Genomic DNA, 269,227 nt, shown 5'->3' on the forward strand with positions numbered 1-269,227 from the left:
TAAATATCACTAATTTATATACAATTATTATTTATACCTTATCTTATGTATTTTGTATAATTTATTTCAACAGGGAACGTTGAATTTCTTCTCCACACACACATACAGTAGTAAAACTTCTCCTACTACCTACGACTCTGTAGCGCCATTCCGGGTAAGTGAATGACGGAAACTTTACAAAGTTTACAATATTGTTTTGTGTACGAATTCTTCTCTCCGTAAAAATGCTAAAAACAAAGACAAGCAGAAAAAGAAGAAAACAATTATGCTGTTTAATTAAAAACCAAAAACCTGTTTACAGAAAATAAAAACGTCCAGGAAACAGGATCTTAAATGGGCGTCCATGTCTTAATTTCATAAACGATGTGACGCATGTATTATGCTAGTGTCCAAGTTAATAATATCGGCCGAATGTAATAAATTCTGTGTAATATAAAACAAATGTAAATGAATGTGTTGTATTTACATGGCAATGTCACAATATTACTATATAACTAATTTCTGTCTGTAGAAAGAAGCGACATGTATAGGACCGTAAATGACATCCGTAGCGTGTCCGTTTGTAGTCCTAGTTGTAGCCATATAGGGATGGCGACAGTTCATCGCCAAAATGGCTGTCCAAGTACAGGATCAGTGTGTCAATGATAGATACAAGATATAGAATTAGACAATGACAACAAAGGTTGTAAGAATCAAGTTAGAATTGAACAATGACAACAAAAGCTGTAAGAATCAAGTTAGATTTAGACAATGACAACAAAAGCTGTAAGAATCAAGTTAGAATCAGACAATGACAACAAAAGCTGTAAGAATCAAGTTAGATTTAGACAATGACAACAAAAGCTGTAAGAATCAAGTTAGATTTAGACAATGACAACAAAAGCTGTAAGAATCAAGTTAGATTTAGACAATCAAACAAAAGCTGTAAGAATCAAGTTAGATTTAGACAATGACAACAAAAGCTGTAAGAATCAAGTTAGATTTAGACAATGACAACAAAAGCTGTAAGAATCAAGTTAGATTTAGACAATGACAACAAAAGCTGTAAGAATCAAGTTAGATTTAGACAATGACAACAAAAGCTGTAAGAATCAAGTTAGATTTAGACAATGACAACAAAGGTTGTAAGAATCAAGTTAGATTTAGACAATGACAACAAAAGCTGTAAGAATCAAGTTAGATTTAGACAATGACAACAAAAGCTGTAAGAATCAAGTTAGATTTAGACAATCAAACAAAAGCTGTAAGAATCAAGTTAGATTTAGACAATGAAACAAAAGCTGTAAGAATCAAGTTAGATTTAGACAATCAAACAAAATCTGTAAGAATCAAGTTAGATTTAGACAATGACAACAAAAGCTGTAAGAATCAAGTTAGATTTAGACAATGACAACAAAAGCTGTAAGAATCAAGTTAGATTTAGACAATGACAACAAAAGCTGTAAGAATCAAGTTAGATTTAGACAATGACAACAAAAGCTGTAAGAATCAAGTTAGATTTAGACAATGAAACAAAAGCTGTAAGAATCAAGTTAGATTTAGACAATGACAACAAAAGCTGTAAGAATCAAGTTAGATTTAGACAATGACAACAAAAGCTGTAAGAATCAAGTTAGATTTAGACAATGACAACAAAAGCTGTAAGAATCAAGTTAGATTTAGACAATGACAACAAAAGCTGTAAGAATCAAGTTAGATTTAGACAATCAAACAAAAGCTGTAAGAATCAAGTTAGATTTAGACAATCAAACAAAAGCTGTAAGAATCAAGTTGGATTTAGACAATGACAACAAAAGCTGTAAGAATCAAGTTAGATTTAGACAATGAAACAAAAGCTGTAAGAATCAAGTTAGATTTAGACAATGACAACAAAAGCTGTAAGAATCAAGTTAGATTTAGACAATGACAACAAAAGCTGTAAGAATCAAGTTAGATTTAGACAATGACAACAAAAGCTGTAAGAATCAAGTTAGATTTAGACAATGAAACAAAAGCTGTAAGAATCAAGTTAGATTTAGACAATGACAACAAAAGCTGTAAGAATCAAGTTAGATTTAGACAATGACAACAAAAGCTGTAAGAATCAAGTTAGATTTAGACAATGACAACAAAAGCTGTAAGAATCAAGTTAGAATTAGACAATGAAACAAAAGCTGTAAGAATCAAGTTAGATTTAGACAATGACAACAAAAGCTGTAAGAATCAAGTTAGATTTAGACAATGACAACAAAAGCTGTAAGAATCAAGTTAGATTTAGACAATGACAACAAAAGCTGTAAGAATCAAGTTAGATTTAGACAATGACAACAAAGGTTGTAAGAATCAAGTTAGATTTAGACAATCAAACAAAAGCTGTAAGAATCAAGTTAGAATTAGACAATGAAACAAAAGCTGTAAGAATCAAGTTAGATTTAGACAATGACAACAAAAGCTGTAAGAATCAAGTTAGAATTAGACAATGACAACAAAAGCTGTAAGAATCAAGTTAGATTTAGACAATGACAACAAAAGCTGTAAGAATCAAGTTAGATTTAGACAATGACAACAAAAGCTGTAAGAATCAAGTTAGATTTAGACAATGACAACAAAAGCTGTAAGAATCAAGTTAGATTTAGACAATGACAACAAAGGTTGTAAGAATCAAGTTAGATTTAGACAATCAAACAAAAGCTGTAAGAATCAAGTTAGATTTAGACAATGAAACAAAAGCTGTAAGAATCAAGTTAGATTTAGACAATGACAACAAAGGTTGTAAGAATCAAGTTAGATTTAGACAATCAAACAAAAGCTGTAAGAATCAAGTTAGATTTAGACAATGACAACAAAAGCTGTAAGAATCAAGTTAGATTTAGACAATGATAACAAAAGCTGTAAGAATCAAGTTAGAATTAGACAATGACAACAAAAGCTGTAAGAATCAAGTTAGATTTAGACAATGACAACAAAAGCTGTAAGAATCAAGTTAGAATTAGACAATGACAACAAAAGCTGTAAGAATCAAGTTAGATTTAGACAATGACAACAAAAGCTGTAAGAATCAAGTTAGATTTAGACAATGACAACAAAGGTTGTAAGAATCAAGTTAGATTTAGACAATCAAACAAAAGCTGTAAGAATCAAGTTAGATTTAGACAATGACAACAAAAGCTGTAAGAATCAAGTTAGATTTAGACAATGAAACAAAAGCTGTAAGAATCAAGTTAGATTTAGACAATGACAACAAAAGCTGTAAGAATCAAGTTAGATTTAGACAATGACAACAAAGGTTGTAAGAATCAAGTTAGATTTAGACAATGACAACAAAAGCTGTAAGAATCAAGTTAGATTTAGACAATGACAACAAAAGCTGTAAGAATCAAGTTAGATTTAGACAATGACAACAAAGGTTGTAAGAATCAAGTTAGATTTAGACAATCAAACAAAAGCTGTAAGAATCAAGTTAGATTTAGACAATGACAACAAAAGCTGTAAGAATCAAGTTAGATTTAGACAATGAAACAAAAGCTGTAAGAATCAAGTTAGATTTAGACAATGACAACAAAAGCTGTAAGAATCAAGTTAGATTTAGACAATGACAACAAAGGTTGTAAGAATCAAGTTAGATTTAGACAATGACAACAAAAGCTGTAAGAATCAAGTTAGATTTAGACAATGACAACAAAAGCTGTAAGAATCAAGTTAGATTTAGACAATGACAACAAAGGTTGTAAGAATCAAGTTAGATTTAGACAATCAAACAAAAGCTGTAAGAATCAAGTTAGATTTAGACAATGACAACAAAAGCTGTAAGAATCAAGTTAGATTTAGACAATGACAACAAAAGCTGTAAGAATCAAGTTAGATTTAGACAATGACAACAAAAGCTGTAAGAATCAAGTTAGATTTAGACAATGAAACAAAAGCTGTAAGAATCAAGTTAGATTTAGACAATGACAACAAAAGCTGTAAGAATCAAGTTAGATTTAGACAATGACAACAAAAGCTGTAAGAATCAAGTTAGAATTAGACAATGACAACAAAAGCTGTAAGAATCAAGTTAGATTTAGACAATGACAACAAAAGCTGTAAGAATCAAGTTAGATTTAGACAATGACAACAAAAGCTGTAAGAATCAATTTAGATTTAGACAATGACAACAAAAGCTGTAAGAATCAAGTTAGATTTAGACAATCAAACAAAAGCTGTAAGAATCAAGTTAGATTTAGACAATCAAACAAAAGCTGTAAGAATCAAGTTAGATTTAGACAATGACAACAAAAGCTGTAAGAATCAAGTTAGATTTAGACAATGACAACAAAAGCTGTAAGAATCAAGTTAGATTTAGACAATCAAACAAAAGCTGCAAGAATCAAGTTAGATTTAGACAATCAAACAAAATCTGTAAGAATCAAGTTAGATTTAGACAATGACAACAAAGGTTGTAAGAATCAAGTTAGATTTAGACAATCAAACAAAAGCTGTAAGAATCAAGTTAGATTTAGACAATGACAACAAAAGCTGTAAGAATCAAGTTAGATTTAGACAATGATAACAAAAGCTGTAAGAATCAAGTTAGATTTAGACAATCAAACAAAATCTGTAAGAATCAAGTTAGATTTAGACAATGACAACAAAAGCTGTAAGAATCAAGTTAGATTTAGACAATGAAACAAAAGCTGTAAGAATCAAGTTAGATTTAGACAATGACAACAAAAGCTGTAAGAATCAAGTTAGATTTAGACAATGACAACAAAAGCTGTAAGAATCAAGTTAGATTTAGACAATGACAACAAAAGCTGTAAGAATCAAGTTAGATTTTGACAATGACAACAAAGGTTGTAAGAATCAAGTTAGATTTTGACAATAAAACAAGAGCTGTAAGAAATTAAATATAAGTGTTGAACTCCACCGTCATGGTTTCTATGATGATTATAACTGATAAAAATACCGTAGCACTGCGAAAATGTAACTTTCCAAGCTTACCGATTTGTTAGGGAGACTTCTCGATTTGTGAAGAAGACTCCCCCGATTGGTGAGGAAGATTTCCCGATTTGTGAGGGAGATTCACCGGTATTGGACCATAAATTAAGACATGAATTATCAGTAAAATATTTTCATTGTTCCCAATTCTTAAATCCAAATTCTACACAAAATTAAGGTATTATTTTTTCAAAAGATTTAGAAAAGTACATGATAGCCAAGCAGTTCAACTCTTCAGTCATTGCCATACTTAGAAAATCATATATTGTGTTTTTTATTTACAGCACAATGCAACTGCCTATGGCCTGAACCGTCCTTTAGTAGTGGCCGAGTTTAACCAGGTTTTGGGCGGAGGCTGGACAATCGATGGTCAGTTTCCATACCTGTACACACACGGGTACGCCGGGGCGTGGAGTTGGCACGCACGAGCGAATGGCGAGTACACGGACTCACTCGCTACCCAAGAAAAGGGCCTGCGGTCAATCTCGGGACGAACAGGCCACGGTCACATCCGTATCCAAATATAAATGTAATTTGTATAACAGAATAAACCTAACTGCTGTTTAATCTTTAAATTTATCTTGACTCTTATTTTGTGTAAAAAGAAAATGTCTAATCTTAGCCACGACAGCATCAATATTGCATATATATTCTCACACAGGTATATGCTCTTTATATTCGATCTATATTAAAAAATCCCATTACGTCTACCAGTAAACTGAATATCTTACAAAATAATCGACTTATCTTATACACTATACACTCAAACCATACACTGTTTGTGATGTATATCTAAATATAGTAACATTCACACTTATCAGTCTGAAAATTATGTTTCATTATACATAATATGTTATTTTTCCACGCGCCAAGTGTAAGATATACGTTCAATGTTTTAAGTTATAGGACAACTGACTCAATGTTTTAAGTTCTAGGACAACTGACTAAATGTTTTAAGTTATATGACAACGGACTCAATGTTTTAGGTTCTAGGACAACTGACTCAATGTTTCAAGTTCTAGGACAACTGACTCAATGTTTTAAGTTCTAGGACAACTGACTCAATGTTTTACGTTCTAGGACAACTGACTCAATGTGTTAAGTTCTAGGACAACTGACTCAATGTTTTAAGTTATATGACAACGGACTCAATGTGTTAAGTTCTAGGACAACGGACTCAATGTTTTAGGTTCTAGGACAACTGACTCAATGTTTTAAGTTCTAGGACAACTGACTCAATGTTTTACGTTCTAGGACAACTGACTCAATGTGTTAAGTTCTAGGACAACTGACTCAATGTTTTACGTTCTAGGACAACTGACTCAGTGTTTTAAGTTCTAGGACAACGGACTCAATGTTATTTAACGGACTCAATGTTTTAAGTTCTAGGACAACTGACTCAATGTGTTAAGTTCTAGGACAACTGACTCAATGTTTTACGTTCTAGGACAACTGACTCAATGTGTTAAGTTCTAGGACAACTGACTCAATGTTTTAAGTTCTAGGACAACTGACTCAATGTGTTAAGTTCGAGGACAACTGACTCAATGTTTTAAGTTCTAGGACAACTGACTCAATGGTTTAAGTTCTAGGACAACTGACTCAATGTTTTAAGTTCTAGGACAACTGACTCAATGTGTTAAGTTCTAGGACAACTGACTCAATGTTTTAATTTATATGCCAACGGACTCAATGTTTTAGGTTCAAGGACAACTGAATCAATGTCTTAAGTTCTAGGACAACTGACTCAATGTGTTAAGTTCTAGGACAACGGACTCAATGTCTTAAGTTATAGGACAACTGACTCAATGATTTAAGTTCTTAGACATCTGACTCAATGTTTTAAGTTATATGCCAACGGACTCAATGATTTATGTTCAAGGACAACGGACTCAATGTTTTGAGTTTTAGGGCAACAGACTCGATGTTTAAGTTATATGACAACGGACTCAATGTTTGAAGTTCTAGGACAACTGACTCAATGTTTTAAGTTATATGACAACTGACAACGTTTTAAGTTCTAGGACAACGGACTCAATGTCTTAAGTTCTAGGACAACTGACTCAATGATTTAAGTTCTTAGACATCTGACTCAATTTTTAAGCTCAGGTGGATGTGTTCTTGATAAATAGACGTTAAATAATATATTGTTTAACTATAAGAGAAATTTTATCACTAACAGTTTTAAAGAATGTAATAATTTATGCAGATGTCTTTCTTTTACTATAAGCGAAATGCCACTGAAAAGTCACAGTAACCTAATGATTTGTTATAGTGGTGTAGTTACACATATCCTAGTGTGTATCAGGACGTTTTAGACCCTACAGGTAGATGGACATTCGGTATGGGGTCAGATTAGATCAGTGAACAATTCTCGTTAGAACTATCTTATTTTGTTCTGACGTTGATAGAGACTTGTAAGATAACTCTGAGCAGGTTGACCAAGGTTTATGACTAGTATAATTAGAATGGACAAACCGGTTTTTCCGAATAAACGAAAGGACTGTTAAAAATTCAGCAAGGATAACCAGCAAACACATACAGAAATGCGTATGTATGGACCGTCGGCTGAGCCAAGTCCCTGAGGACATACATGTATCTACTAAATATAATTTTGTATGGGTGATCACGGACGTAGATCCAAGTTGTGACATATCATTCTGTACAGGAAACAGGATAAATACGCAACGGAATCGTGGTACTTCTACATATAGGAATTGTGATGTAATTATTTATAACTTATGCACGCGCACGTTAGTAATTGAAAGTGCTACATCTCCGACAAAGAATATCTGTGATAGAATGAAAACTTTTTGTTTGTTTTTGTTTTTGTTCAACAATTATGAGTTACATCCCGAATCTGAGTCTCTCTGTTTTTCTAAGGTATAGAAAGAGAATAGATAATAAATTTCGTCTCGGAGGAATTCTGTAGTGCCCCGCCTCCATTTAAACGATCATTTTAAGTGCACTGTATAGTAACACAAATGAAGGAAGTCAACTGTATTACTCGAAATTACTTTTGAAAATCAGAAACAAACAAAAAAATCTTATGTCAACCACCCGCCTTAAAAGTAAATCCCCAATAGACTATACTATCTAGTTAAAAAATCGTGACTTAGTATCAATTGACAGCACACCTTTCTCAGTGATCTCATTGTCATTCCATACAATTGGGTGCGTAGTTAGTGTGTCAGCTACTTAACGTGTACGTATATATAGTATGACATGGCTATGTTTAGTAAATCCGTGTACTGGCAAGTCATAGTTGGATATGTGTAACAGCTGTCCAGGAAGTGAAATTGTAAGTTAATACACTTTCATAATAAACAGACGCAGATTGTTGATGTAATTTCCACCACTGAATTTCGCGGGTCATTGCACACGTATTTTCGGAACATTTCTAAGCTTTGCCTGTCTAAGTTAGGTACAACAGTTAACTTTACGTTTCCGAATGGTTTGTTTATTATTAGAATATTCACGGGTACCTATCCAACCTGCGAAAAGCACACGTTTTCACATGTGATAGTGGGTACACATGGTTTGGGTAAGTATTGGAATAGTATTACTGTAGACAAATTCATTACATGGCGGTTTTCCAGGGCCCGTGGAACTTTGGAACTTGTCAATTAAGTTGTTGAAATATCGTGTTACATCTCGACTACCGGGTAGTCAGCATCTACAGATTTAGTTCGGGCTCAGTAGATTACGTGCACCACGGAGTGAGCAAAATGTTATAGCTGGCGTCCACCAATTTATGTGATATGCAGAAAGGCTTCGGAATTAAGTTGGTATAGTCTATAGGGACACCTTACCATTTACAAGTTTGTCAGCTCTAAACCTCGAATTCGAAAGGGGTGTCTGCGAGGGGGTTTGGGTCGTGGTTGGGGTTAAAAACTTTATATTATTGTTAAAATGACCATCGTAAGACCTTCATTGTATATTTATGCATAACATTACATTGTATACTGTTTGTATATAAATATACATTGTATACTTTTTGTATATAAATATACATGGTATACTTTTTGTATATAAATATACATTGTATACTTTTTGTATATAAATATACATTGTGTAATGTTTGTATAAAAAATATATGTTGTATACATGTGTACTGCTTTGTATATAAATATACATTGCATACTGTGTATAAAAATATATGTTGTATATTGCTTTGTATATAAATATACATTGCATACTGTTTGTAAATAAATACACATTGTATACTGTTTGTATAAAAATATACATTGCATACTGCTTTGTATATAAATATACATTGTATACTGTTTGTATAAAAATATACATTGTATACTGTTTGTAAATAAATACACATTGTATACTGTTTGTATAAAAATATACATTGTATACTGTTTGTATATAAATATACACTGTATATTTTTTGTATATAAATATATAGCTAGTCAAACCTATATATGTGACCTTCCAAAGGAGGCAATAAAAAGGTTAAATATGACATGTGATATCTTAGTCCAGATTCAAGTATTCTTGATTTTTGGGGCCGCGGTGGCAGAGTGGTTAAGGTGTCCAAACCCTTTATCACTATATATCATGTATATAGCCCTCCACCTCATAGTTCGAAACCTATGTGGGGCAGTTGCCAGGTACTGACTGTAGGCTGGTGGTTTTTCTCCGGGGACTCTGGCTTTCCTCCACCTCCAAAACCAAGCATGTCCTTAAATGACCCTGGCTGTTAATAGGACGTTAAACAAAAACAAGTAAATATAGTATATAGTAAATCACATTGGTAATGAATTTGAAAAGTACTGTCACATATGAACTGGGAATTGCTGAATTCAGGTGGTCACTAAGGTATAGGTTTGACTGTATATATTGTATGATTTTTGTATACAAATCTTTTGTGTATAAAATATGAACATACATGTGTAATCGTTTGTTAGTTTGTAGTGGAAAAGCATTGGATACTTTTGACCAGGGACAATTATAAATGGTATATATACACACAGCTGTTTTGACTTTAAGCAGTCAAAAGTCATTTTAAGTGATTCCAATGCTTTTCTGCTTCCACAGTAGCTACTTGTTTCTAATGTATATTGTATAATTAAATCTGAACATTAAACTTTTTATGGTGACAATCTAGTTCAGTTGCAGTACTCATTTCTTATCGAGTCCCATTCCCAGTGAAACCAAACATAACAGAAAATTCCATTCTCTAATGAATTTGTTCAATTCGCTTCTTCAGAAATAAGTGAAAAATGCACCATGCATTCAATAAAAAATTAATGAAGAAACCTTAAATGACAAAACATTTCCTGCAACACGAGTGTGTACCATACTTAGGTACAAAATGACTGATACGAGGTCGCTACATTATCCAAATCCTCGTTTGCCTGATCTACTGCTCCTAATGCATAATGCAGTGGGGGAATGAAACGTGAACTTAGATTCCGTTTCTTTGAACATCCACACCAATTAGACAACACAGAGACAGCCAAGTAGCATTCTACTTCCAATCACACTTCAATTTCAAACTAGAAACAATCTAAATACTACTAGATACACCAACTCTTTACCATGACACCACTAGGGAGCAATGTCCAAGGGTAATTGTAGTATCCTACTAGATACACCAACTCTTTACCATGACACCACTAGGGAACATGTCCAAGGGTAATTGTTGCATCCTCAGCCAGTCATATTATCATATGTGCCATTCTTAGGGTTTATCCTCGATGGAAAGTGCATGATGGACCCAAAAGTGTATCAAATGATGATACACAGAGTGTATTATATTGACCAAATATAATGAAATGCTGCGAAGAATTATCAGTTTTTCACTAACGATATCTTTCATAGGAATTCTGCTGGTGAAATCCCAGTAACAATGGCGGAGCTTAGCGAAGCCATGCTCAGCAAGCTGTCAACACAGGAACGAAAAAAACTCAACCACCAATTACGACAGACACAAGTGAAGAACTATCTCACCTTTATCAAAACAGAAAGAGAAAATAATAAAGGAAGCATTAAACGAAAGAGAAAACCGAACAAAAGAAATACCAGTGTCAAGTTTGGAGACAACGTTCTGTTGCAAGATGCTGTGGAGAATTTTGATGACAGGGAAGGTAATATTGTTTTTTTTTTACTGTATTAATCCTATAGTCACTCAATAATAAGCACAAAAATGAAGCCATTGTTTCTTTGATTTATAGACCTCACCCATTTAGTAGTGATATAATTGCTGTAATTTCAATTTTTTTTCCCAGTTCAAAGACTCCTTCATAAAGGAAGTGATGTGAATTACGTGACGGGAAACAACACCTCACTCCTACATAAGGTACATACCAGAGTCTATAAAAATGGTATATATATATACAAGGTTTATCTTTACACAAATAGTATACAAAACGATGCGTACGAGTGCCGTTGCAAAGTTTCAAGACCGACTGGTCTCTTTGTTAAGCTCTGATTGACTGTGTGAGCGAAAATCATGTTTACCTCTTTGTCTATGTGACGAAATGACTGAGCGAAAATCATGTTTACCTCTACGTCTATGTGACGAAATGACTGTGAGCGAAAATCATGTTTACCTCTACGTCTATGTGACGAAATGACTGTGAGCGAAAATCATGTTTACCTCTACGTCTATGTGACGAAATGACTGTGAGCGAAGATCATGTTTACCTCTACGTCTATGTGACGAAATGACTGAGCGAAAATCATGTTTACCTCTACGTCTATGTGACGAAATGACTGTGAGCGAAGATCATGTTTACCTGGATGTCTATGTGACGAAATGACTGTGAGCAAAAATCATGTTTACCTCTACGTCTATGTGACGAAATGACTGAGCGAACATCATGTTTACCTCTACGTCTATGTGACGAAATGACTGTGCGAACATCATGTTTACCTCTACGTCTATGTGACGAAATGACTGTGAGCGAAGATCATGTTTACCTGGATGTCTATGTGACGAAATGACTGAGCCAAAATCATGTTTACCTCTACGTCTATGTGACGAAATGACTGTGTGAAAATCATGTTTACCTGGATGTCTATGTGACGAAATGACTGTGAGCGAAAATCATGTTTACCTCTACGTCTATGTGACGAAATGACTGTGCGAACATCATGTTTACCTCTACGTCTATGTGACGAAATGACTGTGAGCGAAGATCATGTTTACCTGGATGTCTATGTGACGAAATGACTGAGCCAAAATCATGTTTACCTCTACGTCTATGTGACGAAATGACTGAGCGAAAATCATGTTTACCTGGATGTCTATGTGACGAAATGACTGTGAGCGAAAATCATGTTTACCTCTACGTCTATGTGACGAAATGACTGTGAGCGAAAATCATGTTTACCTCTACGTCTATGTGACGAAATGACTGAGCGAACATCATGTTTACCTCTACGTCTATGTGATGAAATGACTGTGAGCGAACATCATGTTTACCTCTACGTCTATGTGACGAAATGACTGAGCGAACATCATGTTTACCTCTACGTCTATGTGATGAAATGACTGTGAGCGAAGATCATGTTTACCTGGATGTCTATGTGATGAAATGACTGTGAGCGAAAATCATGTTTACCTCTACGTCTATGTGACGAAATGACTGTGAGCGAAAATCATGTTTACCTCTACGTCTGTGTGACGAAATGACTGAGCGAAAATCATGTTTACCTCTACGTCTATGTGACGAAATGACTGTGAGCGAAGATCATGTTTACCTGGATGTCTATGTGACGAAATGACTGAGCCAAAATCATGTTTACCTCTACGTCTATGTGACGAAATGACTGTGAGCGAAGATCATGTTTACCTGGATGTCTATGTGACGAAATGACTGTGAGCAAAAATCATGTTTACCTCTACGTCTATGTGACGAAATGACTGAGCGAACATCATGTTTACCTCTACGTCTATGTGACGAAATGACTGTGAGCGAACATCATGTTTACCTCTACGTCTATGTGACGAAATGACTGAGCCAAAATCATGTTTACCTCTACGTCTATGTGACGAAATGACTGTGTGAAAATCATGTTTACCTGGATGTCTATGTGACGAAATGACTGTGAGCGAAAATCATGTTTACCTCTACGTCTATGTGATGAAATGACTGTGAGCGAACATCATGTTTACCTCTACGTCTATGTGACGAAATGACTGAGCGAACATCATGTTTACCTCTACGTCTATGTGATGAAATGACTGTGAGCGAAGATCATGTTTACCTGGATGTCTATGTGATGAAATGGTAACTATATATTATCCCTTGATTGGACATTTTGTCTATCAACATAGAGTGTATATACACACTGTACCTGTAGGAATATGTCTACACCCGATCAGTAGCCTATTGGATACAGTTTGTATACTCTATTGGTCTGGAAACATTGCAACAACACTCGTATTCATTGTTATATTTACTGTTTGTGTAAAGATAAACCTTGTATACATATACACATCCAAACTGATGAATCTGTACCTGGCAACTGCCCCACGTAGGTTTCAACCTCGCAACCCAGAGGTGGAGGGCTAGTGTTAAAGTGTCGGGACACCTTAACCACTCTGCCACCGCGGCCTGGTCCAGTGGTGTCAATTACAGCCTGATAGATGAATGTATACATTAAGATGTTAATATATCTTGACTGACCAATTAGAAGAAGCTATAAAATACAAGTCTTACTTGATTTGAGATTGTAGTAAATATTTTATAAAATGGTCATGGTCAGAGCATATTCCTTGTTCAGACTGGACATTTTAATGTGTAATGTTTTTGATTGATGTACTTAATTCCGCTTTATGTATTTAAAATGTGGGACACTCTTATAAAATATATAGTACAGTCATGTCTGTACATATTGCAACTTTGAACTCTCCTTAAAATTTGTTACTGTAAAAGTGGATATTTTCGCGCGTTGAAATTTTCGCTTAGTCAGCCTCCAAACTGTTCACGGTGTGGATATTTTCGCGCTGTCACTCATGATGAAAATATATTTTCGCGCTGCGATGTCAGTGGGCATTTACGTAAAGTAAGATTTTTCCAGAAAACTCCATTGAAAGCTCGCATCGGTCAGCCCTGTAAAAATACCAATACTTTGATCAACAGGTTAATGGGTTGCATGTGTGATATTTGCAGTACGTCTGTGACAAAAAAAGATATATATATATGTCACACATTTAAGCGTTGATGCAGTTTTTTGCGTTGAAAAGTACACAGCACGTGGCAGCTGATTGCAACTTTAGGCCCCGACAATGTATACGCAATGTACGATATTAGTGCTCGTGTTGTATGGCAAACCAATTAATCAATCATGCGTGTATTGTCAAATACAGTATTTACTTAGTATTTTGGGTATTTAATTGCGACTGAACATCTTTTAATAACTGCCAATTAAGGTATTACCTGTCAACATGTAAACCTCCTCGCTTACGCTCATTAGTAGACAGGCCACGCGAAGTGCCGCCCACGGTAAAGTTGAAAGGATCGGCCACCCGGTCATGCCGAGTGCTGTGATAAGCATTCATGTCCAGTAAAAAAAAATACAGGTGTCTCAATTAGCGATGGTTAATTTTGTAGGTATCAAATATGTCAGATATTTAAATACGACTGGGCTATTTAAAAGTAGACATATTGATGTCTGAACTATTTCTCCAACATATACCTGTTTCTACAGTAGCCCTTTCCTATACGCAAAAACTTATGCATACGATGCTATATTAAACGGGTCATTCATTGCAATAATTTATCGAAGTTTCAGATTCAGATAAAACATATTATCGAGCAATATGACTTTACGTTTCTATTACAAGTAAGTTTATCTTTTGTGCAACAAATGAAACCTGTGCTGTTGTGGGGCCTATAGCTACAAAAGGCAAAGCTGCTCCGAGATTAATCTGTACAGTAACGTTAACGTAGTAACGATCATAGTTATCACGAAATGAAGAAAATTTAATGATAAATAAACATTGAATTAGATAAAATACTATCATTTTACACATTACTTAAATTAGTTTATATCCATGCATGTCTCTTGACAAACCATGACAACATTACACATCACGGGCGATATGACGCTTGACTATGCCGACATATGGTATACCTCTAGGAACTTGCGTCTTGGATTTTATTTAGTTTATTTGGTGGAAATATTCGCGTGTCAATATTTTCACATGTTATTACATGTTAATTTCGCGGAGATTTGATGGTCGCGAAATAAGCGAAAATTTCCACGCCGCGAACATTTCCACTTTTACAGTATGTTTTCCTCTGGAAATTGTTTTAAGTTATGTTATTTATGGGTGCAGGCATAGATTTTTCTCTGTCCGTATCTATGATATAGTTACATAATTTAAAAATTGATCATGATGTATATATAATGATTAAAAAGCTTAAAAAGTTTTCACATAGTTACTAAAATTAACGTTCATTAGTGAGTTGTTTAGGCAGGCGGACGAATCATATGTATCGATATATTCCACAGTGGACCACAAATGCCCTGTATTAAGGAATTTTCACAAGTCAAGGATTATTGATTAAACTTAGACCAGATTGCATATATGATCTGTTATCATCATGCCAATATTTGTTGTGTTACAGTGTGTTAGTGAGGACAATCTGACAACGGCAGAATTACTTTTGTCCCAGGGTGCTGACACAAACGCTCTGGATGATGATGGATGGTCTCCCTTACATCAGGCATGCTCATGTGAACTCCCAGAGATGGCGCAACTGCTTCTTAATGTTAGTTTGTGCAGACTAAAATCACCTTCTTTTTGAGTTAAAAATTGAGACAGGGAGGGACTGAATTTTGTGTATTGAAGTGTTATTAGAAATATTCTATTTAATTGAAATTATTGAAATTAATTTCTGTATCTACATGTAATTTAATTTTATTTGAAAGTTATGTTATTTCAATCTTTTGATTTTGATATTTTTGAAAATTATTTCATTATTTTGATATCTTATCATTTCTCCAAAATAATTTATAGATATAATTGAAGAATCAACAGATACTAAAAATGAACATATAGAGGAGAAAGAATCCAATAAGTCCAAGACTTTCTGTCCTAAATCAATTGCATTTAAATGGAATTGCTGTTTTTTTGTTCCAATCAGAATGGAGCTGACCCTACAGCTTTAGATGTTGATGGATTTTTCCCGTCAGACCTGGCCCCAGACGGGTCCGAGACCCAGCAGGCTGTACTAAAACATATGGAAAAAATGGGTAAATTTTTATTTTACGAGATTTATATATATACTTATTCCTATGTTTAATAAGAACAAAATCTTTACTATGATGTATCATCGTCAAATTTGTCCTTAAATTAACTTATTGCGTTAATAGGATGTGAAACAAAACCACAAATTAATGTTATGTTGTTTCCAGTGTAAAGGAATTATCTCCCTTTTATGTCCACACTAAATCGTAACTTTTTCTACACCTTTATACATATTTTATTGCTGAAATTTAGTGTTTGGTAAATTCCTTTAATTAAAAATTAAAAAAAAATAAAGCTACATTTTGGGAAATTCTTGCCTATGTGAGGGATCCTGTTTTGTCAAGAAGGAACCACTGAAAGATTAAGTGACTTAGCTCAAAGATACTGTATGATAAATTGTATCTCCAGTACCCACATGCCTAGAATCCTCTCATAGGATGTATGTTTTACTGAAATAGCAATGAGAGTGAACTGGGCCCATTGAAACCACATTGATTCTGTTTAGACTGTTGGTGTTATACAGTGAGAAGGGACCTGTACACTAGATTACAGTAGATACTAGATTGATTGTGTTTGGACAGGAGTGACCGCTGACCAGAAGAAAGAGCTACAATTGAATACACCTAGACAGATGTTTTCTGATGTCCAGCTCCTTTTGACCACTGGCAGTGGTCTCAGCAAATCGTCAGACCATGGAATCACCTTGGTTAGTAAACCTTGCTAGATATTGATGGTTATAATGAACTTTTTTCTAATCTGACCCCTGAGTATTCTGACAGTCTAATCCAACATATTGTGGTCTAATCTGAGGTACAGCTGGCTGTTTTGGTAAAGTGGAAGTGGGGAGGGGGGAGGGGTTGGTTATCCAGTAGAATTATAGTAGGATAAGAATCATTCAGCTTTGGTATCCTGAGAGTCAAATAAAAAACCTGATTGGCCAAAATTTGAAACACAAAAATATTTAAGGCAACAGTTTTAAAAAGCTTTTATTAAACTGATGTTTGATATAATTTTGTAAATAAAAGAAATCAGTTACAGTCAGAGGATTATCTGTTACTAAGATTGCCTTTTCAAATGATTTGAATTACAGCATTTATTGATGATATTTGAATTAAATCTAAATATATAGATTTAATTAGTGCACACATATTAAAAAAAAAAATGAAGGTGATATAATTGCTAGTGGTTGATTTTCTTTCTCATGCAGCTGCACATCGCGTGTGCGAATGGATACAGGAAGGTTGTTCGTTTGTTGCTGAAGAAGTATGTAAATGTTGACACACAAGAAAATATGGGCTGGACTTCCCTTCATGTAGCTTCGCGATATAACCAGGTGAGAAAAAAACACTGTCATTGTATTGTGTATCTGTAGGTCAAAGTTCAAATTAAGGCACAATTTTATTTGTACACCACTGTACTGCATATGGTTATGCTAGCTCCATCATTGATTCACTCTCTGTTATTTCAGAAAAATGGTTTCCACAAACATATCCACAAAACAAGATATTTAACTACTGTGTGGAGATGTTATGTATGTCTTGAGTTTATGTGTGATTCAGAGATCCTAATGTTGAATCTAACAGGTTTTTGTAAATAAAAGGATATGGAAACAGAATTTCTAGAATTGCACATGTTTGTTCACAATAGGACAGCTCTTTAAATTGATATAGTTTGTTTTATTTTATTAGGTATATTTGATATACAAAATCTTCAAATGTTTTTTGAGTTAAAGAAATTAGCAAAGTGACAAAAATTTATTGTTTTGTAATTTTCAGCTGGACATAATCAAACTGCTGTTAAAGGCTGGAGCGGATCCAAATTTGGTTAACATTGAAGGCAATAAGCCTTCAGCTGTCACAAACTCTAACGAAATCCGAGCTCTCCTGATGAAAGCAGAGAGAAAGCAAGAGACAAGAATGCGAGACTCCGAGATTGGTCCAGTAGAAGGGGATGATGACATATATGATGAAATAGATGGACCGGAGGAAAATGGCATAGCTGGCCTCGTCAGAATTAACAGTAAAACTGTGTAAGTTGTATCACCTGACTCTCCATGGACACTTCAATATTTAATCATCATACAGGTTTTTTTTTCTGATGGCTGATAATGAACTTCATTTCCAATTAAAATTATTTCATATTTAAGTCAAATTCATAAAATTTGCAATTTACTCCTGAAATTTTCTTTTATATACTAATTTTCTTTTCTTTTTGTCTGGTGTCCCGTGTATGTTGTAAACAATCTAAAAAATCTTCTCAATAATCAAGAAGCCCAGACTCATTATAGTAGGCCAGTAGTATGCTGGCATAAAAGGGGATCAAAGTTTTTAAAATAAACGACCTTGATCTACTTTAAAGGTCAAGTTAATATTTGTTAAAATCTTTAAATGACTTATCAATGACCATGAAGAGGCATAGGGTCATGATATTGAGACAGTGGTATGCTTGGATAATAAGACTGAAAAGTTTGTTCAGTTGAACTACCTTGATCTACCTTCAAGGTCCTGCTGGTTTTTTCGGCATAGCTGTATAATTTTCTTTTGGCCCCGGATATGACGCGACAGGTGGCGTTACTGGTCAAGATGAAGTATGTGATTGGTCAATGTAGCGGTAAATGCAAAATACAGATATGCAGTTAAAAACGAAACAAAGATAAGATTGAATGCATGCTGAATAAGTAGATTATCTTTTTAAATGACACATTAATAAAATTATATTCCTGATTCAAAAGCAGTCTTATTATTACCAAAAATGATTCAAACTGATATAATTTTGTTATTCGTGCTAAAACTCTTTAGTTTGTTAATTTATTTCACCATCAGTTTTACATTATAACCACCAGCATTAAAACTATGTCGTTTATCTTTTTAAAGATATTTCTTGTTAAAAGTCTGAATTTAAAAACAAAAACATCAACTATTAGCATGTATTTCATAATCAGTTGACCATTAAGGCTCCTTGGCCTCTTGTTCCAACTTGGTATATACATTCATCAGAGGTCTAGAAGTGATGTTATTTTTTCAAATTAGCTGTTTCTATCTGCTGCAGTAAATCCAAACATACCACACTAGCTAGAGAGGATGGACTGTCGGAGGCACGGACACGCTTGGAGTTCCTCGATGGAGAAAGTAGTTCTGACCCTCAGACAAAACCAGGAGCCTCTGGTAATATGTCAGATACACAGGCATTCAGTAAGCCAGAGCAAAAGTCCTTAGATAAAGAAGAGGCAAAGCCGTCCAATGAGGAGGATGACGTTTACGAGGAAATCTACATCACAAAGATTTGGCGAGGATCCGACAATAAACTTGTAAGTATTATCACATTTATTGTTTGTGTACATATTACAGTGCACTCATTAGTACTGTTACTCGAAACTAGATATATACTCTGTTATGGTTTTATATTTAAACTGTAAATAAAGGCGAATCTACGCTCCAAATGTTTTAGTGATAATGTTCTTGGCTTGTTAATAACCTTACCATAGTCGATAGAGAATTTTCCTTTGTGGTAAACAATTTTGAAATAATGGCTTCTTAACATCTAAGCACAGGCATCTACTTCTGGTTAGTATGAATAGAAAAAAATATTAGACCCTACTCCTACTATATCAACAAGGTGTAATACTCAAAAGTTGGAAGTGGGGGGATGAGCTTTGATTCTCTTTGAATATAAGTTCAATGTGACTAAAATATCAAATGCACACAAACTTAAACAATTTACCTTGGCTTAGAATCCTTAAATATCACTGCATGTAATTCTTTTGTCATGTGACAATGATTTAAAGATAAGAAAATGGATCAGAAGCAGTCGTGATAGCTGCCAATGCATCAACTGAGCTGCTGTTTGTTTGAGAGAAACTAATCACATTATGTTACTACAAACTTTACTATCACAGGGGATTTTACCAGAGGTGTCCAGTACTGACAACATGACAGATTTGGCAGACATTTCTGAGAGTACGATTCTAAAGGAAATCCAGCAGCGTTATTCTAAAAACCAAATCTACGTAAGTTGTTTTAGGATTCAGGTTCAACTGAATTGGTTCATAGTATGTTACTTTAAACTTTACTTAATATTCTACAACAATTGTGAAAAATATTATCTTAACTTATACTTGTCAATCTTGTTAACTGGAATGGTAGCATGTAAAGTAGGGGGGGGGGGGGGGGGGATAGGTTTAGCAAGTGACCACATATAACAAGAGGCTGTGATATGTGATAGCTCAGTCAGATAAAGTGATGGCCACATAACCAAAGGTGAAGATCTGAGGTGTGTGGTTCAACACTCCCTATTTATACTCTTGTCAGTTTGTGTTTCTCAGGAAGCTGATAGACAGATCGGTCTGTGCTGTTGTGGTCCTTAGGCAAGACACGTTACCCTAATTGCTCTGGATGACATGCGAGGGGCTTCCCGTATGTTGTTCAGTGAGGTAGTCACCAACTACCAGTACTACAAGGAGACACCGCCTCAAAATGACCCTGGGTGTTCACGGGGCAATAAACTCAGCAAACAAACAAACAAAATTGATTCCGGGGACCCAAATAACTCAGTCTGAACAGCTTTATTTAGACTAATAACACTTTAGTTAAAAATCTGAGGAATGGTTCAATCCCTACTAGATTTAGTTAATGTTTCTCAGGAAGCTGATTACACAGGCTTCTTGAGCTTTCATGGTTTTGTCTTTGGACAACACACTTAGTTTTCATACAAGTATTAGGTGCTATTGGAGAATGTTAATTTGAATATTTATTTTATTCAAATGAGAAAAAAAACAGAAAATTGAACTACAATTTAGTTCTACTTCTCATCTCCACAAAGAGAGGAAACAACACTTTGTGAATAGTTCTTATTTTTGGCACCCTACTACACCAGTTGTAATATTGAACCAGTGCCTTAGATATATGATCACATGGTTAGATGATTTTATTTTTTACAAAATACAAATTTAGTACTATTTACTTTGTGTACAGTGTTTCTTAAATAGGTATATTATCACAATAATATTTACATTTCAGACCTTTATTGGAGACGTGTTAATTGCTGTTAACCCATTCCAGGAAATGTCGTGTTACTCAAAGTCTGTAAGTATCCCAAGAGATGTCATGCTGATGCCTAGTAACATAAAAATATATATATGTATATTCAATAAATAAATTTATATAGATCCTAATGTGAACTTTATGTATCAATTATAAAAATTATAAAAATTGACAAAGCATATTGCTGTTTTAATTACTAACTTTTTAAAGTCTCAATGTGCAGATGTCTTCATGGTGATCATTTTGTTATGTAAGTAGATGTAACATGGGAGATAATATTGTAAATGGCTAGATAATGTGGCACTACTGGTTCTACAAGTCTATCTAGAATATTAAAAGAACATAATTATCTAACTTTAATTATGGAACACTTTAAACCTATATTAGTTCCATTGGCCTTGATAGTAGAATATGCAGGATATAGTCTCAATTTAACAAATATTAAAACAATATTGCTGTTCCTGTTTAATTTGGATGTATGTACAATAATTATTATATATTAAACTAAGATTGTGATTTTTTTTTAAATTTCATTTCTTTTGATAAAATCTTTGCTATTATCTGTATTTCAATAGATTTCTGCAAAATATCACAAAGAGCGTGAAAAGTTACCTCCCCATGTGTATGCAGTGGCTGAAAGGGCCCATCAGTGTCTGATGCGAGACCACAATGCTCAGTGTTGTGTTATCAGTGGAGAGAGTGGCGCGGGGAAGACGGAAACATGTAAATTTATTGTACAACATCTTTCGCGCATTGCTGGCAGTGACGAGAGTAGTCTCAACAGTAAAATCAACCAGGTAAGCTTAGTGTTAATACCTTGTTAGTGGAGGATAGGTGTAGAAACCAAGGTGACATTTATAACTATATTGACCGTTTTTGAGGTATTAAAGAAAGATTATATCCAAGGTGTCTTTTACAGCAAAACTCTTAAATCATTTTAAAATTAAAACATACATTGTACTTTAATTTTACATTTGTTTTTAAAAATTCTTGGGCTAGATTTTACAACAGTATATCCATTGTTAAAAAGTCGAAAGGTGGCAGCCATTCATAAACCAATTGTGAACCAAACCAAAACATCCTTCTTGAAATTTGGATTATTCAAACACTCGGGTAACTCAAAGGTTTTTTTTATACAATCCAGACAACTTGGTTTGACTGTAGTTTATTATTTCATTTAATGTTTCAAGGAAATATAATATAAAGGCTGTTAACTTGATTCTTGGGATTGGGAATGTTCATAATGTTAGGAGGTACTTTGTGATTCTGTCAAGTTTATCTTTAGGATTAGTCTCTTAAAGTCGATGATAAAGTGAAGAATTAGCCAAAATGTCTTCTATAAATAATCTCGGTCTGTACATACCGTATTTATCCTATTAAAGTTTGGGGAGGGCTTATTTGTGAGCCATTTTTAGTTTACTACTTTATAACTGATGGTTCTACAGAAATGTTGAATGGGGCTTTTTATGGGCCTGCGCTTCTTTGTGGATTAATATGGTACATATATTAGTATTTGTTTTGTAGGGAAATGCTGTCCTCGAAGCGTTTGGGAATGCCAGAACTGTCATCAACACAAACTCTAGTAGATATGCCAAATATATAGAGCTCTACTTCAACGACCTTGGAAAGATAATGGGAGGTAGGTCATTGGAACTGACTCTAAAATCCTTAGTGTAAACTGTGCACAGGGTATTGTATTTATCGGTCAGGTGTTAATATAGCAGATAACATATTGTAATTGTTTTATTATAGAAAACTGTATGTGTTTGAGAACCTTACATCTGTCTTTTATATAAGGACTGATGCATTGCCAATCATTCTTTGTATGTAACATATTTGGCAATAAGTCCAGGGGTCATAACCTCTGACCCAACTTGACCCAACTTGACCTCTGACTCAAAGTCAGGAAGTCAGAGGACCAACTTGACCTCTGACCCAAAGTCAGAGGACCAACTCGACCTCTGACCCGAAGTCAGGGGTCAACTCAACATCTGACCCGTAGTCTGAGAATAATTGGTATACTGTATCCATAAATGTTATGGTTATACTAATTGTGGTTTCCCTATACATGTATTTATACAGTTGTGTATAACACATATACATGTAGATTGTGCCCCAATACATAATTATGCTAATCGCCTGTAATTTGGTTATGCACTTTAATTTGAATACTCGAGAATAAGTTTGCTTATAGTAATAAGGATCATGATCTAGAAAAAACCCAGAATCATACACAAATGTCTAATCTCTGGAATAAGAATTGATTTACAAATACAAAAACTTACATGAAAAACGAATATAAATGCAATTCGATTATAATACTTCATCAACTCTGATTGACTTATTTATTCTGTTTTTTTTTTTTTTTTTTTTTAGCGAAATTGTCGGAATATCTTTTGGAGAAGTCACGAGTGGTGTTCCAGAATGAAGGGGAATGTAACTACCACATATTCTACTGGATGTTTTCGGGCCTCACACCGGAGGAGTCCACTTTCCTCAAACTCAAATCAATCACTTCTCATAGGTAAATTGGTGGACATTTACAATGTAGAGACAACATCATTATTATATCCACAACTGATTTTCATGTGTGTTCCTTACAGAATTAATTACTTTGACTGAAGGTGACTGCCAGTGTTTGGGAGCCCTTTGGTTACCTCTGAGATAATTTACATCCTCTCTCAGGAAGGTTACTTGAGAGGGCTATCTTACAGAATTTTCACTTAAATTAAAGATCAATAATTTCTTTGGGCTTTAAAAGAGGCCAAAAAAATATGTTTGCTGAAAGAAAAAATTGGTCCATGATATGCTTAAAGAGAATTCTTTGCCATGGATACATAATATTTGACTATAAGTTCTTGAAATCAATTTTTAAACAATGGTAAATATTTTCTTATTTAATTTTAAAATGTGTCATTATATTCATGTAAGTATTAGATATGATGTGGAATTTTAATGATGTCACACATTATAAACTACTACCAGAAGAAAAAATCTCCAGATAGAGAAATTTTCAAAGTTGCTGTGGTTCATCTACCAGGCATTAGGACGATATGTATAGTGGTATGCAAGGCCCTCTTATAGTATATTCTAATTCCTTCTGTAGTTGATTATTAGCTCACCTGCCCGAAGGGCAAGTGAGCTTATGCCGTGGCGCGGCGTCCGTTGTCCGGCCGTCGTCCGGCCGTCTGTCCGGCGTCAACTTTTCCATTCAAGCAACTTCTTCTCAATAACCAAAAGGCCCAGAGACCTAATATTGGGCCTGTAGCATGCTGGGGTGAAGGGCTACCAAGTTTGTTCAAATGAATAAAGTTGACCTTCATTCAAGGTCACAGGGGTCAAAAAGGCTAAAATCTTTAAACGACTTCTTCTCAATAACCAAGAGTCCCAGGGAGTTGATATTGGGTCTGTAGCATGCCTGGGTAAAGGGCTACTAAGTTTGTTCAAATGAATGACCTTGACCTTCATTCAAGGTCACAGGAGTCAAAAAGGCTAAAATCTTTAAACGACTTCTTCTCTATAACCATAGAGTCCCAGGGAGTTGATATTGGGTCTGTAGCATGCTGGGGTAAAGGGCTACCAAGTTTGTTCAAATGAATGACCTTGACCTTCATTCAAGGTCACAGGAGCAAAAAGGCTTAAATCTTTAAACGACTTCTTCTCAATAACCAAGAGTCCCAGAGACCTAATATTTGGCCTGTAGCATGCTGGGGTGAAGGGCTACCAATTTTGTTCAAATGAATGACCTTGACCTTCATTCAAGGTCACAGGAGTCCAAAAGGCTAAAATCTTTAAACGACTTCTTCTCAATAACCAAGAGTCCCAGAAACCTAATATTTGGCCTGTAGCTTGCTGGGGTGAAGGGCTACCAAGTTTGTTAAAATGAATGACCTTGACCTTCATTCAAGGTCACATGAGTCAAAAAGGCTAAAATCTTTAAACAACTTCCTCTCAATAACCAAGCATCCAAGGGAGTTGATATTAGGTCTGTAGCATGCTGGGGTGAAGTGCTACCAACTTTGTTCAAATGAATGACCTTGATCTTTATTCAAGGTCAAAGGGGTCAAAAAGGCTGAAATATTTAAACGACTTCTTCTCAATAACCAAGAGTCCCATGGAGTTGATATTGGGTCTTTAGCATGCTGGGGTGAAGGGCTACCAAGTTTGTTCAAATGAATGACCCTGACTCACATTCAAGGTCACGTCGATCAAGTATGCTTAAATCCTTAAATGACTTTTAGTGAATAGCCGAGAGACATTATATTGGTCCTGTAGCATGCTTTCAAATAACTGCAGGATCCATATATGAAAAGATCACTGCATTGCAGGTGAGCGATTCGGGCCCATTGGGCCCTTGTCAACCAGTTGTAGAAGAAATTATAAAAGCTGTGTGGAAACCTGGATTCAGGAATTTCTCCTCTTCTTTTTCATTTGAATTATAAATTACTGTTATATAGTATTTGTCCTGTAATATGCCAGTGTGACCTGACACATAAACTTGGACTATACATTTGTAAGTACATAGTGGGCTTATTGAAGGAAATGAAAAAGTATCCGATAGTAATTCTACTAAACTGCGATTGTCATGGATGGGCTTATTTCCAGGCACATACTTATAGATGGATAAATAACGAGATTACCGATCAATGTTGTTATCCTATTTATAGGTACATGCGCCACAAGGGGATTGACCCGACAAGCCTCGTCAACTCGGAGAATCATGAGAAGTTCCTGGAACTGAAGGAATGTCTGAAGTTCATTGGGTTTACACAGGATGTGAGTAACTGTTTCCCTATTTTACTAAGTCCATGGTCAGGATGTTAAGTTTTTAATGAGGCTGTATTACAACATTTTAGATCTATGTTTTCTCTCTTAAATTTCCAAATTATTTTTTTTTTTCCTAAAGCCTCTCTTGGCATTGGGGTTGAACTTCTACAAATAGTTGGGATATGCATTGAGTCTTCATATTTATTATTCTTTTTTTATCATCTGACTTTGACCTTTGACTTTTGACCTCAAGGACCTGGAGAATATATTGTTGATGCTGTCAACTGTCCTTCACCTTGGTGACATTACCTTTACGACAGGAGGTATGAATGACATGGCAGTCATAGTTAACCCTGCACAAGTCGAACTCGGTAAGACAGCAATTTCTCTGTTTGCTATTTCATTAGATGTTCATTTTACTTGTATATTACCGAAATCAAACTGATAAGAATTTTAACATTACAGCACAAAATATGTTTGAATTATTTAATATTTTGTTGTTGTAATGTTCAGTTTTTGTCAAGTTATCCTAATTTCTTATAAAAAGATTGAGTGTTAAGTTGTCCCAATAGATCGTTCATATCCTGATACATACATGTATTTTCAGTTTCCGAGTTGTTGAAGGTCTCTGCTGAGGAGCTTGGATCATCATTTGTATGTGACTACACAGTAACCAGGGGTAAGACTTTTATAACCAATCACAGCCATGCTTGCTTCTAAACCTGACCAATCAAAATGAGTGTAATAATTTAGTAATTATTGAATGTTGTTGAGTAGAATAATTTCAAATTTTGTTCACATTAGAGTTGAATGCTTTGGTCTCTTGAATTGCAATGACTTTGAAAACAGTACTTTTGTCACAACATGGACTTTTTGTCCTTGAACTAACAAAGAGTCAACAATTGTAAGATAGTTGTTGTAAGTTAAGTTACCAGTGGAACAGCTTTAAGTATCAGAAGGCAAAATTATTTACAATATTTATGTGAATTTATCTTTAATGTTTGTAAATGTTTGTAATTTTCTGTGTAAAATGGATATAATGAGGGTTTCAGTGTTGCATGGGATGTAAATATTTGGATATAGGATACACCATACAGTTGTTGACTTAGTTTGAGGTCAACAGATCAGATGACTTGTTAACCCTGAGGTTGTCACTCTGTTGCCCAATTTCACAGAGGAAACACCTGGTTCGAGCTTAGCATATAACATGTATAGATTGAAGAACCAGTCACAATTAATTTGTACTACCAGGGTACTATAAAATATACATATTGACTCTTCTACTTTGAAACATTGTGAAACTACCTGGTAATAGTCAATTTGTTAATAATATCAGTATTTACTGACAATTACTCCAGTGTAATAAGGTCCTTGTTTTAAGTCAAGAGGGAAAAAGACAACGATCAGGAACTTTTGGCCATAGAGTTTAATGTATAGATAATTGTATAAGAAAGTAACGATGAACTCCCAGTAAAATAATTAAGATACAAAATGTAGTTAACAATTTTATCTTTTGTTATGTGAACTTTAACTCCAAATCTATTCCAAATTTAAACTCTTTGTTATATTAGATTATTTTCCCATGACCTTTTTACATTCTGAAATGTTAATTTATACCGTATGTTGTACAGTAGTGACCTTGTGATACACCTGATCTTTTTTACCTTTTTATATGTATCATGTATATGACCTCCCTGACTATTGTATCATGTATATGAACTCTGACCTTTCTGTTTATAATGTATATAACCTTCCTGGCCTTTATGTATAATGAACATGACATCTGACCTTTGTCAAAATAATGTATATAACCTCTGACCTTTCTGTTTATAATGTATATAACCTTCCTGACCTGTGTGTATAGTGTACATTAACTCTGACCTTGATGTATAATGTACTAACTTGACCACCCTGACCTTTGTTTGATTTGCATACTCTACCTGCATGACATTGCATGTTGATATCTGTGCCTGCCTTCTGCATGTTTGTAGGTGAGCAGATTCGGAAGGAGAGAACTCTTCAACAGGCCAGCGACTGTCGCGATGCTTTGGCCAAGTCTATTTATAGCCGAATGTTTAGTTGGATAGTCAATGGTATAAATCAGATGATCCAACCAATGGTTCCGAGGTAATTGATGATACCTTATTAGTACATGTAGTGTTTTTCTGATAAATCAATTGAATCTATAACTAATTACGGTATTCACAGGTAGAAACCTGTGAATATGACCATTTGTTTCTGATTGTGTCCAGTTGATCAAGGTTTCACTAAACATGAAAACTTTAAGATATTAAAAGATTTGATACATTTCATTTAAAGTAAGTTGCAGTTGGCATGGCAACACATAATATCTAATAAATATTGAGATTTGAACCAAAATTAAAAGTGATTGCATAAACTATTTTAACATAAAATTTTAGCAAAAATACTTTCAGACAGCATGACTTTTTCAGAGGTGTATGTATTGAAATTGGGCTATTAGACTGTACAATATTCCATCCTTTGTACAGAGATGGAATTGTAATTTGATGGCATATAATACACTGCACTTATTAAATGGAAATCTCTTGTGATCTATAGATGTTGGATGATCTTGCTTGACTAAATATTACAATATATTGCATGTATTTTGGTGTATGTTCATTTAAATGGTATGTTTTTTTTCACCTTGTAAAGATTACAAATTCTCATTAGGGTCACAAGACTATAACTCACGGTATACTGTTGTCACCATTTCCCTATCCGATGCTAAATTTTCTTTGTATTAAAATATTTCCTCAAATTTCATGTTTAATACGTATACAGTATAATCAAATATATTCAAAACAAAAGAAGAATAAAAGTTTTAAATTTGATTCCAATAATCACAAGTTGCTGATACTGATTTCAAGGAAGCATTTATGTTATTAGTGTTAAACCTGACTGTAAAGGTCACTCCTAGGAATCCTGGCTGTCAAGGTCATTCCATGGAAACCTGGATGTAAAGGTCACTCCAGGGAAACCTGGCTATAAAGGTCACTCCAGGGAATCCTGGCTGTAAAGGTCACTCCAGGTAAACCTGGCTATAAAGGTCACTCCAGGGAATCCTGGCTGTAAAGGTCACTCCAGGTAAACCAGGCTATGAAGGTCACTCCAGGGAAACCTGGCTATAAAGGTCACTCCAAGGTAACCTGGCTGTAAATTAAATTAGGTCACTCCAGGGAAACCAGGCTATGAAGGTCACTCCAGGGAATCCTGGCTGTAAAGGTCACTCCAGGGAAACCAGGCTATGAAGGTCACTCAAGGGAAACCTGGCTGTCAAGGTCACTCAAGGGAAACCTGGCTGTAAAGGTCACTCCTAGGAATCCTGGCTGTCAAGGTCACTCCAAGGTAACCTGGCTGTAAAGGTCACTCCAGGGAAACCAGGCTATGAAGGTCACTCAAGGGAAACCTGGCTATAAAGGTCACTCCAGGGAAACCTGACTGTAAAGGTCACTCCAGGGAAACCTGACTATAAAGGTCACTCCAGGGAAACCTGACTGTAAAGGTCACTCCTAGGAATCCTGGCTGTCAAGGTCACTCCAGGGAAACCTGACTGTAAAGGTCACTCCAGGGAATCCTGGCTGTCAAGGTCACTCCAGGGAATCCTGGCTGTAAAGGTCACTCCTAGGAATCCTGGCTGTCAAGGTCACTCCAGGGAAACCTGACTGTAAAGGTCACTCCAGGGAATCCTGGCTGTCAAGGTCACTCCAGGGAATCCTGACTATAAAGGTCACTCCAGGTAAACCAGGCTATAAAGGCCACTCCAGGGAATCCTGACTATAAAGGTCACTCCAAGGTAACCTGGCTGTAAATTAAAGGTCACTCCAGGGAATCCTGACTATAAAGGTCACTCCAGGGAATCCTGACTATAAAGGTCACTCCAAGGTAACCTGGCTGTAAATTAAAGGTCACTCCAGGGAAACCTGACTACAAAGGTCACTCAAGGGAAACCTGGCTATAAAGGTCACTCCAGGGAAACCTGACTACAAAGGTCACTCCAGGGAGACCTGTCTATAAAGGTCGCTCAAGAGAAACCTGGCTATAAAGGTCACTCCAGGGAAACCTGGCTTTTGTAGGCAGATGTGATAATTATGAAATATATTTATCGGGAACTGAAACAAAGGGCCATTATACACAGATATATGTGTTATATACAGATGGCAGGTTTGACTGTAATCCTCACTCTGATCGCTAATACCGCCACACTGACAAAAAATAGTGTTGCATGATTGCATGAAGAATTGTGGTGAACATCTCTACCTGTGTATGATTTAGTATACATGTATCTGTAATATTGTGCAGAATTATAGGTTTTAATCTGGTATAATACAAAAGTCCAGGATTTAATTATCAAAAATAAACACTGTATGTACTGTTATTTTCCACAGAGTATGAACCAGATTTTATGTCCTCATTGGTCACATTTAATACCCTGGATATTTCTTGCAGGGAGGATCCATTACTTGTGGGTATCCTGGATATTTTTGGGTTTGAAAATTTTTCCAGGAACAGTTTTGAACAGGTATATATTAATTTATCATTTATTAATTGTTTGAAAATATTTTCAAAATCATGTATGCACATACTTACAAGATGCACAGTTGGACTACAGACCCATACATGTGTGAATAAAAACTCCATGTCACAGCATTGTGATGTCAGAATTCATTAACAGTAGATCAAGACCCAGACTTTAGCAGTGTCTTTTACAGGACTCTCATTGATATTGCTGAAGTGATAAGATCTGCTGCTTGATTAACGGACTTAGAGTTCTGTAAGACGAAATGATGAAAACATCAATATCTTTGGCCGTTATCATATGTGAGTTGATATATCTATAGATGTAATTGTAAGCAAATGTAATCTTTCATAAAGATTTAGTTTCAGCAGGTTGTAATACATGGTTGCAAGTTAGTTATCAGCTTTTTGAAGCCTGAGCTTTCAACGTTGTATTTTTTAGACTTTTGTCTACTAGATCATAAGAAAACCTCCATGTGTACATTATTGTATTGGATAAATTTGATCCATTTCAGGTGTGTATAAATCTGGCCAATGAACAGATGCAAAATTACACCAATGAACACATCTTTTACAAAGAACAACAGGACTGTCTACAAGAAGGCGTCCCATTGGTGGATTTTGACTACAAGAGTAACCAGTCTGTTCTGGATACTTTCTTTGAGGTTGGTATCTAACCAATAACCAAGAGGCCAAGGGACTTGATATTGGGCCTGTAACATGCTGGGGTGAAGGGCTAATGAGTTTGTTCAAATGAACGACCTTGACCTTCATCAAGGTCACATGGGTCAATTAGGCTAAAATCTTCAAACAACTTCTTCTCAATAACCGAGAGGCCCATGGACTTAATATTAGGCCTGTAGCATGTTGGGGTGAAGGGCTACGAAGTTTGTTCAAATGAATGACATTGACCTTCTTTCAAAGTCACATGGGTCAAATAGGCTGAATTCTTCAAACAATGATTTCTCGATAGCAAAGAAGGACTAGAAAATTTATTGACATGAATAAAGCTAGCCTCACTGATATTTGAATAAAGTGTAAATCAAGTTGTTGTAGAGCCAGGTGAGCGATACAGGCCCATTGGGCCTCTTGTTTTTTGTAATTTCTTAAGAATTATGACCCTTTTGATTTAAACGATTTGTGGAGATGTGTTTATGTATTAATTTATTGTTTCTGATTGTTCTGGTAATTTCTTTTCTTTTTTGAAGAAACACACTGGAATCTTGGCTATTTTGGATGAAGAAAGTTCATTCCCCAAGGCAACAGATCGTTCCTTGGCAACCAAGCTTCACCAGGGTCCAGGTGTGTAGAGCATAGCATGGGTGATTATGTATAATGTATGGTGGAGATGTCCACACTATTTAGTTTCAGGTCATTTTGATATTAAATACAAAATTAGTTACCTACAGGTAAGAGGAAATCTGTATTATAATACAGAAAAAAACCTGTATTAAGAGACCACCTTTGCTAAATCATCATCTGTGTTAAGAGACTTCCTACAGCAGATTACAGAACTGAAATTCTGCCACATTTTCTTTCCAAAGTTGCACCCAAACTACGAAATTTATATTGCCTTCAGTTATGTGATTGATAAACCATTTTTACCAGGAAAAAAGTTCCGAGATGTATACAAGTCACCTAAAAACATGGGAGCGGTGTTCACAGTGGTACATTATGCTGGTGCTGTGTCCTACGACCTGCTGGGATTCCTGGACAAGAACCGAGACACCTTACCGAATGCTGTCACATACATATTGAAAAGTATGTAATTAGTAACAATTTTTTTCTGTTACTTATGGGTTGTGGTCGTGGAATATGAAATATTGCTGTTTTTTAAAAAGAATTATTTAATGAATATTGACTGATAAAGAAGAAAAATAGTTTGTTTGCATGTCATATCTCTTGGTATGTTTAAATACGTCAGTTGCAGTAATGCAATTGCACAGTCTACATTGTAAACTCAGCAACTGCTGTTATAAATCTGCACAAATGCTGATTTGAGGTTGCTACATTCTCCAAATCCTCGTTTACCTGATCACCTGCTCCTAATGCAAAGTAGGGTAATTAAGTGTGAACTTTGATTCCATTTCTTTGAATATCCACACCAAGGAACACAGAGACAGCCATGTAGCACTCCATTTCAACTTCCAACTTTCACATTTCAAACTGGAAATGCTGGGAATACTACTGGTTACACCAACTCTTTACCATGACACCACTAGGGAGCAATGTCCAAGGGTAATAGTTGTATCCTACTAGATACACCAACTCTTTACCATGACACCACTAGGGAGCAATGTCCTAGGGTAATTGTTGTATCCTACTAGATACACCAACTCTTTACCATGACACCACTAGGGAGCAATGTCCCAAGGGTAATAGTTGTATCCTACTAGTTACACCAACTCTTTACCATGACACCACTAGGGAGCAATGTCCAAGGGTTACTGTTGTATCCTACTAGATACACCAACTCTTTACCATGACACCACTAGGGAGCAATGTCCAAGGGTAATAGTTGTATCCTACTAGTTACACCAACTCTTTACCATGACATCACTAGGGAGCAATGTCCAAGGGTAATTGTTGTATCCTACTAGATACACCAACTCTTTACCATGACACCACTAGGGAGCAATGTCCAAGGGTAATTGTTGTATCCTACTAGATACACCAACTCTTTACCATGACACCACTAGGGAACATGTCCAAGGGTAATTGTTGTATCCTACTAGATACACCAACTCTTTACCATCACACCACTAGGGAACATGTCCAAGGGTAACTGTTGTATCCTACTAGATACACCAACTCTTTACCATGACACCACTAGGGAGCAATGTCCAAGGATAATAGTAGCATCCTCAGTCAGTCATAGTATTCAATATATCACTTCTGCAAAACCATTAACTTGCTTAGAAGGCCACATTTGTCAAGATACCGCCTGCATTAGGAGATTCCCTTTGTAAAGAGAGCAATCATGTTAACAGGAAAAACGTTTTACAGACACACTTTAAATGTTTTGGAAAATTATTTCAAGTTTTCATTAACTATAGATATACTTATTGTCACTCTCTAAACTTAAGAATATTGTTGAGGTTTTGAATTGTTTGAAAATAATTTTCGTCAATAAGAGTTGTTCCCATTGACCCTGTTTACAGCTAGTGAGAGTCTGCTCATCAAGGATCTGTTCCAGTCCCGTGTGACCAGGACAGGGTCCCTAGCTCCAAGTGGCCGACAGCAGAGGTCACGAAGGGGCACAACTGTCAAGTCTCCATTTGAATTCTTCAAGAAAATGAAAGGAGGGAAAACAGACAAGGTGAAAAAAAGACCATAACATCCAGTTTGAATTGATATTTTGTTTGTTAACAAGTTTATTTTGTCATGATGTTTTTATTTTGTGTATCAGAAATGTATAATTGTGATATTTTACAGAAACCCAGAGGTCCGATGATGTCTGTCGAGAGAAAGGGACCAGCGACTATGGCATATCACTTCAAGGTCAGAATGAGAATGAAGACTTTTTTGATAATGGAATGCAAAAAATGTACTCTGGTTGTAGAATACAGGATAGATACTGAAATAACTTGTGCACAGCATACATAGTCTCGTGTGGTCTACATTCAAAATCATAACGTGATTGATCAAAAATACTCTTGTTTCAAATTAAAGAATTAAACTGAGTTTTTTAGAGGAGTTTCAGTTTGGTTTTGAAATTTGTCAATTACAGATTAAATAATGTAATAAACATGTTTTTTTAATGTATAGACTGATATACATAAAACCAATTTATGGTTCAGACATTGAATTCCTTATGTAATTTAATCCGTAAATATTTTAATGAGTAGATAATTTTGAACATATTATCATCACCATCTTGTTTAAAAAAAAACAGAAATAAGAAAATTTTCTCCATTGGCCTAATTTTTTTTTATTCTCTTTCAGAATTCTCTTAATGATCTGATGACCAAGATCCAGTCAGCTAAACCACAAATCATCCGATGTATTCGTCCAAACACCACAAAGACTGCCATGTTGTTTGTCCCAGAGTATGCTCTCGCCCAGCTGCGGTATACTGGAATCGCAGAAACAATCAAAATTAAAAAATTTGGTTATTCCATGAGAATCCGATTCCACGACTTCTTATTGAGGTACATTATTACTCTGGTTTTTGATAATTTGAAAAATTTAAAAACATTGTTTGTTCAATATATTACTCGGATTACTGACTACCTACTTTCTTTCATGTTCAATATTTCTCGAATTACTAACTACCTACTTTCATGTTCAATATTTCTCGAATTACTAACTACCTACTTTCATGTTCAATATTTCTCGAATTACTAACTACCTACTTTCATGTTCAATATTTCTCGAATTACTGACTACCTACTTTCATGTTCAATATTACTCGAATTACTGACTACCTACTTTCTTGTTCAATATTACTAGAATTACTAACTACCTACTTTCATGTTCAATATTACTCGAATTACTAACTACCTACTTTCATGTTCTATATTACTCGAATTACTAACTACCTACTTTCATGTTCAATATTTCTCGAATTACTGACTACCTACTTTCATGTTCAATATTACTCGAATTACTGACTACCTACTTTCTTTCATGTTCAATATTACTCGAATTACTGACTACCTACTTTCATGTTCAATATTACTCGAATTACTAACTACCTACTTTCATGTTCTATATTACTCGAATTACTAACTACCTACTTTCATGTTCTATATTACTCGAATTACTAACTACCTACTTTCATGTTCAATATTACTCGAATTACTGACTACCTACTTTCATCTTCAATATTACTCGAATTACTGACTACCTACTTTCTTTCATCTTCAATATTACTCGAATTACTGACTACCTACTTTCATGTTCAATATTTCTCGAATTACTAACTACCTACTTTCATGTTCAATATTTCTCGAATTACTAACTACCTACTTTCATCTTCAATATTACTCGAATTACTGACTACCTATTTTCATCTTCAATATTACTTGAATTACTGACTACCTACTTTCATGTTCAATATTACTCGGATTACTAACTACCTACTTTCATGTTCAATATTTCTCGAATTACTAACTACCTACTTTCATGTTCAATATTACTCGAATTAATGACTTCCTACTTTCATGATGAAATTAAGGGGTATATAATGGAATTACATTGTCTGTTTAGCTGTCACTCTATAGACAGAATCCTGTCAAACTAACTCCTAAAATCTTTGTTTAAACCATGTATACCTGTACTTATTTTGTTATTTTATGGGAGTTATGCCCCTTCCTGCGAAATGATAAGCAGAATCTTGTCTGATTGTTACCAGTCCCTGTAGATATGATATGAGATTGTAATCTATATCAACGTTTCAATAATTTTCTATCATTGTTATGCCTCTTCTATTGATATCCATGTATAAGATTCTCTGGAGGAATGTAAACTTTCTATTTCTGCTAATGCTATGTAATCTTGATACAGCTTATCTCTATTTTAAGTGATTGCATCCTTTACTCACATTTCATTTCTGTGATTTTTGGAGGAGTTATGTCCCTTAAATAAGTTACATGTTATATGGACAAACGGTGCGACATGATGTCTGTCTACAATAACCTGTAATATATTGTGTGATGATGACTATTTAAACTTTCAGTGATTTAATTCCTTTTAATAACTATCATTATTATAGCAGCATTTATATTTACATTAATTACGAATTTATCATCTTATGCAGATTGTAATTTGATTTCAACTGGTAGAGGGTTTCAAACATTAACAACAGTGTAAACTTTGAGTTGAATAGCTATTTTGATTTTGAGCTTTTATCTTGTAGCAGTAATTTATCATCTGATGCAGATTTTAATTTGATTTCAACTTCGTAGAGGCTTTCAAACATTACCAACAGTGTAAACTTTTATTTGAATAGCTATTTTGATTTTGAGCTTTTATCTTGTAGCAGTTTTTCTGTAACTGTAGAACTATACTAAAATATGACATATATAGGTAAAAAGAATGTCAGATGGTTAACATTGTTGTTATATAGTAATTAATGATAAGATGATTATGTGTGATTACAAAAGGTACCACACCCTGACAGTCTGTCTCCTGCCACAACACAGTATGATACCAGACCTGGACAAATGTAAACACATCTTACTTTGGTGTCAACTGTCAGAGGCCAAGGACAAGTACAAGGTAAGGGGGGTGTTGTGTGGGAGTGAGGTGGGGCGAGGTGAGGTGGGGCGTGGTGGGGTGAGGTGAAGTGAGGTGGGGTGAGGTGGGGCGAGGTTGGGTGGGGTGAGGTGGGATGGGGTGAGGTGGGGCGAGGTAGAATGAGGTGGGGTGAGGTGAGGCATGGTGGGGCGAGGTGGGGTGGGGTGGGGTGGGGTGGGGCGAAGTGGGGCGAGACAGGGCGAGGTGAGGTGGGCGGGATGGGAGACCACACCTTAAATTGGTGATCTGTTTCCTGCCACAATACAGTATGATACCAGACCTCAACAATCTTACTGAGGTGTCTCATATGATTTATAACATGTACAATAATGTATGTAAGACAGCTTACACTTATACAAGTTGCCAGTTTTAACCATATTCAAAATAAACATCGGTAAAATACCAAATTTGTTTTGCACCCACCAGATAACTTGATTGCATCATGTAGTCATTATACATTGTAGGTGTTCCATCTTTAACTGTGCTTAGTTGTAGCAGTCTATATATACAGGTATTGTCAGAATCCTTTATAATGCCAAAATTATTCAAACAATGGCAGAATAAAAGGTTTAATTGTACTGGCCTTATGAATGAGAAATATAATTATATTTGTGTGTATGTACATGGTACTATTATCGTTGTGGCTAATATGATTAGGTTTATAATATCATATACAGCTGTGTGATGTGTTGTCTGTGCTTCAACATTCTATTCCACCATAGATACCGTAATACAAGACCAATGTTCTATCATTCATGCAGATCGGAAAAACAAAGCTATTCATGTGTGAACGACACTGTACCCGTCTGGAGGAGGGGGAGGTAACTCTCCGAAGGAGAGTGACCATCGCACAAGCAGGTTAGATTGTTCCAGAATTTATTGGTGTTTGTTAAGATCAGTATTTCAGTTAGGAATTAGCTTCCATGTCTCTGACGAAAAGTATTAATTAAAAAAATTAATTGACATGAAAAACATGACGACATTAAAAGCATGATTGTCTAGTTACAAACTTGATTTTCTTATCTAGATTTAGGTACCAAGGTACTTTCTTTCTGTGCTCATGATCATGACCTTGAAAATTTCTGCCAAACAATACACCCAATAAAAATTAAGTTTTATTTTTATTATATAATTACAACATTATTAAATGAACAATGAGTCAGTCTTGATATGAAATATTTTCTTCAGGTTTGTACCTGATAAGTATATAATTATGTGGAATCAAATTCATATATATCACAACAAATTATGCATTGCCTGTGTGACATACTTTTCAATCTAACACTCTGTCACATTTATTAGATACTGGTAAATGATCGGTTAAGTCACCAAAAATGTGTTTTCATAGAAATATCATTCATATAATACATAGCTGGTTGTGATGTGCATCAAAATCTATTTACATAAGTATTTCAATTTAGTGCCGTGTTGTTTAGGAAAATTCAAATAAAGGTTTAATATGAGACTTTTCTAAACTTAATTGTATTGTACACACTGTTACAGTTGTGCGTGGATTCCTTGCCAGAAGAGGGTTTAAAACACTCAAAATACAAATCCAGCAGAAACAGGAAATGGAAATTTCCACCTTCTGCCACCAGATGGCACTCCATCAAGATCAACTGTTGTCATGGTTACAAATTATTAACACTGAGGATGACAAGAGACAGCAGCAGAAGCTGAAAACTGATGAGTGAGTCAAATTTATTTTAATTTGATATAATATCACATCCGTTTGTAAAAAAAGAAATGTGAACTTTATTTGAGAAACAAGTTATAACACTCTTGTTGACCCAGATGGGAGCATGTGAGGGGTCTTATTGTGGGAGGAAGCCAGAATAACTGGAGAAAACCCACATGGTCGGGTAGGTGACACCATACCTTTACATGTACGATCTGGGAATCGAACCCTGGCCAGTTAGGTGAAAGCAAACTGGTGTGTTATCACTGTGCCTTTTCAGCTGTAGCACCCTGTAGCACCCTGTAGCACCCTGTAACACCCTGTACCACCCTGTACCATGCTGTACCACCCTGTACCACCCTGTACCACCCTGTACCACCCTGTACCATGCTGTACCACCCTGTACCACCTTGTACTACCCTGTACCACCCTGTAGCACCTGACCACCCTGTACCATCTGACCACCCTGTAGCACCCTGTAGCACCCTGTAGCACCCTGTAGCACCCTGTACCACCCTGTACCACCCTGTACCACCCTGTACCACCTGACCACCCTGTACTACCCTGTACCACCCTGTACCACCCTGTACCACCTGACCACCCTGTACCACCCTGTACTACCCTGTACCACCCTGTACCACCCTGTACCACCCTGTACCACTCTGTACCACCCTGTACCACTCTGTACCACCCTGTACCACCCTGTACCACCCTGTCCCACCCTGTACCACCCTGTACTACCCTGTACCACCCTGTACCACCATGTACCACCCTGTACCACCCTGTACCACCCTGTACCACTCTGTACCACCCTGTACCACCCTGTACCACCCTGTAGTACGCTGTACCATCCTGTACCACCATGTTCCACCCTGTACCACCCTGTACCACCATGTTCCACCCTGTACCACCCTGTACCACCATGTTCCACCCTGTACCACCCTGTACCACCCTGTACCACTCTGTACCACCATGTTCCACCCTGTAGCACCCTGTAGCACTCTGTACCACCCTGTACCACCTGATCAGCTGTCGCTGATATTACAGATTATATCGGCGATGTACAGCTGTTGATGATATTACAATTTATATCGGCAATGAGAGTAAGAAGTCCTCAACATTTTTTCTGCACCTTCATTGTTTTTTTCTCATATCCCAAATATTTGAGATTTACTGATTATTTAAGATTACTTTGCTATTTAATTAAAATGTAAAAAATATATATAATTTGGGGGTTCAAACTGTGAGTTTGTAACTAACATACAGTGCAGGCCGTAGGAATGAACACAAAGTCACCATGTGCCGGCGTTTGATTTTCTATTCAAAGGGTCAATCACCGCGACTTATCACCCTAAATCCCTATCAGGGATCATGAAAACGGCGTCATCGCGATCCCCGGTGGTAATGTGTTCATCAAAATCCGCGGTGATCGTTTCTCCGCGAAACATCAAAGCAATTTGTCCGCCGCGAATCCTGATGATGCAGCCCCGGAGGGCCAAGATTACATTCAGCCCTCGGTTTTACCTGTGGTGGTGTGGCTCTCAGTTGACCATTATCGACCCTTATCGTTGTACGTGTACCGATTTTTTTACCGCTAGCAGTCGAGACGATTGGTAGATTTTGTGACTTACATGCAAGTGTCCTATCCCTAATGTAAGACTCGAATTTGAAGTGATACGGTTCTCCGTGACGATCATGGGTATAACTAAATAAAAAAAACATCTGGATACCGTATAGTGAGTCTACGAAATTCCCTTAACGTCTCAATTGCTGCTGTTGGTAAATGATGTGGTTTAAATGATCTGCAATTCAATACTTGTATATAGGCCTATGCATTTAGTCACTACTGATTTAGCTGACCTGTTTATAGATGGCGCTTTGTGCATGACCTCAGATGCCATGACCTCGGAGAGGCCACATAAGGGGCTCGTTATTTAGTGAAAGATCTCGGACTTATTTTTACGTGATCTAGCAAAGTCCTTAATTGCATAATTTAGTCATCACACATATCTGAAGTATCTAGCTAGTAAGGTGTCTGTTTGAGAAATTGATCCATATACGTGTACAACCTGTGACGGATGAGAAGACGATAAACCTTGATAAGATCATTATTTGTCCTCGCGGGGACATAATGTATGTTTTTTGTTTGGTAATTGTTTGAAGAAAACCAAATTTTATCCTGAATAATATAGCTTATAATTATTTCGTCTGACTTTTTGTAGCGGGTTTCATACATAGACTGTACAATTATTTAAACATTTCGTAGTTTAAATACACGACTTAAAGACGTATTGTGTTTTCTTACTATCATTATTATCAGGGACGATTCCGGCATGGCTAATAGCATAGACATACACTTGGGCGCATTCAAATTACCGATAGATATAGAAATCCATGCTCATATTTTCCAAACTATATATACAGTAGTTAATCAACTTCATTATTTCATTAACAGCCAAATTGTCACAGCAAAATCATTATGCGAGGTCTCTTTTTTTTCGATTACATGCATGATTGGAATCTATGTGTGTATACTATAAATGTTGTGTATATTGTTAAATGGAAATTGTCAAATAGATATTGTTTGAAATACATAGACTACAGAATGATGTGTATGTATAGTCCGATGTGCTCTCTTTATTGTGCGAAAACAATACATTGGTGTATGTAATAAAGAAATCTATAAAATACATTTTAACATATTTCAATTAATTATAAGCATAACATGGGAATCTTTCCCGTCCCTTTTATTTTGGAAGCAAAACAAAATAACGTACTAACAAAACAGACGTCACCATTACGATCAAGACCTAACGTCCAAACAATATGAACTATTTCGTCCTTTCTCTATCTATAGACCAGTCTATTTTACGTCCAACGAAGCCTGATGATAGATCATGTAATTTGAAATTTTCCATTGAACTGGTAGGTAACAAAGGCGTTCCAGAAGAAAATATTTACCTTCTGTGAAGAGAATGTCGGAGATGAGTATATAATAGATATATTATATCATTATCGTGGTTTTGTTTTACCGCAATCATTGAAAATTCGCTAGGAAATAATATATTCCAAATCATTACCGTTTAAAACCAAATGAAATCAAACTGAATGATCTATTAAACGGTCATACTTATAAATGAGTTATAAATGGTGTATCATTATTTTCTAGAAAAAAATCTCTATATCGCGAATATAATCATAATTGAAGTTAGTGAAAGCGATATAGATTAATTCTCTATACACAGAACAATTACATGCCGTGTAATTACCGTTATAGAAATGTTTTCGCCAACTGTTAACACCTGTCAATCACATATTTTAATTACAAAAGAGAGTATACCTGTTTCGCAATGACCCCATCGGACCCCTATGGTTTTTTTTACCTGAGGGGAGTATATGTTGTTATCCAGAAGGATTTTAGGCTGTAGTTGGTCGATGTCTACTACCTGTATCTCACATCTTACTGTAGGATTTTTTTTTAAATAAATAAATGAAATTACACGTTTTAAATCGCAACAATTAGTGTTCGTGTATTATCTCAATAATTAATAACAAATACACGGGATAACAGCTACCGTAATTATTTAAGTAAATATAAACTAAATATTGTGAAATTATACCCTTATGTTTTGGGCGACACTCTCATAAATCCTAGCGTAAGACTTTTTTACAGCCAATTAATTAGACAATAGATTGCTGGGATACTTGCATCGAATGGGGTGGACAGTTTACCTGATGACACACCATAATCAGGTACAGCCTACTATAGCTCCGCCCACATACTCTCAGATTTGTTGCCACAGGTGTGATTGACATGTCTAGATGAATTTTACTAAGGACATCGTCGAAGTTTTAATCGTTTGCTGATGTCACTGCACGTTCATGAAATTAATGTAAAGGCTATAAGCAGACATATAGATTCGCTTGTTATCGTACATTGATTGATATATTTAATCAGAAGACTTACTTACGGTAGCTGTTATCCCGTGTACAATAGCAAACTCGTAGAGACTCGGCAAAAATCAGACACTGCAGATCGTTAGTACCGACCGCAGTGTGATGTAATTAGGGTGCATGTGATTATTTATTTATTACCATATGTCGTTCAATTAACGCATTAAAATCACAGACACATTGTTGACTTGAACATTACAATAAGCAGACATCTGTCTCCGGCCGTATCTTCATCTGTGTATCATTGTCGTGGTCATTTATTTGCTACATAAAATACTGTGTTATCGGACATAAACATAATATGTCGTTACTAAAACCAAAGACATATACATGTCTCTGCTAAAACATATATATCATGTGGCATAAAACTTAGTTGTTGCTAGCCACATCGTCATTCACAATATAAAAGCGGTACGCATTCAGATATTTTCATTTATATTTATAACGTACCCGCATGTGAGCCCACAGGCGCTTGCATAGAAAATATTACTTTCATTTTTTTATATGACAGTGGTATGTGTAATCTGTTAGCGCCTGTGGTAGGACTGTGATCTAAAGTTTTCTGGCTGCAGTTCAAAGGAACCTTGCAACTTACCTGTGATAAAAATCACGACTTACCTGGCTGTGATCGGGTGACATGCTGACAAACGGTGATGAGTACACAACTAAATTCACACATGTTCCTAATAATTTGATAGTTGTGTAATTGTCTGTAGCTAATGTCAGGTATCAAACGTCATTTTTTTCAGCGGTATTATCAAGCACTAGCAGGAAAATCAAAACCGAGAATAATATGCATAGAAAAAAATATTGGGAGAAAGATCCTATGGTGGGTTAATTTATGTACAGTAAAACTCGGATAAGTCGAAGTCGACGGGACCGAGCAAAATATTCGTGTCCGTTTGTATACGGAGACAAAACACCCGACTATCATCGTTTGTGTGCATGCAGAACTGGTGCTTGATAACATAGTCGAAAATAAGCAATAAATAATAACAAAGAGATTAATTAATTGTACATGATAACACTTATTCCTTTATCTAATAAACAATATTGTGCATAGTTACAGATCAAAACAAAGTTCGTGCGTAAAATCATCTTTGACATAGATACGCGATTTACACACGGGAGTCGTACAATGACAGCATGTAAAAATATTGGGAGAAAGATCCTATGGTGGGTTAATTTATGTACATGTCTGTGATATTTAAATAAGACACACTAAAAAAAAAATCCTCATCCTTGCACATGTTTCACTTTGTATCCCTAAATGATCGTTTCTTTAAATATCGTTATTAATAATACCGAAGACAAGTTTACGTTCTTTATACTAAGCCTTTCGGCTCAACTGTAGGCATATGAATATTCGAGGTACGGACAAACCCCCCCTCCCCGGACATTAGCCCCTAGGACAAAAGGCCCTTCACACTAATATTCATAGTACAAATGTATAACAAAATTATTGATCACTTTAGCCACATATTATTCATTGTTTTGTTAATTTTACGGGAGAAGTCGTTTATAAGTTGGTAAAATTTGCTGACTAATCCCTTTGTCATTTCTGTATATCAATAAAATATGTTTAAACTTAAACTACAAAACGTGTACAGTGGACCCGCGATAATCCGGACGCCGATAGTCCGGAAAACTCACAGTCCGGACGGAAATGCACGGGAACGGATTTCCGTAACGTTATTTGTACTCACCAGTCCGGAAATTCGGATTCCGATTCCGGAAGCCCATTTTGGGAACGGAGCGTACTTTTCATTAGCAAATTTCCCTCAATAATCCGGACAATTTTTTCACCACGAGGAGAAAAAAAAGTCGGGGCAAGTCACCCGTGTCGACAGCTGTACAGACTATCGCTTGACACTGTGCGTAGTCAATAGCGACCGCTGCCAGGTCATAGCCCCGGGTGTTTACCTGTGTTACAATGCGTAGCTTTTGTTTTTATAACGGTACATTGCTTTTTCTCTACGACCTAAATGTTACAGTATTAAAGGATTTTATAGTATAGCCTGGTCTTGCTTTTTTCAACTTGACGTACAATATCTATGATAGTTATTTTACAGACGGCAACTTTTATAAGAACACACATTGCTATTTCGTAGTTAGTAAGAATTTATGCACAAACATACAGTGCGTGATACGATAATTAATCAATCTCAAATACATGTAATAAATTTATGATCGGTAATTAACATCATTAACGCTTGTATTTGGTAAACATGGATATCGGCTTGTAACACCGTTACGTGAAACGACGACTCATTGAAAGATGCACGTTATTAATTACATACACATTTACGTATTACGCAGTGATCACAAGAACTGGGTTGATTACACACAAATTAGTCAATAGTCGTCTCATACTTAATTAATTATATAAGCGTCACATTGTTAAGTGAATACTGGTTTAATAATTATCGGACATCTTGGGTAGTTCTCGCTGGTGTCGCGTACTTTTAGATAGATAGCTTGGGGTTTCTGGTACGTAAAAATCATTAAAAAAAACATGGACTGATGGTAAGTTGTAAAATCCGGGTCTTTTATTGTATACATATATACCCTTACACATAGTGATATGTGATTATATACATGTATATAACAATTAATTTACTATTTACATCATGAACAATATCCTATCATAGATTTGTGCTGGAATTGCACATACAGACAATTCAACTACTAATAAAAGTAATACAACATATGTATGAGAAACATTATATGACTATACATAATTATTGGTTATTAAGCCATTCTAATTTTCTCTTCCTTGCAAATTTAATATATTTAGCAAGATTTGAGATATCATTTCTATTATTTCTTATTAACAGCTCTATTAATTTGAACATGCTAGGTTTTCATAAAAGTATGAGGTTTAATGCATTTCTTTCGTAATTAATACAAATAAGGACAATTTAAGATGAGATGAAATTGAATGGAGTGAAAATAGCCTTCATAGCGTAATTGACTTGATTACGTGGTGGTCTTAAAGTGTACCCGTAACGATTTGCTATTTCAAGTTTAAATGTGATTTAGGATGAAACTAAAAATGCTGAAAGGCCGACTTTCACAGCGACTTTAGTTTTAGAGTAATTGCGATTTTTCTCGAACCCAGAGCCGTTGACTATGTTTCGGTGACCTGTGACCTCAGAGGTTTAATGGGATCAGAGCCGTCATATAGGAAATATATATAGAAACACGTGCCTGCAATTAATGCGAATGAGACAACAATAATGAAAGTGCTGAATAAACTTTTTGACTTATATTTGTGAGTTAGTTAATAACAAATGTTACCGAAACCAGGGGCATATAATCTTCTATTATAACGTGCCATATACAACATGTAACATCTTATTAATTTTCTATTATAACGGGCCAAATACAACGTGTATCATTTTACTCATTTTCTTTTATAACAGGTCGTATATAACATGTAAAATTTGAATAATTTTCTATTTTAACGGGTCGCTGTAACATGTATGGCATTTGAATAATGGGCCGTTTATAACGACTTACATCATATAGCCTTTATTATGAGGGCATTTGCGGATTGTTACATACCAATATTGATTTCGGTTATAATACTTCTAGTAACAGAAGTTTAAAATACAATTCATACACGATGTGAAATAAAAGTTAAAAAATTGGAATTTTTATTAGCCAAAACAGCAATAGATATGTTGCAAATACACTTGAAGATATCGTTATTTGTGATTTTCGGAAAGATTCATAGAGTAAATTTTCAACATCGTAGGTTTATGAATGAGGCAACTTAGGTTAATCATTCTATAGACAAACCTTTAAGATACATTTTTTTTCGCTTGAAAGGAAAACGAAACCCACTGAATTCCAAAAATAATATGTTTGATTTCAACAACCTAAAAATGCATTCCCTGTAGTAACACGCAATTCTTAATAAAATTCAAGCTCAATTTACGTACAACATGTGAAAGTATATCTTCGGAACTTTTTTGAAGTACATAGAAACCAAACGCGAGAACTCACAAGAATTATCGGCGTGTGCCGATTAGAACACCAGACACATGTAGTGCAGTGACAGGTGTGACGAGCTTGTGGATCATAATTTCACACCTGGTAATTGTTTACCGGTTATACTAACCCACTCAATTCGTAATTCTCCGAACATGTTTCTAATCTTCTAAAGTCCTGTTTTAAGTGAAGATATGACTTGTGTCCCACGAATGGAAAGTAAAACCACAATGATCTCGATCACTTCATAATAATGACACAATAACAAAACAAAAAAGAAATATAATGATAATAAAAAAAGAAATAAATAAAATTTGAAAAATTCATACACGAAAATTATTGCGAGTTAATAAGTATGTTTTCTATATATATATATATAACGGAGCGAAAATGATGGTTTTAATAAGAACCTATACTATGTACCTGTACATAAAGTATCAATTATATTATAATTGTTGCGAATCACTTTTATTCAATTTCAATGACAACGATCATATAAAAATTATATCTTTCTCAAGAATGTAATCGTCCGTTATCCCTGAGACCATGACATGTAAAATACCCTCGGGATAAAATCTGTGTATGTAGAAGTTTGTTGCAGGCTCCAACACTGGTATTCATACGTGAGAGATTTAGTCTATTGTAGATCATGATGATTATAATATATTACTTTCTGAATTAAGTGTTCTCCATGACTTGAAGCGTGTTTTGTATAGAATATAATGCATAGATTTTATCTCGGTACTCGGCCAACCGATTTTGATGTGGTTCGCGACATCATTCTTTGGTTTTTACAAAAAATACCATGTTTGAATATCGTTTTTTTGTTCTTGGTACACTTTAACACGGAGTTTCACCACGTCAACATTTGAACACCAAGAACTTTAACTCTGTACATGTACCACTTGTGATATATACTGAAATGAATAAAGTTTTATATACATGTATGACTAAAAACAAACACATTTTATGTAAGATATTTTATGTAAGATGTTTTTAGAGAATGCAATGAACTTTCAAAATACATGTCAAATACAATTTATATAATTCATATATATTCATAAATATATATGATCTCTAGCAATATAGTCTTTGGAAAAAACATTTGATTGTGTCACATGGATTATAAAATAGAGAAATGCTTTAACATCTTAATATTTAAATCACACGCTTCAGAAAAAAAAGACGTTGAAATTTTATTGTTATCACATGAACAAATCAGCAAATATGTTTTTTATCTTCTAAAAACCACCGTAATGTCTTTTAAATAATGTTAAATAAATATAATGTTTATTATCAAAAATACCAAAGAAACTGTGGATGTAATACCATGTACTGACTTTCGTATACGTGAAGTATCACTATCAAAATGGAGATCATTTACAAATCGTGTGCTTTTAACATGCATCTTATTGCCGTACTCAACAAGACTAACACCGTAACTTTCTGATAGCAAAGCTTTAAAAGAATAGTTATCATTTATTTGCAAATATATTTATCTGTAAAAGATTGATACATAGTAATAACAAGACATTTCGTAACTGTCTTGTAAATCTTACCTGTGCACGGAGAATGACTTGTCAATCATTCTTATCAACCAATGAAATACGCGCAAAGCCTTTCCGCGGCGTTTGATTGACAGCAACAATGCTCACTGAGGTGTGACGAACTTCAGTGTCATCTGCTTTGTATAAGGTCACTTGTCAATCCAACCGATGAAATTCGTGTACGGCCAGGTACCCATTTCTATTGCGTTTGATTGACAGACAGCCAAGATGGATACTATCCACCAATGACGGCTATCATGTTGATTCATCACAAAATGAAAACGTGTTGTATTCTATAAGACGCTACGTAATAAAATGTACAAGTATTATGATTTTATAAAAATCATTGAAATCACATTTTTGATAGAAACAGTAACCATGAAATAAAGTAAAAAAAAAAATACTCAGTGACATGATATTAATGTGAAGACATGAAACAGCCGGTACATTTAACACCCATATTATATGGATGCCCTAAGATACGATATATTGCAGGTTTTTGACTCTGCAACCAGTATCATTACACATAATAAGTGTTATTCCTACTTTTGATCAGTTTCATAGGTGGAATTAGCCAGAGTTTCTATTGGCCTCCTCTGGCACACTACGATATGAAAACGTGGAATTCTCCGACAGCTGGCATGTGGCATGTCGCTTAGATTTTGGTCCTAATACAATAAAATCGGGAATGACATAACATTTACATATATGGATAAATGAGATATTTATTTACCCCAGTATACCCATTTAGTCCCATCTAGGTGTTTAATTCAGTCCTTATAGACCCTCGCTTTACGCTAGTCAATATTTCATTCTGGATTCGACGCCATGTTGCTAACTATACATTGTAGGTCGCGGTCAGCCTAATTACCTAATCCATGTGCGATGCTACAACTTTTATTTCTATAGATTTTACCGCTTATAATTAAGAAATTATGAATTTTTGAATTTAATATAACAGGTTTTGTGAAATAATAAGCTTAGTTTTCTTGATTTAAACTACGTTAGAAGAAAAACACAATAAATTATATGTGGTCTTTTCGGTCCATTGCGTTCCGATTCGGGTGGTTAGTCGTACTGTCACTTACAAAATGGCAGGTCAACAGCGTGAAATTTTGACTAGCGTAAAGCAAGGGTCTATACTTACGGAATAAAACCAAATGGGTGTTCTGGGGGTAAATACATATCTCATTTATCCATATTGGTAAGATACGTGTGATTTCACACCGGTTTTACTGTATTTACACCTTACATCTTAGCGACACCAAACGGTGACGGAAAATTCCATGTTTTCATAGAGTAGTGCGTTCTGGCCCTTCAGCAGACATGCAAATTATATCCTTACTTGGATGAAAGTTGTTCGAAATGTTCATCAATCCGTGATTCTTACATCTACTACACAAGAAATAACTTCCATCAAATCTACTTTCTTTTACCGGTCAGCGACACACAGCGGAATGTTTACAGTTCTTTATATCTAAATATACTACACATTATCTATGTCCCCTCTAGACTACGACTATAGTGACAAAATAAAATAAAATATCACATATTTTCAAGCTAAGTAAAACTGATGTTTAATTCTACGGCATTTATAAGAGCTGGAAACAATTAAAACCAATGGTAAATGTAAAGTTTCAATTACGTTATACTGTACGTCCCTGGTCACATCGATCATAGCGTTGATAGGTATCAGTTATATACATGTAGTTAGCCTACTCCATATCGATCCATATTACAGGTAAATTTTATCGCATGAGTAAGCACCGATGAGTCCTGCTGATCCACTGTGATTCTCTGTGATCCTCAGTGTCTCGATCGCGGAGGTTCACCGCGGCACGCTTGGTCACCGCGATCTTTGATGATTTAACCCCGGTGATTGATTGGCATAATTGGTCTATCACTAGGAAACACGGTGATTATTTCTCCATGTACACTCGTCACCATAAATCGCGGTGTGGGGGTAGAAGTATTAAAAGCTACGGTCCTTACTGTAGTTTGAATAATTGGGAGTCAAAGGTGTTTTTTGTTGATATCAGAATTTCTAGAAAAAACTCTGCATGACAATTTGCTAACAAAAGTTGTTTACTTTGTTCAGAGTTCGAGAGATATGCAAATCCCTAGAGGAGCTAGACGACTTGCTTGATGTGTACGATGACTTCAATGCTGTGCGTGATGAGACGGAGGAAGTCTTCATAGGTAAGGAAATACTTTCATCCTAAACAGCAAAGTTTCACTCAGTCCCCCAGATGGTCTTAATTGAGAGGTTTCACTGTACTTCATTGTTTTTATCCTTTGTATTTCAGAAAATTAATTTTTTTAAGTGATTCCCTCTTATATGTGACAATGTTTTCCCCTCCCAATGTTATTAATACTATTAATACTATACCAGTTACCAGAACCTGGGTTAAGAGACCACCTGTCATATTTGACCTTTTTTATTGCCTTCCTTGGAAGGTCACATATGACATATTTGAATGTGTTTGATTTTTTTTCATCCATGTGAGGAACTGTCTTCTAACATTTTCATAATTTTTAATGTGTTTCTTCAAATTTATGTGTAGAAGTGGATTTATTTCCACAAAAAGGTGCTTACTGAGTAAAGTTTGCTGTGACTATTCAACCCTTGACTGTTGACAGCCTGTGTAAGTCTGTGATAGTAAAATGTGTTTTAGGGGATAGATTGTACCATTGTCCAATGTCCAGTCAGTGTTTGGTATAATATTTCAAAATCTTCAATCAATTTCATGACCATTGATATTTGGATAATTCTGTTTAAACCTTATCAGAGTTATTTCCCTTTTAATGTTTTTATTGCAATAAGAATAAAAAGTTCTGTCTTCCCAAATAGCAGCTGAAACCATAGAAGGTCGATTTTATAGTATAACATGGGGTATCACATTGCCCTGTGTGAATCATTAGTTTTATAACTTATTAATCTTAAATACTATTTAACCTGCTGATTTGAAAAAAAGATACATGTGGATGAAAACTGTTCTATGTGTAATCCACTGCTGCAGGGAAGGACAATATCTGTAGCTGCAGATTTTCTGACTCCCTATGTAATTATTTGGTTCTGTGATCCTGACTTGATAGACAGCTATGCTTTCTATGACAGTATAATTTAGATTCAGTGAGAATGTAAAATATTAAATATCAGATCAGGTTCTTAGTATGGGAATGATTATCATGAAATAATTGATTTTCTAGAGATGCAAGCTGAAGTAGTAAAAAACAGTTGTGAGAATTTCTGTTGTTAGTTAATGGTGAACTAATGCTTTTTGATGATGATAGTAATCATGTTTTATCCTCCCTAGTCTATCCTCCAAACACATGGTGCCCCAACATCACAGGCTTGTTAGCTTGATAAGTACAAATAGGAAATTATATGTTCTGGCCCCGGGGAACCTGGCATTAAATAGTCAGAAATGTATCAATACAGCAATGTACTCTGCCTGTCCATTAATCACCCTTTTTGGTCTATTTCTCTGTCAATAAGGGTTTCAGGATGCCAACGGCTCATATGGAAATAGTTTTTTCTGGTCTAACATAATGTAACACAGATGAAAAATAGATAATTTTTCTGACATGTTACAGAAACACAGCAAAAGGCAGGGAGTAGAGAAAGCAAAAAATTCAGATCGAAATTTTGTCACGGGCAACCGATCATTTTGCGCTTCAAAGAATCTCTTCACCTGAATTTGAAGACATCAAAGAAAATTCCCTAATTCTCACTTTACCCATCATTAACAGGTCATTGCCTGATACAAACATGGAGTGGGACAATGTTGATCTTTATTTCCCTGAAAATGTCAGGGGAAAAGTAAAGTCACTGTTTATAGAAATAATTCAAAAGGCTAACTAGGTTTTGTTTGGTAACTTGCTGCAGCAGTTGAATCCATTGTGGTCTGGGCCTCTCACAGTGGCCGAGTGGTTAAGGTGTGCTGACACTTTATCACTAACCCTCCACCTTTTGGTCGGGAGTTCGAAACCTACGTGGGGCAGTTGCCTGGTACTGACCGTAGGCCGGTGGCTTTTCTCCAGGTACTCCGGCTTTCCTCCACCTCAAAAATCAAGCATGTCCTTAAATGACCCTGGCTGTTAATAGGACATTAAATGTAATAAATCAAACCAAACCAAAGTCTGCATAGTCATTTCAGTTTGACCTCCTTTACAATTTAAGCATGTAAGTAAAATTGAATTCAATTAAATGTTATGATAATTGATTAAACTGAAAATGAAATATACCTCTCCTGAAATTGAAAGTTATCATGTTTAAATAATGTAATATGTACATTGTATATACATATCTAAACCGATATTTCTTTCTCAAAAAAAAAAAGAAGTGGATTATGGTTTACTAGATGCTATAGTAGATGTTATAGCCAGACATAGGGAATCAATAGGGCTTCATTGTGTGTAACATAGATAGAATCACCTCCAACCTGTTTGTATGACACTGACCTAGTCGTCAATATTGACTGTTGTCTCGCCGTTGATCATTTACCAATGTCTGGCCGATTTACCAATAAAATCACTGGTTGTATGACCTTGAGATCCTAGGGAGTTTTGATGTTAATATGAACAAATTATTTTGATAGATTTTTTTGTCATCTTCATGATATATGATTATAAGATACAGTATGATTAAATTGATTGTAAATGTGAATGTAAAATTTATTTTACAACAATTGAGAAGTTATACCAACTTATATTAAAGCCTCTGTATGTTTTTGTTTATAGATATAAAACTTCATCAAGTTAAACTTCATAATAATTCATAAATAATGTATGTAATAAACATCTAAAAATAGAATATGAACCTACCCTGAAAACCCTCGAGTTGCATCCCTGGATACTTAATAGGAATTAAAGCATGGGTTTGTTTGTGCCGAAAGTTTCCCTGCCGATTCATGGTGGCTTTTCATGTTTAACTCATGTTTTATTTTTGTCTCACGGAGTCATCTTGACTCTGTACATCGTAGATGGTATTGTGATTTTGCCCACTCCTTTCTTTGCCTTCGAGGGCAGCAACCAGTACGTCTGATTGTCTTTAATATTCTGATGCAGCTTTGATCATTCTTCAAAACAATCCAGTTTTCACATGCATGATATATTTTCTGTGGCTCATTTCCATATAGAGAGTGGAGCACCACATTACTGATTCCTTGTAATCAGTGGGTAGTTTCCTGGTTTTTGATTGCAATAATGAAAAATAATGGTATTGATTCTCACATTATATCATCATTAGGGTATATATATTCTATCATTTAACATAATTATTTTTTGATTTTGTCAAAACTCATGTTAGGAAATCATAAAGAGGTTTTGATCATTTTTGTTGGCCAAGATGGATGTGCGGAAGGGGTCTTAGTGTACGATTAAACCAGAGTGCTTGGGAAATCCCATGTGGTCAGGCAGATGACCCCATACCATTTCACATCCGATCAGGGAATCGAACCTCTGCAGTCGCCTCAGTGAAAATTAAGCAAGTGTATCGCCACTGTGCCACCAAACCATCCAAACTTGACATAAATCTTTTTCACAAAACACTAAAAACTAAATCTGATTTGTATTCTCACTTGTTGTAATTTGTCGTAAGTGAATAGTCACAAGATTTAATGTTGGTGTAGATATGTACTTCCTGTTCTAAAGAAGGAGGAAGAGATCCAGTAGTGGTCCCAGTTAGTAACAAAGACTTTAAATATATTCCAGGAATTAGACAACGTGTTTCTCGTCTTTGGTTGTTAACAGTATTTATCCTTAAATAAGCCTCCTCCAGCAGGTGTGATTCACAGTATTGTATAGTTATGGCCTCAAATTAAGCCTGTTACCCCAGTGAAAATCAATCATGTATTTATCCTCAAAGAATTCCCTCTCCTAGTGTAACACTCAATGCCTTATTTATCCTGAAATAAGTCCTCCTCCAAAGTGCAAAGTATTGAAGTTGGCAGAGGGCTTATTTGTGATCTATTTATGGCTTACTATTTTAAAACTGATGATTCTGCAAAAATAAAGAATGGGGCTTATTTGTGGCCAGGGGCTTGTTTGGGGATAAATACGGTATGTAAGCCTGGTCCTGGAAAACAGGATCAATCTCTGGGACTGTTTTGATCAAGTATCTGATGATTTGATGATAAAAAAAAAAAAAAAAAATTCTCAGCCTGATATATGATGCCACATCTTTTGGGTTTTTATGCCCCTGTCATGAAATGGGGGAGGGGGGAGGGGGGGGCATATAGTGTTACCCATAACCCATATCTGTCCCGTCCCGTCTTGTCCCTTGTCACGTCCTGTCCTGCCCAGACGCAAAACTAGTTTACCTCAGGAACTGCTGATGCAATCCTCAACAAACTATGTTTTGGGGTGTCGAGCGGTAGCGGGGGCATTTACCTGGGTATGTCTGACAGACAATTCCTAGTTTTTCAAGATGTCAGGTACATGATCCAATTATTTTTTTTTCCATTGTTTATCTTTGGTAATAATTTTTAATTTCATTTTCTATGGCCTGATATCTGTTTTAGCTTCTGTAGGAATATGATTAATTAAATACATTACATCTTGGAATTCAAACTATGCACCGTTCAGTTGGTATGCCTGTGACTGATTGGATAATGTTTCAAAGTTTTCAGTATAAAAACATGTGAAATATTTGTATTTAGTGTAAAATGAAATTCTCTAGGAACTTTAAAAAATCACGGATACCCTTTTTGGTCTGTCGGGTCAGAGCCTTATATTTTTCTAATCATTGCCTTTCTCGTATGATACAAGTTATGAATTATCTAATCATTTGAATGAAGAGACAAGGTAATTTGCCTTTACAATGGCTAGGCATTCGTTTCTGTCTATTGCTTGTGAACCTTTCAGCAAAGGGTGAGAACTGATATTGTTACCACATGCTTCAGCCGATGTATAATCAGGGTAACTACATTCTTACTTATTACAAGAAATAAGCAACAGTGCACTGCGTCGTTACGCATGTGTTACCCACATGTCTTCCTTATCATTTAAACTTGCAATATGAAATGCTTGTGCATGTTTCCTGTTGATAAAAAATCTGTTTTGGATTTCCTGAGACGATCTGTTGAGAATGGGAAGACCTTGTGAGCTCAGCATTGACAATGCCACTCCATGGGACAGCATGTTCAGAATTGTTGTGTTGAAACATTGAAGGAAAGAAAGCTATACTCAGGACAGTAAGTCCTGTTAATTTTCCACCAGTATCAGTAATATTATTGTTCCAGTCATTAAAGAGTGCCTTTAGCTCAGTTTCCTTGACAGTAAATGTACTATGTGAACTAAATTTGGTGTATTGATCACAGGGATCATCAATGGCCATATACTGTATAGTATTTATTAACTCGTCATTCGCTCATAACAAACACTTGCACAGAAGCAAAATATGCATAATTCTATATTTGATACATTAAACCACATCAACTCCAATCTTTCCAATGATTTCCAAGATTTTACAAGGTTTAACAGCTTGGGAAATCTTGTTACAAAAATTGATGTAATTGAAAGCTAGAAGTATTGAAACAAACTGCAATTCTAAGATTTTTTCAGAACTTTCAAATATTGCCAAAAATCTCAAAGGATCTTCATTAAAAAATTTTATACTCTGTGAAAGATTCGAAATCCTCAGAGAAAACTCTGATCTTTCAGACAGAGCTTGGAGATCTTTGGAGAAAGTTTGGAGATCTACAGAGAAAACTTGTAATTCTTTAGAGAAGCTCAGATATCTTCAGAGAGAACTTGGAAACAATTGTAGAAAACTGAGATCTTGAGAGAGAGCTTGGAATTCCATGGAGAAAGCTCAGAGATCTTGGAAATATTTTGAGAAAGCTCAGAGATCTTGAAAGATAGCTTGGAAGACCTTACAGAGAGCTTGGAATTCCTTGGAGATAGCTTACAGAGAGAGAAGGTGAGATCTTCTTAGAGAATTTCGTTGTCCTTCGAGAAATCTCTTAGAGTTCCTCACACAGAGATTGGAAATACTTCGAGAAAGAGAGATCTTCAGAGAGAGAATTGAAATCCCTGGAGAAAGCTTGAAAATCTTCAGAGAGCTTGGAAATTCAATACCAATATATCAATCAAACTTTTGAGAAACAAACAATAAAATGGTGTCATTCATTCTTTTACCAGATTTGCCAGCTGAGCAGAACAGGTACATGGCTTCCTATTAAATATAGTAACAAATTACAATGTAAGAATGAAGTTTTGTCCCAGATATCGGATCTCAAAATCTCAAACAATCTTTATTCTGTTGTCATTAATACTATAGTTTTGTGTTGTGCCCGTCTGTCTGACCTCAGGTTATCTTTTCTATTCTCTATCTCCTACACTTCTTGACACTGGAACTTCATACTTGGGACATGAACTCATCTAGGTGAGGCATTTTGTGTCATGTATCAAAAGAAGGTCACTCTGACCTACATTTTGACCTTTGGATATGGGTTTATCATACTTGCAGTACGGGTTCACTTGAATTGAACTTCTGACATGTGTAAATAAGTTATATTACTGAATTTATTCACATTTATACCATCAAATGCAATTATCAAATGATTGGCAATGGTGGATCTATCAGACATTCTTCAATGTATAGCATTAGTTCCTACATGATTAATCATCGGAGCATAATATTGACATGTAATTTCATGTTTGATGTGGAAATGTAATTCACCAAATAACCTTGTGTTTATCATCCTTATAGATTTAGTATGTTTCCTCGTCCAGTCACAATACACATAAACAATGACCTGCCTAGCATGTGATTCTTTTACCCAAATGCATATTAGCGTCTTGTACCATGTACATGTTCCCATTAACATATACAGATTACACCATCCTGCTGTGTGATTCACTCTCTCTATATTTTTATAAACCTGAGAATTGTCTGAAAGCCTCTTCTATAAGCTGTGTTCCTTGCGTCAACAGTTGGAGAACAGTTTCCCTAATTATGTTACAGCTGGCAGACAGAAGACAGATGATAGACAGGCAATCTAAGCCAGTCATATTTTGTTAATTTTCTATATGGTGCCCTAATAGGAGCGTCAGTATCTTTACCAAGTCTTGCAAACATCTTTTGTGGCTTCTGCATAAAGAGCAAATATTGTTTTATCAGAGCTAGGAGGATTTATTGAAGTTTTTTATGATTGTGAAATTCCTTTGGTTGTAGAACACAAAAGCCAGGAATGGACCTATCCACATATTGTTTCTATGCCTCTGATCGGTTTTGATTGATTTTTTTTTCATCTGTGATTTTGTGTAGTAGGAAATGTAATTCTGATCTTTTGGAGATATCTTTAGAATGAATATTTCAGCGTTAAATTCCTGATTAATGAAGATAACTATTACTGTTCATTACCAATAAATCTTGTGTAATCTGACACCCTGTGTAATCTGACCCCTGGGTATTCTGACATACTGCATAATCTGACCCTGTATATTCTCAAGTCATGTATAATCTGACCCCAAGTATTCTGACATCTGGTCTGATCTAACTACCAAGTATTCTGACTTTCTGTATAATTTGATCCCTGAGTATTCTGACATTCTGTATAATCTGATCCCTGAGTATTCTGACATTCTGTATAATTTGATCCCTGAGTATCCTGACATTCTGTATAATCTGATCCCTGAGTATTCTGACATTCTGTATAATCTGATCCCTGAGTATTCTGGCATCCTGTATAATCTGATCCTTGAGTATTCTGACATCCTGTATAATCTGATCCTTGAGTATTCTGACATCCTGTATAATCTGATCCCTGAGTATTCTGACATCCTGTATAATCTGATCCCTGAGTATTCTGACATCCTGTATAATCTGATCCCTGAGTATTCTGACATTCTGTATAATCTGATCCCTGAGTATTCTGACATCCTCTATAATCTGATCCCTGAGTATTCTGACATTCTGTATAACCTGATCCCTGAGTATTCTGACATTCTGTATAATCTGATCCCTGAGTATTCTGACATTCTGTATAATCTGACCTGAGTATCCTGACATCCTGTATAATTTGATCCCTGAGTATTCTGACATCCTGTTTAATCTGATCCCTGAGTATTCTGACATCCTGTATAATCTGATCCCTGAGTATTCTGACATTCTGTATAATCTGATCCCTGAGTATTCTGACTTTCTGTATAATCTGATCCCTGGGTATTCTGACATTCTGTATAATCTGATCCCTGAGTATTCATTCTGTATAATCTGACCTGAGTATCCTGACATTCTGTATACTCTGACCTGAGTATCCTGACATTCTGTATAATCTGATCCCTGAGTATCCTGACTTCTCTATAATCGGATCCCTGAGTATTCTGACTTTCTGTATAATCTGATCCCTGAGTATTCTGACATTCTGTATAATTTGATCCCGGAGTATCCTGACATTCTGTATAATTTGATCCCTGAGTATTCTGACATTCTGTATAATCTGATCCCTGAGTATTCTGACATCCTGTCTAATCTGATCCCTGAGTATCCTGACATTCTGTATAATCTGACCTGAGTATTCTGACATTCTGTATAATCTGACCCTGAGTATTCTGACATTCTGTATAATCTGATCCCTGAGTATTCTGACATCCTGTATAATCTGATCACTGGGTATTCTGACATTCTGTATAATCTGATCCCTGGGTATTCTGACATCCTGTATAATCTGATCACTGGGTATTCTGATATTCTGTATAATCTGATCCCTGAGTATTCTGACATCCTCTATAATCTGATCCCTGAGTATTCTGACATTCTGTATAATCTGATCCCTGAGTATTCTGACATTCTGTATAATCTGACCTGAGTATCCTGACATCCTGTATAATTTGATCCCTGAGTATTCTGACATCCTGTTTAATCTGATCCCTGAGTATTCTGACATCCTGTATAATCTGATCCCTGAGTATTCTGACATTCTGTATAATCTGATCCCTGAGTATTCTGACTTTCTGTATAATCTGATCCCTGGGTATTCTGACATTCTGTATAATCTGATCCCTGAGTATTCATTCTGTATAATCTGACCTGAGTATCCTGACATTCTGTATACTCTGACCTGAGTATCCTGACATTCTGTATAATCTGATCCCTGAGTATCCTGACTTCTCTATTATCGGATCCCTGAGTATTCTGACTTTCTGTATAATCTGATCCCTGAGTATTCTGACATTCTGTATAATTTGATCCCGGAGTATCCTGACATTCTGTATAATTTGATCCCTGAGTATTCTGACATTCTGTATAATCTGATCCCTGAGTATTCTGACATTCTGTATAATCTGATCCCTGAATATTATGACATTCTGTATAATCTGATCCCTGGGTATTATGACATTCTGTATAATCTGATCCCTGAGTATCCTGACATTCTGTATAATCTGATCCCTGAGTATCCTGACTTTCTGTATAATCTGATCCCTGAGTATTCTGACATCCTGTCTAATCTGATCCCTGAGTATCCTGACATTCTGTATAATCTGACCTGAGTATTCTGACATTCTGTATAATCTGACCCTGAGTATTCTGACATTCTGTATAATCTGATCCCTGAGTATTCTGACATCCTGTATAATCTGATCACTGGGTATTCTGACATTCTGTATAATCTGATCCCTGGGTATTCTGACATCCTGTATAATCTGATCACTGGGTATTCTGATATTCTGTATAATCTGATCCCTGAGTATTCTGACATCCTCTATAATCTGATCCCTGAGTATTCTGACTTTCTGTATAATCTGACCCCTGAGTATTCTGACATTCTGTATAATCTGATCCCTGAGTATTCTGACATTCTGTATAATCTGATCCCTGAGTATCCTGACTTTCTGTATAATCTGATCCCTGAGTATTCTGACATCCTGTCTAATCTGATCCCTGAGTATCCTGACATTCTGTATAATCTGACCTGAGTATCCTGACATTCTGTATAATCTGATCCCTGAGTATCCTGACATTCTGTATAATCTGACCTGAGTATTCTGACATTCTGTATAATCTGACCCTGAGTATTCTGACATTCTGTATAATCTGATCCCTGGGTATTATGACATTCTGTATAATCTGATCCCTGAGTATCCTGACATTCTGTATAATCTGATCCCTGAGTATTCTGACATTCTGTATAATCTGATCCCTGAGTATTCTGACATTCTGTATAATCTGACCTGAGTATCCTGACATCCTGTCTAATCTGATCCCTGAGTATCCTGAGTATTCTGTATAATCTGACCCTGAGTATTCTGACATTCTGTATAATCTGATCCCTGAGTATTCTGACATCCTATAATCTAATCACTGGGTATTCTGACATTCTGTATAATCTGATCCCTGGGTATTCTGACATCCTGTATAATCTGATCACTGGGTATTCTGATATTCTGTATAATCTGATCCCTGAGTATCCTGACATTCTGTATAATCTGATCCCTGAGTATTCTGACATTCTGTATAATCTGATCCCTGAGTATTCTGACATTCTGTATAATCTGATCCCTGAGTATTCTGACATTCTGTATAATCTGATCCCTGAGTATTCTGACATTCCGTATAATCTGATCCCTGAGTATTCTGACATCCTGTATAATCTGACCTCTGAGTATTCTGACATCCTGTCTAATCTGACCCCTGAGTATTCTGACATCCTGTATAATCTGATCACTGAGTATTCTGACATTCTGTATAATCTGATCCCTGAGTATTCTGACATTCTGTATAATCTGATCCCTGAGTATTCTGACTTTCTGTATAATCTGATCCCTGATTATTCTGACATCCTGTCTAATCTGATCCCTGAGTATTCTGACATCCTGTATAATCTGATCCCTGAGTATTCTGACATCCTGTCTAATCTGATCCCTGAGTATTCTGACATTCTGTATAATCTGGCCCCTGAGTATTCTGACATCCTGTATAATCTGGCTACCATTAGTATTCTGATTCTTGTTATCATATACTGACTTCCTGGCTCCTTACTCATTAGATCCTCATGTAATGTCATTAATTTATTCATCATGGTTCTCAGTCATTAGATATAGGTCAAACATACTTTTGTATTAATATTGTCCCTTTGTATAAGCATTTAAAAGATAATGATAGTAATGATCTTACTGGAATTTAGCATCAAAAGCAGGTATTTTAACCTAATGAGATTGCATTAATTTGATTATCCCAAAAGAAACTTTTCCATGTCAGAACATTATTTTGGACTCTTGTAGATTACATCAAATCAATTCAGTGTAGATTTCATTTCGATTTTTTCTCAGGTTAATGTACATTGTGGTTTCGTGTTAGCCTGCAATCCAGCACATAGGATTTATAATGTGTACAGGCATTGGTGACTGGTCTGGCTGAAGTTCCTGACCTTCATTAATATTCAATAGACTGGCAGTTCATGGTGAGTCATGACTGCCATAGTACTACTGGTTCTGTCTGGCTATAGTCCCAATAGGATGTATGCTGCCTTACTGCAATGGTTAAGATGTATTGTTGCCTTACTATTTAAGGGTGTATACTGCCTACTGTTAATGCATCACATAAATGAAAAAAATTCCAATTGCCAATTTAAACATAAATGGTCAGTAAAACCTCTTCATTGTTCAATATTTCAAAATTCCAATTACCCGTAAGATTTTTTTGAAAGGTGTCATCTTAACATGGTCATGCGGTCTCCCCATAGAAATGTTTTGGTAATTAAGAAATGACCTTTTGCACTCCCCACCCAAAGTTCCTATGTCAAGAATACTTGACATTTTAAAATGGTATTTGAAATTATAGGAAATATGATAACTTATACATGTACCAGGTTATCAGATAACTAACCTTGTAAATTATTGTTTAAGTGATACAAAAGGAAATTTTTATGAAAATTAAAAAAAAAAAAAAAAATAGGATTTGATATTGAATAAAAAGATTTATTTTCAATTCATTATAATCAGCAAGAAATGAAATATTTGAACTTCTGACCTCAATATCCATCATTGATTCAGTTGACCATTTATTGGACAAGGTGCACTAATGGATATAAAATGATGCTATAAATAGAATTAATTGAAGGTTGATGGATTATTTCCTTTGTGAACATTGCAGACCATTACAAGACAATATTGTACAGTACAGAATGCTGCAGTAAAACTACTCTGAATTGGGTGTCCATCTTTCCTCACACAAGGCTCAATTGTACAGTATACATCTTGTATATGGTTAGTCCAATAAAAAAACAGATTAATATAGGCTTGTATTCACTGTATAAATGGGAGAGGCCAAGTGTTGTTTAACCTGCTTAAGAGCTTGAGACCAGTGGGCATCGATAATTTATTAACCTTTGACCTACATGTTTTGATGTAATTCTTAATTGGCAGTACCAAATTTTTAGCACACTACCAAATTTTAACATGTTATTGCTCTGCTGAATTCATGCACCAATGTTATTTGTCAAGGAAATAGAGTGTAGGATGTGTAATTAGTACAACCATAATTTAGAAAAATGCTTCCAGTGCAAAAATCGCTTAGATAAAATTATAGCTAAATTATGTACATTTTTACAGCATGATTGGCATGATATTGACATAATAAAGATACTTTTTTTCAATTAAATCTGAAGAACATTTTCGATTCCATGCAATTAACAGACTAATTGGATTCTAAAGATGCACTGATATCATTTCAACATTGCAACATTTTAGCAATATATATGAACCTGAATTAACAAGATATACCAATTTGAAAGACTACTGTTTGTCTATTTATTGTGACATACAGTAAAATGTCTTTACAATGTTGTTGTTTGTCAAGTCGATGTTTAACAGTATCTCAGTTTGACATAAAGAGGTTTGACATTATACAGAGGTTGACATCATACAGAGGTCAACATCATAAAAGGGGTTTGTCCTTTTGCGGAGGTTTGACATTATACAGAGGTTGACATATCATACAAGGAGTTTGACATCATACAGAGGTTTGACATTATACAGAGATTGACTTCATATCGAGGCTGACATCATATAGAGATTGACGTCATACAGATATTGACGTCATACAGAGGTTGGACATTATACAGAGATTGACATCATACAGATATTGACGTCATACAGAGGTTTGCCATCATACAGAGGTTTGACATTATACAGAGATTGACGTCATACAGAGGTTTGACATTATGCAGGGATTGACGTCATACAGAGGTTTGACATCATACAGAGGTTTGACATCATACAGAGGTTTGATATCATACAGAGGTTTGACATTATACAGATGTTTGACGTCATACAGATGCTTGACATTAAACAGAGATTGACATCATATTGAGGCTGACATCATACAGAGATTGATGTCATACAGAGGTTTGATATTATACAGAGATTGGCGTGATACAGAGATTGACATCATATCGAGGCTGACATACAGAGGTTGAGGTCATACAGAGGTTGACATCATATCGAGGCTGACATCATACAGAGATTGACATTATACAGAGATTGACATCATACAGAGGTTTGACATTATACAGAGATTGACATCATACAGAGGTTTGACATTATATAGATATTGACATCATACAGAGGTTGACATCATACAGAGGTTTGACATTATACAGAGATTGACGTCATACAGATGTTTGACATTTAACAGAGATTGACATCATATCGAGGCTGATATCATACAGAGATTGATGTCATACAGAGGTTTGATATTATACATAGATTGGCGTGATACAGAGATTGACATCATATCGAGGCTGACATACAGAGATTGACGTCATACAGAGGTTGACGTCATACAGAGGTTGACATCATATCGAGGCTGACATCATACAGAGATTGACATTATACAGAGATTGGCGTGATACAGAGATTGACGTCATACAGAGGTTTGACATCATACAGAGGTTTGACATCAAATAGGTTTGACATTAAACAAAGATTGACATTATACAGAGATTGACATCATACAGAGATTGACATCATATCGAGATTGACATCATACAGAGGTTGACATTATACAGAGGTTTGACATTATACAGAGATTGACATTATACAGAGATTGACATCATACAGAGGTTGACATCATATCGAGGCTGACATTATACAGAGATTGACATTATACAGAGATTGACATCATACAGAGGTTTGACATTATACAGAGATTCACATCATACAGAGATTGATGTCATACAGAGGTTTGACATTATACAGAGATTGACGTCATACAGAGGTTTGACATCATACAGATGTTTGACATTATACAGAGATTGACGTCATACAGAGGTTTGACATCATACAGAGGTTTGACATCAAACAGGTTTGACATTAAACAAAGATTGACATTATACAGAGATTGACATCATATCGAGGCTGACATCATACAGAGATTGACATTATACAGAGATTGGCATCATACAGAGATTGACATTATACAGATATTGACATCATACAGATATTGACATCATACAGAGATTGACGTCATACAGAGGTTTGACATCATACAGATATTGACATTATACAGATATTGACATCATACAGATATTGACATCATACAGATATTGACATCATACAGAGATTGGCGTGATACAGAGATTGACATCATATCGAGGCTGACATCATACAGATATTGACATTATACAGAGGTGGACATCATACAGAGATTGACGTGATACAGAGGTTTGACATTATACAAAGATTGACATACAGTTGTTGACATCGTACAGAGATTTACACTATAAAACAAGAGGTCAACATCATACAAGGGTAAGTGAAGCAGTAGGGCCATTCCTTATATGGCAGTTAACTGATTTAAAATCATTGGTGACTACGAAAATCAATTAACCTGTAGAACATTTACTACAGAGTGAGGGCATATCTGTTCCTACCAAAACATCAACAGCTGGTCAAAGGTCAGAGGTCATTTGTATTGTCAATAGACATGTATTGATTGTCACAGATCCCTGATCAAAGGGAGCTATCAATGGCACAGCAATATATCAAAGGTCAAAGGTCACTATGTGACATGCACTGACTGTCTTGGTCACTTAGCTGTAATATTACAATCAATAATTAAGGGTGCCTGGAGTCAGGGTATTGATTGTGTCACCGAGTACACCATGTACTCACTGTAAGTTTGGGCTTTTGTTGATATTCGCTGATAATGGAGATTTGGGGAGATGGCAGGAATCAGCTAGCATGCAGATCTTGTTTTCATGAAAATCTTAATGTTGGGCTTGAGCTTAAGATGCAGAATTTAATGAATTTTAAAACAATAAATGATTATAATAATGATATTAATGATATATTTTTTGTTTACATATTTCAACAAAATATATGTTATAATAACCTTATTTCACAGAAAGAAGTTCTGATTGTTATTGTTATTGATGGTGTTTGGGGGTTCACCATTTCAAGAGGGACAGCTATGGGTCATTTAGCAGATTGTTGACTGTTATCAGAATCAATAATAATGTGCCTCCCCTGTTATCAGAATCAATAACAGTGTGCCTCCCTTATCCCTCACACAATGGATTCTAGAATTGTACATCATGACCATATGCTCCCGTTATGCAAATTAGTGTTGAGTCAGATTGATTAATTGTCTGATTGATAAAACATGAGTTTCACCTGAGCATTGGATAAAAATTGTTTACAGCTGGTCTTAATAATACAGTTAAATCTCCTCAGGTGTATGGAGGCACAGGTATGAATATTAACGAAATGATTGACCAAATATACAGAGTAAAATTTCCTTAGGTGTATGGAGGTACGGGTATGAATTAACAAAATGATTGACCAAATATACAGAGTTAAATCTCCTCAGGTGTATGGAGGTACGGGTATGAATTAACGAAATGATTGACCAAATATACAGAGTTAAATCTCCTCAGGTGTATGGAGGTACGGGTATGAATATTAACGAAATGATTGACCAAATATACAGAGTTAAATCTCCTCAGGTGTATGGAGGTACGGGTATGAATATTAACGAAATGATTGACCAAATATACCGAGTTAAATCTCCTCAGGTGTATGGAGGCACAGGTATGACTGTTAATGAGATGAATATCAACGAAATGATTGACCAAAGAATCATTTTTAAATGGTCCAACCATCATTAAAACAGATTTTAGATTGATTTTACAATTTAATGAATTAACAGAAATAGAAATTTCCAAAGATTTGATATATCTAGACTTGTTCAAGCCTGAAATTTTTTTCTGAATACACATTATTTTTGGTGTAGTATAGTTAAAAACAAAATTCAGATATTAATACCAATTTAATGGGATTTATATAGAAATAGATTATACTTGCTCTGAAGTTTATATTATTGTTGTATTTTGATGCTTTTAGTCCTATACAACAGAGTTTTCTGAATAGAATAAATGTAACTCGAGGATTTACTGAAATACAATAATCTCCGGTTTCTGTAAACATCCTCTCTTCAGTTTCATTTCCTATTGATTGTAAATCCAAAAATAACCCTCTTTCTCAATTTAAATTGCTCTCCTGCCCTGATCAGGTGTTTTTCTTCCTACGTGGGCTGCAGGAAGTGCCATTTCTAATTCAAACTCAACTCTGTTGAATTCAGTGCACCTAAATCTAAATGTATTGTTGTAATTGATTAATTAATGTGGAGCTTGTAAACTTTTTAAGTTTGACCTTTTTTATGCAATCCATTCAATTAGTTTAAGGACTTTTATTTGAGTCTCTAATATGGGAGGTTTAATTGTACACAGCAATTGTCAACATTTTTTGTTGTTTTATTATTTGAAATACACATGTAGATTCTCATAGGAAAATGAATTTACAATGATGGTCAATTCAAAGTCGATATGCTATCACCTCTAACCCTGTATCACTTGGTTTCAGACTACCTACTTCTGTTGGTTTGTGTTTCTCAGAAAGCTGAGAAAGGGGCCAGTCTGTGCTGTCATGGTTGTGTCCTATGACACAACACTTTACCCTGACTGTTTTGGATGGCTTGAAGATTAAAAGGGGTCTATGGAGGTGCATTTATGGCCCTATTCTGTATACATGACCAGGAATGTATACCCCTAAATTACATGGAGATGTTAAACATGGCTGATTGTAGAATTGTTGTTCTGAATTGTCTGTATTTATCAATCTATACAAGAAGAGCAATTTCTTTTTTGGCTGTAGTGTTCATGGAGGAAAATCAGAAAATTGAAATTCTGGTAGGTTACAAATTTTAAATCATTAATGATTATGCTGATATTGTGCTGCATTGAATGTGTTTAAAATGTATCCTGGAATATTTGGAAATTTGCTTATTCTGTAGCTGAAAATAATAGATTTTATAGGGGAAAAATAGGAGTGTACTCTTGTATTTAATGCTGTCATCAATAATTGTTACAAATGATTAAAAAAATCTTCTTCAATTATTTTCTATGAAATGAGGATGTTTCCATACAGAGATGTAATAACTGCAAAATAAGTTTTTGTTCATTTTGTCGTGTATTGTGGGTATTAAACATTTATCAACAGGTTGTATAAAACAACTCTTTTTCACCTGTATGATTACAGTTAAGTGATTGTTAATGCTGTACAATTACCACCCCTAATGTCAATATCACAGAAAATATTGATAAACAGCCAAATATTACATCTCATTAATGTCGTAATTATCTTTAAATCTTTGATGAATAGATTATTGTTTCATAACTGTACACCACCACCATTACCACCAGTACCACCAGTACACCAGTACCACCAGTACCACCAGTGACCACTACCATGCACATACAGTGCAAAAGCATGATGGAGGTTGGTGGGGAGGGGGAAATATAATCTTGTATTTCTCTGTTTCTGGATATTTTAATTTGTAAATTCTTTGATTCTAATATATCAGCACTGTACTTGAATGCCATCACAACCATTACAGAGAGTAACAATTCAACTAGTATCAATATCCAATTTAACTTTGGATTTTGTTGGAATTGATGTTCATCAATCATCGTCATCCAACTGATGATTTCATCTTGTTAATGTAACAAAACGACGGGAAAATAACAATCTGTCACAAGTTGGTTGAACCTTATTTTCTAATCTCAGCCAATATATTGGTGGACTTTGATGTATCATTTTGCCTTGCACTTTTAAAATGAGGTTTTCGTTCCAATCATATACGTGTCCTGACAAAATCTGTTCAAACATGCAAAAGTGTGTTAATGCATGAAATGAAGGCCACGTTAACTGTTGTGCAGATTAATTACAATAAAAAGAGTGTACATGTACTTTGAGTGCTGTGGTTATTGCGGTAAAATTGGAGATATTCTCGGAAAATCGTGGTTTATGATTTTAAGGACATGATGTTTTATGGAGAAAGCTTAATTTTGGTTAAGTATGAAAAGTAATTGATCATTGTTAAAAGTACAAATAGATGGATTTATACTGGGTTAATACAGGATTTATATTCCTATTTCCATTCGTTTTAATATTTAAGCCTTATACATACCAAATTGACAGCATGTAATTATTAAAGTTAATTGCAGATTGTTTCTTTTGCCGAATTAATTCTCCTTTGAATAAGTCTTTGCCAATTTGTTTAAGAAAGATAAAAATAGATATAGGAAAGAAATTCCTGTTTTAATTTTCACAAAAAACTCCACAAAAATTTAAGCCTCAGTTTTGATGATCTTGTGGATCTTGGCAGAGCCAAACTTCTCTTAGCATGGACAGGCTGTTTCATTACAGATCCTAATTTCTTGTATTTTTGTTATAAAAAGACTTTAAGATAGGTAATTTGTGTCATTGGAATAGTCTCTTGTGTCAGATTTTAATACACAGTTATATAACTAATTTTCCATTGTTAGTACGCAGAATGCGGCTTTCTGATTGGTTGAGATTTTTTTTTCATACCACTATGAAAAAAATTCCGAGAATGGTGTGAAAAATGTGACGTCACAATACGACAATTGACGTTGCGTATTGATTTGAGAAAAATAATCCCATATAAAACCTAGTAAATTGTACATAAAACATGTTTTTAATTAGAAAATTATTTTCAAAAATTAATTATAAGCGTTGATGTCAATTATTTTTTAGTTTCATAGGGGTATGAAAAAAAATTTGTTTGCAAACTTCTGTAAGAATCCGCTGATTCTTACAGAAGTTTGCAAACAAATTTTTTTTCATACCCCTATGAAACTAAAAAATAATTGACATCAATGCTTAAATAATTTACCTGAGCACTAGAAATATCAAATATCCCACAATATCTATTATGATAAGCCACTGTTTGTAATCTTCCATCAAATTTTCAGAAGATAATTTCCAACCATAAGAATGTAAACACAATTCACAAAGCTAAAACCTGTTGAAATCAATATAATTGACAGCTGCGACTTGAAAAAAAAATTAGAAATAATTTTTTTTTAAATCAATCTCTCGGTGCAACTCAACCCTTCATTAAACAGAAGTGATCGTATCTCATTTGGACAATATTTTCATTCCATTTACAGTGTTATCTGATTGTTTGTACATTTTTTCTTTATTGTCATGATGTAATAATTTGTAACTGCAGTAACAACTCAATAGTCGGCTAGAGTAGTGGTTTTAGTCATCCTATGTGATACAGCTTATTGATAACACATAATTTCCTATTACAAAATTACTCCATCATATGGCATCATTAAGCAGTGTATCAGTGCACGAGCTTGTGGTGGGATAGCCCTGGAAATATTTAAAGCTCTGTTAAAGTCATTGTATTTTAGTGATTTACCCTGCAGTAAAATAGGCATTCCTCGTGGCTGAATTTCATCAACATTCCTAACTAAAATTATACCAAGGAAATCTAGCTGTGAAATTCTTTTCCATAGGAAAGCTTTACTGAATTTCCTTAAACCATATAATAATGCTTTCCTATGGACAATTTTAAGATAAGGAATTTGCTTTAGTTAACATTGATGAAACCGGTGCCTGGCCATGGACTGAGTGGTTAAGGTGTCGTGACACTTTATCACTAGACCTCCACCTCTGGGTTGTGGGTTCAAACCTACATGGGGCAGTTGCCAGGTACTGACCAATGACAAATAGGCCAGTGGTTTTTAGCTCACCTGCCCAAAGGGCAAGTGAGCTTATGCCGTGGTGCGGCGTCCGTCCGGCCGTCCGGCGTCAACTTTTTCATTTAAACAACTTCTTCTCTATAACCAAGAGGCCCAGGGACTTGATATTCGGCCTGTAGCATGCTGGGGTGAAGGGCTACAAAGTTTGTTCAAATAAATGACCTTCACCTTCATTCAAGGTCACAGGGGTCAAATAGGCTATAATCTTCAAACGACTTCTTCTCAATAACCAAGAGGCCCAGGGACTTGATATTGGGCATGAAGCATGCTGGAGTGAAGGGCTGCAAAGTTTGTTCAAATAAATGACCTTGACTTTCATTCAAGGTCACATGGGTCAAATAGGTTATAATCTTCAAACGACTTCTTCTCAATAACCAAGAGGCCCAGGGACTTGATATTGGGCCTGTAGCATGCTGGGGTGAAGGGCTACAAAGTTTGTTCAAATAAATGACCTTGACCTTCATTCAAGGTCACATGGGTAAAATAGGCTATAATCTTCAAACGACTTCTTCTCAATAACCAAGAGGCACAGGGACTTGATATTGGGCCTGTAGCTTGCTGGGGTGAAGGGCTACAAAGTTTGTTCAAATAAATGACCTTGACCTTCATTCAAGGTCACATGGGTCAAATAGGCTATAATCTTCAAACGACTTCTTCTCAATAACCAAGAGGCCCAGGGACTTGATATTGGGCATGTAGCATGCTGGAATGAAGGGCTGCAAAGTTTGTTCAAATAAATTACCTTGACCTTCATTCAAGGTCACATGAATCAAATAGGATATAATCTTCAAACGACTTCTTCTCAATAACCAAGAGGCCCAGGGACTTGATATTGGGCCTGTAGCATGCTGGAGTGAAGGGCTACAAAGTTTGTTCAAATAAATGACCTTGACCTTCATTCATGGTCACATGGGTCAAATAGGCTATAATCTTCAAACAACTTCTTCTCAATAACCAAGTGGCCCAGCGACTTGATATTGGGTCTGTAACATGCTGGGATGAAGGGCTACAAAGTTTGTTCAAATAAATGACCTTGACCTACATTCAAGGTCACATGGTTCAAATAGGCTATAATCTTCAAACGACTTCTTCTCAATAACCAAGAGGCCCAGCGACTTGATATTGGGTCTGTAACATGCTGGGATGAAGGGCTACAAAGTTTGTTCAAATAAATGACCTTGACCTACATTCAAGGTCACATGGTTCAAATAGGCTATAATCTTCAAACGACTTCTTCTCAATAACCAAGAGGCCCAGGGACTTGATATTGGGCCTGTAGCATGCTGGGGTGAAGGGCTACAAAGTTTGTTCAAATAAATGACCTTGATCTTCATTCAAGGTCACATGGGTCAAATAGGCTATAATCTTCAAACCACTTCTTCTCAATAACCAAGAGGCACAGGGACTTGATATTGGGGCTGTAGCATGCTGGGGTGAAGGGCTACCAATTTTGTTCAAATAAATGACCTTGACCTACATTCAAGGTCACAGGGGTGAAATTTGCGATAGCCAAGAGCCTCCAAGACCTGATATTAGGCCAATAGAATGCTGGAATGAAGGACTAAACAATTTTTAATATGAATAAAACTAGCTTACAATGATATTTGAATAAAGAGGTAATCAACATAGTATCTTTAGAAATGACCTCATCAACTTCAAAGTTGCTGTAGAGCCAGGTGAGCGATACAGGCCCATTGGGCCTCTTGTTCTCTTTGGATACTTTCAGCTTTCCTCCACCTCCAAAACCAGGCAAGTAAATAGACTCAGTGGATAACAGAAATAGGTTGGATCAGAAAGAAGGAGATTGGGGAAGATCATACATGTATTTGGTAGTAATTGACAGGATATTGAAGCTTTGTAATGCTGGATTCTAGCTATTCCCAGAGGGGTCAGATTAAACAGGTTTCATTTTACTGTGAATCCTATAGGAATGCCCATTTTACAATAGCATTATGGGTAATATATATGGTCCTTATAAACGATAGTATAGTACATAAATGTTGTATGTACTATTCTTCAAGCTCCATCGTGTGTCAGTCATAAAACACACTTAAGCAGTCATCTTATGCATGTGGTTTTAATCTCTCGGTGGATATCTCACAATCCAGGGATTCCAGTAATCTTACCTGATGTCTTTGGTACTAAAGTAGTCCTGTCAAACGTAGTCAAATACTGAAGTAGTTCTGTCAAACGTAGTAAAATACTAAAGTAGTCCTGTCAAACGTAGTCAAATACTGAAGTAGTTCTGTCAAACGTAGTCAAATACTGAAGTAGTCCTGTCAAACGTAGTCAAATACTTAAGTAGTCCTGTCAAACGTAGTCAAATACTAAAGTAGTTCTGTCAAACGTAGTGGAATACTGAAGTAGTTGTGTCAAACGTAGTCAAATACTAAAGTAGTCCTGTCAAACGTAGTAAAATACTAAAGTAGTTTTGTCAAACGTAGTCAACTACTAAAGTAGTCCTGTCAAACGTAGTGGAATACTAAAGTAGTCCTGTCAAACGTAGTGGAATACTAAAGTAGTTCTGTCAAACGTAGTCAAATACTAAAGTAGTTCTGTCAAACGTAGTGGAATACTAAAGGAGTCCTGTCAAACGTAGTCAAATACTAAAGTAGTTCTGTCAAACGTAGTGGAATACTAAAGTAGTCCTGTCAAACGTAGTCAAATACTAAAGTAGTCCTGTCAAACGTAGAGAATACTAAAGTAGTCCTGTCAAACGTTGTCGAATACTAAAGTAGTCCTGTCAAACGTAGTCAAATACTAAAGTAGTTCTGTCAAACGTAGTCAAATACTAAAGTAGTCCTGTCAAACGTAGTGGAATACTAAAGTAGTCCTGTCAAACGTAGTGGAATACTAAAGTAGTCCTGTCAAACGTAGTCGAATACTAAAGTAGTCCTGTCAAACGTAGTGGAATACTAAAGTAGTCCTGTCAAACGTAGTGGAATACTAAAGTAGTTCTGTCAAACGTAGTCAAATACTAAAGTAGTTCTGTCAAACGTAGTGGAATACTAAAGTAGTTCTGTCAAACGTAGTCAACTACTAAAGTAGTCCTGTCAAACGTAGTGGAATACTAAAGTAGTCCTGTCAAACGTAGTCAAATACTAAAGTAGTTCTGTCAAACGTAGTGGAATACTGAAGTAGTTGTGTCAAACGTAGTCAAATACTAAAGTAGTCCTGTCAAACGTAGTAAAATACTAAAGTAGTTTTGTCAAACGTAGTCAACTACTAAAGTAGTCCTGTCAAACGTAGTGGAATACTAAAGTAGTCCTGTCAAACGTAGTGGAATACTAAAGTAGTTCTGTCAAACGTAGTCGATTACTAAAGTAGTCCTGTCAAACGTAGTCAAATACTAAAGTAGTTCTGTCAAACGTAGTCGATTACTAAAGTAGTCCTGTCAAACGTAGTCAAATACTAAAGTAGTTCTGTCAAACGTAGTGGAATACTAAAGTAGTCCTGTCAAACGTAGTCGAATACTAAAGTAGTCCTGTCAAACGTAGTCAAATACTAAAGTAGTCCTGTCAAACGTAGAGAATACTAAAGTAGTCCTGTCAAACGTAGTCGATTACTAAAGTAGTCCTGTCAAACGTAGTCGAATACTAAAGTAGTCCTGTCAAACGTAGAGAATACTAAAGTAGTCCTGTCAAACGTAGTCGAATACTAAAGTAGTCCTGTCAAACGTAGTCAAATACTAAAGTAGTCCTGTCAAACGTAGAGAATACTAAAGTAGTCCTGTCAAACGTAGTCAAATACTAAAGTAGTCCTGTCAAACGTAGTCGATTACTAAAGTAGTCCTGTCAAACGTAGTCGAATACTAAAGTAGTCCTGTCAAACGTAGTCAAATACTAAAGTAGTTCTGTCAAACGTAGTCAAATACTAAAGTATTCCTGTCAAACGTAGTCGAATACTATGTAGTCCTGTCAAACGTAGTGGAATACTAAATTAGTCCTGTCAAACGTAGTCAAATACTAAAGTAGTTCTGTCAAACGTAGTCAAATACTAAAGTAGTCCTGTCAAACGTAGTGGAATACTAAAGTAGTCCTGTCAAACGTAGTCAAATACTAAAGTAGTCCTGTCAAACGTAGAGAATACTAAAGTAGTCCTGTCAAACGTAGTCAAATACTTAAGTAGTCCTGTCAAACGTAGTCGAATACTAAAGTAGTCCTGTCAAACGTAGTGGAATACTAAAATAGTCCTGTCAAACGTAGTGGAATACTAAAGTAGTCCTGTCAAACGTAGTGGAATACTAAAGTAGTCCTGTCAAACGTAGTCGAATACTAAAGTAGTCCTGTCAAACGTAGTCGAATACTAAAGTAGTCCTGTCAAACGTAGTGGAATACTAAAGTAGTCCTGTCAAACGTAGTCGAATACTAAAGTAGTCCTGTCAAACGTAGTCAAATACTAAAGTAGTCCTGTCAAACGTAGTCAAATACTAAATTAGTCCTGTCAAACGTAGTCAAATACTAAAGTAGTCCTGTCAAACGTAGTCAAATACTAAAGTAGTCCTGTCAAACGTAGTCAAATACTAAAGTAGTCCTGTCAAACGTTGTCGAATACTAAAGTAGTCCTGTCAAACGTAGTGGAATACTAAAGTAGTCCTGTCAAACGTTGTCAAATACTAAAGTAGTCCTGTCAAACGTAGTCAAATACTAAATTAGTCCTGTCAAACGTAGTCAAATACTAAAGTAGTCCTGTCAAACGTAGTCAAATACTAAAGTAGTCCTGTCAAACGTAGTCAAATACTAAAGTAGTCCTGTCAAACGTTGTCGAATACTAAAGTAGTCCTGTCAAACGTAGTGGAATACTAAAGTAGTCCTGTCAAACGTAGTGGAATACTAAAGTAGTCCTGTCAAACGTTGTCAAATACTAAAGTAGTCCTGTCAAACGTAGTCAAATACTAAAGTAGTCCTGTCAAACGTAGTCAAATACTAAAGTAGTCCTGTCAAACGTAGAGAATACTAAAGTAGTCCTGTCAAACGTAGTGGAATACTAAAGTAGTCCTGTCAAACGTAGTGGAATACTAAAGTAGTTCTGTCAAACGTAGAGAATACTAAAGTAGTCCTGTCAAACGTAGTGGAATACTAAAGTAGTCCTGTCAAACGTAGTCGAATACTAAAGTAGTCCTGTCAAACGTAGTGGAATACTAAAGTAGTCCTGTCAAACGTAGTCAAATACTAAAGTAGTTCTGTCAAACGTCGTCGAATACTAAAGTAGTCCTGTCAAACGTAGTCAAATACTAAAGTAGTCCTGTCAAACGTAGTCAAATACTAAAGTAGTCCTGTCAAACGTAGTCGAATACTAAAGTAGTCCTGTCAAACGTAGTGGAATACTAAAGTAGTCCTGTCAAACGTAGTGGAATACTAAAGTAGTCCTGTCAAACGTAGTCAAATACTAAAGTAGTCCTGTCAAACGTAGTCAAATACTAAAGTAGTCCTGTCAAACGTAGTCAAATACTAGAGTAGTCCTGTTAAACGTAGTAAAATACTAAAGTAGTCCTGTCAAACGTAGTCGAATACTAAAGTAGTCCTGTCAAACGTAGTCAAATACTAAAGTAGTCCTGTCAAACGTAGTCAAATACTAATGTAGTTCTGTCAAACGTAGTGGAATACTAAAGTAGTCCTGTCAAACGTAGTCAAATACTAAAGTAGTCCTGTCAAACGTAGTGGAATACTAAAGTAGTCCTGTCAAACGTAGTCAAATACTAAAGTAGTCCTGTCAAACGTAGTGGAATACTAAAGTAGTCCTGTCAAACGTAGTCAAATACTAAAGTAGTCCTGTCAAACGTAGTCAAATACTAAAGTAGTCCTGTCAAACGTAGTCAAATACTAAAGTAGTTCTGTCAAACGTAGTCGAATACTAAAGTAGTCCTGTCAAACGTAGTCATATACTAAAGTAGTCCTGTCAAACGTAGTGGAATACTAAAGTAGTCCTGTCAAACGTAGTCAAATACTAAAGTAGTCCTGTCAAACGTAGTGGAATACTTAAGTAGTCCTGTCAAACGTAGTCAAATACTAAAGTAGTCCTGTCAAACGTAGTGGAATACTAAAGTAGTCCTGTCAAACGTAGTCCAATACTAAAGTAGTCCTGTCAAACATAGTCGAATACTAAAGTAGTTCTGTCAAACGTAGTCGAATACTAAAGTAGTCCTGTCAAACGTAGTCAAATACTAAAGTAGTTCTGTCAAACGTAGTCAAATACTAAAGTAGTTCTGTCAAACGTAGAGAATACTAAAGTAGTCCTGTCAAACGTAGTCGATTACTAAAGTAGTCCTGTCAAACGTAGTGGAATACTAAAGTAGTCCTGTCAAACGTAGTCAAATACTTAAGTAGTCCTGTCAAACGTAGTGGAATACTAAAGTAGTCCTGTCAAACGTAGTGGAATACTAAAGTAGTTCTGTCAAACGTAGTGGAATACTAAAGTAGTCCTGTCAAACGTAGTCGAATACTAAAGGAGTCCTGTCAAACGTAGTGGAATACTAAAGTAGTCCTGTCAAACGTAGTAAAATACTAAAGTAGTCCTGTCAAACGTAGTGGAATACTAAAGTAGTCCTGTCAAACGTAGTGGAATACTTAAGTAGTCCTGTCAAACGTAGTCAAATACTAAAGTAGTCCTGTCAAACGTAGAGAATACTAAAGTAGTCCTGTCAAACGTAGTCGAATACTAAAGGAGTCCTGTCAAACGTAGTGGAATACTAAAGTAGTCCTGTCAAACGTAGTGGAATACTTAAGTAGTCCTGTCAAACGTAGTCAAATACTAAAGTAGTCCTGTCAAACGTAGTCGAATACTAAAGTAGTCCTGTCAAACGTAGTCAAATACTAAAGTAGTCCTGTCAAACGTAGTGGAATACTAAAGTAGTCCTGTCAAACGTAGTCAAATACTAAAGTAGTTCTGTCAAACGTAGTCAAATACTAAAGTAGTTCTGTCAAACGTAGTCGAATACTAAAGTAGTCCTGTCAAACGTAGTGGAATACTAAAGTAGTCCTGTCAAACGTAGTGGAATACTAAAGTAGTCCTGTCAAACGTAGTGGAATACTAAAGTAGTCCTGTCAAACGTAGTCAAATACTAAAGTAATCCTGTCAAACGTAGTCAAATACTAAAGTAGTCCTGTCAAACGTAGTCAAATACTAAAGTAGTCCTGTCAAACGTAGTCAAATACTAAAGTAGTTCTGTCAAACGTAGTCAAATACTAAAGTAGTCCTGTCAAACGTAGTGGAAAACTAAAGTAGTCCTGTCAAACGTAGTCGAATACTAAAGTAGTTCTGTCAAACGTAGTCGAATACTAAAGTAGTCCTGTCAAACGTAGTGGAATACTAAAGTAGTTCTGTCAAACGTAGTCAAATACTAAAGTAGTCCTGTCAAACGTAGTCGAATACTAAAGTAGTCCTGTCAAACGTAGTCGAATACTAAAGTAGTCCTGTCAAACGTAGTCAAATACTAAATTAGTCCTGTCAAACGTAGTCGAATACTAAAGTAGTCCTGTCAAACGTAGTCAAATACTAAAGTAGTTCTGTCAAACGTAGTCGAATACTAAAGTAGTCCTGTCAAACGTAGTCAAATACTAAAGTAGTCCTGTCAAACGTAGTCGAATACTAAAGTAGTCCTGTCAAACGTAGTAAAATACTAAAGTAGTCCTGTCAAACGTAGTCGAATACTAAAGTAGTCCTGTCAAACGTAGTCGAATACTAAAGTAGTCCTGTCAAACGTAGTCATATACTAAAGTAGTCCTGTCAAACGTAGTCGAATACTAAAGTAGTCCTGTCAAAAGTAGTCATATACTAAAGTAGTCCTGTCAAACGTAGTCAAATACTAAAGTAGTCCTGTCAAACGTAGTAAAATACTAAAGTAGTCCTGTCAAACGTAGTCAAATACTTAAGTAGTCCTGTCAAACGTAGTCAAATACTAAAGTAGTTCTGTCAAACGTAGTCAAATACTAAAGTAGTCCTGTCAAACGTAGTGGAATACTAAAGTAGTCCTGTCAAACGTAGTCGAATACTAAAGTAGTTCTGTCAAACGTAGTCAAATACTAAAGTAGTCCTGTCAAACGTTGTCGAATACTAAAGTAGTCCTGTCAAATGAGTGGAATACTAAAGTAGTCCTGTCAAACGTAGTAAAATACTAAAGTACTCCTGTCAAACGTAGTCGAATACTAAAGTAGTTCTGTCAAACGTAGTCGAATACTAAAGTAGTCCTGTCAAACGTAGTCAAATACTAAAGTAGTCCTGTCAAACGTAGTGGAATACTAAAGTAGTCCTGTCAAACGTAGTCGAATACTAAAGTAGTCCTGTCAAACGTAGTCGAATACTAAAGTAGTCCTGTTAAACGTAGTCAAATACTAAAGTAGTCCTGTCAAACGTAGTCAAATACTAAAGTAGTTCTGTCAAACGTAGAGAATACTGAAGTAGTCCTGTCAAACGTAGTCAAATACTAAAGTAGTTCTGTCAAACGTAGTCGAATACTAAAGTAGTCCTGTCAAACGTAGTGGAATACTAAAGTAGTCCTGTCAAACATAGTGGAATACTAAAGTAGTCCTGTCAAACGTAGTCGAATACTTAAGTAGTCCTGTCAAACGTAGTCGAATACTAAAGTAGTCCTGTCAAACATAGTCAAATACTAAAGTAGTCCTGTCAAACGTAGTCGAATACTAAAGTAGTCCTGTCAAACATAGTGGAATACTAAAGTAGTCCTGTCAAACGTAGTCGAATACTTAAGTAGTCCTGTCAAATGAGTGAAATACTAAAGTAGTCCTGTCAAACGTAGTCGAATACTAGACTTGTCCTGTCAAACGTAGTGGAATACTAAAGTAGTCGTGTCAAACGTAGTCGAATACAAAAGTAGTCCTGTCAAACCTAGTGGAATACTAAAGTAGTCCTGTCAAACGTAGTGGAATACCAAAGTAGTGCTGTGAAACGTAGTCAAATACTAAAGTAGTTCTGTCAAACGTAGTCAAATACTAAAGTAGTCCTGTCAAACGTAGTCGAATACTAAAGTAGTCCTGTCAAACGTAGAGAATACTAAAGTAGTCCTGTCAAAAGTAGTGGAATACTAAAGTAGTCCTGTCAAACGTAGTCAAATACTAAAGTAGTTCTGTCAAACGTAGTCGAATACTAAAGTAGTCCTGTCAAACGTAGTCGAATACTAAAGTAGTCCTGTCAAACGTAGTCGAATACTAAAGTAGTCCTGTCAAACGTAGTCGAATACTAAAGTAGTCCTGTCAAACGTAGTCGAATACTAAAGTAGTCCTGTTAAACGTAGTCAAATACTAAAGTAGTTCTGTCAAACGTAGTCAAATACTTAAGTAGTCCTGTCAAAAGTAGTCGAAAGAGTAACATGTTTTGGATTTCTGTGATAAAATCACATATCTAAACTTTTATTATCAACATTCCCAAGTTAAATATAAGCCTGTTGTAATGTTACATCCCTGAACACATGTAGAACCATGTAAACTTTTGTTCCCTGAGCCATCTAGAAATGCAACATTCTACTGTTAGAAACCTTCCGAACGATATTGTATTCACCCAATAGGACCTACCATAATAGTATAAAAACTGAGAGTTAGTGGTTTGTGTAATGTATATTTTTCACTTGTAGTTTCTACTGTGGATATTTTCTATACTGCTGAATTCATGTATAAAGCTAATTAGATTAGTTTTAATCTGTATAGTACGTGTCTAAGTGTGCACTTAAAGCTGTATGTTACATTAGATTGCCTGCATGTGTACTAAAGCTTAAATTGTGTTAGAGTTCTCATGAAAATATATTCATTATTAACAGATAATTTGCATAACTATTTCTATACATGTTCATTTCCACTGTAATTAATTTATTCTAGATCATGTATTTTAGAATAGATGCATGCAGCAATCATAATGCAATTGCTGTTTGGATTTTTTTTTATGATTTGGATATGTTTGCTTGAATTTATAAAATACATGCAGCACAAATTAAAATATTGGAAAATTATTCAATTTTATTGGAAATTTGATTTTCAGAAATCTATTAATTAAAAATCATGCAAAAAAAATATATATATATATAGATTTATTAATTTATTATAAAACATAATAATTTAAATATGTTTTTGATAAATGTAGATAACTTTTAGTTGATATCTAGCATAACAGGTAAATCATAAGGTATAGATGTTGTACTAGCCTGCATTGTGGAGACACAACACCTAGTGAGGATTCTGTGACATGCTACCAGAAGCTAGCTGCATGCTACATGGAGAATAAGTCATTTTGTTGTATTTGAAATGGTGAGATCAATATTTTCTCCATTATTGATTACGTTTCTTCCTTTCCCAGCCGGCTGCTGTGGGATGCTTAGCCTCAACTGAGTTTGTTTTGTAGTGGGATGTCTAATATTAAAATGGGATTTCCCCCCACCATCTGTATAAAGAAGTACCCTGCCACCCCTGTGGGAGGTGAGATTAGAATGCTCCACTTTTACTTCCGTTCCCTTACTCTATCCAGATACTGCAGCTGCTCTCCTGCACACAGCACTAATATTCATGAGGAGGGGAGAGAGAGAAAAAAAAAGGTCAATAAATATTAATGTCTGAAAATATGTTTTTCTCATAACCCACCCTGTACTGCTTAATGGACTAGCCCACTTGACTGGCTGCTGCTATAGCGGGCCCAGGGAGGCTGAGACATGATGGGACATACCTAGTTCTGGTCTTAGGGATGTGACAGACCTGACCGTGTCTCCTACTGTTGTGACCCTTGGATTATGTCTCTCTGTCCACCACGTTGGACCTTAATTGTCTAGTTTTAAATGATTTTATTTCTGGACAGTTATATTTGTTTTTCGTTATTAGAGAGACCTTGTGATTGTTTTGATGGAGATCTTTGTTGATATTTTACATTGAGAGAAGAAAGCCATTGACTTGCATATTTTTGTGTGTTTCTTGTTTGTAATACTATGGAGTAATACCAAAACAACCATACAGCTGGTAAGTCTCTTTATATTGTTTAACTCTTTCTTCAGTTTCATGATGCTTTAGTGGAAATTATTTCATCTAAAATTGAATTTTTACATGTTTATGTTAATTAAAATACAGGATTTTAGGTTATTTTTAAGTGAAAGTCATTTTGAACATGTGACATTGTAGTTTATCATTATTAAAAGGATATGACAAATTTATTTGTTTACAACCGGTACATAGGGAAGACAAATTTTCTTGATTTCACAGAGCTAAATTTATAATCTGTTTCAAAAACAGATGTTTAATAGAATTCACTGATCTGAACCTGCAGGCGATCCTTACTGAAAAAAACAATTGCGTTCAGAGACAATTGAATATGGATGTCCTTGTATAAACATTTTAACAACAGACCTTATGTAAAAATTATGAGATGCAAGATTTGTGAATTGCAGACATGATATTATTAGGGGCTTCCACCAAGCATTGAGATGGTAGGTAATAGCATTTCCTTTGCACAGGAAGCTAGTAATAGGGATGTGATTGGCACACGATTGTCTGTGCTGAGCGGAGAGACATCTTTACTGGGTACTGATCCACTCAACTCATGTGACCAGGAGGCTATTGTCTGGAGAGGGCACTGTTGTACTAAACATAGAAATCATGGCTATGATCCATAATGTCATTGGGGGTCTGGACAGTTGGACAACACTGACTGAGTCAGTGGGATAGGATTTTCCCTTTTTTTCCTGATTTGAGAATTGATGTGATTTGAAGTGAACCTTATTATTTTTATGTGATGTAGAATTCCCACTCTTCTATGAGGAATCCTTAAACAGACACCGGCCCACAAAATCACATCCTGATCACTTAAGATTGATTGAAAGAATTTGATGTTCTGTTGTCAATTCAACATAATATGGTATTTTACAGAAGGAACATATGTCATGTTGACCCGTTGACAGTATAATGTGACGGGTGGGGTGTGCTGCTGGGTGTCTTAAGCAGTATGCTTCAGTGAGATAGCACTTTAAATCGGCAAAAGTTCCGCCCTATCACAAGGAGACTTAACACGAACATACTGCAGCCTCCCAGGACACACATACGCACTCGCCACACGCATACATGTCGCACGCACGGGAGGCCGTCCATGACCTTAGATGTTAATAGGAAGTTAAACAAAATAAACCAAACAAAGCCAAAGTATTTAAATTATACAGGGAAGTATTTTATGTTAGGGTCAAGTTATCACAGGCTGGTAATGTGCAGTCTCTTTATTCTGAACGAAACAGAAGTTTTGTCAGGTGAATGTTACAGTTGCTGTGTATGACAAGCTTCAATTTTCAAATAAGACAATTGGAATATTTAAGGGAGAAAATAAAATGAAAATAAAATAAAAATGAAATTTTGAACAGAAAGATCGATTTACAGCCCTTACAATTTCTATTCCTTTAGGAACCAAGCGTGAGAAAATTAAAAACCCACGAAATGTGAGACAGGAATTTGAGGACCTTTACTTAGTCCCCAAGATATGCATTCCTTAAGTGTGGCGTGATGATGTAAGCTGTAACCATTCTGTAAAACCTGATGTTGGTATTAAACACTACATGCAGTGGTAGCACGTCTCCGGGTTCTAGATTTCCCCGGAACATTCCTGTTTTCTAGCAATATCTTATCTCACTTGGAGATAATGTTCTCCGAAATGGCTATATTTATATGATAGGGACTCACCAGGTGAACTTTCTACCATGAAAGACACAAGAGGCTACCTGACTTATAGGCATTTTCTTCTCCGTTACATCACAAGGCTCTGATGGTATATATCTATTAACAGTACGGTAGATGTCAGTAAAAGTTGATGGCACCTCTCAAATTGTACAGTAGATGTCCACAAATGTTGATGGCACCTCTCAAATTGTACAGTAGATGTCCACAAAAGTTGATGGCACTTCTCAAATTGTACAGTAGATGTCCACAAATGTTGATAGCACCTTTCAAATTGTACAGTAGATGTCCACAAATGTTGATAACACCTTATTTATGTGCTGCTTAAGTGATATGTCCTTTGTCCTCCTGAAACGACCTTACGATGCAAAACCAACCAGTACAGTAAATGTCCGCAAATGTAGATGGCACCTTATGACTTATGTTCTAACTGTAGAATAGATGTCAACAATCGTTGATGACACCTGATCAATATACAACTTCATTGATATCTCAAGCAGTGCGGTAGAAGTCTACCAATGTTGATGAAAACTTACTAATAATGTAATGGCATGTTCAATTATATAATTAGCGTATAATAGATATCCAAAATTTTGATAACACTGGCTCGTGTGTTTTACCAAACTATTTCTTTCTTAAGCTAACGAATTGTATGGTAGATGTCTTAAAATATTGATAGGAATTTATTACTGTACAACTTAGCATCTCCAACAGTACCATAGATGTCCAAAAATGTTGATGGTACCTTATTTATATACTAATTCAGTTATATCCCAAACAGTACGGTAGAAGTCCACAATTTTTGATGACTCTGAATTGTGTATTTTACCATAAGTATTTTCTACAAATTTTATGGTAGAGGTCCACAAATGTTGATCATTTATGTATATTATGGTAGATATCAAATTTTTTATCAACACATATTAGCAGTAAAATTGTGATGGCACAAGTCTATCTATGAAATGGATATCTACAAATCAAGAATAGGAATCCCTGGCTTCAGAATAATTGTTACAAAATAATTCAACTGGATCTAGCTGTATTGAATTATTTGTTAGTTCCATACACATTTTTGAAAGTAAGAAATGGACGAGTTAGTTAAATTAAAATCAGTAAAGTCTGTTGGAGTGAATTTGAGGACAATTTGTACAATATAAAGTTCTCAATAGAGGAGCTAGATGATATAACTATGACAATTTGTGGACATCTGTCGTAGTACTCACAGGCTGGGCTGGAGAAACTAGCACTGGTTATAAAGCATTGTGTTCCAATTAGGCCTCCATACCAATAGCTTGTTAGGGTGTGAAATTTCCTAATGAAGGTTTAGATCCCTTCTGTTTATGCTGGATCCTAACAACCTCATAAATTATGTAACCAATTGGCCAGAAACTCACTGTCCTAGAGTGATGTGGCAGTATTATGGGGCGATCATTGATGTCCATGGAATGGACAGTTTGAGAAATTACCACTTCTTCTAAACAGAGACCATATTATATTTGTGTTCAGCAATGTAATTGACTAGATTGACATGAAATAGCTCCTTTTTGTGAGAGCAAACACACATTCCAGACATACCATGTAATTAGAGAAAAAAAAAACACAACTGGTTATGTGATAGCTGACGTCATGACAAGACTACTGTCACATTCAGCTATGAAACGAATGTGCTGTCATGTACGTTTGTCATGTGAAATATATGTCATACATATTTGTGATATATATGCAAATTTGGAGATGGATTTTAAAAGTTTAAATCTTTTGTCTCGGAATCCGTTATTTCAATTTGTAAATTATTGTTATATATTGTACATATGTGTAGGAAATGAAATAAGATTAACTTAGAAATGACAATGTTATGATGTAATCTCAGGTGAAGATCCAAGGTGAGGTTAGTTGGATCCCTACCCTGAACAGTTTGTGTTTCTCATGAATTTGAGATCACAGGTCATCTTGAGCTGTCTTGGACATTTGATTTACATATAGGACATATAACCTGGAAAGCAGGTGACAGCCTTGAAATTTTGATGACTCCCAGAACTAGGAGATAATCAATAGATACTCAAATCTGAGTTTGTCCCACAGGTAAATTGTGACTCAAATTTGAGCTAGTCCCACAGGTAAATTTTGAGTCCTGGAGACTCAAATCTGAGCTTGTCCCACAGATTAATTGTGAGTCATGGAGACTCAAATCTGAGCTTGTCCCACAGGTAAAATGTGAGTCCTGGAGACTCAAATCTGAGCTTGTCCCACAGGTAAATTGTGAGTCCTGGAGACTCAAATCTGAGCTTGTCCCACAGGTAAATTGTGAGTCCTGGAGACTTAAATTTGAGAGTTTTCAAGACACCACAGAGTATGATTAGATGTTTTTATCTGCAGCTGGCAGTTGTACAAATGTACAACAAGCCTGTGGATCATTTGGATTAATCTATTGTATGGAAAGTTCAACAGATTTGATAATGTAGTTTTAGGATTACAGTTAATGAGAGCTAAAAATTATAGGGTTGGAATATACAGAACTTTGATAGATCTAACAAGAGCTTTAAAAGAGTATGTAATGGCTAGGATTGTTTCTAAAAGCTATAATCTTATGTACAGTATCAGAATCGGGAAATCTGGTAGATATAAAACATTTTATAGTATATCACTGTTACTGGAACAATTGTCAACAGTTGAGATCTGTGTTAGTCTGTGATCAGGTTTCATGGCATGATCAAAGACAGGTTTTGTTTTAAGTATGTAACTGTTTGTTCTGGAGATAGGTATCGGTTTATAGTCTACAAGGCTTTTATCTCTGGGAAAAAGTGGAAAGTCTACAGACTTAGCATTATCTAATTCTGGTTGTATTAAATGGGATAGATAATGGGGGTTTTGTTTGGGGGGGGGGGGGGGATACACAACAGAAACCTACATTTCATCATTTCAGAGTACATTACAGCAGTCAATCACTGATTGTGTGAATCCTTACTTTACATCTAGATTGATCATTGAACCATTCCCCCCACCACAAAGCCTGGCCCAGGTCTGAATCCTCTTCTATCCTACATCAGTACAGGAGGGATCAGGAAACCTTCCGATAGCACTAATATATATACAGTTAATATAGAACAATACCCATGGGGTCACTTACTAATTTGTAAGAATAAAATGAATGCAGAACATTTCTATCAATTATGTTAGCAAATTATGATGAATTAAGTTATCCTAGCTAGGACCTAGGACAGGATAGGGCAGGCTCAATATGTGAAGAGACGGTTAGTAGATTGAATACAGTAGCTTATAGGACCCCATAGGATTAACACAGGTTGAATATTTTGATATGCAGTTTATGATGATCTAGTGTTATTCTGTAAACATAATATAGGAAAATATCTTTCATGTGGTTCATTTGTTATTCATATTGAGAAACTGTCACCGTCTTATTAGAGATTTAATAACTAAGCCAAGCTGTTGCATTTATGATCTTATAACAACAGGAGCATTGAGGAAGTGTGTTGTGTATCAGATTATGTAAACATCTGTCGATGTTAAGATGCAGATGGTTTTGAAACATGTATTATATTGTTATAATCACCATGTCAAAAGTGGAGTCCTTCCTAAGCTGGCTGATGAACTTAATACCACATTTACACACAGTTTATATAATATATACGTATATTGTTTGTTGTTGATATTTTGTAATACTAGCTGAGACTGATTACCAGAGGACAGGAGAATCCAATAATTAACGGTGTAAAGCGTTCACTTCCTGATGATATATAATGATAAATATTGATAGATAGACTGGCCCCTGTCTCTAGATTATCAAAATCAACAGAGAATACAACATTAAAACAAACCTGTTATTCTGAGTCATAATTCACAGAAGGTGGCTAAATACAAACAAAAAATATAGATTTGCTTGGACACCCTTGGAAAAGTACAAGGAGAATAAGTGCCCAGTTGTTCTGAAGGTGATTAGCTTAATCACTTAATTAGTGAAAAACTCATTTCTCCTTTATTTCAAAACCTAAGTATATATGTATTCCTTAAGATAGACAGGTATGAAGACACTGAGGATTACATGTTATTGTTTCATAAAATTTTGTCAAGTCAGTTTTACCGGAAATGATTTTATCAGGATTTTAAAATTGTTGTGATTAGTGTTGAACAACTGTTACAAAATTTGGGATTCTTCTGCTTTATCTGGAACACTATTGACTTAACATGTAGAGGTTACTCTCAAAGACAAAACACATTCAAAGTAAAAAATTCACCAATCCATTGTCAGCTACCTTTAATTATCAGAGCTTGGCTGTATGGACATCTTCAGTGATTATATAATGTGTTTTAGCCAGGCTGCTGAAAAACAAAGTTTAATTGGGCATATCTCTTCTTGTCCTATTTGAAATATACAATTGTGGTTTTAGTAGCGACGTCAATAAACAGAGATTTGAAGGATTTCATAGAGCTAGAATGTTGATGAATTCTCATCTCTCACTAATCTTGGATCCCATCTTATATGAGGAAATCAATTCCCAGTCACTCTGTTATAAAGACTGGATTTATCTCCGGGTGATTTTACAACTCCCAGTCACTCTGTTATAAAGATTGGATTTATCTCCGGGTGATTTTACAACTCCCAGTCACTCTGTTATAAAGACTGGATTTATCTCCGGGTGATTTTACAATTCCCAGTCACTCTGTTATAAAGACTGGATTTATCTCCGGGTGATTTTACAATTCCCAGTCACTCTGTTATAAAGACTGGATTTATCTCCGGGTGATTTTACAATTCCCAGTCACTCTGTTATAAAGACTGGATTGATCTCCGGGTGATTTTACAATTCCCAGTCACTCTGTTATAAAGACTGGATTTATCTCCGGGTGATTTTACAATTCCCAGTCACTCTGTTATAAAGACTGGATTTATCTCCGGGTGATTTTACAATTCCCAGTCACTCTGTTATAAAGACTGGATTGATCTCCGGGTGATTTTACAATTCCCAGTCACTCTGTTATAAAGACTGGATTTATCTCCGGGTGATTTTACAATTTCTAGTTGCTCTGTTTTAAGGAACAGATTTCTCTGGTTGTGACAATCGATCGTTCTTCATTAGCCGGAGAAGTTTGCAATTCTTGTTCGTTTTGTGTGAACAATCTCAGATAATTTGTCTGGACTACACATCTTCACAGCTAGCTATTAGATATATCTACAAAGCCTTGTGATATTGTATGTCAGTTTAACCATTTGTTTGTGTCGCATAATGAAAGTTGAGAGTGAAGAGACAAGCAACACACTTTAAAAAAGGGAGATAATTCTCAGTAAGCTCTTTAATGTTTCAACAACTTCAAAGTTGAAATTGATGTCGTTTTCAACTATAACTATGCACGGTGCCATTACCATAATATTCTACCATGTAGAATTACAGGAAATGCAATTTTATTTTCAGTTTCACTGACACATCAACCAGATATTGTACATGTTTACCATAATCAAACATAGTACTTAAATCTTCAAAAATGTTTGTAATGACATTATGTTTTATCACTTTTGAGAAGAAACGAAAATTTCAAAGTAAATCTGTTGATATCTTCTGACATCCAGATTATGTATCAAATTTTACATATATTGGGTTGGGGGGTGGGGATTGGTTGGTGGGAGGGGGAGACATCACCAGGTGTGTAGGTATTATACTATTCTGGAAGTACAGGTCCTTTTGTAATGTTGTGGACTAATTCTTCCTGCTGCCTGAGGTCCCTGAAGTTTCACATCAGTCAGTAGTAAAAATCAAATGAGTCACAGATGTTTGATGTTTCAATAATCATTGCACTAATCCCATGGTCATTCCCTATTGTCGGTCGCTCTGTTAAAATACTCTACTGAAAAAGGTCAAGGTCACAGAGTGAATGAATGCAGATTGGATACAGGTTAAAGGTCAAAATATCAAGGTTAGTACAAAAATATTTCCTGTAAAACGTTAAACCATCAGAAAGTTTGTATCATAAAGATAAATCTGAACATGGGATAACATTAGGCCAATGTCAATGATCCTATGTGTTGTATGTTAATGTATGCCTGCAAATGGCAGGTACCAAATCCATCTAGAATCTCGTTTAGATTTTTATTTAGGTCATCCCCAGCCTTTAACTTTTAGGCAGTGAACAATGGGTCGAGAATACATGTCATCCTGACAGAGTGATATGATGATTTGTAAGAATATGTTCTACACACCAAGGCCTGAGTTCTGTTTTCTCTAGAGTACCATGTTACTTGGTGACCTCTACATGTACAGCTCTATATCACACATCTGGTGTGAATTACTGGTACAAGTCTTTGTTACCATTCAACAGCCTCAAATTTCTCAATGTTTTTTTCTTGTCAACTGTAACTAGAGAGACTAGACTGGCCAGCATGTACAATCCTTTGCTTTTTAGCTCATTGCAAACATTGAATTAATTGAGTTAACATACAATCACAGTATGATGAGATTTTTTGAAAGTTTTCAACTTCTTCTGACTCTCTGTGAGATATCTGTGGCAGATGTTGATGGTGAAAGTGAATTGTGCTTGAATGAAAATGTTGTCAATGTTCACCTTTGTGAATTTGACTTTCTTATCCTTGAGACAGTAAACCCTATTTCAGAAGAATGTAATTCTTGACACCAAAATCATATTTCTTGGAAAGAACCTTGTAAATTGTGTCTCATCAATCAGCTGTAGACTATAGAGTTGGCTTCTGATGATTTTGGAATAGAACCAGGCTTTGAAATTTATATAAATATTATATATATATGATATATATCAACTCTCGTTTCTGTGTACCAATGAAATGGAAATATAGAAATCTAATATACCCTGGCTCCTTAGTTTGAACTGATTTGAATTTTTTTTCAGACTTTTGATGGATAAAAATTATCAGGAACTGCTCTGATTCATATTGTACATCTTCCAGCTAGTACATGTATGAGTTACTGAAATCAGCAATACACACATGGGGATTATATCAAGTATGTCACAAATAAGGAATAAATCCTTATACGGGTGCTGCAGATTGAATTTGTAATGATTTCTTGTTGAAGCCAAGACATTTGTACCAGACGATGTGGGCTTACTGCTATATGGAAGTGAAAAATATACCAAGAAGATTGCCAGTATGTTTTAAAATTGAGTTGGCTATAATGGTTATCGATTTCCTTCTGCCATAAGTTTTTAGTTTTCAGCCAAGATTCGGGTGAGCATATTGCATACACTGTGAATTAAATAAAACATGTGTTTATTAAATGAACCCTAGGGACCTAAGAATAATTACTAACATATCAGCACCATAATTATGTTACGTTAGAGAAATGAGACCAGTATGTAGCCTGGCTCATAAAATGTTATATAAATTTGTATACTATATACTCGCTTTTATGTATATAAGCCCACCCCTTGTAAGATACGAGAGCCATATCGTAAAACAGCTCTTTGTGCAAATTGGACCAAATACAAGAGAAATATATTTGATAGTGGAACCAGATTATCAGACTTGGGTTTCAGTTTCATACCAGCCAGAATGTCCAGACAAACACATGGATTTATTTATTTCCTAAATGTATTTTTGGTGAAAGGTTTCCCAGACGTAGACATGTCTACATGAAAAAAGAATATTTTATTTTCATTCTTTGTAAAGAAAAAAGATCCTTGATGTTTTTATCACACAAGACTGCATGTTGTTCAGGGATTGGGTGTTACGAACATGTGGCATTCATTAGTTTAGTAACTGTAGTCAGATACAAATATCTGTCCTGTTAACAAGATATTTCTGCAGAATTTTTGCTGCTTTTGTTGATATTCACTATCTTCCTTTTTTCCATGATGGGCATGTAACCAATATTGTATTACCTTTACACTGATAGCAGTGGTGTAACGATTGGCATGTAACCATTATTGTATTACCTTTACACTGATAGCAGTGTTGTAACGATTCACTGATGCATCGATGAATTGAATCACAGAGTGGTGCATCGACGCATCATCTATCCTTTGTGGCAAATTTTTACATTTTGTTTTAGTCCTGGCCATTGATGTTTAGAATTGTTAACCTTGCAATGATCAGCATGTCTGACAACTTTGTCTTCTAACACTATAACATCTTGGTGGACTTTTCAGCTCTAGCCAGCTTTATTGGTTTTCAATTTGACAAGGATACTCCAACATTGTGTGACCTTGGCTGTCAATTTGACAAGGATACTCCAACATTGGGTGACCTTGACTGTCAATTTGACAAGAATACTTCACATTGGGTGACCTTGATTGTCAATTTGACAAGGATACTTCACATTGGGTTGCCTTGGCTGTCAATTTGACAAGAATACTTCACATTGGGTGACCTTGATTGTCAATTTGACAAGGATACTTCACATTGGGTGACCTTGGCTGTCAGCTTGACAAGGATATTCCAACATTGGATGACATTGGTTGTCAATTTGAAAATGAAACTCAAATATTGTGTGACCTTGGTTATCTGAAAATAAAACTCTAACATTGGATGAACTTGGTTGTCAAGGTTGAAATTAAACCTTAATGTTAAGTGACCTTAGTTGTCAAAGCTGACCTTGATTTGATATTGTGTGACCTTGAACACTGTCGAAGGTTGACACTGAAGCTGTTGTTACATTCTTTTTGTTATTTATTAAGTCCTTACATCAGGAACTCTAAACAAACTGTTTATCTAAATATTTGTTTATATCACAAATTGCAACTGAAAGATGAGCAATATATAGCAATAATATACTCTGAATAGGAAATATTTAACAAATCTTTAAAAATATCTGTCCTGTTGAAAAATAAAAAAATAAAAAAGTAGAATTGTACAACTGTATGAGGTCAGTTTACAAAGGCCCAAGTGTTATTGTTTGAATGTTTAAGTACTTAATTTCCGAGTCCCTATGAAGAGCGGATGTATCTGACGTAAACTTGTTTAAGTACCCTGCTTCATTGTAACAATTATTTAGTATACATTGTCAATATACTATTTTCTGGAAATTATTTATATTTAAGACAAATAGATAGTCTTGGATAGGTAGATAAGTGCCACAGGCCAATATAAAGTACATTTTGTCAAGTCACCTTTACATATAGCTAACACAGGTCAAATTGATTCCAGCTTTTGGGGAAAGGTTTGTCTTATATTCTTGGTGGCAAGGTATATAATGAAATGATTTTACAATTCAGTGATTCAGTCATTTTGATTGACATTATGCACTAAATGAACTATTTTTAGGTCACTGCAGTTCAAATACAAACATAAATAAAAGAGTCATGGTGACCCTATTACATTGATGTGTTATAAACATCTGACCTGCATGTACCAGTGTACCAATGTTGGTCAGTGGTTAAAAAAATGATTGAAATCAGGAAAGTTTTAGAGAATCAAAGTACAGTAATATGTAAAACAATTTAAAAGATGAGCTTTGCAGGTCTTGAAGCTTTCAGAGTTCCAAGCAGTAGAGTGTATATTGCCTACAGCTGGTTTCCGACAGAGCACAGCTTGATGGAGTTTTAAAATTTAGAAACGACAAGAAAAAACGAAAACAAAACTTTCATTGGCAACACATACCAGGTACAACTGGAATTGGCAGATCAGGTCTGGATCCTGGAAAATGCAGCAGGGATGTATGAACCAAGAAAATAGATTTACAGTCTGGCCGCATTGCAACTCTAACTAAAAAGAGAGTAGCAATATTGAAATTTAGTGAATTTACGCTGTAAATTAGAAATTCTCTATCCAATGATCAATCAATCTAGAAATGAATACCACCTCGTGAATGTCCTTTCCTTCTTTCTTTACTATTGTTTTTTTATTAAGTTTGCCCGCCCATTATCTTGTAGGAGCTGATAGCAGTAGGAGTGATTAAGGACATTTGAAATTTAGTCTTTAATTTAAACTGTAATTTAAAATGGAATTTCCCTATCCATTGATAGATAAACCTGGAGATGAATACCACTTCATGAATGTCCTTTCCTTCATTCTTTACGATGGTTTTTCATTCAGGCAGTATGTCCATGATTTATATGAATTGATAGTGTAATGTAAGAGTGATAAAGAACATTTGTATACTGAAGTACATATAAATGGGATATTTGAGGTGTGAAAACTTATCAGGAGAATCACATTGGAAGGAAATCTGTCCTGGTGTTTAGTTGGTGAACTACAGACTGGAAGGAGATCTGTCCTGATGTTTAGTTGGTGAACTACAGACTTGAAGGAGATCTGTCCTGATGTTTAGTTGGTGAACTCCAGACTGGACGGAGATCTGTCCTGATGTTAAGTTGGTGAACTCCAGACTGGACGGAGATCTGTCCTGATGTTTAGTTGGTGAACTACAGACTGGAAGGAGATCTGTCCTGATGTTTAGTTGGTGAACTCCAGACTGGAAGGAAATCTGTCCTTATGTTTAGTTGGTGAACTACAGACTGGAAGGAGATCTGTCCTTATGTTTAGTTGGTGAACTCCAGACTGGAAGGGGATCTGTCCTTATGTTTAGTTGGTGAACTCTAGACTTGAAGGAGATCTGTCCTGGTGTTTAGTTGGTGAACTCCAGACTTGAAGGAGATCTGTCCTCATGTTTAGTTGGTGAACTCCAGACTGATAATTTTATGGTAGAGCTCCTGGCTCCCTTTCTCATATAACATAATAATTAAATTTGTAGGTGATTAACTTTAATGATTTATGAATGAAGAAGCAGTAAGTCTAATGTTGTAGTTCATTAGCTGATGGGTGTATGGGAGGTGATGATGGGGGTCAGTGAAATGGAAGTCTAGTGAGTGAGAAGGTGTTGATGGATAGGTGAGATTAGAATCTCTACTACGGTAAACGTCATCAAATGTTGGTAGTTTTATATATGTTCTTTACATGACATGTGGCTTCATTTATGATAATCGGAGATTCACAATATCTGTTGTAAGAAATAAGGCAAGCAGGCTTGGGTACATTAAAATAGATCTTTGCAACATTTTTCATGAAACAAACATGAGAACTGAAGAAGAAGCCTATTATACAAACACACAGTTTGACTTTGTATCATACATGCATATCATGATAACATGTCTTTATTTATTTACTTAGTTGTTTGTTTTTGCAAGGTTATAGCCATCAAATTACTACTGTAATGATAATTGTGCTTATCAAGTTTAATTAAATTTAATGTAATGTTTAAGTATGCTACTGGTAATATGATATTTCCCAATACAATGGTGCTTTGTCTTGTAATTGTCGAGAATTAAACACTATTCTCTACCTAGTTTAGATACATAATGAAGGAAAATTAAAATATTTATACTAAAACAAGACCTTATATATAAGTACAGCTGTACTTACAATTTTGTACTATAATGCTTTGTTTCAATAAAAAAAAGAATCCCAATGTTTCTGTTTAAAACACATTTCTGTTAATATCATGATACTGTTTATATCAAATTTTCTTCAATAAATGATTCAGGACATCAAAAATAATGTAATGAAAACCTCAATTTTTATCCACTATGTGTTGTCAAAGGTAATAATGTTGTCTTATGAAAAGAAATATCTTAATATAAGTGTCTTTATGATTTCAAATCACAAAACTTAAGGACATTTACAGTAATAGTATCTAGATGCAGTGAGGATGAAGTAGCTGTTGTTTTTTCTTTGTTTATTTACACTAAAGTCTAGCCACATGTCTGACTTAGATTTCATGTCTGCATAGTCACCTTCATATATAATATGGTAATATTAATCCATTTCGGTTCTATTACATAGAGAATAAACATGACTAATTAAAAGTGCTACTATAGCCCAACGATTCTCTACATGTATAAAGTCAGTATACTACATGTTTTTACTGTTTTAAGAAAGATGCTTTGCAGTGACACAAAGTACATACATGTGTGTGGTTTGGGTGTGCTGGTCAGGAAGTCTGTTTCCTTTGTTACAAAACAAACCTAAGTTGTTCTGGCAACTGCACATGTAGTCGGCAAACCGTTTAACTGTCTGAACTTTTGAGGATAAAACATTATTTTAGGAAATATCTCAATCCATTAACAAGTGAAAAGATACGGAACACATTTATTTGATCATGTTGTATTATTCTTTACCATACTTATTTTCGTGGAGAATCTAGTGGGTAAACTAGCATTAGAATTTCGTTGGGTAATTCTGTACAAAATCTGAAGGTAAAATAAATTATGATTCATAAATGACCATGTTATAGGTAGATAACACACGCATGTGTCATGGATAGGATGACATTCTATATAGATAGTATGATAATGAAATATCAACAAAACATATTTTATTTCTGTTAATATCATATTTCTGTCAATATCACATTTCTGTTAATGTCTCATTTCTGTTAATATGTTACATTTCTGTTGACATCACATTTCTGTTAATATCACATTTCTGTTAATGTCTCCTTTCTGTTAATATGTCACATTTCTGTTAATATCACATTTCTGTTAATATCATATTTCTGTCTATCACATTTCTGTTAATGTCTCATTTCTGTTAATGCTACATTTCTGTTGATATCACATTTCTGTTAATATCACATTTCTGTTAATATCACATTTCTGTTAATGTCTCATTTCTGTTAATATGTCACATTTCTGTTAATATCACATTTCTGTTAATATCATATTTCTGTCAATATCACATTTCTGTTAATGTCTCATTTCTGTTAATATGTCATGTTTCTGTTAATATCACATTTCTGTTAATTTCAAATTTCTGTTAATACATTTATTGTATCACATTTCTGTTAATATCACATTTCTGTTATTATGTTACATTTCTGTTAATTTCTATTTATATCACATTTTCCTGTGACAATGACAATCAGACATTGTGCCTTGTTTATTGTTAAACACTTTATTTCCACATATATTAACTTGTGCAAACTACTGATCTTCTAATCATTACTGATTTATTGAGGGAAATATACTGTCAATAAAATATGTATCACATTTGTGTGATTTGTATCCATGTATATATCTACCCATTGCAATCAAATGACCTAGATCATCAATAGAGGATTTGTCACTAAGAACATGCCAAGAATGTGTGACAATTTGACTGGGTCTTTTTAAGAGGATGCTACAGTGATGGAGATAGTAACAACTAGACAATGTTCAGCTTGGTGTTTTGATAATGTCATTCATCCTGTATGTTTTCATTAAGTGTTTTGATATTTTGTGTTAATCACAGTATAACAAACTTTGTTTATATCCGCCATCTCACCAACTGCTGAGTAACAGGCAAATCAGATCTGAGGAGATATCTGTGTCATTTTGGGGATATTCAGCTGATCAATGGCCAGAGTGACATCATTACACATCAGGTGTTAATTATTTACCTAAATCTATCAAACACCTGTAAACAAGATATTCAACGTACAGGTATGTCATGTTGTCAGTCTACCTGTCTAAATTATAAGTCATAATGGTGTGTGAACATGTCCAGATGTTGCTGGTACTGTTTTAGTAACGGTATGTATATCCATTCTTTATTTGTATTGTTTTAACTATAATTATCAGGTTTATTGTTAATGGGATCAACAGTAGCTAAAATGGAGGAAATAATGAGGTGGCATGTTGTTTTAGAAAGGATAAGTTTGGGAGAGTGAAATCATCAACAATGGTGTGTATCAGCAACTTTTACAGTTTTTATCTGTAATAGTTTTGAGTCTGCCTGTTGGTAATACAATGTATTATGTCTATAACTTGCTTACATCAAACAACTGTCTAACTACATGTACCACCTGTCTATTACTACCACCTGTCTATATCTACCACCTGTCTATAACTACCACCTGTCTATAACAACCACCTGCCTATAACAACCACCTGTCTATAACTACCACTGTCTATAACCACCACCTGTCTATATATACCACCTGCCTATAACTACCACCTGTCTATAGCTACCACCTGTCTATAACTACCACCTGTCTATAGCTACCACCTGTCTATATCTACCACCTGTCTATAACTACCACCTATCTATAGCTACCACCTGTCTATAACTACCACTTATCTATAACTACCACCTGTCTATTACTATCACCTGTCTATAACTACCACCTGTCTATAACTACCACCTGTCTATAGCTACCACATGTCTATTACTATCACCTGTCTATAACAACCACATGTCTATAACTACCACCTGTCTATAACAACCACATGTCTATAACTACCACCTGTCTATAACTACCACCTATCTATAACTACCACCTGTCTATTACTATCACCTGTCTATAACTACCACCTATCTATAACTACCACCTGTCTATTACTACCACCTGTCTATAACTACCACCTATCTATAACTATCACCTGTCTATAACTATCACCTGTCTATAACTACCACCTATTGTATATATAACTACCACTGTATATAACTACCACCTGTCTATAGCTACCACATGTCTATTACTATCACCTGTCTATAACTACCACCTGTCTATAACTACCACCTGTCTATATCTACCACCTGTCTATAACTATTACCTGCCTATAACTACCACCTTACTATTACTATCACCTATCTATAGCTACCACCTGTCTATAACTACCACCTATCTAAAACTACCACCTGTCTATTACTATCACCAGTCTATAACTATCACCTGTCTATAACTATCACCTGTCTATAACTACCACCTATTGTATATACATGTATAACAACCATCTGTCTATAACTACCACCTGTCTATAACTACCAACTGTCTATAGCAACCACCTGTCTATAACTATTATTGTATATAACAACCATCTGTCTATAATGACCAAATGTCTGTACCTACTATCTGTTTGAATTACTTCTGATTATAAAAAGTCAACTATAGAAAATGGAACCATTATAAACTGCATGTTAAAGTGTCAAAATATTACTGTTACAGTCAGTATAATGGGGCACTTTTTAGGTACGATTTCATAATTAAGTATGATGTCACCAGCAGTGAGTCGTTATAAGTATGGGATGTGGTGGGTAAGAGGACAGCTATGTGATGAGGTTAAAGTGGTATACTTATACACTAGGGCTATAACAGTTGTCACTCAAAGTCAGACAGCAGCAGTACAATTTTTGCTAATCTGAAATGGAATGTTTTATAAATAGAGATGTCTGTCCTGTTGTCTGAAATGGAATGTTTTATAAATAGAGATGTCTGTCCTGTTGTCTGAAATGGAATGTTTTATAAATAGAGATGTCTGTCCTGTTGTCTGAAATAGAATGTTTTATAAATAGAGATGTCTGTCCTGTTGTCTGAAATGGAACATTTTAAAAGGGAGATCAATGTCTGTCCTGTTGTCTGAAATGGAATGTTTTATAAATAGAGATGTCTGTCCTGTTGTCTGAAATGGAATGTTTTATAAATAGAGATGTCTGTCCTGTTGTCTGAAATGGAATGTTTTATAAATAGAGATGTCTGTCCTGTTGTCTGAATTGGAATGTTTTTGAAATGGAGATGTCTGTCCTGTTGTCTGAAAGGGAATGTTTTTGAATATTACACACTTGTCAAAATTTGATGGACATGTTATGGTATACTACTGTCTATGTTAGTCCATCCCTCTATCAACAACAATTGGTTAAAGTTTTGTTTCATTGGTTACAGTCTAGTTAACTAGGACACAGTAATAAGCCTTACAGATCCCCTATACTTCCTCCGGGGATTTGGGCTTGTAGAATTGTCAGTTGATAAGGTGTTATTGTATTGTCGTGAATGTTCTTAACTTTACCTTGTGGGTCTAACAATTATAATGTGGATTCATTCCACTGTTCCAGGACTCAACATAGGGTGAATGTTTTTGGTTAATGTCTCCTGGCATTACGATGTTTTGAATACAGGGTTAGACAGATGTAATACATCTGTGTGCATATATCTCTCCCAGTCCAATCAGTTGTTTTTTTATTCATGTGTCATTCAGTGAAAACAGTCTCCTGTCATTTTCACATATGACCTCATGTCGTATATGAATGACAATGATTGTTATCATGAACATGTAGATAGACTGAGAAAAAAACAAAAAAATCAGTTCTGTCGATATTTCTAAGAAAAGTGTCACAAATGTCTCCTGAACACTGACAATAGTGAATACACTGGCGTATATCTAACATAGTGTAGTGATAAGTAGGTGACCTATATTTACCAAATGACCATGTGGACCTTATGTATATTTAATGAGCTATGGGCTTCAGAAGGTCACATTGGACAAAGTTTATCTAGATTATCATTCAGCTGAGGATTCCAGCAAGATATTGAATTAAACAGTCTTTTGTGCAGTCCATGAAGTTGTTTTAGTAAACAATGCACATAATTTTATCCAATTATTATTTGTAAATTTATCTTCAACAAATTTTCATCCTTATAGTCAGTATTTTGCTACCAGGTTACCATGACACCATATTGACCTCATTAAAGGTCCATAACTGATAAATATACAATAGAAAATCCTGTAACACATTTCCAAAAGTAATTGCATTAATTTGGCTATGAATATTATTTGATCAGTGTCACTTTGATGCTTCTGGTCTTGCCTTGAATAATGTAAGACCATCGTAAGGAACAACCATATAGGTGACATAGATCGTATATAGGTTGTTCCAGTATTGTCATATTGCACAGACGTCAGATATCATTTTGTGTATGTCTCAGGATCACCTGTATCTACAGAATGTATTAAGTATATTGTATAGATTTTGTTTAATACCAAGCTCTTAATGATTTTTCTTATAAAAATAAGTTCCAGCGAAACTGAAATTAAGTGATTAAAAATATCTTTATTGTAATTATACTTATCTTGTTCGCTGTGTTATTATGTAACATAAGTAAACTCCACCCAAAGTCTCCATCACTCTGGTGCTTGACTTTGTAGTGATCAAATGTTAAACAAGATTGTACTACTGTGATCAACAAGGTCAAGTAGATGAGATTCTCATGTTGAAGTGGAAAGAAGACTTCCCCTGGGAAACAAAGAATACACTGTTGTATTAGAGAAAACATGTCTTCCATTTTTATGGAGTTGTGATTGTAGAGATGATAGACTTTATAATGTTTGTTTTGAGGTTCTATACTGTAGCTGCTGAATATGATATGGAACAATGCCTTTTTATTTTGAGGCTATGCTGATTACACAAATATATATGTATACTATAATAGTGCCTGTATTCATGTTTGGAGACTATTATGGTATGAGATAGGAATATAAAGTGTTTTTGTTTGGAGAGTATATGATTATTCTTTAAGTGAATTCTGATGATAACAGTATAATGAGTTTGTGATTTTTGTTTAGAGACTGCATTAATGTATTGATTAGACCAATCAAATTGATGTTCCTTACAGGAGTATGTTGTCTGTGAGATATAAGATAAGAGAACACTGTGTGTTTGTTTGGAGAGTACTGACAGTGTGATAATAACTTACATATGATTTCTGTTTAGAGGTTATATATTGATTAGCCAATCAAATTAATGGTTTCATATTGGTTTGATGTTCTGTCACATATATGTCTACTGGGCGTAATGTGACATGTGATTGCGATAAGATATGGTTACAAAGACACCAATGGCAGTACATTTTGTACTGTATTATGGTCTGATTTTGTAAAACAACAACATACATGTATCTTAGAAAATCAAAATGGAAAATATCTGTAACATTATGAACTTGTTAAAGATTAAATTACGCCTTTTGGTTTGCTGAGATATGTTTTCTGGCAGATAAAACATAAGCAAAAATAGAATAAAAACATGAGGGGTCTTACTGTCGGAAGAAACCAGATTACCCAGAGAAAACCCAAATGATTGGGCAGGTGATGTGGTCCTCATAACTTTTCTCTTCAGATTTGGGAATCAAACCCAGGCCACATTATATTCAGTAAATGGTGAATGTTACCACTGTGCCACACATATCCATATATGCAGTCTGTGCCTGTTTGAATTAAGGAAATATGGTAGCGTTTTGGAAATATGGAAGATATTCATGTTTTTTTTGTTTTTTTTTATTTGTTTGAGGAAAATAACCCACTTTTTAGTTGTATATTTACCAATACGTTGTTGTTTTTCCATCCCATTTACCTTTACTAGTCAATGTGTCAGACGTTGGAAAGACATAAACGGTGTTATTGAAAAGGAAAAATGGTTATCAAATTTCTCTTAAAGTGATTTGTATTGGCCCATAGCTTTAAACATCAGACAGAGAAGATGATCAAATGGGCGTTTTATCTGGAAACATTCATTGTTAGGCTCATAACATTCCTCTGTCTGGAAAATCAATAGTCATGTGTTAGGACAAAATACAAATTATGTCACCAGCCTAAATCGCATCACAATCGCACCATAAACTGGATTCTCACACAGCTTGTCCAGCTTAATGTTAGAGTTGTAATAAAGCATTCAGAGTGCTTAAAGAACTTTGTTCATTGTTTTTTAGCTGAGGAATTCAGCATTATAGATATACTCAAATTAACTAAAAATGTCTTGAATATATTTGCTGAAATATCTGTGCAAAAATATTATTTTTTCTGGATGAATAGAATTTTCTCAATAAATCTTAGTTATATTCCCACAGTGGAGAGAGCTCCATGTCAGACAGAACTACCAGGAGAAGTAGAAAAGCTGATTTATCTCTTCCAAGCAGTATATCCAGCATTTGTCTCTTTGTGCTTCACATAGCTTTGTGGGTCATACACCCATACAGGGACCGATTCTCTGTAAGAAAACTGCCATATAAAACACAGCTGATTCAGACTCAGGGGATTTACCCCAAAACCCTGCATCACCATCAACTGCTGTAGAATAGCTTAGGGTTAAAGCCATGACTTCCTGTGTTGAGTTATGTTGACTTGGGTTTAGAAAACAATGCAGTTATGACTATAAGAGCTTGCTTGGAATGTTCCATATGCTCTGTTCCTTTGTGCATGCAGTTCTGTGATAGGTAAGAGGTCAATAGGTTACAGGGGGAGGTCAAATGTCAAGGTCACAGAATTGAATCAATATTCCTCAATGGGTGAGTTTAATGAAGCCTAGATATAATGTTTCTAGAGAGTCACTATAGTATATGTCTTATGGTAAAGGTCAAATAAAGGTCATACAGAGGTCAAGGTGTGAGGTCAGGTGTAAAGGTCACACAGAAAAGTCAAATGTAAAAATCAGTTATTATACCCCCGCAACGAAGTTAGGGGGGTATACTGGAATCAGGTTGTCTGTCCGTCCGTCCGTCCATCCGTCCGTCTATCTGTAGATACATTTTGTCCGGACAACTCCTCCTAAACCGATGGGCCGATTCCAATGAAACTTCACACAAATATAGAGGACCATGTGTAGATGTGCATGCCACTTTCTTTTCCTCAAAATTTTGGTTGCTATGGCAACTGGTCACTGAATTCTCTTTATTGTGAACAACACATATTTCAGACATTCTGAATTTCAGAAATATTGGCATGCATGGGTTATCTGAGTTAGCCTCTAATTAACAGTTCCAATTCACCATTGACTCGTGCAGATTGCGTGGGTATTAGTCAGCCATCCTGGCGACAGTTCTAGTTATCAAAAGTTAAATATTGCACCCAGTTTTCCCTCAATTATAACAGATGTCACAATCATCAATAATAAAAACAAAGGTTTAACATGATACAATGTATATATTTTATTTCAAATCAATTTGCCATCTCTAGATTTGTCTGATCAAGGACACACTGAGATGGTCTGTGGTACACATTACCATGAACTCAGTTATGGTATTAGGGGGATGGTATATTGATATTGGTCAAAATGTCCTTAAATATTGATTTTAACTATATATTAAGTCAAATTTTCAAAGACGTTGAATAACATTGAAGATCCTTATTGAATACCACATAATCAAAATTGAAAGAAAAAAAAAGTGGAAACCCAAGGACAGATCAGTTGATCTTCCATGCCTTTAGATTCACAGGACTAAGGAATTTTCTGCTGAATATATTTGGATTGTGTGGTTCCACTTTCACTATAAGATAACATTGTTCCTCTGAGCCACAAACTCTGATACCCCTGTCTGGTAAGGAAAACCCTGATTATTGATTTTCTGTAATGGTAGCAGTCTTTCAAGTTCAGCAGTCTAGAAATGGCTACATGTCATGATCAATCGGAGACTAGAAGTACAGACTCAACGATTCTCAGTTGGATAGTATGATGGTGGTCTAAATCGGCTCCAACCACAAGCATGGTGATACTGCTCCATATATACCAAACCATTGTAATGTGTAATGTTCCATTTTTCATCATCTTGAATCCTAGAGATCAAAACAGTATAGATCAGTTGTCTCCACAAAGCAGCTTGATATAAAATATTGCTAGGAACTTTTGTGTGATTTTATATATATATATATATATTATCAGATTTTGTAGTATTAAAGTCATTGATCTGTAAGACTAAAAGGTACCTAACATATAATGACACTAATTGACGAAGAAGCTGTTGTGTTAGACTGAGTTGATTTGTTTTAAAAGGTAAATGTAGGAAATTATGTTCATTGCAAAAGACAAAAATAAAAACAAAACTTGATTTAACATGAATGTTGAGAAAGAAAGCGAAGTATTACCGTGTTTTTATTTGCCGTGAAACTTTCCAACACTTTCGATGGCAACTGCTAGATTTTATTTCATGTAGGTATAATATTCATAGATATCGGGAGATATGTAAACTTCAATGTTGTCACATCCAAGATGACCACCAGAAGCTCTGATTGGTTGAGGTTTAAGATATTATCCAAAATCCCATTTTGACCACATTGTAATCTAATGGCACAGAAACCTTTCCTCTAGATATTATTTCTAACTTGGGGGAGGGGGTCTGTTTGGGTGTCAAAGTCTCTATTGCAATTTTGATTTTAAGCTTACATCTTTTAGTAAATACAAAACTTGTGAACATATGCATAATGAGGTTAGGGTGATGTATTACTCAAATGAAAAGAGCATTTTTATGATTCTAGATTGCAGTTACTTAACCATAAAACACTAATGGTTTCCTCAGGCTATCTCGTGTTATCCAACAACTTTATATTCGTAGTGTTTTACAGATAAATTCAAATGATGATGGATGTTTTGTTTTCTATTTGTTCCACTGATGAATTGAAGACAAAATTTTCAGCTTTGCCTTGCAGGATCAGGTTGATATGTAGTTGGTTGTGAGGCAGACTGCATGGCCCATATGGAATACTGGCTATAATTGGTCATGCTGTCTGACCACAATAATCGAGATTAATTAAGTGAGTTGTGGAATTGTGTTCCTTACAATTAGGCTGACTCATTGATGATGCACTATAACAGAAAAATGTTAATATGTTACTTACAATATACATGATGATATATCCAATATTCTCTATCTCTCGAAAACGAAAAATATTTCAATAAATAGCCATTGACAACAATTTTTTTGTTTTCCTATACTTATATAACTGTTAAAGCCTACTTAATTTTTCCCTATCATATAACTAAACAAAAACATTTACCCTTAAGGGTGTATGGTACTATTGAATTTATGATATATGTATCTCTTCCAAAAGAGTTCCTATAAAAAGAATGCTGTAAAATATCTATTACCAAAAATTGCTTTCAACAGTTGATGATGATATATGCAATTGTGTTCCTTTATATTTTCAAAAGAGCGAGACTGCAAAAGTCTGATGCTACAAAAGTTATGTGCTATATACATTAGGCTATGTGTGAAGTGAAGCATATGCCCTGATTGATATTATATTACAATGTTCATGGTCGTGTTTTCTGTTTTAAACGCACTTATATTTGTGCTGCAAGAAAGTAATTGAATGTCTCATAAACTATTATGATTTGTGGTAAGTAATATTTGCACTTAAACTACAAGTGATAAATCGGGCTGCTACATAGAGATACTTGTAATGGAAGGACTTTAATGTTGTCTATAAAATTCCATTACCAAGTCAGAACAATCGACTCCAGGATTCCAGGTCATTAAGTCATTGATGAAAAATGCCACACAATTTTGTTTCCATGAAGATAACTATTAATTATCGTTTGCATAATGCACATGCTTTTGTTAGCATCAGTGACTTTAATGGTAAAATCCATTTTGATTATGAATATTCAACACTGATTACACAGCTCGCTCAAGCATTGCCTGTCACAGCAAAACAGTGGTTACAGAATCATATCTGTCCTGCTGGCTGAAACTTACTGTAGTAATTACCCACAAGAGGGGAGACCACCTACTGTGTCTGTATGACCTTGAACCTAAATTTATTATCCTCAACATAGTTGAAGAATGTGTGTATTGGGTTATAAATGTATGTTTCTTAACTATTTGTCATCGCTCAAATATGACTTCATTGTACTTGATTAAACTTGACACTGGTATGTGCTTTGAAGAAGCTCATGCATTTGGATGGAAATGTCAAGGTCAATACTACCATTGCTATTTATAGAAATGTTTGTCATTGCCTAAGTTACAATTCTTTACATATTGGATTTTGATAAATGATTATATATAAAGACCCAGTATGAGAAGAATTTCAAACATCAACCACTTTGTGGTAAAGGTCAAGGTCAATGTCACTTACTATTTATAGAAAATATTCATGGTCATTGCGGTGATTTCATTTGACAAATGATTTTGATGTGACTTGTTTTATATAGTTCAGCTTGATTAAGTTTTTTCTCTCAAATATAACAATTAATTAGCGGTACTTAACTACTATCATACTATATTATTTTTAATGCAATATTAGAGTATAGTTACGTGATATTTGATGAAATTTACATTTGTGTTGGGACCTTGGTGATCTCCCTCAAGGTTTATAGATTAATGTCATGATAATCCTGATAATTACTTAAGCTTGGAAACCATTCCAATTGGAATCATTAATTCCATATAGCATGTTAGGAAGGATGAGTCCATTGGTCAGGGTCCACACACACAATGTAACATAGGATACTGATAGTTAATCATCATCACTGTAAATCGGTTGTGCGGCCCAGAACTAACCAGATGTTTTGCAGGGCGGTGCACCATCACTCTATTAAAAGCTGGCAGGCATGACAAGGAATCTTGATTGTTTTAGTCTGATCTGACGCTAACACAGCTGAGAATCAATCTAAACACTCATTTGTACCAAGTATGGTCTGCTTGTGATGAACAATCACAAAATTTAGGTTCACACATAGAATTATGTTGTTTCATATTTTGAAACATCATATATGAATTGTTTATTTGAGAATTTAAAGACTGTTAAAGTAAATTTTATTACTGATAATGACATTATGAATACTGATGTGTAGATTATCATTCTCAATCAGATGAGGTCAGCTAGCTGTTAACCTTGTGGATGAGTATCTGGTACTAAATAAATTTTAAACATCAGAATGTTTGTGTATTGTATTGTATGTACCATATAATGCATTGTTTTTTGACAGCAATTACAACCTTTAAAAGCACATATCTGACCTTTTAAATAAAGGCTTTATAATCAGGGCAAACCTGTCTGAAGGACATGTGTAAAGAGACCAATTCTGTCAAGAGACCACTTTTAAGAGGCCACTCCTGTTGAAATGTACCTCTGTCAAGAGACCACCCCTGTTAAGAGCCAACCCCGATAAAATGGCACCTCTGTTAAGAGACCACCCCTTTTAAAAGGTCACCTGTTATGATACCACCCATGTTAGAGGTCATCTGCTAAGATACCACCCATGTAAGAGGTCATCTGCTAAGATACCACCCATGTTTAGATGTCACCTCTGTTAACAGACCACATATGTTAACAGACCACCCCCTTTTCAGATGCATCCACTGTTAAAAAACCTCTGCCTGTTAGGAGACAAGCCCTGTTAAGAGACCTCCGCCTGTTAAGAGACCTCCCCTGTTGAGATACCTCCCCTGGTAAGAGACCTCCCCCTGTTAAGAGACCTCCCCCTGGTAAGAGACCTCCCCCTGTTAAGAGACCTCCCCCTGTTAAGAGACCTCCCCTGTTGAGATACCTCCCCTGGTAAGAGACCTCACCCTGTTAAGAGACCTCCCCTGTTGAGATACCTCACCCTGTTAAGAGACCTCCCCCTGTTGAGATACCTCCCCTAGTAAGAGACCTCCCTCCATTAAGAGACCTCCCCCTGTTAAGTGACCTCCCCCTGTTAAGAGACCTCCCCCTGTTAAGAGACCTCCCCCCTGTTAAGAGACCTCCCCCTGTTAAGAGACCTCACCTTGTTAAGAGACCTCCCCCTGTTAAGAGACCTCCCCCTGTTAAGAGACCTCCCCCTGGTAAGAGACCTCCCCCTGTTAAGAGACCTCCCCCTGTTAAGAGACCTCCCCCTGGTAAGAGACCTCCCCTGTTAAGAGACCTCCCCCTGTTAAGAGACCTCCCCCTGTTAAGAGACCTTCCCCTGTTTAGAGACCTCCCTCTGTTAAGAGACCTCCCCCTGTTAAGAGACCTCCCCTGTTAAGAGACCTCCCCCTGTTAAGAGAACTCCCCCTGTTAAGAGACTCCCCTGGTAAGAGACCTCCTCCTGTTAAGAGACCTCCCCTGTTAAGAGACCTTCCCTGTTAAGTGACCTCCCCCTATTAAGAGACCTCCCCCTGTTAAGAGACCTCCCCCTGTTAAGGGACCTCCCCTGTTAATAGACCTCCCCTGTTAAGAGACCTCCCTCTGTGAAGAGACCTTCCCTGTTAAGTGACCTCCCCCTGTTAAAGACCTCCCCTGTTAAGAGACCTCCCCCTGTTAAGATACCTCCCCCTGTTAAGAGACCCCCCCTGTTAAGAGACCTCCCCTGTTAAGAGACCTCCCCCTGTTAAGAGACCCCCCCCTGTTAAGAGACCACCCCCTGTTAAGAGACCTTCCCCTGTTAAGAGACCTTCCCCTGTTAAAAGACCTCCCCCTGTTAAGAGACCTCCCCTTTTAAGAGACCTCCCCCTGTTAAGAGACCTCCCCTTGTTAAGAGACCTCCCCCCTATTAGAGACCTCCCCCTGTTAAGAGACCTCCCCCTGTTAAGAGACCACCCCCTGTTAAGAGACCTTCCCCTGTTAAGAGACCTCCCCCCCTGTTAAGAGACCACCCCTTGTTAAGAGACCTTCCCCTGTTAAGAGACCTCCCCCCTGTTAAGAGACCTCCCCGTTCAGAGACCTCCCCCCCCCCCCCCCTGTTAAGAGACCTCCCCCTGTTAAGAGACCCCCCCCTGTTAAGAGACCACCCCCTGTTAAGAGACCTCCCCCTGTTAAGAGACCTCCCTCTGTTAAGAGACCTCCCCCTGTTAAGAGACCCCCTCCCTGTTAAGAGACCTCCCCTGTTAAGAGACCACATGTGTTAACATGACACCTATATTAATTATTGCAGTTAACAACTTATATTTGCCTATACTCAAATCCGTCTTTAATACTATCTGTGTTTTGACAAAAGCCACTTGTTTTAGTTCTCAATGTGACATGATTCATTGTATAATTGTGAACCTCTATCTATAAGGTCAAGGTCACTTATAGATATCAAGGCCTCTTTTCTCTGCTCCATTGAGTGGTGTTTATTAATAAGTTTCACTATATTTGAAAACCAGGCTTTCAAAATTTAGTGAATTTGAATTTAATGTAATTCATGTCAGCTAGTTTCCTCAATTGTACAGATTTCATATATATTATGAAATGTTATAAACGTAACTGAGAGGGAACACATTCTATATGGTTTTAAAAAATGGAGATTAAAGTGTCTATTTTATCAGATGCTAGCAAAAATTGATACAGTTGATGATTATGAATTTTTAAAAAGAATGCTCAAGATACAGTCCTTTACAAAAAATCTGTCTAAGTTATCAAGGAATTGGGCAGCTGAACACTGAAGCAGCCAATGTATAATTTGAGACAGATAAATAATCTTATCTAAAACAGACAGAGTCTGTTCTTGTGTGACTGGTGTTTACTATCCCCAATACCTTGGTATCAGCTAGGCTCCAATTTAGTATAGTTGATTATTTTACTTATAGGAGGGACATGAGATGCCTGATTAAATTTTACACGGTAGATTCACTTTGTATACAAACAAGGAGCTTGTTTGTTTTGGAGAAGACAGACCAGGTTCAGGCTCTTTATCTCTTCTGTCTGTGATGAGGATGGGGTCATATAGTTCTGTCACACCCTGACTTCCGATCTGATGAGTGGTCAGGTGGTGCATTGATCACCTTACCTCAGTGATATCTTGATGTGAAAAGATGTTGGGGTCACCTACCCCTGGGGACCTTGTGGGTTTTCTCTGGTATTCTGGTTTCCTACCACAGTAAGTCCCAATGTCAGGGTCACCTACCCCTGGGGACCATGTGGGTTTTCTCCGGTATTCTGGTTTCCTACCACAGTAAGTCCCAATGTCAGGGTCACCTACCCCTGGGGACCATGTGGGTTTTCTCCGGTATTCTGGTTTCCTACCACAGTAAGTCCCAATGTCTAGGTCACCTACCCCTGGGGACCATGTGGGTTTTCTCCGGTATTCTGGTTTCCTACCACAGTAAGTCCCAATGTCTAGGTCACCTACCCCTGGGGACCTTGTGGGTTTTCTCCGGTATTCTGGTTTCCTACCACAGTAAGTCCCAATGTCAGTGTCACCTACCCCTGGGGACCATGTGGGTTTTCTCCGGTATTCTGGTTTCCTACCACAGTAAGTCCCAATGTCAGGGTCACCTTCCCTTAGGGATCATGCGGGTTTTCTCCGGTACTCTGGTTTCATCCCGCGGTAAGTTCCAATGTAGGGGTCATCTGCCCCGGGATCACATGGGTTTTTTCCTCAGTACTCTGGTTTCCTCTCACAGTAAGTTCCCTTGCCCACTTCCATACTTCGGATTGTTTGGTTGATGTTTTACTTCTTCATTACAGTCAAGGTCATATGAAGGTGATGTCCATGGATAATGGGGTCACTGACAGACAGGTTCATAGTGCTATCATACTGAAATGCCAAAAACTTTACATGGACATTGTGACACCCCGACCTCCTATTACAAAGGGCTTAGTAAACCTTGACATGGACATTGTGACACCCCGACCTCCTTTTACAAATGGCTATGTAAACCTGACTTGTGACACTAGTAGATAAATACTGTTTAATTGTTTGTGAAGGTCAAGGTTATTGCCAATGAAATTAGGAAGTCCTGGCTATATATCATTTAAGAGTATGCAATTGCTTATGTACATCCTAATTTGAATGATAAATCATGTGACTGGGAATTCATTACTTTGAAGCTTTCCTGCAGTTGTTTCTTCTGAAGTACATGTACCAGTAATGGTATGAACAGCTGGTAAACAGATTTTGAGAAGAGGAAAAAAACAGTTGCAGTATATATCCTCTGTTAATCTAATACGTTTATGACAGTGCTGTATGATTCCATTTTGTTTCTTTAATTATTATATCACAGCATGGTTTCTGGATATACTCAAAATGTTCTTTTGGAGATTTCTCCTATCTTAGCTGGATAAACTGAAGGATTTCATTAATTAAGTCATCTTGGCTACTGTATCACATGAATTGTTTGTGTGTACTTTCTTTCATTATTTTTAGATTTCAGATTATTTCGTGGGTACAAACTTCCATGGTTAACCCATGTAACAGTAATACAATAATACATACAACAGTATACATTGTATTTATATTCATGGTTCTTTCCGTAGCAACCATGAAACAATGAAAGTTTAAACACAACAAATGTTTCATGTTTTACAGTATGTGTATGATATACAGAAACAACCCTTTGATCCGATATGAGAATCCAGTCCTTCAGTTTTTTTAGCCCACCATCATCAGATGGTGGGCTATTCAAATCGCCCTGCGTCCGTGGTCCGTCGTCCGTCCGTCCGTCCCTCCGTCCGTAAACAATTCTTGTTATCGCTATTTCTGAGAAAGTACTGAAGGGATCTTTCTCAAATTTCATATGAAGGTTCCCCTTGGTGCCTAGTTATGCATATTACGTTTTGAGACCAATCGGATAACAACATGGCCGACAGGCAGCCATCTTGGATTTTGACAATTGAAGTTTGTTATCGCTATTTCTGAGAAAGTACTGAAGGGATCTTTCTCAAATTTCATATGAAGGTTCCCCTTGGTGCCTAGTTATGCATATTGCGTTTTGAGACCAATCGGATAACAACATGGCTGACAGGCAGCCATCTTGGATTTTGACAATTGAAGTTTGTTATCGCTATTTCTGAGAATGTACTGAAGGGATCTTTCTCAAATTTCATATGTAGGTTCCCCTTGGTGCCTAGTTATGCATATTGCGTTTTGAGACCAATCCGAAAACAACATGGCCGACAGGCAGCCATCTTGGATTTTGACAATTGACGTTTGTTATCGCTATTTCTGAGAATGTACTGAATGGAACTTTCTGAAATTTCATATGTAGGTTTCCCTTGGTGCCTTGTTATGCATATTGCGTTTTGAGACCAATCTGAAAACAACATGGCCGACAGGCAGCCATCTTGGATTTTGACAATTGACGTTTGTTATCGCTATTTCTGAGAATGTACTGAATGGAACTTTCTGAAATTTCATATGTAGGTTTCCCTTGGTGCCTTGTTATGCATATTGCGTTTTGAGACCAATCTGAAAACAACATGGCCGACAGGCAGCCATCTTGGATTTTGACAATTGACGTTTGTTATCGCTATTTCTGAGAATGTACTGAATGGAACTTTCTGAAATTTCATATGTAGGTTTCCCTTGGTGCCTTGTTATGCATATTGCGTTTTGAGACCAATCTGAAAACAACATGGCCGACAGGCAGCCATCTTGGATTTTGACAATTGACGTTTGTTATCGCTATTTCTGAGAATGTACTGAATGGAACTTTCTGAAATTTCATATGTAGGTTTCCCTTGGTGCCTTGTTATGCATATTGCGTTTTGAGACCAATCTGAAAACAACATGGCCGACAGGCAGCCATCTTGGATTTTGACAATTGAAGTTTGTTATCACTATTTCTGAGAAAGTATTTAAGGGATCTTTCTCAAATTTCATATGTAGGTTCCCCTTGTTTTTTTTTTTTTTCCTACTGGTGAAACCGAGGGACTAAAGACTTTCCTTTCTGTCCGTCTTGTACCTTGTATGTATGTGTTGTGTGTATGTAACACCAGTTTGTCAGCCCTCTGTTGGCTTAATTCATTCCCTAAGTATTTTTTATCAAGTTTCACACAATGATAATAATATCTCAAACATGATCAAATTTCTGAGTTTTTGGGTCAAGGTCAAGGTCACTCTTGCTATTTTTAGTGGGGGCTGGCAGTGGACATGTACTGCTTTAGCAATACCAAGTATGCTTGTTTGGTCAAAGGTTTGGTCAAAGGTTTTGGCAAGTTGTTGAATTGATGGATTGATATATCATGTTGAAGTTTAAATACAGGATATAATTATATAACAAGTTTTGAAATTTCCTGGCATGTCACTATAGGAGCAATAAAAATGGTGAAAAAAATCATATATTTCTATAGAAAGAATGAATTTATAAGCTTTGTGTTCAAAACATTGGTATTGTATATTTCATGAGCTTGCATGCATGACTTCTTGAGGCTGCATGTCTGTCCAACCAGATCAGAAGTTTGGAAACTGTTGCTCTAAATCTCATTATGGAAGCCATTGTGTATGAACAGCTGATGGTGTTGATAAGACAAGGGCCAGTCTTAGGTCAGATGTTAGGAAACAGTTGTGGTGTTGTCTCATAGGTATTTAGTATATTGACTTAGAAACTGAACCCTGTCTGAAATTGATTGGGGAGTTAAACTATAGTTATCAGTAAATTTTACAGCCTTCTTCAATGAAGTTTGGTAGCCAAAGGCTCATTGGAATTCATGGTGAGATAACAGTCAATGATCAAAAACATTGTAAAAGTACAGATAACACAAATTTATCATGTGAAGTTTGCATGTTTATTCAGTGTTAATGTATCAAGGGGGAAGTTTTGTCCAGGGAAATATTGGTCATTCAACAGTGAACACCATAGTAATTTCACTCTTTGCTGTGAAAAGATGTAATTGACATTTAATTGTAGAGGAGTTCCAAAAATATTTATCCAACAATTCATATTCTGTTTTCAATTGTTTCGATAAAAGATATCTTATTTCCTAAAAATATTCTGAAGAATAATGAATTTAACAGCAAGTATTTTTTTCTTGATTAAATGATTTACTGCTGTTTTGTTAATTTGGTTTGGAAACTACAGGAAAACTCCTTCCAGATGTTCAGCTTTCTCTGTCACCAACAAAACTCTTCTTAATGATCATAGCAATTAAATCTATCTTTCATGTTATACAAACCAATATTTATACAGCTGTGGTAAAAGTCTACCCAGATGTTTGGTAGAGTAACACCATCTGTAGGCAATGGTCTATCCTCTCTGCAGGTTCCAATTAATGCTAAATGTGCTGTCCATCTCCTTACCCATACCATACTGAATACCTTATGGTACTTACCTAACAGAATTCTTCTTCACAGAATTCTTTTATTGCCGACATTCATGGTGTAGATATGCTTTAATAGTGATAAGAATTTTAAAATTCAAGTAAGATTTCAAAATATTCCATTAATAGTTAAATTAAGATATATTATGGTAAGAATTTTAGAATTCAATTAAGATTTTAAAAAAAATTCCATTAATAGTTAGATTAAGATATATTATGGTATGATTTTGAATATAACATGCAAGGTTTGTAGTGATGAACATTGTGTGTTCTTAAGTTTTGGGAAATATTGCAGAGGACAATACATAGATTTTAGGTATACAAGTTCAAGGTCAAAAATTAAGTCACCAACAATTTCAGTTAATGTTAATTTAAGAGTTATGAACGGAATCAAATTTGAGTTCAAAAACTCTAGGTAACTGCTAAAATAAAATCAACTGGAAGATTTTTCTTGTAGACAAAAGTACAAAACTTTAAGATTAGTTATGCAGGAAATTGATGTCGGGTAGAATATGATCCTCAGTTTTAAAAGTAAAAATATGTTCAGACTTGTTTGAAATCTTTAAGTAACTAAACGAATTAAGAGATAATTTCAGACATATTTCAAAATAAAACAGGGACTGGAGTAAATTTGTTTATCTATTTTTGAGAATATTTACTGTAGAGACATTCAAAGATCTGACGTGTAATTTGTTACTTTTCCTCATAAAAACTCTGACTGGATGTAGCTTTACTAAACCGTGTGTTCTGTACTCAAGGAAACTCCAGCCGATGGGCAGATTTAAATACAAGATGTATTTATAATTCTACATAACCAAGTAAACTTGTAGCTACATCTGGTGAAGAAATCCTTTACTTAACCTTTGACCCCAGATAAACCTGTGTTAATTTCTCTATCAGGTTTTGTGTATTAGCCTTGTGGAATGAGTCAATGACTTCTCCAGGTCAAGGTCGATTTTCTGTATGTTTTTATAGCAAGGACAGAACTACTGGCTGTAATGTTGTCAAGAAGGGGGCGATATGTACTGATATTTTGTTTAGAGATCAACATCATCTTGAAGGATTGTTCTAAATACATAAGAGTGAAATGAAGTAGAATTATCCTTTCGGAACTCCGGATAGGCAGTGATGGCAGATAATCTTTTTATGTAATGTCCAGAAAATGTCTCAAAATGTCCCGACACTTTTGCACTTACTGAGGTAAACAGTTTTGCTGAAAGCCTTAATAGGGAAGAAGTTGGTCATTCTCTGTCAGATTGGACCTGTAATTACTGACTGAAACCATAGGACATCAGGTTGTATCCATAGGAGGACCCAGCTTTTAGTGGTGACACTCAATTGTCACCTCGGACCCAATCAAGTGGAGTGATGCTGGGTGTATTGACCCAGAATTTCAACACCAATTCAGTCTGCTCGGCTGTGTTAGGTTCATGATATAAATATTTTTTTTGAAATTTTCCTTATAATAGTGAAAATTCGACATTTTCATTCCTATAATGCAAACATGACCATATCTAATTCAAAAAATTGCATTTCATCTAAATGACTGATATTTCTTGATTGAATAAATCATTTTATTATAATAAGCTTGTCAGTCTGTCAGAACTGCAATTGTCACATCTAGGCCATTTCTCCACAGTTTTTAGTGCTTCATCTTCTTCTGCTTTCTGCTAGAAGTAGGATCTAAAACATCCCCTTCAGCCTCAGCTGTACCTAGTTAAAGCATTCCCAGGTTCACCGTCAGCTGTAACTAGTTAAAACATCCTTTTCACCGTCACCTGTAACTAGTTAAAACATCCTCTTCACCCTCAGCTGTAACTTAGTTAGAATATCCCAGGTTCACCCTCAGCTGTAACTAGTTAGAAGCATCCTCTTCAACCTCAGCTGTAACTAGTTAGAACATCCTCTTCACCCTCAGCTGTAACTAGTTAAAACATCTTCTACACCCTCAGCATTACTAGTTAAAGCATCCCAAGGTTCACCCTCAGCTGTTACTAGTTAAAACATCCTCTTCACCCTCAGCTGTAACTAGTTAAAACATACTCTACACCCTCAGATGTAACTAGTTAAAGCATCCCAAGGTTCACCCTCAGCTGTAACTAGTTAAAAAATCCTCTTCACCCTCATCTGTAACTAGTTAAAACATCCTCTTCACCCTCAGATGTAGCTAGTTAAAACATACTCTACACCCTCAGATGTAACTAGTTAAAACATCATCTTCACCCTCAGCTGTAACTAGTTAAAACGTCCTCTACACCCTCAGCTGTAACTAGTTAAAACATTCTCTTCAGCCTCAGCTATAACTAGTTAAAACATTCTCTTCAGCCTCAGCTATAACTAGTTAAAACATCCCCAGGTTCACCCTCAGCTGTAACTAGTTAAAACATCTTCTACACCCTCAGATGTAGCTAGTTAAAACATCCTCTTCACCCTCAGCTGTATTTAGTTTTTGTTTCCTTTTCAACCTCATCTGTAACTAGTTAAAACATCCTCTTTACTCTCAGCTATAACTTGTTAAAATATCCTCTTCACCCTCAGATGTAACTAGTTAGAATATCCTCTTCACCCTCAGCTGTAACTAGTTAAAACATCCTCTTCACCCTCAGCTGTAATTACCCCCGGTAGTTTTTGTTTCCTTTTCAACCTCAGCTATAACTAGTTAAAACATCCCCAGGTTCACCCTCAGCTGTAACTAGTTAAAACATCATCTTCACCCTCAGCTGTAACTAGTTAAAACATCCTCTACACCCTGAGCTGTAACTAGTTAAAGCATCCTCTTCACCGTCAGCTATAACTTGTTAAAATATCCTCTTCACCCTCAGATGTAACTAGTTAAAGCATCCCAAGGTTCACCCTCAGATGTAACTAGTTAAAACATCCCAAGGTTCACCCTCAGCTGTAACTAGTTAAAACATCCTCTACACCCTCAGATGTAACTAGTTAAAACATCCTCTACACCCTCAGATGTAACTAGTTAAAACATCCTCTACACCCTCAGATGTAACTAGTTAAAACATCCTCTACACCCTCAGCTGTAACTAGTTAAAACATCCTCTACACCCTCAGCTATAACTTGTTAAAATATCCTCTTCACCCTCAGATGTAACTAGTTAAAACATCCTCTTTATACCCTCAGCTGTAACTAGTTAAAACATCCTCTTCACCCTCAGCTATAACTTGTTAAAATATCCTCTTCACCCTCAGATGTAACTAGTTAAAACATCCTCTTTATACCCTCAGCTGTAACTAGTTAAAACATCCTCTTCACCCTCAGAGGGAAAGAGAAAGGATGTGGTGAGACTTTGTCCGACATCATTAATAATAAGCTGTACAGATTTAGATCCCACCCACTTGTTAGATATGATGAAGACAAAGATAGGAGCAGGTATTTATGTGAATAAGACAGGGGTGTCAGAAGTACATAAACTGATGTGCCAAGTATGTGTAACCTCGGGATGTTTGTTCTCTGGGGAGTACTCATCAGTGTAACCTTGTCGTCTCCAATGCTGGTTAAGGGGCAAATGGGGGGGGGGGGGGGGGGGGGGGGATAATGTGTAATTCCTCCTAGGGCTGTAATGTTTCAGTGAAATTATAATCTGCAGACCCTATAGTGTTTCAAAAAGTTTAACAAGTTTGATAAGATAATTACTTAAATATGCAATTCCAATCAGATGTTGTAGAGTTGGAATGTCTGAACTTACATTATCATATGTAAACATTAATTCAAATTATTTTTTTCTTGTCTAAAATGAATGGTACATCTTTAAAACATGTAACAAGGTTGTTATTGACATATCAATGTTTTAGTCTGTGTCTCAAGCTTTATCTATATAAATATATCTCTAGGAATTGAACTCTCTTTACAAACGGGAGGTGGGAGATCCAACATCCGTGTAAACAGTTTGGTATGGTTATGTGCAAATGTTATGGAAATATAATTCTACAGTAATCAACATTGATTTAGGTAATTGTTTGTAACATGCTCACATATACAGTTCAGGTCAGTATTTTACTCTGGTTAAATATTTGTGAAAGTTATTCACTAGATCCTCTGCTATGATAGACAATGATGATGCAATAGAGATATGTTCTTCTACATGTATCTGCAATAATCTTGAAATGGAACACTTTCATTTTTATCACACAAGTGCCTGTTATGTAGTAGATATGACCATGTGTTTCATGGCAACAAAGGAGAGTAAGTGAGATTGAGGTACTTTTCTGTCAACATCATCACTTTTAGAGACATAAATATGTGGAAATCTTATTTTTCTCAAACAGAAACATTAATCTTTTTCAGCAAAAAAGAGAATATTTCTAACATGAATGCATATTTTATGGAATATGATAAATTCCAAATAAAAAAAAATCTATAGCATTCCCTGCTTCATAATATATCACCACCTTAATATTTCAACCATTTAATGATGAAGAAAAGATATAAAAATTGAAAGTTTCCCTCAGTTTAGCTCACCTTTCCAAAGGGCAAATGAGCTTACAGTGCAGTGATGAAACGTCCATTGGCTGTCTGTCTTCAATGTATCAACTTTTCCCTTCAACTTCTTTCCATTAATAACAGTAATATTTAACTTTTAGGGTACTCTTGGGTAAAATTTGTATATAGTGTATTGTTTATTATGTTATTAGGATCCACATAAATTAAATGAGTGATTTAGACCCATTGGGCCTCCAGTTGGTTTTGATTTATTATAATGACAATTATCAGATTAGTCACATGATGAACTACTGGCCAATTTCTGAAGTGAGACTCTTGTGTGTATGAATGTGCAAACTTCTCCACAAATGTATGTTTTCAAGCCTTCATTAGTAACTGGTTGAACCAAATTTTCTGTGACACTGCAAAGAATGGACGTTTTAATGGAACACTACAAAGAGGTTTCATCAGTTGCTATGGCGATACCTACAGGCATTGCTGAGCAATCATGATCACTGGGGACCGTTTTTAATGGATGTACAGTTAAAGTGATATATCTTATTTAGTGTTCAAACTTAATTTTGTGGAATTCTTCCATTCATTATCAAATTAAATATCCTTTCAACCCTTATTTAGATAATGAAACAGTCTTAATCAATGGAAGGAACAGTTGATTTCAAATTTGGGGGTGATGGTTCCAACTTAATTAAGCTTCAACACTTGCATGTAGTTTGCAGTTCCAGTAAAGTGTTTGCCAGTGGAAGCATGTGACTTTTTTACTTGGTAATGAGTAAATTTTGCCATATTAGCTGAAACGGTTTTGTTGATAGAAGTTTAAAGTTACATTTGTAAAGATTAAACTGGCAGATATTTTTTTTCCTATTTGCTTTGCACAGAAGCCTGCACCACCAATTCTACTGGGAAAATAATAGAACATTTCACAATGACATTTATCTTTTTACCAAAAACAGAAATTGTCCTTTTATGAAACAATTGTATTCTTGACAAAATTGTTAAAAATCAAAGCAGGTATATACAGCATAACTTGTTTATGACGAATCCCAAAGGACCAGAGAACAGAAATTTGGTCCTGGAACATGCTGGTATGAAAGGGTACAAACTTTTGAAATGCATTCTTTTAGCTTACTATTATAATGAAATGAAGCGGTATGCAACATTAATGAAATAAAGAAACTTTAATGTTGCATCAGTAGCATGTCAGTGATACAGGTCTATTCAACCTCTTGTTGCTCTAGGTTAAATAATAATGTCCTTTTAATTGCTGTTACAGACAAAGATCTCAATGACTACGACTTCACATTTCCAAGGCCTGAACAAGCCGCAGCTGACGACGAGGACGATATGAATGGCCATGTACAGTATCGGGGCCTGCCTCCCCCACCTCACGGAGATTTCATCTGTGACTCAGGGAACCCACCCCCCTGCCCCAGGGATCTGTACTCACAGTCACAGATCTATGACACAATACCCGCTAATCAGGTAAACTGGAGTCTCTTCTATGACCAAAGGGGGTTTACATCAGCAGTATACAGCTACAAGCCTGAATATTAATTTACAATCACCTGTAGCAGATGTGCTTGTTGCCTTAAGCAACATTACTTTTTTTCTTTCTTTTTTTTACCAAAAATAGTTAAAGCAAAAAAGGCAGGGTGTTTTCATTACTCTTGTATGATAGATTTAGTACTGTGACTGTTATAGGTTTTAGATTCTTCTAAGACAGTAGGAGTTACTTCCCTTTACATAACAGAACCATTTCAAGAGGATACTAACTAAACTGATGGTTGATTTTAATGTGATATTGTAGGGAGAGTATGGAAGTCAGAGACGTAATGCCCCAGCTCCACCCAGACGGAGTCCTAGTACCCGCCTCAGCACCGGTAGCAGGGTGAGTACGGAACACCATTGGTACCAACAGTGGATACGCTAGTAGCATTCCTCATGACAAACAGTTAAAGGGAAAAAATGTAATGTGTCACTTCACTCCAGAACTTTGGTAAATCAGATTATGATGCAGAGCAAAGTTAAAGGTAATTATCCGCTGTTGAAGAGTTATGAGGGGATGTAGGCATCGAATCCTATACAAACTTATAAGGTAACCATAAAACAACATCCTGGCTTTAGTTCTCTGCTGTCTTGTACATATGTATGTAACACCAAAGTTTGTCAGCACTCTAGCAGCTTGATCAAACTTCACACAAATACAAAGGACCAAGATATCTTTGACAAGTTTGAGTTTCAGGGTTAATGGGTCAACGTCACCATCGGTAGGGGACAATGAATTGTTTTAGCATTACTCGGAATGCTTGTTAATTATTTGATTATACTGACATTCATACACTTACTAACACCCATCAGATCTTCTGTGTGCTTGCATTTCAACCACCTGGAGTCAAAATTGATGTCACTTACTACAAATGAAGTTTTGATGTCTTCACTTTACAGACTTCATTAATTACCTTATTGGCTAGAAACTCTCATCTCTTGTACTAGTATGCATTTCACCACATTGGGTCAAAATTGAGGTCACTGTTACTATAGATAGATTTGCATTATGATTAGTTCTTGGTGCAAGGATTTTGGTATTGCCTGCAATAATGCCTTATTTTATTCAGATTTGATTTGTAAAACAATATTAAGACATGTATTAGTTTTTGAACATGGTAAGAGCACATATTATGTTTGAAGGAACTCTTCAGATGATTTCAGTAAAATGCCTACCTTTATCATATCTTAAAGCTTGCATGATCATGGTGCAACTTCTGGTATATTGCAATCCCGGCGTGGGGCCACTGAACAGGCACTTGTAAAAAAAAAAAAAAATGAATCATAGTTTACTTTCTTCCTACAAAAAGTATGTACAGATCAAACAAACAGGTTTTATGTAAATGAAAAGTAAAATACTTTGTCGGTGATAATTTGATCATTTGCTTTATTGTGCTTCAGCAGACTTCCTCGTCTTCCAGTGGAATCTACGATGACACAGCCCTGTACATGGAGGACAGCCATCATAGTCCACAGCATCAGGCACAGCCCCCACATCCACCGATTAACATCCCACCCCTACAGATGTCACCACGGCTACAGAAGAAAATGGCGGCCAGTCCCTTGGTCAGCCCTCGTAGTCCAAACAATCAGAACCCAAACAAGCCGTTCTCTTACATAGTAAATCTACCCGGTTCACCGAAAACGCATCGTAGATCAAGTGATGGGAAGTACTATGATGTTCCGGATGTGTCGCCACCTGGTGATCCGACATATGAGCCAATCGGACCTCATCCATATACACAGGTCGATAAACACAAAGCTCCAAGTAGTGGGCAGTATGGTGCTCCAGCCTCACCAGGTCACCAGAGTCCAAACTACTACAGCCAAGGTCAAGGTCATCCTGCGACTCCTGCATCACCAGGTCACCAAAGTCAAGGTTACTTTGGTCAAGGACTTCCTGCCAGTAACGGCAGCCAGTATGGTGCTCCTGCTTCACCAGGTCACCAAGGGCACTATGGACAAGGTCAAGGTCAATACACACCTCAAGGTCAACACCATGGACAACTGCCAGCTATGCAACAGCCTTCATATTCACCATCACACCGAACGGCATCTCCTCCACCACTGCCAAAGGTTGGCCCCGGGTCAGCCCCTCATAGTCCAAAGTTACAGAGACAATCTTCACTAACAAGAAAGAATGAAAAAGTGGCTTCTCCCATAATGTCACGCCAGCAAACAGACCCAAGGGTCACAACCCCGGACCCTGGTGCTACACACATGGACAGTGTGCCAAAGTCTGAAAGTCAAAGGCCTGGACATGGCCCGCCCAGTTTCCCTGCGCCCCCTCCTCCGTTACCAGTGGCAGCACGGTTTGTGGCGGCTACTCTGGAAAATAATCGACCCCCTTCCCCACCGTTACCCCCTCCTCCTCCAGAAATGATATCAGATTCCTCTCCACACACCACACCACACAAAGTTCCCCCACCTGTAATTCCACCTTCAGTTCCCAAAGTGGCAAACCCACCCCCTCCTCCACCACCACCAATATCAAAGATTCCCGGAAGACCTCAGATTTCTTCATTTGAAATTGGGAAAAAACAACCCAAAGCAGATGAATCACATGACCAAGGCAATAGAAAGCAGCCCCAGCATACCATGCCCCTTCCTGGTCAGGCTGTCAGACCGAACCAACAGAAACAGCAGCAGTTACAGGGCAAGAACCTGGTAGAGGAGCTCAGTAAAGTTACACTACGGACAGTTCAACAACAGAACAGTCCTCAGCAACCTGAACCACAGCCAGTCGTAGAGGAACCTAGGGTCAAACCCAGCCCACCCAAACCTCCAGGTAAGTGTGCAGGCCTGTAGCCCTTGAGGAACCTAGGGTCAAACCCAGCCCACCCAAACCTCCAGGTAAGTTTGGCCTGTAGCCCTTGAGGAACCTAGGGTCAAACCCAAACCACCCAAACCTCCAGGTAAGTTTGGCCTGTAGCCCTTGAAGAACCTAGGATTAAACCCAGCCCCCCCAAACCTCCAGGTAAGTTTGGCTTCTAGTCTTTGAGGATTTTTAGGTTAAACTTGGAGCATTCAAACCTCTAGGTAAGTTTAGGCTCAAGATTGGGGGTAACCAATCTTCAAATGTTCTTCATGCACCCAAATATGCAGGTAAGTTAAACTTCTAATCTTTGAAGAACTTATTGTCAAACCCAGCCCTCCCAAACCTCCAAGTCAGTTTGGTCAGTAGTCCTTGAGTAATCTAGGTCAAACTTTGATCATTCAAACCTCCAAGTAAGTTTTTGTTCAAGCTCTGTGGGAACAAAGATTTAAACTTTCTTCAAGCAAATATGCAGTTAAGCAGTTTGCTTCAAGTCCTTGGGAAACCTTTAGGTCAAATCCTAGGTCTGAACCTCCAACCTTGCCCAAGGCAAAATCAAGCAAAGCTATGTGAAATTGTTCAAGGTAAAACCATACACCGTTTTAAGTCAGATCTCTTATCCAGTACAATCAGAACCTAAATGATTAAAAGATCAACTCTTATAACTCATAAAACTGTAACAATAAGATAGTCAGATTACACTTTGAACCAGGGTTCGATCTTCCAAACAGATACACTTTGAACCAGGGTTCGATCTTCCAATCAGATGTATTGAAGCATGGGGGTTACCTACCTGACTTCACGTACAGGTTTTATCTTGGCACTCCAATTTCCTTCTGCAATAAAAACCCTCAAGCTTTCATCCAGGCTAACAAGCGTAATATAAGTTGGTATGACTTTATTTTACAGTTTTTCAAAATAATTAAAGTTAACGGTTTTACTGACATAAATCCTTTTCAGAAAAATCAAAACCTACACCAGAAAAAGAATCTGATCCTGCTGCAGCCTTTTTACCAAAATTGAAATCAACAGGTGCCAAGCCGTGGGAGAAAGGTAAGACTACATCAGCTATTTATATCTTATATAGTGTGGTGTTCAGTTTATACAGGAGTCTCTGTTTCTACTAAACTTAACAAATAACAGGAGAGCTTGAGTAAGGTAGATAACTCTTTGTTATATTTACTTCATTAACAATGTTTTTACTAACAAATTTATTTCTTACTAGAGATTTGTTTCTTGCTTATAATCGAGAATGCTTAAAATTATAAGCTTGAAAATTATGGTCTTTTCTTTCATGGTCTTGTTCTACAAGCATGTGTCATCATTTAATTTGCTAAGTGAAATTTGTAATAACAAGCTATCATTATGAATTGGACATGCAAAAACTAAGGATTCTTTCTCAAAGAAATAGTTCAACTTGATAGACTTATAGTGTCATTTACTTGGACAGAAAGATTAAGTTTGATTGAGACTTAAAATTTGTTTCATTACATGCATGAACAAGTTCTGAAATATTAAATGCCATATTTTTCTGGTCTTTGTTCTGATGTATTTCGCACAAGCGGTGTCCTCTATTGATAAAGATGTGCCTACAGGTCAGAACGTGCCACACCCACAAATGGATGATGATGATCTGCCCCCTCCTCCACCACCGCCCATGGATGAGGACTTCCTGCCCCCTCCTCCCCCACCCCCAGGGGTTTCCCCCAACATGGAGCTCTACCAGACAGGGGGTCAACAGAGATACAAAAAAGATTCAAGTCCTGACCCAGAGCGAAAACCTGACTCTGGCATAGGTAATCTTTTTTGTTGAGAATGCCCCACGTTGATGTGAAGGTCACTTCTGGTGTTAGCCAAGACACCTGATATGGCTACAATATAGGTCCACTGTGCACCTGCATAAAAGTGTCCAAGGTGCACCCAAAAACATTAATATCACAATATCACATGCATTTTCCTTGATTTGCATGCATGTCCTAAGTTATTTTCAGCTTTTGTCTTCTTGTATGCATTGTGAAGTACATGTTTATCTGCCATGGGATTTTATCAAGGTTATGCCAATAAGTATGCCATCAATAGTGCTTTCAAGGATTCTGATGAACAGTTGGCCTTTAGACATCTTTCACCCTCTCGTACTACAAAATGGACCATTGACTTGAGCAATAGGAGTCAGTATATAGCTCAATTGTCATTGCTGACAAATAATATATGATCTTTAATCTGTTATATTGTAGTCTTGGTACCATTAATGCTAGTATCTGGTCTAGATACTTTAAATGCTTGTATCTGGTCTAGGTACTTTAAATGCTTGTATCTGGTCTAGGTACTTTAAATGCTTGTATCTGGCCAAGGCATCATACATGCTGGTAACTCTTGGTAGTATATATATATTAATGCTTGTAACTTGGGACTGTAGATACCATTAACATTCCTGCTTGTAATTTTAGGTATCATTAATGCTTGTAACACTGGTACAATTAATGTTTAACTAGATCTGCCATTAATGTTTAACTCTAGGTAACATTGATATTTTTCACTTTTTCATCACTAACTAATATAACATGAATTTAGAGTAATACTGATACTGTTGAACAGAAATCAGTCCTTTGGAGCGGAGCAACAGATATTAGTCGTTGTAACCTGTCTAACCTGACACCCAGTTGAACATCATAAATTGGTCAGTTTAAACATTGTTTGGTGGTATTCATTATAGAAATGCTGTCAGATTAATTGTATTCAGACCAGGACAGGTACAATTCATTCATGCCAGTATTTGAAGATATGAACTAAGGTGTTCCATTATTAGCTCTATATGGTAAAGAATATGATCATGAACAGCCAATAAAAAAGTACCTTTATGATATCAAAGAAATTTTGTTATTTTGTTTACTTAACAATGAAGCAAATGAAATTATACTGTAAAACATGCTATCACTCAAAAGCTTTGAAATATGTGTTCATTATAGTAACAAGAAGTTATTGAAGAAGCATGTTCTTTGTAGAGGAACAGACGTAGGGATTAGTTATGTTTAAGTTAATAATTCTGAGCATTATTGGATATGATGAAATGATAAAATTCTTTTGTTCAAATTTTGAGGAGAGTTCAACATTGTGTGACTGAGGGGAGATAACTCCAACATTCTTGTGATACTACCAATGTATTCTCAAGAGGGGAGATAACTCCAACATTATTGTGATACTTCCAATGTATTCTCATGAGGGGAGATAACTCCAACATTATTGTGATACTTCCAATGTATTCTCAAGAGAGATAACTCTTTTGACATCATCTCTCAATTATATTTAGTGATCTGTGGATTTTAGAGTTCAAAATTATGATCTTCTTATTAGAAGAAACCTCGAAATACCCATACCTATAGAAAGAGTGCAAATCGATGGACATAGTTTTTGAAGAAAAAAATATCTCTTCATATTGTAGGAGTAAAAGAGTATAGTTATTGATCATATTTGGCAACCAAGTCTTAGTTTTCATTGAAAAGTTTAAATATTTTCAATAACTCCCCCATCCTGGCCCTATAAAGATGTACCGTTGGTGTAAACACAGAGAACATGTCTAATACTGTTGACCCATTGTCTGTCATCATGTAGTCTGTCCAGATTTACGAGCTCATAACTCCTGTGCCTCATACATCCCATTATGTCTGGTACGACTCACTGACTGCAGTGGGAGTTTTGATAGGAGAAGGGGCCATGTGGTCTAGAGAGGCTGATTGACCAGCTGGGAGAAGAGGCGGCCCCTGGAGGGAATGTTTATTTGACTGTACTCTTTTCAGTACTACTGACCTATTCCTGGCCCTGTTTCATCAAGGTCCCTTTAACTCAGGGAAATTCCTTAACTTATTCCATCGGAAAGCATTTAAGGAAGGTTCCATAACTAAGATTTGTTCCTTCAATTCTCTAATGCTTTCCCTTTATGGAAATTTTTAAGTTGGGGAATATTGATGAAACGGGGGCTTGGCTGTTTTTGTTTTCAGCAGCCCTTTGTTTAAAATTTCAGGAAAAACTTTATGATTTCATTTTACTTCCTGGCATGCCTTGACAAAGACTTTTTTTAAAGTCCTGTATTAATGTAGTAAATTCACATTTTTAGCACAATATACATCTAACAGAGTTATGTCCCTTTGTTGCCCATGTGTAAGTAATTAGTATGACACATTTCATATGTTATATTATAGTTGATCACATTTTTTGCCAATGTTTTTCTGTGATTACAGTTTGAGATGGTGGTGTTACATATATATACTTATAAAACTTCAAGGACCCAACCATGTACAGAACTATAATCCCTATATTTCTTTTATTCACTGAATTTTGCAGCTGGATGTTGAAGAGACTATAAATTGCTTATTGTTTGGGATATTCAAACAATACAAACCTATATAAGGAATGTAGAGTGGTTCACTCTCAATTGCCTCGTCATCATAGGTTTTATCACTGACTATGACCAGAGTACAATAAAATTGTCTCTATATAATTATCTGATAGGATAAAGTACTGGAATACAAAGTGTAGCTAGATGAAAATCAAAGAGATTCACAATAATAATATGTTATCATTTAAGATTTCTAAAAACAGGAATTAGATAGAATTAGAAGATAATTAAATCAAGATGATTTTCTGTAATAACTTCTCGAGGATGAACACATACCAGTGTCTGGTTTGGAATCCTGTAGGTGTTTATTAAGAGAGATATTGTACACTACATCACACTGTCGGGCAGGTGTGTTTCAGCTAACGGCTAGGCTTGGTAATGTATAGGATAGACACCAATGGTTATCATCATGATAGTGAAACATAAATTCAGATACTCTATCAGTAAGTACAATAGCGATACTGTAATGCTCTACTGATTGACAATATTTCTTGAAAATGTTTAACGATAAGATTAGTGGACACTTAACAGCTTAAAGGATTTCCTTCCTGGTTCTTCTGGGGTTCAACACCCAGATAATGAATGCTCCCAACTTGTTCCTGTACCAGATAATAGCTGCTCCCTTCCTTCATCTGCAGTGACTCAGTTTGTAATGTTAGACAGAAGATGAAGATAAAAATTACTTGTCTGCTAAATTTAGCTGCTGTGTGAGGCTTTTTACAACAAGTGAAAACTGGAGTGTATTTTGCTGTAACTAAAATTAGTTTCCACCTGTGTTGGGCTTGGGTTAAGGCAAGGCATGTGGAAATATCAGCTTGTAATGATGACGAAACCAAAAGATAGATAATCAGGAGCACTTGAAGGAGTGACTAAAATGTCTGTATAGCGTTATGTTATCCAAAAAACAGGATTGGTTCGATTAGGTGCAGCAGCATGGCAACCTATAACATGATTTTGTTTTCTGCTTCATTTCCGGTTGTAGTAAAAATGGAGGATGAAAATTTGTGTATGGTTTAGTCATCATCCATGTATACTTCGATCCTCTTTAACTCTTTTTTCTACTTTTTCATGTTCTTCTCCTCCTCCTCCTCCCTTCCCCACTCCTCCCTTCCCCATACCTCCTCCCTCCCCTTCACCTTTTTCCCAGTCCTCTTTTTCCTCCTCTTCCCCTCCCCTCCTTCAGCCCCTCCCCTCACCTTCTTCCCCTCCTCTTTTTCCTGTTCTTCTTCCTCCCTCCCCTCCTCTTTTTACTCCTCTTCCCCCTCCCTCCCTCTCCTCCTCCTCCTCTTCATCATTAGATCTAAAATACAATCTTCGATTTGTGTTATAAGCACTATTAGATATGAACAACCTGGGATTTCTCCTCATTTTCTGTTTGTTTAACTTGTGATAACTCTATAGGAAAAGCTGGACATTGACCCTACCAGCACATCTAGTTCTGGACTTGACCCCATGTTATGCCACAAGAGTTCTTGTACATCTTGGAGAATTTCATGATTGAATAAAAATTCCATTATACCATTACTTGTACATGTTAATTTGAGAGTTCCTTGACCCCGTTTCTAAGGACATTAGCCTCTGGGCTCATTTAAGGTAAATTTATCAAAGAGAACTGTCCAAATCATTAACTGTTGTTTTGCATCCTTTACAATACAAATGGCAAAGAGAACTGTGTGTTTTATAAAGATCATTAGATTCAGTAAGAACTTAAACTCAAATATTCATCACACCAAATTTACCTACACAGATACTGATACATATGTAAAATACTTCACATTTTTTCAGTAGTACATTTTACAGCTTGATCTGTAACACCTGTCTAATGGGGACACCGATTATTGGAGAAAGTAGCCGTGGGATTGAAAGGGTAGATTAAAATTACAAAGAATTGGAGGAGGCTAGCTGGTTCAGGGAACTCTCAGACTTCGCAACTAATAAAAATACCTGTCTCCTTCACTAATGGGGTTTTATTCCAAACTTTTTTTACTTTCTTTTTCTGATTTGACCCCGTTAAATTTTCCTTACTTTTGTACAGTGTTTTAGTCATTCCTTAGAGTTATCCTGACCAGAGATGTGTTAGTGATAGACTGTATGTTAACACTACTCTGATTTAGTATGAGGAATTAATTACAGGTTTTAAGTCTAACTTTAATATGAGGAATAACTTACAGGTTTTGATTGGATCTTTCTCTACTTTGGTTTAGTATAAGGGCTAAGTTCTGATTTGGTTATGGGCAGTTTAATTTTGCCAGAATTATGGCAATTTAACTTTGATCAATCATGATTCAAATTTTCATGAAAAAAAAATTGATGATGATGATGATGATGATGATGATGATGATGAGGATGATGATGATGAGGATGATGATGAAAATTGGAGATCCTTGCTAAATCCTGTTGCAATATAAAAAGTAAAATCACAGAGAAAAAAGTGTAAACAAACCAATTATAAACAGACTATATCAAATAATTAAATATTCAACATATTTTACTGACAAAAATTAACCATTTACATGTAATTAAAAAAAAAGTAACCTATGGCAAAACCTAGCCGGAGTACAATAGTAAACTTTAAATTGTTATGACAAGAAGAAACTTGTTTCAGGATAAAGAATCAATTTTAAATGGCTATCCTTGGCCTGTATGTGTTACACCAATAGTAAGCTCTGATTCCTAGCCTCACATCTTTTAATGAGCTGATTTGGATACACATAAGATGAGCCAAAGTTTATAAATCATCAGAGTGATGAAGGAGGGGCTTATCTTCCCCTTACTATCTTGATAACAAGTCCCCCCCCCCCCCCCCCCCCCCCCCCCCCCCCTCCCACTATCTCTCAGGGGGTCTATCTTACATATCTACCACATTCCTGCCTCCATCCAGAGACACAGATTTCAGATTAACACTTTGACTAGTGATGATGATTTGTGATGTGGATGGATGAGGTTCATCAGTATCCCGAGGTCACAGTATTACTTATATAATCTATCATTATTGTAATAGGAAGGAGTAATGAAAAATAGCAACCTTTAGCTCCCAAGGCAAACATCCTACCACTAGACTTACAGGAGGTTCCCCCCTAGTCTGAGCTAGTAAGGTGACATTATACTCTCTACTTTTATACACTATGGCCAACTCGGCCATAAAAATGTGAGTTATTTTGTATCAGTGAAGTTATTTTGCTGAAATGTGAGCTCGAAGAGTTAATTTTGTTAAACATGAAAGTCATTTTGGCTAAACGTGAAAGTTATTTTGGGCAAATGTGAAAGTTATTTTTGTGAAACGTTCAAGTTATTTAGGTGAAATGTGCGAGTTCTTTGGCTAAGGGTAACACCACTAAGCAATGCTAAGGCAGACTTGGAATAAGTTGTGGGTACTAAGCCATGTAGTAATAAGATAATTTCCATAACTTGGACTTAATCATGCCTTGGGGCATTTGTCTAAGCAATCTTATGATGAGTTATTGACCATGACAGCTTCTGAGGTCAACCTCAAGGTCACACTTGTAGTACTTCCTGCCTTGGCTGTGTGACTGTTGCGTAATGTTCAGTCATTCTGACAGCCTTGTTTACATGTTAATGTTTACTATGATGCTGTAGAGTTGATACCCAAGGGTCTTGTCAGAGATAAATATTTATCATAAACATGTACCATATGTATACAGAAATGTATATGCAGTAGTGAATCTGTCAGCTTGGGAGATGTCAATCTACAGCCAATCAATGTAGACTATTATAAGGGGAGGTAATCATGCAGTAGTACAGTAGCAGGGGGTATCCGACTGGCCAGCGCATCTGTCTTTGTACCACAGTCAAACCTGAAATCTGAGGACTGTAAAACTATACTATAGGTATACTGTATTAAGGATTTTTTCTCAGGGAATTTAATCAAACATTTTTACATTGATTAATGCTTATTACCAAAGTTATATACAAATTTATAGATCAATAAAAAAAATATATACAGGTACAGTATATCAAGGTGCAGGATTTGTTTCCATGGTAACATTTTCGACCTGCATGTCATCCTTGACATGATATTGATTAGAGTGACAGCTAGAAGGAATGTTTTTGAACATCTCGTATCTCCTCCTCATGGCCACGTGAATTCCCTATCTATGACAGGTGTATAAATGGTGGCGATGTGATATCTCTGTTTTCAGGAAGTTAGAATTGCAATTTGATATCTGAATATCAAGGTAATTCTTCAGGGCTAGCATTGAAGATAACTTAATTAAAAGGAGAGAGATTTTTTCTTTCTTATATTTAAATATGGAAACTTTTATCATGGGAGTTAATGAATTGTCATGTTAAATTTCCTTGAAAGAAAAAAGTGGAAAAAAACTTCATGTACTGTATCAGGTTTTTGTATTGGCAGGTTCAAGGAAGTATAAGGAAAGTGTTTGGTATCTTTACAAAATATGTACAATTTAAGATGAACGTTTAGACACTGAGATTAAATCAGGACAATGGCATGGTTACTCAGTACACAAGATTATGTTAGATTATCACATTTGGATATCTCATTGGCCAAACTTTGTAATCGTGCAATCTTCTGTGGGGAGGGGAAGGAATATAGCTGAAATAAAAGGCTTTCTTTTCCTGGAATTAGTGGAAGTTTGTTTGTTTGTTGGGTTTCCATGTAGCAGTTGGTGTCTACCTCACCTTATAGAAAGCCTAGCTAGTGAATGCTTTCCAGAGCAATTGTGGGTAAAATGTCTTGCCCCTGGTCACAGCCACGACAGCCCAAGATGGTCCATGGTCTCTACTTCCCAAGAAAACACAAACTATTTTGAGTAGGGAGTGAACCATACAGCCCGACCTCTTTACCTACTCTACTGACTGAGAACTAGTTATTCCTGACCAGACGGACACTGGATAGTGCAATAGGACTGCTATATTGCCAGGATGTTACTCCGACCTTACAGAGATATTGGGTTCCTCAAGTCTCTTTGGGTATCCCACTGACACATGTGCATGCCTACCCTACATCCTGATAAGATACCTTTACCAATGCACTCACATTTCTACAGAGACCTTGTTATCTTGCACATGCTCAAAAACTTGTGCATTTTTCTCTGTCTTACAGAATATATATACATGTAGGTATTGAAGATAACATCATAATTTGTTTCAGATAGCTGAGTCTTGAAATTACTGTATGTTTCTACTAACCAGATGATTCAGATGTATTTCCAATGGCATGATAATTTGTTGAAGATAAATCTAGACCAGGTTGTCTTTTCTTTTTTTTTCCCCCAGATACATGTATATAAAAACGGAGGCTTAATTCTGGATAAGATGAAAAATCTTTTCCAAGTACAGTTTGTAGTCGTAGAAAAACAGATTAAAAAATTTGTTGTCAAAGAATTAAGATCTGTCAGATGAATAAGAAGGATAAAGACATGAAATGATTCCTATAAACTTCCGCGATTAAGATTCTTCTCTGATCTGTGATCTTAACTTCCGCGATTAAGATTCTTCTCTGATCTGTGATCTTATCTGAATTTGGAGAGTCATAGTTAGTGATACAAAAACCTGTATTATAGGACACCCTTGGTCAGATTAGACAGGTCATCATATTAAACTGATATTGTTCAGTAGTTTTCCATTAATATAGTATTACTGTTGTGTTTCATATTAGACAGGATGTTGAAACAGTCAAGGCAGGACTTATACTATATTAAAAATATTTTTAACATTTAAAATTCAAGACGAAACTGTTAAATGGAAGTTGATTTGATTAATGTGAGCACTGTAGGTGTGCAATTGTAATAAGTAATTGGAGTTAATTAGTAACTTCCCTAATATAGAATCTTGTGTGATAAGTATAATTGGAGTTAGTTCGTTGTTTCCCAAATATAGAATCTTATACCGATAATGTACTGATTTTGTATGTAAATGTGGTCAACACTTTTATCATGAAAATCCATGGTCCATTCTCATTGGTTTATCTGTAGATTTATACTCTTGCTATACAGAGTTTGATTGAGGGGTAGTGGAATGGGGCTGTTCAGGGAGGAGGAACAATGTCCGGGGGGGGGGGGGGGGGGGGGGGGGGGTGGAATACAGGTATTTTATACCTGTCTATCCATCTATAGACACAACAATATTAACTTGACAATCATCTCCAGTTTCCAACCTTTATTCTGGATATTGGTCAGATTATGCAAACATGCATTCGTTTGTGAATGTAATTCCAACATATTTGATCTGAACATATATAGAGTTATTGCTCTGGGGCAGTTCATTCCACGTAATTCAGACTATTTCTTTGAAATGAGTTCAGGTTGAAATAACTATCGTGTGGATATCTCTATCAAACCTTATAATGTTGCTTTGATTTATTTCAATCCAGCAAATAGAATACTGAAATATTTGTATATATTAATTAGAAATGATATCTTGAAAAAGGGGAAAAAAATTGAGATCTTATTTAGTATCTTCTTTCTAAAAGTTTGTGGTAAGGACTGGTTTGCTCATTGTCAGTATAATATGAAGAGTTGAGGGTGTCCTGCTATCATGTCCTGATATGACATTTCAATGTGATAACACTATAAAACATTATTGGCCCAATCGTTGGTGGATATGATTATTAAGTTAGCTTTGTTTAAATAACACGGCATCAGAAGTACCTTTATACCAGATATGGAATCCTGAGTAGCAAGTTTTCTTTGTACAGGAGATATCTACCTACACAATTATCCACAGGAAGTATATGTTACTTAAGTGCCAGATACATAAAGGTATGTGGAGACCAAAGTGAGGTAAATAACAACAATGATATTTGTTGATGGGCTGTTACACATAGATGTTGTCTGTGATTGTTTTATGTGGGGAGCGAAGATCTTGCCTATAATTTGTGGACTGAGTGGGAGGGAGAATTCAAAGTAGTCCTGACTGGGCTGATTATTAGGGAGGGGATGGGAGTACCAACCTTTGACCTTTCTAATTTTAACTATGGGCAGGTCATCAATGTCAAGGTCAACTGTAGTAAAGACATAATTCGTTAACATGTTTGTTACAAATTTTAATTTTATGTGTGTTTTTTTTAGGCCTTTTTCTTCAAATGATTTATTTTTATATCAATTTGAATAATTCATGTGGTATGCCTGCCAGGGCTCTATTGATTAGATCTGACTGATTATCATTTTGCTTTAAGACTTTGCTCCACCTGGCAGACTCAGTCTGTTGCCTGAGATTCCAGCACTCCACACACAGTCTCTAGTGGGCTATACTGCCTCCATCGCTGGGGGATACCAATCATTCATGGATATAATTAGATACTCTCAATTACTCCCCTCTGGAACCTCATCATTAGGGGGCACCCAGTGGGAAAACTGTTATGTGATATATCAATTAGTCTTCTAGAAAATTCTGTGGGGATTTTGTGTATATACCTGTAGAGTATGTTTAAATGTATTTATCTATTATAAACAATATTATTTCATTGAGGTGAAGTATACAATACATTTTGAAATATTTTCTATGAAGCAATTCAGTGTTAGACACAAAATGATGTAAATTTGACATTTCGTACCAGCATTTAAAATGTGAGTATTGCAGTTGTTGTAATGACATGAATTATAGGGGAGGGGGAGTATAAGTTACTGAGATGGGTGGTCATGTGACTCACTGGTAACACCCAATGATATGCAGGGATCACCTGTCTGACCCCACATGGGTTTTCACTGCAGAGGGCACCCGTGTTTTCTTTCTCAATAAACCCCCTGGCCCTCACACTCTTCAATGCAGGCTTGCCATCAAGATTGATTAGTATTAATTAAGTTTATAGCTAATTATAAACCTTTAAAGTATATAGAGGTACTGTTGTAGCCATTTCAGACTCAACCAGTATAAAAAAGATGTTTTATATATAAAAAAAAAATTGAAAAGTATCTGTGATATCCAGTCATATATATATTGTTTGTCTACTGTTAAAGAATTAAAGATGAATTGATGGTTTTTGAATATGTATGGAAATTAACAAACATTTAATTTTAATCTTTAAAAAAAAAAATCAAAGAAATAATTTTTAAAAAACGAGATAATTTCAATATTGATAACACATTAATTTAAACAGAACCCCAAATAAAACTATCCTTAAAATTTCACTTCTGTTTCCTTTAAATGTGATGTATGTGCAGTGGTGTATATTAAGAGTGTAAGACAAACAGGTTGGACTTAAGCATGAGTGTTCCCCTTGTGGGGCCCCAGGGGCGAGAAGTCTTGGTCAGGTTCTACTTTCACTGCCATGAGAGCAGGATAAGCAGCAACAGAGAGTCTGACTGACTAATCAGCAGTGTTTGTACCATATGACTTCACACCCGTTCATCAACAGCCACGCAACAAACTCATTTGGGAAATAATCACTGATATTTTATCCATTTGGATTAATTTTTGGACGACTTATATTCAAAACTTGGTAAGTTTTCCAGTTACTTAACTTTAAATGATGATGTTTTGTTCCTTTAAGAGTTTTTTTTTTACGTCTGCTGCGGGACTTCCTGATTTTGAGTGTAGGTACACCTTTGGTAGAATTCCTCTGTAACATGGCTGCCTCACAGCAGCCACTATAACAGCTAGATCAAGTTTCTAAGTAGCAAATGATTTTGTATATATGTATTACAGTAGTCCATTGTGTTATAATACAGAATCTCGTCTGTAGAAATGTTCTCCCTTCTAACATGGCTACCCTATAGCTACTACAGATGTCAGATTCATATCAATATTGTTTACAACCGATATCATTTAAATATATTGGATTTATTTGATACGAGTGAAAATAAATTTTCAAAGTTCTTTCTGTTTAACTGAAATTTAAATTCATTACCATTTACATCATTTTAGCATATATTATGCTGTATTTGAGGTGAGGGTTCTATATTAAATCGGGTATATCATACATAGACTGGCCTCTATCTCTATGGTAGGAACATTACAGACACAAGAGGAACTCATAATTTTGATGTCTTAGATTATCTGTCTTATTCACGACAGACTTAGATGGGATCTATAATTGTGATCAGATATGTCTTTTTCAAACTAGTTGGGGGTCTGCTAGTATTAGAATTTACTGTACTTGCCGACTTTTTGCAAAAACTTCAGGGATGATGCAGGTACAGGGTATGGAGCATTAAAATGGCTCTCTAGGGCAATGTGTATATTGTTCATGTTCCTACCAAGTTAAGACGATCGATGATGTACCCAGGTATGATATTGATGGACGATCATCAGGGTATCTGTTTACCTGTGGAATTACATGTCATGCAATGCACAAACAAGGTATAGAGTGGTGTATCAAGTGTATAGGGAGAAATTGTTTACTTCACAGGAAGAATTCACAAATTATTTGGCAGTCTGTCAAAATCCTTTCTTTTGGCATTCCAAAGTGCTACGGCTGTTTTATGAAAACTGTAAATTGTCAGAAATTTCAAAGAACAAGACTGGGTGTATACATGTTAAATTATTATTTGACAGGGGAATGTATAGTAGTGACTGTAATTTGTTTTAGATTTGTGTTATCCACCTCCCCCCCCCCCCCCCCCCCTCTTTCTCCTCCCCCTCCTCTATCAAATGTCATCATGTTCTGTTCATGATAGTCGACATTAATGTGTGTTATTTCCACATCAAATTGTTTCAGACAGATATATTTATATTGCATGGTTGTTTACATAGAAATTCTTTTAAAAAATCCCAGAGAAAATGGCCAAAGTAGCTTATAATGCTGTAGAACTTTGGATATAATAGGTCATCTTACAAGCTGCGACTAGTAGGATTATACTTGGAGTATGAGAGGTACCTATATAGCTATAGAGTCCCAACATCTGTAGGGTGTTTTTCAATACTCCTTCCTACAAGGGATGATATTCTACACTGTGTAGCTTAGCTTCAGACTGGACATCTTCTTTTCCTCTCTTTTAAGTTATTTTAGTTGTCAAGTACAAAATATTGATTTCTTTACTATGATGATTTAAATTTTTAATATTATTTCTGCAGACCTTTTCACCAGTAATGCAGTTATTTCTAATTTAAAACAGAACAGGTTTCTGTGCCAAAAATATATTTATTGACATCTCAAATTATTTGAACTGTTTCATGTATAGATACATTAAAGCAAGGAAAATTGGTTGATTTTGGCAACATCTCACTGAGAGGAAGCATGTCTGTAGGTCTAACAAGTAAAACATGTAATGTGAAGATGTCTGGGTCTCAATATACCAGCTTTTTTACTTTTCCCAATTATACATTATAAATAGTTTGTGTATCCAAGGCAAAACACGAAATGCAAGGTGAAGACCCTCACAGCTGCTGCAAACATTTCAAAGATGAATATGAATAAACAGTCTTTTAACTGAAAATGTTAGCACAACACTCAAATATCTACAATGTAGTTCATCCTTGTTCTAATCACTCAAATATCTACAATGTAGGTCATCCTTGTTCTAATCACTCAAATATCTACAATGTAGGTCATCCTTGTTCAAATCACTAGGAAGATCTACAATGTAGGTCACCCTTGTTCAAATCACTTGGAAGATCTACAATGTAGGTCACCCTTGTTCAAATCACTCAAATATCTACAATGTAGGTCACCCTTTTCTAATCACTCGAAGACCTACAATGTAGGTCACCCTTGTTCTAATCACTCAAAGATCTACAAAGTAGGTCACCCTTGTTGAAATCACTTGGAAGATCTACAATGTAGGTCATCCTTGTTCTAATCACTCGAATATCTAGAATGTAGGTCATCCTTGTTCAAATCACTTGGAAGATCTACAATGTAGGTCATCCTTGTTCAAATCACTCAAATATCTACAAAGTAGGTCACCCTTGTTCAAATCACTCAAAGATCTACAATGTAGGTCACCCTTGTTCAAATCAATCAAATATCTACAATGTCAGGTCACCCTTGTTCAAATTACTCGAAGATCTACAATGTAGGTCATCCTTGTTCAAATCACTCAAATATCTACAAAGTAGGTCATCCTTGTTCTAATCACTCGAAGATCTACAATGTAGGTCATCCTTGTTCAAATCAATCAAATAACTACAATGTCAGGTCACCCTTGTTCAAATCACTCGAAGATCTACAATGTAGGTCATCCTTGTTCAAATCACTCAAATATCTACAAAGTAGGTCATCCTTGTTCAAATCACTCAAATATCTACAATGTAGTTCACCCTTGTTCAGATCAATCAAATATCTACAAAGTAGGTCATCCTTGTTCAAATAACTCAAATATCTACAAAGTAGGTCACCCTTGTTCAAATCACTTGGAAGATCTACAATGTAGGTCACCCTTGTTCAAATCTATCAAATATCTACAATGTCAGGTCACCCTTGTTCAAATAATTCAAAGAACTAGCTTGTTCCCACAAACTCACCATCAATTAAGTCAGCCTTGTTCTCACAACCCCAAAATAGATTTAGTTATATATACCTTGATAACACCAATATGTTCTATTAACTTATGCTCACAGCCCCAACATAAAGATCTACCGGCCTTGTTCTCACAACCCCACCATAAAGGTGTACCTTGTTCTCACAACCTCAACATAATGATCTACCTTGTTCTCACAGCCCCAATGTAACGGTCTACCTTGTTCTCACAACCCAACATAAAGCTCTACCTTGTTCTCACTACCCAACATAAAGATCTACCTTGAGTTTAAACAAACTTTATTGTTTTATGGAATTATAGTTGCTATTTTCATATACAATCTACTTTTATTGTTCAGAAACCTTTGAAGTTGACCAGACAGTTAAAGCATTATAACTGTTCATAACTTAATTATAGATGAGTACAAACACTAATTTAAACAAACTTTATTGTGACATCCTCTGGGAGATTTGTACAATGTTACAGTGCTTAACCTTCTGACGGATTTCTCCTGGTTAATACAATCATTATATTTTAAAACTTATTTATGGGAATATGAAGTCTCTCACAATGTTGATGGAATTTTTTCTCAGAAGCTGTTATGTTAAGTCAAACTAGTTTGTAAGGATAGGCTAGTTGATTCCGTGAGAAGATATACTACTGTGCAGATCTGCATGTATGCAGGACTGTATATTTGGAGAGTTAAGAGGGCATATGTTGTGTAAATAATAAATGTGTACCAGCAAACAATGCACAGTAGGAGAATTGTGTGAGTGCCCAAACCACAAACCACACAGCTTCATGTACAAAATGGCTTCCTATGTGGAGTCTCAAACCTCACAGCTGCTTGTAAGCTTATAGACTGGCCATCAGTTTTTAGTTAGAATTGCTCCACTAAATTCTAATATTAGATTATCTCCCCTAGTTTGGAACTAAGGATCAGACATATCCTTGAGACCAAAAAAAAAAATTGAAAATCATAAACCTCAATTTAATTTATAATTTCTAATATTCTATAGACAGGTGATCTATAGGTAGCTTACAGTATAGTCCACAATACAAAATGGCTTCTTAAAAGACTTAGTATTTCGCAAACCTTACAGCTTTGGTTAACTTATGGTGTAGTGAATGTACAAAATGGCTTTTTATAGAGACTATTTCCCAAACCACATAACTTCCTGTAGACTTGTAGACATTCCCCGACCATGCAGTTTCTGGGTAGATATCTAGCCGTTACCAATGTAAACCACACAACTTCCTGTAGACTTGTATTGGGGCTTGTAGATTTGAAATAGTTCAAATTCTTTAAACATTAGTGTCCATAAAATCATACACCTTTTGATGCAGAAGGACCAATTTGATATAGAATTATAAAACAATTAGTTTGACAGAGAATCGAAAAAAAAAAAAAAAATTAACCTTGATATTGCTGTCACCAGGTATTCAGCAGCAATATAACCAGATCGGAAGTGAATGGTCTTTTGCCAAGTTTTGGAAATTCCAATTCCACACCGATTTTTGTGTGGCCGCATGACCAGGTTAAATAATGTTCTTGCCAGCAGAGATATTTGTGTTTTCATCATCTCATCAAGCCAATCAAGCTAATTGAGTTGCTGAGAATACTTACATTTTGACCCAGTACTAGTATCACTATGACCAGGTATCGGGCCTCCAGGGGTTGTGAACCAACATTTTTCCACATTGACCTACATATTCAAAAGATTAAAATTATAAAACTCAATTAATTTTTATATTCTTTTTTTTTTTCTTGACATTTTTATTCGTTTTTTTTTTTTTTTTTTTTCATATTATAAACACAAAGAACAATTTACGCACACACATACTCTTATATACTGTATAGGTACATGTATATTAAAGATGTATCTACACATCCCTTAGTGTAGATCATGTACATTTATAGCTTGATAACAGTTATGTTCTAGTCATGATTATTTCCAAATTCATTTCATTTTATTCATAATTGGATATTCTAGAGACGAGGGCCAGTCTAGACCTGTAGGCTTCTGTAGGAGGGCTTTGGGAATGCTTCAAACCAGATCACCACACTGTTGGTAAATTTATACACAGCTCTGTAACTAAAGGTTTATAGCCTTAATGTAAATCAGATGGTATGATAAATGGCAGGAGCAGGAGGGCAGAAAATATTTATAAAACACAGGTGAAGAACCTATTTGGTGTGTGATGTGTTAGCCTTGGGAGACATTGACCACTCTGTATCCCTATAGTATAGCTTCCTCATACCAAGAATGGTATTACCATTTCCTGGTGATTTCACCTCGTACAACCTTTCAGAAATCTCCCTGCCTGCATCTCTTAAAATTCCTCCCCTCTCACAAATCAGTCAGGGTAATCTTGACCCGCTGAGATAATACTGCTGTGCATATTATACTAATGTGTTGTCTCCAGGGGAAGGGGTAGGCCCTTTATCTGATGAAGAGGCCATTAGGGCCTGTAACTATTTATTTTTCTAATAATGGTGTTACTGTTTCATTGATTATTGTAAAGCTTTGAATTCATTTCTGCTTCTCTTATAAACAATCTAATTTATTTTACAAAAGCTCCTCACCAATAAACTACCCATAGTATATAGAGATAGCTGAATACTAACAGGATCAAGTGATGCCTTCAAATAATTAAGCCATCCCCTTAACTTCTTCTATCTTTTGTCAACAATCTATTTACCTTTATAAATACATATGTCTTAGCCTATCAAATTCCTTTATACATATGTCTTAGCCTATCAAATTCCTTTATACATATGTCTTAATTAGCCTATCAAATTCCTTTATACATATGCCTCAGCCTATCAAATTCCTTTATAAAGCCAAATGTTGTTGAATTAATCAGTGAAGTATGACATGTTTTCTGTGAAAGTCATTGTTTCTCCTCATCATTAATCATTTAGTTATCCAAAAGCAGACACCTAACAACTACAGAATAAACTTACATCTCAGATAAAAATCTTCTTAAAATTCACATAAAAAAATCTTGATTTTCAAATGAAATATTGAAATTTTGTATTTATTTAATGTACTTCCTGAAGTTTGATTATCAAACTGTTGTAAACTAAGAGTTTAGACAAAGTACCACATTGTACCAGTTCTGACCTGGTGTCCGAATATCTGTGTACCTCAGCATGGAAACTAAGTACCAGCTCTGACCTGGTGTCCGAATATCTGTGTACCTCAGTATGGAAACTAAGTCTATCTCACTAAAGTTATACTGTATTATTCAAATCTACCTAAGTCAGGTAAAACCATATATATGTTGTAACTTAATTGCTTCACCATTTTCCCTGTAGAATATTGGCATTAGCAGGTTGGGCAGTATGTTGGATGAGACTTGTACAGGAATCGAGAAGAAAATAGAAATTGAGGAACATTTGACATGACATTTTTTCATCAACTCATGATTCATAGATAGTTTTCATGGGTAGCTGTTTATGGTAAATTCATGGGCTGGTATACTGTAATTGACAGACTTAATACTGAACCATTATATTATGTAGGTTTTTGTCTAAACCCCTTCAGTGCCTCCTTATATGATGGAGGTATACTTGACATGCTAACCTCATAAATTTTCAAGATGTTTTTTTCTGAAGTAGGCAAATATGAAGCAGCATTTTATTATATAGATATAGTGTAACACTTTCCTTCACCCCTGATCCCTCTAGACCCTCCACCAAACACATCCCTCCCCCATATAGACCCTCCACCAAACACATCCCTCCCTCAGCTAGACCCTCCACCAAACACATCCCACCTCGAGATAGACCCTCCACCAAACACATCCCACCCCCAGACAGACCCTCCACCAAACACATCCCATCCCCAGACAGACCCTCCACCAAACACATCCCTCCCCCTCAGCTAGACCCTCCACCAAACACATCCCTCCCCCTCAGCTAGACCCTCCACCAAACACATCCCACCCCCTCAGCTAGACCCTCCACCAAACACATCCCTCCCCCAGATAGACCCTCCACCAAACACATCCCACCCCCAGATAGACCCTCCACCAAACACATTCCACCCCCAGCTAGACCCTCCAACAAACACATCCCTCCCCCAGCTAGACCCTCCACCAAACACATCCCACCCCCAGCTAGACCCTCCACCAAACACATCCCACCCCCTCAGCTAGACCCTCCACCAAACACATCCCACCCCCAGCTAGACCCTCCACCAAACACATCCCACCCCCAGCTAGACCCTCCACCAAACACATCCCACCCCCAGCTAGACCCTCCACCAAACACATCCCTCCCCCAGCTAGACCCTCCACCAAACACATCCCTCCCCCAGATAGACCCTCCACCAAACACATCCCTCCCCCAGCTAGACCCTCCACCAAACACATCCCACCCCAGATAGACCTTCCACCAAACACATCCCACCCCCAGCTAGACCCTCCACCAAACACATCCCACCTCGAGATAGACCCTCCACCAAACACATCCCACCCCCAGATAGACCCTCCACCAAACACATCCCACCCCCAGATAGACCCTCCACCAAACACATCCCACCCCCGGATAGACCCTCCACCAAACACATCCCTCCCCCAGATAGACCCTCCACCAAACACATCCCACCCCCAGATAGACCCTCCACCAAACACATCCCTCCCCCATATAGACCCTCCACCAAACACATCCCTCCCCCAGCTAGACCCTCCACCAAACACATCCCACCCCCAGCTAGACCCTCCACCAAACACATCCCACCCCCAGATAGACCCTCCACCAAACACATCCCGACCCCAGCTAGACCCTCCACAAAACACATCCCACCCCCAGCTAGACCCTCCACCAAACACATTCCACCCCCAGCTAGACCCTCCACCAAACACATCCCACCCCCAGATAGACCCTCCACCAAACACATCCCACCCCCAGATAGACCCTCCACCAAACACATCCCACCCCAGATAGACCCTCCACCAAACACATCCCTCCCCCAGATAGACCCTCCACCAAACACATCCCTCCGTAGCACTTTAACAACCAGTTATAGTACTTGACCGAGATAAACTAGAACAATTGACATTAGAATCTCGACTAACAAAGATGAATTCACTCTCGACATTTATTTTACACATGAATTACACACAAATTGCTTGTCTATCATTTTCATTTGAAATATTTATAAGGTTACTCTCAGGTCTGATCAACCTACAAAAATATCCACTGAAATTGGTGTAGATTCAAATGTGGTTAAGTGAAATAAATACAAGATAATACAGTAATAATACAATTTAAAAGAGAAAAAATGAAAAATTCTCCTGGTTCTTCTATAACCTCTAAAACCTCGGTATAATTTCAGCTAAGATAGTTCCATAGGGTGTTTTCAGAAAGATATGTAGTGATTTTATTGTGCAGACCATTTAATGAGGTTCATAGCTACATATACTAAGGTGTGACATGTATACTGGTTAGAAGAGGATATAATGAGGAATGGATAAAAAGGGGGGAAAGGAGAGAATGAGGTATACATGGGTAGAAAGGGAGTAACAAAGAAAATTAAGATACAGTGAGGAGTAGGTAGAAAGGGAGGAATGAGGAAAATAAAGAGAGGATATATAGAGTGAGGAATGGATAGAAAAGGAGGAACGAAGAAAATTGGAAGAGGATAGAATGAGGAATGAATAGAAAAGAAGGAACGAAGAAAATTGGAAGAGGATAGAATGAGGAATGGATAGAAAAGGAGGAACGAAGAAAATTGGAAGAGGATAGAATGAGGAATGAATAGAAAAGAAGGAACGAAGAAAATTGGGAGAGGATAGAATGAGGAATGAATAGAAAGGGAGGAACGAAGAAAATTGGGAGAGGATAGAATGAGGAATGAATAGAAAGGGAGGAACGAAGAAAATTGGGAGAGGATAGAATGAGGAATGAATAGAAAGGGAGGAACGAAGAAAATTGGGAGAGGATAGAATGAGGAATGAATAGAAAAGGAGGAATGAAAAAAATTGGAAGAGGATAGAATGAGGAATGGATAGAAAGGGAGAAACAAAGAAGCATAATGGAACATTGAGGTAGAATTAGGGAGAAGAGAAAAAAGAAGCAAAGGTGACAACATTGGGAGTTCTTATTCAATCCAATTTGGTTTTAATCTAATCAGTTTCTTTTTTATATCAAATGATAAATAAAAGCAGAAAAGAGACTTTCATCGTATCATGTCAGAACCAGTTGGAATTTTAGATTCTGTAAACAACATTAGCCGCCAAATAATTTTATATTATCAACCTCTGTATTTTAAACACAATCCTGTTCAGTGTATGTTTATACTCAAAAAAGACGTTTATTATATATAGATATATATGAGCAGATATCACTCTGAGGCTCTTTTGTTCTCCCAGAAACAGTGGTATACCTATAATGAGTATGTGATACCCTGTAACCATAGTAACAATGCCACTGTATATTATATGTGTTGTAGTCATTTGGAGGAAATCAATGAGGGTTTCTCAGGTAAACAAAGAAGTATTTTTCTGTGGTCTTTGGAGTACATGTATTGGGTCTGTTGATATCAGAAAATTACCTCGCTCTGGTGTCGTGGTTTGCAGATTAAACTGAAAGGGGAGAAGTGTGATCCTATCCCTAAAGTGTTGTCATCACCTGGTTACCATAGCAACTGTGAAATAATCACAGGTAGAGATGCTGTGTTCAGTACCACAGGGGATAAAACCATGTTCATTAATAAGCCCACCCCCTTGATAAACAGATTTTGTACATTAGGTTCCTTCTGGAAGCCATATCCTCCTGTATAAAGGTTCAAATCTGAGTATTTTTAGGCTGTAAGCCCAACTGGCTCCATTTTCACAGATGCTTATTAAAGTTAATAGATAAGTGAATATCTAATTTCTGCAGAATTTCAACTCGTACTTAAGTTCAGGAAAAGTTTTTTGTTTTTTTTCTCGTCAATCAAAGAATATTTTTCATTCAAAGAATTTTCCTTAAAATTGTGAAACAATTGTTCCTTTTTTCACCACTTTGTATGGAATGGACAGACATACCTCATTTGGGCTTAATGATCATGTATGGATATAGGGATCATGTGTCTGGTTTTGATATAATCGTAATTATACAGGTAGCATGATCTGGGGATTCTCACCTCTGGCTCGATGGGTTATACAGGTATTATGTTCATCTGAACACAAGTATATATTGTCAGGTAGCCATGGAAACCAAATCACCTTTATTGTTACTGGATTACCAGGTTTAGCGTCCAGTAGATGTCCAGCGATTAGTGATTTCCCTGTAGTTCTGGTCTGTACGTTACAATCTACATACCTTTCCTACTGACCTACGTAGCAACTTGTGGAAATCTAAGTTGGATTTCTAGCTGTAAGGACACGTAAAACAAGATACGTAAGTATAACTAGAGGAGTATACATCACACTAGAAGTATAATATTGATGTTGATATATATCAGGACCAGATTTCACTGTCTTTAAACCTATGTTATAGGAAAATCAGCATCCAGACTGGTCAATTTTGGGAAATACACTGTAATGTAAACAGATGTAATAAGCTTGACAGAGTGTTAAAGAATTCAATAAGATGGCATTATACTATTGAAGATATTAAACTTCATCCTGTGCCTTTAGAAATCTTGGAACATCTAGATTGAACCACTTAATGATAAGGAAGCCATGCACACAGATAGATCTTTGTTGACCAACAGAGTTAAACAGACTGAACCCAGCTAATGGTAAGCAGACTTGTTTAGTTTATGTTGAGGTAAGATGCAAAATAAACATTCACCCCCTGGTCAGGGAAAGGAATAGGCCTATTGGTCAAACATGTTGACTAGGCTATCAGTTTTAGAGCAACTGGAGTACCAGTAATGGGAAAACAGATTATATTCACCAGACAGTGCTGGCCCTGACTAAGGGTAAACACTCCATTCTGTTGGGAGGAAGAAGAAGAAAATAAAATAAACATCACTACCCCTAATCTGGTCAAGGGAAGGAGCAGGCATATTGTCTGGTAAGGAGGGAATACTGAGGATAAGATTGTTGGGCTACACTGTTTGGATGAGGGGGGAAATACATAATAAACATTATTCTCCCTTACCTGGTCAAGGGAAGAAGCAGACAACATTACCTGGTAAGGAGGGGATACAGATTGAGGGTTAGATTGACTAAAGTTTAAACTTCTACCCTTGGTGGCAAAAAATAGACAAATCGTGTGAAGTGATGTTAATTTTGGATAACCATATGTATGTGTACTACATTGTATAGGAAGTAAACGCTACGCAGATGGAGGAAGTTGTTGGTTCTTATCATAACATTAAATCCTTGTTTTAAATTTAGAAATACATCTTTTTAATTGAATATCCGTATATCATTAAATCATTCTTGGCATAAGCTAATAATATGTAATCAGTTCCACAGTGTGAGTTAACCTTGATTGTACTTTATCATTTTCAAGGAAAAGCGGGGAGTATACTTGTCACCCCCTCGGTGACAGCTCTAGTTATGGATATAATTATTTTGTATAAAATCAGTTTATTTTTGTGACCAAGCTAACCAGGCTTAGGGCATGTAGGCATTGTTGGAATTTGACCCAAAGGCAGGTCATTGTTCTGGATGAGGAAGCTGAACCCTTTGTGTCGATTTGTTATCATGACATTCGAGTGATGAAAGTCGACATTCCATCCTTTCCATGTCTATCTGCTCAGATAAACAGGTAGCTGTATTTTGACACTGACTTTCGTTTGTACAAGCTTGTTACATAATCGTCTAAAACTGTTTAAATAACCTTCTCAGTTGTTCAGCTTTTTCTAGATATCCAAATATTTTCTAGAAATCTGGAACCTGTTATTTTCCATTTTTAACACCAAAAGATAAAAAAGTTCTGACAAGGAAATCGTTTTATAGAAGCAGGCTGTATCCGAAAATGATAAGAATTAATGAAAATATTACAAAACACACCAACTTAACACTATCTTATGAACCATACTTGTCTTTATGATATTGCTCACCTAGGAAAGTTTAGGGATTTTACAAGAAATAATTAAACTCTCACAATTACATTCCTAGAAGAAATTTAGCAGTGTTTAGCGTGACAAGATACCTTAATCCTATATGATTCTTTACCTGTACGGAAGTTCAGAGCGCTGTAGATTGACAGCTGTATGTTGATGGAGTATAGACTAGGTATTTACCACCGATTACTGCACAACTGACACAAGTTTGGCAGGGCTGCCGTTCTGTGGTATCATGACTACCAAACCAAGGCTGACTAGAAAGCCGGGGCATAACTTGATTAGATGTGATATTAGAACTGTTATCACAAAGTCAAATTTTCTTTCCCTGGCATTTTAATTCAGATTTGCTCAGCATTGAATTTTTACCCTCTAAACCTGATGGGAAAACAAGCTATGAGCATGGCCCTGTAAATGATGTAAAGGCCAACTGTGTTAAATGATTTACTGGTGTTGATTTCTAACTTAAATGTATGTAACCCTGGTGAATACTAGCCACAATATACCGCTCGGCTAGAGAGATCTTCTCTTTAGCTCGATCGGTTGAGCATAAGACTAGTAAGCCAGAGGTCCCGGGTTCGATCCCTAGCGGAGGTAGTGATTTAAATTTAATTAATCATGCGCTCTGTTACATGTATATTTACGATATTTTACTCAGGCTTGATATACTGGTATAACCTTGGTAATTAAAACATTCATACTGTCATGATTAAATACATATACAGTGCAACTTCCGAAAACCGAACCTTCTAAAAACCGAACACCTCTGAATACCGAACGAATTGGCAATGTACGGAATGGTTCCTTCTTTATTATAGTATTAAAAAACTTCCAAATACCGAACCCTCTGAATTCCGAACACCGGACCAATTTTGTGTCCGGTCCCTGTTAAAATATACGAAAAATTACTTCTGAAAACCGGCCTTACCTGAGCGATCATGCCACAGGGTCCGGTCGGTCAACCGTGAAACAACACCTGTGACAGGTATTGTGTTAAGCCTACTAATCACGTGTCGTGACCAGCGTATATATATAGGTGATTTGTAAGGTATCCAATACATACCCCGAGGGGTATTATGATGATAGTGTACATGGTATAATCAACACGATAATTATGAAACAATACCACACTTCATTGAAGCATGGCGGATTGTTCAAGTAGAGCTATAGAAAGCCGGAGTTTCGCATTTAATATAAATGAGGCCCAAAGTGGGTATTTTTACATGGTCAGAAATATACACACTGAAAGGAAGCCAGTGTCCTATTTGTTTTTATACCGATGTCGGGATACGACCGGTATCGACTGATCAATTGTAATTAATATTGAAACAACACATCTTCACACACTACATTCATTCTTGGATTAACTACATTATGTAGAATATAAGTGTGTACAGTATCGTAAGACGTAAAATATTTTATTTCAAAGAACTTGACTTTTCTTTCCAATGCGTTTCATAATGAAAGCAAATGCACAAGTTTGTTGTATGTGTTTATTTGAGATTGAAAATACATATGTTTTACGTGTTTGTTCTTTATTATAATGTGTCAAATACATGTACCCCTTATCGGGCCCCACCACATGGCGAAGCTTCAGTCGTACGTAACAGAATGTAGGTCGATCGTGAAATGCAGTTACATGTACAAATACTGTATATAACTATGGTTATAGTCATTTTCATTTATTAATAATCTACAATATATGCATTGATTTACTTCCATGATATTCATATTCTTCAAAAAAAAAAAAAAAAAATGTCAACGTACGTACAGTAAGCTTAGTGCCGGTTTTACCATCTAGTAACAAAACATCGTCGGGTCAATTATATCCGGAATTCGACCGGGTCATTTCGATCAACTTCTCAAAACCGAACCCTCTGTAAACCGAACAAATATTCATGTCCCGTGCATGTTCGGTTTATAGAGGTTCCACTGTATACCTATATATATTAAAGATCCTTATTATAATGTTAGCTGTGTTACTAACTAGATTTCAGCTGAACTAGTTACTGTGTAGCACTATAAACATTAGCTGTCTATAAAGGAATAACAAAAATAGATAGAAATGTAACCTGCTGGAATAATAGGTCATTGTTTCTTAATATGGCATTCTCAGGTAAATTAGCACCTCAAAGCTAGCTATAGGTATTTCCAAACTGTGAAGGAAATTAAGTACCCACAAATATTTTATGATATACGTCAGTCAGTATAAAAATTCCTAGTATGCATCATCTACACTAAGAGGAATACCCAGAAATCAGGTGAATGTTGACAATGATTGCCTGATATCCCCGTCAACAGGAATGTTTATTACCGACATATGGCAGTAATTATAGTTTACAACAAAACCTTCATAAAAGTGCAGAAATAATACACAAAGTCCTTCGCTCAGCATGTGTTCTTTTGGGAATCCTTGCAGCATCAAACTCTTTTAGGTTCTGTAACATAAGTCTGAATTTGAAGCTTGAAAGTGGTTTGATAAAAACACGCAATCAAATCAAGCAGGTACCAGATTTTAAAGAAGATGAAAACAAGCCATTAATAACATGTTACAATATATTGTATACCTATGAATGTTTAAGATGTTTTAATGTCCAACACCCTGAACTGTTGGGTGTTCTGCTGACTAGACAGCCAGGCAGGATTCCAGAGATAAAGAACCTTTGATATTGATGTCTACTGTTTTATCAGGAACAATGCTTCCTCTTGTAGGTGTTTTGGCAAACCCTTCTAGGAGATTCCAGGGAAATTGGGCGATAACACCCTCTGGTATATAGAGTGTGGGTTGTCTTCTGTAATGTCTGTCCAGTGGGACGTAGACGGGGAACTAACTTATAATGGTACTCAGATTAGGTACATTGTAGCTTTATAAGTACACCCCTTCTGTACCAACTCATTCGATTCATATTTCCACCATAGTATCATAACATCTCTATACCTGATCACATTCACGTGGACATTGGTCAATGTTAAATGATCCAAGGTCACCAGTTTGACCTCGCGATCTTCTTGAAGGGCCAAATGAGCTTATGCTGTGGTGTGCATCTATTATCTGGTCATCTGTTTGGGTCATGTGGGATTACCTCCTAACCAAAAAAACAAAATATGTAGAATCATGATATTTGGTCAGTAGGTTTCAAGAATGAAGTTTCATCAATTTTACAATAAGAAATGACCTTTTGCACATATTCAAGGTAACTGGGATCCAATTGATTCAAACACACTCAACTGACCTTGCCAAGTTAACCAAAACGCCCAGAATCAAGAGATTTGGCCGCTACCTTTGATGGCACCCAACAAACTTCTAAAAAGAAGTGACTTTCACCCATGTTCAAGGTCACATTGGTCAACATTTTAAATCATTCAAATGACTTCTTCCAATTAACTAGAAGATCTAGAATCAATATATTTAGCTGACAGGTTCCTTGGATTAAGCTTCACAACGTTTGTGAATAGAAATGACCTTGGCCCATATTCTAGGTCACAGGAGTCAGATTTGTTAAAACACTTAAACAACCTCTTCTGATTAATTACAGTCAAGATACCAATATGACTGGTAGGTTCCTTGAATGGCACCTGTAGACGAAGTTTGTAAAAATCTAGCACTTTTACCAGAATTCAAGGTTGCAGGGATTAAAATTTGTTTAAACATTCAAATGAGTTTTCCCAATTGATTGAAAGGCCTTAGAATCAATAAATTTTACTGATCGGTTCCCTGGATGACACCCAACTTACTATTTCGTCTTACAAGCAAAGTTTTAATTAAGGTTACTAATATTGCACACATCTAGTATTGGTACTTAAGTTACAGATCTGCTATTTGCTGATCGACATGGATTAAAGCTAGAGAAAATATATAGGTCAGTCAAAATGCTCTTGATATTTCGAGATTCATCTTCTGTTCATTAATAAATCAAATACAGAGGAATATTAATGTATTAACTACTATATGTATCTGAAGCCTCTAAGCACCATGCCCCTTCAGTTTTGTGTATTTTATGATCGTTTGAAGGGTAATCTCTCTCAATTTGTTGTTTCCTTGTAGCTGTAAGTTTTCCAAGACTACAGCTAATTGGAGAAACAAAAGATTGTATATTACTAGGTTATGGCAGAGTTTTGTAGTGTAGGCTGGCAATCTTCAAAATCAACACCACATTCTTGGTGAGATTTAGAGCTCTTCTATCCTGAAAACCATATTTGGTTTCATTTACATCTTGACATCCTTGTATTCCATCCAATGAAATGGAAGATCATTTCATAATTAAAGTTCATTACATAGTTGCTTCCCCTAAACCAAAAAATAGAATCTTCTGATCTTTAAGGTGGTTTGGTTAATGATGAAATTTTAGGTTGATCAGGTTGGTTTTATGATGAAGACTCTTACATCTTTAGTTAATATGGAAGCATTTGTGTGAATTCCAGGGATTAGTTCTGATGTTCTTGTCTTTTTCATGATTGGAAAAAGAAAATGTTTGTTGTCAGTTAATAGTTATAATTTTTAATCAGCAAGAATGGTTCTGCCTTAAACAATCATTTTGTTGACATTGAGTGGAAATAGAACCTATGATCTGAAATTGTGAGACATTTTTATGTGGCTTTAATGAGAATTGTTAGAGGATAATGTAAATACATGTAAGATGGAGTTGGGAGATTTGTGTTACACAGTTACTATTGAGAGCTCTACTGCTGAACAAGGTATGTAACAGGTATACTCAAATCTAATTTACAAGTGTTTTACTTGGTTTTGCTTTTGAATTTTTAAAACTTTTTATCAGGTATGAAGTTAAATCATTTCACAAATATTAGAAATTCATCAAATTCAAATTTGACTCATTTCTCAAATTTCAAACAATGGCATTCTCTCTAGCTTTTGGATTTTTTCCAAATTTTTATCATTTTCATATATAACCATTTCACAAAAATTCCGGCACTGTACCTGTAATACTCTTTAGAACAAAAAGTGAAAGTAATTTTTTTAAAACCATTTATTAATAACAAATATTTTAGTTCCTGGTATTTTTAATGAGTGACCTGCTGATCTTTAAAATGTAACCAAAAAAAATCAAAAACATAATTGTAACTGTTTTGACGTACTGTGTTGTTGCCAGTACCCTATAAAAAACATAATTGTAACTGTTTTGACGTACTGTGTTGTTGCCAGTACCCTATAAAATACATAATTGTAACTGTTTTGACGTACTGTGTTGTTTCCAGTACCCTATAAAAAACAATTGTAACTGTTTTGACGTACTGTGTTGTTGCCAGTACCCTATAAAAAACATAATTGTAACTATTTTGACGTACTGTGTTGTTGCCAGTACCCTATAAAAAACATAATTGTAACTGTTTTGACGTACTGTGTTGTTTCCAGTACCCTATAAAATACATAATTGTAACTATTTTGACGTACTGTGTTGTTGCCAGTACCCTATAAAAAACATAATTGTAACTGTTTTGACGTACTGTGTTGTTTCCAGTACCCTATAAAATACATAATTGTAACTATTTTGACGTACTGTGTTGTTGCCAGTACCCTATAAAAAACATAATTGTAACTGTTTTGACGTACTGTGTTGTTTCCAGTACCCTATAAAATACATAATTGTAACTATTTTGACGTACTGTGTTGTTGCCAGTACCCTATAAAAAACATAATTGTAACTGTTTTGACGTACTGTGTTGTTTCCAGTACCCTATAAAATACATAATTGTAACTATTTTGACGTACTGTGTTGTTGCCAGTACCCTATACCAGCTGATCCCCATTAGTATACTGTTCATGATAATGGCTTTGTTGTCACCCACCCTATTGTACAATATTTTATGTCATTTACAACATTAGCTGAATAACCAACTTCTTTGGTACATACCTCACTCTGAAGGGACTCCCCACCTTATAACTGTCCTAATGTAATATAGTGAAATATAAAAATTTTCTCGAAGTATTCACAATTAGGCCATCAACATATGTGGACAACATCTAGGCATTGCATATAAATGATGCTTACATATTCTAGAACATTGGGTGATAAAAATAGATTCATCAGAAGAATATTGGATACGTGCATGTAGTAAGACATAGTTTTAAGTTTCGGACTGTTTGCCAAATAGATGTAAACAATGCAAATTGTGTGTATATATTTCTAAGCATCTTGGACTCTTGGTATAACATGTGCAAGTGTTTGAGGAATTTTCCAAAATAAATGCGCCATTTGAAAGCAAGGCTATTAACAAATGTTCCTGAAATGTCCAAGGATTTCCTGATGTTTGTGAGAACTTTCCAGCATGTATACAAACTGCTTTGTTTTTATATGTTGGCAGTTCTACACTATACAGTCTGTTTTGGCACTTCCTACCATAGCAATGCTGGGACTAATTTGTTCTCCCATCACTTAATCGCCACATTACACAACTTTTTGGGGGACTGTACAGGGCATAGGAGGGGTCTGACCCTAATTAATGGTGCCACGACCAGGATTTTTCTATAATCCTAATATAATGTGATATACACAAGAATTATAGGGACTGCTGCTCCAATTTCCTTCCTATTCCTGAAGGTTCTTGCCTCTTTCTGTTACTTTTCTTGATTGTGTCGTTAATTTATGTCAGCGACGTTGGCCGAATTCCTTTTTCTGTTATTATGTAGGTTGATGTTCATGCCAGATTCTCTCCTGTTTCCCAATACACTAGTTTAACGACCAGGGGTACTGAGCCTGATTCCTTTAGATTTCTTTCATTGGTCGTTTGCATGACTGGGTATATCAATGCCATCTCTTAGACTCAGTGATATAAAGATTTATTGCTTGATATGCAGACATTGCCACTGTGCCTAATATTGGAAAGCTGTGAGTAATATTACCTACCAGAAAGAAAAATGTAAAGTATATTCTTGGTCCTTCCATTCATATTACTACACTACATTTGCATTGGATTGTACCTGCAAAACCACACAAGTGAATATTGCTTTTAAATATTAGATTAGTGATGAATACAGTAAATGCTGAATAATGAATAAAAAGTGCATCATATTACTGCATTTTACTTATAGGACATGTTAGTGATGCTGGGAGAGAAAAGGGTGGAAATCCAAAAGAAAGTTTGGAAAAATTGTTTCTTCATGCATGCTATATAATATACACTTTTTACTATCATAGATGATCATGTGTTCTCTGTGTTATAAAAGTGTCTTTTAAGATCATATTCTAATTGCAAAATGTCAAAAAATCAAGTGTTCAAAATCCAAAATAGACTAAACAATTTTTTTTTTTTATGTGCAAGTTTGGTATGTTATTGCTAAATGTTTGGCATTTTAATGTCTACTTGTATCTCATTCCATGCTGGGCAACTGTCCATGAATTATGGGAACATTCTTCAGGTAAACATCCTTATTTTGTCTGTGGATACCTTTTCACTTGATTGTGTTTATGTCAACAAAAAGTATCAGGTTTTCAAATTCCTTCCAAGCTTTAGAATGTAGACTTTTTTTAATCTGTTCTATATCAGCTTTAATGGTAGAGAAGATTGGTTGGATCAGAAAGTGCTGAGTCATGCTAATGTGTGCTTGCACAGACATTTTGTTAACTAGTGAAATTGTTCACTGAAATACAGAATTATTTCAAAGTAGAAGTTGATGGCATCTTAATAGTCTGAGAGAACCCCTGCTACAAGGCAGAGTTTACTTATACAGTGAGGAAAAGAGGGTTTTTATCAGCTAAGAAATCTCTCATTTAATACCAGTATTAGCTATGTAGCATTAGAGCGACCCTCATATGTTCAGCACACTGATATCGTAACTGCAGTAAAGTAGAAAAACGTGTGTAAAACACAAATACTGGATGTTACACATGTGTGGTGAAGAATTAAAAATATATATATCAAAAGAGTGTCTTACAAGTGTAACTACAGGCATAATGGGAAATACACAGAGCAACCAGGACAAAGGTAGGATATTGTTAACATCAAAGACAGACTTAGTGTACTTAATGATTCCGTTGAAACTGTATACGGATGTGTAATGTTTGGCAAAACCAGGAGATTTGGAGATTGACCATGTTCTTGCTGGAGGCTTTAAGATCCAGTGTATCTCATCAAGATTGCGCGGAAGTACACCATCTTTGAAAAGTTTAATGTCTGCAGGTGCAATTTTGGATTTATAATCTTAATTGTGGATGACATTTTTCTGTGTGAAAATACAACAGTTTGGCCACACATTGGAGGGGATGACGTAATAAAACGTGCTGTTGACCTTTAGGGTTTACATGTGATCTGACACATGTGCCTTTGACCTTTACATAGCATGCATGCATATCAGATACTGTATTAGACCTTATAAGCACACTGAGCATACGGTTTGTTAATATCAATTTGTATGTTTGCTGATTTTGTCAGAAGGTATACATAACATGCATGCATATCAGATACAAACTCCCATTAGACAAGTATATATGATAAGTTGATTTTGTTTATAGTATATTTTGTCACAAGATATATTATAAGCAATGCCTGCAATGCTTTAACAGAAAACCACATGTTTGAAACTAGTGCAAAATGTTTGTGGGAAGAAGTTCAAATCATAAATTGAAAATTTCAAAGATAAGGATTATAATGAAGATAAAGTAGAGGAAGATGAATCTAGAGAGGATGTTTGGGAGGAGAAGAGGTGTCATTTGCTCTATATGCATGTGTTACTGTGTTTTTAGTTTTCAAACGTCTTCTGCCTTGTTCTTCTAGAAATCTGAAATAAAACAGAAAAGTCTGGGTAAAAAAGCGTGTAATTAAATAATGTGCTTCAGTGTTTAGAGGGATACATCTTGTTCACTTCAAGGTTACCATGGCAACCTCATATGGTGTTTTTCAAACTTGTACAAAATACATTTGTATGGAAGGAAACCTTGATGTCTGCAGAAAGTGATATTTAAGAAGATCAAGAACTTTTATAAAGTAAACTATGCCTGTATCCATGTTTACAGTGTTCTGGTACTGAAGTATAAATCAGTGTACAGGATAGGAACACTTGTAACATGATGACCTAGAAGAATACAATCTAATACAGGATATTTCAAACTCATCAGAAAATACGTTGGAAATGTGAGAATTATATTGAAAGACAAGGAAAGCATGAGGTCTTGAGTGAACTGTGTGTTTTAGGTATAAGTGTTCATTGACCTCATAAACTAACATGTACAGTACTGGTAAGGACATTTAGTCACAGCGGTAATTGTTTTTAACATTTCGACAGATTACTAAAATATTATAATGTTTTATCTGTCACAGCTTGACACCCGTCCTCATATGACCCAGTTGACTGTTGGTGTGACCCCTTGACACTCATCCTCATATGACCCTGGCCTTTGGTGTGACTACTTGACACCCATCCTCAAATGACCGAGCTGACTGTTGGTGTGACCCCTCGACACCCGTCCTCACACGACCCAGCTGACTGTTGGTGTGACCCCTTGACACCCATCCTCATATGACCCTGGCCTTTGGTGTGACCCCTCGACACCCGTCCTCATACGACCCAGCTGACTGTTGGTGTGACCACTTGACACCCGTCCTCATAGGAACCTGACTGTTGGTGTGACTCCGTGACACCAATACTCATATGAACCTGACTGTTGGTGTCACCTTGACACCCATCCTCATATGAACCTAACTGTTGGTGTCACCTTGACACCTGTCCTCTTATGATCCTGACTGTTGGTGTCCCTTGTAACTCGAGGTGTTCAGGGTGGGGCAGGCTGGCTTCTGAACAGACAAGTGCATGCGAGCTTTTCTGAGCGCACATTTACCAACCAACCAAACTGTCCTCATATAAACCTTACTGTTGGTGTCACCTTGACACCCTTCCTCATATGAACCTAACTGTTATGAGACTTAATATCCATTCTCATATGATGCTGACTGACTATTGAGAGGCTTCCTACCCCAGTAAACTACATTATCAGCTATACCATGGGTATCACACCAAAGGAATATGGATATAAATTAGCTACTTATAGGGGAAGTCCTAGAAACTACCATTTGATGAATGTTCTTTGAGTTCTTGGAATTGTGTTATGTTTTAAGTCTAAAACAGCATTTATTGTAGTTCAAGATTCCAGAACTGCTTTTGTATGATACATCTGCATCCATCTCTATACTTCTAGCCTTCGACCTTACTGAGTTAGAATGCTTGAAAAATACAAAGCAAAAACAGGCTCTCCTGTCCTAATTAATTCAGGTTTCTGTACGAGATAAATTAGTTGAAAAACAAACCTGACAAACTCTCCACATACAAAATTGGTAGCCTCTCTATCTTGTTTTTAGCGTCTCTATCTTGTAGTCTGTAATTATGATGCCTCTAAGATTTTAAATCATATTAAAGCTGAAACCAGAATATGTAATACATGTATACTAAAGAGGTGAAATTTAACCTGCCCCTAATACCAGTTGGATGTTATATACTACAGAGGTGAAATTTTAATTAACCTGCCCCAATACCATTTGGATGCAATATACTTCAGAGGTGATATTTAAGCTGCCCCAATACCAGTTGGATGTTATATACCCTACTTCAGAAGTGAAATTTACCCTGCCCCCTACCAGTTGGATTTATTGAATTTTCCACGTATGACTAATCTCCTACTTTAAAGGAAATAGTTTAAACCACAGATATGTATTGGTTTGTTAGGTGATGTTAAATCAAACATGACATTTTAAGTTGCAAGTTGGTCCCTGATGAGGTCATTTCCCTGGAAGGGTTCCGATTTCAATGTCAGGTTCTGGAGGTTTATTAAGGTTTATGGTACATGTTTGCACTGCTGTACAATGTCAGGGCTTTGGATTTAGACATCAAACATATGCTGATAAGATTTTAAGAGCAGTTTCTCTTGGATTTCCCCTCAAATACCAATCCTGATGATATTCCAGGCATGCACTGTACTTACATCTCAGACTTGTTTTTTTTTTTTTTTTGGGGGGGGGGGGGGGGGGGGGGGGGGTAATTTTGAAGTAATTTAAAATGAAACACTAAAATTTGTCAGTTTGATTTTTTATGCCATGATGTAAAGCACACTTGATTTGAAATTATCTTTTAGTTACTGTCAACTTGAAAATATGGTCAATTACAAAAATATTTCAGAAATCGATGATTCTTTTGAAACATTGTGCATTAATAATATACCATTCTTTAAACATTCGAGGCATTTGAGACATTTACGTAAGGGGAGATGTTAGGTGAGACGAGACACTCCCTACTGCAGTGCCGACTATATTTACCAGTCTGTTAACAATAGTAGCCACAGTTTGTAAGTCAACGATACCCTTTCAGCTACTTCCCATTTAGAGAGGAAACCACAAGTCTGTAGTGAAGAGGTCTGTCTGAGCTCACTTATAATCCTAGAGTATGGAAGAGATCTGTACACAGGCCTGAAGTACATCGCTGGAATGTCATGTAACCTGCCCACATGTAACAATATGTAGATAAGATCTCATTCCTGACTGCTGTAGTCAATGGGGCCCTGCCATCTCATATCCAAATACTGTCTCTCTTAGACTTGTTTGTCAACACTATTCAGGGGCATTCTGATTTAGTTTTAATTAAAATTCCTTTACCAACCAGATGTTATTTTTAGAAGAATGAATGTGTACTTGGTAAAAAAAAATGATGGATTGCTGATGTGCTTAAGTTCCGAATAATAAAAGTTCAGGTCTGAATGCTCAGGGCCAGTAGATTTGGACTATGGGCAAGTAAATATTGGTGACCACTTGCTTGATTACTAAATGCACAATTTCTCGTAAATTTTACCTTTTTCTTAGAGTAATTGAAGTACTACTAATTGAGTATAATTGGACCACTATGTCTCACCTTTGAGTAAGTACTTTCAAACTCTGCAAACTTGAAGGACAGGTGATGCTGAAATGTTTTCCTCTCCTGAGGTTTACATAAACACGCATGGCTAGGATTTTAGTACTTTCCTCATTCAACCATATTTCAAACATACCTGACATGATTACCAATTAAATATGTACAGAACTGTGAGTGTGTCTGTCACAACCAAACCTGACTTGTTCTGTGTAGTATACACAACATTACGTGTTTAATGCTATTTTCTAAATAGATTTGTTTTGTTTCTTCCAGGTAGCAATTCCAGTCTTTCCAGTATGGAAATAGACTTGGACGATATAGGTAAGTTTTGAAAATTCTTGCAACACAAAATATTAAATGAGAAATAAAGGATTCAACCAGTTTATAGGATCAGAACAATACTCCAGCCAAACAATATCCTAACAATAGACTGCTGTTCTATTGTCTGAAGACTTCACACCATCCTTATGAAATTCTATTTGAATAATTGTATAGAAAATACCTTCATTGAATGTTTTTTGGTGTTTTTTTTCTGCAGACTTCAGCCAAATTCCAGGGTATACCCCAATCAATGCTTCCATACCCAACTGGAAAAGAGATATGGTGGAGAAGAAAAATAGAGAAAAATTAGAGGAGTATTTGGTAAGTCAACAAGCAGAAATCAACCCTTGACAATGCCCCACTTCTGGTCTTTAGTTAATGGTCGTTCGCCCTTGTGAGGAAGGCTTTGGATACTGTCCCCTGGCCGAGGCATACCAGAGTCTATCAAAATGGTAGTTGCTGCTCCTGCTTAGCGCCAAGCACTTTGAGAATGCAACGACTGGTTCTCCTGTCATCAGTATAATGTGGCCTGGTGAGGTGTCCTGCTGGGTGTCTTCGGCAGTATACTTCAGTGAGATAGCACTATAAAGTCAGCCTCAGATCCACACTATCATAAGGAGGCAAATAAGAACATACAACATCCTCCCAAACTACACATACATACATACACATGCAGCTCTCTCATGTGGGAGGCTGTTGTTTAATGACATTAGCTGTTGATTGGATGTTAGTCTCATGTGGGAGGCTGTTGTTTAATGACATTAGCTGTTGATTGGATGTTAGTCTCATGTGGGAGGCTGTTGTTTAATGACATTAGCTGTTGATTGGATGTTAGTCTCATGTGGGAGGCTGTTGTTTAATGACATTAGCTGTTGATAGAATGTTAAACAATACAAAACCAATCAACACTGACCACTAGCTATATAAAAGTTAGTTCGTAGTTGCTTTCATGGTGTGGTGATTTTTCCTGTAGCTTTCATGGTGTAGATATTTGTCCTGTTTTATGGTGTTGAGATTTGTCCTGTAACTTTCATGTGAAGATTTGTCCTGTAACATGGTGTTGATATTTGTCCTGTAACTTTCCTGTGAAGATTTGTCCTTTAACAATGGTGTTGAGATTTGTCCTGTAACTTTCATGGTGTTGAGACAGAACAAACGTGAAGTTTTTACACAAGCACGAATAAGTAAATAAATATGATATAACCTACAATTGGGTAATTGATGTTGTATTGAGTAGATATATAGGCCTCAACATGCCTCAAAGTTTCATGCAGTGTGAATTCTCCAATACATCACAGAAAAGGTTATCAGAGCATTGCCCTTAAAAGCTAAGGTAAAACATTTCTACGCTTGTTACAATCTCAGGGTTAACTTCCAAAGGCCATCTAAATAGAGCAACAGATGGTGTTAGAGTTATCTCTCTTGAGATACACTCTCCTGTGTGAGGGTCAGGACCATAAAACAATTGTGAGCTCGTCCATGAATTAGCAATGACCTGCCTGATGAGACAGGAGATCATTAGTAATGAGAATACAATTGCTGAGTGGATGAAAGACAAGTTGTTTCCTACATAAAGTTTATTAGCATTACCAACTTAATACCTAATATTGAAAATCAATTTCTTCCTCAGTTACTTACTGTATATTTATCAGAAGACAAAAAATCAACCATAGTTAAATTGTAACAGGAGGGGGACAATACAACAACCATAATATGAGTCAAACCCAGGACCTCCGAACTCTAAACGGATACTCTATCTAATTAAGTCTGGTCACTGGTGCTCAGCCCACTCCAGTTCTGTTACATTCCTCCCTCCTTTAACAAAGTTTTTGACCCTGAAGACACTAACAAGACGGCCTTTACCACCTCTGTTGGTATTTAGTTGGGCACTAAATTTAATAGGAAGGGGGAAATGCCCAGGACCTCCATGCAAACTCTAGCGGACTACTCTAGCTTAGTCTAAGTTAACATGGGTTAACGTGATTTCAACGACTGTATATAAACAAATCAGTTTAGTCAAAGATAACATGGGTTAGCGTGATTACAATGACTGTAAACAAATCAGTTTAGTCTAAGATGATGACATTTACAGGTAGGTTTTTCAGTTACCTATTTCTATTTATAGTAGATGTATTTATCATGTTTGGTGTGTCAATATTAGGTAAGAAAGGAGTTTTTTTGTGGATTATACATACATATATGTGTTACAGAATAAGGAAGGTGGTACATTGTTTTCCTACTTTGGTAAGTTCAGCTGCTGGATTCAAATAGAACTTTTTATCATCAATGTTACTCATCTTTTTCAGAATGAAATGAGAAGGCGGAAAGCTGAAGAAGAAAAATGGAAAAATGTACCAGAATGGAAGAGAAAATTATTACTTGAAAAAGAAAAAACAAAAAGAGAAGAGGATGAAATGAAAACAAGTGCAGTATGTACCAGTCCTCTTATAACCACACTGCATGTATACTCTGATATAGATATATTAATTTGTTAATTCTGATTTACTAGATACCTAGAAATAATTCCCATTGGTGTATTTGTCTAACATTGACTTTGTTGACATTGTAATTTTTTGTTGTTAATTTTAATGTGGCTAGTGTGATTACCTGTCTTGTTTCAGTAATCAAAATTTTTCTTAACTAACTTTAAAAAAAAAAAAAACTAGCTTTCTATACTTAATTACATTTTTCAAATGTGGCAATTAATAATGAATTCAAAATGTGATTTCAAGCCATATATTGAATTGTGTGTTCTCTCTAGATCTAGCAGTGTCTCCTTATCATGTTTGATGTCAAATATAGTATCCTCATGTTAATAATTTGTTAATAGTTTTATCTTGACTTGGAGGTCCTTATAGAAGGACAGACAAGGCATGATCTGTTGAAGCTCCCATTTAAAGTCACCTGAAAGGCCAAGCAATTCAGTGAAAAATTAGGCAGATCAAATGTTTCCCTCAGATCTTAAACAGCGGGTATCCAAATCTTCGCTGACAGATATTGATCTTATATTCAAGTAGACTGTTTTAACAATGGAATAACTTTCAACTTAAGAAAAATAGATTCTATTATAGAGTTTAGGATACTTTATTAGATCAAATATGATACATCATTGAAAACGAAGTACATCCATTTCATCTCTCAATTCATCTGTTATATTTAATACCATGATTTCACAACTAACACGATCTGATCACTCTGGTTTGTTTCTCTCATCAGGCAATAAGGGTAAGCCTTTTGTCGAGGAAGACTATGTATTCCTCCTTTCATCACTCTGTCACTCTTACTCCTTCTCACTAGATGTTGGCAATGTTTATGATTGTATTCACTGTAAAAATGAATATTGCTGTTTGTTGTTTAAGCTTCCTTTTGATTGACTTTATCTGTACGACCACTGTCCAAGCTTGTAAAGCATGACTTACACTGGTCACTATCATTCAATACAAGCTTTCTGATAACTGTCAAAGCTTCTACAGCATGATAACTTGTTATACTGGTTTTTGATCTTCTATATCATCCACAACCAACTTTCTGATGACAAATGACTGAAGATTATGATTCATTACAAGCTTTCTGATGACTGCCCAAGCTTGCAAAGCTAGACTTAATTCTCCAGAGTTAGGTATGACTGTGTAGGGACAGAGATGTCTCCCCAGAGTTAGGTATGACTGTGTAGGGACAGAGATGTCTCCCCAGAGTTAGGTATGACTGTGTAGGGACAGAGATGTCTCCCCAGAGTTAGGTATGACTGTGTAGGGACAGAGATGTCTCCCCAGAGTTAGGTATGACTGTGTAGGGACAGAGATGTCTCCCCAGAGTTAGGTATGACTGTGTAGGGACAGAGATGTCTCCCCAGAGTTAGGTATGACTGTAGGGACAGAGATGTCTCCCCAGAGTTAGGTATGACTGTGTAGGGACAGAGATGTCTCCCCAGAGTTAGGTATGACTGTGTAGGGACAGAGATGTCTCCCCAGAGTTAGGTATGACTGTGTGGGGGACAGAGATGTCTCCCCAGAGTTAGGTATGACTGTGTAGGGACAGAGATGTCTCCCCAGAGTTAGGTATAATGACTGTGTAGGGACAGAGATGTCTCCCCAGAGTTAGGTATGACTGTGTAGGGACAGAGATGTCTCCCCAGAGATAGGTATGACTGTGTAGGGACAGAGATGTCTCCCCAGAGTTAGGTATGACTGTGTAGGGACAGAGATGTCTCCCCAGAGTTAGGTATGACTGTGTAGGGACAGAGATGTCTCCCCAGAGTTAGGTATGACTGTGTGGGGGACAGAGATGTCTCCCCAGAGCTAGGTACGACTGTGTAGGGACAGAGATGTCTCCCCAGAGTTAGGTATGACTGTGTAGGGACAGAGATGTCTCCCCAGAGTTAGGTATGACTGTGTAGGGACAGAGATGTCTCCCCAGAGTTAGGTATGACTGTGTAGGGACAGAGATGTCTCCCCAGAGTTAGGTATGACTGTAGGGACAGAGATGTCTCCCCAGAGTTAGGTATGACTGTGTAGGGACAGAGATGTCTCCCCAGAGTTAGGTATGACTGTGTAGGGACAGAGATGTCTCCCCAGAGTTAGGTATGACTGTGTGGGGGACAGAGATGTCTCCCCAGAGTTAGGTATGACTGTGTAGGGACAGAGATGTCTCCCCAGAGTTAGGTACGACTGTGTAGGGACAGAGATGTCTCCTCAGAGCTAGGTGCGACTGTGTAGGGACAGAGATGTCTCCCCAGAGTTAGGTATGACTGTGTAGGGACAGAGATGTCTCCCCAGAGTTAGGTATGACTGTGTGGGGGACAGAGATGTCTCCCCAGAGTTAGGTATGACTGTGTGGGGGACAGAGATGTCTCCTCAGAGTTAGGTACGACGGTGTAGGGACAGAGATGTCTCCCCAGAGTTAGGTACGACTGTGTAGGGACAGAGATGTCTCCCCAGAGTTAGGTATGACTGTGTAGGGACAGAGATGTCTCCCCAGAGCTAGGTACGACTGTGTAGGGACAGAGATGTCTCCCCAGAGTTAGGTATGACTGTGTAGGGACAGAGATGTCTCCCCAGAGTTAGGTATGACTGTGTAGGGACAGAGATGTCTCCCCAGAGTTAGGTATGACTGTGTAGGGACAGAGATGTCTCCCCAGAGTTAGGTATGACTGTGTAGGGACAGAGATGTCTCCCCAGAGCTAGGTACGACTGTGTAGGGACAGAGATGTCTCCCCAGAGTTAGGTATGACTGTGTAGGGACAGAGATGTCTCCCCAGAGTTAGGTATGACTGTGTAGGGACAGAGATGTCTCCCCAGAGTTAGGTATGACTGTGTAGGGACAGAGATGTCTCCCCAGAGTTAGGTATGACTGTGTAGGGACAGAGATGTCTCCCCAGAGTTAGGTATGACTGTGTAGGGACAGAGATGTCTCCCCAGAGTTAGGTATGACTGTGTAGGGACAGATTTGAGTATACTCCATCATATCGTTGTCTACCATTGATGTCACTCTTCATGTTCTCCAGTCTGAACTCTGTCATTGTGCTTTTCATTATCCATCTTTTAAACATCAAAATTCAAAATGGCTGATTTGTTAATGTTATTAGCATGCAATGAAATCTGTGATACATATACCATTGTACTTAGCAATGTATTAGGAGTTGATAATATCAGTGTCATGTCATGTTTATTGGTAGAAATGTTGGTGAAAAGCGGACTTTTATCAACTCTATTACTCAAATCATAACATTTCTTTATCATCATATATGCTTGTCATTTATTGATTTATACTCAACATGTGTACAATCTAGACTAGTTGGTTCAGTTATTCTTGGCCTTTTTTACCAATTTGTGAGGTATAACTTTTTAATATCCTTGTTATCCCCCTTATTTGCTAGTGGCCTAGATGAACCCCTCTACCTTGTTTAATGTTAGTGGTCTGGTTAGCCCCTGATTTATAAGTGGCCTGGTTAGCCCCTAATTTGTAAGTGGCCTGGTTAGCTCCTAATTTATAAGTGGCCTGGTTAGCCCCTAATTTATAAGTGGCCTGCCGTGGTTAGCCCCTGATTTATAAGTGGCCTGGTTAGCCCCTGATTTATAAGTGGCCTGGTTAGCCCCTAATTTGTAAGTGGCCTGGTTAGCTCCTAATTTATAAGTGGCCTGGTTAGCCCCTAATTTATAAGTGGCCTGCCGTGGTTAGCCCCTGATTTATAAGTGGCCTGGTTAGCCCCTGATTTATAAGTGGCCTGGTTAGCCCCTGATTTATAAGTGGCAAGGTTAGCCCCCCTGATTTATAAGTGGCCTGGTTAGCCCCTGATTTGTAAGTGGCCTGGTTAGCCCCCTAATTTATAAGTGGTCTGGTTAGCCCCTGATTTATAAGTGGCCTGGTTAGCCCCTGATTTATAAGTGGCAAGGTTAGCCCCCCTGATTTATAAGTGGCCTGGTTAGCCCCTGATTTGTAAGTGGCCTGGTTAGCCCCCTAATTTATAAGTGGTCTGGTTAGCCCCTGATTTATAAGTGGCCTGGTTAGCCCCTGATTTATAAGTGGCAAGGTTAGCCCCCCTAATTTATAAGTGACCTGGTTAGCCCCTAATTTATAAGTGGCCTGCCATGGTTAGCCCCTAATTTATAAGTGGCCTGGTTAGCCCCTGATTTATAAGTGGCCTGGTTAGCCCCTGATTTATAAGTGGCCTGGTTAGCCCCCTGATTTTTAAGTGGCCTGGTTAGCCCCTGATTTATAAGTGGTCTGGTTAGCCCCCCCTAATTTATAAGTGGCCTGGTTAGCCCCCCCTAATTTATAAGTGGCCTGGTTAGCCCCAAGATTTATTAGTGGCCTGGATAGCCCCCCTGACTTGTTAGTGGTCTGGTTAATCACAATAACTTGAAAATAACATAGAAAGATAATTGAAATTAAAGTTTTTATTTCAGTGTGAATGCAGCATATATTGTGTTCTTTGTTCATTTGCATGTGATATTTGAAGAAGTTTGACTTAGGTTTCCTCTTCGGTATCGTTTTTGTAAAATGCATGACATGGTTGTAAAAGTATCAAAATGGCATTATTTGGAGAGTTTTAGTCACATCATACTAGAACATCTCAGATTCAGCCAAATGTTGAGGTACTGCAAATTATTGTCAGTGTCGTGTTGTAACGATGTTGTGAATATGTCTTTATCCTTCCATACATGATTTGTCACTTATTATCATTGGTAAAAGATCACTGTAGGATCTGTAGGAACATGTTGGAATGAGAATCTGTAATCATAAGTCCATCACCTCTTTTGTGAGAAATGAAATATTTATAAAAGACACATTTACCATTTTCCCAATGCCCTTTCCAGAATGTTTTTTCTGTAAACTTAATTCAGAAAAATAACTTTCAAGCTACAGTTTCTTGTGTTGCATGGTACGTGCTACATTGCTTTTCTTCAAAATCTTAAACACCAATAAATGAATCTGTAGATGATATTTTGTCCTAAACACTACACATATTTGTCATCTTTGTTGTAAATGTAACTATCAGTCAGATACATTTCCTGTGACGTTCGATGAGACTGTATGATTTGATGTTGGTTTGTTATAAACTGAATGCTTTAATTTAAGACACAAAAATTGTTTTTATTAAACCACTAACAATGTTACAAAGAATTTAAATGTAACACTGATTGTGATGTTTTGTACCTAACACTGTAGATTATCTGTAATTAATAATGTTGTGTAACTGTAACGTAGATGTCCTGTTGGTGATGAATCAAAATAGTTGATTAATATGTAGAAAGTTTGGAATGAACTAACATGCATATGTGGATGTCTTCTTTTGCAGGAACAAGAAGAGAGAAGAAGAAAAGTAAGCATGTCCATTTTACTAACTCTGGATCTCCTTGTACTAGGTTTTCTTACAGAACGTTCTACCAGCTGGCCTGTCCTCCCTCTATCTAAAGTAGCATGTCCCTTTGAGCAGTCTTTCTACAGCTCTTCACGCCATTGTTTTTTGTACTCGTTTAGAGGTTAAACAAATAAATGTATAAACACCACATACTGAATCGTTATAAAATAAACTTCATTTTATATGGAATTTAAATCAGATCCATGACAAAGCCACAATGCCTTTCTTTAAAAGATATTTCTGTAAATGGCTGACGATGACAGAGAAAATGTCACATTACAAGATGAAGTATATGTTTTTCAATCAATTTCTTGTATTTGCTTTAACCATCAAAAATGAATACAGAAAACAATATATCAGGGTGAAGCATAAATCTAGAATGTTCACTAAAAACTAAGATATACAAAATCAACTTATAAAAAAAATACCCTGTTGCTTTTTCAACAAGAGGGACCTGGGCCAGCTGTATTCATAGACTACAGTTGTTTTTATTTTATTTTATTTTTTTATTTTTATCATTTTATTCGAAACATATGTATAATGTATGTAATAGTATCGCGTTTTTTTCTCATCATAACATGTTTTCTTCATTAGTCCATATTAGATTTGGTGTCATATATGAATCTATATTTAGACAAAAAAAAATGAACACAATAAATCTCCTGAAGGATTGTACTGCCTTATATTCCGACCTGGTGTGCAGATTCACCTTAGTCCATTTGTCCTAATCTTGTAACCAGTTTGACAATCTTCCAACAAAAAAGTTAATCTACAAAATCTCCTCCCTGATTAACTGGATTATATGAACCACCCAGATTTGTGTGTTTGAAAAACTAAATTGTACAAACCATCTTTACTCCTACCTTGTGACATGTTGCCCTGTTCATGAAAAAATGCTGTTCAATGAGCAAGTGCAATTTGTACAGTAATTTTACCTCATTCACACAAGATCAATCTTCCATCAAAAACAGCATAGTGATTTCACCTTATTCACACTAGACGTCATTCACCAAGAAATGTGTCACATGACAGTGCACACCTGCAATTCACAATCAGCTATTCTTCTTTGTTATACATGTTACATCCTACTCTCCTAAGTATTTCGTCTAGCTGAGAACCAAGACTTCCATCTGATGGTGATGTCCACATGCATGTTTCACACTTTATTCATCACCAGGCAAAAGAGAAAAAGAAGATTCGGATTCTCTCCGATGCGGAGATCTTGGAAAGAACAAATGCAAAGATCAGTCCTGAACAACCACCCGTCACTCTGGTACTTCATATAACCCCTCATATCTATAAATCATTGAAGCTATCAGCTCATCATAGAAATGTTATAACTGTTGAATTTAATGTCGGCCCATTTGGTACAAATATATAATTATTCAAAGATATTTAATTAGTAATTAAATTTAAATATTTTTGGTTAAGGATTTGAAAAAAACAAACAAACAAACAAAAACAAAAATAAAATCATTGAAGTTTGATTTATACATGAAGTTTTTACCTTTCTTAGAATATCTTTGACTCATGAAAAACATCTTAGAATATCTTTGATTCATGAAAAACAGATAATTTGTTGATAAAAATATTTGTATGTTAATCTTTCATGAATGAAGAGAAGATAATCTGTTGGAACATAGAAAACTACTGGTGGAGGTGTTGAATTAGTATGTGGTCCACTTTACACATGACTTACATTTATTTATCTCTAGGTTAAGGAGGTAAAGCCTATTGTTGCATCACCAGAAAAGGAGGTCAAGGTCGTTAAGCCTAGTTCACAATCCATCAGTCCCGACCCTCCTCCTCCTCCAATCACACCGGTATAGTCATAAGATATATATAACATCTATATTATATTATATCAATTCTATACTCATTTAGATAATATCAACATAATTCCTGTTTTAGTTTCAAGGTGAAGGAAATATGTACCTAGTATATACACTACTACTAAATAATCTGCGAAATATCCTCCAATCATACCTGTATAATCATTACCTGTAATACAGTTTCTTCTTTCAAATATATTTGATTCATAAACCAAGAATACATCAATTATGTTTTTAATTCGTTAAATAAGAATACTTGAGTTTAAATAAAATCATAATTTTAACACAAAGTTGATTAAAACAGGGCAAAATATGATCCCAAAAACAAAAGATTTACTTGGAGACCCATGAAAAATACAAGGAGAAGAAGACAATTTGTTCCTGAAGGTTAAGGAGTTTTGCTTTGTTAAAGACACTCACCATACAAATCTAGGTCAAATCCAGGCAATGTCATGTCCTTAAAATGAGAACTGAGGTGGTGACACCAGAACCACCAGGCATATATCAATGAACATTGGACAGATCTAATGCCACACAAGGAAACAGAATATTTCCCGATTAGATAAACACTAAGGGACTACACCCAACGTTTGACGTTTTTCATTGCATTCATTGATTCATAAATGTAATTTGACATTGATGCAGTGTTATTTACAGTTTTATCTTCCTTATAAACAATATCAGAAGTTCAGATAAGTATTTAATAAAAGTAAAGTATTCATCACATATACTACACCTCCTTTGTAATAGTGATCTTCTCATATAAATGGTTGATTGGGTGGCACAGTGCTAACAATGGCCTTTCACCTAGGTAGCCGGGTTTGATTCCCTGATCTGATGTGAAAAGGTATGTGGTCACCTGCCGATCACGTGGTTTTTTTTTCGGGTACACAAGTATCCTCTCACACGAAGCCTCTTAGCCCACTTACATTTGGGCTAACAAAAGTTACTGATATGAGTGGATATAACTTGTTTCTTAATTCTTGTAAACTAAATAAAGTTTAAGGAATTAATACCAGGTAATTACAAAAATTTAAATTATACAAACAATGTTACTACTAACGCATGTCTTTGGCCAGTAATACTATGTATAATGATGCCTGCAAAGCAGCATGTGATTAAATCAAAACTTGTATTGAAACACTTCAAGCATGACATATAGTTAGATACAATGCAGAAAACTAAAGAAGCATTTTGCAAAACAATTATGCTAATTATGCAACTAATACATGTATATTGATATATAAAATATGTGCATACTCATTTGTACAGTAGCATACATATCCATACAAGTATATTGTCCATGTATAATATATGTTAGATATTGTGTTATACATATTAATACACACTTCTGATTATTGTACCAATAGGTACAGCATGATGACTTACCTGTCGTAAATCTTCCATATCTCACCTGTTTTCCTCCTTTGTCATCAGGTAAAGGAGAAAAAGACGTCTATTGTTTCACCTGATGGAATTGTAAGACATCGTTATAGCACATCTTCCAATCATACCGCCATAATGACATATAACATACCCCATGCTTATTACGCCAGCATGTGCATGACTTTTTACTTTACAGCTTGTCCTGGAATATTTGTTAAGTAACATTTCACAGTTATTAAGTGGCCACCAACAAAAACACAGTTGAGTAAACTACAATATTAAATACTTTTCAGAGAATTATGTTAATTGCATATCAAAAACAGCATAGTGATTTTGCATCCAAGTTTTAACAAATATTCCAGATTCACTGCAGACAACTTTATCAGTATAGATACAGATGTTAGTGTATATACAGTTCACATTCTGTTCATTTAATACTACTTCTAAATTTAATTGAGATTTTTAACATGACAGTTTCTCTCTCTCTCTCTCGGCGTTTTAATTTTACTTGACATGCTTGTGTTTTTCCAGATATGATTCATAGTCGAGATACAATTCATGTTGTTGGATATATGTAAACATATGCTCATGGCAGTATTTACTGAACATTTATATCATATCTTGTATATAATCATGTTCAATTGACTTCCATGGGATTTGCAGAAAAATTCATCCATTTTGTTGTTGTTGTTTTTTAGCCCACCATCATCAGACGGTGGGCTATTGAATCTCCCTACACCCGTAGTCCATCCGTGGTCCACCCGTGGTCCATCAGTGGTCCATCTGTGGTCCACCCTGTGGTCCACTGGTGGTCCATCCATGGTCTATCAGTGGTCCATCAGTGGTCCACCCATGGTCCACTCGTGGTCGTCCATGGTCCATCCGTGGTCCATCTGTGGTCCACCCGTGGTCATCCATGGTCCATCTGTGGTCCATCTGTGGTCTTCCGTGGTCCATCTGTGGTCTGTTTGGTCCACCCGAGGTCCACTCGTGGTCCATCCGTGGTTCACCTGTGGTCCATCCATGGTCCGTTTGTGGTCCATCTGTGGTCCATCCATGGTCCGTCCGTGGTCCGTCTGTGGTCCATTTGTATTTGTTATCATTATTCTTTTAAAAGTACTGGAGGGGTGTTTCTCAAACCTCAAACATAGGATTCAATTACAGGTCTGATCTGTGAAACAAAATGACTAACAGGCAACCATCTTGGATTTTGACCGATGATTAGTTTGCATTCACTATTTCTTGAAAAGTACAAAAGGGATATTTTTCAAACTTCGCATGAGAGTTCCCCATGAGGCCTAGTTGTGCCCATCCAAGTCTTATCAGAAAACAATATGGCCAACTGATGGCCATCTTGGATTTCCATAGTAGAAGTTTGTTAATTATCACTATTTCTTTAGAAGTACTAAGATGAATATTTATCAAACTTCACATATAGGTTTCTTTTGGGACCTATCTGTGCCCATTTAATAATCTGATCAGGAAAACAAAAAGACTGCCATCATGGATTTTGACTTAAGTTTGTTATTGATATATATATTTAGAAAGTTTGTTGATCATATACACATGAACTGCATATGTAGGTCCCATATGTTATTATTAATTATTAAGATGAAGAGGGAAAAGAAGGTAGGATTAGATAAAATATCAGTCTTCCATACGACTGATAAAGATCATTCAATGGTGGGTGCCAAGATTCCTCTGAGATCTATTGTTTTCATAAAAGTATGAATTTTGCGTAAATCCTGCATTGATCAACATTGTTCATATATCTGTAACTGTGTAAAATCTTAAATTAGTACTAGTGTCAGTTTGTATGGAGTGTTTACACCTCAAGCTTTTACCAACAATGCCTAGCATGACAAGTAGATTCATTGTATAAAGCTGGAATAGATGTGAGATTCGTAAAAGAAATGCTTTAAAATCATTTTTCTTTCCACAAAATCAAAAATCAAGAGGGGATATTGTAATGCTGCTGTCTGTACGCTTGCATCACGATTTCCAGACAATAAACTCACATTCAAGTGGACCCATCAACCTCAAATTTCTTCATTATGGAAGTGCTTGCTTCAAAGTTTTTGTTTTTTAGGGGGTTTTTGGGGGGTCAAAAGGTAAAGGTCACTTACTATAAATAGAAAATGAGTTTCTGTCCAATAACTCAAGATTTCTTGGATGAAATAAACTCAAACTTCATACGTTGCTGCCCTACCAGCACAACTTGTTTGGGATTCCTTTTTGAGGTGAAATGTGAAAGGTTAAGGTCACTTGCTATTAATAGAAAATCTATCTCAAATCAATAACTTGAGTTCCCTTAACAGATCTCTCTATTTGGATTACCTTAATTTCCACAGAATAGCTCCAATTCAAGTCAGTTGATCGTACAACTTCATACACTGCAGTTTCTTATTGGAAGTGCTCGTTCGTAATTGTTTTTGAAATCAACAGGTCAAATGTAAAATGTCACTATTACTGAAAATATCAAAATCATCCCATTAGTTTTGTATTCTTAGGTTCTTAGACATGAAATCCAAATTAATAGTAGTATAAGATATAAACTTCTGTTTATTGTTGGGAAATGTTATCTCAGTCAATTTTGACCAATTGAAACAAAACTTTGTTGGCTACAGTTGATGTAACATACAAATAAAAATTCCTATAACTACTTTCCACATGAGGAAACTATGATAATATTGATCAATGCAAATGAAAGCTGCTAGTTTCTTTCAATAAAGTTATATCTCTATAATAAGGATAAGCATTCATGTAAGATGTGACTGTCGTTTTTGCCAGCATATGGATATTCAAAGCGCTATTGCAGGCTAATAGATACATGTGTTCAGTATCTATCAGACTTCAGATATCTCGATTCAATTGGCAACATTAAAAAAGTCACTGCATTCTGTAGATAATATTGATGTAGAAATACTAGTACCATTTACAATCTTAGAAATTATGTAAAAGTTATGATTCGTATAGAATTAAAATTGTCTTGATAAAACCATCTTATTTGGGTTTTAATTCTTAAATGGACTCTGTCTAAACCAGACCTTTGTTAAATTGGTCAGATAATTTTGTCCTGAAAAATTCCTTCTATATTTGTAGTAGTTCAGGTCTACAGACTGGCCAAATTACATAGTCCCAGCGGAGTCGGGTTTTGACAGAGTCCATTAGATAAGCAAGCTTGCTGTAGAAGTGCAGATAGAAAGCTGAAAATTTTGATCTTCAATACTCACTATGAATATGAATTATGTGATAGGATATACTCATCCTAGATACTCCAGGGGTTAGGATCACATGTGCTGTCTTGTGAAGAGAGTTTGAGATCGTAACCCTACACTATCTTGTGAAGGTGAAGAGAGTGTATGAGATCGTAACCCTACACTGTCTTGTGAAGGTGAAGAGAGTGTATGAGATCGTAACCCTACACTGTCTTGTGAAGAGAGTGTATGAGATCGTAACCCCTACACTATCTTGTGAAGAGAGTGTATGAGATCGTAACCCCTACTCTGTCTTGTGAAGAGTGTATGAGATCGTAACCCCTACACTGTCTTGTGAAGAGAGTGTATGAGATCGTAACCCCTACACTATCTTGTGAAGAGAGTGTATAAGATCGTAACCCCTACTCTGTCTTGTGAAGAGAGTGTATGAGATCGTAACCCCTACACTATCTTGTGAAGAGAGTGTATGAGATCGTAACCCCTACACTATCTTGTGAAGAGAGTGTATGAGATCGTAACCCCGACACTATCTTGTGAAGAGTGTATGAGATCGTAACCCCTACTCTGTCTTGTGAAGAGTGTATGAGATCGTAACCCCTACACTGTCTTGTGAAGAGTGTATGAGATCGTAACCCCTACACTGTCTTGTGAAGAGAGTGTATGAGATCGTAACCCCTACACTGTCTTGTGAAGAGAGTGTATGAGATCGTAACCCCTACACTATCTTGTGAAGAGAGTGTATGAGATCGTAACCCCTACACTATCTTGTGAAGAGAGTGTATGAGATCGTAACCCCAACACTATCTTGTGAAGAGAGTGTATGAGATCGTAACCCCTACACTGTCTTGTGAAGAGAGCGTATGAGATCGTAACCCCTACACTGTCTTGTGAAGAGAGCGTAGGAGATCGTAACCCTGACACTGTCTTGTGAAGAGAGCGTATGAGATCGTAACCCCTACTCTGTCTTGTGAAGAGAGCGTATGAGATCGTAACCCCTACACTGTCTTGTGAAGAGTGTATGAGATCGTAACCCCTACACTGTCTTGTGAAGAGTGTATGAGATCGTAACCCCTACTCTGTCTTGTGAAGAGAGTGTATGAGATCGTAATCCCTACACTGTCTTGTGAAGAGTGTATGAGATCGTAACCCCTACACTGTCTTGTGAAGAGAGCGTATGAGATCGTAACCCCTACTCTGTCTTGTGAAGAGTGTATGAGATCGTAACCCCTACACTATCTTGTGAAGAGAGTGTATGAGATCGTAACCCCTACACTGTCTTGTGAAGAGAGCGTATGACATCGTAACCCCTACACTGTCTTGTGAAGAGAGTGTATGAGATCGTAACCCCTACACTATCTTGTGAAGAGAGTGTATGAGATCGTAACCCCTACACTGTCTTGTGAAGAGAGTGTATGAGGTCGTAACCCCTACAATATCTTGTGAAGAGAGTGTATGATATCGTAACCCCTACACTATCTTGTGAAGAGTGTAGGAGATCGTAACCCCTGGAGTATCGAGGATTGGCAGGATACTATGATTTAGGCTGTAGTGCAGTTGTTTTCTGCCAGATGATTAGTGACTCGAAGTAACCAGGTCTGAAAAATTAAATGTTGCCCTGTGTCATTGCAGCAAAAGGAGGAAGAACAGAGAAGGAAGGACGAGAAGAGGCAGCAGATAGCAGAGGAACGAATGATGGAGGAAGACGATGCTTCTGTACCAGCGTGGAAACGGGAAATCATGAACAAACGTGGAGGTGCACCTCGAAACTGGGGCGATGAACGGGAAGAAGCAAATGAAGAAATGCAAGAACAATGAACCATTATTATACAATGATTATTTATATAAAAACAATATGTACAATCTTTACAGCCTCAGCCACTGTTACTGTGAAATGTCACATTTGCTGTGACTTACGTGTCAGATACAAAGCCAGATTTGTAAGGCGGAAACAACATCGTCCTGTGGATAGCTGTATATTTAGGGTGAAATCAAAATCTGATGAGAACAGAATTGATGTACAGCGTCGTCAGTTAGATATCCTTGCAACTTTGTGTACAGACTCTTATGTCAAACAGTTTTGCTTAGAACGTGTCAATGTATGAAGTTGTACAATAGGTTTAAAATATACTTTTAACATTCTCACAGTTGCTTCAATGGAATATCAGCGACCATTCAAAAGTTTTCCTGTATCAGGTAGTTCTCAGCTTTACAAATACACCAGAAATTGTACCAACCTAAAATGATGTATATTTTTTTGTATATAAGCTTTTTGCTCTTTCTCTATACAACCCTAAAGTCTGGGTGTTACCTACTTTTACTGTCTACCAGTAATTAATTAGAAAAATAAAATCAGAACTTGGATTCATGTAATGAACTACTATTTCATTAACATGTTTGAGTGTGGTATAAAATCAGTACCTGCAACAGTGGCCAGATTTATTTTTGTAAAAGGTAAGGATGATTTAGATCTGTGGCATTCAAGTATTACATTGTATATCAAATGAAATATACATGTATATAGCAGTGGATATCTGTAGTGTAACAGTTCAGGGTTATGTAATAGTTCTAACTTAATGACGTACTAGTAGTTGCCATATTATCCTGTCCTGATAAAATGTTGATATGGACTGAAGTTGACAATAGACATCCCTTAAAATGAGAACAAAAACGAAATAAAGGGAGATAATCAGAATTAGATTGATTTATTTCTGTAATATACTGTAACATGTGCATATTGAGATATTTTTAATATTTTGTTATCCCAAAAAAGCTGAAATGCCATCTTCAGTATTATGTATTTTGAATTTTATTCTGGGAAAGGCCCATTTAAAAGAAGGGACATTTACATCACCTATCAAACTTCTTCTCGGTCTCTTCCTTTGGGGTCCGTGGCTCCAAGCACGCACTTGTAGTCATATCTAGTTAAGCCATTTTCGTCAATATGATACAAGGTTTGAGCCGATTATTGCTGAAGTCAGAACATATTTTTCAGGAATATTGTCGGAGACATATTGCTTTATGACTATATATGTGTACATTTACATACACATGAGGTGAATGTTATTTCTTTTGTGAATAACTGGAAGACATTTGTCGAAAAAAAAAATTTTGAAAGGAAAGAGTTACATTGTTGTTTTATATATCTAAAAATAGCATCACTTGAATCGACTCTGTATGTATTTATGTTATGGACGCAAAGCTTTTTTTATTTGTGATATTTTTGCTTTGATATTTATCCGAAAGATCTGTTGTACTTGTGGTTTGTACGTAAATACCAATAGTATGTTTGTAATACCATGGTTTACTGAACAATCAGAACAGAGTGTACGTACAACGTATAGTATAGTATGAAGATTATCAATCTTTATATTAAAGAATTAAAGTTGATAGATTGTAACCAGCTTGCATTTTTACAAGATATCTTCTCTTTAATCACTACTTATATAATTGGATATTTCTATTTTAATACTCAACAGTTCCGTGAACAATACAACATTCATTTTTATGTATTTTTTTTCTGCGGTTGAAACAGAAGCCATAGAATTGCTATGATTAAACATCTGCATTTGTTGTTGTTTTAAAATCATAAATGAAATAGCTCAAGCAGATTGAGATATATACTACAAGAGATTATATAAATGTGTGTTTTTGTAAGGTTTTTGTCAAGAGGCTAGTTGAAAAAAAAATCAGAAAAAATAGATTTGTTGTACGAGAAATATTTCGTACTACCGGTAAATATTATGAGCTGTAGATCATGCATACAATTCAATGTACATTTCATCCTGTGTTTTATCTCGTCATCATTATCAGATATCCATACCGTTTTATGTATGCATGTTGCAGGGTGCTAACAGGCTAATAAGTGAGTGGCTTTATAGACTTTTTGTGTTTCACATCTGCTTTTGAAAAGATTGTTTTGTGAATATGAATTAAAGGTATAAAGATTTATCTGAAAATTATAATACTCTTTTATCTTTCTGCTTTTCTTTAATCTCCAAAATGTTCAAACTGCAATTTCCTCATGCTTAATATCTTAACAATATTGAATTTTTTGTCGATCAATATTTGTTATATTTGTGTTTTAGTTGAACTACACATTCAATACTCGATTGGTTTTCTATTTTCTGAATATCAAAATTTAAAGTTAAAATATGATGAACTCATAAGTAAATACTTTGTTGACAATTAGAATTTTATTTGAGGAGTACGTGTACCAAGAAAGTTTAGTATCTATTCTGTTTTCTGCTTTGTCCTCAAACAAAATTGGATTAAAAAATTGGGTAATTATTTTATTTTAATATAAAGGGGCGTGCTATCCATTAAGGAGAAAAGCATGCATTTGGACCTGATAAAGATATACTAGGGTGTAGAGAAACTATATGGTATGATCCAGGTGCATTTTCTAAGTATTATTTTATTTTATCAAAGTATTATAGAAAACAACACAAAATAGACTGACATTTCTGAGACTTCTATTATAATGTAGTGTTAAGACAATCTTCATGAGAGTGGAAATGTGCAATATGTGTAGCTTGCTTGAAACCAGATACAATGTCTAACATTAAAATGTCCTGACATTACATTATGTACAATGTCATTCGTTACATGGCTGATATTACAATGTCCTACATTACAATAGCTGACATTGACATTTCCTGACATTACAATAGCCGACATTGACATTTCCTGACATCACAATATATAGCTGACATTGAAATTTCCTGACATTATAATTCCCTACATCACAATAGCTGACATTGAAATTTCCTGACATCACAATAGCTGACATTGAAATTTCCTGACATCACAATAGCTGACATTGAAATTTCCTGACATTATAATAATTCCCTACATTACAATGGTCTACATTAAAATTTCCTCACATTACAATTTCCTACATTGCAATGCCCTGTAGAGAACAACGAGCTATAACAATAGTCATAATATTTACAAAATACAGCGATACATAATATGTAGTATTGTGCAGCTTTACGTTTCTCCCTATTTCATTTGTCATGTATTAAGGATTTCGGTATTATTTTACATGTATAATGTATATTACCAGCTTTTAAGGCTTTCTTCACAAGCAAGCAATGCTTTTCTTTCTAATTTATTCTTTTGTACAAGTATATTTTGTTTCAAATCTTTATTTAAATATCTAAAACCATAAAATGTTCACATGTGAAATTGATATCAATATTTCTGGATTATATCTATAATAAATAACATGCTTAAAATTGTAAGATATCATTTAACATGTTATATAAATCTTTATTGATTTAACTACGAAAATTTGATTTGTTACAATGTATTAAACAAATTAACTTGATAAAGCCTAGCAGTGGCCAGTTATATTAAGGATCTATGCTATGTTACCTGAACATGTATTTCGTTTAAAATTGTTCCACACAGTTACGATTCCAAATCGTAGGAACTGCAATATGGGAAGGAACTTCTGTAAAACCTCGTAATTTTGCCACAATTTCTCCAGGGCAATGTACCGGTATACATAATTGAGTATAGATTCACAATAGCATAATAATCCTCAAATATGCCTCCTCCTCTAGTGTAAATCATGATATCATATTTATCCTCAAATAAGCCCCCTCCCCTAGTTTAAAAGTCTAGTTCTTTATATTAAAGTTTGGGAAGATCTTATTTGTGAGCCACTTTTAGCTAACTATTTCAAGATTTATGATTCTGCCAAAATGAAGAAAGGGCTTATTTGCAGATAAATACAATATATCTAAGATGTGAAAAGGAAAGACTTCAACATTAAAATAAATTGATGGTCATTTTTTTTTAAACAAAGGACATCATATCGAGGTTTTAATGTAAAAACTGTAAAAGAAGCACATGTCTGGTAGCATATCTCCTTAAGTGTGATACATCATCTGTTTATGTGTTTTTAACATTACATAAATAACAGTAGTTGTACAGTACAAATAGCACTATATCTGAGATGGGACATTTTTATCTCGACCCCATCAACAATCCATAATTCAGGCCAAAAAAATGTTAAATTCAATGTTAACACTATTCTTGATACAAATACATTGTGTTTGATTCCAAGTATATCTATTATAAATTTGGTTTTATATCAGTCTTTTGTGATTTGGGGTAATTCATAATCATTACAAATCAACTCTGACCTCTTTGATATTGAAGTTCTTAGTTTAGTCACAGGTTTACCACCTACACGACTCTGCCTATTACTAGGTTTTGTCTCACCGACCATAGTCAGTGTTCTGTCAGCATTAGACTAGACTTCTGTATTATATGACTAAGATATGCTTCTCATGACTGTACAACTACTGGAGAGAGATCACTGTTGGCATGTTAGATCTATGCGCATTCTCTATTAGTATAGTACTTGTACCCGTATAGCTGTTGAGGTAAATGAGAGATGGCATCGTCTCTGTGCAAGAATGCCCGTGATGCATTTTCGTAAATAAACAAAATCCATTAGAGAGTGTGTCTTGCGTTATCTTTCCGCCGTTCCTTGCTGTTGATACATCAGCATCACTTGAGATTGTGCAAATCGAATTTTTCAGTAAAAAATACTGATCTGCTGTATTGCCTTCATAATATTATTCTCCAAAAACCGTTACTGGTATAATTTACAAGTGTACAGTGTATTAGGAAGGAGAAATGAAAAATACCCTGTCCATGCGGGGCTTCAAACTAGCAACCTCTCACTCTCAAAGCAGACATCTACCACTAGGCTAAAGGGAAATCTCCACTAGCCTGAGATAGATGAATTATACTCCACTTTTATACTATTCTCCCTTCACAAAGTCTGCCCCCTAAAACAACCACAACCCAGCTTCTATAGCTCCAAGGAAGCCTCTCAATCTCCTATAGCTTTCTCTCGGAGTGGTCAATGGCACTTACCTGGGTAATTTGCTATAGGATGGAGTAATGAAAAATACCCTTCCCATGTTGGGCATCGAACTAGCGACCTCTCTGAAGGCAAACATCCTACCACTAGGCTAAAGGATATTCCTGCTAGCCTTAGCTGATAAGGTGACCGATACTCCCCACTTTACACAGGTAGTATGTTCATCAAGGTTGACAAAGATAATAATGAAACATTCATCAGCTTCACTACAAATCAATTTAATTATCCCCCTCAACGAAGGGGATAATGTGCCTTTTAACATGGGTATGTATGGGTGTACTTTTGTCTGCACTCTACAAACTTCATTTTTAAAGGATTTGGTTCACACTTCAAATTATGATTAAGTATATGAGAAGACATTAAACAGGTTCGTGTTTCAAAGTTTTACTATTTATACAAAAACATTGAACTTGCAATCTATGGCACCCAATTACCTAGCCTGCTTCTACTACTACACCACATCCACGTTAAAAAAACAATTCAATGGTGCAGTCCACAAGGAAAAGGCAGCCATGGCTCCTATCAACATCTTTCCATTTAGAAGTAGATGACTGGATGCTAAAGCCTAATTTAATGAAAAAGGATTTCCATTGTAGGGGACAGCAAGAGGCTCAGATGACCTGTATTGCTACCATTAATGTAATCTATATGGGAGAAGGTTTGTAATATTTTCTCTATTTAGACTCGACATCTAGGGTCACCACCACCTGATGCCAACATCTATAGAATGCTTCATTGCAATTTTCATCAACATAATACGGTGAAACCTCACCTTACGACCACCTCAAAATTACAACCACCCCGCTATTACGGGCACTTTTTTTCAGTCCCGATTTTTTCACAGGTCCAGAGCATCAAAATAAACAGTTTGTGAAATGGACATACAGTACATGTATAAGTGATAGTGTCATTGGTGTCTTTTCAAACTTGTAATGATTTAAGAGCATATATTGAAATATTATTTATTAAATGAAGATTATTATTAATTAAATTATAAGAAACAAACAATTGTCTATGTTTTTATTTAAAGTTAAGACTATGGCATGTATTTAGCCAAATCTATACAACTTGCACCTGAGTTCAGTCAATCAAAAGTTACGGTTCTTGATGGTCTAGCTCAATTTGGTCCACCTCGGTATTGAGACCACCTTGCTATTAAGACCACTTTGACACGGACCCCCAGGTGGTCTTAATAGTGAGGTTTTACTGTAACATATCTTCAGGAGAACTAGACATTGTGAAGACCTAATGATCAAAACTACCTTCCTTGGACCCACCCCTAATTTACACGAATCAACAACGACATTAATAATATTTTGTAGATTTTATTTTTCAATTTACAAACATCCAATGACTAACTTCAGACATACAATTTCATTACAACGTACAGTATTTAAGATCTTTTATTACACTCCTGAGTAAATTATATTGATAGACAGAATCATTATGATTTTGCATAAAATACCAAACATGGCTGAATACCTTTGTTATAAACAAAAGTGGACTAAATTCCTCATTAGAATGAAGAATGATACTAGATTTTCCTACAGTATTATTGACACTTCTTTCAAAATATGTGGCATCTTTACTGAATATACATGTACATACATTCTGCTTATACTCGGATACACATATACCAGGTAGTCATTTCAACCATTCTTTATCTAATTATTACAAACACAACATAATACAGATTTACAATTTATTTTATATTGAATCTACGACTTATTCCGATATTTTCAGTGTGGAATGACATTTCATAGCGTTATAAACACGGGTATAATTACATCAAGTTTAACTGTGATTGGCATTGTATATTTCAAAAATAAATACATGAACAAAACTTCAAACTTTAGATATCACCAAGGAAGTTTTGCCCAATAAAAATAAGAATTCAAGAGTATTGGCAAAGCTACAAGTATCTTTAGTTACCATTTAATACAAGGTTTATGAAACTTGTGAGAAAATTCATTTATGCTGACCAGTAGCTCAATAAAACAAGATATTCTTTAAAGACATGCTTCATAAAAGATCTTTGGGGGAAATGGGATGAATTGGTTGCTCAATTTCATTTCCTTGCGTAAACAAATACCAGATTTAAAGGTTTGGGAAACTATGATGACATCATTCGGAAATTTAAATAACATGCACAATGTGAACAATCCGGAATGAAACCTTAATTTCTTACCCAAATGTATAGATAGGAAAAATACTTTTACATTCATACACACGTCTGTTACATCCAGATAGAATAATTCCTGGGTAATCAGCACCAACTCTTACAATGTTAACCATATCACAGGTACCACTTACACTCAAACATCAGGACTAATATACATGCATAGTGTCGATCACACTCAATGTCAATAATGTACAACAGTCCATTCTCTCCTTCATTAACTCCATCTGAAGACTCACACTGGATTATTTAGTCAATACTGGTGTTATCCACAGGAGTTAGCATCCCTGCGAGGAAACATAGCCTTTCCACGATGGTTAAAACAGTAAAATGACTGTCTGTTGCTCACCATATCCCATGTTCTACAACAGAAGATATAGATAACTTTTATTTTGAGATTCGAGAGAGCTTTTTAATTCTTTAGGAGTTTATACGAAAATTAAACTGAAAAAAGTTTGTTACAGTCATTCTACAACACATACTTGATATGTGAACTGCTGAAAGAGGAAACTACATCTGGTTTTAAGAGACGCCGATTGAATAATGAAGACTACAGAAAAGTTTTGTTTGATGCTTTAAAATATGCCTGGAGATTCTGTTCTCACTACCCAAGCTTATATTTAAGAGCACAACATTAGCTGTCCCAAATTTGATGCAACATATATGGCAGCAGTTTTGAATTTTACCCAACTTATATGGCAGCTGTCCTGAACTTTACCTAGCTTATATGGCAGCTGTCCTGAACTTTACCTAGCTTATATGGCAGCTGTCCTGAACTTAACCTAGCTTATATGGCAGCTGTCCTGAATTTTATGCAACTTATACATGTACAATGTATGGCAGTTGTCTCAAATTTTACCCAACTGCTACGACAGCTGTCCTGAATTTAACCCAACTTATATCGCAGCTGTCCTGAATTTTACTCTAGCAGCTGTCCCAAATTTTACCCAACTTATATGACAGCTGTCCTGAATTTAACCCTACTTATATCGCAGCTGTCCCAAATTTTACCCAACTTATACGACAGCTGTCCTGAATTTAACCCTACTTATATCGCAGCTGTCCCAAATTTTAAGCAGTTTATGTAGCAGCTATCCTGAATTTTACCCAAGCAGCTACAGAACATGGAGCAGAAGACACTCACCCAGATCATCGGGTCTTGCTCTCTTTTTACCTTTTTTCAGAGTCTGTATAAATTTATCTTTTGTCCATATTGTTCCATCATTAATTAGATAGGAGATGTACTAAAAACACAACAACTTACTTGCTATCTTGTTCGGAGCTGGCTCGTATCTCTCTGAAATTTCCTGATATATGTACCACTCCATAACATGTCAGAAACAGTCCAACAAAGCACTGGATTATAATCTGTCAAAAAAGAGATCTCACAATCTATATGTGTGTACATATTATATTTGGTCAAGCTGTGAGAGTGATATTGTTTTGAGACAAAGTTAGGACAGAATTTCTTTTTAAGGTACAGATCTTCATTACAAGTGAAGGAACAATATTATACTGCAACTGTTAAAACTGTTCAGTTGCATAAAGATCTTATATTATAGACAGCTTCACAATATCATACCAAAAATTGCACCACTAACAAAATAAAAACACATTTGACATCTGTGACCATGGCATTTGGTTATAAACTTAACTACTTTGCTTCAGAATTTCATAAAAATTTTGTCAGTTATATTAATGAAGAGGACCTAAAGATGGTATCTGTGACCTTGACCTTTAGGGTATTCTCCAGGTACTCTGGGCTCTTATTAAGTCTCCTAAGTGTTGTTAATTTTATTTTAATAAATTCAGCCTTTTCTTAATGAAGAAGCTTAAGTGTACCTATTTATTGATATAACATACAGTAATAAAATATAGTTTCATCTAGAGCCCCTGCATCTTACAGGATCCACCGGAAGGAATCAACGAGTCCGCGCAGAACCACATCCCCTCCATAACAATAATTATATCCAATGATGGAAACAACACATTCGCTTTTAATATCCATCCAGGATTAAACGAACTAGAAACCACCCACTCGGATAACAAGCGGGCCAGAACCAAAGATACACCACAAGATAAGGTAAACTTACCCGCTTCAGTTATACCTTATTTCAAAGCACTTAGAAGACTGAGAATACAAGCGTTCAAATGCCAGAAACACACTGACTTCCTTAAGAAGTGTGTGAAAGATGGAATATCACGGTTCACCCAAGGGATTACAAACCCGAGTCATCCCTCAACTCCCTGACACAAACACACAGAGTTCAGTATCGCATGGGAAGCATGCCATGTGGACTTTGGCATCAAAATTACTAAACTTTTACAAAATTACTGGTCAAACCGGATTACGGCTCTAGCCAGTGAAATAGAAACTGTAAAGAGCCAAGTTACGGCTAACTCATCACCTGATATAGCCGACAGGGTTTTCAGCATCATAGACCTATCGGTGACTAAAATCATAGACCAAGAACAAAAGAAACCGGATAAAACAACCGAATGGAAACAACGCGGCAGAAATACTGGAAAGCCAAATCAAAAGCAAACACAGTAGACTACAGTGGAATAGTAAATTTATCAGATAGGAATCTTAATAAAACTGAATTAGATGTATTAGCAAAAGGTTTAAACTTTGCCCTACGCCAAGGGCCGCAGATCCCAATGAACTAGTCACAGCCACATATTTATTCAACAGAAGAGTCAGCCTTAAACATTTCTTTAAAGATTCTGATTAATACATACGCAACCCTTTTAAAAAACCGTCAGACTGGACACCTCCAGTAGGTAACGATGCAAGTTAAGACACGTACATTCCTCAATATAGTCACAGAGAAAATACACAAATTCAAACCCGTAAAAAACCACTACAATATTCTATAAGTATTAAAGAAAGAGCAGCTTTGGAATCATTAAATAACAAGGGCCCATTGGAGGGCCACAACATATGCCCGACGCAATATTTGACACTTGGAATGGGGTAGTTTCACAGGTTGTAATGCTCTGGATCATCAAGATGTATATTTGTGTCAAGTATGGAGAGCCTGGGTCGGGTAGTATTGAAGTTATGGTCCGGATAAGCAAAATCATCAAAGGGTAATAACTCCGCTAATAAGGGGGTAAGGGGCATAATTTTGGTATGTGACACTCCGTCTCATCTAGATGTATATTTGTTTTAAGTATGGAGAGCTCAACACCATATGTGCCCAAAGTAAAATCATCAAAGGGGAATAACTCCACAAATAAGGGGGTAACGGGCATGATTTTGGTATGCTACACTCCGGCTCATCAAGATGTATATTTGTGTCAAGTATGGAGAGTCTGGGTTGAGCAGTATTGGAGTTATGGTCCGGACAAGTAAAATCATCAAAGGGGAATAACTCCACAAATAAGGGGGTAAAGGGCATGATTTTGGTATGCGACACTCGGGCTCATCAAGATGTATATTTGTGTCAAGTATGGAGAGCCTGGGTCGAGTAGTACTGGAGTTATGGTCCAGACACCATATGTGCCCGCCCGCCAACATGATAACATAATACGTCCCGTCTTTCGTCGGGCGTATAAAAATGAGTCCATCATTATCAAACCAGCAGATAAAGGAGGGGCTATAGTCATCCAGAACAAACAGGATTACATCAAAGAAGTACATAGGCAGGTATACGATAGTACCTACTACGAGAAAGTCAATTCGGATTTGAACCCTAAAATAAGTAAGAAAATAACTTCCTTTCTTAAATTCGTAGGAGAACGCAATCTTCAGATGAGGTCATCAAATACCTTACACCAAAAAACCCTAGAACTCCTATAATCTATACCCTACCCAAGATACATAAAGGGGCAACCCAGGCAGACCGATCGTATCGCAATAGGGAGTTGCACTGATGAGAAAATTTCAGAATTTGTAGACTTTCATTTGAAACCGCTAGCAACAAAAACAGTCATACATTAGAGACACTAATGACTTCCTACGAAGAATCAATGCACTTGGAAAATTACCGGAAAACAGCTTGTTATGCACAGTGGATGTCTCATCATTGTATACATTGATACCCCACTCAGAAGGTATAAGGGCCGCAAAACTGGCACAGATGCTAGGGACAACACAGAACCCTGCACCTGGATCATTCTCCGTATGATGGCTCTCATATATACTTACCAATAACTGTTTCGAATTTAATAAGGATTTCTTTCTACAAAAACTAGCCATGGCCACAAAGATTCCCCCCAATTATGCGATTATATTCAAGGATTTTGTAGAACGTAGATTCATGGTAACCCAGATGAAACCATTAATTTGGTGGAGATATATAGATGATATATTTTTCATATGGACACACACAAGTGAGGCCCTCACCTCCTTCTGTGAATCCATGAACAATTAACACGAAACTATTAAATTCACCTTTGAGGTCAGCAACGCCAAGGTTAACTTCTTGGACACTACATGTACAGTGTTTTTACAACCAGACAGTAGCCTAGGCAGCAAACTGTTCAACAAACCGACTAACGCCTTTCTATATATATATATACACTATCGGAGCTGCCATCCCAAACACCAGAAGAACAGCATGCCATTCTCACAAGCGCTGAGAAAATGAAAGATCTGCAGTGATTCCCAACACTTTAAGGAAGATAGTAAATCTCTCAAACTACGTTTTTTAAAAAGAGGATACCCAGAACAATTAGTTGATAATGCCATAGCATGAGCACCCGGAATGTCGCGTGACACACTCCTCAATCCACAGTAAACCGCATCAAACAATAAAGTGATCTCATTCATAGTTCCTCACAACCCCATGAACCCACCGATAGCGAACTATATAAAGAAGCAAAAACATATTTCAACCCGAGCCCGAGGAACGAAAGAACTATCCGAATACAAAATGATCAGATTGCAGCCTTCGCACGCCCAAAATTCATCAGGGACATACTAATACATAACAACTTAAATCAGAACCCTTCCGCTCCAGGCAGTGGCCCGTGCGGTAAGAACTAAGATCTCCACACACATGAGACCGTGTAACACATATATCAGTCACGGGACCGGGAAATCATACAGAATTAAGAACAAATTGCATGTCAAAGTACCAATGCTATCTACTTAATTACGTGCAACCAATGTCACCTACAATACGTGGGACAAACTTCTACCACTGTAAACATACGCATAAGAAACCACTTATACAATATCATTCACAGGCTTCGTGACAAACCAGTGGCCGATCATTTTAACGCCGCAAACCATGACGTCTCAGACGTCATAGTTACTGGTATAGTCAGTAACGTCATAAACACCAACCGCAGATTTATACAGGAAGAGAGTCTCATTCATATCATGAACACTCAGCAACCGGAGGGATGAAATATTGTGTTCTAATTATAACATGGTGAATGTTATAAACACACTCCAGTGAAACAACGCAAAGGGATTGTTACTATATAGCTAGGATTCCATGCATACTATGCGGCAACAGATATGCATCCGTGAGGACATTACGGAAGCATGTCAACACAGCACATGCGAACATATCTACCTGGTACAGGTGTAAGATTTGCAAGAAACTTGCGGGAGAGAACACAAGATGTAAGGCACTTAAAGGAAAAACACCCGGGATACAACATGGGCCCAGAGTGACTAAAGGAAAAAGATAAAAGAACAAGCTCAGAAACCTACAATCAAGAAACCATTCGAAGCACTTACTAAAGAACTGCATAATGCCAAATTTAGATCTATCGCTGCAAAAGGAACAAGAGAACCGGAAACACCTACCCCTACTGACATCATCCAGAACTACCCGAGGACCATGTAGACCTCCTCTGGGAGGACCTCTCCCTTAGTGACGACAAGTCAGAGGGATCGGATGTTACAAGCACAGTTAATGTGGACTACAAACTTTTAGGATATAATTCTGTCTTCATCCACTATATGTTTAGATGAAAGAGACATTAGTGAATAGGACTATGTTAACCATTATGGAATACAAAACCAAAGATTGGGTTACTCATATAGTAACTTTAAATTTAATTTCAATTTAACGAATTTAATTAATTACAATTTACAGCATAACGTAATAATGCTATCTACTACATTTCAATTAGAGGTGGTTTTTCTCCGGGTACTTCGGCTTTCCTCCACCTCCAAAACCTGGCACGTCCTTAAATGACCCTAACTAGGATGTTAAACAAAAACAAACCAAGTATATCAATTGTTGTATTATATAACACCTCACTATTGAGAATCAAATAGGACTCCTCAATTTTAGTACATTAGGAGCCTAAAAATTGCAATTTGTGTCCTGATGAAGCCTCAAAAAGGCGAAACCGGTAGACCAATAAAGATGAACCATTGAGGTCTCCTTTGCCTGTTGTGATTGACCCTACCTACTTTATTTATTGATATACTTACATCAATTGGAAGTTTTGTGAATTCCTGTTCCGTTAATCTCAGATAGGATCTGTCTGTAAATAAAAAGAAATATGAAGCTTTAACACTACCACTTCAATAAAATTAGCTTAAAAGACAGAATTACATTTTTACACAGAATGGAATGAGAGGTGCAAAAGTAAGTCCTCCCCATTAATTCTTAATCTATATTCTGGTGTTTTATCATACCGTTGCTGCCTTTGCCCAGGTGTGTTAACGTTCATGTAAACATATTTACACAGAAATATTTATCTTGCAAGTGGGAGCATACAGGAGATTTTAATAATATTCAGGATCCACGGGGGTCGTAAATTTCAGCCTGAACATTTAAACATTTTTTTCAAAGTAGCGCGAGTCTCCAGTTGAATCTGGGAGGCTTGACAGGTGTGGTGTCCCTTCTGGTGGAAAAGATGACAGTTGGCAGTGTCAAATCTGCAATGACTGCTAACATTATAATAATATTCAGATACTATAACACTGATTAGAGGCCCAGAGGGCCTACATCTCCCACCTGGATATATCAGTAATTATGGCAAAATACTCTCTCATTCAAGTTATATTACAAATATATTCCTATTTTTTAGCTGCCTCTTCCAACAATGGTTAAAACTACATGTGCTTAGACCAAATCTTGCAATTTGTCATTCTCAAAAAAGGAAAAGGACTAAATTTTTTTTATATCTCTCAATCCTATTATGCCTGTTCCTCTAGACTCGATCGAGGGAGCCACACCCTCCATTTATACAGCATTATATTTCCTTTTCCTGAAGATGCCAGACATAATTTCATCAAAATCCATTAAAGTGTTTAGGATTGGTAGCGATTTAAAGGATTTACCTCTATTTCCCTATTGGGGCCCCATCCCTCCAGCCTAAAGGGAGTCACATCATCTGTTGAAACAGCATTGCCCAATAATGCTCCAGATGAAATTTCATCAAAATTCATTCTTGCATTCAGGACAAGTAGTATAGGGATAAAGTAAATTTTGACGAATGCTAGCTAGACTCTGTGCCATATCCATATGGCATTATAAGCTGATATCAAACTGGCCCAGGTGAACTAAACATTTGTCATATTTGGATGTATATATATTGACATTTTAACATTCCATTTCCTATATTCTTCCTCCGGACTGTCCCCTAAATGTCCCAAAATGCTCCAGAACAGTGATGAATGCATTCAAGCATGGGATTACATTTTCTTGGGTTAGCTTATGAATTAGTTGCTTTGGTCTTTCTTCCCCACTGATGCTGTTATTTTTCATCTGACACCCAAACAAGATTTGTTCCCTTAGCAGTGTTGTAATGAAAGCCATATACAGCTTAAATGTATCATGGAGCGTCATGTCAACAGCCCCAGCCAACAGATTTTGACCAATAGTAGAAGAAGCCATGGACCTGCTAAAACAGGATTTATACTTGAGTGACTCATCAGATTCATCAGATGAGGAAACTGACAAGAGAAATTACAAGGAACTGGGATACCTATCAAGTTCTACACACACCATCTGCCAAGATGAAAAAGAGTGAGCACAAGAAAAGAAAAAGACAATGAACACTGTTAAATTTAAATTTTCAATAATCTTTTATCAATTTTAGTAATTGTTTTCACAACAGACGGTTAATCATAATCAACAATGCAATTACTTGCCCTTGAATACATTATTATAACTATTACGTCATAATTAACAATTGAATGTTAACCTCCTGAAGAGTACTTCAGGGGGGATTTTACCTGTAAAAAATTGTCCCTGATGAAGACCCTGCAATAGGGTCGAAACTAGTAAACAATAAAGTTCCAACTTATCGGTAATGCTTGAGTATGTTGCAGTTATTACTCCCTTCTTATATTAAATGTAACATTTAATGAAAATTGTTAATGGAGTTAAATACCTGAAACCTGAATTGTATTATCAGTTGTATGTACCATGGCCACTTTTATATCATAAAACGTGTAAAGGGGGACAACTCAAGCGATAGCCCGAACACATTCGATGACGATAATTCTGAATAACACAGATTATCAATTTATCGGAATACAAATATGGATTTATATATTAATCTTAAGTTATTAACTAGAGGTGAATACAAACTATGAAGCCCTTGCGTACAAGTATTGCCTTTACATTGTGTAAATTAGACAAGCCAATATTCGGCGACTACCGGTGTGCATCGGGGTCACTCATTCAGGTGATTTCATGAAATATGTGAACGGCGTCAATTCAGACAATTTATGGAAAGTTCCTGTTAACTCATACTCACGTTGTGCCGCTGAATAAGCAGCATGTGCCATAGCTAACAGCCCAACAATCACACACGTTTTATGAAAATCCATCTTGTTACAATATACCGGAAGGTTCTGATGGTAAACTAATAACCAAAGAGGTATTCGGACAATGATTTCCGGAAATTGGTACAGATAATGGCGTTAGTTAGTTAGTTAAAATGCTTAACGGTCCATCAAAGCTATAAAGGTCAAAAGGGCCAAAAATACGAGCGAAATGGGCAAGAGACAAAATGACATAAAAAAAACCATGTAAAAATGTAGTTACTTTTTAAATTAGTATATATTGGCAGAGACCTAGGTCTCTGATATTGGTACACTCACGACAAGTTTAAAATCAAAAGTGAAGAGAGATATATGTTACTTATCTTAGATGCTTTTTTTTTTAGTAGAGCTGAACCTGTTTCTTGTTTATCCTGGGATGATTAATGACTTCGAGTTTTTGACAATGTTACTGTCGTAGAGCTTGAAGTTTGGTTTTCCGTGTTGGATTAAACCCTCAACTATTTCATAGCCGCTGTACGTGCTTTCTTTCCTTTTTGTAAAGCTGGTATCGGATGTTGTAGCATTTCTGTAGTGCATCCTTCATCCCGACTTTTAGCATTTCCATCCAGTAATTATTAAACAGTTAGTTAATGTTTTATTTCCAATAAGGATCCCAGACAATACAACAAATTACAATTAGGGTGAGTTTCACCATGCATCGGACACATACCATTGGTCGGACACTTTTGTTTGAGCATTAAACATGCACTGAATTGCTTACAGAGTTGTTTTTTTCACTATAAAAAAATTTCAAATCAAACGTTGTTGCGATACCGACAACACAGGTCACGTGCCGTTGTAGCCCGCCAACTTACGAACTGGGATTGCCGGATAACAGAGGTCAGGTCAGTGCATTTTGACATTTAATTGCATCTTATAGGAGTTATCTCCCTTGCAGCAAATAACGTTAACAAGTCTTCATGTAACCAGATTATTTATTTTTTTGAAACATTTTATTACAGTATTTTATTGAAAAACTATTTGAAATCTCAGTTTTACCAAACCTTTTTTGCATTTTGCTGCGTAGTCCAAATTAACCATGCATCGGACGCTAATTCACCATGCATCGGACACTGTCCGATGTATGGTATGATAGTTATGTGCACTATATAAAAAGGTTTAGACGTAGGCAAGATTAATTGAAAATTATGAAATAAAATCTGCTTTCAGACAGAAATGAAGAATGTCATAATCAGAGGTGTTTATGCTGTCGGGATGCACCACTGGGGTCCAAGAAACCTGGAGATCGGCCAGGTGTTGTATCTAAAATATGAACCAGAAAACCCCTATGACAAAAACGCTGTTGCCATTTGCTCAGATATAGAGACGGAGGCATGTGGCATATTTACAGCGAGGTGATGCAAAATTTGTATCAATTCTTCTTAAAGATGATATTCCACGCAGCCTGGTTTACCTTAAAGCAAAAGACAAACCTTCCAAGTTTAGAAAACACAGTGCCAGTGGTCCGATGCAGAGGTGCAATATTGGATTCAAAGCAGACAATGCAGATGTTGAAAAAAATAGATTCATTTGCAAAAATCAGCCAGTTGACATTAAAATCAATTAAATTTACAATTACTGAATAAATGCATGTCAATGAAAATCGTGCTAACGTGTTTTGATTTCATTTTGATAGAAATGGGCCCAACACGGAATAAGTGGTCGGCTGAAGCCATGTCTGCCGCAGTGCACGAAGTTAAGTTTGGTGGGTGTAGCGTTAGACTTGCGGCCGCAAAATTTAATGTTCCCAAATCTAGTCTCGGGGACAGGCTGAGTGGGCTTAACGGTTTGGGATAACAATTGGATTTACGTTTGGTTTATTTTGTTTAACGTCCTATTAACAGCTAAGGTCATTTAAGGACGGCCCCCCCCCCGTGCGTACGACATGCATGTGTATGGCGAGTGCGTATGTGTGTGTTGGGAGGCTGCGGTATGTTCGTGTTAAGTCTCCTTGTGATAGGCCGGAACTTTTGCCGATTTATAGTGCTACCTCACTGAACCATACTGCCGAAGACACCTAGCAGGACACCCCACCCGGTCACATTATACTGACAACGGGCGAACCAGTCGTCCAACTCCTAATATGATGAGCAGCAACTACTACCATTTTTAAAGACTCTGGTACATGTATGTATCGGCTAGGGGACAGAACCCAAAGCCTTCCTCACAGCGGCAAACGCTCAACTAAAGGCCAAAAGTGAGGCATTGTCAAGGGAGACATTAGGGGACGAAAGTTAAAGGAGAAAAAAAATAAGATCCCAAATTTAGTCGCCTCTTACGATAATGCAATGGGGGCAGCAGGTACAATTCTTACGCCCTACCTGCAGGACATTTCAGATACCATACCGTTTCAGTAAATGAAACTCGTATAATAAAACATAAGTTTCACCAAACTGCAAGTTTCCCTAATGTATTGGACGCAATCGACGGTACCTTGATTGCCATATAGGGGATGAAGACCGAAGATGAGCCAATGTTTGTTTGTCGGAAAGGATTTCATGCCATCAATGTTCAGGGTGTTGTTGAAGCAGACATCTTGTAAGTTTATCTAATCCGTCATATCGAAATAATATGAACTAGTATCAAAGGCACCGTTTAAAAACAATCATGAAATTTTCCATTTTTTTCTGATAAATTAATATATGTGATCTTGGATAAAAGGTCTATGTCAACAATGAGCATATATTTGGTGGCTATCTTATAAGTACGGAAGCCCATTGGTGTCAAATGTAATTTGTAAAAAAAAAAAAAAAAAATGTACGCAATATTTTTCCGAATATATACACGAATTATTTCGAATATACGCAATATTTATTTGGCACCAATGGCTTTCCGTATTTAAGTGATATCAGTGTATATAACGAGAAATGAGTAAAGTGCCATATCTTCGTTCCTACAGTAGGACAGCCTGGCCATGGGCGAATTTTTTGTTAAGCAATAACTCCTGTGTCATGATATGCATAAAAAATGAATAAAATAAATGTACACTATATTTGGTATTATTGGTATTTTCAGTATGAAGTAGTACATACAGGCTTCACATTTGTTAAAACAAAAATTAATAAATTGGTTCCAGATTTTAAATTTCCGGATTTTCCGAAAGTGTGTTTATACAGGAAATTTAGTTTTGCCTACTGCGAAAAATGGAAGCCCACAGAAAAGGTGAGATGGCGGAAAAACTTAATTTACAACATATGTCAAAACAAGATTAATTCTGTCTTTGGGATAGAGATATTTAATTTTAAATAGGTTTCAGAAGAAAAAAAAATGTGTAGAGAATCGTGTCATTTTGGGTCAAATATCATATGTTGCAATTTTTGAGCATTTTTTAAGCTGTTACCATGGTATTCACAGCTCTAAAAATCATAGAAAATATCATTGGTTTGGTTTGGTTTATTTTGTTTAACGTCCTATTAACAGCTAAGGTCATTTAAGGACGGCCTCCCGTGCGTGCGACATGAATGCGTGTGGTGAGTGCGTATGTGTGTTTTGGGAGGCTGCGGTATGTTCGTGTTAAGTCTCCTTGTGATAGGCCGGAACTTTTGCCGATTTATAGTGCTACCTCACTGAAGCATACTGCCGAAGACACCCAGCAGGACACGCCACCCGGTCGCATTATACTGACAACGGGCGAACCAGTCGTCCCACTCCTTGTATGCTGAGCGCTAAGCAGGAGTAGCAACTACCATTTTTAGAGACCCTGGTATGTCTCGGCCAGGGGACAGAACCCAAAGCCTTCCTCACAGGGGCGAACGCTCAACTAAAGGCCAAAAGTTAGGCATTGTCAAGGGAGACATTAGGAAGAATAAAGTTGTTCAGAAAGAAGAGAAAAGATAATATCCCAAATTTAGTCGCCTCTTACAATCATGCAATGGGGGCAGCAGGTACAATTCTTACGCCCTACCTGTAGGGCAGCAGAAAATATCAGTTTACGTATCCCTCAGAGCTGTATTAAAATTGCAAATGTTGTACAGATTACAAATATATATACTTTATTAGAGGTTATATGTAGGGTTTACTGGCAATGTTTACATATCTAAGATATGTGCCATATTTTTCAGAATTGGGCATTTTTACTGTACACTGCTACCTTTTGATTTTGTGACCAAATAAAACCAGTAATCTATTTCAGCAGATAATGCTGCTTTGGAAGTGATGAGATAATGCGTAATTCGAAAATTTTATTTTTGACCTGTATCTGACCCAACAGGCTTTGACATTAACCATTTTTTGAAAATATGTCTTCAAGAAAAATTAGCAACGGTCACGACATGTTTGATGCTCTAAGCATACGTTATGTAGAGTAAATTGCTTTGAAGAAAACAAGAGGCCCATGAGCCTTAATGGTCACCGGAGTTTTGATATATATTTTGCAGATTTAATTCCCTTGACCTTGAATTTGAAGTCAATACCCCTGCATGTTAAATGTAAAATATCAGGTCTCTGTGCCTCCTGGCTAGTGAGAAGAGGTTGTTTAAAGATTTGAGCATATTCAACCCGTGTCCTTAAATGAAGGGTAAGGTCATCCATTTGAACAAACGTGGTATTCCTTCATCAATCCGAGCATGCTACAGACGCCAATATTAGGTCAGGTCCCTGGGCCTGTCTCTTATTGAGAAGAAGTTGAAAAAGTAAATTGTTTACGACCCACGACGGACGACGCCCAACAAAAGGCGATCGCAATAAGTCAACTGAGACTTCGTCTCAGGTGACCTAAAAAGTTCCATTCATAGATATGTTACCTTTACCTTTGCAATTAAGATCAGGATTAAATGTAAGCATTCAGTGTTCTAACATATTATACTTAAGAAACAAAAGATTCCATATGGTCTTGGTGCCCAGAATTGTACATGTATGATATTTCATGGTTTAACCCCTTAACTCCCAACTACGCCAAACTACGCCAATAACACGTTGGTGTAGGAAAAAGTGACGTATCTCTCTTATTTGAGCAGCTATTTAGATACTATTTACACCTTCGTGAACTCGGGAAGATATCCAACAACTTTTGTTCTTAATAAAATGTCATTGAATAAAGTTTTAAGTCATTTTTTTTTTAGTTGAAAAGATATAGAAATTATTTTTTTGACATTTTAAATTGTTGACGTCGTTTACGTTTGGCGTCTTTGTCTCGTACGCCTGTATGGAATTGAAACGACTGGTAATCAATAAATAAAACCACAATTGATACTTGAAACTTTGCACATTGGTACATTATAACCCATATCTAATTACAGTTTCTTCATTGTTAATAGCAATGATTCAAAACGCTTTACATGGGTGATTGTTTAGCTGTAATAATTTCTACATCGTTTGTATTTGAATGTTTTGGTATTTACAATATAATTCGTCTACAGTTGAAGCCAAGAACAATGAAATCAGAATAGTAATTGTATCAAACATAATTTACAGAAATAAACTTAAAATGCCGTTTACAAAACGCCCATAATATCGGAATGGCGAGTCGCGATCGGTCGCGATCGTGACGTCATGATAATACCTTCTCGGAACAAGCACCTGTAAGAATTTGCGTCGAAATTGTAGTGAAGTTATACTTGTACACCAGTTTCTTTTGAAAATCAAAAATACATCATGTGAAAAAAAAACATCACAATGGATTAACCCTAATTACGTAAATACAACCCCATAACAGCTGCGTGTATTTATAGCACTCACGGATTTCCCAAACCTCACTTTCGCTTTGTGCAGTTTTTTTTAATTACCCTTCCCGGCTCGACATGTCTAACTGGTCAAATGATTAGACAATTCTATCAATATCCGGATATTTTCGCGGTTATGTTACCCACGTGATATACTTTGAAAAGATGGCATCTTCAGAATCAGATACGACGGAATTTGAAAACAATGATGGAAGTAGATGAAGGGAGCGACAGAGACGACTCTTTATCGGACATAGATTTGGACGACGACCTCAGTGACCATTCCTTTCAGTCAGACACGGACAGCGATGGTGATCCAGACACCAGTTCTGTTGACAGCGACTTCTGGAGTGACGAGCTGAAGGATGTCGTCATTACGGACTTCACAGAGGCAACCGGACCCCGACACGACCTGTTACCGACTGCCAATGTTTTGATGTTCTTTTTCCTTATGTTCAGCGAAACTTTTTTCAGCACCCTGATGCAGGAGACTAACCGATATGCCGCCCAACGACAGGAGACCAAACCCAAACCCCGACTGGTACGATACTACCATTCCAGAGATGATGGCATTCATCGGAATGCACATTCTGATGGGTGTAGTGCAGGTACCAAACCTGGGTACCGTTTCACAACGCATACGTAACTTTACGGGTACCCGTAAACCATACGTAAGTTTTTTTAACCGTTTCACGACGTACACGTACAGTAAGTTACGAGTGCCCGTAAATAAGTTGCGGGTACCCGTAAATCACCTCCAAAACCGTACGTAACTTACGCCAACAAATACCTACCGTAAACCGTACGTAACTTACGTAAGCACGTTATATTTACTTATTAAAGTAAACAAATATGGCGGTCATCGGTTTTTTATTGCATCAGGAGGAGCACCAGCGGGCACTGAGGAAAGAAAGGGGGTTTCGTGAGAGACAAAATCTGTCAGAAATTCTTGACGATGTCTCTTTGATTGAAAGATATAGGTTACCAAGACATTTGATTGTTGATATTCTAAATGCAATATCACCTACCATAACACGCCATACCAAGCGTTCACATGCAGTAAATCCTACAACTCAGCTCCTAGTCACTTTAAGATACTATTCCAAAGGTGGATTCCTTTCTGAAATTGGAGATTTGCATGGTATAAGCAGGTCCACAGATAGTCGGTGCATTACAGCGGTCATCAGTGAAATATATGCTAAGTATAATGTTTCAATCAAATTCCCATCGTCCATTGCTGAAATCCGAGATGTGAAAGAAGGATTCCACATAATCGCCGGGATGCCGAATGTTGTTGGGTCGATCGACGGCACACTCATTCCAATTCAGTCACCATCAGAAGACGAACATGTATTTGTATGCAGGAAAGGATATCTCGTACTGAATGTGCAAGCCATATGTACTTACAACATGAAGTAAGTTGTTGTAAGACTCCGTGAATTACATAATATAACCGCCTTGGTTCTTTCGTGAACGAGAGTGACGCCCCCTTGCTATATGTAGGTTGATAATAATTAGAGAAACCAAACCAAAAGGCGGAGCACAAAGTCGATGACCAATAATATACAAGAAAATTAAATCTATTCGAAATTACTGTAAATCTAGACCCAAATGACTTGAATCATTTACCTGGTTTCGATAATGATTGTAAAACGTTCAATTACACTTGTATTGGATTATTTCCTGTTTGGCCAAACCCTTACTGCAGGAGAATTATTTTTATCTATCAATATAAAGGGACGAGAAACACTCGTATGTTATGGAGTAAGCTTAAAACGTTAATCATCACCATAGTATAGTTATCTGCATCATTGTCAATTTTACCTGTATAGCCACTAATTGATATCATCATGAGAACGACACAAAATAAAAGTCATTTTGCCTATCATTAGTTTTTGGACACTTTTATTTTATATGCATTTTTTTGCTTTTCTCGGGTTCATAAATGTGATCTACAAGTGGCCAGGATCTGAACATGACAGTTTTATCCTGTCCAATAGTGAAGTTGGAACAACTTTAGAAAATGAGATGGATGGTTGGTTGCTCGGAGATTCCGGTACCCATTAAGGCCATGGCTTCTTACTCCAGTCACAATTCCGGCATAAAGAAGTGATGAGATGTAGGTTACTTTAGTTTCATGAACCTGTCATCATTCACACTGTAAAATTAATGTGTGGTTTGAATTGAGTAAGTTGCATTCCAGACAAAATATATAGGTAAAGGCACATAATGCACTTCAATTGAAGCCAAAATGAAGTGTACCCGGAACGAAAAACAATATTCAATTATGTCACACCTGTCACTGCACCACAGGTGTCTGTGATTTCTGGTGTTCTAATCGGCACACGCCGATAATTGCTTGTGAGTTCACGTATTTGGTTTCTATGCACTTCAAAAAAGTTCCGAAAATTGAGCTTGAATTTTATTGCGTTTAAACTATAGGGAATACATTTTCAAGTTATTGAAATTAAATACATTATTTTTGGAATTCAGTAAGTGAGTTTCGTTTTCCTTACAAGCGAAAAAAAACGTATCTCAAAGGTTTGTCTATAGAATAATTTACCTAAGTTGCCTCATTCATATACCCACGATGTTGAAAATTTACTCTATGAATCTTGTCTGGGAGTTACTAATCTTTCATGGAAAAGTTTTATCAATTTCGGACAATTATCCGAAAATCACAAATAACGGTATCTTCAAGTGTATTTGCAACGTATCCATTGCTGTTTTGGTTAATAAAAATTCAAAATTTTCAGCATTTATTTCACATCGTGTATAAATTGCATTTTAAACTTCTATTACTAGAAGTATTATAACCGAAATCAATATTGGTATGTTTGGTTTGGTTTGGTTTATTTTGTTTAACGTCCTATTAACATCTAAGGTCATTTAAGGACGGCCTCCCGTGCGTGCGACATGCAGGCGTGTGGTCAATGCGTATGTGTGTTGTGGGAGGCTGCGGTATGTTCGTGTTAAGTCTCCTTGTGATAGGCCGGAACTTTTGCCGATTTATAGTGCTACCTCACTGAAGCATACTGCCGAAGACATCCAGCAGCACACCCCACCCGGTCACATTATACTGACAACGGGCGAACCAGTCGTCCCACTACAAATATGCTGAGCGCTAAGCAGGAGTAGAAACTACCATTGGTATGTAAGAAACCGGCCATGCCCTCATAATAAATGCTATATGATATACATGTAAGTCGTTATAAACGGCCTGTTATCCAAATGTCATACATGTTACAACGGCCCGTTAAAATAGAAAATTATTCAAATCTAACATGTTATATACGACCTGTTATAATAGAAAATTAGTAAGATGATACACGTTGTATTTGGCCCGTTATAATAGAAAATTAGTAAGATGGTACATGTTGTATATGGCTCGTTATGAGAGAAAATTAGTGAGATGCTACATGTTATATATGACCCGTTATAATAGAAAAGTATATGTCCCTGGTTTCGGTAGCACTTGTTATTAACTAATTCACAAATATAACTCAAAAAGTTTATTCAGCACTTTCATTATTGTTGTGTAATTCGCATTAATTGCAGGCACGTGTTCACGTTTGTTTCTATATATTTCCTATATGGCGGCTCTGGACCCCGTTAAACCTCTGACGTCACAGGTCAGAGGTCACCGAAACGAGGTCAACGGCTTTGAGCTTCAGGTGTGTTTTCGAGAAAAATCGCAATTACTCTAAAACTTAAGTCGCTATGAAAGTCGTACTTTCAGCATTTTTAGTTTTATCCTTAATCACAGTTTTTAAGCTTAACATAGCAAATCGTTCCGGGTACACTTTAAGTAAACATTTCAAACTTAGTATTAAACAAAACAATACAAAAGCATCAATTGGATTTATTTTTCATTAAAAACAAATATTTCAATACAGTATATCTTAAAAAAATTACAGCACAAAGATAACACTCTTGCTCATGTTTTCTGAAAATCAACACAATACATGTTCACATTTAATGTCAATCTGTGAACCATTTATCGGGCATTTTATTCACTACTGTTTTAATTATAAGTACATTTGTCATTTTTGTATCAATTAACTCTGTTATAACCATAAGGCCTACAGGCACAAACTTGGATTTGATTTCAGATTTAATTTGTCCACAATAAATCACATGTACATTTGTAATTGAACCAATTAATCAAACAGTAATTTATCACAGATTTTGAAATTCTGACTTTAAATCAATTCAAGTGATACATTCATTTAACAAATAAAAATAACAAGAAATATCTTTAAAAAAGATAAACGGCATAGTTTTAATGCTGGTAGTTATAATGTAAAACTGCTGGTGAAATAAATTAACGAACTAATTAATAAATGCGCAGTTTCAGGACGGATGTCAAAATCATATCAGTTTGAATCATTTTTGGTGATAATAAGACTGCATTTTTGAATCAGGATTATTTTATTAATGTGTCATTTGAATAGATACATCCACTTATTCACTTGCATTCAATCTTAATTTTGTTTCGTCTTTAACTGCATATCTGCATTTTGCGCTACATTGACCAATCACATACTTCATCTTGACCAGTAAGTTGCAGTAACGCCACCTTTCGCGTCATATCCGGGGCCAAAAGAAAATTATACGGCTATGCCGAAAAATATATGCATGTTACATGATCGATTCCCCCAGCTGGGCTACCACTGACAGCGATCTGTTTACACTTGTCGTCTGCTCTGAAGAGTTCCGCTAATATCTGTTTTGCAACTTCTGGTGTAAGTTACGTGCACGTAAACCTGTACGTAGTTGTGACAAGTTACGTACGGCTTTGTGAAACACTCCCTATAAAATGTACGTACACGTAGCTACGTACACGTAAATCCTACGGGTACCCGTAAAGTTACGTATGCGTTGTGAAACGGTACCCTGGGTATCTACTGGTCGTCAAATCAAAACAACATGAAATATAAAATTTACTTCCAATTAGAGTTTTATCTTGATTAAATTTAGAATGTCCAAAAAAATATGATTAAAAAAAAAAGGGCAATGCCTCTATTTTAGTTTACCTACTAGTGTATATTAAGTAAATGCATAATGTACAGTAAACTTCCCAATATATAGTGTCAGACTATACACCCCTTCTGAATTCCTAAATTAGTAATTATTGATGTTACATATATTGTTAACAGCTACAGTAGAGTACATAGTGATAAATCGGTAGCTTCGTATTAGGGTCATTATATATATAGTTCCCCTTTAGCTCAACCAGGAGTCGGTAGAGCGGCGAACCAGTAAGGCGAGGGTCGTGGATTTGATCCCTGGTGGAGACAGATTACTCGCTTTCGTGTTACATAAATTTCATTGATTCAACGTACCTTCCACCCATCACCAACGCCACGCATACATTGATGTAGTAGGCTTCCTATTGTTTGTCCAAAAAAAAGTGCAGATTTTGTTATCAATTTGGCTGATCGACCAAATTTATGTCGCTAGGTCATCAATATATATTGACCAAAAACTCATTTCCTGTATGACTGACAGGTCAATACAAACTTAACAAAGTATGTTATGACAAGATCAGATTTATTGCATATTATTGCTATTTTCTTGTGCTTATATATTTTTTGAAATTATTTTGTAGGTAATATTGGATTTCAGAAGGTCATGAGCCGGAACAGATTTCAGGAATTGCAGCGGTATTTCCACCTCAGTGACAACAGCATACAACCTCCCAGTGATGATCCAAATTATGACAGGTGATATAATTAATCACGGTTAATAGTAATTTGTTTATTATTTATTACCTGGTAGTTATTATTGCTGTTTGATTGTATACCAAAACATAGACTGTAGAGTAGTATGCAAGGCCTACACATGTATATATCTGGAACAATTAGTAAATATCCATATACTGTAGATGAATGATGGCTCTGCTTGGTTACATAAGACTGTACATTTGTAGTTTGAGAGGAAAGGGCCAGGGTGTGGTATCCTGGCTATCAATAAGCTATATGCACTTGTAATTTAATCAATTAGTCAATTTCTTTAATTAAATTCAATGCAAGGTACAATTAAACACATGACATATAGATATGTGTACATTGTCAATTTACAGGTGTTAGGAAATGTATTCTGGAATATTTAAAAATAAAACTTATGTTTATTTCATTTTTTAACCTTTCAGATTGCATAAAGTTCGCCCTGTTATTGACATGGCCAGAGCCAACTTCCAGGAGAGATACCAGCCAGGCCAGCACCAGAGTATTGATGAGGGAATGGTAAAGTACAAGGGACACTACTTCGCCAAGCAGTACATGCCAGCAAAACCAGTAAAAAGAGGATTCAAGGTAATGTTGATGTTAAACATTTCAAGGAAATATGCAAACTCCATAAAATTAAAATTTTTCTGTTCAACAAATTTGAAGAAGCAATAATTCGCAATTTGGACTAAGAAATCTTTGATTAAAAAGCATGTTTCCAAACTGGAATGAGTCATATTAAAAATTTCAAGTTAAAATAAAATTGCATAACAAAAAAAAAATTCCACTCATGTTTCAAATTCCAACCAAAAAAACTGGTTTTTCTTCTCAGAAAGTAGTTTGGGTATATTTGTGTACACCAGTAAATTAAATTCATTTTTCTAATGAAATGAGACAATGTATTGTTGTTTATGAGTTTATTTTTCTTATAGATCTGGATGAGATGTGGGACCAGTGGCTAATGTGGTGACTTCCGCCCCTATCTTGGAAAACATGACCAGTTCCGAGGGCGTGATCTTGGCGAAAGGGTTGTCCTTCACCTCTGCAGACCTTTGAAGTGGAAAGGCCATCATGTCTATTTTGACAGGTTTGTGATGCTGAATCTGAATTGATGTACAGTAATTTGACCTTCTTGATCTTCTATTTATCTTTTTTCCCCCATTTTTTAATTGGAAATCTGTTGTGTCTCAGGCAATATGAAAACAAGGGCCCAATGGGCCCAAATCGCTCACCTGCAATGCAGTGATCTTTTCATATATGGATCCTGCAGTTATTTGAAAGCATGCTACAGGACCAATATAATAATGTCTCTCTGCACTTTGGCTTAATTTTCACTAAGTCATTTAAAGATTTAAGCATACTTGATCGACGTGACCTTGAATGCGAGTCAGGGTCATTCATTTGAACAAACTTGGTAGCCCTTTACCCCAGCATGCTACAAACCCAATATTAACTCCATGGGACTCTTGGTTATTGAGAAGAAGTTGTTTCAAGATTTTAGCCTTTTTGACTCCTGTGACCTTGAATGAAGGTCAAGGTCATTCATTTCAACAAACTTGGTACCCTTTACCCAAGCATGCTACAGACCTAATATCAACTCCCTGGGACTCTTGGTTATTGAGAAGAAGTCGTTTAAAGATTTAAGCCTTTTTGACTCCTGTGACCTTGAATGAAGATCAAGGTCATTCATTTGAACAAACTTGCGAGCCCTTCACCCCAGCATGATACAGGCCAAATATTAGGTCTCTGGGACTTGGTAATTGAGAAGAAGTTGTTAAATTTTTTAGCCTTTTTGACCGCTGTGACCTTGAATGAAGGTCAAGGTCATTCAATTGAACAAACTTGGTAACCCTTTACCGCAGCATGCTACAGACCCAATATCAACTCCCTGGGACTCTTGGTTATTGAGAAGAAGTCGTTTTAAAATGTTAGCCTTTTTGACTCCAGTGACCTTGAATGAAGGTCAAGGTCATTCGTTTGAACAAACTTGGTAGCCCTTTACCCCAGCATGCTACAGGCCAAATATTATGTCTCTGGGACTGTTGGTTATTGAGAAGAAGTAGTTTAAAGATTTTAGCCTTTTTGACTCCTGTGACCTTGAATGAAGGTCAAGGTCATTCATTTGAACAAATTTGGTAGCCCTTTACCGCAGCATGCTACAAACCCAATATCAACTCCCTGGAACTCTTGGTTATTGAGAAAAAGTCGTTTAAAGATTTTAGCCTGTTTGGTCCCTGTGACATTGAATGAAGGTCAAGGTCATTCATTTGAACAAACTAGGTAGCCCTTCACCTTAGCATGCTACAGACCCAATATCAACTCCCTGGGACTGTTGGTTATTGAGAAGAAGTCATTTAAAGATTTTAGCCTTTTTGACCCCTGTGACATTGAATGAAGGTCAAGGTCATTCATTTGAACAAACTTGGGAGCCCTTCACCCTAGCATGCTGCAGGCCAAATATTAGGTCTCTGGATCTGTTGGTTATTAAGAAGTCGTTTAAAGATTTTAGTCTTTTTGACTCCAGTGACCTTGAATGAAGGTCAAGGTCATTCATTTGAACAAACTTGGTAGCCCTTTACCCCAGCATGCTACAGACCCAATATCAACTCCCTGGGCCTCTTGGTTATTGAGAAGAAGTCGTTTAAAGATTTTAGCCTTTTTTGACTCCTGTGACCTTGAATGAAGGTCAAGGTCATTCATTTGAACAAACTTGGGAGCCCTTACCCTAGCATGCTGCAGGCCAAATATTAGGTCTCTGGATCTGTTGGTTATTGAGAAGAAGTCGTTTAAAGATTTTAGCCTTTTTGACCCCTGTGACCTTGAATGAAGGTCAACGTTATTCATTTGAACAAACTTGGTAGCCCTTCACCCCAGCATGCTACAGGCCCAATATTAGGTCTCTGGGCCTTTTGGTTATTAAGAAGAAGTTGCTTGAATGGAAAAGTTGACGCCGGACGGCCGGACGGACGACGGACGGACGACGAACGCCGCGCCACGGCATAAGCTCACTTGCCCTTCGGGCAGGTGAGCTAAAAATATATAATGTGACAATATAATCATAGTTGTTAACTAAATCACTGTTAAATCAGAAACTGACTTCTGCACTCAAAATCATATGTCTTACATTTCCGTTTAGATTCTTCACCAGTATCCACTTAGTCAAGAGGTTACTTTCCAGTGGGATATTTGCCTGTGGTACCATCAAGGCAACAGCAGTAGGAATTCCAGAGATCATGCGAGCCCCTACAGGCCTCGACAGAGGAGACACAGTGCAATGTCAGCATGATGACATTATACTGACTGCTTGGAAAGGACAAGAAATTGGTATGGTTTGAACATTTGCATAAATGGGAGGTGTTGACCGCTGTATGCAGCACAGTGCCAAGAACCCTGTAGGTAGGCTAGCAAAAAAGTATTGGAAGTACTTGCTGAACTTCATCCTCGAACTCTGCCTCATCAATGCCTTTCAAGTATAGGAAAGAGACACTAGGTAACTGTCTTGTCTTTCATACATAGTGTTTCACATAATTTTATGTGTGTAAAACATCACTTAAAATTATACAGAGTTGTGCCCCTTTCCTGTATTTTTTGGTAGAAGTTTTTAAGACATATCACTAAACATGAAACTAATTAAATCATTATAGAATTGTATAGTATTTTGTCAAACTTTGATTTCTATTTTTGATATGTCTTATTTATTTGTCATGAATTTGTAGGGACTACAGCCATGAAGAAGACTGCCTACAAGCTCCTTGACTTCTGATGTGATGTTGCAGCTGAACCTATTGGAGGATACACCTCAAGGAAACTACCAAAACGCCTTACTGCCCCAGTTCATGATGCAGCTGTCCACACCATCTCACATCTTGACAGGAAGAAGTCAATTTGCAAATGGTGCACCAAACATGGAGAGAAAAGACGTCTGGAGACTCGGTTCGGTTGCTAATTGTGTGATGTGTACTTGTGTCAGGGGGCTTGTTTCACAGCATTCCATTCTGCAAACCATATGGCCTCATGCTAAACTATGGAATGTGTATCCTTTTTCTTTCTGCTTGTATCCTTTCCCCCTGTCATTTCCCCTCTTGATTTGCTGTTACATTGTAGTTGTATTATGGAACATGTTTTGCTCATAAATTAACAGAAATGATTTGAAATTATTTTTTTTTCATCAGTTAGAAATTATTTCAATGTAGATGCATGTCTTGTTATTAGATAGTATGTATTAATCATTCATGTACAAATTCATATTTATTATTTCATATTTGTTTCACCTTGATTGTAAGATAACCCAGTTATTGAGGAAATATATTTGTTAATGAGTTCACTCTGTAATAAAGTGTATAATATTGTGAGTTGATGTAACTAATTTGCATATTTTTCACTATTACAGATGCATGCGGTCAACACAGATGGACTGATGTAATGTTGCTGTGGAAGACTGTTCATTAATGTATTTCATCATGTTGTCCATTCTACTACTGACGGAGGACCTTTTGTATTCATATTGTATAGCGATTCTGAATTTTGAGATTATATTTATCATTTGGGTGGTCGGGTGGCGCAGTGATAGCACACTCGCCTTCACCTAGGTTCAATACCCAGATCGGATGTGAATAGGTATAGGGTCACCTGCCCGACCACGTGGGTTTTTCCCGGGTTCTCCGGTTTCCTCCCACACTAAGACCCCTTGCTCATTTCTTTCAAGACCAACAGGAATTACAAATATGAGCTTGTTACTTAATTATAATTGGTGTAAAATAAACAGAAAATTTATCCATTCTTTATCAGTCCCATTTGTTTTGTAACTTTGCGATGAAAATGTATTTGAAAACAACTGCCATTCCCAGAAACAAGATTTGAAGACTACATATGGACATCTCGACAGATTTACAGCTTACTACAGCAGAAAAAAAACATGACATGAACAAAATTAATCATTTTTGTAGTTTCTCAACATTGTCCATAACTAGTGAAATGGTACTCTTCATACTGATACATACAGCCTGTATGGAAACAAGTTGTTGACGAAATACATGTCTATATCATTCGAAAAGGATGACACACTTGTTGAAATCAGATTCATCAGTAATATAACTGAGATGGTATCCATGACAACAGCTATTAATCATTACCCTAAAATTATGTATTTAGCAAAGTATGAACAAAACATGGTTTCTTCTTATATCTGTGGAAGAAAAAACATTTGCATTAATTTTAACTCTGATTAGAATTTAGAAAATGGTGTCCGTTCTTAATTTTTTAATGTGACATTTGGTATCCATGGTAACATAGATATAACTATATATATGTATATATTATTTGCACTAATTTAAAATGACATTATCTATTTTCATGCAAGCATACATAAACAGTTGCTAGAGACCATTAAAAAAATCCATCAAAAAGCTATGTAATTAATGAAATAGTGAAATCTACAAAATTTGTTAGTTTCTTCGAAGTCCTCGTTTCCATGGCAACAAACAACAAAATGTAGCAAACAATTTTTATAGTTGAAAAGTATACTCCTTCTATAAATAAGACTAAAATCATTGCTGAAATGGTCATATTAATATATTTCATTGTTTTGAATCCTTTATAACAGCCGAAATGTGATTTTATAAGAAAATGTTCAAATTTCGGTTGCCATGGTAACTTCATTGTCGCACATAGGACAAAATTTGTAGAAAAATTCAACAGGTCATGTTTTCAAGTTTCGAAACATATATGGGTTGCTTACCAAAAATATTGATGGAAAAGGGAGAAAATTTACATTGAAAAAAAACTGCGATTTTTCATTAGCCTTCCCAAAAATTCCTGGGGGTTAAGGGTTAAAGTAATTTCCATTTTTTCCCCATTGACATGTACTTGTTACAGTGGTTTGGTTTGAATTTATAGTGCTATCTCACTGGAGCATACTGCCGAAGACACCCAGCAGCACATCCCATCTGGTCACATTATACTGACAACGGGCCAACCAGTCGTCCCACTCCAAATATGCTGAGCGCTAAGCAGGAGTAGAAACTACCATTTTTAAAGACTCTGGTATGTCTCGGCCAGGGGACAGAACCCAAAGCCTTCCTCACAGGGGCGAACGCTCAACTTAAGGCCAAAAGTGAGGCATTGTCAAGGGAGACATTAGGAAGAAGAAAGTTGTTCAGAAAGAGAAAAGATAAGATCCCAAATTTAGTCGCCTCTTACAATCATGCAATGGGGGCAGCAGGTACAATTCTTACGCCCTACCTGCAGGGCAACAGCGACATGTTCGCAATGAAGAGTATTATAATTTGAAGATGACATATTAACCTGTTTTTAAATATCTTAAATAAAAAGTATAAAATTGAAATCGGATTAAAATTCATTCATAACAGAATGTCGATCATTGCTGACAACGTCAAACCTCGCGGCGTTCAAATGAAGAGATATTTAAGTATGACGTCAAATACGTCAAATACCGACGTCATCGATCATTTGTTGTCACACCGAATGGGTTAAAAAAGGAAGATCCCAAATTTAGTCGCCTCTTGTGATCATTCAATGAGACAGCAGGAACAATTCTCACGCCCTTCCTGTAGGAAAGACCGGGATGTATCGCCTAGCCTAGCATAGAGATACCAGTCTTATATGAAACAGGCAATGTCTGAAAAGAGCGAAGCTAGCTAGTATGCCAATGCACAACATAAAAAGAGTGATAAACGTTTCGCCGTTTAATAACGAGAAAGTAATAATTACCTGTAACCTATGAAGTTGAAGAAGTTTTGATCCTTACCTTTAGAGTCTGTCTTTGGAAATCATCTCTTTTTGGGTATCCATTCAGACATGGTCATATTGGTGGATTGTTTGGTCTTCTAGCGGCTTTGTTAATTAGGTCCTCACTACATATTCTATCTTAACGATATTGTAATATAATTTTAGGCATGGCCTATGTGAGAGCGCAGCAATCCCGGTGCCCATGGAATTCGAGAAACTAGCACACATAATCTAGTGTACTAGAATAGTAAATCCCACGTTACAAAATGAATATATTGCCAACAGATCTATACACTGGTTTGTAATAAAGTATATATCAACAAGAATTATGATTTAGATAACTTACTACAAAAACTAATCGTAGAATAAGTCTTAAAATAGACTGATTAAGCGGTGACAAGGTGACGGGACAGCAGATCTCGCAGATGAGCAGCAGACGACAACAAAAAAATTCGGAAGTCCTCTTTATTTTATGTGCTATATTTGGTAAACTTGTATGCAACTCGAACGGACCGGAGCTGCACTCGTAAAACACCGGAAATATTGTCGTTGAAAATAATACCGTTACGTTTTGAATATAAATAAATTAAGAACTTGTTCGTGATAAATTTTATTAACAAATTCTAACTAGTGTGAAGTCAAACATTTGCATATTTTTAAAATCTTGATATTTTGTAATCTCCCGAGAATGTGACTTTGAATACAGTCTTGCGCAACACTGGATCTTGTCGTGACTTCCTGTTTCCGGTTACTGAGAAAGTTTTTGAACTCTTAAGTATATTGGGGGGAATAGGGGGGGGGGGGGGGTTCCGAGACATCTCTACCATTAAGTTCGCTACGCGAACGGGCTTCGCCCATTCGAGCTGGGCTCTCTAATACTCTATAATAAATACTGTTGGCATAGCCCTGCAGGTAGGGCGTAAGAATTGTACCTGCTGCCCCCATTGCATGATCGTAAGAGGCGACTAAACTTGGGATCTTATCTTTTCTCTTTCTTACCAACTTTCTTCTTCCTAATGTCTCCCTTGACCATGCCTCACTTTTGGCCTTTAGTTGAGCGTTCGCCGCTGTGAGGAGGGTTTTAGGTTCTGTCCCCTTGCCGAGACATACCAGAGACTATGAGAGTCTTTAAAAATGGTAGTTTCTACTCCTGCTTAGCGCTCAGCATATTAGGAGTGAAACGACTGGTTCGCCCGTTGTCAGTATAATGTGACCGGGTGGAGTGTGCTGCTGGGTGTCTTCGGCAGTATGCTTCAGTGAGATGGCACTATAAATCGGCAAAAGTTCCGGCCTATCACAAGGAGACTTTACACGAACATACGGCAGCCTCCCAAAATACACATACGCACTCACCACACGCATGCATGTCGCACGCACGGGAGGCCGTCCTTAAATGACCTTAGCTGTTAATAGGACGTTAAACAAACCAAACCAAACCTGTTGACATAGTATTATTTGTATGAGCCATGCTGATATTTGGAGACTTTTCTGAAGATGCTTTTTTTCTCAGAAAATTCAACTTGTGAAATGCTTGAATTAGTTGATTTCCTGGGCTGTGTGTAGTATGTATGGTCAATATCAACATACAAAGGATTTTTTTAATTTGCGGGAGTGTTTGAATTGATTATCTCCATTGCTTTTGCATATTTGTGCTGACTTTCAAAACCAACATTTGATTTTTTTGTATTGTCTTTTGGGGGTTGATCATTTAGAATTGTTTTTTCCCTTGCTTTTGCATAGTATGTGTGATCATTACCAACTGAGCATGAATGATTTATTGCATATAATTGGTTTTTAGGTCACCTGAGACGAAGTCTCCAGTGACCTATTCTAATCGCATTTTGTCCGTCGTGCGTCCGTAAACTTTTTACATTTTCGACTTCTTCTCCAAAACCACTGAACAAAATTCAATAGAATTTGGCAGAAAGTTACTATGGCTGAAGGTCAACCAAAATTGTGAATTATATGGTCCCCACCCCCCAGGGGCCTGAGGGGTGGGGCCAAAAAGGGTCAAATTGACTAAAATTTCAAAAATCTCTCAGATATGGTGGAGTCAAACACTCTTTATAGATGAAAGGGTCTTGTGGTGCTTTACCAAAATTGTGAATTGTATGACCCTGGGGTTTCATATTTGCCCCTGGGGAGGGGGTGAACTTTACTATAGTTGATATAGAGAAATCACATTTTTGACTAGTATTTATTGGATTTGTATTGAAATTTGTTCTTACCTGGTTAATATTATCAGTGTTGGATAACTGTTTGATAGTATGCATATGTTGGCCCTGACTGACCCCCAGGGGCTGATGGGCGGGGCTAAAAAGTGTCAAATTGACTGAAATTTCAAAAATCTTCTCTTCTCTCTTATTTGGTAAAATCAAAAACTCTCCATAGATGGAAGGGTCCTATGGTGCTTTACCAAAATTGTGAATTTTATGACCCTGGGGTTTCACGTTTTCCCCCTGGGGAGGGGATTAACTTTACTATAGTTTATATAGGGAAATCACATTTTTGACTATTATTTGTGGATTTGTATTGGAACTCATTCTAACCTGGTCAACATTATCACCATAGGATAACATTTTGATGGTATGGAAATGTTGGCCCTGACTGACCCCCAGGGGCTGGTGGGCGTGGCCAAAAAGGGTCAAATTGACTGAAATTTCAAAAATCTTCTTCTCTACTCTCATATTTGGTAGAATCGAAAACTCTCCATAGATGGAGAGTCTTATGGTGCTTTACTAAAATTGTAATGACACTGGGGTCTCGCGTTTTGCCCCTGGGGAGGAGTTGAACTTTACTATAGTTTATTTAGGGAAATCTCATTTTTGGCTATTATTTATTGGATTTGTATTGGAATTTATTCAAACCTGGTTAACATTATCAGCGTTGGATAAGTTTGATTGTACGCATATGGTGGCTCTGACTGACCCCCAGGGGCTGATGGGGGGGGGGGGGGGGGGGGGCTAAAAAGGGTCAAATTGACTGAAATTTCAAAAATCTTCCTCTCTACTCTCATATTTGGTAGAATCAAAAACTCTCCATAGATGGAAGGGTCTTATGGTGCTTTACCAAAATTGTGAATTTGATGACACTGGGGTCTCGCGTTTTGCCCCTGGGGAGGGGGTAAACTTTACTATAGTTTATATAGGGAAAACACAAATTATTTATTGGATTTGTATTGGAATTTATTCAAACCTGGTTAACATTATCAGCGTTGGATAACAGTTTGATAGTACGCATATGTTGGCCCTGACTGACCCCCAGGGGCTGATGGGCGGGGCTAAAAGGGTCAAATTGACTGAAATTTCAAAATCTTATTCTCAATACCTATATAAGATAGAATCAAAAACTTTTCATAGAAGGAATGATTTGATGGTGTTTTACTTAAATTGTGAATTTCAAGACCCTGGGGTTTCACATTTGCCCCTTTGGAGAGGGTAAACTTTGCAATAGTTTATATAGGGAATTCATATTTTTGACAATTATTTGTTTTATGTCTATTGGAATTCATTTTAACTTTCTTAAAATTATCAGCAAGAGATAACAGCTTAATATGCACATGTTGGCCCTGACTGACCCCAAGGACTGATGGGTGGGGCCAAAAAGGGTCGATTAAATTAACTGAAATATTTCAAATCTCAGGTGACCGTTAAGGCCCGTTGGGCCTCTTGTTATACTTACATTGTAAAATGAGAGTTTTCTAACAGTAGTTCCACTGTAGCCTGTAGGTATATGGCAACTTGCAGTCGAAGGATCAAAACATGACATATTGAATACGTGCCGATTATTTCCATTGATTCCTTTCAACCATTCTTTTATTTGAATGCCCAAATAAATTGCTGCTGCTTTCACTTCACAAAGTGTAGTCCAACTATTATTGAATAGCATATGCGTCCTGTATGTGGAATTTGAAATTGATGTGTTGTAAACCAATTTTAGTTCATCTTCCTAGAAAATCCAGTTTTTATACATTTCCGTACATATATGCTTTCTCAGTCTTTGGCTTGGAGAAAAATCAGCATGTAATGATAAACCGAAGAAACAATTACCATCACCAGGTTAGTAAGTTAAAAATGCTTAACGGCCCATCAACACTATAAAGGTCATTAGGACCAAAATAAGTGATTAAATATACGAGCAAAACGGGCGAGAGATAAAATGACATAAATCAACGAAATATGTAAAAATGTAGATAAGTTTAAAATCAAAAAGTGGCTATGGTTAGTCAAATCTTGTGATAAAAACCAATAACTTTCAGATAGTTCAAAATAACAGACTCGAACAGAGTCTTCAGACTTGCCATGCTGTTGTAAAAACTCTCCTGCAAGTTGTAGATCAATGCAATCCAATAGAAAGTGTTTGACGGTAAATGGTTCATTGCACACGATGCACTGGGGCTGGTCCTCGCGCTTCGATAAATAGGCATGCGTTACATATGTATGGCCCATCCTAAGACGGGTAAGAACAACCTCGTCTCGTCGATTGTCTCTGTAGAAAGGAGACCATTCGCCGATATTTCCTTTGATTGAGTATAGTTTATTGTCTACATATTGGTTCCATTCATTTTGCCACTGTGATAATTATAATTTAGTAACTAACGGCTTAAAATCTGTAAAATAAAGTTTAAAATTAGTTGGTGGAAGTGATAATGCCGCTTTTGCGGCGCGATCTGCTTTTTCATTGCCAGGTATTCCGGTATGTCCAGGAACCCAGCAAAATATGATATGACAATTTAAGGTGAGACTATGCAGTTGAATCAGTATTTTTCGAATGGACATGTCATCACCAGGTACATCATACATACATTATACACATTGTAAGTCTGATTTTGAATTGCAATTCTTGGTGGGATGTTATACGCATACGCCATTGAAGTTGTGGATTTATATACAACTGAAAATGTCAATTCAAAGAAAAATATCTCTAGAAATTACACCAAAATAATGAATAGATCTGTCTATTTTTGTACTCTTTAGAATATTTGTCAAAAAAGGTTAGAATTAAATATTTTTCCTATGAAACTGTCAACCTAATGTGTAATTAAAGAATATATAGAACAGCCTTAATTTTTTTTATCTATGTTGCAATAAATTGAATAAGTCCCAATTCTTTTTCAGCAGCTTTTAAAGCATAGACCAGTTTAGAGTAGGACCTACATGTACATTAGATTCTCTACAGTAGGCCTAAGCTTATAATTTATATTACCAATAGTATTCTACATTGTGTCTATCTAGATCTACCAATATTTTGCACAAAAATGTGAACTTTACTGTAAATTATTTTAAAGTTCACATTTTTGTGCAAAATATTGGTAGATCTAATGTGAACTTTACTGTAAATTATTTTGCCCTGCAGGTAGGGCGTAAGAATTGTACCTGCTGCCCCCATTGCATGATCGTAAGAGGCGACTAAATTTGGGATCTTATCTTTTCTCTTCTTTCTTAAAAACTTTCTTCTTCCTAATGTCTCCCTTGACAATGCCTCACTTTTGGCCTTTAGTTGAGCGTTCGCCGCTGCGAGGAAGGTTTTGGGTTCTGTCCCCTAGCCGAGACATACCAGAGTCTTTAAAAATGGTAGTTGCTGCTCCTGCTTAGCGCTCAGCATATTAGGAGTGGGACGACTGGTTCGCCCGTTGTCAGTATAATGTGACCGGGTGGGGTGTGCTGCTGGGTGTCTTCGGCAGTATGCTTTAGTGAGGTAGCACTATAAATCGGCAAAAGTTCCGGCCTATCACAAGGAGACATAACACGAACATACCGCAGCCTCCCAAAACACACATACGCACTCGCCACACGCATGCATGTCGCACACACGGGAGGCCGTCCTTAAATGACCTTAGATGTTAATAGGACGTTAAACAAAATAAACCAAACCAAACTGTAAATTATTTTACTTTAGGAAAAATGATAGCATATTTTTCTTTTTTTATTGTTTTAGAAATATAAATTAAATGAGAGAAAAAATTGCAGTTCCAATAATAATTAAGGTTGCACTGGCAGTGATAAAATAATATCTTTTTTGATCTAGATTTCTACATGTCTGAAATTTTAAATTAGATTTTAAGTGCAAAATAAAAACTAATTTGTTGGGAGAGGAATAACCAGATCAACCAATTTACCAATTGTGTGTCTTGAATCTTGGCTGTGTTGACGTGTGGCTTTGTTGATAGTTGAAGGAGACGACCCGTGAAATGCGACACTTTATGACATGACCGTTGACAGTCGTTAACTATCGGTAATTTCTGCCCTGCAGGTAGGGCGTAAGAATGGTACCTGCTGCCCCCATTGCATGATCGTAAGAGGCGACTTAATTTGGGATCTTATCTTTCCTCTTTCTGAACAACTTTCTTCTTCCTAATGTCTCCCTTGACAATGCCTCACTTTTGGCCTTTAGTTCGCCGCCGTGAGGAAGGCTTTGGGTTCTGTCCACTAGCCGAGACATACCAGAGTCTTTAAAAATGGTAGTTGCTACTCCTGCTTAGCGCTCAGCATATTAGGATTGGGACGACTGGTTGGCCCGTTGTCAGTATAATGTGACCGGTTGGGGTGTCCTGCTGAGTGTCTTCGGCAGTACGCTCCAGTGAAGTAGCACTATAAATCGGCAAAAGTTCCGGCCTACCTTAAGGAGACTTAACATGAACATACCGCAGCTCCCAAAACACACATACGCACTCGCCACAGGCATGCATGTCGCATGCACGGGAGGCCGTCCTTAAATGACCTTAGCTGTTAGTAGGACGTTAAACAAATGAAACCAAACCAATGATTCCTTCCACCTGGGATTGTAAAGAATAATTGATTGATTTAATATTTTTTAGTGGACGGCGTTTAAAAAAACTCATTTAAAGTAGTTTTTCTTCGTTTTAACTTTTAACACTTCAAATAAATAATAGTTATTGAATCGTTAGGTTATTTTTAATAGATTAACTATTATGTCAAATGCATGTAAAAATTAAACGACTTAACTATTTTGTATCTCTATACATAGTTTTATACATTTTTATTTACCTTACAAATGTTTAACTATTATCTGCTTGGTTATGTCCATTACGTAGTTTCCATTTTCAGGTATTGATTCTTCACTAAATTCAATAATTGCAATGACTGAATTGATTTTGAGACGACCCCTGAAGCAGCTACGTCACACCTCTACGTCACCTCCGACTGACTTGGTTCAGTGTGACGGTGACATTGCCCTGCAGGTAGGGCGTTACAATTGTACCAATTGCATGATCGTAAGAGGCGACTAAATTTGGGGTCTTATCTTTTCTCTTTCTGAATGGGTTTTATTTAATTTCCTAACAACAGCTGACGTCATTTAAGGACGGCCTCCCGTGCCTGCGAAATGCATGCGTGTGGTGAGTGCGTTTATGTGTTTTGGGAGGCTGCGGTATGTTTTTGTGCAGTCTCCTTGTGGTTAACGGGATTTTTGCCGATTTATAGTGCTACCTCACTGAATAACTTTCTTCCTAATGTCTCCCTTGACAATGCCTCACTTTTGGCGTTGAGTTGAGTATTCGCCACTGTGAGGAAAGCTTTTGGTTCTGTCCCTTGGCCGAGACATACCAGTCTTTAAATATGGTAGTTTCTACTCCTGCTTAACGCTCACCATATTAGGTTCGCCCGTTGTCAGTTGTCAGCTGGGTGTCTTCGGTAGTATGCTTCAGTGAGGTAGCACTATAAATCGGCAAAAGTTCCGGCATATCTCAAGGAGACAACACAACATACCGCAGCCCCCCAAAACACACATTAGCACTCAACAAAAATGGTAGTTGCTACTCCTGCTTAGCGCTCAGGATATTTGGAGTGGGACGACTGGTTTGACTGTTGTCAGTATAATGTGACCGGGTGGGGTGTCCTGCTGGGTGTCTTCGGCAGTATGCTTCAGTGAGGTAGCACTGTAAATCGGCAAAAGTTCCGGCCTATCACAAGGAGACTTAACACGAACATACCGCAGCCTCCCAAAACACACATACGCACTCACCACACGCATACATGTCGCACGCACGGGAGGCCGTCCTTAAATGACCTTAGCTGTTAATAGGACGTTAAACAAAATAAACCAAACCAAACCAAACCTCCCAAAACACACATACGCACTCACCACGCGCATGCATGTCGCACGCACGGGAGGCCGTCCTTAAATGACCTTAGCTGTTAATAGGACGTTAAACAAAATAAACCAAACCAAAGTCTGGGACCTGACTACAAACTCAGCACCAGTACAGGCTTGTTTCACGCGTGCAAGTTCCAGTCTCAGTCGACAGCGCAGACAGGAGGCAAGCTTCTCCATAAATACATCTTTATCAAAGTTACGCTCAATGGAGGTCAATTTCAATGCTTTGATTTGTTCGTAAAAGTTCCTCAACAGGTGAAGAAAACATGTTTGGTGTTTAATGTTAAGACCAGTTTCATGACAATACTCAACAGTTTGGGATACTGACTGCTGCCATCAGTCGTGAGAGATTTTACACCGACAACATTGGCCGTTCGAACACTCCCAAGTTTTTAAGAGTGAGTGCTCGTTCACTGGAGGACATGGACTGGTCAACAGTGGTCACAGCTTGGTTTCAGGCACAACTTATTAGCCGTCTCCATTGCTAGAGTCAGTTTGCAGTTTGTCTCCTGTTCCACTAGTGGGGAAAAGGAGGCTGAGGCTGCCTCGAACCGAGCTTGGAGCCTGTTGTTATATGCCATATCAGTTTCCACGGCAACCTCAGGCTGTTTACCAAGTAGCTCTAGACACTCTCTTACAAACCTCTGGTTTTCGACCATGGATGTTTTATTGATGTCACATATTTTTGTATTAAGTTTGCTGAATGTTTTCTGTATGTAAGACTTGCTCAGTGGCTTAATGTTCATGCAACTCGGATATAAATGAGCATCGGACGGTCCTGCCTTGGATTTCAAAGTGGCCAGCACAAGACTCTGATTTATTGCCCCTGGTGCTGGCCCTTTGCCGTTCGACTCTATTTCTGTGTACATCTTTATATTAGATGTTTGAAATTTGCAGTGAACACAATTGCCTTTCACTGTGATACAAAGACAAAATCTGTTTACAATATTAACACCAAGTTTGGGCTGTGCACATGTATGTGTTGCAAAGGCCTGGCACAGTACAGACAAAGAATTGAATGCAATTATGATATTTTCGTTACTTTGCTCATCCACGATACCCTCTGACACATTAAATCTATTTTCCAGTGGCCGCAGTTTTCGAACAGGTTGTGGCACCGTACTCCTGCCGCCCGCTCACAGCACTGATGTGTTCAGCACTTGGCCACTTCACTCGTTCTGCCCTAGGCTGTACAACTTGCTCTACACTGCTTTGGAGTTCCTCATTCTGGACAGGTAATTGGCTGCAAGGCCTTGCTTCCCTCACTCTATGCCGGTTAGGCCTCACTCGTAATGCTAGTAGTTGCTTTTTTTCTCCTGGTCAACCAGCTTCTCTGCCATTGCTTATCAACTGCCATCTTGGCTGGGCTAGTTGCTAGATAGCTATGGTCATTATGATGTCATTAAGCAATGATGACGTCATAGATAGGTTAGGTTAGGTTTATTTTGTTTAAACAGGAAGTCATCTTGCAGTAGGAAAACTATCTACTAAAATCCTTAATAGTACTAAAACATATCCACTTAATTCATCTTCCAATATCGACTGTATTAGCCTGATTTGTATGTAAATATGTATCGTATTTTTTTTTTTCATTTATATTGATCTTTATTACACAAATATTTACCGAACATTTTGTTGATTTGCATATATTATGGTAATTGTGTTCACTGTATGTGTACATTATACTTATAAAAAAAAAAGCGTCAGAGTATGAGATGTGTAAATAGTGTCAGTTGTGTGGCGAGTGAGAGCCCCCCTGCGTGGGGACATTGCTTATATTTTGAAGGCTGACCCCAAGGCCCCAACCTTGGCAGCCTTCCAATGTATACATGTTCTGGGGTTATTAAATGTTTGTGTTAAAAAAAAAAAAATCATAAAAAAAAAAAAAAAAAAAAAAAAAAAATTTTGTTTAAACGTCCTATTAACATCTAAGGTCATTTAAGGACGGCCTCCCGTGCATCCGACATGTATGCGTGTAGCGAGTGCGTATGTGTGTTTTGGGAGGCGCAGTATGTTCGTGTTAAGTCTCCTTGTGATAGGCCGGATCTTTTGCCGATTTACAGTGCTACCTCACTGAAGCATACTGCCGAAGACGCCCAGCAGCACACCCCACCTGGCTGCCCTGCAGGTAGGGCGTAAGAATTGTACCTGCTGCCCCCATTGCATGATCGTAAGAGGCGACTAAATTTGGGATCTTATCTTTTCTCCTTTCTGAACAACTTCTTCCTAATGTCTCCCTTGACAATGCCTCACTTTTGGCCTTTAGTTGAGCGTTCGCCGCTGTGAGGAAGGCTTTGCGTTCTGTCCCCTGGCCGAGACATACCAGAGTCTCTAAAAATGGTAGTTGCTGCTCCTGCGCTTAGCATACAAGGAGTGGGACGACTGGTTCGCCCGTTGTCAATATAATGTGACCGGGTGGGGTGTGCTCCTGGGTGTCTTCGGCAGTATGCTTCAGTGAGGTAGCACTATAAATCGACAAAAGTTCCGGCCTATCACAAGGAGACTTAACATGAACATACCGCAGCCTCCCAAAACACACATACGCACTCACCACACGCATTCATGTCGCACGCACGGGAGGCCGTCCTTAAATGACCTTAGCTGTTAATAGGACGTTAAACAAAATAAACCTAAACCTAATTGTTCTCATTTGCATTTTCTGTCATCGGATCTCTAAATATTAAACAGGCTTTTTTTTAATATGTCAACATCTGAGTGAGCATAATCAAATAATTCTTTTTGAAGATCAAAAACCTCATCTTTTTTAGTTTCATACCATTTTGAAAATTTCTGTCTACCTTCTGGAGACATTTGATCTGTACAATAATATTTCACATCAGGATAAGGTCCTACATAATCTTTATTTTCACTAGTATTGAAAAGATATGGAAAGTAACCTTTTTGCATTTCTTTCAAATCAAAAGCTTTAGGTAAGTCAGCTAATTTCATAGGTAGACAATTGATATAATCTTAAAAAAAATTGATATTTAAACCTTTAGCAACTGACATGTGCATGAGTTTTGTTCCTGCAAATATTGGGGTTTTAGGAGCAATTCCCACACTCCTCAGATATTCTAGAATGAAATACCCATCAAATCCTTTACTGTTATGAGCAATGCATGTAAAATTAGCATATCTCTTGGTAAATAACCATTCACCAAACTGTTTCATTGTGGGAAAGGAAATTTTTTGAAATCATATGAAACACTTCCACAGAATTCACAGGTTTTCTCATCTATAGAACATTTGTCACATTTTGTGTGTACTATGGCTAAGTTCTCTTTATGGATTTCTTTACCATATATTTTATCATTGCAATTATCACAAGTAGTACATTTAGGACAGAAGGATTTTTCGGCTATAATACAACCTTCACATATGGGAGGTTTCATATACCCCATTTCACATGTATATTTTTCATCCTGCGTGGTTTCAAAATCATAAAAGATGTAAATAGTTACTCTACTCATACTTCTGATAGATCTTAAATAACATATATTACCATTTTTAACATTTTTTTTTTACATTGGCTACATTCATAAGTGAAACATTCATGTTCAGATTTTTTTGATTTATCATATATCAGATGACAAGTTGTACACTTCATTTTTGAACTTTTACATGTTCCATCAGCATTTTTATGTTTTCTGAAACATTATTGATTTCTGCAAGGGGTGCAAATGACAGTTTGTTCTTGAAGACAATCATCACTAAAACATAGTCTACAATGATGTTGACATTTGTGTCTATTTTTATTACTATATGGAATTTTTCCAAAATATGCAAAAATAACTTTGATTAAAAAATCTAGATAAACTAGCAATGGTATCATAATGTTCATGATGATGATATATAAAAAAAAAAAAAAAAAAACATTTTCTTATTTTTATCTTTAGGGTATTTTATAAATTGGTTCTGACATTCTAAACTAATAACACCTATTTCAATACTCAGTAATGGTTCAAATTTTCTCAAATCATCTAATGTTGCAGATGTAACACATTGTTTGGCATAACCTACTAAAACTGCTCTTCCAGCACACATGTCTTTTACTTTTATTTCAACAATACTCTGTTTATTCTTAATGTGATAAATTAGTGCTATAAAATCTTCCCTCTCCTGAAGGTATTTGTAAAACCCCTAATGTGACTATAAACTTGTAAATCTTCATTAATCGGCAAAAGTTCCGGCCTATCACAAGGAGACTTAACACGAACATACCGCAGCCTCCCAAAACACACATACGCACTCACCACACGCATGCATGTCGCACGCACGGGAGGCCGTCCTTAAATGACCTTAGATGTTAATAGGACGTTAAACAAAATAAACCAAACCAAACCCATTATTACTGTTGGGAGTTTTTTCAATCTTTTCCATCACTTCTTCAGGATCAATACTGGGTTTTGGTGGAATTATTATGGGTGTATTCAGTTCAGGATGTGAAGAGGTTATTTTTATTTTATCATTTTCTTTTTTTCTTTAATCTTTTATGTGTTAAAAGGTTTGGTTTGGTTTGGTTTATTTTGTTTAACGTCCTATTAACAGCTAAGGTCATTTAAGGACGGCCTCCCGTGCGTGTGACATGCATGCGTGTGGTGATTGCGTATGCGTGTTTTGGGAGGCTGCGGTATGTTCGTGTTAAGTCTCCTTGTGATAGGCCGGAACTTTTGCCGATTTAAAGTGCTATCTCACTGAAGCATACTGCCGAAGACACCCAGCATCACACCCCACCCGGTCACATTATACTGACAACGGGCGAACCAGTCGTCCCACTCCAAATATGCCGAGCGCTTAGCAGGAGTAGCAACTACCATTTTTAATGACTCTGGTATGTCCCGGCTAGGGGACAGAACCCAAAACCTTCCTCACAGGGGCGAACGCTCAACTAAAGGCCAAAAGTGAGGCATTGTCAAGGGAGACATTAGGAAGAAGAAAGTTGTTAGGAAAGAAGAGAAAAGATAAGATCCCAAGTTTAGTCGCCTCTTACGATCATGCAATGGGGGCAGCAGGTACAATTCTTACGCCCTACCTGCAGGGCAGGTGTTGAAAGGTTTTTTTTAAGTGTCTTTAATATTATCAATATTGTTTATGAGTTTTTCATCCCTTTTTAAATCTTTAAAATTTACTATAAAATTAATTTCTACGGCTCTGGATTTTGTAAAGTTCCTTTCTGAATGAAACTGTAAGAAAAAAAATCTAACTAGTTCAGTGAAAAAAAAAATCAATTAGTTTTATCTTTTAATCATTGGTTAGTTTTTTATTTAAAAAGACTAAAATACTTTTGATTGGAACTAAAAAAAAACATTTTTAAAAAAATGCATGTGTCATGCGAATCATCATTAATTTTTCTTTCTTTTTTTTCAATTAGTTTTATCTTAATCATTGATTTTTCTGTTGATTGGAGACATGAAACATATTGACAGGTTTCATAATACTTACAGATATCACTCTATCTAGATTCTAAAAAAAAAATATTAATATAAAAAACATTGTTGATAAAGAAATGTATGATTGCTGTCCTAGATTTCAGAGGGAGGATTTGTGTTTTTTATACTTTGAAACAATACAAATACAATACTAATAAGTTTCATATTATACTTTTTCTATACTTGAAACAATACAAATAAGTTTCATATTATACTTTTTCTATACTTGAAACAATACAGAGTTTCAGCTTATACTTTTTCTATACTTGAAACAATACAAATAAGTTTCATATACTTTTTCTATACGTGAAACAATACTAACAAGTTTTCAGCTTATGCTCTTCTAAAAAATTATCATAGCTTATGTTTTACTCACAGCATCATCTTCTTCACCTTCAATTACAGTCTCAACTGCTGGTGACCAGGGTGGTATCATAGGTGACAGTGTTGGCATCACAGGTGACTTTGTTGGGGTAGCATCTGGTGAAAAGGGTGGCATCACTGGTGACAGTATAGGCATCACAGGTGAGTGTTGGCATCATAGGTGACATTGTTGGAGTAGAATCTGGTGATAGTATAGGCATCACAGGTGACAGAGTTTTAGTAGAATCTGGTGACAAGGGTGGCATCATAGGTGATAGTGTTAGGGTAGAATCTGTTGACTTTGTTGGAAGAGATCTTGATGTTTGCATGGTAGCTATACTTTCAGAATCCATCTGTAAAAAAAAAGTCAATGATATTGTATAAGCCTGCCAGAGAATGATATTTTTTAGAATTGCAAACATGTATCAACAACTTGTTCATATCCTGTTTAGATATCACCCCCCTGAAGAACATGAAGTACAACAGAAGGTTAGAGAATTGCAAACATACATAAACAGAAAATATTTTTTATATTTTTTTCTTGAATAATTCATCAGAGGAGGATTTGTAGGTCTAACCTGTGACAATGTTGGCATCACAGGTGACAATACTGGCATTACAGGTGATTATATTGGAGTAAAACCATCAAATAGCAAAAAAAGACAAGATTACACCCCAAAACAAACTTCATATTATATATATTTATGGTGTTGTTTTCTTTTTATAATTTTCTCATTCTGTAGCTAGCATTCTGAATGCAAATTGGATAATTTTCCGGATATTTATAATTGTTATTGCTTCTTTGTTGAGAAAGTATGTAGAGGAATTTTTAAGAGGTAAATTTTTCATTACAGTAGAGAAATTTTATACAGACAACTGATTCTTCTAGATTACAGTATATAAAGGAATGTATATATCCTTTACATGGTTAGCAGAAATATTTGGTATATTATAAAAAGAAAAATAGAGCAAAACTTAAATTTTATGATTTGTTATATATATTTTTTAGATATCATTATTGAGTAAGTAAAAAACTTACCCTTTTTTTAATTTTTTTTTTTATTTTACTGGCACACCAATATCACCAAGGTCTGGAATGATCCGAGCTACAAACTAATGGTGAAGAGGAAAAAAAAATTCTGTGTATACTTTTTGTTTTTGCATATTTTTGCGGAATTCTTAACCAGTTTTTGCAGAATTTTTAATAAAATTTTGCATTTTTCTTGTTTATTTTTTTCAACACAAAATTTGCAAGTTTCTCTATATATTCTTACTATTTTTTTGTTCATTTTTTTCTGCATATTTTAGTCATTTTTTGCAGAATTCTTAACCAGTTTTTGCAGAATTTTTAATCAAATTTTGCAATTTTCTTGCTTAAATTTTTTCAACACAAAATTTTCACTATTCTTACTATTTTTTGGTTCATTTTTTGCATATTTTCAAACTTTTTTACACATAAGCTAAAAAGTGGCAAACCAGCATGTTGAAATAGCATGTTAGCATCTTAAATTAGCATGTTAAAACAGCAAATCAGCATGTTAAAATAGCATGTTAAAACAGCAAATGAGCATGTTAAAATAGCATGTTAGCATTTTAAAAGTGCACAAAATTATTTTGACATTTCAAGTGCACCCTGCAGGTAGGGCGTTTTGACTGATTTGTTTGATTTCTATTGGAATTCATTTTGAATTGGTTAACATTTTCAGCATGGGATGAAAGTTTGATCATATGCATATGTTGGCCGCCCTGACTGACCCCTAGGGGCTGATAGGGGGGGGCAAAAAGGGTCATTTAAATAAACTGAAATATTTCAAATCTCAGGTGACCGTTAAGGCCCATGGGCCTCTTGTATATTGTATGCAGATGAGTATGGTATAAGTTTTTTTTTTTTTTGCATTTCGGGTACATATTTTTCATGAGATTTGTTGTATCAATTTTTATGAATAAAAAAATTAAACGTGTTGTTTTTTCTAATACACGGAATTTTTGAGCTGCTATGAAGATTGTTTTTTCAGGTTGGTTTTTTTTAAATTTATATTCTACTTTTGAAAATAAAAGACATTAAAAACATGTTTTCAATTTTCTCTCTTTACTTTTCAGCAAACAAACTTATCCCATTCCCATTTTTGGTCCATGAAATAAGAAAATACTTTTCCAACTAAATTTTTAGCCCACCATCATCAGATGGTGGGCTATTCAAATCGCCCTGCGTCCGTGGTCCGTCGTCTGTCCCTCCGTCCCTCCGTCCGTCCGTCCGTCCGTCCGTAAACAATTCTTGTTATCGCTAATTCTCAAAAAGGACTGAAGGGATCTTTCTCGAATTTCATATGTAGGTTCCTCTTGGTTCCTAGTTATGCATATTGTATTTTGAGACCAATCGGAAAACAACATGGCCGACAGGCAGCCATCTTGGATTTAGACAATTGAAGTTTGTTATCGCTATTTCTCAGAAAGTACTGAAGGGATCTTTCTTAAATTTCATATGTAGGATCCCCTTGGTGCCTAGTTATGCATATTGCATTTTGAGACCAATCGGAAAACAACATGGCCGACAGGCAGCCATCTTAGAATTTTGACAATTGAAGTTTGTTATCGCTAATTCTCAGAAAGTACTGAAGGGATCTTTCTCGAATTTCATATGTAGGTTCCTCTTGGTTCCTAGTTATGCATATTGCATTTTAAGACCAATCGGAAAACAACATGGCTGACAGGCAGCCATCTTGGATTTTGACAACTGAAGCTTGTTATCGCTATTTCTCAGAAAGCACTGAAGGGATATTTCTCAAATTTCATATGTAGGATCCCCTTGGTGCTTAATTATGCATATTGCATTTTGAGACCAATCGGAAAACAACATGGCCGACAGGCAGCCATCTTAGAATTTTGACAATTGAAGTTTGTTATCGCTATTTCTCAGAAAGTACTGAAGGGATCTTTCTCGAATTTCATATGTAGGTTCCTCTTGGTTCCTAGTTATGCATATTGCATTTTGAGACCAATCGGAAAACAACATGGCTGACAGGCAGCCATCTTGGATTTTGACAACTGAAGCTTGTTATCGCTATTTCTCAGAAAGCACTGAAGGGATCTTTCTCAAATTTCATATGAAGGTTCCTCTTGGTGCCTAGTTATGCATATTTCATTTTGAGACCAATCGGAAAACAACATGGCCGACAGGCAGCCATCTTGGATTTTGACAATTGAAGTTTGTTATTGCTATTTCTCAGAAAGTACTGAAGGGATCTTTCTCGAATTTCATATGTAGGTTCCTCTTGGTGCCTAGTTATGCATAATGCATTTTGAGACCAATCGGAAAACAACATGGCTGACAGGCAGCCATCTTGGATTTTGACAACTGAAGTTTGTTATCGCTATTTCTCAGAAAGTACTGAAGGGATCTTTCTCAAATTTCATATGTAGGTTCCCCTTGGTACTTAGTTATGCATTTTGCATTTTGAGACCAATCGGAAAACAACATGGCCGACAGGCAGCCATCTTGGATTTTGACAATTGAAGTTTGTTATCGCTATTTCTCAGAAAGCACTGAAGGGATCTTTCTCAAATTTCATATGTAGGTTCCTCTTGGTTCCTAGTTATGCATATTGCATTTTGAGACCAATCGGAAAACAACATGGCTGACAGGCAGCCATCTTGGATTTTGACAACTGAAGCTTGTTATCGCTATTTCTCAGAAAGCACTGAAGGGATATTTCTCAAATTTCATATGTAGGATCCCCTTGGTGCTTAGTTATGCATATTGCATTTTGAGACCAATCGGAAAACAACATGGCCGACAGGCAGCCATCTTAGAATTTTGACAATTGAAGTTTGTTATCGCTATTTCTCAGAAAGCACTGAAGGGATCTTTCTCAAATTTCATATGTAGGTTCCCCTCAGTGCCTAGTTTTGCATATTGGGACCAATCCAAAAACAACATGGTCGACAGACAGCCATTATCGCTAAATCTTAAATTTTATATATAGGTTCCCCTTGTTTGAAAAGTACTAGCTATAGAGGACTGTTTCTTAATTTACACAGATAAGTAAGACTTAGAGGAAGGGAAAAGTAGAGAAAAGATCAATCTGACATGGAACCTATGAAGATCATTCAATGGTGGGCGCCAAGATCCCTCTGGGATCTCTTGTTTTATTTTAACACAATTGAAATTAGTAAAAATTACAAACATCAAATTACAAACAATATGGTTATCTAAATTGTCTAAACCTTTTCATATATTTATCAGTATGATGATGGTTATCTAAAGCTTCAGTAAATGTTTGTAATACAGCTAATCTTTTAACTGTAACTTGTTCATCATAAAACATACCCTTTATAACATATTCATATTTCTCTATTGAATTAACATTTACAAACATATATCTAAAAATCAAATATCTACATCTAATTAAATAATACTTATTTTTGAGGTAATAACATATTCTATTTACTATTTTTAATGGAAGAGACATGTTTAATATGGTTTTCAAGAGATTCAAATTCTACAAAAGATAGTGGTATTCCTATTTTGGTATGATGTATTTGATCAGTGGCAGGTATCTTAAAGAATTTTCTAATATCTACACATACATAGGGTGTTTGAATTCCTATGAAAACATCTCTTCCTAATTCTTGTAAATATTTTACAAATTTGTTGTCTTTAAAATCTTGTATACATGAATGAATTGCTGGAGAGAGTTCTTCTATCAGTTCTATTTGTTCAAAAGTCAGTTTCAGAGTTGTCTTACGTTTCTGCAGCAATGCACAATCGGAGTTTATTCTCAAAAACGTTGCATTACCCAAGCTGTACATAGTTTCAACATCATAAATCACTGGGTTAAATTCTCTTTCATTTTCATCATCATCTTCAGTTTGAGTTTGTTCTTCATATGTTTGTAATTGATCTATATTGTTGTGAGTATTTCCTTCTTTATATTCTAAGTTGTCTACTTGACTCAATGTGTATGGTTTCTTGGATCTGTAATAAAAAAAAAAAGACATGATTTCTTAGATTTGTATAAAAAAAAGACATGATTTCTTACTAACTTCTTAGATATCAAAACAAAAAAAAAAGTCACTTACCCATGTTTAGTTCTGACATGTCTTTTCACATATTTCTTTGATCGATAACTTTTGGCACAATCATCACATTTTATAAAGACTTTCTGTGGTGGAGAGAGTGTTGGATCCATGTTGACAGCTTCCTGGCTCATCTCGAAATTTCAAAATAATTTTGTGCACTTTAAGCATGCTAACATGCTATTTTAACATGCTGATTTGGTGTTGTTTTAGCATGCTGATTTGCTAATTTAACATGCTTATTTAACATACTGATTTGCTAATTTAACATTCTAACATGCTATTTTAACTTTCTGATTTGCTGTTTAAACATGCTAACATGATGTTTTAACATGTTAGTTTGCCACTTTTTAGCTTTTTTTGTGTAAAAAGTTTGAAAATATGCAAAAAAAATGAACCGAAAATTAGTAAGAATATATAGTGAAACTTGATTCGTTTGATTTGGTTTATTTTGTTTAACGTCCTATTAACAGCTATGGTCATTTAAGGACGGCCTCCCGTGCGTGCGACATCCATGTGTGTGGTGAGTGCGTATGTTCGTGTAAAGTCTCCTTGTGATAGGCCAGAACTTTTGCCGAAGACAACCAGTAGACACCCCACCCGGTCACATTATACTGACAACGGGCGAAGCAGTCGTCCCACTCCAAATATGCTGAGCGCTAAGCAGGAGTAGCAACTACCATTTTTAAAGACTCTGGTATGTCTTGGCTAGGGGACAGAACCCAAAGCCTTCCTCACAGCGGCGAACGCTCAACTTAAGGCCAAAAGTGAGGCATTGTCAATTGACATTAGGAAGAAGAAAGAAAAGATAAGATCCCAAGTTTAGTCGCCTCTTACGATCATGCAATGGGGGCAGCAGGTGCAATTCTTACGCCCTACCCCCTCCCCAGGGGCAAACTTGTGACCCCAGGGTAATGAAATTCATAAATTTAGTAAAGCACCATAAGACCCCCTCCACCTATGAAGAGTATTTGATTCTACCTTATTTGGGTCTTTAGAAGATTTTTGAAATTTCATTCAATTTGACACTTTTTAGCCCCGCCCATCAGCCCCTGGGGTCAGTCAGGGCCAACATGTGCATACCATCAAACTACCATCCCAAGCTGATAATGTTAACCAAATTAGAATGAATTCCAATAGAAATAAAATAAATCAGTCAAAAATGTGATTTCCCAATACAAACTATAGTAAATTTTACCCCTCCCCAGGGGCAAACGTGAGACCCCAGGGTCATGAAATTAAAATTTCAGTAAAGAACCTTAAGACTCTTCAAACTATCAAGAGTATTTGATTCCACCTTCTTTCCGTCTTGAGAAGAAGATTTTTGAAATTTCAGTCAATTTGACCCATTTTAGCCCCACCCATCAGCCCCTCGGGGTCAGTCAGGGCCAACATGTGCATGCCATCAAACTGTCATCCCGTGCTGACCATGTTTACAAAATTAGAATGAATTCCAATAGAAATAAAATAAATTAAAGTCAAAAATGTTATTTCCCTATATAAACTATAGTAAAGTTTACCCCCTCCCCAGGGGCAAACGTGAAACCCCTGGGTCATGAAATTTACAATTCTGGTAAAGCACCTTAAGACCCTTCCATCTATGAAGAGTGTTTGATTCCACCATATCTGAGAGTAGAGAAGATTTTTGAAGTTTTAGTCAATTTGACCCTTATTGGCCCCGCCCCTCAGGCCCCTGTGGGGTGGGGACCATATAATCTACAATTTTGGTTGACCTTTAGCCATAGCCAGGTGACCTAAAAATAGACACTTTTTTTCAGAGATTTTCTCAAAAAACGTGTGCCTATTTTACAGAAAAATACCGTGAAAAAATATTTGACCATGGGGGGCTTTGGGTTGGTTTGGTTTATTTTGTTTAACGTCCTATTAACAGCTAAGGTCATTTAAGTACGGCCTCCTGTGCGTGCGACATGTGCGTTTTGGGAGGCTGCGGTATGTTCGTGTTAAGTCATGGGGGCATATAATATGTTTACTAATATGCTACATTATTAATTAAATATATCCTAACTTTTAATGAAAAAAGAAATAAATAACAAAACATTCACTCTAAATACTCGACACACCCGTCACCTCTGGAATCCAGGACAGCAATGGAACGCTGGTATGTAGATGTTCTAAATGTGACGTCACAAGAAGCGCCACCTATGAATAGATTCATTGAAGAAAACATTCTACAGAAAATCCATACTATTCTATACATGAAAAGACACTATTTAACCTTTTGAAAATATTAAAATTGTGAGGATATGGTTTTAAAATGATTATTTTGAACTGACATGATTCCATTTTACAATAAAAACCATTTAAATCTATTGTAATTTACGGAAAATGACCTCCTTACAACTCAAGACAGTTATGACTGTGACGTCACAGTCTAGAAAGTTCCGGGAATAGAAAATGAAAGCATTTTACCATGGTAGTATTTTTAGTTCTAGCAACAAAACAAAACCTTTAAATTATCAAAACTATGAAGACATCAATTCAGAATGATTATTTTGAACTTACAATTTACAATAAAAATCTAAATCTACTGTAAACAAGAGGCCCATGGGGCCTGTATCGCTCACCTGGTTGAATTGGACCAAATGTCAAAATAATGTTCATATTGAATTTGTTTTATTTGTAAATCTCTAACAATGCTATATATGGTTATAGTGTGGGAATCCGAACTGCTTAAAAGATTAACGAAGTCAAGACTCTCTAAAGGTCTGAAAGACCTCAAGAATTGTTTTTAGAACATGCATGCATTCATCACTTTATAACTAGTAGCACTTTAAAGGAATTACATCTATTTCCCCTATTGGGCCCCACCCTTTTGGCCCCTCGGGGGGTCAGAGTCACCATTTATGCAAAATGTGTTCCCCTTTCCCCCCCAAGGATGTTTCTGACCAAATTGGGTTCAAATCCATTCATAACTTTATGACTAGTAGCGATTTAAAGGAATTACATCTATTTCCCCTATTGGCCCCCACCCTTTTGGCCCCTCGGGGGGTCAGAGTCACCATTTATGCAAAATGTGTTCCCCTTTCCCTCAAGGATGTTTCTGACCAAATTGAGTTCAAATCCATTCATAACTTTATGACTAGTAGCGATTTAAAGGGATTACCTCTATTTCCCCTATTGGGCCCCGCCCCTTTGGTCCCTTTGAGGTCAGAGCCACCATTTATGCAAAATCTGTTCCCCTTCCCCCAAGTATGTTTCTGACCAAATTGGGTTCAAATCCATTCATAACTTAATGACAAGTAGCGATTTAAAGGAATTACCTCTATTTCCCCTATTGGGCCCCGCCCTTTTGGCCCCTTTGGGGTCAGAGTCACCATTTATGCAAAATCTGTTCCCCTTCCCCCAAGGATGTCTCTGACCAAATTGGGTTAAAATCCATTCATAACTTAATGACTAGTAGAGATTTAAAGGAATTACATCTATTTCCCCTTTTGGGCCCCGCCCCTTTGGCCCTTCGGGGGTCAGAGTCACCATTTATGCAAAATCTGTTCCCCTTCTGCCAAGGATGTTTCTGACCAAATTGGGTTCAAATCCATTCATAACTTTATGACTAGTAGCGATTTAAAGGAATTACCTCTATTTCCCCTATTGGGCCCCGCCCCTTTGGCCCCTTTAGGGTTAGAGTCACCATTTATGCAAAATCTGTTTCCATTCCCCCAAGGATGTCTCTGACCAAATTGGGTTCAAGTCCATTCATAACTTTATGACAAGTAGCGATTTAAAGGAATTACATCTATTTCCCCTATTGGGCCCCGCCCCTTTGGCCCCTCGGGGGTCAGAGTCACCATTTATGCAAAATCTGTTTCCCTTCCCCAAAGGATGTTTCTGACCAAGTTGGGTTCAAATCCATTCATAACTTTATGACTAGTAGCGATTTAAAGGAATTACCTCTATTTCCCCTATTGGGGCCCCGTCCCTTTGGCCCCTCAGGGGTCAGAGCCACCATTTATGCAAAATCTGTTCCCCTTCCCCCAAGGATGTCTCTGACCAAGTTGGGTTCAAATCCATTCATAACTTTATGACTAGTAACGATTTAAAAGAATTACCTCTATTTCCCCTATTGGGCCCCGCCCCTTTGGCCCCTCGGAGGTCAGAGTCACCATTTATGCAAAATCTGTTCCCCTTCTGCCAAGGATGTTTCTGGCCAAATTTGGTCAAAATCCAATAAGAACTTCTTGACTAGTAGCGATTTGAAGTAAATGTTGACGGACGACGGACGACGGACGCTGCGCCATGACATAAGCTCACCGGACCTTCGGTCCAGGTGAGCTAAAAATGACCTCCGTAACACTGAGTCAATGGTAACTTGAGCATCAACAAATCAATCTCCGTAAATCATGATAAAAACAGCTTCATTCTATAATATACTCATACATTTACAATAAATATTCTATGATAAGATTAAAAAGGATTAAAAAAAAAAACTTACCTGCTATATTTTATAATGTTAAAATCCATAAACATCCTGGGGTGATGTAAACACACGGAGGCTGCCATGTTGAATTCTTCGCAGCCTCATTCTGGAAAGTTTGTTGGTTTACACAAAATTAACTAGAGCTGTCACCTAGGGGGTGACAAGTATACCCCCGACTTTTCCATGACTGGCTTGGATACTTTGTGAAGCTGCCTATTTATGGTACTATAACCAAATCAAACATGGTCTATGTTTAGGTAAGAACTACCGTAAGTGAATGCATAGCCGAACAAAATTTTGCTCGTTTTTAAGAAAAAGGGGCATAACTCTATTAGAAATAGTAATTCGGCAAAATCTTTGCATAGAGCTAAGCCTCATAAGGGTCCTCTAACTACATACCAAATTTTAGTAAAATCCATTGAAAACAAAGCAAATGCATAGCCGGACAAGCTAGTAACCATTTTTTACATAAAGGGGCATAACTATGTAAAAAAGTTTTTTTGGAAGAAATCGTTACTGGAGACACAACTTCATGCCATCCTTCAACTCAGTATAAAGTTTCAAGAAAATCCATCAAAAACTAAGTGAATGCATAGCCGGACACAACTATGACACATTTTGTTTGAAAAAGGGCTAAATCGCAAAAGCACTGCAGGGGACACAAGTTCATATGGTATACATATGGGAGATAACAAACCCCACAGAGCCAGCACATCTCTCAATATCTTGCGCACCTACCTCCTCATGCTCTTCAATGTCATTGTCCGAATCATCTAAATCTGCTGAACGTATTTCGGAAGAGTTTCTGAACACAAATGGCGGTGATGAAGACGGAGGGAAAAATGGATGAGTTCCTCCTTGATTTGCAGCTCTAACGTAGAATCATTGGCTATACCGATGGTGCGAGAATCAACCGGAAAAAAAACATGTTTACCAATACATTGTAGAACTCAATTTGTAACAAACACTTTCAAAAGAACTAAGAATACTTTCAGCAGACGACAACTATTAAATGTATTCTATCTGTTTACTTTCTGTCTAAACATGTGTGACGTAACGTGTGCAACAAATGTTTGTAAAGTCAGGGGAAGCCCTAAAATCTAAATATGTCCTTCACTTTAAAGGTTTAGAACGGCGTTAACACTTTCTAAAGCTTTTGCTGTAATATTTCAAAATAATTTTCAAATAAGTTTATTTCCTGCAAAAAATATCATTTATCACTTAAAAATTTCTTATGGGCATCGAAACATTCTAAAGTGGCATATCGTGGTCAGGGGAAACAGGCAGACTTCGACAAGTTTCAACGTCAAGGAATTCCGTTGTTTTCTCCGTTTTCATTGGTTTTTTTGTAAGGGTCCTTTTCTCAGCCACTGGCTCATATGTTTCTGGTGGTTGCATAAATAAAACAATTTTGAAAAATGACTCGGAAATTTTGACGGTTTCATTTTAGCCCCACCTACTTGCAAAACTACAGATACATTGTACATCAATCAAACGTTTGTATTCAAACTTGTCAACCAATCAAAAAACGTTTTTTGAGTGTCGCCGAGCTGTGCGAGACATTTAAGGGATCCAAAGTAATTCTTTTGCTAAATATTATGCGTTATCGTAGTATGTATATGCATAATAAATTGATATCAACGATGTGTGTTTTCTGTGTTACAACAGTTATGTGAAGGGAGTACTGTTTTGTGTGAACATTCCCATTCAGTCACAAAACACAACAGCATTCATGTGTTTGTGTCTGCCCTGCAGGTAGGGCGTAAGAATTGTACCTGCTGCCCCCATTGCATGATCGTAAGGTAGCACACCACAGTAAGACAGCCTGGCCATGGGCAATTTTTTTGTTAAGCAAATAACTCCTGTATTATGATATGCATAAAAAATGAAAAAATAAATGTACACTATAATTGGTATATTCAGTATGAAGTAGTACATACAGGCTTCACATTTATTAAAACAAAAATCAATAAATTGGTTCCGGATTTTAAATATCCGGATTTTCCGAACGTGTGTATACACAGGAAATTTAGTTTTGCCTACAGCGCAAAATGGAAGCCCACAGAAAAGGTAAGATAGCGGAAAACCTTAATTTACAACATATGTCCAAACCAGATTAATTCTGTCTATGGGATAGAGATATTTAATTTTAGATAGGTTTCAGAAAAAAAATTGTGTAGAGAATTGTGCCATTTTGGGTCAAATATCGTAATATTTTGCAATTTTTGAGAATTTTTTAAGCTGTTACCATGGTATTCACAGCTCTAAAAATCACAGAAAATATCAGTTTACTTATCCTTCAGAGCTCTATTAAAATTGCAAATGTTGTACAGATTTCAAATATATATACTTTATTAGAGGTTATATGTAAGGTTAACTGGCAATGTTTACATATCTAAAACATGTGCCATATTTTTCAGAATTTGGCATTTTTACTGTACACTGCTACCTTATAAGGGCTGAAAAATGTTATTTTTTGGAAATTGTGCTTAATTATGCTTGATTAAGCTTCATTTTAATTCATTATTGCTCAAAAATGCATAAAAACAATCTAAAACTTGTTTATTATCTGGCTTGTCATATTAGAGGAATCAAGGGAGGTAACTCGCATATCTACCCATTTTAAGGGTGGGTTAATTAGGCATAATATTAATGAGTCAGTGTAAATTGAAAAGATATTCTATGTTTTATAACAAACCCAATATAACTTATTGGGTATCTAACAAACCATATAGACTGAATTCTGGTTTGTTTTACCTGACTTATTACCCCGTATCCATGGAAACTATTACAGTAAGTGTTATTTTTTGAAATATTTGGTGAAACCATTATTTTCAGTTTAATTATACAATGGTAAGCATGTAATTTCAGTTGATTGAGTGTACGGTTGACACAATATTGTCAATTATTGTCATTTCCTTCGGTAAAGCAGAAAAAATAGCATTTTCCGCATAAAATGGGATCAGCGGACACTTTCATATGATCATTGGTACATATCTGAATAACCGGGGTGGAAACAGAGGATTGTGATGTCATAGGCATGACATTTTGAAATCTTGGATGTCATGTCATGATTTATCAGTTAGAATATTGCATGTGTTGCTAAGCTGAGGTTTGGAAAGGAATTTGGTTATTTATAATGACACCATTGAGTATTTATGACGTCATAGATACCATCTGATGACGTCATAGTTACTGATGACGTCATGGTAACTATGACGTCATATTACAAGGCTAAATTTGATAGTTGTATAGTATTTTTTGCTTGATTACATGCACAGAGACTCAAAGTACCACATTCAACTCAAAACACAACTTTATGCAAGAGATATACAGAATTATGGGAGTTTTCATCTTTAAAATTACCTCCCCTTATTACTAGATTGGGAGAAAAAGTTGTCAAAATACACCTCTCAGGGAAATCAGCAATACTCGGTGACTATTAAAGATACACAGTAACCGGATATGTCATTTTGTTCGTCGGAACATGTTCTAGACATTCATGGGGTTTTTAGTAAAATTAGAATTTAAAAAAGTGATGTATAAGGTAGCACACCACAGTAAGACAGCCTGGCCATGGGCAATTTTTTTGTTAAGCAAATAACTCCTGTATTATGATATGCATAAAAAATGAAAAAATAAATGTACACTATAATTGGTATATTCAGTATGAAGTAGTACATACAGGCTTCACATTTATTAAAACAAAAATCAATAAATTGGTTCCGGATTTTAAATATCCGGATTTTCCGAACGTGTGTATTACACAGGAAATTTAGTTTTGCCTACAGCGCAAAATGGAAGCCCACAGAAAAGGTAAGATAGCGGAAAACCTTAATTTACAACATATGTCCAAACCAGATTAATTCTGTCTATGGGATAGAGATATTTAATTTTAGATAGGTTTCAGAAAAAAAATTGTGTAGAGAATTGTGTCATGTTGGGTCAAATATCATAATATTTTGCAATTTTTGAGAATTTTTTAAGCTGTTACCATGGTATTCACAGCTCTAAAAATCACAGAAAATATCAGTTTACTTATCCTTCAGAGCTCTATTAAAATTGCAAATGTTGTACAGATTTCAAATATATATACTTTATTAGAGGTTATATGTAAGGTTAACTGGCAATGTTTACATATCTAAAACATGTGCCATATTTTTCAGAATTTGGCATTTTTACTGTACACTGCTACCTTATAAGGGCTGAAAAATGTTATTTTTTGGAAATTGTGCTTAATTATGCTTGATTAAGCTTCATTTTAATTCATTATTGCTCAAAAATGCATAAAAACAATCTAAAACTTGTTTATTATCTGGCTTGTCATATTAGAGGAATCAAGGGAGGTAACTCGCATATCTACCCATTTTAAGGGTGGGTTAATTAGGCATAATATTAATGAGTCAGTGTAAATTGAAAAGATATTCTATGTTTTATAACAAACCCAATATAACTTATTGGGTATCTAACAAACCATATAGACTGAATTCTGGTTTGTTTTACCTGACTTATTACCCCGTATCCATGGAAACTATTACAGTAAGTGTTATTTTTTGAAATATTTGGTGAAACCATTATTTTCAGTTTAATTATACAATGGTAAGCATGTAATTTCAGTTGATTGAGTGTACGGTTGACACAATATTGTCAATTATTGTCATTTCCTTCGGTAAAGCAGAAAAAATAGCATTTTCCGCATAAAATGGGATCAGCGGACACTTTCATATGATCATTGGTACATATCTGAATAACCGGGGTGGAAACAGATGATTGTGATGTCATAGGCATGACATTTTGAAATCTTGGATGTCATGTCATGATTTATCAGTTAGAATATTGCATGTGTTGCTAAGCTGAGGTTTGGAAAGGAATTTGGTTATTTATAATGACACCATTGAGTATTTATGACGTCATAGATACCATCTGATGACGTCATAGTTACTGATGACGTCATGGTAACTATGACGTCATATTACAAGGCTAAATTTGATAGTTGTATAGTATTTTTTGCTTGATTACATGCACAGAGACTCAAAGTACCACATTCAACTCAAAACACAACTTTATGCAAGAGATATACAGAATTATGGGAGTTTTCATCTTTAAAATTACCTCCCCTTATTACTAGATTGGGAGAAAAAGTTGTCAAAATACACCTCTCAGGGAAATCAGCAATACTCGGTGACTATTAAAGATACACAGTAACCGGATATGTCATTTTGTTCGTCGGAACATGTTCTAGACATTCATGGGGTTTTTAGTAAAATTAGAATTTAAAAAAGTGATGTATAAGGTAGCACACCACAGTAAGACAGCCTGGCCATGGGCAATTTTTTTGTTAAGCAAATAACTCCTGTATTATGATATGCATAAAAAATGAAAAAATAAATGTACACTATAATTGGTTTATTCAGTATGAAGTAGTACATACAGGCTTCACATTTATTAAAACAAAAATCAATAAATTGGTTCCGGATTTTAAATATCCGGATTTTCCGAACGTGTGTTTACACAGGAAATTTAGTTTTGCCTACAGCGCAAAATGGAAGCCCACAGAAAAGGTAAGATAGCGGAAAAACTTAATTTACAACATATGTCCAAACCAGATTAATTCTGTCTATGGGATAGAGATATTTAATTTTAAATAGGTTTCAGAAAAAAAATTGTGTAGAGAATTGTGCCATTTTGGGTCAAATATCATAATATTTTGCAATTTTGAGAATTTTTTAAGCTGTTACCATGGTATTCACAGCTCTAAAAATCACAGAAAATATCAGTTTACTTATCCTTCAGAGCTCTATTAAAATTGCAAATGTTGTACAGATTTCAAATATATATACTTTATTAGAGGTTATATGTAAGGTTAACTGGCAATGTTTACATATCTAAAACATGTGCCATATTTTTCAGAATTTGGCATTTTTACTGTACACTGCTACCTTATAAGGGCTGAAAAATGTTATTTTTTGGAAATTGTGCTTAATTATGCTTGATTAAGCTTCATTTTAATTCATTATTGCTCAAAAATGCATAAAAACAATCTAAAACTTGTTTATTATCTGGCTTGTCATATTAGAGGAATCAAGGGAGGTAACTCGCATATCTACCCATTTTAAGGGTGGGTTAATTAAGCATAATATTAATGAGTCAGTGTAAATTGAAAAGATATTCTATGTTTTATAACAAACCCAATATAACTTATTGGGTATCTAACAAACCATATAGACTGAATTCTGGTTTGTTTTACCTGACTTATTACCCCGTATCCATGGAAACTATTACAGTAAGTGTTATTTTTTGAAATATTTGGTGAAACCATTATTTTCAGTTTAATTATACAATGGTAAGCATGTAATTTCAGTTGATTGAGTGTACGGTTGACACAATATTGTCAATTATTGTCATTTCCTTCGGTAAAGCAGAAAAAATAGCATTTTCCGCATAAAATGGGATCAGCGGACACTTTCATATGATCATTGGTACATATCTGAATAACCGGGGTGGAAACAGATGATTGTGATGTCATAGGCATGACATTTTGAAATCTTGGATGTCATGTCATGATTTATCAGTTAGAATATTGCATGTGTTGCTAAGCTGAGGTTTGGAAAGGAATTTGGTTATTTATAATGACACCATTGAGTATTTATGACGTCATAGATACCATCTGATGACGTCATAGTTACTGATGACGTCATGGTAACTATGACGTCATATTACAAGGCTAAATTTGATAGTTGTATAGTATTTTTTGCTTGATTACATGCACAGAGACTCAAAGTACCACATTCAACTCAAAACACAACTTTATGCAAGAGATATACAGAATTATGGGAGTTTTCATCTTTAAAATTACCTCCCCTTATTACTAGATTGGGAGAAAAAGTTGTCAAAATACACCTCTCAGGGAAATCAGCAATACTCGGTGACTATTAAAGATACACAGTAACCGGATATGTCATTTTGTTCGTCGGAACATGTTCTAGACATTCATGGGGTTTTTAGTAAAATTAGAATTTAAAAAAGTGATGTATAAGGTAGCACACCACAGTAAGACAGCCTGGCCATGGGCAATTTTTTTGTTAAGCAAATAACTCCTGTATTATGATATGCATAAAAAATGAAAAAATAAATGTACACTATAATTGGTATATTCAGTATGAAGTAGTACATACAGGCTTCACATTTATTAAAACAAAAATCAATAAATTGGTTCCGGATTTTAAATATCCGGATTTTCCGAACGTGTGTATACACAGGAAATTTAGTTTTGCCTACAGCGCAAAATGGAAGCCCACAGAAAAGGTAAGATAGCGGAAAACCTTAATTTACAACATATGTCCAAACCAGATTAATTCTGTCTATGGGATAGAGATATTTAATTTTAGATAGGTTTCAGAAAAAAAATTGTGTAGAGAATTGTGCCATTTTGGGTCAAATATCGTAATATTTTGCAATTTTTGAGAATTTTTTAAGCTGTTACCATGGTATTCACAGCTCTAAAAATCACAGAAAATATCAGTTTACTTATCCTTCAGAGCTCTATTAAAATTGCAAATGTTGTACAGATTTCAAATATATATACTTTATTAGAGGTTATATGTAAGGTTAACTGGCAATGTTTACATATCTAAAACATGTGCCATATTTTTCAGAATTTGGCATTTTTACTGTACACTGCTACCTAAGAGGCGACTAAATTTGGGATCTTATCTTTTCTCTTCTTTCTTAAAAACTTTCTTCTTCCTAATGTCTCCCTTGACAATGCCTCACTTTTGGCCTTTAGTTGAGCGTTCGCCGCTGCGAGGAAGGTTTTGGGTTCTGTCCCCTAGCCGAGACATACCAGAGTCTTTAAAAATGGTAGTTGCTGCTCCTGCTTAGCGCTCAGCATATTAGGAGTGGGACGACTGGTTCGCCCGTTGTCAGTATAATGTGACCGGGTGGGGTGTGCTGCTTGGTGTCTTCGGCAGTATGCTTTAGTGAGGTAGCACTATAAATCGGCAAAAGTTCCGGCCTATCACAAGGAGACATAACACGAACATACCGCAGCCTCCCAAAACACACATACGCACTCGCCACACGCATGCATGTCGCACACACGGGAGGCCGTCCTTAAATGACCTTAGATGTTAATAGGACGTTAAACAAAATAAACCAAACCAAACTGGCGTTCAACTGGGGGATGGTAGGGGCTGGAAAATTGAACGAGCACAATATTTCAAAACTTCGTATATCAGAACATTATTTTTGTTTACTTAGTTTGAAATTCTTTTTAGTTTTATGACCTTCGATTCAATGTCAGTACCTAAAGTAATAGGAGAGTAAATCTTGATTACAAAAGCATTAATAAAACAGTGGTGTCAAATTTGAATATTTCAGGATTTTATATTAATTATTTCTAGTCAAAAACTGATTTTCAAATTGATATTTTTTTATTCGGGCAAAGAGAAGAAAGGACCAGAGGTCTGCCCTGCAGGTAGGGCGTAAGAATTGTACCTGCTGCCCCCATTGCATGATCGTGCGACTAAACTTGGGATCTTATCTTTTCTCTTTTTAGCCCACCATCATCAGATGATGGGCTATTCAAATCGCCCTGCGTCCGTGGTCCGTCGTCCGTCCGTCCCTCCGTCCGTAATCAATTCTTGTTATCGCTATTTCTCAGAAAGTACTGAAGGGATCTTTCTCAAATTTCATATGTAGGTTCCCCTTGGTGCCTAGTTATGCATATTGCGTTTTGAGACCAATCCAAAAACAACATGGCCGACAGGCAGCCATCTTGGATTTTGACAATTGAAGTTTGTTATCGCTATTTCTGAGAAAGTACTGAATGGATCTTTCTGAAATTTCAGATGTAGGTTTCCCTTGGTGCCTAGTTATGCATATTGCATTTTGAGACCAATCGGAAAACAACATGGCTGACAGGCAGCCATCTTAGATTTTGACAACTGAAGCTTGTTATCGCTATTTCTCAGAAAGTACTGAAGGGATCTTTCTCAAATGTCATATGTAGGTTCCTCTTGGTGCCTTATTATGCATATTGCATTTTGAGACCAATCAGAAAACAAGATGGCCGACAGGTAGCCATCTTGGATATTGACAATTGAAGTTTGTTATCGCTATTTCTCATAAAGTACTGAAGGGATCTTTCTCAAATTTCATATGTAGGTTCCCCTTGGTACTTAGTTATGCATTTTGCATTTTGAGACCAATCGGAAAACAACATGGCCGACAGGCAGCCATCTTGGATTTTGACAATTGAAGTTTGTTATCGCTATTTCTCAGAAAGCACTGAAGGGATCTTTCTCAAATTTCATATGTAGGTTCCTCTTGGTGCCTAGTTATGCATATTGCATTTTGAGACCAATCGGAAAACAACATGGCTGACAGGCAGCCATCTTGGATTTTGACAATTGAAGTTTGTTATCGCTATTTCTCAGAAAGTACTGAAGGGATCTTTCTCAAATTTCATATGTAGGTTCCCCTCAGTGCCTTGTTTTGCATATTGGGACCAATCCAAAAACAACATGGTCGACAGACAGCCATTATCGCTAAATCTTAAATTTTATATATAGGTTCCCCTTGTTTGAAAAGTACTAGCTATAGAGGACTGTTTCTTAATTTACACAGATAAGTAAGACTTAGAGGAAGGGAAAAGTAGAGAAAAGATCAATCTGACATGGAACCTATGAAGATCATTCAATGGTGGGCGCCAAGATCCCTCTGGGATCTCTTGTTTTATTTTAACACAATTGAAATTAGTAAAAATTACAAACATCAAATTACAAACAATATGGTTATCTAAATTGTCTAAACCTTTTCATATATTTATCAGTATGATGATGGTTATCTAAAGCTTCAGTAAATGTTTGTAATACAGCTAATCTTTTAACTGTAACTTGTTCATCATAAAACATACCCTTTATAACATATTCATATTTCTCTATTGAATTAACATTTACAAACATATATCTAAAAATCAAATATCTACATCTAATTAAATAATACTTATTTTTGAGGTAATAACATATTCTATTTACTATTTTTAATGGAAGAGACATGTTTAATATGGTTTACAAGAGATTCAAATTCTACAAAAGATAGTGGTATTCTTATTTTGGTATGATGTATTTGATCAGTGGCAGGTATCTTAAAGAACTTTCTAATATCTACACATACATAGGGTGTTTGAATTCCTATGAAAACATCTCTTCCTAATTCTTGTAAATATTTTACAGATTTGTTGTCTTTAAAATCTTGTATACATGAATGAATTGCTGGAGAGAGTTCTTCTATCAATTCTATTTGTTCAAAAGTCAGTTTCAGAGTTGTCTTACGTTTCTGCAGCAATGCACAATCGGAGTTTATTCTCAAAAACGTTGCATTACCCAAGCTGTACACAGTTTCAACATCATAAATCACTGGGTTAAATTCTCTTTCATTTTCATCATCATCTTCAGTTTGAGTTTGTTCTTCATATGTTTGTAATTGATCTATATTGTTGTGAGTATTTCCTTCTTTATATTCTAAGTTGTCTACTTGACTCAATGTGTATGGTTTCTTGGATCTGTAATAAAAAAAAGACATGATTTCTTAGATTTGTATAAAAAAAAAAGACATGATTTCTTACTAACTTCTTAGATATCAAAAAAAAAGAAAAGTCACTTACCCATGTTTAGTTCTGACATGTCTTTTCACATATTTCTTTTATCGATAACTTTTGGCACAATCATCACATTTTATAAAGACTTTCTGTGGTGGAGAGAGTGTTGGATCCATGTTGACAGCTTCCTGGCTCATCTCGAAATTTCAAAATAATTTTGTGCACTTTAAGCATGCTAACATGCTATTTTAACATGCTGATTTGGTGTTGTTTTAGCATGCTGATTTGCTAATTTAACATGCTTATTTAACATACTGATTTGCTAATTTAACATTCTAACATGCTATTTTAACTTTCTGATTTGCTGTTTAAACATGCTAACATGATGTTTTAACATGTTAGTTTGCCACTTTTTAGCTTTTTTTGTGTAAAAAGTTTGAAAATATGCAAAAAAAATGAACCGAAAATTAGTAAGAATATATAGTGAAACTTGATTCGTTTGATTTGGTTTATTTTGTTTAACGTCCTATTAACAGCTATGGTCATTTAAGGACGGCCTCCCGTGCGTGCGACATCCATGCGTGTGGTGAGTGCGTATGTTCGTGTTAAGTCTCCTTGTGATAGGCCAGAACTTATGCCGAAGACAACCAGTAGACACCCCACCCGGTCACATTATACTGACAACGGGCGAACCAGTCGTCCCACTCCAAATATGCTGAGCGCTAAGCAGGAGTAGCAACTACCATTTTTAGAGACTCTGGTATGTCTCGGCCAGGGGACAGAACCCAAAGCCTTCCTCACAGCGGCGAACGCTCAACTTAAGGCCAAGAGTGAGGCATTGTCAATTGACATTAGGAAGAAGAAAGTTAAGAAAGAAGAGAAAAGATAAGATCCCAAGTTTATTCGCCTCTTACGATCATGCAATGGGGGCAGCAGGTACAATTCTTACGCCCTACCCGCTCCCCAGGGGCAAACTTGTGACCCCAGGGTAATGAAATTCATAAATTTAGTAAAGCACCATAAGACCCCCTCCACCTATGAAGAGTATTTGATTCTACCTTATTTGGGTCTTTAGAAGATTTTTGAAATTTCATTCAATTTGACACTTTTTAGCCCCGCCCATCAGCCCCTGGGGTCAGTCAGGGCCAACATGTGCATACCATCAAACTACCATCCCAAGCTGATAATGTTAACCAAATTAGAATGAATTCCAATAGAAATAAAATAAATCGGTCAAAAATGTGATTTCCCAATACAAACTATAGTAAATTTTACCCCTCCCCAGGGGCAAACGTGAGACCCCAGGGTCATGAAATTAAAATTTCAGTAAAGAACCTTAAGACTCTTCAAACTATAAAGAGTATTTGATTCCACCTTCTTTCCGTCTTGAGAAGAAGATTTTTGAAATTTCAGTCAATTTGACCCATTTTAGCCCCACCCATCAGCCCCTCGGGGTCAGTCAGGGCCAACATGTGCATGCCATCAAAATGTCATCCCATGCTGACCATGTTTACAAAATTAGAATGAATTCCAATAGAAATAAAATAAATTAAAGTCAAAAATGTTATTTCCCTATATAAACTATAGTAAAGTTTACCCCCTCCCCAGGGGCAAACGTGAAACCCCTGGGTCATGAAATTTACAATTCTGGTAAAGCACCTTAAGACCCTTCCATCTATGAAGAGTGTTTGATTCCACCATATCTGAGAGTAGAGAAGATTTTTGAAGTTTTAGTCAATTTGACCCTTTTTGGCCCCGCCCCTCAGGCCCCTGTGGGGTGGGGACCATATAATCTACAATTTTGGTTGACCTTTAGCCATAGCCAGGTGACCTAAAAATAGACACTTTTTTCAGAGATTTTCTCAAAAAACGTGTGCCTATTTTACAGAAAAATACCGTGAAAAAATATTTGACCATGGGGGGCTTTGGGTTGGTTTGGTTTATTTTGTTTAACGTCCTATTAACAGCTAAGGTCATTTAAGTACGGCCTCCTGTGCGTGCGACATGTGCGTTTTGGGAGGCTGCGGTATGTTCGTGTTAAGTCATGGGGGCATATAATATGTTTACTAATATGCTACATTATTAATTAAATATATCCTAACTTTTAATGAAAAAAGAAATAAATAACAAAACATTCACTCTAAATACTCGACACACCCGTCACCTCTGGAATCCAGGACAGCAATGGAACGCTGGTATGTAGATGTTCTAAATGTGACGTCACAAGAAGCGCCACCTATGAATAGATTCATTGAAGAAAACATTCTACAGAAAATCCATACTATTCTATACATGAAAAGACACTATTTAACCTTTTGATAATATTAAAATTGTGAGGATATGGTTTTAAAATGATTATTTTGAACTGACATGATTCCATTTTACAATAAAAACCATTTAAATCTATTGTAATTTACGGAAAATGACCTCCGTACAACTCAAGACAGTTATGACTGTGACGTCACAGTCTAGAAAGTTCCGGGAATAGAAAATGAAAGCATTTTACCATGGTAGTATTTTTAGTTCTAGCAACAAAACAAAACCTTTAAATTATCAAAACTATGAAGACATCAATTCAGAATGATTATTTTGAACTTACAATTTACAATAAAAATCTAAATCTACTGTAAAAAATGACCTCCGTAACACTGAGTCAATGGTAACTTGAGCATCAACAAATCAATCTCCGTAAATCATGATAAAAACAGCTTCATTCTATAATATACTCATACATTTACAATAAATATTCTATGATAAGATTAAAAAGGATTAAAAAAAAAAACTTACCTGCTATATTTTATAATGTTAAAATCCATAAACATCCTGGGGTGATGTAAACACACGGAGGCTGCCATGTTGAATTCTTCGCAGCCTCATTCTGGAAAGTTTGTTGGTTTACACATAATTAACTAGAGCTGTCACCTAGGGGGTGACAAGTATACCCCCGACTTTTCCATGACTGGCTTGGATACTTTGTGAAGCTGCCTATTTATGGTACTATAACCAAATCAAACATGGTCTATGCTTAGGTAAGAACTACCGTAAGTGAATGCATAGCCGAACAAAATTTTGCTCGTTTTTAAAGAAAAAGGGGCATAACTCTATTAGAAATAGTAATTCGGCAAAATCTTTGCATAGAGCTAAGCCTCATAAGGGTCCTCTAACTACATACCAAATTTTAGTAAAATCCATTGAAAACAAAGCAAATGCATAGCCGGACAAGCTAGTAACCATTTTTTACATAAAGGGGCATAACTATGTAAAAAAGTTTTTTTGGAAGAAATCGTTACTTGAGACACAACTTCATGCCATCCTTCAACTCAGTATAAAGTTTCAAGAAAATCCATCAAAAACTAAGTGAATGCATAGCCGGACAAAACTATGACACATTTTGTTTGAAAAAGGGCTAAATCGCAAAAGCACTGCAGGGGACACAAGTTCATATGGTATACATATGGGAGATAACAAACCCCACAGAGCCAGCACATCTCTCAATATCTTGCGCACCTACCTCCTCATGCTCTTCAATGTCATTGTCCGAATCATCTAAATCTGCTGAACGTATTTCGGAAGAGTTTCTGAACACAAATGGCGGTGATGAAGACGGAGGGAAAAATGGATGAGTTCCTCCTTGATTTGCAGCTCTAACGTAGAATCATTGGCTATACCGATGGTGCGAGAATCAACCGGAAAAAAAACATGTTTACCAATACATTGTAGAACTTAATTTGTAACAAACACTTTCAAAAGAACTAAGAATACTTTCAGCAGACGACAACTATTAAATGTATTCTATCTGTTTACTTTCTGTCTAAACATGTGTGACGTAACGTGTGCAACAAATGTTTGTAAAGTCAGGGGAAGCCCTAAAATCTAAATATGTCCTTCACTTTAAAGGTTTAGAACGGCGTTAACACTTTCTAAAGCTTTTGCTGTAATATTTCAAAATAATTTTCAAATAAGTTTATTTCCTGCAAAAAATATCATTTATCACTTAAAAATTTCTTATGGGCATCGAAACATTCTAAAGTGGCATATCGTGGTCAGGGGAAACAGGCAGACTTCGACAAGTTTCAACGTCAAGGAATTCCGTTGTTTTCTCCGTTTTCATTGGGTTTTTTGTAAGGGTCCTTTTCTCAGCCACTGGCTCATATGTTTCTGGTGGTTGCATAAATAAAACAATTTTGAAAAATGACTCGGAAATTTTGACGGTTTCATTTTAGCCCCACCTCCTTGCAAAACTACAGATACATTGTACATCAATCAAACGTTTGTATTCAAACTTGTCAACCAATCAAAAAACGTTTTTTGAGTGTCGCCGAGCTGTGCGAGACATTTAAGGGATCCAAAGTAATTCTTTTGCTAAATATTATGCGTTATCGTAGTATGTATATGCATAATAAATTGATATCAACGATGTGTGTTTTCTGTGTTACAACAGTTATGTGAAGGGAGTACTGTTTTGTGTGAACATTCCCATTCAGTCACAAAACACAACAGCATTTATGTGTTTGTGTCTGCCCTGCAGGTAGGGCGTAAGAATTGTACCTGCTGCCCCCATTGCATGATCGTAAGAGGCGACTAAATTTGGGATCTTATCTTTTCTCTTCTTTCTTAAAAACTTTCTTCTTCCTAATGTCTCCCTTGACAATGCCTCACTTTTGGCCTTTAGTTGAGCGTTCGCCGCTGCGAGGAAGGTTTTGGGTTCTGTCCCCTAGCCGAGACATACCAGAGTCTTTAAAAATGGTAGTTGCTGCTCCTGCTTAGCGCTCAGCATATTAGGAGTGGGACGACTGGTTCGCCCGTTGTCAGTATAATGTGACCGGGTGGGGTGTGCTGCTTGGTGTCTTCGGCAGTATGCTTTAGTGAGGTAGCACTATAAATCGGCAAAAGTTCCGGCCTATCACAAGGAGACATAACACGAACATACCGCAGCCTCCCAAAACACACATACGCACTCGCCACACGCATGCATGTCGCACACACGGGAGGCCGTCCTTAAATGACCTTAGATGTTAATAGGACGTTAAACAAAATAAACCAAACCAAACTGGCGTTCAACTGGGGGATGGTAGGGGCTGGAAAATTGAACGAGCACAATATTTCAAAACTTCGTATATCAGAACATTATTTTTGTTTACTTAGTTTGAAATTCTTTTTAGTTTTAGGACCTTCGATTCAATGTCAGTACCTAAAGTAATAGGAGAGTAAATCTTGATTACAAAAGCATTAATAAAACAGTGGTGTCAAATTTGAATATTTCAGGATTTTATATTAATTATTTCTAGTCAAAAACTGATTTTCAAATTGATATTTTTTTATTCGGGCAAAGAGAAGAAAGGACCAGAGGTCTGCCCTGCAGGTAGGGCGTAAGAATTGTACCTGCTGCCCCCATTGCATGATCGTGCGACTAAACTTGGGATCTTATCTTTTCTCTTTTTAGCCCACCATCATCAGATGATGGGCTATTCAAATCGCCCTGCGTCCGTGGTCCGTCGTCCGTCCGTCCCTCCGTCCGTAATCAATTCTTGTTATCGCTATTTCTCAGAAAGTACTGAAGGGATCTTTCTCAAATTTCATATGTAGGTTCCCCTTGGTGCCTAGTTATGCATATTGCGTTTTGAGACCAATCCAAAAACAACATGGCCGACAGGCAGCCATCTTGGATTTTGACAATTGAAGTTTGTTATCGCTATTTCTGAGAAAGTACTGAATGGATCTTTCTGAAATTTCAGATGTAGGTTTCCCTTGGTGCCTAGTTATGCATATTGCGTTTTGGGACCAATCGGAAAACAACATGGCCGACAGGCAGCCATCTTGGAGTTTGACAATTGAAGTTTGTTATCGCTATTTCTGAGAATGTACTGAAGGGATCTTTCTGAAATTTCATATGTAGGTTTCCCTTGGTGCCTTGTTATGCATATTGCGTTTTGAGACCAATCTGAAAACAATATGGCCGACAGGCAGCCATCTTGGATTTAGACAATTGAAGTTTGTTATCGCTATTTCTCAGAAAATACTGAAGGGATCTTTCTCAAATTTCATATGTAGGATCCCCTTGGTGCCTAGTTATGCATATTGCATTTTGAGACCAATCGGAAAACAACATGGCCGACAGGCAGCCATCTTAGAATTTTGACAATTGAAGATTGTTATCGCTATTTCTCAGAAAGTACTGAAGGGATCTTTCTCGAATTTCATATGTAGGTTCCTCTTGGTTCCTAGTTATGCATATTGCATTTTGAGACCAATCGGAAAACAACATGGCTGACAGGCAGCCATCTTAGATTTTGACAACTGAAACTTGTTATCGCTATTTCTCAGAAAGTACTGAAGGGATCTTTCTCAAATGTCATATGTAGGTTCCTCTTGGTGCCTTATTATGCATATTGCATTTTGAGACCAATCAGAAAACAAGATGGCCGACAGGTAGCCATCTTGGATATTGACAATTGAAGTTTGTTATCGCTATTTCTCATAAAGTACTGAAGGGATCTTTCTCAAATTTCATATGTAGGTTCCCCTTGGTACTTAGTTATGCATTTTGCATTTTGAGACCAATCGGAAAACAACATGGCCGACAGGCAGCCATCTTGGATTTTGACAATTGAAGTTTGTTATCGCTATTTCTCAGAAAGCACTGAAGGGATCTTTCTCAAATTTCATATGTAGGTTCCTCTTGGTGCCTAGTTATGCATATTGCATTTTGAGACCAATCGGAAAACAACATGGCTGACAGGCAGCCATCTTGGATTTTGACAATTGAAGTTTGTTATCGCTATTTCTCAGAAAGTACTGAAGGGATCTTTCTCAAATTTCATATGTAGGTTCCCCTCAGTGCCTTGTTTTGCATATTGGGACCAATCCAAAAACAACATGGTCGACAGACAGCCATTATCGCTAAATCTTAAATTTTATATATAGGTTCCCCTTGTTTGAAAAGTACTAGCTATAGAGGACTGTTTCTTAATTTACACAGATAAGTAAGACTTAGAGGAAGGGAAAAGTAGAGAAAAGATCAATCTGACATGGAACCTATGAAGATCATTCAATGGTGGGCGCCAAGATCCCTCTGGGATCTCTTGTTTTATTTTAACACAATTGAAATTAGTAAAAATTACAAACATCAAATTACAAACAATATGGTTATCTAAATTGTCTAAACCTTTTCATATATTTATCAGTATGATGATGGTTATCTAAAGCTTCAGTAAATGTTTGTAATACAGCTAATCTTTTAACTGTAACTTGTTCATCATAAAACATACCCTTTATAACATATTCATATTTCTCTATTGAATTAACATTTACAAACATATATCTAAAAATCAAATATCTACATCTAATTAAATAATACTTATTTTTGAGGTAATAACATATTCTATTTACTATTTTTAATGGAAGAGACATGTTTAATATGGTTTACAAGAGATTCAAATTCTACAAAAGATAGTGGTATTCTTATTTTGGTATGATGTATTTGATCAGTGGCAGGTATCTTAAAGAACTTTCTAATATCTACACATACATAGGGTGTTTGAATTCCTATGAAAACATCTCTTCCTAATTCTTGTAAATATTTTACAGATTTGTTGTCTTTAAAATCTTGTATACATGAATGAATTGCTGGAGAGAGTTCTTCTATCAATTCTATTTGTTCAAAAGTCAGTTTCAGAGTTGTCTTACGTTTCTGCAGCAATGCACAATCGGAGTTTATTCTCAAAAACGTTGCATTACCCAAGCTGTACACAGTTTCAACATCATAAATCACTGGGTTAAATTCTCTTTCATTTTCATCATCATCTTCAGTTTGAGTTTGTTCTTCATATGTTTGTAATTGATCTATATTGTTGTGAGTATTTCCTTCTTTATATTCTAAGTTGTCTACTTGACTCAATGTGTATGGTTTCTTGGATCTGTAATAAAAAAAAGACATGATTTCTTAGATTTGTATAAAAAAAAAAGACATGATTTCTTACTAACTTCTTAGATATCAAAAAAAAAGAAAAGTCACTTACCCATGTTTAGTTCTGACATGTCTTTTCACATATTTCTTTGATCGATAACTTTTGGCACAATCATCACATTTTATAAAGACTTTCTGTGGTGGAGAGAGTGTTGGATCCATGTTGACAGCTTCCTGGCTCATCTCGAAATTTCAAAATAATTTTGTGCACTTTAAGCATGCTAACATGCTGATTTGGTGTTGTTTTAGCATGCTGATTTGCTAATTTAACATGCTTATTTAACATACTGATTTGCTAATTTAACATTCTAACATGCTATTTTAACTTTCTGATTTGCTGTTTAAACATGCTAACATGATGTTTTAACATGTTAGTTTGCCACTTTTTAGCTTTTTTTGTGTAAAAAGTTTGAAAATATGCAAAAAAAATGAACCGAAAATTAGTAAGAATATATAGTGAAACTTGATTCGTTTGATTTGGTTTATTTTGTTTAACGTCCTATTAACAGCTATGGTCATTTAAGGACGGCCTCCCGTGCGTGCGACATCCATGCGTGTGGTGAGTGCGTATGTTCGTGTTAAGTCTCCTTGTGATAGGCCAGAACTTTTGCCGAAGACAACCAGTAGACACCCCACCCGGTCACATTATACTGACAACGGGCGAAGCAGTCGTCCCACTCCAAATATGCTGAGCGCTAAGCAGGAGTAGCAACTACCATTTTTAAAGACTCTGGTATGTCTTGGCTAGGGGACAGAACCCAAAGCCTTCCTCACAGCGGCGAACGCTCAACTTAAGGCCAAAAGTGAGGCATTGTCAATTGACATTAGGAAGAAGAAAGTTAAGAAAGAAGAGAAAAGATAAGATCCCAAGTTTAGTCGCCTCTTACGATCATGCAATGGGGGCAGCAGGTGCAATTCATACGCCCTACCCCCTCCCCAGGGGCAAACTTGTGACCCCAGGGTAATGAAATTCATAAATTTAGTAAAGCACCATAAGACCCCCTCCACCTATGAAGAGTATTTGATTCTACCTTATTTGGGTCTTTAGAAGATTTTTGAAATTTCATTCAATTTGACACTTTTTAGCCCCGCCCATCAGCCCCTGGGGTCAGTCAGGGCCAACATGTGCATACCATCAAACTACCATCCCAAGCTGATAATGTTAACCAAATTAGAATGAAAACCAATAGAAATAAAATAAATCGGTCAAAAATGTGATTTCCCAATACAAACTATAGTAAATTTTACCCCTCCCCAGGGGCAAACGTGAGACCCCAGGGTCATGAAATTAAAATTTCAGTAAAGAACCTTAAGACTCTTCAAACTATCAAGAGTATTTGATTCCACCTTCTTTCCGTCTTGAGAAGAAGATTTTTGAAATTTCAGTCAATTTGACCCATTTTAGCCCCACCCATCAGCCCCTCGGGGTCAGTCAGGGCCAACATGTGCATGCCATCAAAATGTCATCCCATGCTGACCATGTTTACAAAATTAGAATGAATTCCAATAGAAATAAAATAAATTAAAGTCAAAAATGTTATTTCCCTATATAAACTATAGTAAAGTTTACCCCCTCCCCAGGGGCAAACGTGAAACCCCTGGGTCATGAAATTTACAATTCTGGTAAAGCACCTTAAGACCCTTCCATCTATGAAGAGTGTTTGATTCCACCATATCTGAGAGTAGAGAAGATTTTTGAAGTTTTAGTCAATTTGACCCTTTTTGGCCCCGCCCCTCAGGCCCCTGTGGGGTGGGGACCATATAATCTACAATTTTGGTTGACCTTTAGCCATAGCCAGGTGACCTAAAAATAGACACTTTTTTCAGAGATTTTCTCAAAAAACGTGTGCCTATTTTACAGAAAAATACCGTGAAAAAATATTTGACCATGGGGGGCTTTGGGTTGGTTTGGTTTATTTTGTTTAACGTCCTATTAACAGCTAAGGTCATTTAAGTACGGCCTCCTGTGCGTGCGACATGTGCGTTTTGGGAGGCTGCGGTATGTTCGTGTTAAGTCATGGGGGCATATAATATGTTTACTAATATGCTACATTATTAATTAAATATATCCTAACTTTTAATGAAAAAAGAAATAAATAACAAAACATTCACTCTAAATACTCGACACACCCGTCACCTCTGGAATCCAGGACAGCAATGGAACGCTGGTATGTAGATGTTCTAAATGTGACGTCACAAGAAGCGCCACCTATGAATAGATTCATTGAAGAAAACATTCTACAGAAAATCCATACTATTCTATACATGAAAAGACACTATTTAACCTTTTGATAATATTAAAATTGTGAGGATATGGTTTTAAAATGATTATTTTGAACTGACATGATTCCATTTTACAATAAAAACCATTTAAATCTATTGTAATTTACGGAAAATGACCTCCGTACAACTCAAGACAGTTATGACTGTGACGTCACAGTCTAGAAAGTTCCGGGAATAGAAAATGAAAGCATTTTACCATGGTAGTATTTTTAGTTCTAGCAACAAAACAAAACCTTTAAATTATCAAAACTATGAAGACATCAATTCAGAATGATTATTTTGAACTTACAATTTACAATAAAAATCTAAATCTACTGTAAAAAATGACCTCCGTAACACTGAGTCAATGGTAACTTGAGCATCAACAAATCAATCTCCGTAAATCATGATAAAAACAGCTTCATTCTATAATATACTCATACATTTACAATAAATATTCTATGATAAGATTAAAAAGATTAAAAAAAAAAACTTACCTGTTATATTTTATAATGTTAAAACCCATAAACATCCTGAGGTGATGTAAACACACGGAGGCTGCCATGTTCAATTCTTCGCAGCCTCATTCTGGAAAGTTTGTTGGTTTACACATAATTAACTAGAGCTGTCACCTAGGGGGTGACAAGTATACCCCCGACTTTTCCATGACTGGCTTGGATACTTTTGTGAAGCTGCCTATTTATGGTACTATAACCAAATCAAACATGGTCTATGTTTAGGTAAGAACTACCGTAAGTGAATGCATAGCCGAACAAAATTTTGCTCGTTTTTAAAGAAAAAGGGGCATAACTCTATTAGAAATAGTAATTCGGCAAAATCTTTGCATAGAGCTAAGCCTCATAAGGGTCCTCTAACTACATACCAAATTTTAGTAAAATCCATTGAAAACAAAGCAAATGCATAGCCGGACAAGCTAGTAACCATTTTTTACATAAAGGGGCATAACTATGTAAAAAAGTTTTTTTGGAAGAAATCGTTACTGGAGACACAACTTCATGCCATCCTTCAACTCAGTATAAAGTTTCAAGAAAATCCATCAAAAACTAAGTGAATGCATAGCCGGACAAAACTATGACACATTTTGTTTGAAAAAGGGCTAAATCGCAAAAGCACTGCAGGGGACACAAGTTCATATGGTATACATATGGGAGATAACAAACCCCACAGAGCCAGCACATCTCTCAATATCTTGCGCACCTACCTCCTCATGCTCTTCAATGTCATTGTCCGAATCATCTAAATCTGCTGAACGTATTTCGGAAGAGTTTCTGAACACAAATGGCGGTGATGAAGACGGAGGGAAAAATGGATGAGTTCCTCCTTGATTTGCAGCTCTAACGTAGAATCATTGGCTATACCGATGGTGCGAGAATCAACCGGAAAAAAAACATGTTTACCAATACATTGTAGAACTTAATTTGTAACAAACACTTTCAAAAGAACTAAGAATACTTTCAGCAGACGACAACTATTAAATGTATTCTATCTGTTTACTTTCTGTCTAAACATGTGTGACGTAACGTGTGCAACAAATGTTTGTAAAGTCAGGGGAAGCCCTAAAATCTAAATATGTCCTTCACTTTAAAGGTTTAGAACGGCGTTAACACTTTCTAAAGCTTTTGCTGTAATATTTCAAAATAATTTTCAAATAAGTTTATTTCCTGCAAAAAATATCATTTATCACTTAAAAATTTCTTATGGGCATCGAAACATTCTAAAGTGGCATATCGTGGTCAGGGGAAACAGGCAGACTTCGACAAGTTTCAACGTCAAGGAATTCCGTTGTTTTCTCCGTTTTCATTGGGTTTTTTGTAAGGGTCCTTTTCTCAGCCACTGGCTCATATGTTTCTGGTGGTTGCATAAATAAAACAATTTTGAAAAATGACTCGGAAATTTTGACGGTTTCATTTTAGCCCCACCTACTTGCAAAACTACAGATACATTGTACATCAATCAAACGTTTGTATTCAAACTTGTCAACCAATCAAAAAACGTTTTTTGAGTGTCGCCGAGCTGTGCGAGACATTTAAGGGATCCAAAGTAATTCTTTTGCTAAATATTATGCGTTATCGTAGTATGTATATGCATAATAAATTGATATCAACGATGTGTGTTTTCTGTGTTACAACAGTTATGTGAAGGGAGTACTGTTTTGTGTGAACATTCCCATTCAGTCACAAAACACAACAGCATTCATGTGTTTGTGTCTGCCCTGCAGGTAGGGCGTAAGAATTGTACCTGCTGCCCCCATTGCATGATCGTAAGAGGCGACTAAATTTGGGATCTTATCTTTTCTCTTCTTTCTTAAAAACTTTCTTCTTCCTAATGTCTCCCTTGACAATGCCTCACTTTTGGCCTTTAGTTGAGCGTTCGCCGCTGCGAGGAAGGTTTTGGGTTCTGTCCCCTAGCCGAGACATACCAGAGTCTTTAAAAATGGTAGTTGCTGCTCCTGCTTAGCGCTCAGCATATTAGGAGTGGGACGACTGGTTCGCCCGTTGTCAGTATAATGTGACCGGGTGGGGTGTGCTGCTGGGTGTCTTCGGCAGTATGCTTTAGTGAGGTAGCACTATAAATCGGCAAAAGTTCCGGCCTATCACAAGGAGACATAACACGAACATACCGCAGCCTCCCAAAACACACATACGCACTCGCCACACGCATGCATGTCGCACACACGGGAGGCCGTCCTTAAATGACCTTAGATGTTAATAGGACGTTAAACAAAATAAACCAAACCAAACTGGCGTTCAACTGGGGGATGGTAGGGGCTGGAAAATTGAACGAGCACAATATTTCAAAACTTCGTATATCAGAACATTATTTTTGTTTACTTAGTTTGAAATTCTTTTTGGTTTTATGACCTTCGATTCAATGTCAGTACCTAAAGTAATAGGAGAGTAAATCTTGATTACAAAAGCATTAATAAAACAGTGGTGTCAAATTTGAATATTTCAGGATTTTATATTAATTATTTCTAGTCAAAAACTGATTTTCAAATTGATATTTTTTTATTCGGGCAAAGAGAAGAAAGGACCAGAGGTCTGCCCTGCAGGTAGGGCGTAAGAATTGTACCTGCTGCCCCTATTGCATGATCGTAAGAGGCGACTAAACTTGGGATCTTATCTTTTCTCTTTTTAGCCCACCATCATCAGATGATGGGCTATTCAAATCGCCCTGCGTCCGTGGTCCGTCGTCCGTCCGTCCCTCCGTCCGTAATCAATTCTTGTTATCGCTATTTCTCAGAAAGTACTGAAGGGATCTTTCTCAAATTTCATATGTAGGTTTCCCTTGGTGCCTAGTTATGCATATTGCATTTTGAGACCAATCGGAAAACAACGTGGCCGACAGGCAGCCATCTTGGATTTTGACAATTGAAGTTTGTTATCGCTATTTCTCAGAAAGTACTGAATGGATCTTTCTCAAATTTCATATGAAGGTTCCCCTTGGTGCCTAGATATGCATATTGCGTTTTGAGACCAATCCAAAAACAACATGGCCGACAGGCAGCCATCTTGGATTTTGACAATTGAAGTTTGTTATCGCTATTTCTGAGAAAGTACTGAAGGGATCTTTCTCAAATTTCATATGAAGGTTCCCCTTGGTGCCTAGTTATGCTTATTGCGTTTTGAGACCAATCGGAAAACAACATGGCCGACAGGCAGCCATCTTGGATTTTGACAATTGAAGTTTGTTATCGCTATTTCTGAGAATGTACTGAAGGGATCTTTCTCAAATTTCATATGTAGGTTCCCCTTGGTGCCTAGTTATGTATATTGCGATTTGAGACCAATCGAAAAACAACATGGCCGACAGGCAGCCATCTTGTATTTTGACAATTGAAGTTTGTTATCGCTATTTCTGAGAAAGTACTGAATGGATCTTTCTGAAATTTCAGATGTAGGTTTCCCTTGGTGCCTAGTTATGCATATTGCGTTTTGGGACCAATCGGAAAACAACATGGCCGACAGGCAGCCATCTTGGATTTTGACAATTGAAGTTTGTTATCGCTATTTCTGAGAATGTACTGAATGGATCTTTCTGAAATTTCATATGTAGGTTTCCCTTGGTGCCTAGTTATGCATATTGCGTTTTGAGACCAATCGGAAAACAATATGGCCGACAGGCAGCCATCTTGGATTTTGACAATTGAAGATTGTTATCGCTATTTCTGAGAAAGTACTGAAGGGATCTTTCTCAAATTTCATATGAAGGTTCCCCTTGGTGCCTAGTTATGCATATTGCGTTTTGAGACCAATCGGAAAACAACATGGCCGACAGGCAGCCATCTTGGATTTTGACAATTGAAGATTGTTATCGCTATTTCTGAGAAAGTACTGAAGGGATCTTTCTCAAATTTCATATGAAGGTTCCCCTTGGTGCCTAGTTATGCATATTGCGTTTTGAGACCAATCCAAAAACAACATGGCCGACAGGCAGCCATCTTGGATTTTGACAATTGAAGTTTGTTATCGCTATTTCTGAGAAAGTACTGAAGGGATCTTTCTCAAATTTCATATGTAGGTTCCCTTGGTGCCTAGTTATGCATATTGCGATTTGAGACCAATCGGAAAACAACATGGCCGACAGGCAGCCATCTTGGATTTTGACAATTGAAGTTTGTTATCACTATTTCTGAGAAAGTATTTAAGGGATCTTTCTCAAATTTCATATGTAAGCTTCCCTTGTCGCCTAGTTATGCATATTGCATTTTGAGACCAATCTGAAAATAACATGGCCGACAGGCAGCCATCTTGGATTTTGACAATTGAAGTTTGTTATCGCTATTTCTGAGAAAGTACTGAAGGGATCTTTCTCAAATTTCATATGGAGGTTCCCCTTGTTGCCTCGTTATGCTTATTGCATTTTGAGATCAATTGGAAAACAATATGGCCGACAGACCGCCATCTTGGATTTTGACAATTGAAGTTTGTTATCGCTATTTCTCAAATTACTGAATGAATCTTTCTCAAATTTCATAAGTAGGTTCCCCTTGGTCCCTTGTATTGCATTTTTGGACCAGTCTGTCCTGAAAACAACCTGGCAAACAAACAGCCATTATCGTTAAATCTCAAATTTCTTATATAGCTAGGATTCCCTTGTTTGAAAAGTACTGGAGGGATGTCTCAATTTGCACAGATTAGTAAAATGAAGGGAAAAGTAGAGAAAAGATCAATCTGACATGGAACCTATGAAGATCATTCAATGGTGGGCGCCAAGATCCCTCTGGGATCTCTTGTTTCTAAACAACTTTCTTCTTCCTAATGTCTCCCTTGACCATGCCTCACTTTTGGCCTTTAGTTGAGCGTTCGCCGCTGTGAGGAAGGCTTTGGGTTCTGTCCCCTGGCCGAGACATACCACAGTCTTTAAAAAATGGTAGTTGCTGCTCCTGCTTAGCGCTCAGAAAATTAGGAGTGGGACGACTGGTTCGCCCGTTGTCAGTATAATGTGACCGGGTGGAGTGTTCTGCTGGGTGTCTTCGGCAGTATGCTTCAGTAAGATAGCACTTTAAATCGGCTAAAGTTCCGGCCTATCACAAGGAGACTTAACACGAACATACCGCAGCCTCCCAAAACACACATACGCACTCGCCACACGCATACATGTCGCACGCACGGGAGGCCGTCCTTAAATGACCTTAGATGTTAATAGGACGTTAAACAAAATAAACCAAACCAAACCAAAGGACCAGAGGTGCCAACACTTTTCTAGCCATTACCCTGTCCTCTACATCTACGTCTTTCAGCGGCGACAGGCTAGGGAGATAATGCTATAAATAAATATAGCATAAATAACCATATTTGTGTCTACTTGTTATTTTTACCATTATGTCCATTCTTTCCAAATTTTACAGAATACCGCGTATTTTTCCCCAATCTCGAAGCCATATGCCCCATTCCCTAAGTAGTGAAAAAAAAAACTGCCATTAACTGCTGGGGCCGATTTGACGTCGCGTTAATAAAATGTACTAAAAAAATTAGTTTTCACAAAAAATGGCCTGTAGACTGTACTGCTATCCTGATAATACAGCAACATACATTTTATTGTATTGCCAGACACTGTCACACGTGTAATACTATAGCACTATTATGTCACAACTACTTATCAAGATTAAATTATATGTGACATATATGTGACATCAGCAGATTGTCTCAGTAGATGGTAGTGTAACTTCCAAAGAAGGATTTCACATGTCTTGTTATATCAAAACATATGTTAATTAATTAAAAAAAAAAAACAAGACTGCACATGATATATTTTTGTAGAAATTCAAAGAGAAGGCTCAAACATGGTACACCTACATGTATTTATATTGTTATAAAAGGAAATATAAAGAGATTTTAATTATAGATACTGTACATATAGGTATGGTCGCCTTCTAGCTTCACACTAGAGGGAATTTCCCTTTAGCTCAGTTGGTAGAGCGGTGGACCAGTAAGCCGAGGGTTGCGGGTTCGATCCCGGCTGGCTGCACACTACTACTACTTAAACTTTTACTGGTCTTTTCTTTAAACAGTAGTCTAATTTTGTTTGAATTACTTTTGTAAATGATGTTTACTCATCATTCCATCAATATGATTATTTTCTTGTCAAATTTAAAGTTTAGAATTTTTTCATGAGATATTGTACTTCATTGATGGCATCAATATTTCATATTGATGTCATAATTGCAAAAACACGCACTTTTCACATGCATTCATTTTAATTATTTTTAATTTCTAGCGAAGATGTTCCTAAAAGTTTTTTTCCAGTGTGTTCCAGCTAGGCCTACTTGACGTGAAAAATTCTGCCCCTGTGTCAACCTTAGGGTCACCTGTGAGTTTGTTGTCAATACCACAGACCACAGCACGTTCATTCACACAGCCGCAGCCATGCAGTCTGAGAACTAGTCATAGGCAACAGAGTGCAAGTAATCAGGAAATTATTGAAGAGCTAACAATTGAAACTGGAAATAGAGTATTTTGACTTAAAAGTCAAATCATTGAAACGGAAATTAGAATAGAATGAAACAAAAATTGACTTTGAAGTTTTATTATAATTTAGTTTACCGGGTATATTGTATTTTATTGTTGGTTTTTATCTAAATGAACATAACAAATTAATTATAACTTCTTCAAATTGGAGATAGTGGTGATCGATTTTTAATCACATTACCAATCTATCTGTTTTTCCAGTACATTTTGTTTACTTTTTAACCCACCATCAACAGGTGTGCTATAAAAATTGCCCTGCTTCTGTAATCCATCTGTTCCTCTATGGTAAACAACTAATGTCATCGCTATTTTTCAGTAAATACCGAAGGGGTCTTTCTAAAATTTCAAATCCCTATGGGATCATTTATTGACTGATTGGTAGACTAGCTACATGAAACTTTTGTATAAATTTTCTGTAGACACATCAATGTACATGTAGGTTGATGTCAAGATTAAAGATCATCAAGGTCACTGGGTCAAAAATCATATATAATGAAATATGGTCGCATTTCAAAAACATCTGGTTGGGTCAAAAGTATGTAAAATTTAATATCATTTCAAAATCCTATGTTACAGCACTTTTAAATTATATAAGGTGTAAACTGACCTATAAAAGCACAGCTGATTTTTCATAAAACATGAAGTTCATGAAAGATGTACTAAACTTTGTACTTATTTTACTGATACACATTTTAAGAAATATTGCAGAGATACCTTATATAGAAGAGGGAAAAGTCATGGTGCTAAAACAATGGAAGTACATGTACATCGTTTTTATGTATGGCTTGTCTTAAAGGAACAATGTATACATGTTTATTTACGATGTATATAATCTTGTTCTTCAGATCATATAGGTCTAAGAAACTGACAAAGTAACTGGAAGTGCTGTCATTTATATATGCGAATCTGCTTACTTTATCTTGTCTTCCAGATTACATTAATTTTATACATTAGGGACATAAACAAGCAGCAAGACAAACTGGTAACAATATGTTATCATGATGCATGCAAACAGAAAGTTTTGAATTGTTCATAATTTGACATCATGAAATTTCAAAATTGGATTATTATACTTCTACATAGTGACATTTTAATACATATAAATGTATCTATGTCAAATATATATACATGTACCTAACTGACTTGTGATTGTTAGTTTTGAAAGTGTTCAACTTTTATTATTTAATTCAAACAAAATAGTTGTCCCAACTGTAAATATTGTAATATACTATTTCTATTATATGTGTTATTTATCTACAGGCTATTTATGGAACCATATGTGTTCAACATATTATCAAGTATTTTTTAAATTAACAAACTAAACTATGATTATATATTTTCAAGTGAATGAACAATTAAATGAATGAACTAATTGTAACATTACATTGAATAGATATTAGAGTTGTACCTGGAAAAAAATCCTCTCTGACTGTTAACCATACACATATTGGTATAATGAACACAACTGATATTACTGCCATACTCTCTGTTCAATTATGTACATTTGTTGTATGTTACCTCATAACGTAACAGTAATTGCATAACCAACTGTGAATTGATAAGATTAATGCAATAAACATTCTGATAATAATATCAAAGGTATTGCTATAAGATTGATCTGGTTTTCCTAACCTATATTGTGTACATGTACAGTTTTGCTGCTAAAATTGAATAATACTCTGACAGTACTTGCTATTTTAATATCGTTATATTTTACGTGTTGATTAAATAATATAAGTTGTTAACACACTTTTGCGTTGCTTTTCAAATGATTAACAGTTTAAAAGTGAGTTATAGCAAACTGCTGCCTGTGTATGGAGCCATTGTTGCCTTACACTATGTTTCTGACATGTGCATCATCGTCTTCATCATTGCTATCTTCATCATCGTCATCACCATCATCGTCGTCATCAGGAATCGGGATACGCCTTGCAGATGTTGTGCAGTACAGCACAAGCTATTATAACTTGGCATGCCTTTTGTGGGGAAAGTCGTACTTCTCCGTGAAGGACATGGAAGCGGCGCTTTAGTTGACCGATGCCTCTTTCAACAACATTCCTTGTTCTTTTATGAGCTCTGTAAAATATTTACCACCAGTTATATTTACGTTTTCATCAAGGTTCGATTCCACAAATTATGCATTAAAGTAGGCCTACTTTTTGTTTACCCCTCGTTTTAAGCCCATATATGTATTATAGTAGGGACTTATATGGAATTTAAATCCCTGATTATAGTATCAAAGCTACTGTTATATAGCGCACACACATATATATATATATATAAGGATCATCATTGCCACTCTAATACATATAATATATGGACCATCATTTGGAAAATCGTTTCAAGCCCCTGTGATAACTAACGGAGTAAAAAGAAGGGCGGTAACTCTGATAGATGAGAATGTGGTATACGCCTATATGTACATATACCATGCGATATTCGTCTGCCCGTCCGTCCGTTTTAACTTACTCCAAATATTTTATATCATTATTTCTCGGGCGACTTCTTGATACGACATTTTTCAATTCTTTTAGCAATTTCATTGTACTAATGAAGCTTATTTGTTCGAGAGGTGTTATGTACATCAAATTTGCCAAAGTCTTATTTCAAAAAACTTTCAATCTAACACATATTATTATTAGCTCACCTGGCCGAAGGGCCGGTGAGCTTATGGCATGGCGCAGCGTCCGTCGTCCGTCGTCCGTCCGTCAACTTTTCCTTTAAATCGCTACTAGTCCTAAACTACTCAGTGGGTTTTGACCAAATTTGGTCTGAAGCATCCTTGGGTGAAGGGGAACCAATTTTGTATAAACGGTGGGTCTGGCCCCCCAGGGGCCTTAGGGGCGTGGCCCAATAGGGGAAATATAGCAAATTCTTTAAAATCCTTCTTCTTCTGTAGAAATAAAGGGATTTGATTCATATTTGGTCTGAAGCATCCTTGGGTGAAGGGGAACCAATATTGTATAAACGGTGGGTCTCTCCCCCCAGGGGCCTTAGGGGCGGGGCCCAATAGGGGAAATATAGCGAATTCTTTAAAATCCTTCTTCTGTAGAAATGAAGGGATTTGATTCATATTTGGTCTGAAGCATCCTTGGGTGAAGGGGAACCAATTTTGTATAAACGGTAGGTCTGGCCCCCCAGGGGCCTTAGGGGCGGGGCCCAATAGGGGAAATATAGCGAATTCTTTAAAATCCTTCTTCTTCTGTAGAAATGAAGGGATTTGATTCATATTTGGTCTGAAGCATCCTTGGGTGAAGGGGAACCAATTTTGTATAAACGGTAGGTCTGGCCCCCCAGGGGCCTTAGGGGCGGGGCCCAATAGGGGAAATATAGCAAATTCTTTAAAATCCTTCTTCTTCTGTAGAAATGAAGGGATTTGATTTATATTTGGTCTGAAGCATCCTTGGGTGAAGAGGAACCAATTTTGTATAAACGGTGGGTCTGGCCCCCCAGGGGCCTTAGGGGCGGGGCCCAATAGGGGAAATATAGCAAATTCTTTGAAATCCTTCTTCTTCTGTAGAAATAAAGGGATTTGATTCATATTTGGTCTGAAGTATCCTTGGGTGAAGGCGAACCAATTTTGTATAAACGGTGGGTCTGGCCCCCAGAGGCCTGGGGGGTGGGGCCCAATAGGGGAATATAGCATATTCTTCAAAATCCTTCTTCTTCTGCAGGAATAAAGGGATTTGATCCATGTTTGGTCTGAAGCATCCTTGGGTGAAGGGGAACCAATTTTGTATAAACGGTGGGTCTGGCCTGCCAGGGGCCTGAGGGGCGGGGCCCAATAGGGGAAATAAAGCAAATTCTTTGAAATCTTTCTTTGTTCCGTAGGAATAAAAGGATTTGATCCATATTTGGTCTGAAACATCCTTGGGTGAAGAGGAACCAATTTTGTATAAACGGTTGGTCTGGCCCCCAATGGCCTGACAGGCGGGGCCCAATAGGGGAAATAGGGTTAATCCTTTAAATTGCTACTAGTCATAAAGTTATAAATGAATTTAAACCAAATTTGGTCAGGAACATTCTTGGGAGAAGGGGAACAGAGTTTGTATAAATTTTTACTCTGAATCCCCAGGGGCCTGAGGGACAGGGCCAAATAGGGGAAATAAAGATTAGTCTTTAAATCTCTTCTCGTCATAAAGTTTTTAATGGATTTTAACTAGATTTGGTCAGGAACATCCTTGGGGGAAGGGGAACAGAGTTTGTATAAATTTTTACTCTGAACCCCCAGGGGCCTGAGGGGCCGGGCCCAATAGGGGAAATAGGGTTAATCTTTTAAATCACTACTAGTCATAAAGTTATGAATGAATTAGAATCAAATTTGGTCATGAACATCCTTGGGAGAAGGGGGAACAGAGTTTGTATAAATTTTTACTCTGAACCCCCAGGGGCCTGAGGGGCGGGGCCAGATAGGGGAAATAGAGATTAGTCTTTAAATCGCTAGAACCAAATTTGGTCAGGAACATCCTTGGGGGAGGGGAACAGAGTTTGTATAAATTTTACTCTGAACCCCCAGGGGCCTGAGGGGCGGAGTCTAAGAGGGGAAATAGGGGTTTATCCTTTAAATTGCTACTAGTCGTAAAGTTATGAATAAATTTGAACCAAATTTGGTCAGGAACATCCTTGGGAGAAGGGGAACCGTGTTTGTATAAATTTTTACTCTGAACCCCCAGGGGCATTAGGGGCGGGGCCCAAAAAGGAAAATAGGGGTTTATCCTATGAATCGCTATTTATCATAAAGTTATGTATGGATTTGAACCAAATTTGGTCTGGAATATCCTTGGGGGAAGAGGGGAAAGAAAGTTTATGTAAATATTGACTCTGACCCCCGAGGGGCCTGAAGGGTGGGGACCAAATAGGGGAAATAGAGATCTGTCTTTATATCGCTCCTAGTCATAAAGTTTTAAATGGATTTGAACCCAATTTGGTCAGAAACATCCTTGGTGAAAGGGGAACAGATTTTGCATAAATGGTTACTGTGACCCTCCATCCCATAACTATGTATAACATCGTTGGACATTAAGGGATAAACACAATTCTGATGTAAAAATAGGCCCAAGAGTCTTTCCCCACCCTAAGGGACTTATTTTCTTCGAACACAATTAGGTTGTAAAAATAATCCATAGGGTCTTTCAGTCCCTTAGAGAGTATGTGTATTAACAATTTGAACATGAACATTATTTTGACATTTGGTCAAATCCAACCAGGTGAGCGATACAGGCCCCATGGGCCTCTTGTATTACCTTTTACCCTTTGGAACTGATTTGAATCGTAAATGTGTTTTCCCTATTGTACACACATTAAATCGCCCGGTAACGTTACTTGATAATTAAACAAATGATGTACATATGTAGTTAAAACTGAAATTAGTGTTACATATCCTACTCATTCGTTACTTTTGAAACAAGAGGATCCACCGGTGTTATGCATGTGATGCTCAATTCACAGTGGAGCATTTTTTAAAAGAATGTTCCGATTTCAAGCACATTCGTGATAAATACTTTGGAGTCCCGGATATGAAAACCCTTTTCAGTTCTTTGGATTCGAAAACACTATTTAGCTACTTGAAAGATTGGTTTGGTTTGGTTTATTTTGTTTAACGTCCTATTAACAGCTATGGTCATTTAAGGACGGCCTCCCGTGCGTGCGACATGCATGCGTGTGGTGAGTGCGTATGTGTGTTTTGGGAAGCTGCGGTATGTTTGTGTTAAGTCTCCTTGTGATAGGCCGGATCTTTTGCCGATTTAGAGTGCTACCTCACTGAAGCATACTGCCGAAGACACCCAGCAGCACACCTCACCCGGTCACATTATACTGACTAAGAAATCGATCTATTCTATAGACTTTGATGTCTTTTACGTTACTCTCTTTGACGTTCTATTTATATCACAAAGTAAACATAATCTATTCGTACATATATATATTTTACCATTTTTAACCAACTTTTTTATCATAATGATGTAAATATACAATACGAATGCTTTTAAAAAGAACAAATTTTATCTGATTTTAACTTTAAAATAAAAAACGATAGTATATTGTTTGGCCCTAAATGATCCTAGTTGTCGATGGGCCGTAAAACATAACCAAACAAACAAACAAAAGTGTTACATTCATACCTAATGTAACTTGTCTGTGCGCCAGCTTGGGGTCTCAAGAAGGGAGTAAGCAACCACCGACGAGATGGATAGCCACTATCACCAAGAAGATGAGTATGTACTGGAATATGGTTATTCTGAAAAAGTACTCGCACATCACTTTGCGTCAAAATTCTGGAATCGTGAGTTGAATCTGGCCACTTCGCAACTATGTCAAGAAGTTTGTACTGGGCATCGAAGACAACCTGAACATTAATGCTATGGTAGTGGTGCCTGTTTACATACTTGTTTTCATTAACGGTGGGCGCTATAATTTTTACATGAGTTCCATCTATTGTCCCAACTACTCCAGGGAATCCAGCAATTCGATAAAAGTGTTCTTGATTTCTCCTGCATGGGGAATTTGATGAATCTCCTAACCATTGTGTTTGAAGTCAGGCTCTGGAGAGTACATGTAATTGCCCTTGACACCGATGACTGAGAAATACCCATGTCATCTCCATTGTACAGTTGCCAGGAACCGCAGAGTAAGGTATAACTTTTGCGTTGACGTAAGTGCATGGTTTCTGAGGGATCCAGCTGTAATTACCTGTCCAATTAAATAATCAAGAACGTTTATGCCGCCTGAATCAAGTCTGAATCTTCTTATCAACTCATTATCGGAAAACTCACCCAAACAAACTTTTCTTCCTTTAAAAACCCTATTAGGGACCGCCATTTTGTTTTCCGATACGAATTTCTTATCTTATTTACGACTCCTCTTTAGGACTCTTAACTTTAAGTGTATACTTAAGTACTAAATAAGTTTATGAATCATACTTAAGAATTTGATTTAAGAATTTTATCAATACTTAAGTAAGAAAAAATCTGTATTTTCTTACACTTAATCTGCCCTGCAGGTAGGGCGTAGGAATTGTACCTGCTGCCCCCATTGCATGGTCGTAAGAGGCGACTAAACTTGGGATCTTATCTTTTCTCTTCTTTCTGAACAACTTTCTTCTTCCTAATGTCTCTCTTGACAATGCCTCACTTTTGGCCTTTAGTTGAGCGTTCGCCGCTGTGAGGAAGGTTTTGGGTTCTGTCCCCTAGCCGAGACATACCAGAGTCTTTAAAAATGGTAGTTGCTACTCCTGCTTAGCGCTCAGCATATTTGGAGTGGGACGACTGGTTGGCCCGTTGTCAGTATAATGTGACCGGGTGGGGTGTGCTGCTGGGTGTCTTCGGCAGTATGCTCCAGTGAGATAGGCCGGAACTTTAAAGTGCTATCACAAGGAGACTTAACACGAACATACCACAGCCTCCCATAACACACATACGCACTCGCCACACGCATACATACCGCACGCACGGGAGGCCGTCCTTAAATGACCTTAGATGTTAATAGGACGTTAAACAAAATAAACCAAACCAAATCTTACACTTAAGTATGATTTAAGAATTTTTATGAATCCCGCTCCTGGCTCCTCCATCCTGGTAGTGCTTGTTCCCGACAGAGCGACTGTACTGCAGGTAAGGCGTAACAAGTGTACCTGCTGCCCCCATTGCATGATCGTAAGAGGCAACTTAATTTGGGATATTATCTTTTCTCTTCTCTCTGAACAACTTTCTTCTTCCTAATGTCTCCCTTGACAATGCCTCACTTTTGGCCTTCAGTTGAGCTTCGCCCCTGTGAGGAAGGCAGAGCGATGAAGTTCCAGATGTCCAGTATGTGGATCCTGGGGACTGATGGATCCTGCATGATGGTGAAACGGCGACTTCTCAGGCCAGCAACTTGGCATCTACCGAGAAATCTTTCCAACCAGCTGGCGGCCAGCGCACAGCTCCGAATGTCTCGTCCCAATCCTTGACATGGTTCCAGTCTCGCATCGCAGGTGGGCAAAGGGGCATAATCCCTTTCGAAATCAACGTTTTGGTTCTTTCACATATTTCCCTGCCCTCAACTATATCAGCATCCACTAGAGTCAATGCCTCTGCTGAAAGTGGTATCTCCGAAGAGACTGTCTCCCCTATACCCGCTGCCTCTGTTTTAATCGGCAATACCTGCCTCAACTGGACTGGCTGACTACTATTGATCTGTTTCTCCACTGGAACGGGTACACTCGCCGCTGAGATCGCCGGGCGGGTTTGGGGAAAAGGCCTCTTCAAGAACCACTGATTCCGGTGGTGGTAGCTCAAATCTAAATAAGGGACCGACAGCCGACAGGACCATGTTCTCCTTCCCTTTCCCTTTAGAGCCGTCTACAGGGTTGTTGTTTATGCTGGGGTGCTATCTACTCTAACGGGTGCCTGCAACACTTTGTGGACACGTTGAATATGCGATGTCAGGTGGTTTGACCTACTCTTTGCATATGTATATCAGCAACCAGAGCAACATGTCTTCCTTGGCCCATGAGAGTCCGTAATATGCTGCACTAGGCGGTTGTGTACGGTGTACGCCGCTCCACATATTTCACAGTTATCTTGTTGACAGGCTATCATTTCAAAATACATTGTATTCAAATTAATTTGAAATCCACATTAAACTTTCTCGTAACCTCTCAAACATTATTATTTATCTAATTTCTTTTCTAATCCGTACATCTTGATGACAGACTTGTAAGAACTTCCAGGTCCATCTTCATCATGGAGGTCCTTTGTCCATATCTATCATCACCTGGCCAAGATGAGGACGTCCGTACAATACTTCGCAAGTCACAGGCAACTGATGAACAACTTAATTTCGTCAGGAACGCGTCCACGCGTGAATTATGACGTCACTAAACTGTCA

The 269,227-nt window shown here is 36.5% G+C and overlaps 3 protein-coding genes across 5 annotated transcripts in view; 2 read left to right on the forward strand and 1 right to left on the reverse strand.

Annotated features, from left to right (window-relative positions):
* The window catches only part of LOC117342746 (mannan endo-1,4-beta-mannosidase-like), an 18,631-nt gene extending 13,097 nt beyond the window's left edge, over nt 1-5,534 (forward strand). The window contains exons 7-8 of the mRNA XM_033904982.1: nt 74-154; nt 5,244-5,534. Of these exons, the coding sequence (XP_033760873.1) occupies nt 74-154; nt 5,244-5,486 (324 nt within the window). The 3' untranslated portion in view covers nt 5,487-5,534. The remainder of the gene's footprint in view (nt 1-73; nt 155-5,243) is intronic.
* A 2,849-nt stretch (nt 5,535-8,383) lies between these two features.
* On the forward strand, nt 8,384-179,631 carry LOC117342336 (unconventional myosin-XVI-like). 3 transcript variants are annotated; one of them, XM_033904472.1, is made up of 43 exons: nt 8,384-8,503; nt 10,795-11,060; nt 11,202-11,272; nt 15,555-15,698; nt 16,074-16,182; nt 16,759-16,883; nt 17,385-17,510; nt 17,953-18,206; nt 19,226-19,484; nt 20,073-20,183; nt 21,193-21,258; nt 21,792-22,013; nt 22,741-22,855; nt 23,593-23,740; nt 25,884-25,992; nt 26,237-26,354; nt 26,591-26,662; nt 27,975-28,110; nt 30,454-30,526; nt 31,038-31,187; nt 31,731-31,824; nt 32,131-32,283; nt 33,684-33,841; nt 33,958-34,023; nt 34,468-34,673; nt 36,630-36,744; nt 37,524-37,620; nt 38,266-38,452; nt 50,036-50,136; nt 118,819-119,027; nt 119,353-119,433; nt 120,492-121,878; nt 122,866-122,958; nt 123,501-123,701; nt 158,815-158,862; nt 159,080-159,183; nt 161,169-161,291; nt 162,079-162,087; nt 166,661-166,684; nt 167,901-167,996; nt 168,439-168,546; nt 169,993-170,034; nt 174,789-179,631. In XM_033904472.1, the coding sequence occupies exons 2-43, from the start codon at nt 10,823-10,825 to the stop codon at nt 174,972-174,974; spliced, it is 6,534 nt and encodes a 2,177-aa protein (XP_033760363.1). In that variant the 5' UTR covers nt 8,384-8,503; nt 10,795-10,822; the 3' UTR covers nt 174,975-179,631. The 3 variants fall into 3 exon arrangements, with proteins under 3 accessions (XP_033760363.1, XP_033760365.1, XP_033760366.1); XM_033904474.1 differs by lacking the exon at nt 162,079-162,087; XM_033904475.1 differs by lacking the exons at nt 162,079-162,087; nt 167,901-167,996; nt 168,439-168,546.
* Nucleotides 179,632-181,369: 1,738 nt separating this feature from the next.
* LOC117342337 (membrane magnesium transporter 1-like) lies at nt 181,370-191,048 on the reverse strand. The gene is made up of 4 exons (XM_033904476.1): nt 190,922-191,048; nt 188,643-188,695; nt 183,504-183,607; nt 181,370-182,601 (listed from the first exon to the last, which is right to left on the reverse strand). The coding sequence occupies exons 1-4, from the start codon at nt 190,992-190,994 to the stop codon at nt 182,505-182,507; spliced, it is 327 nt and encodes a 108-aa protein (XP_033760367.1). The 5' UTR covers nt 190,995-191,048; the 3' UTR covers nt 181,370-182,504.
* Nucleotides 191,049-269,227: the final 78,179 nt, after the last annotated feature.

Source organism: Pecten maximus, chromosome 14 (genome assembly GCF_902652985.1).
Source record: "Pecten maximus chromosome 14, xPecMax1.1, whole genome shotgun sequence".
Lineage (NCBI taxonomy): Eukaryota > Metazoa > Mollusca > Bivalvia > Pectinida > Pectinidae > Pecten > Pecten maximus.

Bases quoted from the DNA above. Each gene is read 5' to 3' on its own strand.
- LOC117342336 (XM_033904472.1), top strand. From the start codon at position 10,823: ATGGCGGAGCTTAGCGAAGCCATGCTCAGCAAGCTGTCAACACAGGAA. The intron at 21,259-21,791 runs GTAAGTATCCCA...GTATTTCAATAG, and splicing joins TGTCGTGTTACTCAAAGTCT to ATTTCTGCAAAATATCACAA. The intron at 28,111-30,453 runs GTAATTGATGAT...TATTTCTTGCAG, and splicing joins ATCCAACCAATGGTTCCGAG to GGAGGATCCATTACTTGTGG.
- LOC117342337 (XM_033904476.1), bottom strand. From the start codon at position 190,994: ATGGATTTTCATAAAACGTGTGTGATTGTTGGGCTGTTAGCTATGGCA. The intron at 188,696-190,921 runs GTGAGTATGAGT...TTTTATTTACAG, and splicing joins TGCTTATTCAGCGGCACAAC to ACAGATCCTATCTGAGATTA. The intron at 183,608-188,642 runs GTAAGTATATCA...CTTTTTTGACAG, and splicing joins TCACAAAACTTCCAATTGAT to ATTATAATCCAGTGCTTTGT.